This window comes from Megalobrama amblycephala, linkage group LG10 (assembly GCF_018812025.1).
Source record: "Megalobrama amblycephala isolate DHTTF-2021 linkage group LG10, ASM1881202v1, whole genome shotgun sequence".
In the NCBI taxonomy this organism is placed as follows: Eukaryota; Metazoa; Chordata; class Actinopteri; order Cypriniformes; family Xenocyprididae; genus Megalobrama; species Megalobrama amblycephala.
In genome coordinates, this window is record NC_063053.1 from 24,834,605 (window position 1) to 25,122,962 (window position 288,358).

The following is a 288,358-nucleotide window of genomic DNA, read 5'->3' on the forward strand; positions in this document are numbered from 1 at the left end:
ATCATTGCAATCACAATGAAACACCAGGCACAGAAAGAGTGTACATTTAAATGGAATGGTGCATTTAAAAATTAAAATGAGAAAGGTATTATTATCAGGGGTTCAAGCGTGTAGCGCTGAAACCCTATTGTAATCATTAAATTGTCCAAGGATCAGCATTCTCCCCAGACCAAACCGTAAGTCGTAGGGACTTTGAGGGCTGGTAGCATTCGCACCATCTACAACCTCAGCAAGACTGATGAGGGCGCTACAGCGGTCAAAAGTACGAAATGGCTGATAACTCCTAAACCTTATATAGTTGGAATCCTTGGCTTAAAGGATTAGTTCACTTTCAAATAAAATTTTCCTGATAATTTACTCACCCCCATGTCATCCAAGATGTTCATGTCCTTCTTTCTTCAGTCGAAAAGAAATTAAGGTTTTTGATGAAAACATTCCAGGATTATTCTCCTTATAGTGGACTTCAATGGCCTCCAAACAGTTGAAGGTCAAAATGACAGTTTCAGTGCAGCTTCAAAGGGCTTTAAACGATACCAGACCAGGAATAAGGGTCTTATCTAGAGAAACGATGGTTCATTTTCGAAAAAAAATGCAACTGTATATGCTTTATGAACACAAAATATCGCCTTGCACGTACTTCCGCTTTCCGCATTCTTCAAAAAGCTTACGCTGTATGTCCTATGCCTTCCCTATTCAACTTACGGAACGAACGCGGCGCCAGTTTCGTTTTTTTTCCGTAATTAGAATAGGGAAGGTGTAGGACATACAGCGTAAGCGTTTTGAAGAATACGGAAAGCTACAGATTTTGTAGGCTTTGCATACACATGTGCACATGTGAAACCATAGAGCCCCCCCCACATAACAAATCCCAATTTAACCCCTGCCAATCGGCCAATGAAGTTAATGCAGCTATCAGACAAGGTTAGCAAAGGCCGATCGGAACGAAACTCGCTGGGCCTTTTTAATTCACAGCCCTAGAGACCTGTGAGAAATTTGAAAGAAATCAGCCACCGTGGGGCACCTTCAAGTTTTTCACAGCCACGACATTCATGTCACATGGTAGAATTTCCTCATTTTGAGCAACTTTGCCTCTAGGACCACCTCTGTTCCATTGAATTGTTCATTAAATATTGGAGAATATTTCAAAAACCAACTCTGGCGAACTACTACTAGTCCTAGATTTTTGGCTCAACCTTGATAACTGTTAAAATGCTTTAAGTGGCTGTAAATGGTCTTTTCCATGTATGATCGAGATTACAGGCTTGCTAAAGCCAAGAATCATTTTACACATGTGCTTGAAAGCCTTAAAATGCTTGAACCCTGTTATCTTTTGAAGAATCAAGTTTAGAGTGATTTGTGTTGTTCTCTTCTGCTACAGCCCTTAAAACATATTTTCCATCCTGCACACCAATGGCATTTTAGTGTCAACAACATTTTGCTGCAGAATTTTAAATGTGTTTGTACTGACATTTCAGAGCTTCAGTCTATGGAAATGGTATCTGTGAATAAAAACAAGAGTCTCCTACAAAGATGCTTCAGACGTCTTGGAATATACTGCACATATGGACTTCTTATGTTACTGTTATGCCTTTTTTGGCCTTCTTGGGGCTTAAGATGGTGACTATGAAAAGACATTGTATGGAAAAGAGCTGCGTAAAGATTCTTCAACATTGTCCTTTTGTGTTCCACTGTAAAAATATAAGACTTTGGACTGACATGAGAGTTAATAATGATGATAGAATTTTTTTAGATGATAGAATTTGGGTAACTATCCTACAAGTTTCAAGATTGACCTAAATCTTTCTTATAATACAAGAAAAAACTGCTTTAACCTAAATAACCATGAATGGGAGTCATGCACCTATTTTCTTTTTATTATTATTTTTGTTCAAAGGCTCTAGTCTAGTCTAGGCTCTGCTCGACCATGTAGATAGAGATATTAAACCGTTTTATTTCAGGAAGCACAATAACAGGCCTTTGTCTTTTCACTTCAAAAGTTTCTCATAGACCGGGACTGTTTAAAAGCATTTCTTTTCTATTCTTTGAAAGCATTTATTTAATGGGGTCACATCATACTTTTTGGGGCAAAACAGACAAGAGAACTGCATAATTTATTTTCTTCTGTCCTTTTGTATTCCACTGACAAAAAATAACAGTGTATGAGTTTAAAAAACATGAGGTTGAGTTAATAATGATGATAGAATTTGTTTTGGGTAACTGTTCCTTCAAGGTTCAAGATTCACCTGAATCTTTCTAATAATACAACAAAGGAAATGAGAACAGAGACTGACTGTTTTTTAACTTTAATAACCATGAAGAGGGGTGTCATGTCAATCTTTGAAAGCATTTATTTAAAGGGATCATGCCATACTTTTTTTTAGAATCCCAGTAAGATCCACTTGTAACGTTCGTCAAGATTTTGTTTTTGGGTCAATGACGTGATGGGTCATTTTTTTTGTAATAATAATAAAAAGCAAAGATATGGCATCCAAAGTATGTAAGGTAGTTCAACTAGATCTCTTTTATTGAATTCCAAAGGTTTTAATTATATTTTGCTACATATAAAGGTATTTTAAAGATTTTGAAATGTCAAAAGGTCATTTGGTTTAACCGTCCAAAGGCAATACAGCCATATCTTTTGTGATAAAAAACATCTTAAAATGTAATAAATGTATGTTTTATTCTGGCATGATTTTATAACATAATATATCAACGTAGTACAAAATGGTCTTAAAATTATGTGTATAAGTCATTGCTTTGTTTGAAGAATGTCCGGAAAAATGAATTTCATTGATGTCATTCGGAGTAACCAATATAAAGAGACCATTTCGGATCAAGTCATGCGGTCAATATTATGTGACAGGATGTAACATCATTCAGACACCTGCAAAGGATCACATGATCAGTAACCAATTCTCTCTTCATGTTTTCACTTGCTCATAGGCATGTCCCGAAACATCAGGTCATTCGGTACAACTGCTATAAAACATAGATATCAGACAGGCTAACAGGCTAGATATCAGCCTGTTAGCACTGTTTGAAAATCGTCATTTGGTGTAACCAAATTTTGGTTAAACCGAATGACTTTTTTGGTGACAAATTTTGTCCATATTGTAAAAACAAAAAACAAAAGCAGTGTTAATTGATTATAAAAACACAATCTCATTGTTAACACTTAATAAATCTTCAAAATTAATTATATCTCCATTATGTTTTTTTTTTACACTTTTAAAAACCTTATTCGTCAATGACCATTTTATTATTATTGAGCTGAATGATGACATCACTGCTTTCTGCAGAGCTGCTTTACAGCCAAGGCCTAATATTAACACTCTCCATGCGTGTTGGTGATTATATAAATCAGTGTCAATCACCAGCTGGCCAGTGACATTTTTATGAACACTAACAATGCAATGTTGCGAGAACATGGATATGAAGGACGCTCTGGATTGTCGGGCCAGCGCACAAGAAGTGAAAGGGAACTCAATTCGTTACTCGATGAGTGTCAAGTTATGTGTGTGCAAACATCTGAAGTGTGCATCCAGATAGCTGCGTCTCACACATTGCACAATACTGAATTGACCGTTCGCAAAGTCCCGCTCTCTTTAGTTACTGTTGCTATGTCCAACAAGCCATGCCGATATCTCGCCACATATCATGTTCTCACGCAGTGAAAAATACATCGCAGACCAAAGAGGACACTGACAACGCGTCGACAGACAAGACAGAGCAGGTTACTTTTGATATGAAACAGTCTCAAATTTCAAATTTTGTCATGTTTAAAGACATTTAAACAATAAATACCGTTTTGTTGCTCTTTAATGTGTCATGACCGATCGCTGTAGCGCCTCAGTTCAAGCGGCTCATAACCCCGATCATCTCTTCCTACTAGTTAATTTATATCATTAAATAAACATGAATGAACATCATAAGGAATGTTGTTTCAATCGCAGAAGGACGTCAGCACTCAGCACACACCATTTTTCAAGTTCAAGTCCATCTACATTAATCTGCTAACTCCCCTGACTGCTTTGTCGAACAAAATGGCAGATTCAGCATTATGATTGGTTAGATCGCCTGTCAATCAAACTCCTGGCGAAGGGTCAATTGAGCTGTTTCACGTCTTCTTGTGGTTTAATGGACAAATTCATAGAAATTATGTATTAAAAAAATGCGTGTCTCTGTGAGTATCCTGGTAAATTTAGGGTGCGTTCCACTCCAGTTTTAGACACGCGCTTGCGAACTTCCCTAAACACTTCCCCTCGGGGGAATCCCTGCCACCATTTTGAAGTGCGTTCCACTTGGTGAAGTGGACGAGGGAAGTTTATATGGACAGAGCCTCGCTCCCTCGATTTTGACCGAGGGAGCGAGTCTACTTCATATGTACACTTCAGGCAGCTCCATAACCCACAATGCAACACGATTATGACATCACCGCATATCACGTTTAATTTACTCCACCACAAACAACTCTATGATATATTAATTATTTTTTAAAACATTTAAAACACACATATATACATATAGAATGCTGTATTAAAAATTTTTTAAGGGATACAAAATAAATAATAAATCAGCTCCATTGCGAAATCCAAGTGATCAAGGGCTTAGGACGTTCCAGTTCAGCCCATTGCAAAGGTTCCGCCAGAAGTGGGCACTCGTGCAACGTAAGCAATGACGTACATCCGAGTCAACGAGACCGAGGGAAGTTAGCGAGGGAAGGGCATTTAAAAACCGAACTGGAACGCAGCCATAGTCAGTTATGTCTTAAGTGAACATAAACAGCTGCGAAAGAAAACGCATGTGTACAATATAAGTAGGCTTTATTTGAGGTCTTAAAGTGACAGCAGCTTAATAATCCTGGACAAAGAAAAAATCATTCACTGCTCTAGACTGAATAACTTTTGTAACTTTAATGAGGATTCATCTGTTTCATTTATACAGAGAAGAATTGAATTCTGTTTGTAACATTATTCATTAATGTTCCTGTTCATAACTATAATGCTGCTTTGAAACATTCTGAATTGTATAAAGTGCTATATAAATAAAGATGACTTGACTTTTAAAACAAAGCAAATGTGTTGACTTGATGACTTCTTTCCAGTCTTCAGTCTCTCATGTTCTCGCTCAGACGTGGACAGGCTCTGATCTCTGGTTTGGCAGCTTGAGTTCCTGTCAGGATGATATCCATCCAATCCTGCTTTTAATCCAGTGTGTTTTTCTAGACTGGATGGTGTGTGTCCAACCCTGGAGAAGAAAAGCAAAATAATTCTTCACACTGACTGTCTATCACATCCCAGTCTCTTAGGTGGACTTCAGGCTTCGGGTCAAGTCTCGAGCTCGAGCCGTCCACCAAGGACAGCGAGCAAAATGTGTTATTTCCAATCCAATACAAAGATTATATGTGACCTGATCCAGCAAAATGAGTCACAGTGACCCAAATTTCAAAATTGAGATTTTGGTATCAATGGAAAGATGAGACAATAAGCTTTAAAATGATATCCTAGTCAAAGTCATACCTTGAATGGTTTTAAAGATATACCCATTTGAATTATGGTCGTCTGCCCTCTTTTTCAAATTGAAAACCTGAGAAAATCGCTTTTAAAGTTTTTTGCCCGTTTTTTTGTTGATATCTTTCAAAATCCATTGCATTAAAAGGGATAAACTATTTATTTTACAGCTTAATTTGACCAAAGACATTTATATATATATAAATACTAAACTAGGCTGAAGCTCAAATTATTTGAAAGTATTTATTTGAATTAACACTTTAAGACCTGAAGGCTTTTTTAGAGTTTTTTTTTTTGTGTTTTTTTTTGTTGTTTTTTTCCCTGAGCGACACACACAAAAGTAAAGACTCATAACTCCAAAACTGTAGCAAGGAGAGTCAAAAGGTAGGTATCATTTGATAGAAAACATTTAAAATTTTAAGAAAATATAAATTACATTACATTTGGACATTTTCTTGCTGAGAAACAGCTGATAAAAGACAAAATTATATATACTTTTTTAAAAATAATTTTTCTTTTTTTTTATTTGACATGGAATAACTCAGGAACACAATAAGATCGCTAAAAAATTCTTTTTTGGTGATGCTCTTCTATATGTGAGCTGCATCTGGTTCAAATTTCGTGGTGATATTATAAAGAATAGTTTGAAAAATTGTTGTTCATTTTTTCCTCAGCCAGGTGGCGCCAACGGGCGGTAAACTCCGGTTTAGAGGCGCTTCTCAGCACTCGTTAGGAGTTTTTCAAAATGGTTAGATGCATTAAAAAGATGAGATTCATGATATCTATTTTGTGTTATTCCACGTTGGAAAACGAACATGGATGGTTCCGGGAACATTGGATACACACTGCATCCCGGAGAGATGAGAGACATGTTTTTAGCCAAGTATGTTAAATCATTCCGTGAGCAATATCTTGTGATCAACGCAATATATTATATTGATTTTGGATTCGTTTTAATCTTGAGAATCTAAATATTGATGTGCCATTTTTATGATCTGTGCATTTTTCATGAAGTTATGAGCACGTGAAATATACATACTTGTATTCAGTTAGCTGCTGTGCTGTTTTTGTTGTAAACGCATATTACTCAGACTCATTAGAGGGTGAAAACAACGCAACAGAAGCATGTTGGAGGCTTGATATGAAAGCTTAAAGTCTCTGGTTTTGTATGCAAAAAGAATTTTTGTGCTACCTATATGGATTCAGTTTTTATTGGCTTTTAAAGAGAGACACGCAAATGGGAGTTTTATTTTATAAGGTGCGCTAGTCTGACAGGAGGATGGCTGGACCGATCGCGTGCCTGTCAGTCGAAACGGGCTTCCCATTGTTAAAAATCAGCGTTTAGGTCAGTGTGTTTACATTTCTAAGCTTTTTGATTGGTTCTATACAACGTGTAACACCATATTTGTAGAGCAGAGATAATGACGTTTCAGGGGATACCGGGAAATGCTCATAAGTGACGAGAGGAGTTGAGAAGTTCATTTCCAGCGAATTTAGTAAAACCATGTCAAATTTAACAGCCATTTAAATACCTTTACTCAAATATCTGGACTACGAAATTTTGGGAGATTATTTTTGAAAGTCTGTTCTTTGAAATTAGCTTAAAAAAAATAAAATAATTTTTTTCATTGTTTTTCCACATTATTGGCCCATATCTTAAAATAGAACGTTGAGACTTCCGACTCATTTCGCCAGATCGGGTCACATATGAACATGTTGTGAACTCATGAATGTCACTGATTCTGTTATTTTCCAGTTTATTACTGTGAAGCTGTTTTGAAACAATCTGTATTGTATAAAACGCCATTTAAATGAAGATGAATTGACTTGACTATAACAAGAACATTAAAATCAACAAATTTGAAAATCTCACTAAAAAAAAAAAAAAAAAATCCAGAATTGAAGACAAAAGCTAATAATGATCCTACTCTGTCTGTTACACTTCCTCACACCTGAATCACTGATCGAGTGAATCTCCTGAACTTCTCCAATCTAAAGCAGATCATTTCTTATCCATTCATGTTGTAACATCTGCTCTAACGTCAGGCGTTTAGTTGGATCCAGGGTCAGGCACTGGCTAATCAGATCACTGCATTCTGTACACATTTTATTAAGGAGAGAGCTAGTTAGTCATGACCATCTATGAAAACAGCATCTGAAACATGATTAATAGAAGGTAAAGTGATCTTTATCTTTCCCTTAAAGGTGAAGTATGTATTTTCTGCAGCACCTAACGAATAACAAAAATAAACCATATTTTCAAACAACCTTGCAAACGCCCCTTTCGCGTGTCATGTGCTCCCCATCTTAAACATCAAAAACGCAGCTCTTACGGCAGGCATGTTTCAGGTCCAACATATTAGGAACACATATTAGGATGATGCTGTATAATACTGAAGCGTCCATTGTAGCGTGTAGCATCACGATGCCCCGTTCACTTTGACGTGTTCATGACCTGTTTAACCTTTGAAGGTATTAAATGCAGCGAATTTTGGCTTTTACTTCTGTAACTAAAGCTGAATTTCTTTTCCCATGATCCCACTGTGGCTAAACACACTCAAGCTCCACCTGTTACAGTAGCCACGCCCCCAAACACATGCTATAGGTTGAGCTGGAAAGAGATTGAAGGCTCTCAATGTTTTGATGGTGATTGGGAGGCTCAATGTTTACACTTTTGTGGGAGATAAACACATGAATGGCAAACTAGTCGGTGAACAAAAAACTGGGAATGTATTTTAACATAAAAACATACTTCACCATTAACAGCCTTTGCTTTATGTGTGTGTTTGTCAATGTTATCAATATTATTCGCTCACCTTTAGATAAGTTGGAGTTCTGAAATGAAACTTTGGCTTGTGTGATTTCCTTTGCATCACGAAAAGGAGGACATGCGTTCACCATCTCGTACATCAACACTCCTAGAGACCAGACATTCGCTGGGACGGCGTGGAATCGAGGTTGTGTGAAGACTTCAGGTGGGCAGTAATCCAGTAATCCTGTAAGCAAGACATTTGCACATTATTGAGCAACTTTTTTCAAAGTGTCCAATAATCATTAAGTCACTACATCCAGGTTTCCTCACCAATGTATATGTCGCTCTCGTAGCCATCGCTACTGAGCAACTGACCGCAGCCAAAGTCTATCAGCTTGAGCTCTAACGTGTCTTTCTTCAACAGGAAATTGTGCGCATGAACGTCATTATGGAAAACGCCGTGCTCGATGCAGTGTTGTACAGCGAGCACAGCCTGTCGCATGATGACCCGCGCTGTTGTTTCGTCCAGTTGAGGATTACGAATGATGAAGTCCAGCAAGCTCTCGCAGGGTTCAGGGAACTGCATTATGAGAGTGAATTTTCGAGGATGTTCAAACCAGTCGTATAGCTGTATGACGAAGGGGCTTATGGGTTCTTGCCTCATCATTAGCAGCAGCGCCACTTCTGTAATGAGAGGTTTGGGATGCCCAGGCTAGAGAAAAGTAGAAGACAGAAGAAGGTTCAAATTCATATTTTTAAAGGTACTTTTCTTTGATCTTTGTGGATCATCAGAGCTTATTTGTCTGTTACATTTACACCTAAAGCTTCCTACAGGTGTATTATCTACAGTAATCTGCACTGAAACAACTCAACACACATTCGGCTTTTGGCCAACTTACAATATCAAGGTAAAGATCGTTGCAAGTCTTGCGCATCCGCTTGATGGCAACCTGCAGAAATGAAAAAAGAAACAGTATTCAATAACAGTAACCGTATTCAAGCTCATAACATCTGAGTATCAAACCATCTGTATTAAATATGTTTTGATACATGCAAGAGCAAATGTTTCTAGAATTCAGCAAGATTGCTTTACCTTTTTGTCGTCAAATTTGCGGGTTCCCTTGAACACTCTTCCGAATCCACCGGATCCAATCATCTCTCCCGCATTATAGAGAGACTCAAAGGAGTCTGAAAAACAAACAGAAAAACATGAGAAATATATGAGCTGGCTGGATCCTTTCTTTTATATTAAAAATATCAGTGCTGGTTGTCTTGAGAAAATAATATGAATATGGGGAAAATAATATTAATATGGAGAAAATAATATTATTATTCTCTGAAAACAAGCCTCAAGATATCTTTAGTGGAAAAACAAGACAACAATACTGTTTAAAACAATGTTTGAGAAATATTGACTGCAGATTTACCATTATTTGGCTTGACACCTGAGTGATCTGGATCAGGTGATGATGGATCGGGATCGGGATCAGGATCGGAATCGGAATCGGAATCGGCTGGAGGAACGAAAGGCTCCACAACATCCACAGCACTACTGTCACAACAGCAGCCGAAGGGACTCTTCACAGCCTTCCACACGCTCCTGAGGAAAGAACGCATTCTTTCCATCTTCTTACGCTTTGTAGGTTTTTCTGAAACAAAGGGAAGAAAAATGAACACAAACAAACATCTCTGACCTCATATTTAACAATAATATAATGACATAACTTCAATTTAACTGTTAAATGTCACAAATCCAAAGTAATACAAATATTTCTGCAAAGTTAATACAAAGTTATCTGTCTGACGACGCCTTGCTTCTGTTTAATACATGCATAAATGTCCCTTAGGGGTGACCAAACATTTCTTTCACAATATTAAGTAATAATAGGCGTTTTATTTCACGATAACGATCTTGTTATTTTTGTTTTTTTAATTGATCTTTTATTAAAAAGAGCACACATTTCCAGGCTCAGTTCTGGCAATGGCAAAGGTCATATGAACCATGTCTTAAAATATATTTCACATTTAAATATATTGGTAACACTTTAGTTTACGGTCCAATTCTCACTATGAACTATAGTTGCTTATTAGCATGATTATTACTAAGATATTGGCTGTTTATTAGTACTTATAAAGCACATATTAATGCCTTATTCTGCATGACTTTATTCTACATCACTTAATCCCAATACCTAAACTTAACAATTATTACTAACTATCAATAAGCAGTAATTAGGAGTTTATTGAGGCAAAAGTCATAGTTAATAATTAATAGTGAGAATTGGACCCTAATCTAAAGTGTGTCCAATAAAATATATTTTAATAAACATTGATGTTTTATTAAATACAGCAATGCCTTATTAAAGACATATCCAACTCTGTTAACATGAATACTGGTCATAACAGCCATTTTGACATCATTTTGTGCTTATTTGACCATTCAAGCGAACAATGTTTATGCTGTCTGAGAAGCAGCTTTCTGTGTGCGTTTCGGGTGTGTGTCTGATAGCGCGAGATTGAGTTCATGGCTCATTGTGCTTCCCAGCTAACAAAAATATATTCTGAGAATGTTTTGTTCAACTAAAATATTTCAGAAAATAAAATTTCGCTGAGAAACAGTAAATGTGAGCAGACCGTAACATGTCAAAACAATGTAACGGTCATCATTGTGTCCCACCTGTCGAGCTCTTGTTCACAGGAGAAGCCTTCATGGCACCCTGAGCAGTCGGGACCTTTGAAGACTTCGCTGGCTCGACGGGAACTTGACCTGGCAGCGGAGGACACATCCACCATTGGAGGCTATTGGACCTGGACAAACTCAAGTCGAGGCTGTCGGACCTGGACAAGCTCCTGTTGCCGCAACTGCCCTGTTCATATTGATCGTCCGATGTACCATCGCACCTCACGATGTACGTGCCTCTGCTGCTAAAGCTTGTCAACCCACATAACCACCTCTCTACATTGCCCACAGAGCGGGGTAAAGATGGTGTGGACATGATGCCCGGTGAAGAACTGTGTGAAGACTCTGAAAAGGCAGATCTGGACACTGTGGCCTAATCACTGTGTAGACGCTATAAAGCTGCACACCGTGTTTAGTCTGTACACTATGTCTCAGTTTCTGCAGTCGGTCTCTCACACAAGAACTCCTCGCCATAAACCATCAGAAAGATTCTGCTCGAGCGCAGATATATGGAGCGATCACTGTGACGTCACAGCACACAGCGCAGGAGTCGCGAGGAGCATTTTTCAAACAGTGAAGAATGAAGAACTTGACGCGCGGGCAAGCGCGTCGTAGCGTCATATCCCTTCGAACACGTGAAGTTTGACGAAAATATCACATTTTAACTTTATGAATGGTAATTTATTTGACATGGTTGTGCATTTGCTATTAAAAATATTGGTTCCATTAGGCTAACATGAACAAATTATGTTATTAAATATGTATTATTAAAATCACAGTTTGTATGTTAATATCATTTAATGCACCTGAGCTAACATGACCTAACAAAGTTGTATTTTTAAAAAAAGATTATTAAACACTGTAACAAATGTATTGCTCCCTGTTAGTGAATAGTTAATGCATTTACTTACGTTAACTAATGGGAGCTTATAGACAAGTGTTACCAAAGATTGTAACGGCATATATATTAAGACGGCATGCACATGCGTATTACGTGTTTAGTCGCGGAATTAAGGTATTTCTGTGAATGTGCGAGACTTCCGATTTATTAGCCGCTATAAGAAAATAATGAGAAGAATATCAAAGTGCAGTGAACTGTAAAAATAAGGTGGATATATAGGCATGAGCGCGAGAGCTCTCTCAACTAATGCTGTAAACTATACAGGGAACCACAGCTGGTTATTAGGTTAAAATTGATTTGTAAGCTACTTACATGTAGGCTAAATTACACATAAGGAAGTTTTTTTTAATAACGTTATGATACATTTTTAATGACAATTATTTTTTCTACTCTTTTTTTATGTAGGCCTAAACATTTAAATGGTGGCTGTCATAAAAGATAGCCTATTTATACATTCAATATTGAAGCACATGTTAAGTAGCCTACAAATACAATGAATATGCTATAGCCTAGTGTGCACATATTTAGCAAAATGCTCGTCTCAAAGTTCATTTTTGTAGCTGAATAATGAGTTTTTGGGCATTGAACGGCTTTTCTGAGGTAGGTTAAATGTGACATTTTTATAAGCTGTTTTATTGATGCCTTTCCACGGTTGAAACACTGATTGATCGATTGCATTTGACATGATACAGATTTCGGTAAGTTGTACTGTATCTTTCAACATACCTGAGGATGTTCAATCATGTTTATTTTGTGTTGTGACTAGTAAAGTGGAAGAGATGGTCGGTTATTTCGCCAAAAAGTGACTAGTTTGCAGGTATGATAAATTAGAAAACTGAATAAAGCCAATAGTCTGGAAACAAAAATATTTTTTCATACTCTGATTTCTTTTTTTTTTTCCATACTTTTCCAGACCTGAAAGTAACTCAAATCAAATTCCATACTTTTCCAAACTGCGTATAGGAACCCTGAGGTCTGAAGGGGTTAAAGCTGCAGTCCGTAGGTTTTGCCTCTTTGTCTCCATCTCAGTGCGGATCAATCTAATGTTTTGAGGAGAATGTGTGGCTGTCAGTCACCGCACCGGTGGAAACTGTACTGGTACTTCAGAATCAGATTGTAGTCTTGAGTATGTGGTCTTAATTGGCCAAAATAAGAATTTTCACCGAAAAATGAAATCTGAAAAAAGTAATCTGCCACTTTAGTTCTGACCAACTGAGGAAAAAAAGCATTACAGTAAATCACACCGCCAATGGTGATTAAATCTAACAATCGCTTAGCTCAGATCATGTCAAACCGTGCAAATTATTATTATTGTTATACTTTGTTCTGAAATTGTTAACAACATCAGCATTGCATGACTACATGTATTTAGTGTGTATTAGCCTTACCTGTAGATTTCACTTTCTGTACAGTCTAATCTCTAACGTTAATTTGTCATACCATATAATCCACCATCAAAATTATGTTTAATTATTGCAGCTGCTGTGAGAAAAGGCTATAAATGATCCGCCTCACATGCAATATAGCCTACTAGCTGGGACTCCTTCTTTATGTAAACAGACGTGACGTAATGACGCAAAGATGAATGGCGGCATGCTCGAATTTCCCGCGGAAACCCACCAGAACCACCCGAAATATAAAACATTATTACAAGCTTACCTCTGTGAATCGGGCTAAGGTAAGGAGATAGTTTTGAACACAGGCTGGTTATGCACTTCAAAAAAATACTCAAAATTATTTTGGATAATTTTGAACCCAAAAAAGTTACCGACAGCAGCTTTAAAGGAAGTTTTTTAATTTAAATGTAAAAAAAAAGTGGGAAAATAGACTATTCAGTCTACAGTCACATACAGAAGTTTATATTAATGATTCAAGTGACCTTTTTGTAAATATTTAGTAATTTAACTGCAAGGAATTATTTTTACTGAACTGCATCTTCATATCAGCTTCATACTGTATATATGACCCGTGATGGATATTCCCGCAGTAACTGAAACTCTTCCCAGTAAAGTTCAGTTTGTTCTTCTCAGAGCAGCTTTCATTAGGCTACATCGAATCATTTTGAGTAGTGGCTTTATTGTGTGAGTTCAGTAAGCTGTTACCGCTCACAGCATCAGTTATAGCCTATATTTAGCACAAAAACTGTGGCTATTATTTAACCACACCAGCTTATGCTGAATCAACCTTTCATCTTTTTCCTCTATAGTTATATCCCTACTGCCTATACTGAGGGTTTGGGATTTGATCATGAACAAACCTCTAACCCTATTAAACATGACGCTTCTGATCACAAATAAGGACAACAGCATTTCTTTATTTTCTCTTTACAAGGACCCTTTAAATAAGCTCACATGTAAAAGACAACATAATGAGAGAGCACAGAAAACCCTCACACCCAACCATAGCTTTAATAGCAGGAATCAGACTGCAGCACAATGGCTGGTTAAATGTGGATCAGGAAAAAAAGACTGCATGCACCATAACAACCTTTCTCATCTTCAAATAAAATATTTCTTTTCTTTATCTATACACTTTGCCTTCCGATCAAGACAGACTTCTTTACCGAGTCTTGAAGAAGACTTCCTTTTCAAAAATATCTAAAAAAAAAAAAAAAAGTTATGCAACAAGATCTAAAAACAGAAGTGTTGTGTGATGTCATTAGCTGTCTCAGTAATTGACAGTGCACTCTTAACGAGCACAAACATACAGCTGCATTTAATGACAGCAGGGTTTTACAAAACATTGTGAAGAATAATCTCAGTTATTATTATCAGCATCCTTAAGGAATCCACACATAATCTGAATAAACCAAACCCTTCTAACATTAGCAGGTCATAGGTAACTCTTAGCAATAAAAATGATTAAGACAAGTGTACAGTGAATGGGATAGTGTGCCAAAACTGATGTCTCATATTAATGAGCCAAAGTGAAGTGAAGCCATCTTGACCTAAAAGCATCCTTTTGGGTCCGTTTGACGGCGTCAGGAACAATATATGAGATACAAACTGAACTCAGACCTAAGGTGCGCCCCATGATTTTGTTTTGCCCTGACCCTATATATGTACACCAGCCTCGCTGGACTGTGACCAACCCAGAAGCCCAATATATGATCACTGTGACTGTACAAGTGCAGCTATTGACTTGATGGTTGCATTCACAACAGCATTTGCAACAACAGGGACATCTCTGGCCACTCTCTGGATGGGTGGAAAGTTGGGTCCTTCCAAGGTATCCAGAATGCCTGTAAACAGGAAAACACAACAATGACAAATCGGCAATAAGACCTGTAAAGGTCGTGACAGTGAGCCGACGTCAAAGAACTAGCAGCGACGAATGCCGATTGTGTTGTTCGGTGGTTTAAAGCACTTAATGTCATTTTCCCATTTTCCATGACCTTTAATATAAAGTGAGAACTATTTATGTAATAACCAATTCATTTCTTTACTACGAGCTAATTAAACAATAATAATTGTGTTAATTAGAGTGACAATGAATATTTGTGAATGTGCCATTCTACAGAATTGGTGCAAACTGCTGTCCCGCAACTAAAATACACATTTAAAAATCATTTAAGTATTCAAATTTTAGATGTTTACTAAGATCCTTCTATTGAGTCCCATAATAATATTTTAAATATTCAATTATAAGCTTAATCTATATAAAAATCATCATTTATTGGGTACTTTCAATTGGGAGGTGGCTGTCCCAAACCCTAACCCCTAAATTTTAACTAGTGCAAAATCATTTTTTGCAAATTTTTCCATTGTTGTTTTTAAAAATATATTTTGATTTTTTTTTTTTTTTTTTTTTTTTAAAGTCAAGTTAAAAATATTGTTTTATATTTTATTTTTAAATAATGAAACTTTATGTAAAAAATGTGTCATTACCGAAACAGTGTATGTTTTATTCCATTGGCTAAGACTGATTTTATCCACACTTCTACATTTCTGATCAGGAAATATTCCTGTGTCCTTCCCTCTCATAGCCTCTCTTTCAGAGTAGATAGGTAACATCATTTTGAGTTAAATGTGTTCAAAAGTCTGAAAATCTGTGTGTAACTTTAAAGAACGTCACTACCAAACACCTTTTTTCTGCAATTAAGCTAACTTTGTTGGGTGTTATGACATAAAATGTAGTTTTTATGTGTGTACAACTGTTCAGAACTGTGCTAACTATGTACTGATTGAGCTAGACTCAAAAGTATCTGAAATTGTCACTACCGAAACACGTCATTTGTTTTTGTAATGAAAAAAGGGAACACATAATCATTTATTTGGGGGAAATAAACAAAATTTTAGTACAGCTATGCAAATCATTAGTATTTGAATATGTTTTAGTAGTGTTTGAGTATGTGAGTTAAAATTCTGTGATGTGATCGCTACCAACACTTTACTGTCACTGCCGAAAATGTGCGGTCAAAAATAAAGTATACTGAATTATCAACTAAGATGTTTTATAGTGTTTGGTTTAATGTATATTAAAACTAATGAATGCTAACACTGTGAAATCTTGACTGTAAGCACAGTAGCCCATTTGATTAGGCTTTTGATAACTTTGTCATCCAAATTTTTGATAGGTTCATGATTGACTTTTTAGATATTTATCCATTTTCTGAGGTGGACTTGGTGCTAACAATAAAAGGTAATTCCAGGTTAGACTAGAGCTGGGCAGTAGGACTTTATTCAATATGCGCAGCAGAAATGTGGGCAGGATTGCTGTATGTTTTTTTTACACAAGAGGGCAACAAATATGTAGAGTAATACAGATGTGAGACATAAGATTTTGTTCATACTGTTCACCCACAGGTAAGAATTATTGCAAGTGCACCATGTTTCAGACAAATTAAAGTTTCAGTCAAACTGGCCTCATTTTGATGGGATAAAAATAGAAAGGACCAAAAACACAGGTGCTTAATTGTCTCTAAAATTAGATTTAAGAGGGAATTTCAATTACTAAAGGTCACAATAAGTCCTTGAACACATTCTCATGCACCATCTATTTCACTGTTTTGTTGCTCTACAAGGATAACACACTTATGATACATTATTAATTGTATAAATTTGTTTTATACATTTATAGACCTTCAGTCAGCAATTCAGCACTCCAGTGATGTCCTATTGTTACTTTTCTTAACCCTGTGTAGCCTGACATTTGAAATGAGTCAAAAATAAAAAAAATAAATCCATCAGGCTTTTATGGCTCATATAGTATGATATATTGAGAATTCAGAGCTCATACGTGAAAAGGAAAAAACACATCAAAATGATCAAAAATATGCAATGCAGTTGCATTATATGCCCAAAAAGTAAGATGAAATTCTGATGGCTTGTAAAGTAAATCATTAAATCATTTACAGCAGGCGTTATTTGGTTAACTTAGTATTTTGGACTGAACAGTTCTTGCCACAAGGGTGATTATATTGTATATTATTTACTATATGCTAACAATGATTTTGTTACAGATTGGTAATATTGCATTTGCTTTAATGCAGTTTTTATTTTGACATTATAATTTCTTAAAGACTGTATCATTACATAATATTATATACACTACCGTTCAAAAGTTTGGGGTCAGTAAGAATTTTAATTTTATTTTTGGGGGATAGAAATAAAATTAATCAATACTTTTATTCATCAAGGATGAGTTAAACTGATCCAAAGTTACAGTAAAGACAATTATAATGTTAGAAAATATTATATTTTAAATAAATGCTGTTCTTTTGAACTTTCTATTCATCGAAGAATTTTGAAAAAAATGTGTACACAACTGTTTTCATAATAATAATGAATGTTTCTTGAGCATCAAATCAGCATATTAGAATGATTTCCAAAGGATCATGTGACACTGAAGACTGGAGTAATGATGCTGAAAATTCAGCTTTGATCACAGAAATAAATTACACTTTACTGTACATTGACATAGAAAACAGCTGTTTTAAATTGGAATAATATTTCACAATATTATGGTTTTTGTTTGTATTTTTAATCAAATAAATGCAGCCTTGATGAGCAGAAGATACTTCTTTTAAAACATTACAAAATCTTACTGACCCCAAACCTTTGAACGGTAGTGCATGTGTATATATATTTTATTTTTTTTGTCTAGTTTAAAAAGAGAATCAGTTAAAACTGCTGTTTCATCAGTTTGATTCAAAACTCGATTCAGTGATTCCTTTGTATTGTCATCATCACTCAAAAATGCTAGATGTCTCTGCATGCATGTATCAGAATGTTTCATAAAATGTTTTATATAAAAATGTGTGCTGGTAAATATTGCTGTTTATTTACGATGTATTTCTATATTAGTACATATGAATACAAATGATTAAATTGTGTTAATTTAATGGTGAAGAGTGTGGAAAATGTGCCTTCATATTTTTATTTCTAATTATTTTAACTATTTTTTTTTACTGTTTTTTTGTTTTTCAAAAACATTATTATGTTGTTACATATTAAAATATATTTTTAAAAAATAAAATACATTGATTTTTAGCTTTATCGCCCAGCTCTACTTGCTCTCAGACGTATGTCGTCTTACCTTCAACCATCTTATGGTAAGCAAAGTGCAGATAGAGCAGGAAGAGCATGTGAAGAGCAGTCAGTGTGCCGCACAGGATGAGGCGAGGAGTCTGACCAACGGTACGGGAGATGAGCACAGCCACCTGAGAGGAAGACACGAACACAAGGAGGGTGACTACACATCTTATAGAGAAACATGCATAATTCTGGCCCTCGTTCCTTTTTTCTTTACCATGCGTAGAGTAGAGAGTCCTCCAATCACCAGCCAGAGAATGTAGAAGAGCGAGTGGAAGTGGACATTGTAAGTGATGAAAAGGACCACACAGTGGCCAAAGAGACCATAACCCTGAAAACACAGAGAATAAGAAACACTTCTTAACACAGAGCAAACTAAACAGCCCCAGTGTGAATTGGGCATGTCATATAGTCTCTTCAGGGGTAATGTGAGCCACTCACTAGCAAAGACAACATCTGCAGCATGGTAATCTGAGCGTTGCACAGGTAAGCAAGGAAATAGATGAAGGAGGACACTCCCAGCCAGTATCCAAAACAGGTTCCAATGGCAGTGCCCATCAGCGTTCCCTCTCTCTGTTTCAACAAACAAACACCAGTCATGAGCGAGAGACTTCTGATGAAGAAAGCATGCATGAAACTTCATTTTGGATGAAATTTCTCATTGACAAATGTATGGAACGCTGCTTACAATGACGGTTCCTGATGTCTTCATGCCATGGAGCAGAATAGCCACCAGTGTGAAGACCAGCATCATTGGTCCGTACAGCTCTCCTGCAACTTTCTGGGTTTAGAAGGAAAAGAAGTACATAATGAAGCAAAAAGTGCTCATAACATCTGCCGATAGAAGTCTGTGCTGTCCTGTCCGGTGGAATGAGTAACACAGTTTCGTCCCACTTTTGGCTTTTCACACAGCTCAAAACTAAATAAAATGAGGCAAAGAAATGCAGATATGCAAAACACACAAGTAAATACATTAATTAATGTTAATTAACCCTGTAGAGCCTGACAAGAAATAATAGTCAGAAAAATCTATTTTAATTTAAATTAGAACAGTTATACAATCTTTTAACAAAAATATTTTACATTATACTTTAATGTTTATATATGTTTTTTAGTTGAGTATCATATTAAATATTTAAGGCTTTTATGCCACATATACGATGATATTGGTGAATATGGAGCTCATATTCAAAGAGGAAAAACACCTCAATTTTATTAAGAGGCCCAAACTGAGTAAAAATATGCAATTTGGTGCAGCTGCTGATATTTATATGGCCAAAAAGTGAGAAGAAATTCTGAAAGCTTGTAATGTAAATCAGTGAGATCTTTATAATAGTATAGCAGACTAAAATAAACTGCATATAAATATCAGACTCTATATCTCCCAATAATATGTCTTAGTAAGATGGTATATAAATGCTTTTATGATCAAAGCTCTGTAGCTTTTATTTTGGGGGGCAAAACATATAATGCAATGCAATACAATGATGATTGAGAGATGAACAAATAAACGTTCCTCAAAAGCCTGATGGATCATATTTGATACATTTTAACATGACTTTTCTAAATGTGATGTATGGATAATCAAACTATCAGTCAGATGACAGAAGGCGTGTAGTAGATTGTGTGCAACAGGTTTTTCAGCAAAGTTTTGATCATGTTGATCATTTAGAGGCCATAGAAATTTGCATAGCAAATATGATACGATACATTAGGCTTTATAGGGTTATTAATATTAATCTCTCTCGCTCAGGGTTGCCAAACCCCTGCTCTGTTGCTTAAGGATAAAATGATCGAATGCCTTACCTGTGGAAAGTTGATCATTCGGACTGGGATCAAGGATTCGACCAACCTGTGGATTAAGCAGCTGGTTAATTGAGTCTGAAGCAGTGGTGAAGCTGCAGTAGATACTGTGAAAGCGCTGCCAGAACGCTCACCTGTTTCTGACTTGAATAGGTTCCACATCAAAGTACGGCCGGAGAATGTCAATATTGGCGTAGAGATTAAAAGCTTTTGAGGCCTGTCGCTTTCCTGCCTGCCATACCTGTGTAGATACAAGTTATATTAGTAGCAATCTTTTCTACACACAGCTCAACAGAAATCCAATTAAAAATTCCTAATAATTTACTCACCCCCATGTCATCCAAAATGTTCATGTCTTTCTTTCTTTAGTTAAAATGAAGGTTTTGGATGAAAACATTCCAGAATTTTTCTCCATATAGTGGACTTCAATGGCCTCCAAACGGTTGAAGGTCAAAAATACAGTTTCAGTGCAGCTTCAAAGAGCTCTACATGAGGAATAAAGGTCTTATCTAGAGAAACAATTGGTCATTTTCTAAAGAAAAACAAACAATTTATTTAGCCACAAATGCTTGTCTTGCACTGCTCTGTGATTCGCCACGCATTGCGTAATCATGTTGGAAAGGTCACGTGTGATGTAGGCGGAAGTACAGATCCAGTATTTACAAAGCAAGGGTGTAAAGACAAAGTCAAACGCCCTGTATATAAAAAAAGGTAAAACAAAGATGTTGCACGATTTTGAAGTTGGAGGAGAAAATGAGACAGAGTTTTTCACCCTACCGTGGTACTTCCACCTACATATGACCTTTTCATTTCATTTTTTTTTTTTTTTTTTAGAAAATGACCAATCGTTTCGCTAGATAAGACCCTTATTCCTCGTCTGGGATCATGTAGAGCTCTTTGAAGCTGCACTGAAACTGTAATTTGGACCTTCAACCCATTGAACCCCACTGAAGTCCACTATATGGAGAAAAATCCTGCAATGTTTTCCTCAAAAACCTTCATTTCTTTTTGACTGAAGAGAGGAAGACATGAACATCTTGGATGACATGGGGGTGAATAAATTATCAGGAAATTTTAATTCTGAAGTGAACTAATCATTCAGGACTAATCCTTTAAGTATAAATGATCCACATTTGTTGAACCCCTTCCTCTGGCTCACCTCATCAGCAACCTGTCTGCCCAGCTGTCCCTTCAAGCCCTTCATCCCGAGGAATTCTCCATATTCTCCGTTGTCTTCCTCTGTAGCGGCTGCCTCGGCGGTCACCTCCTCCTCCTCCTTCATGCGCTGATGCATCTCCCCCATGTCCTCAAAGCTGGAACCGGAGGTGTCGTCCATATTCTCCATGTCTACCACGGCCGAGCCGCTGCCCTGGGGTCAGTCATGTGAGACAAAGAAAGTTGAGTCACAAAGACTCATTGCAATTTGATGTAGCATACAGGACAGGTTCATTTTTGTATAATTTGCTAAAGTTTTCTGAATACTGCAAATATATAGCAAGTAATAAAGGAGTAGGTAAGTTATTGTGGATGATAAACCACATGATACAGTGATAATAACATGGTTATTTGTACATATGCCAAGCTAATAGCTCGTTTCTGAGCATGTAACATGGTAATAACAATATGAAATCTCCTAAACTTATACTAACCTATATGTACAGCATTGTTTACATCACAGTTTAGCTTATTGTCCTTCAAGTACACAAATGGTGCATGAATACAGTAATTAAAAAGCAAGATACAACAGAAATGAAGCTAGTACCGCGACAGCGGTGAGGCCAGGCTGAACAAAAGCCTTGTTTAACAGACAAATCGTGTGTTTTTCATTGGTTATGTTACTGTGTAATGATTACCTGGATAATGTTGTCATCAAATCCACCCCATGGTTCCGTGTTCGTGTTTTTGCTTCCTTGTGATGCCGACATTGTTTTGTACACACCGGAACAGGAATATAAGCAGAAACTTTAGAGCATCAAGACGTTACTATCTATAGTTTGAGTCTGGTGCTCATTGTAGTTTGATATTAAAATGGTTTGTGGGAATTGTTTTGCCAGCTGTACAGCGCTGGGACAAAAATGTAACGTGATGACGACGAGGATTCTGACGCCACTTCCTGTAAACGCAAATCAAAACCTCCGGATTTTAACAAGACAGACCAGTCTTTGAATATTTACATATTAACTTGTATTTAATCACATAAAAAATTAATTAAATAAGTAATTAATGTAATTACGTATTAATAAACACAAAGCTTTACCGTTTTAAAATGTTAACAAGCGTACCATTATATCATGTCAAAATAAAAGTCGTGTGACGTGGTACATTTTGTATTATAATTTGTTGAAATAAAGCTAAAGAAATACATTTCAAAATTTTACATAAAATATATCCTGTTAATCTGCTCATCTGTTTTATGATTGTATCCAAACCGACCTTGGCTCCTATATTTTCTACTAATGTTACTCATTCTTTCAATCATTAATTTAATTTCAATCTTTCAGTTACATTATTTTTTATTATATGGATGACAAAAATAGACCCATTTGAGTACATTGTTAATTTCTTTATTGTATATGGCAAATTCTTTATTCATAAACAAAAGTTTGCAAATAATATTCCATCCTATCCCCATTTCAAAACTGAATTAATATCAGTTCTCAAATCTCTTTGATATATAAATAATAAAAAATCCCTAAAATTTATAAAATATTATGAAGAAATGTTTAAGAAAATACATGCATTTAAAAGCTTTCCCTACATGTCAATGTCTGTATGTTATTGTACCAATAATGATAGTGCATTCTTGTGTCACTTTGTCTTGAGCTGTGGCAGAAATTCGACTCGACTCACTGCATAAGAGACAAACACGTCCAATTGTCTTTCGAAAGTTTTATTTCTTGCAAGAAAGGTCAGACAGTCATACAGGCTCACAGAAAGCTGCAGAACGAAAGCTTGCCCTCACTTTTATATCTCTAACCTCCAAGGCCGAAGCCTCTGTCCTTTTACCATATTAGGAACATCTCTTAGTGGCTGTAACTTTCCACACATTGTTAGCACAGACATGTTTTTAACATACATCTTGCATGTTCCCATACCATATCTCACTCTTTCTATTTCTAACATCTACGTTAAACACTATGTTAAACTTTACCACTTAAGCCAACTTCATACCATGTTCCATAAGCATTATATTTAATAATGAATACAGGTAAAAATCATATGAAAAATTAAAATTTCCACAGCACTTTCTTGATAATATTAACATTGCAAAATATACATGCAGGAACAGATATATTAGAAACAAACTGAACTGTATGATGTCGTTATTGCACTTCTTTAAACTATATATATATATATATATATATATATATATATATATATATATATATATATATATATATATATACAGTGCCCTCCACAATTATTGGCACCCTTAGCAAATATGAGCAAAGGTATCCACCTGAAAATAAATCTGCATTGTTTATCCTTTTGATCTTTCATTCAAAAAAATTCACAAAATTATAACCTTTCATTGAAGGAAAACATTTGAAAGTGGGGGGAAACTCACATTATGAAATAAATGTTTTTCTCCAATACATGTTGGCCACAATTATTGGCACCCAGAAATTCTTATGAGTAAAATATCTCTGAAGTATATTCCCATTCATATTTAAATTTTTTAGCACACCAGGGTGACTAGGAGCATGAAATTGTCCAGCCATGACTTCCTGTTCCACAGGAGTACAACTATGTGTAAACACAAAGGCCAAATTCCCGTTAATCATTCATCACAAAGAGAAAAACCAAAGAATATAGTTCTGATGTGCAGCAAAAGATTGCTGAGCTTCACAAAATAGAAAATAGCTATAAGAAAAAAGCTAACGCATTGAAAATCCCCATTTCCACCATCAGGGCAATAATTAAGAAGTTCCAATCAACTAAAAATGTTACAAATCTGACTGGAAGAGGACGTGTGTCTAAATCGTACTAATGTGAAGTGAGGAGGAAAGTTTGAGTGGACAAAGACTCTCCAAGGATCACAGCTGGAGAATTGCAGAGATTAGTTGAGTCTTGAGTCTCAGAAAGCCTAAAAAGAATTATCAAACAGCACCTACATCCCCACAAGTTGTTTGAGAGGGTTTCAAGAAAAATCCTCTGCTCTCATCCAGAAACAATCTCCAGCATATTCAGTTGTCAGACAAGACTGGAACTTCAAATGGGACCGGCTTCTGTGGTCAGATGAAACTAAAAAAATAGTTTTTTGGCAGCAAACCCACCAGATGGGTTTGGTGCACACATGGATAAAAAGTACCCCATGCCCACGGTTAAATATACTGCTGGATCTTTAATGTTGTGGGCCTGTTTTTCTGCTGGAGGTCCTGGACATCTTGTTCAGATTCATGGTGTCATGGATTCTATCAAATACTAACAGATAAAAAATCAAAACCTGACCACTTCTGCTAGAAATCCAATAATGGGCAGTGGTTGGATCTTCCATCAGGACAATGATCCAAAAGAAACATCAAAACCAACACAAAAATGTGTCACTGAGCACAAAATGAAGCTTCTGCCATGGCCATCTCAGTTCCCCTGACCTGAAACCTAAAGAAAATGAGTGGAGTGAACTGAAGAGAAGAAGCACCAACATGGAGCTGGAATCTGAAGGATCTGGAGAGATTCTGTATGAAGGAATGGTCTCTGATCTCTCCTCAGGTGTTCTCCAAACTCATCAGGCATTACAGGAGAAGACTCAGAGCTGTTATCTTGGGAAAAGGAGGTTGCAAAAAGTTTTGAATAAAAGGGTGCCAATAATTATGGCCAACGTGTTGAAAAACATTTATTTCATAATGTGAGTTTCCCCCCACTTTCAATTATTTTCCTTAAATGAAAGGTTATAATTTTGTGAATTTTTTGAATGAAAGATCAAAAGGATAAACAATGCAGATTTATTTTCACAGCTGCTTTTGCTCATAATTACTAAGGGTGCCAATAATTGTGGAGGGCACTGTATATATATATATATATATATATATATATATATATATATATATATATATATATATATATATATATATATATATATGAGGCACACTATGTTACTTTATTTTGTTTACTTGAACGTTGTAATTTTACCCCTGGCATAAATCATTTTGGTTTTCCCTTACACATATCTATATTCTTTTGTTTATTTATTTGTTTTCTTATTTGTTATGAGCTGTAGATGTTTGTACGAATTGTGTACATACGTTTGATATTGTGAAATAAAATGTTTCCGTTCTGCTTACCTTTCGGAATAAAAAAACTCTGGATGATGAATGTAAAAGTTAATGTAAGTTGTAAGTTAAAGTTGATCATTAAATGCACATTGTTCTGAAGGGGCACCGTAACCCATGTTCTCAGTTATATATTATTAAAATCTCTGAAATCTATCATTTCTTATCGTACTGAATCTGTGAAATGGCTTTCAGTGGCCACTAGATGGCAGCATCACATTTGAGAACGCAGTGTCGTAATATCGCGAGATCATGATCTCTCGCGTCATTATCCGAATCTCCTTTGACATTAGCCTCGCAGGAAGCGTAGCAGCGCGTGAGAGGACGAGCCATTGCTTTCTCCAGAAGGCTTTATTATATTAATAACACTTCATTTCCTTACGAGCTTACCAGGTGGTGCAGGTATGTATAAAACGAGGCTCTACAATGACATGTTTTTGGAAATCGTTTAACAGTTAGCTAATGCGGCGTCGGAATGTTAATCTGGGTTAGAGGGGGCGAGATCACCATATTTCATAACCAGTCGAACTTTCTTCTGTTTGAATGATCTTAAACTTATCACCACAACAAGTTTATACGTAATCTGAGAATCGTTTTAATGACATACTTTAAAAATGTATATTTTTTTACGAGTTACGAATTGTTCACTCTGTCCTCGGCGACGTGATATATAAAGGGGGTTACAGACGCGCGACCTGTAGGGTATGTTTTCAGTGTCCACTTCTTCAGATGTTCAGTCATTGTTTTATTTTGCTCTTTTATATGATTTCATATGATTAATATGGCCCTAATGTTGCCTAATTTTCTCTTTCAAGCTTTTGAGTTTCGTCATTGCAATAGTGTCTGGCTAGTGAAAGTTAGTGCAATAAATGAATCATCAGGATTACATGTAATTCAGTTATTTAAGCAGCATAACGATTTGGTTTGGGTTAGGAGGATTTTCACCTACATATGAACCAGTGTTCATTTTGACAGCAAATTTTGATTTAGTTTTAGTCATCGGAAATTGTTTTAGTTTTAGTCTTGTTTTAGTCGACTAAATCTACAGTAGACTTAGTCAATCTAAAATCTAATTTATTAATTGTAATGCATTAAGTAAGCATTTCTCTAGCAATACACAGATCCAATACACTGATATACATCTGATATTATCCAAACTGTTTATGTTCACTTAAGACAACCAACTGTACTTTACTCTTCAGAGCGGATGGTTTTTGACCGTTTAAGTGCAAAAAGACACGAAAGAGAGCTAAATTCAGTGCTTTTCAGGGATTGACACACTTATCATTGAGGAACTATTATAGTTTTTGTTAAAAAAATTTTTTTTAATTAGACTTGATTTTTATTTTTTCTGCTTTCATTGTTATTTTAGTTAAAAGTTTAGTAATGTTTTGGATTTGTCTTTTAGTTTTTGCTTTTAAATGTCATTATAGTTTTTTTTTTTAGTTCTTACAACCATCTAAAACATACTATAATATAAACAATTTGTAGTAAACATTGTCATAATTCATCAACATTAGCTTATAAGCAATCGTTTGGCATAAATGTGTGCTATTCATTAATTGCGAAGCCTGTAGAGTTTCCCGTGGTTAGATCAGCATGTTACCCTTCAAATGTGTGCATCTGCTACACTGGACAGCAGTCCTGACTGGATATCTTCCCAAATCGTCCCTCTCTTTCATTTTTGTTTCGTTTTTATTCATTGATGAAAATGAGAGTAGATTTTAGTAATAGTTTTAGTCATTCAAAACACATTTTTATTTAGTCATCGTCTCGTTTTCGTCCGTGAAAAAATGTCGTTGACAAATTATTCGTCAACGAAATTAACACTGATATGAACGTTGCTTAATTTTTTCGGATTGATTGTTTTTAGTTGGTGGCGTACAGATATTTGCATATTTTGCATATGTTAATTTGGACTGACACTCATGCTGTATTTGTGTACCGGGAGTACTAGGTATTAAAGGAACACTCCACTTTTTTTGAAAATGGACTCATTTTCCAACTCCCCTAGAGTTAAACATTTGAGTTTTACCGTTTTCCGTTAATCCATTCAGCCAAACTTTTAGCATAGCTTAGCATAGTTCATTGAATCTGATTAGACCGTTAGCATCTCACTCAAAAAAATTACCAAAGAGTTTCAATATTTTTCCTATTTAAAACTTGACTCCTCTGTAGTTACATCGTATACTATGACCGATGGAAAATGAAAAGTTGCGATTGCAATGATATTACGCAGCGCTTGTGACCCCCTGCTTGCACAGGGAGCGTGCCTTGCAACCATGGAGACGTTTGTGAGAGACGCTGCGTTAATATCATTGCAATCGCATATCATTATCAATGATAACAATAACAGCTGCTTTGTTAAAAAAAAAAAACATACATTAAATCTGAAATCCAACCTGAATGATGACAACACAGAATAAAATACTATCACTAGTGATCATCAAATCCTTTTAACAGTTTCTTTTACAGACTTTATGTTTAAGTCTTCCACTTTTTTCACAAAACCTTTGCTCTCTAGAAACCCAGTCAGTTTGGGTTAAAATTCTTTAAAAGGTTTATAAACACTGAATTATTACAACATATGAAATTAAATTAAGGACATGCATCAGAAAAATTGGGATTGTTGGACAATAAATATATGAATATAACAGCTTGATTTTGCAGTGTTGTCTAATGTCCATTAAAGCAAAAGTGGGAATTATGTGATAATGGACACAGGAAAAAAAAAAAAAAAAATGTACAATACCGCCTATTGCAATTCAGACCTAAATATTATTACTATTACTCCATTAGGTCTGAAATATATTGTTTGCTGCAAACATGATGATCTTAAATGTATTAATTATTAATTTACTATTAATAAATGTGTAAAGTTGCATGAAATGGCAATACTCAATAAAGTAGGCTAACTATGTTACCTCAGATGGTTGAATATTTGGATTCCACAACTGGTAAAATAAAACATATAAGACAATACAACATTTACTGTAGGAGCCATACAATTTACTGGTGACTTAATTTAAAAAACTGTTCTATTGCGCTTCAGATTTGGCAGTGAAATTCGCCGATTTTGGGTGCGTAAGATGTGAAGGATTTTATGGTCCATTTAGTATTTTCACCCCATAATGGCGGCCGCGCTACCGGAGCGCCATCTAGTGGCTGTCTGGAGTGTCGCCTCTTGGGGTTCTATGCTCTTTGAATAGGGTCAAATTTTAAGGTCTGAGTTCTGCATTTTTGCAGCAGTCTTAATTTTAAAAGTCAGCATTTAATCCTCAGTTCCACCTTCCTCTTTTTGCTTCCTCTTAAGACACGAGTTGCACCGCGTTTTTTTTCAGATATGTGATCTTTGTGTGTTTTGGGGTCGTTTCTTGGGAAGTCATTGAGTTAAGCCGTCAGTCGCGCGCCCCTGTGAGTGGGCCCCGTGTACGTGCAGAATCCGCGGGCGCGTGTGGAGGCCTACAGAGGCGGCGCTGCCTACGTGTGCTATGACGTCTCTGTGGGCCGAGGAAAGGGGCGCTCAGATAAACCCCGAGAACAATTAGACGTTCATCCATTGACAACACGCAAACTAAGCTACACATTTGGATCAAATTGACGGCCGCTTGATTGACAAGAAGAGGTAGGAACCGAATCAGTGCTTTGACATCACGTTTGAAATGCATCTAGATTGGAAACGAAAGGACTTATCGTGAACGCGCTCGTCTGTTTGTTATAAGTACCCATATTAATGCTTATTACTTACAGTAAACAAAAACATACCATGGTATTACTTTGTTTTTTTGGCATTATGGTATTCTCTGAAATACCATGGTACGTGAATATGGTAATTACAGTACCATGATATCACCATCAAATGCTAATGTAAAGGCACGCAGGGAATTATATCTGTAATTAAAGATATTTGCAAAAGGGCATTAGTTAGATTATTTTAATTGGTCTTGTTTTCCTCTTCTCTGGTTTAAATGCCATGCATGCAGTGAGAATGGAAAGCTCTAGACTGGCTGTTGTTCTGTCCACTGCATGCTGTGTGCAGATGTTGCTGTTTTTATGCTCCCCAAAGATGTTTGTTTTCTGAATTCTGCTTTTGTCACATCTAATGTTTATACTGTTGCATCATCAGTCATTGTTTTTTTAGATTAAAATAATAGCCTTCTGATCTAAGAAATGCTCTTCCTGTTGTTAAGGGTGTATGAACAGTGTTTTCCTCTGCTGGGACATGTTTAGTCTGTTTCTGTTGCACAAACACTCCAGGAATCAAAGCATCATGCCCTTCAGACACTGTCAGCGGTATATTATTTGACAGGTCACGTGTTGCTGTAACTTTGGCAGGCACATCACATTCCTGACACACAGACATTTGCAGGATGTCAGAGAGGCTTTGAGTTCACAGGAAAAAGGCCACAGCTGAACTCGACTGATATGGGTTTTTTAATATACTATCAGTGAAACACGTACACCATCCTACTCTAAGCATTTTAAACACAATAAATGTAATGCGTTATGAGGTGCATTATGGGATGTTTTGTATTGAATGCTAGAAGCATAACATTTTTCTCTCATCTATTAAAAAAAAACATTTAATGAAAATTATAGTTTTTTGAAGAAATTCATAAATAGGCTAAATGTTTATTTAGCTGCAAAAAAAGTATTTAAGCATAAGCCTTAGGCTCAAAAGGTTTTTAATGTCAAGTGTACAGTAAAACGATACGATAAAACATTTTAATTATAGCAGATGAAATATGCACAAAATAATGGACATTAAATGAAAGGAGGTTTATCAGGATGATAGCTTGATAAACCTCCTTTCATTAAAGGATCAGTTCACTTTAAAATGAAAATTAGCCCAAGCTTTACCTGCCCTCAAGCCATCCTAGGTGTATATGACTTTCTTCTTTCTGATGAACACAATCAGAGATATATTAATAAATATTCTGATGCATCCAAGCTTTATAATGGCAGTGAGTGGGTCCAACGAGTTTGAAGCTTGAGAAAGTGCATCCAACCACAAGGTGAACTAATCCTTTAATGTCCATTATTGAAGATTATCATTATAATGATTATCAGTGTTAAAGTAAATCAATGTAGAACTATAATTCTTTCTCAAGGGATGTTTTTGTTGTTAACCCAAGTTCACAAATATGGGCACCATATACAATTTTAAAATGTAAACAAATTTAAGACTTAAAAACTGAAATGCTGTTATGACATATTTGAGCTTGTTATGGTCAGATAAAAAGGCATAGTTCACCCAAAATTGTTGTTCCAAACCTGTTTGACAAGACTTTCTTCTGTGAAATAGAATATATTTTTTTAAAAATGGCACTTAAAAAACAAAAAAAAAAAACAACAGTGTTTGGTGAACATTTTACTAGTGCTGCCCCCGACTAGTCGACTATTAGTCGTTCATTTATTAAGCCAGTAGTCCATTAGTCAGGGGAGAAATACTTAACCATAATAATGAGCATTTAAAGAGGACTTATTATGCCCCTTTTTACAAAATGTAAAATAAGTCTCTGATGTCCCCAGAGTGTGTTAATATATGAAGTTTTATCTCAAAATACCCCACAGATCATTTTTTGTAGTATGTTAAAATTGCCACTTTTTGGGTGGGAGCAAATATGCACCATTTTTGTGTGTGTCCCTTTAAATGCAAATGAGCTGCTGCTCCCGGCCCCCTTTCCAGAAGTGGGTGGAGCTTCCAGAGCTCATGCTTCGGCATACTGGCAACAACAAAACAGGACAATCTCACGCACTGAAAATGTCAGAAATTGTCATCTTCTCATATTATTAGAAAAAAACACGAGTTTGTCTGAGTTGTCGGGGAGAAGTGAACTCCGTGTCTTGCTTACAATAAAGCCTTAACACCGGCCTTTAAGAAGATTGCGCTCCGATGACATGGAAGTTAAGTTAAACATGCCCTGCAGTAAGTGCGGTACTAATTTAGTTTTCACACTCCGCATGGACACACTTGGATATGCGCCTAATATTAGCACATTTATCTAGTTTTACGTTCGAGCGAGAGGCTATTGGCTAACGTTAGGCTTCTACTTGCATGTTTATTAAAAGATAACTCTTGCTTGAGGTCGCACGTCACTGTTTTGTGGTCATTCTTCACCCTCTCGAAAAGGTTCCCACAATTTGAATTTTCTGCCCGGCATATTACCGAATAGACCGACCGTGTGGAATTTTTACTTCTTCTGTGATTAACTGTCTAATAAAAATTTAGTCGACCAAGCCTCTTCTCGTCCACTAAAGCAGCCCTAAATTTGACCAACTAATTCAACCAAATATAGTTTTAGATATTTTAGCAACAATAGATTTTTAAAACCTGATATAGTTTTACCACAAATGTTTTCTCAGCATGAAAATAGCCACAGAAGCGGGCATGGCGTTAAAAACCAGCCATCCAAACAAACTTAAATGAAATGATTTCAGTTTGTGGGTAAACTATCCTTTTAACCAGTCAGCTGGGAATAGAGAAAAATGCCATTCGTCTGAGCTGTCGTGTTTGTTTTGTCCGCAGCATGTCAGCCGTGGGGCAGAGAGAGACGGCTGCCCTCAGGCAGTGCATTCAGGCCCGGGCCCAGCTGGAGGAGGCCATCGCTGGGGTCATCAAAGCTGAAGTTCAGCTCAAGAGCAACTCCAGAGAGGTGAGATACAACAGCTTTTGGCCCTGTGTTTGTTTGATGTCATAAAGAGTAAGAAATGAAGTATAGACCTATTTTTATTCTTTTATTTATATACTTAAATCATGCTTGTGTTATTAACGGCTCAGTGTTCCAGTTATAAACATCATTTATCTTTTCTTACTGACTTTTCTAGTGGGTGTGAACACTGACTTTTCTAAACATTGTGGCTTTATAATGTGCTTTAAGCTCATTAGTGCACAATGAGATAATATTTTCTTGTTTGTGTTGTAAACATAAGAAAACATCCATGCATATGACATAATAATTTGTCACCTCAGACACAGTAGATAATTGCTACTTAGATGCAGGGAGAAGGGCTTACTAGACCACAGCTAAACAAGTTCAGAAGTATTAACAGTTGAGAAATTGTCTCAAAAATAGTTCATAGGCAAGTAAGCTCTGTTGAGAAACCTCATTGGGCTTCCCCATAATCTCTCCAAACAGCTGCATGGTTCAGAGCATAATACTGTTTCTCTGTTTTGAGTGAACAAGGACCTTGTTTCTATTATTGTAGACCTCAGATCATTGCAGGCTGTCCTTCAGCGTTTAGGAGGTGGGGTCGTTTTATCCACCTCTGCAGGAGTTTTAAAAGCTGAGCGCTTTCAGATCAAAGGCAGACGCGTCAAGACTCGCTTGCATTCACACGTGTGTGTGCCTCTGTCTGGTTACTCACAGGTGAAGTCTCAGCTGCACAGCTGTATCAGTAGACATCTGGAGATCCTTCGCTCTCGTGAGGTGTGGCTGCTGGAGCAGATTGATCTGGTGGAGCAGCTCAAAGGAGAGACTTTACATCAGCAGCTACAGCAGCTTCATCTGGTGAGTTCGTTTTACTGAGCATATTTTTTTTTATTTTAGTATTGACTTGGTACTTAAGTAAAAGTAGTTTTGAGATCCTCTATCACAAAGCAACATTTCTGAGAAATGAAATCTAAATATTGACTCTGAATACTGAAACTCGCATTTAAAGGAGAAGTGAAGCTGTTCTGCTCTAGTTGAGTTACTTCATAGTTGACGTGACATTTGTTTTCTCATTGTTTCTCACAGCTCAAAGGCCAGTTTGACATCCTCATTCATCAGCTGGAGTATTCCAGTAGTAACAATCTCGCCACCCAGCTCACCAACTGCCTGGAGAAGTAAGACGCCGATTGTTGTGTATCTGCTTTAGTGTGCTAAAAGGCTGTTTACATGTCAAGCTAGTCAACCGAGACACTGTATAGGTTTAAATCTCCTATAATCAATGTGAATCTCTGAGGAATGCCTATGTTGATGATAAATGTGTCTTAGATAAAAAAAGCAGTTTATAACTTATCTTTTGTCATTTCAGGTTATCTTCGCTCAGTCTGACTCCTGAAGAAACCCCAGAGATGAGTTTCCAAGCAGATGCACGCACCTTGCGCCAGGCTATCACTTCCTTTGGGACCATTTCCACCCAGGTTTGTGGAATTGCTGATATGCATACTTGGACACCAAGGCATGTGGTTAATATAGATTGATAGCTATAAATGGTAACATATTTTATTTTAAAACAGTGACACAGCATTATGTGGCAAAAGCAAATAGAGCCAATTATAATCCCTGGATGTGACATGACGCCGACAGTAAACTGATGCCCTGTTCTGTTTCTGACGTACCCCATGCACTTGCATTACTTCTGACAACAGTACGAATGGATTCTGACCTTTTTTCTTTGATGCGTTCAGTGTAGACAGCTTAAAGCTGACTCAAGTGAACATTTTCTGATAGAACATATGGTCCAGTTATTAACGTAGGATTGAAATGTTCATTGACTGTTGACAGGATCACAGTGTAGCGGAGGAAAATAGTTTGTCAAAATACTATGTACTCATACCATTGCTATAAATAGACCTGTGCACCCTTCCACAAAGCACCTGCATTCATAACTCTTCTCTGCTGCAGCAAATCGAGACCTCAGACTCTTTTGCGAGACCGTGGCTTCTCCAGGACTGCCCAGTTTCTTGCAAGAAACAGGTGTGATTTTGATGTTATACTTTGTTCATTTAATGTCCTGCACAGTTTTGTGCATGCAATGTTAAATACCCATCTTGTTTACTTAGAAAATAGATCTTGAACGGGCCACACCTCTGGCTGAGTGGCTTCTAGGAAACCGTCCAGTAAGCAGCGCTCCTGCAAGACACCACCTCAGCACAAACCTCCAGGACTGGCTGCTTGTTTCCAAGGAATCTCAGGTGAACTGTTATTTTATTTTTGTGTCCTGTGTGAACATGATGGAAAGGCAATGATACCCTGATAAAAGAACAGACATACTTGTTAAAGGGTTAGTTTACCCAAAAATGACATTTCTGTCATTAATTACTCACCCTCATGTCGTTCCACACCCGTAAGACCTTCGTTCATCTTCAGAACACAAATTAAGATATTTTCGATGAAATCCGAGAGGTTTTTTATCTCCCATAGAAAATTTTATGTCCGAACGCTGGTTCAGTGTTTGCCGACGCTGTTCACGTGAGCAGCACGATGCATGCGTCTGATGCTGACGCAGGAGCCGACTAATACGGAGCTGGCGTTCAGACGTGGAACACGGAAGCGCTGAACGTGAACAGTGTTAGGAGAATGAAAGTGGAGAGAGGAAATTGAGTAAAGTCATTATTTTTGTTTTGTTTCTGCACACAAAAAAGTATTCTAGTCATTTCATAACATTAGGATTGAACCACTGTACTCACGACGTGGACTACTTTAATGATGTCTTTACAACTTCTTTAGACCTTGAATAATTATGTTGCTTTCAACGGGGGATAAAAACCCGTTGGATTTCATCAAAAATATCTTAATTTGTGTTCCGAAAATGAACGAAGGTCTTACGGGTGTGGAACGAAATGAAGGTGAGTAATTAATAACAGAAATTTCATTTTTGGGTGAACTAACCCTTTAAGAACCGTTGAATTATTCACTTGACTGTAGCCAAAGTGCTACTTCTATGTTTAAGAAATTGCACACTGAGTTTTTTCAATTTTATTTCCATCATACAGGTAGAGCAACAACTACCTGCCTTTGACTTCCATAAAGCTTGGGGCCAGCTTCATGACCTGGAGTCATGGCTTATAAAGGAGAAATTACCAATTCGTGAGCGAACCAGCAGCGGCAGCTCAACCTTCTCGATTGAGATGATTGAGGAAAGCGACTTAAATCTGGATGAGGTGGAACTGGAAGACCAGCAGGAAAAAGTGGACGACTCTTTTGAGGAGGAAGAACTCAGCAAGTGGCTTGCCAGGCCGAGCACAATAAAGCAAGATAAGACTAGCCAAGTATCAGATGCTGACCACTTCAATCTGATCATCAAACCCTTCTATGAGAGCTTCTCCTACAGCGATTGGCTCTCAAAGTCTGACTGCAGCTCTTGCTGTGCCACACGGACCACGGCTGTGGAAATCGAGAACCTCGGAAAGCTCAAGTGCCTAAAGACTCCCCCGTCATCCCCTTCCAGCACTCCAAACACCAACTCGGATCCCATCGAGATGTGGCTTCACAAGACCATCCCTCTCGAGACCACCTGCAAAGCCAACGAGACCTGTGCCAGCTACGCTCAATGTGTCTGTGACGACAACTGTGGAAAAGAGGCCCTCGGTGCTTGGCTCCTCAAGAAAGAGGGTCGAGATAAGAATGGGGTTCCCGTCAATAAGAATGCCACAAACAAAGCCTCCAGCCACCAGCAGCAGAAGGTTCAGGCCATCTTAGAGGCCTGGCTGCACCCGAGCAACTGTGCCAAGTCCCCTGACTTTTCATCCCTCTCTGCCTGGGTGACCCCGCACATCAAAACCTCAGACTCTGAGAGCTCCATCCATAAGCCTTTGCAGTCGGAGAACTGGCTTCTGCCAGCGAAGAAGCACGTTAGCAGTACCACTGAGACGCCAAACAAGCCAGAGAGCGAGAACACAAAAGACCTCGAGGAGGACAAATGGCTTTTACGAAAGCGGGCCAATGCACAGGTGAGGCTGATATCTGTTGTCATAGTTTCCTCACCCTCTTGTCATTCCAAACCCTATTTTTAATGAAACCTGAGAGATTTCTGTCTATTCATTGAAAGTCTACGTGCTTCAAAAAGTTCATATAAAAATTGTAAAAGTAGCCTATATGAATCGAGCGGAATCAAGTCTTTTGAACAGACACGATCACTTTATTTGATAAACAGATTTTACACACATATAACATTAACAAAAAATATTCACATACAAACCAGGGCTATCAAAATTAGCACGTCAACGCATGCAATAACTTTTTTCAGCTTAATATGTTAAAAATATTGAGCGCAATTAATGCAGCTTCCGTTTTTTTTTCCGTCATAATCTGGCTAGCGTTACATTATAAAATGCTCTTATTTGCACACATGCTTTTAAACCATTCAAGCGCCACAAGACAAACGAGAACGCGCTGTCTGTGAATGTCGTGTCATGTGACACACACACAAATCGTGTGCATAGAAAGATGCCAACCAGTAGAGTTCTCTTTCGCACTTGAACAAACATCACACCAAATGAGTGGAAAATGGCATTTTTGTTGGGTATTCTCATAAGAGCAGTCTTAAATGAGTTAAATAATGTCTTAAATGAACTTGAAGAGTTGTGAGAAACTGGGATGCATGTCAGATCCGGGTCATGTTCGGCAGCGGCAGCTCTTAAAGTGACAGCAGCTTAATAAGCTGCTCTGATGTGTCATTAATGTTCATCAAAGAACAAAGGTAGCAGAGAAAATCGCAGCTTTAATAAGATTAATCTATATTTAATTTATAATTTATGCAGTGAATACTGTAAAGTGTTTAATAACTTGTGTATATTTCCAGGAAGGTCATGGGTTTTTAATAATTAATAATTTAATAATTTAATAATTGTGATTTGATTTAAGTTTACTTAAATTAAAAAAGTTTTAATTCAGTTATACTGTAATGTTGAATGTCTATAATTTGTTTCAAAAAAATAAATTTCATAGAGACATCAGTAGCAGTATTAGTATCAGTGATACTGGCCTTCATTCATAAAAACATGTCATTAAATAAATATTTTAAATATTTATATTTAAGTTTAATACATTAATTTGGAGAGTAACTATAAAAAACTATAAATTATTACATTATAAAAAAAATTGAAAACGCCAATGTTTTTAAATTGTGATTAATCGCAGAAAAAATAGTGATTAATTAGTTACTTTTTTTTAATCGATTTAACAGCACTAATATAAACATTACCATGCATACAAAAAGAGCACATCAAATACGGTAAACAGAAGCTCAATCACATTTGTTTGACGCGTGATTGGATTACTGCCTGTGAACTTTTTGAAGAGTCAAAGTTTTGGTGAAATAAACTTTTTCAATGGATGGTACAGAAATGTTTCAGGTTTCATTAAAACTATCAAAAGTATTATGTTTGGAACGACATGAATCGATGACAGAATTTTCATTTTGGCGTGAACTATCCCTTTAAAGAACCATCTTACGATTTCCATCCATAGTATTAGGTTTTGAGAATGTGTCACTTGGTGTTATACATGCATTCATTCCATCCCATGTTTTCCTGTGGTTTGTCCAGGAAAGGCTTGGCCTACCCATAGTATGTGACCTGTTTTCCTGTATGAAGCTCAGCGGGGACAGAGAAAAGTGGCTTCATCAAACAGCTACACAGGTGAGAAACAATGATATAAATGTGAGCATTTTTAAAAGTAGAGCTGTTTTTGCGTTCAGAGGAAGTAAAACCATTTTCTCTTCTCTCTTCCAGATATGAAGGCAACATCCAATGGCTTTTTGAGATTTACTCTAGCGCTATATAACCGCTGATTATTGCACAATATTTTTCTTCCGTGCTCTTTAGGGGTTCTCTCTCTCTGTAATCTTCTAGAGACTGAAAGAGTGATGTGGACTAAAGGCCCTGTGCAGGAGCCAAGGCTTTTGGTACACCATCACTTGAGGGAGTGTTTATGCTGGGGAATTACTGTGTTTTTGGCTTAATACAGTTTAATTCCAGTAATGTGGAGGAGACCAGTGTGTTTTATTATAATTCAGTAAAGTGATTTAAAAATCACGAGGAAATGGACCAGATTGGTGCATACAAAACAAAATATATTTTTATTTTTTTCCCTTATGGGGGCATATTGGGAGGGGGGACTTGGGAAGAACTTGAATAAATCTCTATATTAATTTTATTCACGCACAGTTACAGCTTCATGTTTCAAATCTTAACAACCTGCACATTTGGAGGAAAACATGCTCTAAAAGCAGAGAGTGATCTCCTCCATGGCTTCTTGGAGTATATATTTATATAGAATTTTACTATTTCTTTTCGAGTATGGAATGAGCATCCCTTGCTGTTCACATTACTTTATTTGTAATGATTATATTATACACTTCTGTGGCATACAAATCTCATATGCCAGTTAAACATAGCATCTTCCGTTATCCTAACCTCAAAACATTCAGACAACTCGTGCCTGACATGGAATGTGTAGCAGCGCCTGCTGTCAGTCCATCTCATTGTATGTAGGGAAAACAATTCATAAAAGTTTGCCGTTTCTGCTGCGTCATGAGCTACAGCAGCCAGCGTTTGATGTGGTCTTTGAGCTCAACATGTGGTAAATGTTTACCATAGAATCACTATAGCTCTTTTTAAATTGAATCTGTGGTATAATAACCACTGATACGGCTTTATGTCTATGCTGTGAAACTCCCTGTCAACATATAAAACAAGAATTATGCTTTGCGCACATACAGAGCAAAGACTACAGGTGAATTTAAAGCTGGTGCAAAAATTAAACCGCTTCTTATTGATCATAATTTCAGCTCAAGTACAAATCTTTCACTTAGTAATGGACCAAAGACTTGGTACAGAAAAATTAACAATGCAAAAATCGTTGTCATCATGTGCCAGTGTTTGGATTACAGTGTTTTACATGTATACTTGTGTGTAGATTAATCTAAAATATTGCTTACATGACCTCTAATGCTTTGATCACTGTCACCTGAATCAATAAAAAGACATAAATGTGCTTAATGTTGTAAAGTGACTCATTTCTATTTCCTGACAGAGGAAATGCCAGTTTATGCTCACAGAAATGCTCACATTATTAACATAACATTACATGAACTTCCTTTTCAACAATATCTCTACATTTCAGTGAACACTCAAGCTGAACACACAAATGTAGATGGTTTTTATAGCGCAGATTTAATTTTTAGTGACATTTACTTCCAGTTGCACATATACATTCTGGGGTCTGTTAACAATGCTGATGGAATAAGGCAATGTGCCCAAATATCATTTCATGTAATAACATACATTCATAATTACCAAATATTACAGCAAAGAATTTTAGTAAACACTCATTATCCAGTTCTAATGCAATGTTTCATTTTGTTAACATCAAGTCATCTGTTTTGAAAAATCAATTACAGATGGTTCAATGTTAGACTGCTGAATGTACACACACACTGTCGGTTACATTTATGGACACTTAAGCTTCATTAATCAATTAAATAGTGTTTAAATCATTAGTTGCAAACATTCCTCAAATCATAACTGATGACATTTCAGAATGAATTTGAAGCCTCCAGGTGCAGTTTCTTGACCTCATCTTAGCAGTAAAGTTGATGGACATTGCTACTTAGCAAATGCAATCAATTAAGCTTGGTATTTTGAAAAATTGACAATTTTTGGACTGCTTTGTTGAGTATCTTAACAGGCGCCTCAGTAGCGTGTAGGAGAGCTTCCCTTCAGGTGCTCCCAGTTGTTGTAGAGAGCATAAAGTCCAGAAAGCGTCAGCCCGACCAACCCACCTCGCGCTGCCCCCCGCAAACCTCCTGCAATAAAACGCACATAAACAACTTAAGGAAATGAAACGACTGAGAAGACAAGATTCAGCAGTTCCTCTAAATCTGAATTTATCTGTAGATGAACTTGCCCAACTTCTCCTTCCTGGGTTGCACTCATTGCTTTCACTAAATTGTACAACGACAGTTGACATTTTTTCAAGCAGCTCCTTAAGAAAGTCTTCTCACGTACTGGGATCCAAACATTACAGACCTATCAAGCGCGACCATTTGTAAAATGAATGTCTGTGTTCTGGTGTCATTCGCTTCCAGTTAGTTTCAGCTGTACAAAACAGCCTTGATACTGCAAAGAAGTATTTCTTTATTTGTAGCACAAATAGTTTTACTGTTTACTGCACTTTGTAAATCTTTTCCCTTATAATGTTAAAAACCCTTTAAAACCTTTGATGTTCCCAGTCAAAAATGACCAGCCTTTTAAAATAGCTTGTAAATCACTCATGCTATATTATCACCATATATTGGATTCAATCTTTTTCTCAATTTGTTTCAATTAGGACAGGTTTTGTATTTGTAAGAAAATAAAGGTAATTGCAACTTTTTCTCAAAATTCTGCCTTTTTATCACGCAATTCTGACTTTTGTTCTCAGAATTGAGATATAAACTCGATTGCGAGTTATAAAGTCAGAGTTGCATGATATAAACTCACAATTGCGGTATAAACTCAATTTTGAGAAAAAAGTCTGAATTGTGAGATTTAAGCAAGTTATTTCTTGCAATTGACTTAAGCGAGTTTTTCTTGCAATTTTGACTTTATAACTCACAATTCTGAGAAAAAAAGAATTGTGAGATAAAAAGTTACAATCACTTTTTTTTTTTAATTTCATGACGGAAACAAGCTTCCATATAGGCCTCACTGATCTCAGCTCAGTGTGAAAAAAGCAGTATTTGTGGGTAATTTTGTGAATATTCAACAAAACATGGGGGGAAAATGCACAGTTTATCACACTAGTGTACTTTAATGTTTAACCAGAAAGTTTGTTTTGAAATGCTTTTATTTTGTCAAGTCACCTTTATTTATATAGCGCTTTTTACAATGCAGATTGTGTCAAAGCAGCTTTACAGTGATAACAGGTGTATAATTTAGGCTGCACAGCAGCTCTTAAAGAAAATGGTGTCAATGCAGACAGATGCAAAACACTGCTGAATATCAAATGTCAAGTGTCCCCAACTAAGCAAGCCAAAGGCAACAGTGGCAAGGAACCCAAACTCCAACAGGTGACATCAAATGGCAAATAGGTGTTAAAATGGAGAAAAAAAACCTTGGGAGAAACTAATATTTCTCCCAAATATTGGATTCGATCTTTTTGTCAACTTCAGTTTTATGACAGATTTTGTATTTATTTTTTGAAACTGAGTGATGTGAGCCTCATTGATCTGAGGATAAAGCCTGCAATACTCAAAATATGCACAGGTCCGAGGCCTTTATCTTTGCAATGTAAATATTATCGGTAACTTTATTTTAGTGCCGTAGTTACCCGTTACTACGTGAACTTACTTTAGTAGTAACAGTAAATTATGCATAATTACATGTAACTGACCCTAAACCAAACCCTAACCCTAACTCTAACTCTATAGTAAGTACATGTAGTTAATTAATAGTACTCAGTACTTATTTGAATAATTACAATGTAACAAAGAACAAAAAAAAAAAAAAAATTGGGAAGTAGTTATACCTTGTGTGAGCAAGGCCCAATGTGATAACATTAACATTTTCGGGAGAAAATCCTCTCCACGTCAAAATGACCCAAACACAACATAACGGCTACTTATTTCCCTACAGCTGCTAATGAATCAAAAGTCTCGCACATTCAGAGAGAACAGCATTGCCCAAGACTGTGTAAGAGTGCAATGACTCATTTATTCAATCCCAGGCATCATTATCATAGTAAAACTAAAATTAGAACAACATTTTTGGTTCAAAACAAAAGCTTTGTTTCACACATTCTCTGGTGAGCAGCACACAGTACAGCCAGATCAAGTCACTGAGCTCCAGCGACAGTCTCACAGAGGAGCTTCATCTCACCCTGACCGAGAACATGGAGAAGAGCGATAGAGCTTTGACAAGCGTGAGGACTCCACACCCACCACGAGTCGAGGATTGATAACGGCTGATGGAACCGGTGGATGTGAGCCAGCGAGAGCCCACCCATCACAAAATAACAAAAAGGGACTCTTTCCTTTAGATATGTTGCTACATGTCTACATTCTTGTTTTCTGTTAATATTAAACAAAAATGCTTCAGGTATGCAGAACACATGTCAGTTGAAAACAGATTGTAAATGATTTTACAGCACCATTATGATCAATGAACACTTCCTGTGCACTTGTAAATATGTTTGAATATATCCTGAGTGACACATGACTATGAAACGTGAGATAACGAAAGTTATGAGTGAACGTGTGACGGTCTGAAAGGCTTGTGACACACAAACTGCATTCATTGCAAAACTCTTATCTGACACTAAACCCTGCCAAATGCTTTTCAGCTGCATCAACTCAATACCCAGGAACCTCCCTTCTTATAAACTCTGCAGCAAAGCATAATGGGCACTCTAGCTGAGCAGTTTTCCCCTATTGTCTTTACAACAACTCTTCTCTTCTAAATATTCCCAGTCACAGCTATAGGAAAACACCTGTAGGGTAATTCTGAAGGTGCTTCCTTGTAGAAACAATGACATTTTGTGTTTATAACCACCGAATGGCCTTCAGTGGCCTAAATAAGAGTTTTCTATGTGAACATATTGTAAACTGTAATTTATTCCTGTGATCAAAGCTGAATTTTCAGCATCATTACTCCAGTCTTCAGTGTCACATGATCCTTCAGAAATCATTCTAATATACTGATTTGCTGCTCAAGAAGCATTGTTATAATATTGAAAACAGTTGTGCAGCTTAATATTTTTGTGAAAACCATGAATTTTTTTTTTCCATGATTCTTTGATGAATAGAAAGTTCAAAAGAAGAGCATTTATTTGGAACAGAAATCTTTTGAAACATTATAAATGTCTTTACTGCCACTTTTGATCAATTTAATGCGTCCTTGATTAATAAAAAAATTATTTCTTTTTTTAGAAGTAGTGTATTTGTATCTATATGAATATTTTGCAATGCATTTTACAATTATTGTGTTTATACTTTACATTTTATGTTCTACGAATCATGTCTTGTTTAATATTAATTTATTATTACTTATAAATAAACAATTTTTATATACCCTGCCATCTTTATAAATATGTAATTTTCAGTGCTTTATGGGATTGTAGTTCATTCTCTCATCAAAGATGCTAAAGAACATGAAATTGCCTTTTTTCTGAATTATCTACATATTTTTTTGCTTCAAATCAGTTTCCAGTGTTTTTGACTCATATGGGAGCTGGTCAGGTTGGTTCACACTGCGCTTCATTCTTGTGGTCCTTTTCCATCCCGTTCCCCCGTCTCCCTCTCCCTCTCCCACTTCACTTCCTGTCTGTTCTCCCTCTATATTTATTTTAAAAAAATATATTTTTTTCAATTCCTAGCTGAGAAAATACTTCCAAAACCAATAAAGGCCACTGAAACACAGGATGTTCAACAGTTACCACATATTTCTAAACATTAAACTACAGTGTCGAGTAAAATCCTTAATGTTTTAAGTGTCCAAATACTTTTGGGGGCACTGCATTTGAAGATATATGAATCAAAACTTCAAACTGTAAGGCGAGTTTACATTAGCTAATCTGTTAAAGATTATATAATGTAGTGATGCCTGTTACTGTTATTAATGAGTTTTATAAAAGGAAATGCATGTTTTCTGCAAAAGATAGCGTACAATGACTTTCACAACAATACTCTGTTGTCATCAGAACAATTTCCCTTTTCACCTCAAATCTTCCAAAGAAAAGGAAGTACACCACATTTCTGTTCCTTCTCCTTCAGTCTCCTGACTGTGTTTTTGCTTCTTTAAGACAACAATATAGGTTTTTTTTTTTTTTTTTACACTTTTTACACTGCTCATACTTTACCCGGGTTCCCTAGTAAATAAAAGCCTATACCAAAATCTATTTAAAATACATTTATTTCATACTAAGTATACCATTAACATATTTACTGACATATCACTTAAGACTTACTGCTATAAAATTATAATTAATTTTATTTGGAGAATTTCTTTATTGCACAATGCACATTTCTTAATACTATGCCTAAAAAGTGTTTTAATATCACTGTTGATAAGGACTATATGATCTTATTATATATATAATATCAGTCTTTAAATGTAAGATATTTAAAGTGTACCTAAAGTATATTAGCAATAGTTCCACTTTAACACAATCAAATATACTTCAGTAAATGTTTAGTTGGACCTCAGCACTAATTCTATACTAAAGCAGACTTTAAGTATACCAGTTTAGTATACATAAATGTATTTGTAGTTACTTAGCACAAAATAAATGTATTTCAAACACATATTTTTTTTTCTTTTTTTTCCCACTAGGGTTTACAGTTAATCCTGGGTATTTATAAGCTGCCGTTTCACACTGTACATTGGGCCTGGGTTAATGTTCTGACTTGCATAATTTTGGTGTCAGTGTCATTGATGGCATGTTTACATAAGGGCTTTTCACACTGCGCTTAACCCCGGGTTATTGTCACTCTAAATACCACTTTTAACCCCGGGTAAAAGAACTTGTAATTTAGAAGCAGGGTTAGCACCGTTTTTTACCCGGGGTTATGAAACCCTGCTCTGGAGCAGTTGCAGTGCCAAACTTGTACAGTGTGAAACGATGTTAGAATGTTACAGCCAGATGCTTAGCAACAGACAACCAATCACATACTCATATTTGCCTGATCTGCACAGTCACAGAAACACTGCGCACTGTATAAAGCATTTACCCAGGGTTTAGAATGACCCAGGGAAACTATTTCAAGTGTGAAAAGCCTAGTATAGACCCCTTAATCACCTACATCACTGTGACATCACCGCTCTAGCTGGAGGCAAAACATAAGGAAGAACTAATAGCGGGCGCGCTAAAAGTTTGAGGTTTTGACTTTAAAATGTCGTCTTGCTCTGTTTTTGACAGCCAAAATAAAAGGAACAGCACTTTTAGATCAAAACTAAAGTTTTACCAGATCCCGGCAGACATTCCTTCACAGAAATCAAGACGACAATTGTGGTTGAATGCAATACGGCGTACAGACTGGACAGAGACGATCATAAATAATACTCGCGTTTGCAGCGCACACTTCATATCAGGTAAAATAATCGATGCATATGTAATGGTGTGTTGGTTTTATCTAGTACAAATCAGCAAGTTTCTGTTTTATAGGTGAAAAGTCGCCAACTTTCAGCGCACTAGCTAGCTTAAATGTTAAACAAACATTTAGCGATAGATGTGTGTGCCATCCTTTGAATGGTCTCTTAAAATAATCCACATTGCTAATCATAATCATAGTTAGCCCAGCGTTAGGTTACATTAGACAATAAGCCTTGACAAAATTCCCCCAACCACCCGAAAGTAATTCATATGTTGTCTAGGAAATATCCAAAACTTAAGTTAATTTACAAAAATAGCTGTCACGGTTCCGCAGAGACAGTGACTGTACATATTCGGACAGTTCTGAAGCTTCTTGTGCATCCATGTTTAATAAATCCCTCCTAAAACATGCTAGCTTACGCTTGTCAACATTGCGTCCAGCGCCTCTTTTTGCCTCCAGTTAAGCCCCGCCCACCAGGAAATGTTGCAATGTTTACAAACTTTTAAGGGGTCTATTGCGCATCCTCATAAGGGCTTTTCACACTTGAACTAGTCAACTCTGGGTCATTCTAAACCCTGGGTAAATGTAATCCTGGGTTATCTTTATTCATGTTTCACACTGCTCATAATTTACCCGGAATTAACAATTAATCCTGGGTATTCATAAGCTGCTGTTTCACACTGCACATTCCTAAACCCTGGGTTAACGTTCTTATTTGCATATTTGCAGTGTCAGTGTCATTGATTGGATAAAAGCAGCACACGACCTGTTTACATAAATCTAGCATTTTGCATCCGCAAATTGCCAACTGTACTATTGAGTTTATACTGAATGGACATTTCGGACTATAAAAAGTTAAGAATAAAATGTTCTCTTCTTCACTGAAATTATTGCTTTTTCTGTGAGCATTTGACATTTTTCCTCTCAAACGTTGAGTTTACTGTTTATATACACTGCGCAGTGTTTCCATGACTGTCCACAGCAGGCAAATATGAGTATGCAATTGGTTGTCTGTTGCAACTTTCTAACACAGCATCGTTTCACACTGTACAAGTTTGGCACCACAATGAGAGATTAACACCGCAAAAGCGTAGCTAACCCTGCCCCGAAACAGGGTTTTGTAACCCCAGGTAATGAATTACAAGTGTGAAACCTTTACCTGGTGTTAAAAGTGGTTTTTAGAACCAGGTTAAGCGCAGTGTGAAAAGCCCTATATTATATATTGTCGGCAACTGTACTATCGAGTTTATCCTGAATGAACTTTTCAGACTATAAAGTTAAGGAAGAAATGGCCTCTTCTCCACTCCAATTGACATGCTTTCCCAGCTTCTAGGTCACAAATTGGAAATGTGCCTTTACCTGGGGTTATAAGTGGAGTTTAGAATGACGATAACCAGGGGTTAAGCACAGTGTGAAAAGCCCTAATGTGATAAACATATTATTATACATGATCTACCTGGAGATTTGTAGAGGACACCAGTCATGGTCCCCGCAACAATCGTGTTGAGGTCGTCCTCTGCCCCTCTGGCTTTCTCTACGACCACCCCAAATACACTGTACAGCAGAGCTGAACACATATATTTATATATATTTATATCATGCATGCAACACAGCATTATTATATGACTTCTAAGTGAAAATATATTGAATATAAAGATACCCTTCTGTTTCAAATGAGTCGACTACAAAGAGGGACAAGATTCATTTTGAGGGTGAAGGAGGCTGAAATTGGGCCACTCACCTACTGAACCCAAAGTGTTCGCCCATGTGGCACCTTGGCGGGTCACCATATTCAGGATTCTGAATTGGAGAGATGGATGGAGATTAAGAGTTTAAAATAAAGTCACAATTGACCCAAATCACTAATGACTTCTAAAACATCATGCCATATACAGAAATTCAAATGTTTTATGCCTTGGGAAATGGCTGCAGAGTCTTCATAATATCATATTAACAAATAGGCTGTTTAAACATGCATATTTTTGGTTCAGGAATCAGCACTTGGTGTTTCAAGGTTGAATCATTCAATAATAACTTCCTTGACCTGTGTCAGTGTTTAAGAGAATACATTATGGCAGGGTGATCATGCCACTTTCACCCAAACACCCTATCAATCTGCTGACAGTGCTGGACTCTCGCACGTAACAGCAGTGGAGCGGCAGACTTTGGCCCACTGTACTTGTCTTGAACAACATGAAAAGAACTGCATGTGAACAGCCTTGACCACATGATGCTTTGGGCCACACAGGTGTGTACACACAGATATATTTGAGCTATTGATTTAAAACAGCTGTCAAGACATCGTTATTGATAACGTATAAAAAAAAAACCCAAAAAAGCACTTTTGATCGACTATGTCAATGTCTAGCAGTGTATCAAATGATTTATCTAGGCCTGATAACAGAGACAAAAACACAAACATTGACAGAAGGGGAACCAGCTGTTGTAAAATCAGGATTAAATGCGTGTCTCAATCAGCCATCTTAATTTTTTCAGTTAGGATTTGCAACAGAAGAAAAGCTGTTTTATAAATCAGAAGATTTCTGTAGGGTGTATTGTGATGGGTTTGGTTTTCTTTTCCGTTTTGTGACGTCAAAAACCAGTGTGTCTACGAATTCCCCCAACTGCCCGCACCACAATGTTTAATTCAAAGGAAAAGTGCATGTGACTCTGGTTTTTGTGGAATGCGGTGCATCACCACAAACCAAAGGAAACTTGACACCACAGAGCTCAGAGCGGTTTATCCACCTATTCATGGCAATGCTGCCTCTGACATCATGGAATACCCGTATTGTGTGTTACCTGACCAACCTTTACCAGGAAATACACTTCTGCCACTTCTGTTCCTATAGATTACATGGTGAACACTGTGGTAAACACTGCCCTCTGCTGGTTAACTTCATGAAAGTATGCAATGTGTTGATGGAGTCAGTAACACAAACTATCAAAGCAGTGGATGTCCTGTCCTGTCGTTAAGACTATTATTAATTGCATTTTCCACCATATAAGAAAAACAAATCTTTGGTAAATCATAATTATTATGACCTCAAAAGTCAGAGTAATGAGAAACTAAAATTAAAATTCAGAGATAAAAGTCACAATTGTGAGATAAAAAGTCAATTACAAGATACGTCAAAATTGACATAGAAATTTTACTTTGTTTGAATTATAATAACTGACAGTCAAAATGATGAAATACTAAGCTATAATCATGAGACAAGTTCAAAATTGATAGTAAATCATAATTATGAGATAAGTTGAAATTATGACACAATAAGTCATAATTGTGAAATAGAAGTCATAAATATGAGATGCATCAAAATCATGACAGAAATTTGACTGAATTATAACTTTGTATCTCATAATTTTGACCTTTAATCACATACTTATTAACTAATAAATGACAAAATTATGACAATAGGTCGAAAATGATAGCAAATAACAAAAGGTCAATAACAAAAGGTCAAAATCGATAGTAAATCATTTACTATCATTTACATAATTATTCAATTATGAGATTAAAAGTCTAAATGACAAAAAGTCAGAATTTGTATCATAATTTCAAACTTTTATCATAAGTAATAATGATAATAACTAATAACTGACAGTCAAAATGATGAAATACTAAGATATAATCATGAGACAAGGTCAAAATTGATAGTAAATCATAATTGTGAGATAAAAAGTTGAAATTATGACACACTAAGTCATAATTTGTGAGATAAATTAAAATCAACCTTATCTCAATTGAATTAACTAATAACTGACAATCAAAATTATAAAAGACTAAGCTATAATCATGAGACAAGTTCAAAATTGATAGTAAATTATAATTGTGAGATAAAAAGTCAATTATGAGATACGTCAAAATTATGACAGAAATTTGACTTTGAATTATGACTTTGTAGCTCATAATTTCGACCTTTTATCGCATAATCATTAACTAATAAATGACAGTCAAAATGATGAAATAAGCTATAATCATGAGACAAAAGGTCAAAATTGGTAGTAAATCATGAGATAAAAATTAAGACTTTTGTATTGATAGTAAATCATAATCATGAGATTAAAAAGTGTAAATTATGACAAAGTCATAGAATTTGTAGCTCATAATTTCGACCTTTTATCACATAATTATTAACTAATAAATGACAGTCAAAATTATGAAATAAGCTATAAGAGACAAAAGGTCAAAATTGATAGTAAATCATAATTGTGAGATAAAAAGTTGAAATTATTACAAAATGAAAAATTTGTATCTCATAAAAAGACCTTTTATTTCATAATTAATAACTGACAGTCAAAATTATGAAATAAGCTATAATCATGAGACAAAAGGTCAAAATTGATTGTAAATCATGAGATAAAAATTAAGACTTTTGTATTGATAGTAAATCATAATTGTGAGATAAAAAGTTGAAATTATTACAAAACGAAAAATTTGTATCTCATAAAAAGACCTTTTATTTCATAATTAATTAATAACTGACAGTCAAATTTATGAAATAAGCTATAATCATGAGACAAAAGGTCAAAATTGATTGTAAATCATAATGAGATAAAAATTAAGACTTTTGTATTGATAGTAAATCATAATTGTGAGATAAAAAGTTGAAATTATTACAAAACGAAAAATTTGTATTTCATAAAAAGACCTTTTATCTCATAATTAAATTAACTAATAACTGACAGTCAAAATTATGAAATACTAAGCTATAACCACAAGACTTTGTATCTCATCATTTTGAATTTTATCTCATAATTATGACTTTTTACATCATAATTATGATTTACCAAGCATGCTTTTTCCCTTGTTTGCCATTTCGTAAGATGCAGACTGTTTAAGCATATATTTTTTTTTATAGTAAACTTAACTGACTTTTTTATAACAGCATTTAAATTTGTCCAGCGCTGCTGCAGTACTCACTGTACGTTGCGAGGTTTGGACCAAGCCATGTTTCTGGTTTCAGACAAGCCCATTCGAAGACCATTCACAGCCCCAAATACAGCACCTGTATGCCAACACACACATTGTAAAGCTTGTAAATAAGCAATAAGACATTCTGAAATATTTTTCAATTAGTTTTGATAATTTAATTTGCAAATGTTTTATTATATCAGACAACAACATAAAAAGGAAGCATTTTGACTAGTGAACTCAGAGGAGTATCTATACGACAAAGGAAACTGTAGGATATATATATATATATAGATAAATAGATAGATAGATAGATAGATAGATAGATAGACAGATATATATATATACATATATATATATATACATATATATACATATATATATATATATATATATATATATATATATATATATATATATATGACACAGGAGAACCTGTATATGAGGAGGACGAGATAAAGATACCTGTGATACAGCATCCTCCTATAGTGAAGAAGGCCAGCTCAAAGCGTCCTCTTGTTTTATTTGCTCCAGTGGGTAAAATGAACTCATCTGTATCCTGTGAGCACACGATAATGACAGCCAGCCTTTAAATCTCATATATTAAAAACTAATAAAGGCAGCTTATGGCCATAAGACCACAGATCTCACCTGTAAGAGATACTTGGGGTCCACGTTAAGGTATGGAGAGAGAGGACTCATGCCTGTCACTGTCCAGAGAAGCACACTTTAGTAAGCTACTGAATATGGATATCAGTGATATGATAGATATGTATAAGCCAGACTTACATGGCACTCCAGAGAGCTCTGTCTTTGAATACTGAGGGCCAGATCCAAACAGACCGAAGCCTCCTGGACTCCTGGAGCCTGTGCTGGAGGATCCTGATGGCTCCTTATCCATCTTTAGGTTAATAGGTTCGTACACCTTTTTACTCAGCTAAACATTTAAGGATATGTCTGCTTTGCGCAACTCCTGTTAGCCAACAAACAGCGGAAAACAAATGTAATCTGTTCCCTGATGAGCTTTAACTGAGCAGGCAGTAATAAGGTCAGAGAAGGACTCTAGACTTACATTCATTTGGACAAGTTACACTTGGCAATCGGTCATTTTTCTTCCAAAAACACAATGAAATGGTTTAATTATTCAGCGTTCACCGAACAAGTGCCATTTTTGCCATCACTAACTTACACGGAGAATGTTCAACCAGATGCTCCACTTGTTTGCCGTAAAGTAAACTGTGGACGGTCATTTAACTACCCATCATAAACAGTTCTCATCCCTCAAACAATAACGTTAAACATTTTTACTATGTTATAATCTGAGAAAGCACAGTAGGTGTGGTGATGGGGACAAACTGTGGATATGAAATGGATTCTTGCGAAGCTTTATCGAAGCACATCTACGACAGTTTTTGCGACAGCAAACGATTTCTGGCCAGATCAATACATACAAAAAGTGAAACTAAAGCGGAGATTTAGTAAAACAGCTGATAAATTGTATATTAATAACTTATAAAGTTTCATATAAAATAATGCATACGAAATTTGATGTGATATGAATTATGAATTAATATTGGATATGAACATGTTATTTTAACATTTTAAATGTAATTGTTATTCGTGTTAGTAGTATGTAATGAAAAGGAAATGCCTTTACATTTATTTTTCTTTTTATATAAAGAGGAAATTAAATATAGTTTTACATATTTGGGAAGTGATGTAATGATATATTTCAATTGGTATGGGACAAAAAACAGAGAAAATAGACATATATTTGACAGTTATTCATTATTGAGGAAGAAAAACATACATACATATGTTTTAGTGGCTCCAACCATTATATAAAACACATTATATAAAACAAATAATGTTTGTTTTGTATAACTGTAAAAGCAAACAGCCTATTAGAGCATGTAATGTTATTAAAAATAATATGATAGATAAGTAAAGCAACACCTTTTCTCTTTTTATTTGCTCTGGCATTTATTATTATTTATTTTTTACATTTTCTTTATATATATATATATATATATATATATATATATATATATATATATATATATATATATATATATATATATACACACACTATTGCTAAAAGTATTGGGACACTCCTCCAAATCACTTCCATGCCCACAGGTGTATAAACTCAAGCACCTAGGCATGCAGACTGCTTCTACAAACATTTGTGAAAGAATGGGTCGCTCTCAGGAGCTCAGTGAATTCAAGTGTGGTACTGTGATAGGTTGCCACCTGTGCAATAAGTCCATTTGTGAAATTTCCTCACTACTAAATATTCCACGGTCAACTGTTAGTGGTGTCATAACAAAGTGGAAGCAATCAGGAACAACAGCATCTCAGCCATGAAGTGGTAGGCTGCGTAAAATCACAGAGCAGGGTCAGCACATGCTGAGGCGCACAGTGCACAGACGTCACCAACTTTCTGCAGAGTCAATAGCTACAGACCTCCAAACTTCGTGTGTCCTTCAGATTAGCTCAAGAACAGTGCGTAGAGAGCTTCATGGAATGGATTTCCATGGCCGAGCAGCTGCATCCAAGCCTTACATCACCAGTTCAATGCAAAGCGTCGGAGGCAGTGGTGTAAAACACGCCGCCACTGGACTCTAGAGCAGTGGAAACGTGTTCTCTGGAGTGACGAATCACGCTTCTCTGTCTGGCAATCTGATGGACGAGTCTGGGTTTGGCGGTTGTCAGGAGAACGGTACTTGCCTGACTGCATTGTGCCAAGTGTAAAGTTTGGTGGAAGGGGATTATGGTGTGGGGTTGTTTTTCAGGGGTTGGGCTTGGCCCCTTAGTTCCAGTGAAAGGAACTCTTAATGCTTCAGCATACCAAGACATTTTGGACAACTTCATGCTCCCAACATTGTGAGAACAGTTTGGGGATGGCCCCTTCCTGTTCCAACATGACTGCGCACCAGTGCACAAAGCAAAGTCCATAAAGACAAGGAGTTTGGTGTGGAGGAACTTGACTGGCCTGCACAGAGTCCTGACCTCAACCCGATAGAACACCTTTGGGATGAATTAGAGTGGAGACTGTGAGCCAGGCCTTCTCGCCAACATCACTGCCTGACCTCACAAATGTGCTTCTAGAAGAATGGTCAAAAATTCCCCTTAACATACTCCTAAACCTTTTGGAAAGTCTTCCCAGAAGAGCTGAGGCTGTTATAGATGCAAAGCGTGGGCCAACTCCATATTAAACCCTACGGATTAAAAATGGGAGTTCTCTCTAAGTCCAAGAGAATCTCAAATATTTTTTCAGATTATATATATACACTACCAGTCAAAAGTTTGGAAACATTACTATTTTTAATGTTTTTGAATGAAGTCTCTTATGCTCATTAAGGATGCATTTATTTCATAATAAATACAGAAAAAACTACAATATTGTGAAATATTATTACAATTTAAAATTATGGTTTTCTATTTTAATATACTTTAAAATATAATTTATTTCTGTGATGCAAAGCTGAATTTTCAGCATCATTACTCCAGTCTTCAGTGTCACATGATCCTTCAGAAATCATTCTAATATGATGATTTATTATCAATGTTGGAAACAGTTGTGCTGCTTAATATTATTTTATAACCTGTGATACTTTTTCAGGATTCTTTGATGAAAAAAATATCAGCATTTATTTAAAATAGAAATCTTTTGTAACAATATACACTACCGTTCAAAAGTTTGGGGTCAGTAATTTTCTTTTTTTTTTGAAAAAAAAATTAATACTTTTATTGAGCATGGATGTGTTCAATTGATAAAAAGTGATAGTAAAGATTTATATTGTTAGAAAAGATTTATATTTTGAATAAATGCTGTTCTTTTTAACCTTTAATTCATCAATGAATCCTGAAAAAGTATCACAGGTTATAAAATAATATTAAGCAACTGTTTCCAACATTGATAATAAATCATATTACAATGATTGCTGAAGGATCATGAGACACTGAAGACTGGAGTAATGATGCTGAAAATTCAGCTTTGATCACAGAAATAAATTATATTTTAAAGTATATTAAAATAGAAAACCATCATTTTAAATTGGAATAATATTTCACAATATTATTGTTATTTCTGTATTTATTATGATATAAATGCAGCCTTGGTGAGCATAAGAGACTTTGTTCAAAAACATTAAAAATAGTAATGTTTCCAAACTTTGACTGGTAGTGTGTGTATATATATATATATATATATATATATATATATATATATGCAAAAATATTTGAGATTCTCTTGGTATTATGTTATATGCACAAAATCATAATAAAAAATAAAATAGTGACATCAACAGATTACTGTTACACATTTTGTGACACACAATTAAAATACATATATCAATATAAATGATATTTATTGTCATGAGCATGTTATTTCAAAAAGAAAATGTGCATTAATTATTTAATTTTTTTTTTCTTCTGTTATTAGGCAAATATTATATTAAGTCGTAATAAAAAACAATTTCAGACATGTCCAGGCAGTCCCTTTAAATTATTCTGAGTAAATCACGTTTTCAGAGAACATTTTGCATTCATGCTGTTTATGTATTTATTCTGTTCATGTGCACAATGGAATGCGGAAGTCGATCCAGGCGTTATATGCATCAACGGTGACGCGCAGAGGCAGTGAGGAGAAAAAAAAGAAAAAGAAAAATGACATCCGTGACGACATCGACGATGATCTGACAGAGGTGCGGCAGAACCGAACCGATTTCCAACGACCAAACTGCACATTATATGCTTGGTAATGACTTTAAACTACATTTTAATCGACATAACACATTGCAGAATGTTTATACAGTGGATGCTTATGGCTAATCAACAAATGAAGTGTGGACAGGAAGACGCGCTTGATAATATTACAGTGACTGTATTGAGGAATTTAGATACAGCAGATCATGCAGTCACACCGGCCATATGTCACTCTCCGAGTCTGGGTCACAATAACACCTTTGGCTCTTTCTGAGGCGAATTGTTTTGTTATTGCTCCAAATGAAGCACTCGTTTCTTACGAATAACCGATCAAAAGGTATTTTAAACACTGTATGGGCTCGCGGATGGTCTGTTTCCTGTCATGTATTGATCGAAATGCTCAGTAACTATAGTATATATTCTCGAGCGACCGTAAGTGCGAGTTATTCAGCACAAGCTGGCAGTAGTACAGAAAGTACAGCCTGTACACATCGTATTCAGTTTCAGTATGTGTATATGTGGGCCTCGGTGTGAGATAGACGCTTAAATCGTCTATAATGCTGAATAAATGTGCAGTTTTATGGCGGGCCGATTGAATCCTGACCATTATAATATGTTTACAGTCAGGCTTTAGCGAACGCCTCTTCCGTGCCATTACAAGGTCAGACCGATTCACGACACAGCTCGTCTACATTTTACTATCGAGATCTTCTAACCTTCTTGACGTGGACAACTTGGACATTAAATGCTTTTAAAAGAAAAATACAGTGCTCGGTTGCAGCCCCATTTAATCCTTTCCCATAATGCACCGTGTCAATGCACAGTTGTGTTTCCTGTTTACCGTTGTAACGCTTTTGTTTGCCTGGTTTTCCTTTTTTGACGCGGGTTAAAGTGCATTGTTCTGCATGTCTTTAATCACGATTGATCAGAGAAGGTGAGTTTATAAATAAATAATACTAACGTAAACACGCGAAAATGGGAGATCGGCGAGACTTCGCGGCATCCCGCTGATGAGGAAATACCCTGGCGCGAACGTCCGCTTTCATTTTACAGTTCGACATATTATCGCGTTCCGACGGGTTTGACAGATTCCGCACTAACTGCAGAATGATGCTTCTGAACGTTCTATAAATGTCAGAATGATTCTTCTGAACGTTCTCTGAATATCAGAGTGATTCTTCTGAACATTCTATAAATGTCAGAATGATTCTTCTGAACGTTCACTGAATATCAGAGTGATTCTTCTGAACGTTCTATAAATGTCAGAATGATTCTTTTGAACGTTCTTTGAATATCAGAGTGATACTTCTGAACAGTCTATAAATGTCAGAATGATTCTTCTGAACGTTCTCTGAATATCAGAGTGATTCTTCTGAACAGTCTATAAATGTCAGAGTGATTCTTCTGAACAGTCTAAATGTCAGAATGATTCTTCTGAACGTTCACTGAATATCAGAGTGATTCTTCTAAACAGTCTATAAATGTCAGAGTGATTCTTCTGAACAGTCTAAATGTCAGAATGATTCTTCTGAACGTTCTCTGAATATCAGAGTGATTCTTCTGAACAGTCTATAAATGTCAGAATGATTCTTCTGAACATTCTCTGAATATCAGAGTGATTCTTCTAAACAGTCTAAATGTCAGAATGATTCTTCTGAACGTTCTCTGAATATCAGAGTGATTCTTCTGAACAGCCTATAAATGCTAAAATGATTCCTCAGGTCGTTCTCCAAATATCAAAATGATTTTTTCCCCCTCTAAACGTTGTTTAAATGTTAGAATAATTTCTTGTAATGTTCTCTGAATATCAGAGTGATTCTTCTGAACATTCTATAAATGCTAGAATGATTCTTCAGTACATTCTCCGAATATCAGAGTGATTCTTCTGAACATTCACTGAATATCAAAATGTTTTTTTAAACGTTGTTTAAATGTCAAAATAATTTCTTGTAATGTTCTCTAAATATCAGAATGATTCATTGGGAAGTTATTTTAAATTGGAGAGTGATTCTTCTGAACAGTCTATAAATGCCAGAATGATTCTTCAGGTGGTTCTCCAAATATCAAAATGATTTTTTTCTCTCTCTAAACATTGTTTAAATGTCAGAATGATTTCTTGTAATGTTCTCTAAATATCAGAATGATTCTTTGGGATGTTATTTTAAATGTCAGAGTGATTCTTTAGAGAATTCTGTAAATGTCAGAAATGTTCGGTGAATGTACGACTGATTCTTCAGAATGTTCTCGTTTGGATCTCTTAGATGTCAATTGTGGAATAGTCTGTTGTTAAAGGGATAGTTCACTCAAAACATTTCTTTCTCCTGCTGAATGCAAATGAAAATATTTTGAATAATATGTGTAACAAAACATTTGATGGTCCCCATTGATTTACATAGTGTGGGGCCAATCAATTGTTTGGTTACCAACATTCTTCAAAATATATTCTTATTTGTTCAGCATGCATATAAGCTTAAAAAAAAAATCCACCTAAGAGGAAGTAAAATATCTTGCACCATAGCTCATGAGTCTCCATGCAGCCTGTACTTTTTTTCTAGCAGACTTGCATGGTTTTTCAGTGGCCTAAAGGATTAGTTCACTTCTGAATGATAATTTACTCACCCCCATGTCATCCAAGATGTTCATGTCTTTCTTTCTTCAGTTGAAAAGAAATTAAGGTTTTTGAGGAAAATATTACAGGATTTTTCTCCATATAGTGGACTTCAACAGTTACCAACGGGTTGAAGGTCCAAATGTCAGTGTTTCAGTTTCATGTTTCAGTGCAGCTTCAAAGAGCTCTACACGATCCCAGACGAGGAATAAGTGTCTTATCTAGAGAAACGATTGTTCATTTTCTTAAAAAAAAAAAAAAAACACAAATGCTTGTCTTGCACTGTTCTGCGATGCGCCACATATTACGTAGTCACGCTATAAAGGTCAGTACAGATCCAGTGTTTAGAAAGCGAACGTGCAAAGATGAAGCGAAACGCCCTTTACAAAAAAAGGTTAACCGACGAGAAAATGAGATGGAGTTTTTCGACCTACAGCGGTACTTCCGCCTACGTCACGCGTGACCTTTCCAACGTGATTACGTCATGCGTGGCACATGAGCATGCGTGGAAAATTAGCATTTGTGGTTAAAAACTATATAAATTTTTTTTTTTTTTTTTTTTTTTTTTTAGAAAATGACTGATCGTTTCTCTAGATAAGACCCTTACGCTGCATTCACACGGGGGGTCAGCGTCATCGCTTGATGGAGGGCGTGTCTGAAGCTTGTGTTGAGATGACCATTAAAGTGATAACAGCCAATCACAATACTTTTCGGTGTAGCATGAACGCAATTGGCTAGCGACTGCTCTAGAGTGTTTGCGATCTGATTGGCTGATGCCTGTGTTGGCGCTTTAAAAGTTGATCTTCAACTTCTGCCGCGAGCAACACGAGTGAAGCGATGCGACGGAACCCACAATTCAGTTTGGCAACACATGACGTCACCCATTCAAAGTTAACAAGAAGTGTTAACGCTGACGCCCTGTGTGAATGCAGTGTTATTCTTCAACTGGGATCATGTAGAGCTCTTTGAAGCTGAACTGAAACTGACATTTGGACCTTCAACCCGTTGAACCCCACTAAAGTCCACTATATGGAGAAAAATCCTGGAATGTTTTCCTCAAAAACCTTTATTTCTTTTTGACCGAAGAAAGAAAGACATAAACATCTTGGATGATATGGGGGTGAGTAAATTATCAGGAGATTTTAATTCTGAAGTGAACTAATCCTTAAGAGTAATATAATGCTGATATAAATGTAGTAATGCTATCCCATGATCATAAAAAAAATCTATTTTACTCAATATGAACTCAAAATTAGCTACTACAGAAATAGTTTATTATAAATTGACAAAGCTGTTGCTTGAATTGACACAAGGGGGAGATAATAATCTGTCAGACTGACTAATTATCAGCCAATAGTCTCAAAATAGCCAAATATTGGCTGATGTATGTTATTATTGCTGGTACTGTTTAATTTAACTCAAGCATTTTTTGTTTTTGTTTCCTACTAGGATTTGCTGAGGTGTAAATTAAGCCTGGAATAGGCACTGCTCCCCAGTGAGAAAGCAACAGAAGGGCTGTGAAGATCAGCCCTAATGGAAGAGATCGAAACAGAGCTGACCTGCTCCGAGCAGGACGCTTTAGGAGCAGACTTCATCACGGTGGAGCTGGACACCCAGCCCATCGAATATGTGGTCAAGTGGGCCGAGGTGGGCTCAAAATTCACTTTAGCCTGTGTGAAAAAGGATTTGGACGAGGCTACTTGCTTCACCTCCGATCAGATAGTGAAAGTGGAACCGGACGAGACGTTCTTTGTCCCTTATGAAGCCGTGTACCCAGAATGTGAGGAAATAGATCCGAATTTGATCCCGACGCACGAGGAGGAGGTGGGAAGTGAATCAGACTCCGACGACAACACCGAACCGGGGAATAGCCAGCTGTGCGAAGACGAGGATGTTTCCGATATTTCCTGGGAGAAAGAGGTGTCTCATACCAGAACCTATAAGTGCCACTTCTGCGGCAAGATCTACAGCCATTCCTCAAGTCTTGCTCGCCATCTGCATGTGCACTCGGATAGATCATCCCTCCCTTCCTCGAAAGGTTTCAGCAAGTTAGGCGACAACAAAAAGTCTCTGCTGTGCAATCTGTGCGGGGTGAGGTGCAACGGCAAGCGGCTTCTGGCGATACACAAGAAATGCCACAAAACCAAGAGACTGCACACGTGCAACACCTGCGGCAAAACCTTCAATCACAGCTCTAGCCTGTCGCGGCATCGGTTAATCCACAAAAAAGGCTTGGATAAAAACGCTAGGCCGTTGTACCCGGCTCCAACCCCTGCGCCCATCATGACCCAGCACAGTTTCCACGGCACGAATAAAAGAACGCCGGTCCCCTCGGGCGAGCGCGAGAAGCAGTACCAGTGCGCGCAGTGCGACAGGGTCTTCAGCCACTCCGCCGGCCTCTCCAAGCACCAGGTGGCTCACGTGCGACAGCTGCTCAACTCGTACACGCACGGCAAAGACGCGCTCGACAAGTCCTCGGACCTAAAATCCGCCTGAAGCTGTGCTCCCGCGACAAGCCCAACTACTACACCCTGTGCAAGAAGAACAAGCACAACAAAGGGGGCAAGAAGAGGCTGTGCTTGCCGAACGAGGAGCGGCCGTACCCCTGCCGCATGTGCGAGAAGCGCTTCAGCCACACCACCAGCCTGTCTCGGCATGAGCACACGCATGCCAGCGACAAGTGCTACCCCTGCAACATCTGCAAGAAGACCTTCGTACGGCTCTCCAACCTCAAGCAGCACCAGCAAACGCACGCTTCGGGCAAGCTCTACGAGTGCCCACAGTGCGGGAAGACTTTCGTTCACTCCTCCAGCTTCTCGCGCCATAAGAAGGTCCACGCGGCAATGAGGCTCTCACCGAAACTGGATGACATTAAGTGCGAAGAGGAACTGGTCATCGATGAGGTGGCCCCGCTGGAATACGAGTCCGAGTGAGAAGGACCGAGATTCTGGAACTGTCCTGGCACAGTCGACACGGATGTTCTGGAACTGTGATTGGGAAAAGTGTTGTTGTGTTCTTGCCAACGCTATCTCACGACCAATTCGTACGTATTTTACGAGGTGTAAAACCCAGTGAAGGGTATGTTTAGGGGTGGGGTTAGGGGAAGGTTATTCGTGCAAATTCATACAAATTTGGCAACTCGTAAAATACATACGATTCAACAAAAAACATACGAATTCATATGACCTCACTTGTACGAATTCATACGACCCAGTGAGATACGAGCGAGGTAGCCTACATTTTTTTGCTAAATCGTATGAATTCATATGAATTTGCCACCTCGTAAAATACGTACGATTTAGCAAAAGTGATATGAATTCGTACGAATTTATAAGATTTGTCTAAACCCCAGCGACGGGTAGGTTTAGGGACGGGGTTAGGGGTAGGTCATTCGTACGAATTCATGCAAATTTGACAACTCGTGAAATATGTACGATTTAGCAAAAAACGTACGAGTGAGGTCATACGAATTCGTATGAATTAGCCACTTGTTATAATACATACGATTTAGCGCAAAACGTATGAGTGAGGTCCTACGAATTAGCCACCTCGTAAAATATGTACGATTTAGCGTAGTGAGGTCGTACAATTTTTTTTTGCTAAATCGAATGTATTTTACGAGTTGCCAAATTCGTATGAATTCGTATGAATGACCTACGAATTAGCCACCTCATAAAATATGTACGAATTGCCGTGAGATTGCGTTGGTTTTGCTGTTTTTTGTTTTTGTTTGTTTGTTTACCCCTCATTCTTATTTTATGACATCGTAATTTGGCTGTGTGGCTTCTATCTAATAGTCTTGTAATTATTATAGCCCTTTTCGGCCACATTATAGGGGATATAGTTGCAATCTTTGTTAATGAAAGAAAAGTTTTTCTTTTTGTTTTGCTTTGGTTGACATTCCCTTTTGTTTTGTTCATTCGGTTTACTGGGAAGGTAATTCTTTGCAAGAGGCAAATTGTGTAATTCTCATTTTTAGGTGTCCACAAGAAAAACAGAGAAAAGCAGATGGCATTGGCAATGCAGGTGTTATTTATTTTCCGTGCTTGCACTAATCCTGTGAACCCAAAATAAAGTACTTGTTGAGGTGTGGGATGGAGTAGAGGGGAGTGAGGGGTGAGTTTTGTATGCAAGAAGTAAATTTTATATGCAATTTACTTGAACGTTGTTCTATTAAGTGTGTGGTTTGAATTAATGATGTCCCCTGTAATTATATTTATGCGACCTAATTTCTTAGACCAACTAATTGAAGGCTTTTCTCACTTGAAGTATGGACACACAAGAGCAGGTTTTGCTGTTTGGTTTTATGGGATATTATATATATAAAAAAAAAAAGTGTATACCGTTTCATTAAAAACTGCTGGATGAGTGCAAATGGAGATGTTCTCCAAACTAACAAGTGTTTGGGGTGATTTGATTGGTTTGACTAGTTTCCTCAACATGTTGTCTTTGGTACTTATTTCCTCTTCGATGTTAATTTGTCAAAATATGAAATCCATTGTGTCCATGGAGGGTGTTTGATGCTTGTTGACATGGACATGTACAGATGCACTTAAAATACTGTTCATATAAATTTGTGTGCGTGCACTTGATAAATATGAGAAAAGAATATACTCGCAAAGTGTGTGCTTTTTACTTCTGCTGTATATGTGTAAAAAGTTGCAGTTGCAAAAAGAAGTTCTATCTGATTTATTTTTCTGTATCTTCATAAGTTATGGAATAGCCAAGGGATTTCATATTTTAACAAGCATTGCACTATTGTATTTATAGACAGAAGCACTACATATTTAGGAAATTGGAACGCGACTTTGGATCTCCTGGTCAAAACCTCAAATGAACGAGGCACGGAAATATCTTCCACGCATTTTTGAAAAATTGATCAAGTGCCCTCAGCTACATTGTGTAAGACCAAAGCTCTTCGACGCGCCACTGAAGACGTGCGGTTCAGCTCATCAAAGGTGTTCAATCAGTCTCCTGTTCCATGTTCATACGCCTTCTGGACTTTCGCTCACCACTGAAATTGAATAGCAATTACTAACCCATTTATGGAGTTTGAAAAATGAGACTTTGAGAAGAGTTGAGACGCACGTATGAAGCACAGATGACACTGTTACACCCAGAATGATGTTATCAAAAAAGAAAACGCTCTTGGTACTCTATAGTTGTTGGTTGTTTTAATATATTTCCTTGGTTCTAGTCATTGTTTTTAATTCTTTCCAATAATATAAGGTTTATCGCTCTCCTGTCCACACTCCTCATGGTTTGATTTATGTTTGTCATTTTCTTTGTTTTCAATTGCTGTAGCTATTTCATCTCTTGATGCAGCAGACCTACATCTTATATAAAGATGTATGTTTTTGTATTGTGTTTGCCATTAGATTACAGTTTAAGAGTTCAGTCTTGCATTTTTTTGTAATAAATAATTGGTTCATGAATCACTGTATCTGTCTGTTGAATCTTGGCAGTACAAGTATGGTTCAGTGATGAAGTCCAGATACTAGTTTGACTTATTGCACACTTTATTGCCTCGTGTGCCCATCTTATTGTCTCAATAACTGAAAACCAGCCCAGCTGCATAAACTGCTAAGGCTAGTCTTACAAGTTAGTCATCAATTTTTTTCTTCTTTAAGACTGTTCATAACTTTTCAGTTAGTTAAATAAAAACGTAGATTGGTCTAATTTGAAACTGAAATGTAAGACTGATTGCCTCTTGGCTAACTGTTAGTTGGTCAGACTGAAAATGCCACCTACTAGTTGTTGCCTGTAATTCTGTCATCGGCCAAAAGATGTCAGCATAAGACTATTGAGGAAGGGTAACATTAGCACAAAAATGAACACCAGCAAATATGGTATGACAGTGTTTCTGCAAGACAACATAAAACCACACACACAAAAAAAAAAATTTTAATTACTTAACCTACATATATTTTTTAATGTCGACAGCCTATGTCAATGTTATTTCCCATTTCAGGGGTGGCCAAAATGTGTTTAAAATCAGTGATAGCTATAGAAGTGTGTTACACTTCATTTCGATGGTCCATATTAGACATCCTACTAACTATATGTAACTTTGCAACTTCATGTCAACTAACTCTCATTAGAGTATTAGTAGACTGTAAGGTTAGGTTAGGTTAGTGTTGGTAGAATATACCAATCAGGCATAACATTATGACCACATTCCTAATATTGTGTTGGTCCCCATAAAAGGGGGCAAAACTGTAAAACTGTAAAACTGCCAAAACAGCCCTGACCCGTCGAGGCATGGACTCCACTAGACCCCTGAAGGTGTGCTGTGGTATCTGACACCAAGATGTTAGCAGCAGATCCTTTATGTCCTGTAAGTTGAGAGGTGGAGCCTCCATGGATCGGACTTGTTTGTTCAGTATATCCCACAGATGCTCCATTGGATTGAGATCTGGGGAATTTGGAGGTCAAGTCAACACCTCAAACTCATTGTTGTGCTCCTCAAACCATTCCTGAACCATTTTTGCTTTGTGGCAGGAGCATTATCCTGCTGAAAGAGTCCAGGGAATACCGTTTCCATGAAAGGGTGTACATGGTCTCAACAATGCTTAGGTAGGTGGTACGTGTCAAAGTAACATCCACATGGATGGCAGGACTCAAGGTTTCCCAGCAGAACATTGCCCAAAGCATCACTCTGTCTCCACTGGCTTGCCTTCTTCATCAGACTAGGTAAGCAAGCAAGAACAATAGCGAAAAATGGCAGATGGAGCGATAATGACTGACATGATCCATGACAACATGATATTTTTTAGTGATATTTGTAAATTGTCTTTCTAAATGTTTCGTTAGCATGTTGCTAATGTACTGTTAAATGTGGTTAAAGTTACCATTGTTTATTACTGTATTCACGGAGACAAGAGAGCCATTGCTATTTTCATAGGGAGCGCAAGGATTTAAAGGGGCCGCAGCCTGAATTGACGCATATTTAATGATGCCCCAAAATAGGCAGTTAAAAAAATTAATTTAAAAAAATCTATGGGGTATTTTGAGCTGAAACTTCACAGACACATTCAGGGGACACCTTAGACTTGTATTACATTTTGTGAAAGAACGTTCTAGGGCACCTTTAAATGCTTTGGTCAGTTCATGCAATTTTATAATATTTATTTGAAAGAATTAAAAGAGCAGTTTCATGTCTTTGTGTTGTTTCAACTGGTCGAAGTTGTTATGGGATTTCATAACATAAACATTTATTAAATAGCTCATTAGTACATATAGCATGATACTGGAATTCATGTACTGCCATGATATTTACATGGTAGTATGGTTCATGTCCAAAACACCATAGTAATACCATGGTACTTTTTGGTACTAATGTATAATGTAAAGTCTATTTTTGGGAATACAGTAAAAAAAATTTTTGGTTACGATCTAGGGTGCCATCTGCTGCCCACCTTCACAAGGTCCTCTGGGGGTCCCTAACGCTAAACCACCTAGTGCTAATCTAAACGAAATATAATACACCCCCCTAAAACCCGAGGGTGTGCACGTGAAACCAGGTACTGATGTTCCCAGTGCTCATGAAGAGATGCTGTGTATTTATAACCAATTCCAGTTACATCACATTGACAAGTGTTCTGAATACTCATCACATCAGGAGTGCTGTTAGATTCAGATTTGTGATTCGCAAAATGAATCATTTAGGTTTGACACATTCAGTTAAACCGAATTAATCAAAAGATTCATTCACAAACTTGATATATGAAAAGATCTTTTTTTTTTTTTTGTATCTGAGTAAAAATATACATTTAAAAATGAAGTGAAGTATAAAAAGTAAAATTCAACAAAAATATTTATACTCAAGTAAAGTAGAAATTTCCAAAAACAAGAATTTGTAATTCGTGACTATACACCTCTGACCTCCACACTAAATGCCTGAAGAGAAAGAATCAAAACAACTTGATTTGATGTGTTAACAGATCACACCTGATATTGTTGTGGCAGAAACATACAAGTCTTCATGTAAATGTGACTGTTTCATTGCAAACATTGGCAAAGTCCTATATATTTCAGTATCTAAAGTTACACCATGTGACATCTACACAGGGAAAAACATATGACTCTTTACACTGAAAAAAGTACTTAACATTAAATTTGGCATGAAATGGAAATTGTGATAGTCTTTTCTATCCTATTGTGACGTATATCCCAGTATAAAGGCTTCTCAAACAAAGAAACAAAAACAAAAAGTAGGGTAAGACTTGATTTTGTCCATCAGGAATCGATAGGATGGTTGTGGTTTGCTATTGGTGGATCTCATGTGAGTGACAGGTTGCTCCGCCCTCACGGCAGTAAACACATCATCAGAGAAGAGAAGAGATGTTGCTGCAAGAGGGAGAAGTTATTTTGATTAAAGATCATGAGGGCACATGAATGAAGAAAAATAATATATAGTAGTCAACATTTGAAGTGGATCAAAACCTTTCATCAAAATTGTCCTAAAATCTTCGTCTTAGGAAAACTTAGTTCTTAGGACAACTTGATGAACCTTTTTGATCCACTTCAAATGTTCAAATGTTGACTACTGTATATATATATATATATATATATATATATATATATATATATATATATATATATATATGCAATAATGAATGCAATAATTTACAAATCTCATAAACTTATATTTTATTCACAATAGAATATAGATAACATGTCGAATGTTGAAAGTGAGACATTTTGAAATGTCATGCCAAATATTGGCTCATTTTGCATTTCAAGAGAGCTACACATTCCAAAAAAGTTGGGACAGGTAGCAATAAGAGGCCGTAAAAGTTAAATGTACATATAAGGAACAGCTGGTGGACCAATTTGCAACTTATTAGGTCAATTGGCAATCTACAGTGCATAATATCATCCAAAGAGTCAGAGAATCTGGAACAATCTCTGTGCGTAAGGGCCAAGGCCGGAAAACCATACTGGATGCCTGTGATCTTCGGGCCCTTAGACGGCACTGCATCACATACAGGAATGCTACTGTAATGGAAATCACAACATGGGCTCAGAAATACTTCCAGAAAACATTGTCGGTGAACACAATCCACTGTGCCATTCGCCGTTGCCAGCTAAAACTCTATAGGTCAAAAAAGAAGCCATATCTAAACCTGATCCAGAAGAGCAAGCGTTTTCTCTAGGCCAAGGCTCATTTAAAATGGACTGTAGTAAAAGTGGAAAACTGTTCTGTGGTCAGACAAATCAAAATTTGAAGTTCTTTTTGGAAAACTGGGACGCCATGTCATCCGGACTAAAGAGGACAAGGACAACCCAAGTTGTTATCAGCGCTCAGTTCAGAAGCCTGGCAGCTTACACATCTGGAAAGGCACCATCAATGCTGAAAGGTATATCCAAGTTCTAGAACAACATATGCTCCCATCCAGACGTCGTCTTTTTCAGGGAAGACCTTGCATTTTCCAACATGACAATGCCAGACCACATACTGCATCAATTACAACATCATGGCTGCGTAGAAGAAGGATCCGGGTACTGAAATGGCCAGCCTGCAGTCCAGATCTTTCACCCATAGAAAACATTTGGTGCATCATAAAGAGGAAGATGCGACAAAGAAGACCTAAGACAGTTGAGCAACTAGAAGCCTGTATTAGACAAGAATGGGACAACATTACTATTCCTAAACTTGAGCAACTTGTCTCCTCAGTCCCCAGACGTTTACAGACTGTTATAAAAAGAAGAGGGGATGCCACACAGTGGTAAACATGGCCTTGTCCCAACTTTTTTGAGATGTGTTGATGCCATGAAATTTAAAATCAACTTATTTTTCCCTTAAACTGATACATTTTCTCAGTTTAAACATTTGATATGTCATCTATGTTGTATTCTGAATAAAATATTGAAATTTTTTAACTTCCACATCATTGCATTCTGTTTTTATTCACAATTTGTACAGTGTCCCAACTTTTTTTGGAATCGGTTTTGTATATATATAAAATAAATACTGCAATATTCCATAAAAAGACAAGAATTATTCAAGACAGTATTTGAAAGCCCTCTTATCTAAGCTGATATTTAGCTCTGATCCTTCTGTTGTAATAAAAATAAATACAAAAAATGTTGTCAGTTTAATGTTGTACATCTCTATTTTTAGTCTTTTTAGCATTTTAATTAATATGATGTTAAAATAGCCTAAATTGTAAGACTTATTTCTTATACAGGTGATGTTTTATGCTTGTTTGATCAGTTGAATTTTGTCTAATATAATTTGGTCATAAATTGAGAAAATGTGAATGTAGCCATATGGCAACCTTGTGCGGCAGTAATACATTATTTTTATGGAGACTCCACACAGAAATGCCTCCAGGCTCAGCCAGGACTCAAACCAAAGGCCTTCTTGCTGTGAGGCGACAGCACTACCCACTGAGCTACCGTACCTCCCTAATTACTTTTAATTAACATTAAATAAGATCATTTTAAAAATATGACTTATAAGTCCCATTCATTTAGGTGTAAAAATGACTTCTTGCACTCCAACACCAACTGGGGGCGCTCTAACATCAGGCACAGATCTACTGTGCACAGTGAGAAAGACTCTTAGTGTCCCTCCCTGAAATATGTCAGGGTCGGTCAGGCGGCCATGGGATCCCGTCAGATGAAGAGATGTGTGTGGACACAGAGGCGGGGCTGCGAGAGAAAGAAACATACAGAACAGAGACAACAAGTTCCCATTTGAATTCTGGTGCTCCAGCTGGGAGTTCTTGGGCCGTCGAAGTGAGGCAATCAAGTTTGCCATTGTTGCCAACCTTGCGGGCTCAGGCTTCCTGGTAACCCTAAAGTGAATTAGCTGAGCTTTTCTACAAGCCTAGAACAGCTCCTCTGTTCCTCAACAAAAAGCCCATTGAGATGAAGGGAGCGCTGGCCTCCCCAGGCTCTTGGAAAGCCAACCCCGGGCCGATGAATGGGAGCTCCAGCTCCCATTAAGACACTGGCCACTGTGGGAAATGCTGGTGATGTCATTATCAATGCATTTCTTACTGTTTTTGTTGCTTTTTCACAGCTTCGGCCCGCAGTCCCCCCCTTCTCCGCTAGTGTTCCCTTCCTGTTCCCTTTAGACCCCTATTATGAGATGCCTCCCCGTGCAAAACAAAAAAGGGGGCGAAAACAGAGCGAGGCTCGGTTGCTATGGAAACGTGGAAACAGAACAGCGAATGGGAGGGGAGGGGGTGTTCCTCTTTGAAATCGGTCAGTATGAGAGGGAGTGACAGCACAGAGAGAGAGAGAGAGAGAGAGAGAGAGAGAGACGCAAGAATTACAACACCTCAGAAACAAATCTGCAATTCTTCATGGTCCAGCCGCTCACTCAGACAAAGAGTCTGAACGTTCAATTGAGTTTTGTGATCTCAGAGTGTCCTGAATCCAGAATCCCAAGACCGCATTGACTGAACTTTATAATCCATGTACTGAATGAAGTCAAAATGATAAAGAGTAGAGAAGAAGCCATTCATGAGTAATTTCTTTATTTATTTCAGTGTTATGGATCCCAGGTAAATCTGTAGGGCATTTCAATTAAAGACTAAAAGATAATAATACATTTGTTTTGCATAAAAGAAAATTAAACTAAATAAAACTAAAGTAACACGTGACTGGCCAATCATACCTTTCTGACAGAAAAGGGCCATTTCCAAAATCGCACACTCTCTTGAGTAGGTACTTATTGTGAATAAGTACCGCTAAAAAAGTATGTTCTACAGTGCTCAGCGTAAATGAAAGTACGGTTAATAATATAACTTAGAAAACAAAAATTTCAGTTTTACTCAAATAAGGGTGATGCAAAAATGAGTACACCCCACTGTCTCTGGAGCAAAGCTAAATTTTAGACTTCAAATGTCTAATTTAGCAAGAATTCAACCACAGGTGAGTCTAATTATTCATTTCACAGGTGTCCAGCAGACAGTTGACTATAAAAGGATGTTAAAACCCCTTCCCATTTCATGCTGTCAGCAATGGCACCACATGGAAGAGAAATGTCACAAGACCTGAGAAAGAAAATAATTTCTTTACACCAGAAAGGTGAAGGCTACAAGAAGATCAGCAAAGCTTTACTTATCAGTCAGAATACTGTAGCAAAAGTGGCACAAAAATTTAAAAGATGGAACTGCAACCGTCTCACAGAGACGTCCAGGTTGTCCACGGAAGTTAACACCTCAACAGGAGCGTGTTCTGATGAGAAGGGTTGAAGAAAATTGGCATGCAAGTTCACTGCAGTTAACTAAAGAAGTAGAAAGCCAAACTGGGGTGACTATTTACCGTGACACAATACGGCGTACACTGCAGAGGAATGGCATGCATGGGTGCCGTCCACAAAAGAAGCCTCTCCTAAAGCCCAGGCACAAAAAAACGAAGTCTTTGTTTTTGATTGTTCATTGAGATATTGTTTAAAATGTTACTTTTCAAAGGGGGTGTACTCATTTATGCTGAGCACTGTATATAGTATGTGTGTGTAGTGTAAATGTAATCTGGACGTACTACAGTCACGTTGTCATTATCATGTGACCTACCAGCGTCAGTTGCGTCACATCACAGCCATTCACAGATCCTCTCCCGTGGCCTCATGGGATGGTAAAGTGTCCATCGTATGCACACTTCAGAATCTCAGCGGAAGTAGTAGGCCATCTGGATACTTTTTGCTGACTCTTTTATGAATAGCCTACTGTGATTTCAGAAATACTTTATTTTGTCACATACTGTTTTTCGCCTATTATATAGTAGGGAAGTGTGCGATTTCGGATGCAGCCTTGTAATCGTTATTGCAGTGCATTATAGGATTATATGAGTGCACTCCATAACGTCCACCATTGTTTCAGACACCACTACAAATGGCTGTTCCCTCATATAGTGCCCTATTTAAGGGTATAGGGGCGATTTTGGACACAGCCCAGGAAAACAAAAGGTGTGTTCGTGTATGACATCAAATTACTGCACGAGTCGAACATACCTAAAAACTTAAACTAGACTGATCGTTACATTATCAAAAATTGTTAAGGGTTTTGTAAGCATATTACGTATTTGTGCTTGGAGTCAGTTGTTTTCTTTGTCATAACACAATGAAACATGGAAAATTGTGCGGATATATATTTTTGCCAGGCTGTCATACAAAGAAATGATTAACACATGCAAAAACTAAGAGAAACAACAAATGTTAATAACTGATTATGTTATATTCAATGCATGTTTTTTTTTTCAGTGAGCTTTTTGTTGTTCTATTCATCTTTTTTGCATAGTAAAATAATATTTCAAGCTGCAGTTTGCTTTTTTTGCCAAATAATTTTGTCAGATAAATATCTTAATTTAGTTTTCCCCCCTCATACATTATATTTGTTGTTAAAATGAATCTTCAGAAGTGCACATACTGGTGACATGATTCTCCTTCACCCCTGAAGCATCAAGGAATAACAGAAGACATGAAAAACAACCCCAAGTGCTCAGAGGAGAAGGAGATTACATCTTTTAAATATCAGATAGTTTTCACCATCACTCTGCAATGTGAAAAATGACAATAAAGCTGCATTTGACAAGCAGTACAAGTACTGAATGTATTTAATACATTTAGATTCATTTATTTAGCACACGCTTTTCAAGGTGACTTAGAAATGAGGAAAAATTTAAACACAAGTGATAAATCTTATGGAGTCAACGGCGGCAGCAGTTCTTGTGTTAAGTCTTTAAAACGCTAGACGTTTGGAATGACAAAAAGAAAGAAAGTTTTCAATAGCATGTAAGTTTAAATAGATATACCTTTTGAAAAACTCAAATTAAACACTTTTGGAAGAAACTTACTTAGGCCCCCTGATAGAGAACAACTGGTGCAGAAGATCTAGCTTGTGCTAACACAAGTTTGAAAATTCACTCTAAAAAATGCTGGGTTAAAAACAACTCAAGTTGGGTTGAAAATGGACTAACCCAGTGGTTGGGTTAAATGTTTGCCAAGCCTGCTGGGCAGTTTTATTTAACTCAACTATTGTTTAAAAATTACTATATGTCTGGCTTAAAATGAACCCAAAATAGGTTGGAAATTAAAAATCAGACACATAATTACTAGAGGCAACAATAATAATCAAAAGGTGAACATTTAATAAGCAATTTAATAAATGTTTATTGTTTAATTATTATTATTTAAACTTATTAATAAATGTTCATTTCCAACATACTTTGGGTTCATTTTAAGAAAACAATACAGTCATTTTTAAACAATAGTTGAGTTAAATAAAACTACCCAGCAGGTTGGGCAAACATTAACCCAAAAACAACCCATACGCTGGGTTTGTCCATTTTCAACCCAACTTGGGTTGTTTTCAACCCAGCATTATTTAGAATGTAAGTTTAATCAAATAAACAAATTATGAAAATAATTTTGTGACAATCTTATGTACCTTTGCTTCGAAATGTGATATTTTTGGAGATAACATCAAGAAAGTCTACATTTGCTCCAAGCAAATGTAAATGAATATTGATAATGTTAATTCATTTTCATATTGATTCATGTAGTAAAGCCGTTGGTAACAGTAACAGCAGTTCAAGTATGCTGTAGAGTTTTTAATCATGTAACTGCACAATTTAACAATTTCGGTAACACTTTATTTTAGGGTCTTTTAACCAGTTGCTTATTAGCATGTATATTACTCGAACATTGGCTGTTTATTTGTACTTATAAAGCACATATTAATGCCTTATTCTGCATGACCTTATTCTACATTCTTAATCCTACCTGATACCAAAACTTAACAACTACCTTACTAACTATTAATAAGCAGTAATTAGGAGTTTATTGAGGGAAAAGTTAATAGTTTATGTGTTCCCCATACTCAAGTGTTACCACCATTTCTTTTTTATTAGGCTACTAATGTTATAGGCAGTGCATATAACTGTATTGACATTAAATAAAATAAAAAAAATCTAATGCTAAAAGAAATGTAGGCCAACAATTCTTTCATATGGGATGTTTTGTAAAGGGGTGGAGGGTCAGTTGGGGGTGGTGCTTAATGGTCGTATAAGTAATGTCATAATACAAAAAAATCAAACATGCTTCAATTTATTTATTTCTTTCTTTTGGAAATGTGACCCTGCCATGTTTTTGTGAGATTCACTCATTAGCAGAGTAAATCAGTTTGGCAAAAAAAAAAAAAAAAAAAAAAAAAACCTCTTTCTTTGGAACAAACTCATCTCCAATGAGCGGAAACATGCTTAAGTCTTTGAGGGGGTAAAAACTATTGTGAGCTCGGAGAAGTTCTCACGATGCTTTGTAAAGACTCTTCTCCGGCTTGTTTGGCTACCTGCCTGGGTCACTTCAGGCTAACTTTCCGTGTCACCATGGGGCTTTTTTGTCGGATGCTAAATGGTGAAAATAAGCATTTAGGACCCAACTCATTCACTGTGTTCTCACAGGGAGAATTAGCATATGAAATAAACACAGACTCGGAAACATTCTTTCCCGGGAAAAGAGCGAGGGAATAAATGTCTTCATTTTCAGGTCCCTGCTGCAGTACACCCACTGAGTGATTTAGCGGTGAAGTGTTTGAGCGGTGTCTCTGCAGCATACAGTGGAAGTGATTTGTAGTGGGAGCCATTTGCATAAATCGGAACTGAATGAGGACGCGTTCCGACTGGAAATTCCTTTCACACGATCCCTGATTTCATCGCAATTACTTGCGAATCAGAAAACCTCTATGTTATCTCCTGAGAACCAAAAGCGAGTGTGACATCCACTTAAACGTCTCTCGTTATTGTCTGACATTGACTTGGGGCAAACGGAGTATTATTATCACATCTAGAATGAAATCTACGGCGTGCCATTCAATGCCCGTCGTGTGGTGGATTCGTCTCCCCGAGGCTTTACGGAAAGCAAAAGCTCTTTTTCAGCAGCCTTTGATTTCCAAAAGCCGAAAAGAAGCTGCTTTTATTTGTTGTGGTTGATTTTAATGTATTTATTTATTCGATTTTTCTCCTCTAATCTCTCCCTCTGGCCTCTCCGCATCATGAGGTCTTGTCGATGGAGGAGAGAGCAGAAACATTACACCGATGTGTGTTTCAAAACTCGTCAGAAATGGGCATTACACTATGTCAGCTGCTGATAAGGCTGCGGTTTAATGGGGGTGAAATTCAACTAGTGCCAAAGGGCAGAATAAGCAGATAAGCAGAAGCTAATTACTCCACTCTTACAAAAGAGCGGAGCTGCTGTTCATTTGGTGATGTTTATAATGCACAAACCTCGCCTCAGGCCCACTAACTGAAACGAGAAGTGCCAACAAATACTGCGGCGGAACGTGCGAAACTTTGCAGCACCACCACGCTGTTTCATGATAACACTGCTCATTATAGTGTTGACTATTTACAAAATACTCATTATAGGAACATCAGGTGAAAACAATGTGAGGCGCCTGTGAGGTCAGAGGAAAAACACTGCTGCTACTTTTTTCCTTGTAACTAAAAGCTGATGGCATATACTGGCCTCAACAGTTTGAAAACCATTTTGTTTCTGTAATTTGGATTATTATTATTTTTTTTTCAAGTGAAGGTTATTAAATAAGGGAAAATGTAGGATGGGACTTGATTTTATCGACTGGGAATTGATTTGATTGTAAAATGTGGTTGTTACATTTGCTTTGAAAATGTATATATAGGTGAACGCTAAATACAAAAACACATTTTTGTTTGGGAAAAAACAATATGTTGATCCTAAGCTTTTATATTGGAGGCCCATGTACAATATAAAATTATAAGCTTCACATTTCTTACTTAAATAATTGGCCCCATTCACTTCCATTGTAAGTGCTTCACTGTACACACTAAAAATACTGAGTTAAATACAACCAAGTTGGGTTGAAAATGGACAAACCCTGTGATTGGGTTGTTTTAACCCAGCGGTTGGGTTAAATATTTGGGTAGTTTTATTTAACTCAACTATTGTTTAAAAATGACTGTATTGCTTGCTTAAAATGAACCAAAAGTATGTTGGAAATGAACATTTATTAATAAGTTTAACGAATAATTAAACAATAAACATTTATTAAATTGCTTATTAAATGTTCACCTCTTGATATTGTTGCCTCTACACTCTAAAAAATGCTGGGTTAAAAACAACCCAAGTTGGGTTGAAAATGGACAAACCCAGCGATTGGGTTGTTTTAACCCAACTGTTGGGTTAAATGTTTGCCCAACCTGCTGGGTAGTTTTACTTAACCCAACTATTGTTTAAAAATTACAGTATTGCTTACTTAAAATGAACCCAAAATATCTTGAAAATTAACATTTATTAATATGTTTAATAAATGAACATTTTAATTTCATTTTAGATTCATTTTAAGTCAGCCATATAGTCATTTTCAAACAATAGTTGGGTTAAATAAAACTACCCAGCAGGTTGGGCAAACATTTAACCCAACAGTTGGGTTAAAACAACCCAATTGCTGGGTTTGTCCATTTTCAACCCAACTTGGGTTGTTTTTAACCCAGCATTTTTTAGAGTGTAGTAATTATGTGTCTGATTTTTAATTTCCAACCTATTTTGGGTTCATTTTAAGCCAGACATACAGTATTTTTAAACAATGGTTGAGTTAAATAAAACTACCCAAACATTTAACCCTCTTGGCAATCTGACCAATCAGAGCAGAGAAGGCTCTCAGAAAGGAGGAGTTTAGAGAGACTGAATACTTTATCAAACCATTTCAGACACTGTGAGAGAAGAGGTGATGCTGCAATGTATATCATGAAAAAAAAAGTGTTAAAAATTGTATGTAAACCTATTGTAGGAGACCTCCAAAATAAAATTAGGAACCTTTACAGCATGACATCTATTGTCATTAAGATCTTTTCTGCTTGTAAAGTGTGCTTGTCTTTCTTTGATATAAAAAACATAGTGTTGACAATTCGTTATATAATGCAATGGCATTAGCGCATATACTTTTCATGTCTGCTGTACCTCTGCATCCCAACCGTAACGCACATTCGTTACCCTTCCTGTGAGCAACCATTTGGACCGACTGGAGTCAGCACGGCCTGACCGCATGTCCCGTTCTGTAGAGAAGCACGCCTCCCTGTCACCAGAAAGCTGAGCCGGAGCGCCCTGCTCGGACATGAAGGTCAGCGGTGCTCTGCTCAGCTAAGACGATCCTTCCTGCTCCTGTTAAACACCCCTCAGGGCTCTTTCTCTCACCCAGGACAGCTCGGCTTTCCCTCCTCTGGCCTATCCCAACGCTCTTTCAGCTCTCACTAGCACAATTACCCTCTCATTAGCCTCCACCCCCCACCTCATCACCTTCTCCCAGGCTCATTGCGTTGTGTTACACTCCACATTAGGGAGGCGTCCTGGCTCCTAAGTGTAGGGAATGAGTTTGCCGATTCAGTAGGAATGTGATACCACCCTCACATGCTAATGCAGTCAGCAAAGGGACCCTCTCTTTCTTGCTCTCTATCTCTCTGTCTCTCTCTCCAATTCGAATTCAGTTTCTATTTTCAGTATTTTGTGGAGTTGACTTTTAAACATTGGTTCTGAGAGTAGACTTGTGCTCTTATGCAGCCCATGTACATATTTTAAGTGATCTTCTCTGGTTAACATCTATGGAGCTACAAATATGACAATATGATTTGAATTTGAATTGTGTACATTTGAATTATATACAAATATCATTTAACAGAATTTAATATTAAGTGCTATTTTATAGGCTATAGTTTTGAATTTGAATTTTTTAAACTTGAATCCTGGACATTTGATATTTAACAAAATAGTTTTTTTTTATGGCATAATTTTCTACATATGTATTTTTTGTTCTGAATTCTTAAATGTGCAATATGTAAGAATTTTGCAGTAAAATATCCAAAATCCACTAGACCAGTGTTATATATTTTATTCACTTGAGGACTTTCAATATCCCAAATGTTTGCAACTATTTGTAAATCGTGAGAAAATTGCAATTTTAATCAAGGCTCTGGGACTTGTGAGGAGTCAATTGCATCATACCCGCGTTACCCTCGGTTTCCGGTTTTATTTTGTAGAAACCATGGAAACACCAAAGACGCTTTAATATAGTACATGTTTTAATAGTCAAGGGAACAACTGTTTTGATATATTTATAGACAGAAAACTAATTATTGTTATATAGCTCAACACGTTTAGTCTTATTGTTTAAATATAATTTTCTTGATTTTTTGCGAGTACCATGCTTTACCATGCCTCAGAGAAAAACACTATTTTGTCAAGTAGCTAACATAGCATAATCAGATGCAGCTTTATTTTTAGTAACAGTAATACTGAATTTTCTTCATCATACAATACGTTTTAAAATTAATTGCATGACATTTATCAACACAAGCCATCCAGTATTTAATATGATATTCTAAAATCGATCTCCTGCAGTGTGTAACAGTGTCTCACAGCAGCCACCGAGCGAACGCACAGAATAACGTTATAACATCATTTTCAACACTCAAATATATCATGACTGGAAAAGCGGAAGCGGCGCCGGCGACTGTGTCATAATAAAAGTCCCGCTGCTCGTGAGGCGTGTGTTGATCAATCGCTCCAGCTCCTCGTTCAGCTCCACAACACTCGGTCCTGCTCTGCTTCATACTGCAACTTCAAAGGGAAGCAAGACAATGTTGTTTAAACTAGCTGGATACCTGAGGTATTTGTATGTTACACTGTTCGCTATCCTGACATATATCGTTAATAACATAGACTGTAAAAAAAGATGGATGACGCGACGCCGCTTCCTTCCATTGTATTGAACTGAAGCCAAAACGGACGCTGATGGGCGCTGACACGTTACGCAAAAACGTCAAAATTTGCATGCGCAGAAAGAATCATCAGTGGAGCCCGGAGGCGGAGTCGCGGTATCAAATTTCCGCCCAGATGACTGCGTCATCATTGATGTATTTTAAAGTCCCCGTGAACCGGAAGTTGCAAATGACTTTTCTCCAGTGTTATGACGTATTTCCAAGTGAAACGGAATATTGAATAGAGGGCAGGGTTTTACTTTAGCGCTCCTCCTCTCCATTTCTCGCTCATAGCAGACTAACGGTTGAAGGGGAGTGGTTTAAGCGTTTTCATCCCAAGCCGTCAAACTGATGTCATTAGAGAAGGGGCACCGTTGCAGAGGGGAGGAGCATTTTCAGATTTTGATTAAATATTACTAAGCCAAACAATTTTTTTGTGTGGATTGACTTGCACGGATGAATTGTTCATCACAAAACTAGCAATTTGAGCTAACAAAATAAATAAGGTCAATTTTGATTTCATGTGTACTTTAAATAGGTTATATAAATTACACACAATTTAAAATTCTACCTATAAAATAATAGGCTATTCTGTTTCTAGAGCAATAATATTTTTGAAACAGCAAATTCAGTAGATAAACTCAATATAATATGCCACTAGAAACAATTCTAAAATGTCAGAAACGGTCCTGTCATTTTAAATAAAGGGTTAAACTAACGTTATAGGAGATCGATTGCTGTAGACAGTGCTGTATAAATAATTAGAGTAGGCTATCATTAGTTTTATCCTGCTAATTATTATTTTATAACCATAAAAAATAATTAGTAACTGTCAGATAATGATCACCTGCTTTTTTTCCGTCATGGCTAACGTTAGGCGTGTTATCTTAACTAATAACTTTTATTATTTGAAGCCCACAATTAATGTTACAGAGAAAAGCTCAGATATCCGTCAGATCCTGTTGGTCAGTTAGTACAGTTTACTGCTGAACAGCTCATTTTGTCGGTGTGAAATAACACAGAAATTGAAAATTAATAGTTAGTTATTTATCTTGAATCTCTTGAAGCTCCGACAGTCCTCAGAGAAGCTGTCAATCACAACTGTGAATCACGATGACACGCCCCGTTTCTATAGCACCAAATTGCTAGCTAAAATCAAACTTATCAATTGAATATAAATCAGCGCGATAACAACTACCTTAAATGACCAATACCATCTTTCGGAAAATTTTATTTGAAGCATAATTTATTTTTATGTTTTTACTGAAGTCGCATTCGTCTGCATTGAGAGGGCGGGGTTTATGACCTGTACTGCATCCAGCCTCCAGGGGGCGATCAAAGAGCCCGCAGCTTCACTTTTCAGGACGTATGAGGCACACCCAGTTAATACTTCTCACCATTTATTCTGTGGGTATGACCGATTGTTTTCATTTTCTTTAAAGTATAATTGAAAAGGGAGTTTGACTTGTCAAACAGCGGTGGCTTTTTCTGGACCTCAGCGATTAACTTCTCCTGTGGCATTTATCTTCTGTCCTGTGTCATTCTGCTCCATTGTTTGTGTCCAGCCCTTCCAGGTTCTTCATCTGAACGCCAGCTCAGTATTGGCTAAATCTGATCACGTGAGCAGCATGACTCATGCGTGTGATGCTACCGCAGGAGCCGGCCAATAATGAGCCACCGTTCTGACGTAGAACCCGGAAACGCTGGACATAAACAACGTAGTGGAATGACCCAAGACAGAAGATATTGTTGAATAAAGTCGTTATTTTTGTTTTGTTTTTGCTGTCAAAAAGTATTCTTGTCGCTTCATAAAATTAAGGTTGAACCACGGCAGTCATGTGGACTATTATAACTATAGCTGCGTCTCATTTTGGAGGCTGTGTCCTCCGGAGGTCGCATTTGAAGGCTGCATATGTCATCAAGGATGTCTCATTTAAAAAAGGCACCGTTATAAAATTGACTGTTATTCCTTGTAAGGTGTAAAATACTGTAATTTATTTCTTACTTTGCAATCTATCATTTACTTTTCTTAATGATGACGCATGCAGCCTACAAATGCGACCTCCGGAGGATGCAGCCTTCGAAATGAGACACAGTACATGTCTTTAGTACCTTTCTGGACCTTGAAAGTGGTTGTTAAATTGCTGTCTATTGAGGAGTCATACAGCTATCGGATTTCATTAAAAAAAATATCTTAATTTGTTTTCTGAAGATGAACGAAGGTCTTACGGGTGTGGAACGACATGAGGGTGAGTAATTAACGACATAATTTTCATTTTTGGGTGAACTAACCCTTTAATATTCAGTTCTGTTAAATGACACTTGTCTATAATTCAAATTCAAATCATATTGTCATATTTCTAACTCCATAAATATCAAATGCTGTTATTTAAAAAGAGTAATGGCTAGTAAAGTTTGAGGGAAGTTCTGCCCCACGTCTCATGAATCAACTTTTTATGGTCTTAACTTTAAAACAGCTTGTTTTGTAAACTAATAACGAGAGCAAACAGTGCTTTAATTATCAGTCTGCGGGTTTATGTTGTACGCAGCGGTGTGGCAATGAAAAGTCGCCCCCTCCATCGGCTTCCTTCAATGCACCATCACTGTTTTAATTACCAGAGGAAGCAGCTCGTTTTACCCCTCATCCTCCCATCCCAGCACTGTGGGATGCAGAGCCGTCTACGCTGAACATCCTCTCCTCCAACCACGGGATAATTGACACCCCCTCTGCCTTCAAGCTGAGAGAGAAACCAGAGTGGGGGAATGAGAGCGAAGAAAAGAGTGGGAAAAGCTGGAGTCGGGGAGAGAGCGGGTGCCCCGCGGCCCAATCGTGAGATCCGGGAGCAGAGTCTCTTTCTCTCCGTGCGCAAACAAACACTTTCATGCCTCAAAACCCGACGGCGACTCAAGATGCGATTTCTATGACCAAACAGCCGGCGGGGCCCCTGGCATGTCTTATCAGCTCAGAGCAGAGGGCCGCAGAAGCCTAGGCAAATTGAGCCCTGTGATAGACATGGCAATACCACTGAACGGCCCTGGATTGGTCCGAGAAGATGGAGAGGAAGAGAATGCGGGGAAAAGACAAGGGTGAAAGAGAAGAATGAAGGAGGACTGAGAGTGGGGGTGTTTATGAACTTGCTTGTTTTGAGCAATGAGAGAAATTTATGATCAGACGGAAACCCTGCCTGACGGGAGTGTTTTTGTTGACGTTTTTGTTGTTCTGCTTTAAAAGTTTTAAAGAGAGAGAATTAAATAAAGACACTATACGCTGTTTATTACTAGGCTGTGAACTTATTATGGTAAATAGAAATTGTTAGGAAGCGAAGTGCTTTAATCCTCTTCGTTTAGGGGTCACATTTGGCTTCTTCATGGTAAAAAATGACCTAAGCAACCCCCCCCCCCAATGAAATATATTTTTGTTCAATAATATTTTTTGATTATTATTTAGAATTTTTAAGGTTATTTTATGACACTGTGCAATATTTATACAATTTTATTAGCTACTTTTCCCCATTGAAAGTAATACAGTTTTTTTCCCCTTAAATTTAAAAAAAGACATTTTTTTTCAATTAAAGCAGTATTCCATATTTAATTAGAGAAAAGGCATTTAAAATTTATTTTTTGAAGGTAGATTAATGACATCTGGTGGGGGTAAACAAAGAAAAACTTTTGTAATGTCATGGCGTAACCAGATTCATATATAGTTCTAAAGTGGCTTATAGTGTTTTTAGACATAAATATTTTGATTTTGATTTATACTTGGACATTCTCAAAGACTAATTTTTGCCAAGGTTTAGATTTTTTTTGGTTTAAAACGTTTGATTTGAAGTGTCGGTTTTTGCATTAATTTTACTACAGTCAAACCTGAACACAGAGGAGGGCATTTTGTCACACATAACAGCAAAATTCAATAAAAATGTAACAAAAATAAACAGGTATGTTTTATCACAGCTCAATAAATCTGGGTCTGATCTGATTTTAACCTCTTAACTGAGTTTTGGCTCAATTTTACCATATTGTTACAGCCACACCAGTTCAGTTGTGTGTATAATAGTGTGTTGTGTGTGTCTGCATGTGTGTAAGTGAGTGTGTGTATTTGTTTTGTACTCTCAGTGTTTTAGAGTGTAACCTCTTACTTACTGTTCATTTTTTTTTATTGCTTTGTGGCTGAATTTGTGTTTTTATTTAACACTTTTGCAAAAACTTGCTCTGTGTTATAGTCGTGCTAGTTCATATGTGTGTGTGTGTGTGTGGGGCACTCTTGACATTTTAGAGTGTCCCCCCTTCATTGCTGTGCACTTTTTTTTCTGCACAGTGGCTGATTTGTAGTTTGTACCACCAAAGGTTTCTCTGAGTTTTAGTATTTTTTTGTACAGTATTTCCCATTCATTTCCTATGGCGGCCATTTTTAACCATGAAGGAGCCAAGTGTGACTATTTTTTTTATAACCCTTTAACATATCCGAATCACGTCCATGATTTTTTCATGTGTTCACATAGCTAATGCGACAAAAGTCACAAAGTTTCATCCCATTCCGATTAAAAAAAAAAAAAAAAAAAATAAATAAATAAAATTTCAAAACGTTGTTTTCGGTCATTTTTGACCAAAGAGGACCAGAGGGTTAAGTAAGGAATAATTGATGATTGAATTATTAGATAATTGACCGGAGTCAGTTATTACCACACCTCAAGACACTGTTCAGATGTTGTATTTCAAGATTTGTCAGTAAGACTAATATCTTACACATCTCATCCCAAGCCTCCGTCGCTAATCCCAAAACGTCATTTTAGAGCTAACAGAGCCTTGAGCCTTGATAGCAAACTAATGCAGTTATTAGAGAGAGAGAGATTAAGTGTATGAATTACCTGAATCTGCGTGTCTCTCAACCTGTGTCTCTAATAAAGAAAACGTAAGTTTATCTGCTTCAAGAATAGCGCAGTTATTACCTCACTAGTGAGAAATGTCATGCAGCTTTTAAGTTGTTAAACTATTTTACTGATAAAATCGCCAGAGCAGCGCTGACAACACATTTCTGTGTGAGTGTGTGTCCGTACTGTATGTGTGTGCATTTGAGAGAGAGAGCTGGAGAGAGAATGTAATTTCCGTAAATAATAAAATGTAATTTTGTGGCAAAAACCATGACGATAATTTGTTGTTTTCATCCTATTGTTTACTATATTTATTTGCTTGTGGGTTTTGGTCCTTTTGCAGTTGTAGGACCTTTGAAATAACTGAAATCATTTGGCGATTGATATGGAAGAGTAATGAGGTCAAGACCTGCCTGGAACTACTTTAGCCGTGCGTTTCCCTGAAAATAACTGCACACCTTATGTAAGTACACAGCTGCATGAAATATATCACACTGTGCAAGTGGTTTTTGGATATTTTATTACAAAAATCTTACAGGTTGTGCTTTTAACACTTTTTTAGGTCACATTTTGTAATATTTGCGTTGTTATATTTAAATAATATTGATTATTTTCTCATCCAGTTTTTTTGAGGACACACTTCCTCCCTTGCCTCCTCAGAGGAAACGCCCCTAACAAGTGTGTACCAGGTGATCTTACAAAAAAATCATATAAAATGTATTCTTAGGGATGTCAAAGTTCACTCAATCTCAATATATATATTGATAAAATACGTTGAAAGCAATGATTTTTTACATTAACCAAATGTGATCATATTACTATTTCATTCTGCTTTCTAAAGACTCATTTTTGAACTCATTAGGCCTATATTATTTTATGCCTTAGTACAATGGAAACTTAACAGGCAGTTAGAAACATTTAATTTAACACAGTTAAATGCAACAATAATACAAACAATAAAAGAAATAAATAGTGGCCTTTAGAAAGTTTGGGAAGGAGGTCGTTCACAAAGGGATCATCATCACATTTGGAAAAGCCCTGCTCTGAACACGGTAACATCACAGCCTCTGCTGCCTTTTAGAAAATATGATAAAAGACACCAACAATCCTTGAATAATTATATTTATTTTCAGCAATAATCACAATAAACAATTCTTCTACGTGACTCTCTGGAACCCTTGATTCTGATCGGACAGTCGCATCAGTCGAATATTTTGCTGTAATGAGTGCTATTTTATAATGACTTTGAATGCAGTTAATCCAATTACAATTTAGAGGTGGATCTGAATGTACCAAAAAGCATTACCATAATGCAATTTCTCATAGCTAAATGTTGCAGTTCCAGCATGTTTAATCAGTAAAAGTGCTCATCTGGCAATACCAAAACCAATAATGTGGTAGTGTATTGTGTTGAGGTGCTATTGATGCTGTATTGATTTCCCTGGTCAAGGTCATGAGCAAAGAGAAGCATCTCTTCTGAGTACACTTCACTGATTGATTGTCTATTAGGGAAGAGCGTTAAATATCCCCTGCATTATGTAGCTTTGAAGCTAATGACAAAGGCAGCTTGCGCATGACTTATTAAGGCCAGGATGAAATAGAGCTCCGCCAATTGTGAAAGTGCTTTCTTGGCACAGATCATAGCAGCCCAGTCTCCAGCCACAGAAACTCCACCAAGGACCTTGTTTAGTCACATCAGCAAATAACCACTGTGATAAATCGCTGCTGGATAATGGTATGCGATATTCCGTTCTTATGATAAAACACCCCGATGCGCTATTGGCTTTTAATGAGCGAAAAGCACAATTCTTCAAACTGTCAGAAACAACATGAAGACCTCATTTCATCTACTCAGGATACAGAGACAAGGCATTTAATGTTGTTTATTACACACATATAAAATAAGATAGAAAAATACATTATAAACCTGTAACAATGGCTGTTAAAACAGACATGTCTTCTCATAGGCAATACTTGGGCAGGGAACACACACGTATGGGACCGAAAGACCGCATGTCGTACACACATATCCACATGTATGATAAAAGACATTCACATGATCAAACTTGATTCTTAAAGCCAAAGTGTGTAATGTTGTTGATGTTAAAATACTTTTGAATCCCAGTTTCACGTGCAGAAACAACTATAAGACCTCTCAAATCATGAGTCGATATGTCATCATTTGGCTTAACCAATGGTGAGAGTCAGGGGGTGGGGCTACCTGTTGGACTGACCAATGGCAGGTGAGGAGGGGGTTTAGGAATCATGCTTGGAAAAATCCTCATTTTTTATCAGTCCTTTTGGTGTCAGAAATTACACACTCCACAGTTGAACTTAAAAACCAGGACAAATCCGAATAATATACTTTTAATTGCTTTTGAGTGTGAGACATCATGCTTTATCAATTACTGTATAACTCACCTCTCATCTTTCATTTTTAAGTAATCAAATTTCTGTATTCTTACTAATGAAAAAACTGATTTTAATACATAGATAGTTCGCATTTCATACTCAAACCTTACATCAGACCTTGATATTAGTACCTCCGTTGATATCACAATATTGTTATGGCACTGCAGAATCATAAGTGAACATGAAGGAAATGCAGACACAACAGGAAGACATGTTTGATGTCACAGAGACTCCCCTCAAGATGTCACAGGCCATTGTGTTGCATAGTAAAGAAAGAGTTTCGAGGGGGACGAACGTGACAATGACACGGTGCAGTACACACAGCGAACCCTCCGCTTTCATCCCGTCACCACCTACATACTGTTTCAAATCCACAAAATATCATTCTTTAATCAGTATTTGTGTTGTTTCCAAAAAAAAAGATTTAAGCAAAAATATATAAGATATTAAAACCTGCTGGCAAAGAATATGTGTATTTTAAACTTTTATCTTTATCTTTATTATTTATTTATTTGGTGAGATTTATTCTTAAAACAAGGAAAATAAACTATATATAAATTATATATTTTCTCAAAATTCTTTATTTTACGTCTTACTAGCAGGGTTTTTATAGTTAAAAAATAAAATAATATTATATAATTATTTATATATATTTAATTTCAGCAAGTTGCCGAGTCAACATTTATCATTTTCATAGACATAATTGAAAAAAAAAAGACAAAACACACACACACACACACACACACACACACACACACACACACACACACACACACACACACACACACACACACACACACACACACACACACACACACAAAAAGACAAAAACTTTACCTAAAATTAATTACAAATACTAATAAAAAACTATAAGAGTATCTAAATGATACTACAATAATACTGCTTATTTATATTAGGGATATTTAGATATTTTTACGCTAAAACAAGACTAAAATACTGATTAAAACAAAGCTTTGGTTTACACTTTATTTTAAGGTGATGTAGTTACATTGTACTTACTCAAATAAGTACTGAGTAATATTAATTAACTACATGTACTTACCATAGAGTTATGGGTATGGTTTGGGGTTACACTTTATTTTACAGTATGTGTACTTACAGTGTAATTACAGTAGTAATATAATATAACTACAAGGGTTAAAGGATTAGTTCACTTCAGAATGGAAATTTCCTGATAATTTACTCACCCCCATGTCATCCAAGATGTTCATGTCTTTCTTTCTTCAGTTGAAAAGAAATTACATTCCAGGATTTTTCTCCATATAATGGACTTCACTGGGGTTCAACGGATTGAAGGTCAAATGTCAGACGAGAAATAAGGGTCTAATCTAGTGAAATAATCCTTAATTTTCTTAAAAAAAAAAAAAAAAAAAAAAGAAATTCTATACTTATTTATATACTTTTTAACCACAAATGCTCATTTTGCACTGCTCTGCGATCCGCCACGCGTTATGTAATCATGTTGGAAAGGTCATGCGTAACATAGGTGGAAGTAGCGCGGTATAGGCCGAAAAACTCAACTTCAAAATCATCCAACATCGCTGTTTTACCTTTTTTTAAAAAGGCCATTTGATTTAGTCTTTACACATTCGCTTTGTAAACACTTGCTCGGTCCTTCCACCTACGTCATGCGTGACCTTTTCAACGTGATTACGTAATACGTGGCGCACCGCAGAGCAGTGCGAGATGAGCATTTGTAGTTAAAAAGTATATAAATGTTTATTTTTTTCAGAAAATTACAGATAATTTCTCTAGATTAGACCCTTATTCCTCGTCTGGGATCATGTAGAGCTCTTTGAAGCTGCACTGAAACTGACATTTGGACCTTCAACCCGTTGGTAACTGTTGAACTCCACTATATGGAGAAAAATCCTGGAATGTTTTCCTCAAAAACCTTAATTTCTTTTCAACTGAAGAAAGAAAGACATGAACATCTTGGATGATATGGGGTGAGTAAATTATCAGGAAATTTTAATTCTGAAGTGAACTATTCCTTTAGGGCCAGTTGTTCAAATGTAATCTGATCGGATTCCGGCTTTCGGATTGGATCAAATCTTGAAAATGGGTTGTTCAAAAGGAAAAAAGGATTCTGAAATCAGATTAGATCACAAAATCCAATCCTAGTTTTAATCTGGATCAAACCTTCAGTTTATGTTGTTCAAAACTTGTCAGTAGGATTTGGATAACTTTGATCCAAAAAAACAGGATTATCCTGATCCCAACAGGGGGTAGGATTTCATCATGTGAAATGATGGATCATGGTGATCCAATCCAATTTTTCTTTGAAAAACCAGCACAAAAGTAAGATGGATTACCTGATCCTGGATAGCAAAACATGGGATTTCCAAATCCAGATCATTCTGATCCAGATTAAACTTTTTAAACAACTGGCCCTTAAAGCTAGGTTTAGAGATAGATTTAGGGTTAGTACCTAGTGATTACCCAGTTATTGTAATTGCTATAATATATATATATATATATATATATATATATAGTATGTCCATCTGCAACAGGACTTTAAAATAAAGTGCTACCAGGTTTGATTTAGGGTTAGTTGCTTGTAACTATGCATAATTTACTGTTATTATTATATTAAGTACATGTAGTAAAGTGTAAACTAGGTCACCTTAAAATAAAGTGTCACCAAGTTTTTTTTTTTTTTTTTTTTTTTTTGCAGTGAATATAACTGTACCATACTGACATTACAATGCACTAAACTTCAACATAAAGTGCAACTTAATTCATTCAAGTACTTTGAGAAAAATACCCACAATTCTGAAGGATGTGTCAAGACTGAAGGCAACAAATACGCTTCGACTCCCGAGTCTGTTTGACAGTATCGCGCGATACTGGGATGGAGCGTTGAGCGGCCGAAACAGGAAGGCAGGTGTAGGCTGGTGATACGTCAGTTATGTGGTTCTGGAAGGGACAGCTGTGTGTACTGACCTGGGCTGTGTTTCCCAAAAGCATCGTAAGTAGATCGTAGAGACCACTGTGGTTCTGCAACAGCCTGAGGCTCTTACAAACCATTTGTTCTTTGTGTCAAAGTCAGAAATAGAAGGGGGCGTCAGTTTACTGTCGGGGATTCGACATGTCGTGCCACATCCGGTGTAGACAGCATCACTGATTATAATGGGTTCTACTGGCTTTTATCACATCGCTTCTCGCCGCTCGAGCACACAATCCTTTTGGGGAAATGAAGCCCTGGTCTAATCATTCGCCACTGATGATGACATTCATATTGAACATGAACCATGAGAACTATGATAAGGCACTTGAATGATATTTCCCTATCAGCCCCATCGGTACAACGAGAGGGTTGTTTTGGTCATCCATGTCTACATCCAATTAAAGAAAACTGGATTGTTTTCACTTCATAAAGGGTTCAGTATCGTTTTTTTTTTTGTTCTCTTCACAATATTTGACAGTATAAAATATTGAGTTGTAAAAATATATGTTCTCTGGAGGATAATAAAAGTGTCGTTTCTGTACATGTTTTCTTTTGTCACTCTTTGAACATTTATCTACAAATTTCATACATTTGTACAGCAGATAGGCAAGCATGGCTTATACATCCTCAGAGAGGCTTGTTCACTGAAAGTGTCGGATTGTTCCGGAAGGGAAATAGTCTTCTTCTTCCATGATTTCAGCCGTCTCACTGAAATCGCTCCTCAGACGTAGTCCACCGGGTCGAGATGATGCGATACAGAGGTGCACACATCATCCACACTGTCATGCGTTACATTCAGACTCATTACCGTAACTGCAGGATCACTTGAGCGACGGGGTTGGGGTGCGATGGAGGGCAGTCCGTTTCCTCCACAGTGCGAACTGGGAGTCGCTGAAGGTCTGGCTTTGATTTAGAGGGTGCGGGGCAAATCATTATTGCTTATTGCTTACAAAGAGTGCAGATCTACTGCGTCCGCCAGCATCCGTGTCCGAGTGGAAGCTGTATATCCGCTGCCTGTGACAGCTCTTATATACTCTTTTTTTTTTTTAAGTCTTTCATTCATTCAATTTAGGGCAGAGATGTGATCTGCAGGCAGGTAATGGGCAGGTCATCATTGGGTGAAGAGGTCAGAAGGTCAGGGGTTAGTTGCCAGTGGTGGCTGAGTGGGTTAGAGAGACAAACAAACAGAAAAGGGGGAGGGAAACAAGGAAAGGAGGAAGGAAACAAAAGATAGAGGAGATTAGTTTCAGCTAGTGAAAGCAGGATGACAATATGAAAAGCATTTATAAACCAATCGCACGTAGGCTCTTGACTCAGTCGAGTCTCCCCACAGCAGAGCTTTTATACCTCAGTGCTAGACATGAAACGGTTAAATGTGTATGGAAGCTTGTTTCCACCATGAAATAAAAAAATAAAATAAAGGTAATTATGACTTTTTATCTCACAATTCTGACTTGACTTGATAAAGTCAGAATTGTGTGATATAAAGTCAGAATTGCGAGTTATAAAGTCAGAATTGTGTGATATAAAGTCAGAATTGCAAGTTATAAAGTTAGAATTGTGAGATGTAAACTTTATAACTTGCAGTTCAGACTTTATATCACAATTTTGACTTTATAACACGCAAATCTGACTTTATAACTCAATTCTGACTTTATATCTCGCAATTCTGACTTTATATCACGTAATTCTGACTTTATATCTCGCAGTTCTGACTTTATAACAATTCTGACTTTATATCCCACAATTTGGACTTTATATCTCGCAATTCAGATTTTATATCTTGCAATTCTGACTTCATATCTCGCAATTCTGACTTTATATCACGTAATTCTGACTTTATATCAGGCAATTTGGACTTTATATCTCACAATTCTGACTTTATATCTCACAATTCTGACTTTATATCTCACAATTCTGACTTTATATATCTCGCAATTCAGATTTTATATCATGCAATTCTGACTTTATATCTCGTAATTCGGACTTTATATCTCGCAATTCTGACTTTATATCATGCAATTCTGACTTTATATCTCACAATTCTGACTTTATATCATGCAATTCTGACTTTATATCTCACAATTCTGACTTTATATATCTTGCAATTCAGATTTTATATCATGCAATTCTGACTTTATATCTCGTAATTTGGACTTTATATCTCGCAATTCTGACTTTATATCATGCAATTCTGACTTTATATCTCACAATTCTGACTTTATATCATGCAATTCTGACTTTATATCTCACAATTCTGACTTTATATATCTCGCAATTCAGATTTTATATCATGCAATTCTGACTTTATATCTCGTAATTTGGACTTTATGTCTCGCAATTCAGTCTTTATATCACGCAATTCAGAATTTATATCATGCAATTCAGACTTTATATCATGCAATTCAGACTTTATATCATGCAATTCAGACTTTATATTATGCAATTCTGACTTTATATCATGCAATTATGACTTTATAACTCGCAATTCGGACTTTATGTCTCGCAATTCGGACTTTATATCTCGCAATTCAGACTTTATAACTTGCAATTCTGACATTATAACTCGCAATTCGGACTTTATGTCTCGCAATTCAGTCTTTATATCACGCAATTCAGAATTTATATCATGCAATTCAGACTTTATATCATGCAATTCAGACTTTATATTATGCAATTCTGACTTTATATCATGCAATTATGACTTTATAACTCGCAATTCGGACTTTATGTCTCGCAATTCGGACTTTATATCTCGCAATTCAGACTTTATAACTTGCAATTCTGACATTATAACTCGCAATTCGGACTTTATGTCTCGCAATTCAGTCTTTATATCACGCAATTCAGAATTTATATCATGCAATTCAGACTTTATATCATGCAATTCAGACTTTATATTATGCAATTCTGACTTTATATCATGCAATTCTGACTTTATATCACGTAATTCTGACTTTATATCAGGCAATTTGGACTTTATATCTCACAATTCTGACTTTATATATCTCGCAATTCAGATTTTATATCATGCAATTCTGACTTTATATCTCGTAATTTGGACTTTATGTCTCGCAATTCAGTCTTTATATCACGCAATTCAGAATTTATATCATGCAATTCAGACTTTATATCATGCAATTCAGACTTTATATTATGCAATTCTGACTTTATATCATGCAATTATGACTTTATAACTCGCAATTCGGACTTTATATCTCGCAATTCAGACTTTATAACTTGCAATTCTGACATTATAACTCGCAATTCGGACTTTGTCTCGCAATTCAGTCTTTATATCACGCAATTCAGAATTTATATCATGCAATTCAGACTTTATATTATGCAATTCTGACTTTATATCATGCAATTCTGACTTTATAACTCGCAATTCGGACTTTATGTCTCGCAATTCGGACTTTATATCTCGCAATTCGGACTTTATTACTCGCAATTCTGACTTTGTATCTTGAGATTCTGACTTTATAACTCGTAACTGCGAGTTTAAATCTTGAAATTCTGAGAATAATTTAAGAATTGTAAGATGCAAACTCATAATTGCAAGAAAAAAAGTCAGAATTGTGAGATAAAAAGTTGCAATTACTTTTTAATTTTTTAAAAAAAAAAAATTATTTAGTGGTGGAAACAGGCTTCCATAAATGTGTTATTATTCAGATAGTTATGCTGAATTTAAGTGTTTTAAGTGTAGTTTTATATGAAAATATTTAAATGTAATTCTATATTAAAATAGCTCTATATGTAGTTGAATATATATTAAATCCAACTTTATCTGCATACACTCACTCACGTAAAGCAATCTCTACTATATAGCAAATCTCAACTGCTCGATCGCTTGTATGAAGTATATTATCGCACAGCTCTAATCTGCTAAATGCAACTACAACGCATGAAGATACTTGTTATGTTATAGACATTAACATCAGGATTTTCTGTAAAGCTGCTTTGCAACAATGTGAAAAGCACTTCACAAATACATTTGACTTGACTTTTGACTGTTTGAAGGCGGGTCCAATTGAAGATATGGGGAGAATTCACGAAACCTGTTAGAAAATAATCATTTTGTGGTGCTAGTTGCGAAGAAATTACTTCAGCTTTAACTAATTTGCTCTGTAAGATTCTCTTCAAACTTTGTTTCGTCGTAACAGTAGTAGACTTGAAAGGGAAAGTAGCCATAGAGGAAGAGTTTGCAGCTTGTGTATTTGGAAGCTTTTGGTTCAAGTATGTTTTGAGCCTAAATACCAGATCTCGCTGTGGGTTGACTGAATGTGAGAGCCGTGGAAGAACTGTTGGTCTTCATCTTTGTAATATAGTAAAATCATGAGTTAAAAGCATGATTTTACACACAGCATGAGGAACAGCCTATCCTGACAGGTCACATGTTAAGAAGGAAGAAATCAAGAGAGAAAACACTCGGAAAATACAAAGGAATACAACTGTGACAAATGTGTCTAATGGTTAGTAGCAGTCAAGTGAATGGAGAGACTGAAGCGGTCACACTAGGCTTTAAGCATGACAGGATATGATGTCATGCTCTTCAATTGAAGCCTTGAAATTTCATTTTTGATTTGTCCAAGAAAGATTCAATTCAAATGTTGGAGTGCATAATCCTATTAGTAATCTCTACTCTGGGGTTTTAAAAAATAGGAACCAATTAATTATTAACAAATAATAATACATCGAAAATGTTCAAATATATCACGCACTCAACTTTCACACAAATCATGGAGCTGTAAAGTTTGAAAATGCTCAAAATTCAAAAGATTTGCATTGAGCCGAGAGATCAAAATCTTTTCGCCGTATGATTTCAAACCTGAACTTCGGTACCTAGTGAAAGACCGATCTTTGGAGCATACGCTCACGGCCGCACTCGTACAAATGGAGCGCTGTCTAGTGTGACCGCTCATGAGAGAGAGGAAGCTGCTAATGAAATGAGAGGAGAGATTTGAGGACAGTCGGTGAAGGTCGCAGCGTCACCTGACTGCTATTAAACACTAGAGCTCCTAAAAGGTTTGAGCATTAGGACGCCGGTTATGATGGAGATGGAAGATTAATGATTTCTTGTTAAGAATTGAGGCATTGAGAAATTTAGTCAGAAATAATTTAGGGCCAAAACAACTGCAGGTGCCTTTTTTTATTCAATAAAAATTTTTATTGCCTTTTTTGTTCTATTTACAACAACATAAAAATCTTGGCCTTAATGGTACAAAGCAACACTACAAGGTATTTTCTAGCATAATAGCCATGGAAATTCAAGCTGTGGGACTTTTAGCCTTTACCCCTCAGACTATCACAGGACACATAATATAAAATGCTTTTGCATATAAACATTGAAAAAGTCCTGTCATTCATATATAAAGCCCTAACATATATCCAAAAATATAGGAAATTTTCTAACATGGTGCTATAAAGCTGCTATGATGCATATTTTTCTTTCCTACAAATAGCCCTCTATAATACCATTACTATCTCTTCCAAAATACAAGTAAAATTTGACAATTCATATACATTCCTGCTTTATATATTTTTTTAGATATATATTTTTATATATATATTTAAAAGCCACAAGTAAATACTATTTTCTTTTCAACAACAAAAAATAAAAAGAAGCTTACAGTAAAACATAAAAAAAAAAAGAATCAAGTGGAGTTTTTTTTTTTTCTTAAATGCATTTCTACTCGATCACATCCGCAGAGTGGCACTGACGTTACCGTCCACTCGGCAGTGCTCAACCGTAAGACTCACTTCAGTTTCATGGTCTGAGGTGTGATGTAGCTTTCACTTTTTCAACATGTCTGCTCTCGAAGAGCAGAGGAGATGAATGTTTCTGATGTATTCAGTGCAAAATAAAAGGCTTGTGCCACATAGAAACACTTTATCAAATGAGGCAAATATCGACAGATGGAAATAATAATAACAATAAAATAAGTAAACAGCTGAAATAAAACAAAAAAGTGATTCGTGTGGTCCAGTACAAATGCACAGATTGGAAATCTGGAAGTTCTGTGCAAATGGGTTCTCAAAAGTAGATTTTCTTCAAAGCAGTAGTTCCATTATATAAAAACACGTAAAGCACAAAAAGGATATGAAAAACAAAACATTAAAAGAGAGGAAGCAATCTCAGTCTCTGATCTGCTGGATAACTGTGGTCATTGTGCCAGCTTAAGCACACAAAACATCTGTATCGTTAACCATGCACACACACGCACGCACTCACACACACACACACACACACGCAGTCTAACCTGCGCCAACTGAATTTATACGCAATTAGATGCACGTGAACGGGGAAATATCAGAGTTTACAGTTTGTGGAAATACTTGATTCTGTAATTATCAAGGAAGCTTAATGTAAGGACTAATGTAATCTTTTAAGATTAATGTAATCATTTTAAACATTTTAAAAAACAAAGATTTTGGATTTTTGAGAACTTTAAATGAAGAAACGTTATGAAGCACTGAAGCTTGAGATGTTCTTCTCTTCTTTCTCACTGCTCACAAACCAAATATTATGATAATATTTAAGGATTAGTTCACTTCAGAATTCAAATTTCCTGATAATTTACTCCCTTGTCATCCAAGATGTTTGAAAAATTAATTTTCTCCAACTTCAAAATCGTCTGATATCTTTGTTTTACCTTTTTTTGTAAAGGGCGTTTGACTTGGTCTTTGCACGTTCGCTTTGTAGACACTGGATCGGTACTTCCGCCTACGTCATGCTTGACCTTTCCAATGTGATTACATAATGCGTGGCGCATCGCAGAGCAAGATGAGCATTTGTGGTTAAAAAGTATATCATTTTTTTTTTTTTCTGGAAAATGACCGATCGTTTCAGTAGATTAGACTCTTATTCCTCGTCTGGGATCATGTAGAGCCCTTTGAAGCTGCACTGAAACTGACATTTGGACCTTCAACCCGTTGAACCCCACTGAAGTCCACTATATGGAGAAAAATCCTGGAATGTAATTTCTTTTCAACTGAAGAAAGAAAGACATGAACATCTTGGATGACATGGGGTGAGTAAATTATCAGGAAATTTTAATTCTGAAGTGAACTAATCCTTCAATTGTCAACAATAAACAGAAAATATTACTCTGAATACATAAATTGTGTATTTAAAAAAAAAAAAAAAAATTAACTATGGGGGTCTCAGACTTTTGGAGCTATACAGTACAAGGTAATTAAAAAAAGAATAATCCAAAAAAGCAACTAGCGACAAATCTTACGACTTTTTGGAGCTGGTTTTCAGCTGGTTAACACTATATCATACTCTTTCCATTGTCTGACAGAAAATATGTCAATGAGAAGAGCTTAATTGGACATTCGGCAATATATTGTATTAAAATCCAGACTGTGAGCACGGATTAGGAGAGAAAACAGATGGAAAGTGCCGACAATTGGCACATTATGTCATCAAGCCACATTTTGCTACTTTTTGAGCAAGCTTTAGCAACTTTACATTGAAAAGAGTTACTGGATACAATTTTGATAACTGTCAATCAAATCTCACTATCAGCAGAGATTTGATTATTATTAGTACTTAAAGGATCAGTTCACTTTAAAATGAAAATTAGCCCAAGCTTTACTCGCCCTCAAGCCATCCTAGGTGTATATGACTTTCATCTTTCTGATGAACACAATCTGAGATATATTAATAAATATCCTGATGCATCCAAGCTATATAATGAGAGTGAACGGGACCAAAGAGTTCATAAGCTTCATACTCGTTGGTCCCGTTCACTGTCATTATTAAGGGCGAGTAAATCATGGGGTAATTTTGATTTTAAAGTGAACTAATCCTTTAAATAGATTAACCAATTAACTGATAGACAGTAAAATGATCAAATTAAACAGGCTGTGCCCATATCATATTCAAAATATATATTACACTTGTTGATTCAGACATAGCGAAACAAATTCAGTAAAGGCCATATTTCCTTTCTTTAAAGCTGAAGTGTGTCATTTCTGCACCGCTAACATCAGAATTACATAAAATAATGGCTGTTTTCAAACAGGTTTCTCCTTCTCCTTAACATTAGGTCACTGGTGAAGTCAGTGTTGGGCTGGTCGGGATGTTCAAAGAATAAGATGTTTTGAAGGAGTTGAAGGAGTCTTTGGCTCAGTCAGTCTTTACACTTCTCAGGGGATTTAATCTACGAACGGCTTACTAATAATTGTGAGCGCATATATTTTAACATCAACAAAATGTCACACTTCAGCTCTAAGGTTTGCATAATGGCATTTTTCTGTTTGTTTTGAAAAGCCTAAAACCTATTGATAGTGAACACGGATTTTAACACGCATTATTGCTATCGCTGCGATTTCTGTTTGTACAGCCGCATTACATGTAATTATAAACAATCGCTTTAGCTCATTTGGAAAGGACAAATTCATGATGAGATCTCCATCTGTCCAAATGTTTCAAGAGTCAAGCCAATTTACAGTTTGCATAACTAGAGAAAACTAGAAATGCAGAGTGTAATGGGGTGAATAAAGCCTATGTTCACATGAAAAGATCCATTATTTATCATCAACATCATGCTGAAATCATAAGGTCATCAAAATAATGGAATGAAGTCAACCACTCCACCTGCGCAGGAAAGACCACGTATATATAAGTGTGTGTGTGTGTGCGTGTGCGGGTTCAGAACAAACACACCATATTAAAACAGCACAGAACGTGGCACGTCTTTTAACATGCTCAAACTGCACATGCTTCACAACAGATCAGGACCAACAGTGAGTTGCTACTGGTAATGAATGGAAGCACATGAACTAAACTAACCTCTGTCTGCGGTCACTACCCTTTGGTAAGGATGGACGCGCATTTCGTGCCTTCGAACTTTAGTTGTCACCGCACCTGCTTGGATTGCAATAACATCACCAGAAAACACATCAACATCAGATCAGTCAAACCTCACAGTCTCCATCAGGTGTTGACGAATGCAAATCATTTAAATTATACAAGTTAAGGCACAAATAATACTTTTTTCCCCCATATGTAAATCTCTCAACACGTGTTTGTACAAAATTCAAACGTGGTTTCATTTAGCATCAGTTTGGACACAGTATGATGGACATTACTCTCGACGGGGAGCTTTACTAGTCACGTAATCTTGCGCTGGAGCGACAGTGTTTTTAAATATAATACTGATAAAGTCACTCTCTGAGATAAGGCACAGAGAGAACAACATTTAGGCACATCTGCTGGAGTATAAAAGAAACAGGAGAATAGAAATGTACGGCAACCGATTAAGTGATTAGTAAAGCAGAACAATCGATTTTTTTTTTTTTTTCTCCTTCCGTTCCACACCAAAGCATAGCAGTCAGCGGCACAGTCCAGGGGACACGCGTGTGAGCACGGAGGCATATGTATGGCATTACGAGTACAGTCTCTGAGGGCTCTGAGAATAGCCAGTGTAAACGAACAGGAGTGTGTCTGACTGACTGCTAGGCCAGATTCATGCTTGAGAACAAACATCACTCAAAACCAACAAGGCAGCTGTGAAACGAAAGCGTGTGAATGTTAACACTCGGATGGGATGAGGGGCTCAGTGAGGATCCCGGGAAATGCATTTAGCCTTTCGTGGGGAAAGCCACACCTAAAGAATAAAGGAAGGGAACGGGAAATTAGCGGCGGGACCGACGGTCCTCGGGGAAGCAACACGCGCCGCGGTCAGACGGAGCGCGTTCTAGGACAGTTCATGAGATGATGGCTCTGTGAGGGTCAATCTCAGTAAAATGAGGTCATGCACTACTGTTCAAAAGTTTGGGGTCGAAAAAGTTCAAACTTTTCAAGTTTTGATCAAAAATACCATAAAAACAGCAATGTTGCGAAATATTATTACTATTTAAAAGAACTATGCGAATATGTTTTAAACTGTAATTTATTCCTGTGATGATCAAAGCTGAATTTTCAGCATCATTACTCCAGTCTTCAGTGTCACATGATCCTTCAGAAATCATTCTGATTCGCTGCTCAAGAAACATTTCTGATTATTATCAGTGTTTGTGTGTGTGTGTGTGTGTGTGTGTGTGGAAACTGCGATACATTTTTTTCCCAGGATTCTTTGGTGAATACGGCATTTATTTGAAAAAGAAATCTTGTGTAACATTATAAATTATTTACTGTCACTTTTGATCCAATTTAATGCATTCTTGCAGCATAAAAGTATTTAATTATTTAATAATATTATTATATTATTTAGTTACTATTATTAATATTTAACAAAAGTAATTTCTTTTTAAAAACCCTTTTGAACAGTAGTGGATGTCTGCATCATATTTCAACCAAAAATCAGAAGAAAAATCTGACATTATATAAAAGTTAAGATATTTTGCATTGTGACAAAAGACAAATAAGCACATTTCGCCATACTGTCATTAGATTTTTTTTATAATCCTGAAAATTTTGATTCTCAATAGACAAAAATTATCGTAATACTGCAGTGCAAAAAATACTACAATGAATAGAAATACTTTATAAATACAGCTGAAATGGTGTACTTACGCATGTGGTTTGAAACAGGCCTCACAGTAACATTAGGAAAATGTTCTTGGTTGTCACAAAAATAATGTCATAATGCAAAAAAATCTTAATTTTCCTTAACACCAAACATATTTCTTATATTTTCTTTCAATTTTGTGGTAAACTATGACCCTGACATGTTATTAACAGGTTTAACAGAGTAGAAAGGCTTATAAGCTGTAAATGTCCTTGATGTGTATTGTGACTATGTCACTTTAGATTTGAACCCAAAATGCTCCACCGTACTGCCCAGTGAACAGCCTGGCTTCCAACAGATGCCCCTTTTCTCCTCACAATTTAAGCAGCCCCCATCTGACCCCCACTGACCCCTCACCATCCTCATGTTGCCCCTCCTGATGCCCCTCACCCTGATGTGGCCCGCTCAGACTGAGGGATGGGGGTCATCCAGAAAGGCTTGTGCAGCAGTTTGGGGCTCAGTGCTTTGTCTCCCTCATCATTGTACACACAAAAAACTAAAACATCACATTACAGATAAAAAACAAAAGTACAAAACCCAAAGAAAACAAAAACCATGATTTAAAGAAACTGAAAAGAATGAAAGAGGCCGGGGAGTCCAGCCAGTCCGATAAGAGGGAGGTGGGGCAGGGTGTGTGTCTGCGGTGTGAGGGAGGGGCTTGTCGGAGGGGGCGGGGGAAAGAAGGGGCACTTTAAAAGGGAGGCCGACCGGTTGGCTCTCCACGCTGGACTGTGATGGGAATGTGACAGGTCTGAAAGCCCAGGTAGAGGGGCAGCTCTTCGGCCTTTGAGGACGCTGTATAGGTCACACAAAAAGAAAACATGGTGAAAACCTCCCCTCCAAACATCCTTCCATCTCTTATGGGGCGTTCACACATACAGCCATTATATCGCCGGAGCGCAGCAGTGGCTCTGCGTTATTTCCGCCTTAATGGTTCTGGTGGGCTGTTTTTTAAAATTTGATAAGTTGGCTTTATAATCTGACAAGGACTCTTGCACACTAAGAACATTCTGGAGGAGAAAGTTTTTAAATATGAATTTCAGCAGTGCATGATGAAAGATGAATGATTATCAATGGCTGAATCAAACCCAGAATACCAATAATTTCTGAGATGGTTTCTAAAATGCCTGAAATATATATTGTTTAAAAAAAAAAAAAAAAAAAAAAAAAAAATATATATATATATATATATATATATATATATATAATATTTCGTATTTTTATTGAAATTGAAATACTAAAATAGTTAAAACTAAATAAACTAAACCTTAATAAAACTATATAGGCATATTTACTAATACAAAAAATGACAAAACAACTAAATTACTAAAACTTTTACTTTAATCAATTAAAATGAAATCAAATAAAAAGAATTCTAATATTAACCAAAAACTTTGGTCACACTTTAGTTTAGGGTCCAATTCTCACTGTTAACTAACTATTAACTACGACTTTTGCCTCAATAAACCCCTAATTACTGCTTATTAAAGGGTTAGTTCACCCAAAAATGAAAATTATCCCATAATTTACTCACCCTCAAGCCATCCTAGATGTACATGACTTTCTTCTTTCAGCCGAACACAATTTGAGTTATATTAAACAATAATCTGTTTCTTCCAAGCTTTATAATGGGAGTGAATGGTACCTTAGATTTTGAACCCCAAAAAAGCGCATCCGTCCATCATAAACGAACTCCAAACAGCTCCAGAGGGTTGATAAAGGCCTTCTGAAGCGAAGCGATAGGTTTTTGTAAGAAAAATATCCATATTTATAACTTTATAGGCTATAATCACTAGCTTCCGTCCGCGCGTCCGTGAGACACTCGAGTCTCGGCGTATGACGTAGGATGTAGGCGCAGCATAAGCTTAGGTGAGAGCAGTACTTTCCTCTGCGCTCATCGATATGTCATGCGTCGGGTCAGAGGTCACTCTTCCGAACTAGACTCGCGTACGGAAGCCAGTGATTATAGTCTATAAAAGTATATAAATATGGATATTTTTCTTACAAAACGCATCGCCTTGCTTCAGAAGGCCTTTATTAATAGTTAGTAAGGTTGTTGTTAAGTTTAGTATACAGGATTATGGTATGTAGAATATGGTCACGCAGAATAAGACATTATTATGTGCTTTAAAAGTACTAATAAACAACAGTTATGTGCATGCTAATAAGAAAGTACTCAATAGTGAGAACTGGACCCTTAACTAAAGTGTTATTAAAACTATAATAGTGTATCAATGCTACATAATTTCCAAACCTCATTTGTGTTATTTCATAGTTTTGATGACTTACTATTTTAAATTGTGAAAACATAATAGAAATAATAAAGTTGTAAATAGGTAACATTTATGTCTCTCTCTTGTCGCACTGCATCACTGCTCATTTGCATAAAAACATTTTTTTTTTCTCAACTTTGCCGAATCACTGGATACGCCCACACTGGTTGCTGGAAATCACCAAATTCTCATTAAAATGACTGACTTCTGGCCGACTAGTTCCTGCAAAATCACTGTATATGTGAACGCCCACCCCAGAAACATCCACCCACAGACAGTGCAACGCTCTTACTGTCCTATAAGGACCGTGCTGTGAACCATCCTGCTTGAGACGAGCTCAATAAACATGCTTATTGGACAGTAGCTAAACCCTACTTCATCTGCTCTAATTGGACACGCTGCTCTTGGCATTGGGATGGGCTATTTGTCGCTGCTCAACTTAACACCGTGCCTTTGGGAGAAGCAAGTGTTAAACTGGCAGAATGCTGTTGGTAACATGATATTCATAATCGGCTTTTCTCAAGTGCTTTAATGAAGCCATACGGCTTGTGTGGAGTGGAGAGGACAGGGCTTTTCAGAGAGAGCGCTCTCATTATTCATATAAAGCCCGTAGAGCACTTAAAAGCCAATCATTTATGCAAACATTTCTTAAAAGGATTTCTTTCTGTTTTTTTGTGACGAGGGAGGACTTTCTATGATGCTAAATGGATTAAGTGGAAAAGGCTTGATGTATTGTTGTTTTTATATGATTGCCTATTACTTCCTTCTGTGACAGCAGAGGCTGCTGGTGCTGGTGGCCTTCATGGGGGAAACCAGAGGCTTTCGCTGGTGTAGGAGGGCAGGTTTGGGTGAGTTTGTGTTGGGGGCTATTTAAGAGGAAGTCACAGGGTAGGGCTGGGCGGTATGACCAAATCTTACATCACAGTATGAGACATGGTATATCATGATAATGCAATATATAATATAGTATACATCCTCATGTTGATATTTTCTTTTTTTCTATGGAACTTCATGAACAGATCAGGGGCCGAATTCACGAAACATTATTAAGAATAACATTTTCTTCTTACACTGTAAAAAAATGATTCACATTATTAGAGTATGTTTTACAAGAAAGTACTATTTCAGTCTTTCTACTTCAAAATGTCATGTTTCCCTCAGTGTGTTACTTGCCATTTCTTTGTATTTGTGAATTGTGAAACTTACTAGCAATTTCTGAGTGAAAAAGGGAATAGAAAATCCAACACCATATTTTTTAGTGTATTTTCTAATTTAAGAATAAAGTTAAGAGAAAAATACAATATTTAGAATGTTCTCTTTGTTTGTTTGTTCTAAAGACAAAAAAATAGAAATAATTTGATTTCCTGAAAAGAATGTTCTTAAAAATGATTGTAAATGACCTCTCAAAGTTAAATATTTTCTTAAAAATAGTGATTATTATTATGTTAATCTGCAGGCAGTGGGAAAAGACAGTCTTTCAGGTGTTTTTCCATTGAGCTAATCATAAACTTCTTAGAATTTATCTGAAGAAATGTATTAAATTCTAAACTAAAAAAGATTCTTGCTAATCCGGCCCCAGATTATTCATAAGTAAGTCTGGCAAAGAACATTTTAAAATCCACTTAAAATGTAAAAGCAATGGGTCTCATTCACAAAGCATGCGCATGCACAAATTTGTGCGAGAAATATGCTTACTAACGTTTTCACAAACAAACACACATCATGATTCACCAAAAAACGTTTCGTACTAAAATTGATTCTATATTTACAAAAAACTGTAAACCACACGTACGCAAAAAGCACTTTCTCTGTGCGGCCTTATAATTGTGTTAAGTAGTTTTATTTCATCGTAAAAATTATGCTATATTATTTTTTATATTAACTTTTTTGTATAAATAATACAATTTAATTTCATCTTATTTATTTAATCATACACAGTGAAAGAGTAAGAAAAGCTGTGTTATAGCTTCAGCTGTGAGGTTTCTCTGAATAACGCAGATTTACACATATGTACAGCTGGCTCATGAGAGGTCTGTAATCTGGGTCTGTATAAAAGATGTTTATTGTTTTTGAACTGGTTTTGAGAATGACACTTGGCATTGCTCTAAAGCCCAAAGTATACTTTACTTTTTACGCGAGGGTCAGTGAACAGCGCGCGAAGATGTGAATTTCATCAGCAGAAGTATACGCACATACTGTACACACACCGGCGGTTTAATTTTTTTTGCAGTAATAAGATTATCCACAAGGTGGCAATCGTCCCCTGTGGGAGTCGATTCACAAGGTAGTTTAAGAAAATATGCATAAACAGAACAGACGGGAACACATGCAAGCTACAGCGACGATGGAGGCATACATAGACGAGAGATTGTGTGAAGAGGTTAGAAAGTACTTTCATTTGTACAACTCTAGCATGAAAGAAAACAAATCAAGTCAAGTGAAGTATACTTTGCAAGGCTGTGTGTTCGACTGTTCGCGTACGCTCGCATACACATAAAAAACGAAGAATACTTTGGGCTTAAGGATCTGGCAAGAGCGGCATATGTTTGACGAGAGTGACGAAAGGCTGTAAAGGAAAGGTTGTACGGAAAGCCTTATATGGAGACGGTTTGGGCGTGTTTTATGCAAATGACTAACCTTGTACACATGGCCGCTCATTTACAATACTCAAAATTCTCGTACATTAGAAAATTAACATTAAAAGGTTAGTTCACCCAAAAATGAAAACGAAGCTTTACAAATCTTTTGTTTCGAATCAGTGGTTCGGATCACATGTCAAACTGCCAAACTGCTAAAATCACATGATTTGGTGCTCCACTGATTCAGAACAAAAGGTTCATAAAGCTTCGAAGCTTCATAAAGCAGTGTTTTGAAATCGGCCATCACTAGATTTATTTGAAAAGTCATATTTTATTTTTTTGCCGCACACACAAAAAAAGTATTCTCGTCGCTTTATATTATTAAGGTTGAACCACTGTAGTCACATGAACTGTTTTAAATATGTTTTTAGTAGCTTTCTTGCAGTGAAAGTGTAAATTAACTTGCTGGCATTAGAGGCCTCACTGAGCCATCGGATTTTATCAAAAATATCTTAATTTGTGTTCTGAAGATGAATGAAGGTCTTAAGGGTGTAGAACGACATGAGGGTGAGTAATTACATAATTTGTTTTGGGTGAACTAACCCTTTAAGAACAAATGAATGTGTGTATGGATGCAGAGATTTTTCATGATAAGTTCTCCTGTGCGTACAAACACAAAATAATCCACGCAATTATTGTGAATGAAACCCAATATTATAAAATGGTTAGTTCAGACCTAAGAAGTCTGAATAAGTTTTTCGCTAAGTTGAGATGTTGCTCGCCAACTGTAAACAACCAAACTTGCCTCAAATTGTGCAACTTAAGTTTGCCCATTTTTCTCTATGGTACATGAAAATAAGGTAAAGCAAATTTATTTACTGTGGAATATATCGTCATACCGCCCATCCCTAGCATACGGCCACAGTAGGCATGGGAGTCCACGGTCCATGCTAAAGAGATCTGGTTGTGGTCAGACATTGGCAAGTGCAGCTATGCTTACCTAACACGCCGCTGGAGTCGATGGGATACTCCAGAATGGAGGTGGCGGGTGCCAGTGTGTAGGGGTACTCGTAGGGCGTCGCGTAAATCAGGCCTGACTCCGGACCGGGCTGCACTAGGGTGGCGGCTGCCGGGTGGGTCGAGCCGTTGGGCATGACGGTCTGGATCTGGCGGATGAGGGGCATGATGGTGGGCCCGGCGGGCGTGGGCGTGCGCAAGGCTGTGGGCGGCAGGACAGGTGCCGGGCCGGTGATGATCCGTGGCGCCTGGGCGCTCGCTGCAAGAGAGAATGCAAGGGCAGCTGCGGTGAGCAGAAAAATGCGAGGGCGGGGGTGGATGAAGACGGGTGGGGTCGGGACAAAAAAAGACAAAAACAGTTAGTACCATGCACAGGCAAACACTGGACACAGAGCATGACAGCGATGCTAAAGCCGTTTAGCTATTCATTAGTAAACAAGGCAGAGCATTCGAACATACGCCTTAACAATATCGCAGTCCTGCAGTTCTACAGAGCTTCAGTACTATTTACCAAAGCGGCAAAGCGAGGAGGAGGATGTCACAACATCCAGTAAATTAAGGAAACATTGTTTTCACAGATAGCAGTATGTGTTCTCCATTCTTTCAGTTCATTAGCTGCTATTTGGATGCATGCGCTAATTCTGAATCACAATACTGAGACATTTGTCAGAGCATTTATCAGGGAATCAGGGTCACTTGGATTATTGAGAGCTGCGCTTACAAAGGCTTCAAACAACACTGCTTCTGTTTGCTTGCAGAGGAAGTGGCGGCTTACGTGATTTGATATTGGCATCTCTGTATGGTGCCGTTAAGAATGGCCAGTTCCATCAGTTGCATCTTCTTCAGACTGTCCTCCCCTTCGGCCTGTCGGTATAAAGAAACGCAAAGGGGTCAAAACACTGTCAATACTGTTTGCTACTGCAACTATTCACACTGCAGCTGGAAATCTAACAAAATCTCTGGTACAAAGTCTCACACATAAGTTTATTTCCTGCTTGGGCAGCGCATTTCAAGCACGGGTTCCTGTTGTACATATTTAATATGTGTTCTTCCTCTGCTGCGGCGGTAATAAACCTCAGTACTCCAGGGAGTGATAGAGTTTCCTTCAAAGGTATGTGCCGTTATAACAGATGTATTCAGGTAGCTAGCTAGAAACATTTCCACAGTTTAAATAAGTTTAGGTAGATAGCTATAAACCAAGTTTAATCAACTAATCAACGAAAACGACCTGCAATAATTCCCGATATAAGCACTAAGGATGCTTACTTGTTGTTACATTATGAAATGCGTTCAGACACATTTTTGGAATGTAAATGTGAAATCAAGCTTGCGTAGCTAGAAGCGTTCGCATTTACAAGCAATGCATAGCTTATGTTACAGGCTGAACTAATTAAAAGTAGTAATTTTAATTTCTTTTTTTAGCAAGCTTTTTAGATTTTTCAAAAAGTTGTAGTTGACTACAAATGACTAACTTTAACTCTTTCCCTGCCATTGACAGATGTTTCCATCATTTATGACACAACGCTTCCCTGCCATTGATGGAATTTTCCAGCGATCCATGTTTTCACTGTTATATGGTAGTGACAGAAGCATTGCTTATGCATTTGTAATCTAACACGATCATTAAACATTCAACAGCATATAAATCAAAACTGCCTAACGCTACAGAATGAAATGTCAAACCCACAGATAGGTAATGACTGTGAAGCTTTGGGGGTGTTGATGGATGCGATCTACTCCATCTATGTTTTAAACATTGTTCCGAATCCGATTCAGATAGTCTTTGACAAAACACGATTTTCTCAGCTTTTTGCTTTTTTACGAATCTCACCCACATTTAAAGTTGACGATTGTCTTTTTCCCCCTATATATCCAAGTGAAACGGCTTCTCGAACAAGAAAAAAATGTAGGGCGGGACTTGATTTTGTCCATCGAGAATTGATTGGATAGTTGTTGTTTGATATAATGTTGTTTCATTGTCCCGCCCTCTCACCGGTGGACACAGCATCACGTTACATTAGTTAACTACATTAGTTAACACAAACTAACAATAAAAATATAGCTAAAGCATTTATTAGTTATACTTATTGTTAATTTCATTACTCAAAGTGACCTATTATGCCCCTTTTACAATATGTAATATAAGTCTCTGGTGTCCCTGGAATGTGAGCTTAGAAATAAATGAAAAAAAAAGTTGTTTTTTACCTAGACATTTTAAAATAACACATTTTAGAGCTACCGTGATATGTGAAACTGTGATATTTTTGCTTAAGGTTATCAAACCGTCAAAATCTCATACCGGCCCATGCCTATTTGGGTGTGAGGAAAAACATTCTGCTTTTGTTTATGTCCCGTTAATTGCAAATGAGCTGCTGCTCCCGGCCCCCTTTCCAGAAGAGGGCGGAGCTTTAACAGCTCAACAACAACAAAGCTGGAGAATCTCACGCAGCCAAAATGAGGATTGTCAGTAACGGTGTTCAGCCTTACATTGTTCAAACCAGAGTCGACACTGATGGAGAGACTCAGGAAGAAGTTACAACTTTTAGAATGAAACTGGACGTTTCTGAATGGTTGGTGGATAAATTTATGTAGTTGCTGTGGAGTTGATTCAACTCATCCACTAGCATGTGCCGTCATGTTCATCTTTTGTGCAAATCCAGTGTTGAATTGACCCTCGTTTGTGAAGCAGGTGTAAAATGACAGCATGATAACAACTCTTCCTCTTCTCTAAAGACCAACATGGCCTCACCCCCTTTGTTGCGTGTCCTTGGGGGTGGGGTTTATGTAAATTTTAGGGTTAGTGATGTCACTAACCCAGGAAGAAGCTCATTGTAGTCCCTACCAGCTGTTTGTTGTAGTCCTTAAACAGAGAATCCTTGAGAAAATGTATTGAACTTTAAGCATCGTAACTTTGCAGATGTTGTTGCTCGAACAGCAACATTACACACTAACTAAAGTTAAAAAAGTGAAATCATAATCAATCACCCTTTAAAATAAAAAGTTGTATCTGTTCATATCATTTAATGGACCTACACTTGAACAGCTGTATTTTTTTTTTAACTAATGTTAACAAAGATGAATTAATACTGTAACAAATGTATTGCTTTTTAGTTAATGGGACCTTATTGTCAGGGTTGGGCAAAAATACATCAAAATGTATTTTAAAATAAAATACAAAATACCTTAATTTTAAATGTACCAAAATAAACTACAAAATACAACAGCCACAAAATGTATCAAAATAAAATACTGTATTTTTGTATTTTACGAGGGAGCATGAAATTTCTTTGCAAACCTTCCATCAGTTGGCCTATTTGATCTATCCCTTCAGCATTACACTGACTCAGTTGATTAAGTAAACAATGTTTGATAGCAACAGTTTTCCTCTGCCCGAGTCATACAATAAATCTGACATATGCAACCAGTTAAAGGCACAATATGTAGGATTTTTAGATGAAAATATCTAAAAACCACTAGAACAATGTTATATATTTTGTTGACTTGTGTACTTACATTATCCCAAATGTTTCCAAGAATGTTTAAATCCAGAGAAATATGCAATTTTAACCAGGACATGGACCATGACATCAATGACATCATACCCGCGTTACTCTCGGTTTCTGGTTTTATTTTGTAGAAACCATGGAAACACCAAAGACGCATTATATTCCTCATCTGTCTAATAAAACATATAATATGGATTGAACTGTTTGGATTCATTCATCGACTGAAAACTAATCATGTTGTATAGCTTCTTATTTAAATCTCATTTTCTTGATTTACTGTGAGTACCATGTTTTACCATGACTAATTTCGATCTAGATTACTGCAGTGTGCAACAAGTGTCTCATAGCAGCCGCCGAGCGAACACACAGAGTAGCACTATAACAACTTTCAACACACAAATGTACCTAATATGATAAACAGCGCTGCTTTACCCAACATACGCTAGACCAAAAAAGCGGAAGTGGCGATGGCAGCATAATAAAACTCCCGCTGGCATGTGTCGCACTCGTTTCTCATTATCAATCTCTCCAGCGGTCTTGTTCAGCTCCAACATCACTCGCCCTGCTCTGCTTCATACTATAATAACATTAATAATCTCATCCATGAATATGATTTCTGCCCGAGTCCCGTCACGATTCTTTTCCACTGGCTGTAGGCATGAAAACAACACATCTCATGATTCTACAAAATCAAGGACTGAATAAGTGACCTCTAGCGGCTGGATTTAACAGATCAAATATTAACATATCCCTATGATCTCCCAGATGAAGGTTAGTTTTAAAGTAACCAACAGTTTAATTTTTAACAGTTTGCGAATGGCTTATAATTGTATCCTAATTCAGTTACTTGGTGTTTGGTAACAAAGGGCCTACTTTGCATCAGCAACACTGACTCAATGACAAACAAGTCATTCATAAGAAGACACTGATGGCACCTGTATTCATAGCAACTAGTTTATAACTAATTAATCATTTGATTGTTAATGATAAATATAGAGGGCTGCTCCTCTGTATAATAGTTTTCAAGAAAATTATGTAAATTTAACTATTTAGCTTAGGCTACTAAAACGAACACCAAAACTTAACATCTGTTCTGAACAAGTCTGGGGAAACTACTGAGTAGGCTTCTTACAAAGTATTTTACAGTATTTTAAAAATACAAAAATACAAAACACTAAAGTATTTTGATACAAAATACAAAGCCATTTTCATCAACCCTATCAAATACAAATTACAAAATACTATTTTGTATTTGAAATACATATTTGAAATACATGTATCATAAATACTGCCCATCCCTGCTTATTGTAAAGTGTTACCAAAATAAGAAATTTTCTATTTACTATTTACATTTTTACCTTGCTCATTTGTACTATGAAACAACACCAGAAGAAAATGGCAATGCTTTTTCGTTTCTCACATCAGCGCTGCCCAGCATTCACTCCCTCAGTCTGAGTTTGAGCCGTGTGGAGATGAGCTACGGTAAGAGAGATGTATTTACTGCCCTGCAGCGCTGCTCCTCTCTGGTCCCGGTCCCCTGCGCCCTCCCGTCACCACTGAAACACTGCCCGCTCCCTGTGTATCTAAATATCAATACTTTATTAAGTCAAGAGCCCGCTGATGAATAGAGCAGGACAGAGCTGTTATAAATCACTCTCTGTCTTTATTTAATCAGTCTAATGTGCTCTGTCCTTGAGAGGCAGGCCTCTGAGAGCACATTCACTTACGAGAGCCTGAGAACGAGGTGAGAAAGTTGGGGGGAAAACTCTTTTCAGAGATGGCCTACATAGCAGAACTTATGAAAGTTATGTTATGAAGTTATGAAATATATATGTTATTTCATACTGTGTTGTTGTTTTGATCTACACTACAACGTCCTGGTGAGTAGACAAGCTTTATTAGCGATGACAGATGATGGGACCGCAGGAGGCTCTTGTTTTAAAAGCTTCGGGAGGGTGAAGTGAACTTGGTCTTATGGATAAAACAGAGTATTCAATGGCTACGTATGGAGTGAAATATTAGCACGCTGCTTACTGCATTCTGCATGACAGCTGAATAATTTAGAAAGGTTTTAGTCAGTTTTGTTTTAAAACTATTCAACAAAACTATTGAGTCAAATTAATTTTTTAATGGCAAATGCAGTATTCCAATAGCCCATGCATACTGAACATCTGTGTACTGCACACAGTATACATACTGCATACTGCAGAAATAGTCAGAGGAGTATGGCTGAATCACAAATGGCACCCTAAACCCTCACGGTCGAATCCGCACTTTTGTGACGTAATGCCGTTTTGACTGCCGGGTCCTCTGTCCTCTGCATAGCTCGCAAACTTGCGGGCTCAGCTGAAGTGCGCATCGAGGGCATAGCAGCCGCAAAGGGGGCACTCGCGAGCACCCTTCTGAAACCTAAAATGATGATCGGGACACCCTATGGTCTCGTGGACTTACCGGACACGCGCACGCAGCAGCCATTGCAAGTCCACAAGATCGAAAGTGCATAGAAGTGAGCCATTTGGGATTCAGCCTGAACATAGTGTACATTTGGAATGGCATACTACCATGCTGCTCATACTATATTATTGTATACTGTGCAAAGTACAAAGTTTCCTATTTTAATATGTTTAATTTTTGGTGCTCAAGAAACATTTCTTATGATTACTGTTAAAAAGCAGTACTGAGTAAGTTACTCTAATTACTCAACTAATTACATCTTCAAGAGTGTAATTCAATTATTGTACTAATTACTCTCTAAAAAGTATTGCATTACTTATTACTAATTACTTTCTGAATCCCATATCAACCTCGACCAGCTGAATAATAAAACAATAGACATGAAACTGCTCTTTTCAAATAAATATAAAATTGCATAAACTATTCTTGAATTGACCAAAGTATTTAAATGGAGAAGGTATCATTAAAAACACACATTTTTACATGCATTTGATGTAAAATTGTATATAGAATTGTTCTATACACTTTTAATGCAATTACATCATAAAATTAAATGACAGAAAATAAACCCTTTATTTTTTCAAGGGAAAAGTAATTAAATTACAGTAATTAAGTACTTAGTGATGAGTTACACCCAACACTGTTAAAAACAGTCGTGCTGCTTAATATTTTTGTGCTAAAAAATGCTAAAAAATTATCTTCATGATTTGTCATAACATTTTTTCTTTTCTCAAATCAACTTAGATAATTAATGTGGTTCAGATAACATAATATTTTGAGTTTCTGTTGATTAAATCAATCGCCTTCATTGTATTAACTCAAACTTTTAATTTCAATGAACTCAAAATTAAGGCAGCAGGTAACTTTTTTTTTAAGTTAAACCAATTCTTTTTTACAGTGCATGATACACTTTTTTAAGGCTTCTTTGAATGTTCAAAAGAATATTTATTTGTAACAAATGTCTTTACTGTCAATTCTGATCAATTTAATGTGTCCTTTGTTAAAAAAACATTTTTTTTTTTGTGCAAAAAAACCCTTACACATTTGAACGATAGTAGCCAAAATGTGCAGTATTAAACCTGAACACATTTCAAAGAGTACTGTATCCCACAATGCAACGCACTTGACTTCCTGACCTTCCGTTTCTAATGTGATGAATGAACCACACAGTATAAATGTGATTTTTAACATCTTTTTGTTAACTCATTTGAGTGGAATGACAAAATTTAAGATGCTTTTTCACATCTTTACGAGAACATGACCGATGACGGCTGTAGCATAATTATAGTATAATTAGCATAAATGTAGCATAATTACATTTTAAAACATTTTTATTATTATTATTATTTAACAGGGACAATGCAGAATAACCCTGCTACAATTTCAAGCAGCCGATGCTCTATAGGTAATTTCTGGTTCTATATTTTATTTTGCATCAAATTTCTTATTTGTAGAAAACAGCATGCAGTACACAGTGTATACTGTACAGTGTGCAGTAGGGCTACACGTTCCGAACACAAGCGGTGTTCCCGGCCTGCAGTATCAGGTGTGTGCCAGTGAGAGGTGCTGTGATGTCATCAAAGCATTCTGTGAAGGTTGAGGATGGGATCCGTAGGGATGCTAACTTTCCCAGACAGTCATTTAAAAACCAGTTTGTATCATTACCCCCACAACCTAGTCCTGTTCAGCACCACGTATAAAATGAGCACCATTTACTGTGAATTTTTCAGTCTGTCATGCTTTGGCTAGCCTACAAATCAAAAACAGTTTTACGTCTTTGCAGGATTCGATATTGATGACATCACTCTGTTTTTCACACTTGCCAATAATGTATTACAGCACATCTGACAATCTGTCTTTTTCTGCTCTGAGCCACAATCTTTTCTGTGACACTCCGCGTTTTTCCAGGCCTCTTCCTCTCCACTGTCCTTCTTTCATCCACATGTGTCTGCCGTCATCTCTCGCTCTCCTTCTGTGACAGCGTTGCCGTGGGCCTTTCCTGCTCCCGTCGTGCACCGAGCTGCTCACTGACAGAACAAAGGGCCTCTCTCTGCACCAGAGCTGCCGTGTTAATGCGCGAGTATCTGCGTGCGAGCGCTCGAAGCCAGCGCCAGCGGTCTTGATTTCAGTTTAATATATAGAGCACTCGCGGGTGGTTAAATCAAATTCTCACCATTTGGCCATCGGGTTCCGACTAATTTTGCTTTGTTTTTTTTTCAGCCTGATGCCTACTGTGCATTTCGATTTCTCCTATTCACTTGTGGCCCGTCTCCTCCTCTTATACTGTCTCTGTTGCCTAAAACTGTTATTTTAGTCGAACATCTGAATGAACTGATCGGACCCACTTTATATTAAGTGGCCTTAACTACTATGTACTTACATTTAAATGAATCATTTGATACAATGCACTTATTGTGTACATACATGTTTTTACATTGTACTTATATTTTAAAAACACCTGCATGTAATTACATCTCTAATTAATTTCTGTAATTACATTTATAATTACACTGTTGACCCATCCCTTAACCCTTACCCCTACCCTTAAACCTACCCATACCACCAAACCTGTCCCTAACCTTACCTGTACCCCACCTCAATAGCAGCAAAAGTGTTTAGCAATTCAATATGAACCCAATAAGTACATTGTACTTATTTTCTGATGTAAGTACATAGTAGTTAAGGCCACTTAATATAAAGTGGGACCAACTGATCTTCAGCATGTTCTTCGCATGTTCCTGTACGATATTCTGTGAAGTCTTGCTGCTATTCCACATCTTTCAATCGCTGTCTTCTGAAGCCGTATGTAGCTGGTAAAACATAAAACCTTTGTTTTGGAACAGTGATTGTATGCTGAGGTACTTGTAATCAAATCTTGTCATATGCATTTGACTACTTCCAAAAATGGTTTGAGTGATCCAATTAAAAACTGTTACTTTTACATTACCGTTCAAAAGATTGGGGTTGGTAAGATTTTAAAATGTTTTTTAAAAAAGTCTCTTCTGCTCACCATAATTTATTTGACCAAAAATACAGTAAAACAGTAATATTGTGAAATATTATTACTATTTAAAATAACTGTTCAATTTGAATATATTTTAAAATAATTAATTATTTTTTAAAGCAATTAAAGTATTTTTGATTACTTTAGTAAGTATTTTACTAAAGCAATTTATTCCTGTAGTGGCAAAGCAGCCAGTCAACATGATCCTTCAGAAATAATCATAAATATTTCTTATTATTATCAATGTTAGAAACAGTGTGCTGGAGTAAACCCATTCTTTAAAGGATTAGTTCACTTTCAAATAAAATTTTCCTGATAATTTACTCACCCTTCTGAGACGTTCATGTCTTTCTTTCGTCAGTCGAAAAGAAATTAAGGTTTTTGATGAAAACATTCCAGGATTATTCTCCTTATAATGGACTTCAATGGGCACCAAACGGTTGAAGGTCCAAATTACAGTTTCAGTGCAGCTTCAAAGGGCTTTAAACGATACCAGACGAGGAATAAGGGTCTTATCTAGCGAAACGATCGGTCATTTTCGAAAAAAATGTAAATGTATATGCTTTATATAAACAAATGATTGCCTTCCAAGCTTTTTTTTACATGGACATCTTGGATGACATGGGGGTAAGTAAATTATCAGGAAAATTTTATTTGACTTTAATGAGAAGAAAGACCAAAAGAACAGCATTTAATATAATATTTAAACTTTATAAATGTTTTTACAGTCACTTTCGATCAATTTAGAGTACGTTTACATGACAATGATGAACTAAAAATTATGATCTACTTTCTTTTCACAAAAATTGTGTACTTTCCTATGTGTTTTTTGTGTACAGACGATGACGTTGTCAAAAATGATCCCCGTTCACATATGGATCCACGAAAATGACTAAAAACGCTGTATTATTCATGCCAGGCCAGTAGATGGCGATGTCACTTTGTAAAGAAGCACTATGTGCCTACACATAATACGCATGTTCATGACGTCGTGTTTTTGTAGTTTACACAGAGACGATAACAGTATCGTTTTCAAAACTTGCACTTTGAAACCTATTTTCAAAAGCTTGCATTTTCAGGCCCCCAAATGCCATTGTCGTGTAAATGAACAACTAAAATACATAACATTTTTTCCATTTTTAGTTGAAAACAGTGTTGTTAATGCATCCTTGCTGAATAAGGCCCCGTCCACATGAAGACAGATCTTTCCCTATCCGATCTTTTTTTCTTCTTCTCAAGAAATATCTGCGTACACAACTGCTGAAACCGGCTCAAAATGATGTAGAATACATGCCAGACCAGTATGTGGCGTCTGGACGAAACGCCTATACGATACAGAGTGTTTGCGTATACACCTAAACGTGTGTCCGTGTGGACGGGGCCTAAGTGAATTAATAACATACTGACCCCAAACTTTTGAACGGTACTGTATATTTAGCGCTGACCATTGTAATCAGATGACCCAAGATATTAATACAAATGGTAAAAAGTGCCTAAAAGCAGAGATTTTACAGAGAAGTGCTATGATACAAGCTCCAGGATCCAGGCAGAGAGACAGGTCAGGCAATGTAAAATGCTTTTAAAGTCCGCTTGCATAAAGAGGAATCACGGAGCTATTCAGACTGGGATCACGATGACCTTTACAACACAATGCCTGCCAGACTACAACTTTCCATCATGGCCTGTCAGGTCTGCACCTTCATCTCTCTCTCTCAAGCTCCAAACCTGCCCTGCTTTCTACAGTCTCCATAGGCAGCTGCCTTCTGAAGGGGCGGTCGCATTGACAGTGATTAAACCACTGGAGGTCATTGCGTGTCTGTGCTCTTGGTTGCTACTCAACTGTATCAGTGTATTAACAGTATCGCAGTTCATTTGCATCAAGTTGAACACAAATTTGCTTAACTTTGTCGCATCGCCGACGGTTGTTGTCGCTCATCTCGCTGGAAATCTTGAACTCTCATTAAAAATGAATGACTGCAGGTTGCTCTGTCACCGCAAATCACTGGCGGTGTGAACGCCCCTTTAGGTGGCATCCTAACTGAAATGGATCCTCATAAGTGACGGATTCGGAGCGTTCTTCATAGGCAGCAACACAAACAGAGAAGCACACTGGATACTCAACCTACAATTGATTAAATTATTACTCTAAAAGGCATACTAATACATAGTACTCGTAAATATTGAATAAAATAGTACATTTTTATAAATAAAATTTGCTGCTCAAACATTTGGGTTGGATTTTATGTACTTACAGTGTACTTATCTGAAAAAGTTTTGGGTAATATAAGGAAACTACATGGGTTAAGGTTAGGTTTAGGGGTTAGTACCTAGTTACTACCCAGTTATTGTAATTACTACAATAAGTACATAGTACGTACATGGGAAACAGGGCTGTAAAATAAAGTGCTACCAACATTTCTTATTATCAGTGTTGAAAATGCTGATTATGCAGTGTAATTATACACTTAAGTACTCAGTAATAATAATTAACTACATGTACTTACTAATGGGTTAGGAATAGAGGTTGGTTTAGGGTGTAATTATGCATAATTTGTAGTTATTACTACAGTAACTACATGTAACATGTGTAACAATGACACTGTAAAATAAAGTGTTACCAAACAGTTTTATGTTCAGCTTAATGTTTCTGTGGAAATCATAATACATTTGGTTGGGTCACTGACAAATGTGTTAAAAAAACATGGAGATATAATTAATTTTGAAGTTTTATTAAATGTTAACAATGAGATTATGTGGTTTTTATAATCAATTAACACTGCTTTTGTTATTTTTTTTTACAATATGGACAAAATTTGTCACCAAAAATGTCATTCAGTTTAACCAAAATTTCAGTTTTTTCCAAATTACACTTTTGGTTATACCAAATTATGATATTTTTAAACAATGCTAACAGGCTAGCTAGCTACTTAGCTTGCTAACAAAAGGACAACCAAACATTTTATATTTAGTACAAGTTTTTGAAATATTACAACATTTTCCATGTTTTATAGCAGTTGTACCGACTGACCTGATGTTTCGGTACATGCCTATGATCAAGTGAAAACATGAATTTTTCAAATAGTTAAAAGAGAGTTAGGTACTTTGCTTCACAATCATGTGGTCCTTTGCAGGTGTCTGAATGATGTCACATCCTGTCACATGATATTGACTGCATGACTTGATCCAAAATGGTCCCTTTATATTGGTTACTCCGAATGACATCAATGAAATTCATTTTTCCAGACATTTTTTCTTGTAACAAAGCAAGACTTCTACGCATATTTTTAATACCATTTTGTACTATGTTGATATATAATGTTATAAAATCATGCCAGAATAAAAAATATAAACATTTATTACATTTTAAGATATTTTAATTACATATGAATTGGCTGTATTGGCCTTTGGATGGTTAAACCGAATGACCTTTTGACACTTAAAAAAGCTTTATATGTAGCAAAATATAATTAAAACCTTTTGTATATCTTTGTTACACTGTAATTATACATTTAAGTACTGAGCAATATTAAGTGACTATTAATGTACTTACTAATAGTAACTAATAGTAATTAATGTACTTACTTTAGGGTTAGGATAAGGGTTTGGTTTAGTTTATGGTTAGTTGCATGTGATTATGCATAATTTATATTTATTATAGTAACTATTTGTAACATATGTGACAATGACACTAAAATAAAGTGTTACCCATTTTTTTCCAGTTTTTTTCCCCCAGTTTTTTTTAAAGTTCAAAAGAACAGCATTTATTTGAAATATGATTTTTTTTTTTGTAACAATGTACTATAAAAGTCTTTACTGTCACTTCTTACTGAGCCTAAACTTTTGACTGGTAGTGTGCGTATACGTTATAAACAATTATTACACGGCTCTGTGGAATACTTGATTCTGATTGGTCAATCAGGCCATCTAGTGGAATGTTATTCCCCGATAACAACCGCTGAAAACAGATAACACAGACTCCTCAAGTCAGCAGCGTTATATACCTGCTAGGAATGTTTTTTCTTCATTAAAGTTTTGCGTTTGGTGAGCTAATAAAACATTAAAATGTAATCAAATCATTATTTTGAGTACAGTTATTTAATTAAGTCATCCAGTATCATGGACTCGCTCTCTCTCATTTCATACAAACGCAGCTGCTGCCATTTTGCGACTGTTGTTTTGTACACTGTTGGATTATAAGACAGCAAACAGGTATGATTTTAAAACAGTGTAATCTCAGATCAATATCTCTTATCCCCATAATTATTTATGTGATGTTTAATAAGTGGTGTGACTGTACCGTATCTCTTGAATGTCCATCTAGTTTGAACTTGCCGAGCTAGCAACTGCTCTCTCCAGCGTCTCCGCGGAAGATTTGCGTTTAAAGAGCTAATAAAATATTTTGTGTCTAATTATTTACTTATGTGGCAAGTAGCCATGTAATAAGCGGGATAATGTACATCCAGCCGGTTGTTATCTCAGAATAAACCCCTTCAGCCTGATTCAAGACCCCTCCGGATCACCCTGTCTGGGTTTATTCTGAGATAACAACGGCTGGATGTATATTATCCCTTACATAATATCTTTTACATATAATCGACATTCCTCCTGACTGGTCTGCCGTGCATTCTGGGATCAATACTGACTCAAGGCCTGACTTAAATGCTCAAGTTCTTAAAAGTGTGGTGGATTCTGATTGGCTGTCATTGTTTTTATCATTCAACTGGGGGGAAAAGGTTTGAAAGTGATTCCAGTGATATTGTTTCTCTGTGCTGTTATCAATGTAGTTGTGGTGTGGACTCTATATCTTTATCATTACAGTTATCATCCTTGGTGTGAATGTGCCTTCAGGATTATATTGCTTCCTACTTTTCTAAAAGAGTCTTTGTGTCAGGAAAACACACATGACACCTTGAAATGTTGTCTTGATGTGACTTATCTTACTGTGTCCTCCTCTACATGTGTGTTTCTCCCTGCAGGTGTTTTTCTATCTGAACTTAGATTGATGGAATTGTTATGTGTGTGTTGGATTGAGAGTAGCTCTTGTCTGAAGGTCATTCTCTGTTTTCTCTTCTTTGTTCCTACTGTCATCTGCAAGGTGGACACGCATCCAACTTCCCGCTCTCTCGCAAACCACTCAAGTGATTGCTTTCTCTCTAACAACACAAAATATGATCCAATTTTATTCTTTCCAGTGCTTTATTCTATTACACGCTTTATCTTATTAGTAGCCATTTCTCAAGGCCAAGGACAAACACCGAACCTGTCAAACGTGATTCAGACGGTCATTGGTCGAATGGGAAGACTGAAGGACAGGGGGTGCGATAACTGGCCGAACGAGGACGGGAGGACCTGGCGAGTGGAAACCGGATGCTAGTAAGAACGCGTTCCACTCGCGGCGCACACAGCTGCTCTCTTACAACACACAAACAGGGACGCTTGGCTTCCAGCCACACCTCATCCTCTCCACGGTCCGTCCTGTCCCTTTACGCCAAACCGGAACCCGCTGATTTATCTCCCCACATCCCTCAGCACTACAACTCTCTTCCTCAGAGACTCTTTCCAGAGATTAACTTCACAAATATGTGATGTCACTGAAAGTACAACAAACTTGAAAACTATCAAAAGTCAGCCCTTTTAAGCATTTACATGCAAATTAATTAACCACCTACAAAACTATGAAATTCTGAAATAATCATGATCTTGATGTGAAAACCTACGTCAACATGTTTACATTGAATACGCTGACAGATTTCCCAAACACTCCCCCTGCCTTCCATTGGTCGGTCAAACAGATAGCCCCGCCCCAATCTCATGGCATGAGCTGCGAGTTTGACTGTTTCGCAGCTGCACACATGATAGACCCAGGACAACCAGAGCTGCGTTTATTGAGAAATAACACATTTCCTGTTTGCTTTCACACGCTTACACACACTCACAGATATACACTGCTTACAGTCATTGTGAAGATTAAAACTGCTTTATGAGAATAATTACAGCTTAATCCAATATTTACATTGAGCCTATTGTCGTACCTCTTGTAATTGGCTTGTCGAATATGAGCAGCACTTGTTAATTGAGAAAAAAATGAATTGAGAACATCATATACCGACCCAAACAGACGGAAGAACAAGAGACTGTCCATTCCTTTACTGTGGAGGTACTACGTTACTGAACGGTTACCATATTTATATACCATGGTATTTATATTGTTCTCCAAGGAACCCCCAGAATACCCATGGCACATATCTAAAAAATCTTTGGTAATTCCTACTTACAAAAAAGTACCAAAAAGTACTATGGTACTGCCAAGTTTTTTGGACATGGTACTATAATTGTATCACATTATTTTGAACATGTATCATGCTAATTTCACGGTATATTTCAAAGTACCACCAGACAGAATATTATTGTGTGAAACCATCACTGTACTACAGTTCTGCCACATTATTATTATTTTTTTTTTAAAACAAAACACAATACATTATCATGGTAATATATCCAAAAATATGTAATAATATTTAACAACATTACGTTTTAACTGTATTTTTTTGTATCAAAATAAAGCAGCCTTGGTGAGCATAAAATACCACTGTAAAAATCTTACCGACCCAAAATTTGTGTACAGTGCTACTGAATGTACCATGGTACTTACATGGTACTACAAAATACTTCCAAGAATATCATGGTACATATCTAGACTTTCAAAAAAGTACCAAAAAGAACCATGAATACTACTATGGGGTTTTTTTTTTGGACATTTACCATGGTATTTTCGGAAGTACCATGTTACATGAATCTCAGTATACAAACCCAATTCCAAAAAAGTTGGGACACTGTACAAATTGTGAATAAAAACAGAATGCAATGATGTGGAAGTTTAAAATTTCAATATTTTATTCAGAATACAACATAGATGACATATCAAATGTTTAAACTGAGAAAATGTATCATTTTAAGGGAAAAATAAGTTGATTTTAAATTTCATGGCATCAACACATCTCAAAAAAGTTGGGACAAGGCCATGTTTACCACTGTGTGGCATCCCCTCTTCTTTTTATAACAGTCTGCAAATGTCTGGGGACTGAGGAGACAAGTTGCTCAAGTTTAGGAATAGGAATGTTGTCCCATTCTTGTCTAATACAGGCTTCTAGTTGCTCAACTGTTTTAGTTCTTCTTTGTCACATCTTCCTCTTTATGATGCACCAAATGTTTTCTATGGGTGAAAGATCTGGACTGCAGGCTGGCCATTTCAGTACCCGGATCCTTCTTCTGCGCAGCCATGATGTTGTAATTGATGCAGTATGTGGTCTGGCATTGTCATGTTGGAAAATGCAAGGTCTTCCCTGAAAGAGACGACGTCTGGATGGGAGCATATGTTGTTCTAGAACTTGGATATACCTTTCAGCATTGATGGTGCCTTTCCAGATGTGTAAGCTGCCCATGCCACACGCACTCATGCAACCCCATACCATCAGAGATGCAGGCTTCTGAACTGAGCGCTGATAACAACTTGGGTTGTCCTTGTCCTCTTTAGTCCGGATGACATGGCGTCCCAGTTTTCCAAAAAGAACTTCAAATTTTGATCCGTCTGACCACAGAACAGTTTTCCACTTTGCCACAGTCCATTTTAAATGAGCCTTGGCCTAGAGAAAACGCCTGCGCTTCTGGATCATGTTTAGATATGGCTTCTTATTTGACCTATAGAGTTTTAGCCGGCAACAGCGAATGGCACGGTGGATTGTGTTCACCGACAATGTTTTCTGGAAGTATTCCTGAGCCCATGATTTCCATTACAGTAGCATTCCTGTATGTGATGCAGTGCTGTCTAAGGGCCCGAAGATCATGGGCATCCAGTATGGTTTTCCGGCCTTGACCCTTACGCACAGAGATTGTTCCAGATTCTCTGAATCTTTGGATGATATTATGCACTGTAGATGATGATAACTTCAAACTCTTTGCACTTTTTCTTGGAGAAACTCCTTTCATATATTGCTCCACTATTTTTCGTCACAGCATTGGGGGAATTGGTGATCCTCTGCCCATCTTGACTTCTGAGAGACACTGCCACTCTGAGAGGCTCTTTTTATACCCAATCATGTTGCCAATTGACCTAATAAGTTGCAAATTGGTCCACCAGCTGTTCCTTATATGTACATTTAACTTTTCCAGCCTCTTATTGCTACCTGTCCCAACTTTTTTGGAATATGTAGCTCTCATGAAATCCAAAATGAGCCAATATTTGGCATGACATTTCAAAATGTCTCACTTTCAACATTTGATATGTTATCTATATTCTATTGTGAATAAAATATAAGTTTATGAGATTTGTAAATTATTGCATTCCTTTTTTATTCACAATTTGTACAGTGTCCCAACTTTTTTGGAATCGGGTTTGTAGTTTATATCAGTGTACCATAGTATTACCATTTGATGGTACAGGTATTTCCACAGTTCCTTTTCATCAGGAAAAACAAACAAACAAACAAACAAACAAACAAAAAACACTACAGTACTACCATGGTACACGGTCAAAAAAACAAACAAACAAACAAAAAACACATGGTAATACTATGGTATTTTTTTCACTGTGAATAGATCAGTTATGCTTAATTGACATTTGCAACCTCCACTAAAACTGCAGGGTAAATTTAGCCACGTAAATGAGTGCTAAGATCACGAGCTCTATTCTTTGTCTGAAAACCCGCAGGTTAAAATTAGACTACAGGTTATTTCGGTAAGAGGCAGGGAAGTAGCCTTTTCCTGGATGTGAGGGAAAGTACTCAGGGTCACAATGGCCTGAGAGAGAGAGAGAGAGAGAGAGAGAGAGAGAGAGAGAGAGAGAGAGAGAGGAAGAGAGATAGGCCTGTATATGTACACTTGTGCGTTTAGAGAGGCAGTATGTGAACATGCATCAGTTCAGCTGCAAACCTGTGGGAGAGCGAAAAGCTTACAGTCTTAAGACAGTTTACTGCACATGAGGTTTTATGATAATTGGCATTGAGAGAGGGAAGTAGTGCAAGTGTCCCTGGTGCCAAAACTCTGCTTATGTGCGCATACAAATGCAGGCTCTGTCGAATAAAATCCTCATCTGTTCTGTGCCCATAAACAAACAGTAACACACTAAGCAGACATGATGTATAAGGAGTATTAGAAGACAGTGTTCACACACAGTCGTGCAGTCTGCTAGACTCGATAGACTCAATTCAATAGACAAATCCGAATGTTAATTCACTTCAATCCTGTTCGCATGATTTGAAAGTTAATAAAGGTACAAGATGACAGGTAATGTGATGCGCTCCTCAAACAAGTGTAATAATAGCTCTAATATTTAAAACTCTTATTTATAATTTGTCATTTTAATCAACCAGTCTTGCCTGGGAAAACAAACATGAAATCAAGCTAAACATTTCTGTCGTTTACTGGACTGTGAAGGACAGTGAAAGGGCAAGTTACACTTACGAGAGAACACTTGGAGAAAATGATTTTCATTTTAAACAAAATGAAATAAAAGAGTTTAAAGCACTATGCAAGGATACTTGATATGATATATACTTGATATATGTTGATAATGCAAAACTCCCTACTAATTCCATTATACCTTCTACTGAAGCCGTAAAAATCAGATAAAAAAAACATCACAGTATTGATGTCAACTATAAGCACATTAATGCACATATAATTCACCTTTACAGTAGCAAAAATTATCAGTTTAATTCTAAGGGTCAACAAGAGGGTAGAGCATGTCATGTAAAACTAAATTAAAGGATTAGTTCACTTTTAAATAAAATTTTCCTGATAATTTACTCACCCCCATGTCATCCAAGATGTTCATGTCTTTCTTTCTACAGTTGAAAAGAAATTAAGGTTTTTGATGAAAACATTCCAGGATTTTTCTCCTTATAGTGGACTTCAATGGCCTCCAGACGGTTGAAGGTCAAAATTACAGATTCAGTGCAGCTTCAAAAGGCTTTAAATGATATTCTACTTATACCATATTCTACATATTCCTCAAAACTCTTACGCTGTATCTCCTATGCCTTCCCTATTCTATTTACGGAACGAACGCGGTGCCAGTTTCGTTTTTTTTCGCAAGTAGAATAGGGAAGGCGTAGGACATACAGCGTAAGCTTTTTGAAGAATACGGAAAGCAGAAGCACGTGCAAGGCGTTAATTTGTGTTTAAAGTTTGTATAAAGTTTAAACATCGTTTCTCTAGAAAAGACCCTCATTCCTCGTCTGGTATCGTTTAAAGCCCTTTGAAGCTGCACTGAAACTGTAATTTTGACCTTCAACCGTTTGGAGGCCATTGAAGTCCACTATAAGGAGAAAAATCCTGGAATGTTTTCATCAAAAACCTTACATTTTTTTTCGACTGACGAAAGAAAGACATGAACATCTTGGATGACATGGGTATGGAAAAGAATTAGGGCCAAGCAATAATAAAAAAATAAAACCGTCTCGAGATTAAAGTTGTTAAATTTCGAGAAAAAACTCGTTAAATTTCAAGAAAAAAGTTGAAATAAAATGTTGAGAATAAACTCATTAAATTACGAGAAAAAAGTCGTTAAATTACGAGATCAAATTCGTTAAATTATGAGAAAAATGTCATTAAATTTCAAGAAAAAATTTGAGATAAAATGTTGAGAATAAACTCGTTAAATTATGAGAAACAAACTCATTAAATTTCGAGAAAAAAGTCGAGATAAAATGTTGAGAATAAACTCATTATCAAATTGACTTTATTCTCAATATTTTATCTCGACTTTTTTCTCGAAATTTAACGAGTTTTTTCTCATAATTTAACGAATTTGTTCTCGTAATTTAACGACTTTTTTCTCGTAATTTAATGACTTTATTTTCAACATTTTATCTCGACTTTTTTCTCGAAATTTAACGACATTTTTCTCGTAATTTAATGAGTTTATTCTCAACAATTTTTTTATTATTGCTTGGCCCTAATCCTCTTCCGTACATGGGGGTGAAACTGCAAAAACGCGAGTAAAACAAACTATTACGCTAAAGTTTGGGCTCGAAAGTGTTCCTGACAACTTGTCAAAGAAACCTAATCCATGGAAATTGACATGCAGCCAGAAATTGTGTTTCCTTACATTTATATGGGCCTGATTTGAATGCCGGGGAAAAACATAAAGCAAATCTGCCTGTGAACGCTTTATATAAATACAATATCGGTAGGTTTAAATCCGCGTAATCACTTATGTCAATGTTATATATATCGTCATATTGTCCAGCCCTAAAACCTGTATAGTTTTTGTCAGGGTTTATTTAAAAAAACCTATTTATGCAGAATATAAATATTTAGTTGTCATTTTGTCATCTCATTAAAATGAGTTGTCATTTTACCCCAAAATCCAACAGTTTGACACAAAATGATAACTGCAAATCCAAGTTTCGCTGTCAGTCCAGTTGTTTCTGTGAATTGCATCGATGCATTTGTTTATGGGCACAGAACAGATGAGGATTTTGCATCGATGCATTGAAAACTAATGCTGCCACTCAGTCTTTTTGCCACTCAATGGGCGTAACGGCAGTCACAACAGCCGATGATGATGTCACGTGCATACCCTCTATTGGAATCTATAAGAATCAGAATCGATACGCAGAATCGGGGAGGGGAGGGGCTGATAAGTAAGAGGGATTTGTCACATGAGCCGAAAAGAACATTTGCTTTGATAAAAGATTCCAAAGACAAATGTTTAAATTAGAAATTATGTGTACCCACGAGTTGCATACAACAATAACAGGAATTTGCCTAAAGGAAATAAATAGGATCAATTTAGATTTTATATTACATTAATGCCGTGGCATAGCTCAGATAATTTGGTCTTGGAAGAATACGATGAGAAATATTTCAGATCATATTGAAATCTTTTTATTGCACACTTATCAGAGAAAACAAACCACTTAAGTCGCCTTAATGGCGAGCCAGATATTACCTGAGTACATTAGAGCAGATGCCTGAAACGTTACGGTGTCTTACCAGCTGTTGTGCCTGCCAGTTTAGAACAGCGAGAGGCTGAGATTCTAGCGCAAACAATGCAAGGCAGCGCACATGTATGCACACGTGTCTAAACACAAACACACGCAGTTGAAACAGACATGAAGTTTCCAGACAAGTACACCCAACTGCCGAGTAAAGCGGGCCGTGTCAGTGATTAGCTGTCAGAGCGTAGGCATCCTCCTCATTGGAATTAAAGAGGTGCAATTAGGAGGAGGAGGAAGTCTCATACATCAAACTGGCTTTGAACTGAGGAGACGGCACACAGAGACTGAGAAAGAGAGAGAGAGAGCTCACCAAGACTCACTTTATGGTTGTGAAACTTTGATTGTTTAGTACACACACACAAACTTTCTTTCCTTCTCCAAAACACACATTCTTACCCGGTAACCCTGCGACTAGCCATCTCTCCATAACAATACAACCCTCTTATCTCTATTCATATAAAAGGCAGCTTTGATCTCTCACAACATGTGAAAAAATGAGGACTGCAACAAAAAGGCTGGTCACAAAGTCAAAAACATGACGGGGGAATTAAAAAAAAAAGCGTCAGAAAGAGAGATCGAGTGAAAGTGCTCCTCAACATCACACAGAATTTTCTCATCCTCCAGCAGAGCAGCTCCCACAGAGCATCTGCGTCTGTCCCAGACTGTCTGAAAAACAGATTTGAGTAATTTTGGCCTTTAAAAATGCATGTGTTCTTGTATTATTCATCTTCAGGCTGCATGCAAATTCTAAACATCGGCATGAGAAGAAGGATCTTCTCGTCTGAATGAAGAGCATTGTTAAGCTCAATCAGAACCACCGACTAACGATCTGGTATTCTGCAGGAGTAATAAACCAACTTGAACAACTTGATAATGCCGGGTTCAGACTACACAATATTAGTCACTGTGTCAGATTATATGATTTTGACTCCTATAATCTACAGACATGTCATACTACATGTTACTACGTGTAGTGCAGTCATGAAGGAGGCGGGACTGTCGACTGACAGGAGGAGCCGTGAGCGTAAACAAACAATGGCTAGCAGCGTGTTTTGTTCTTTCTTGTCATCAGAAAAGCCCAAATGTGGACACATATCTAGATTGCATGGACATTTGGATTTCCTCCACAGAGAACTGAAGTAACATATGTTTAATTTATCTTTACTTTATCAATTTCAATTTCAATTTCAATTTATTTATAAAGCACAATTAAACACAACTGCTGTTGACCAATGTGCTGTACAAAATAAAAACGACAGAATCACAAAATAAACGACAGAACACTGAAACAGGACATCAACATCACCCGTCATATAGAATAGGACAGATCGAATAAAACAGTTTTTAACTTAGATTTAAAAATGGACAGAGTTGAGGCAGTTCTAATATCCGTGGGCAAACTGTTCCAGAGTTTTGGTGCCGCTATTGAAAAGGCTCGATCTCCCCTTATCTTTCACTCTGTCGTGGTAGTCCCTCGAGGAAACATCATAAACGCAGGAGTATTGTTGCCTTAGCTCCACAAACATTTCCTCCATTTTAAAATTCCTCCAAGCAAAAATGATATCATTGTCTCTCTTTCGTTTCAGCATGTTTAAAAGCATGCAGGAAGGCGCTTCTGTACTCCTATTGGCCAGTGTCACACATGTGACAGAACTCGCCGTGGACGACTGAAAAAAAATTAAACAGGGTAGTCGTTCTGTTGTGACGTCGTGAAGCATTGGTTGTCGTCCACTATGACACGAGCTGAGACGATCGAATCTTGCGTCCCGACGCCCATTGTCGTTTATGAATCAACTTGTTCTCCAACCAATACGCCTATGTAGGTCGTTTGTCACTTCCCTGAAATACAACCCATAGGAGCGTTTACTAAAGTTGCGCCCCTATCGACAACAGGACACTTTCATTTTAATGCATTGTTCCCTTTTATCTGCGCCATATTTCGGGTTTCGCGTAGCTCGACTGGCAGAGCAGTGCAATATATAACAATATGCAATCATGTGATCATGCGATTGTGGGTTCGATCCCAGGGAACGCATGTGCTCATAAAGTGTATATGCACTATAAATCACTAAGGGGAGGTTTAGGGGTGGGGTGGGTGTAGTCGTTAATAAAAAAAAAAAGAGTTTTGCTAAATGGAAATAGGACAAATGGTGTAAAAAGTCCACACATTGCATTTAAATGAACACTCATTTTGATTGGTAACGACAGTCATTCTTCATTTCATGATGACAGACGTAACACTGTCATTATTCTTCACCAGCTAGAGGGCGCATGACTTTAAAACGGTCGTAATAAGGTGCTTGAAAAATGACCTATAGGGACATTTTTTTGGGGAGGACAGTCTGTTATGAATCCCCACGAGGCCCCCCTACATCAGTCAGATTGTGGCAAAATCGGGTTAAAATCATGTAGTCTGAACCAGGCATAAGGGACATGTTGAGAAAAATCATAACTGAGTTCCTGTAGAGTTCCCAGTTGACGTAATTGTCCAGCTTTTTTTGTTTTCACTGTTATACTGTAGGGGGTGCTATTATGCATCTTCTGAAAGTGGACTGAATCTCAGGATCAAGAAGCAGAAACATGCAATATGTAAGCATATGTAAGCAGATGCATTTGTAAAATAACGCGTTCATCAACATTAAACAGCATATAAATCAAAAGTTTACAGAATGAAATGTCGACCCAGGAAGAGGTATAGGACTCTCATCTATGTTTTGATCATTGTTCTGAATCCTATCCAAGCATAGTCTTTGACAAAAATGCGATTTTCTCAAAATGTTGCTTTTTTAATGAAACTTAATAAAAAGGATTGATAAAAAGCAATGCATGAAGCTAGAATAAAACAAATTTGTTTTGTTTAAAAGCAGAGGCTCTGTTCTTTTTTTGATATATTGCATGTTCAGATATTCATACAAAAGAATATTCGGGGGGCCATGAAAATTAAAATGTTAAAATTATCAAAAACGCTGGCGGGGAAAGAGTTAATGTCATATTTGGTTCTCTTAGAAAGCAATAAGATTGAGAGCAATGTCTCCAGCTTAGAATAAATACGATCGAGGCATTTGTTGACACAGTATAGAGCTGTAAAATAAATGTCTCACTAGGCTTAATATTTCCAAACGCTCCAAATCATATTCAAAATCTTCAACATGTCTTCATTTGAATCATTTTTTTTCTTTGGTCTCTGTTGGCATTGGCCTCAAGGCATTCTTAAGAATCAAACCAGAGAATTATAAAGGCCAATCTTTCACATACCCTTTCACGATCAACAATCATATTGTATCATATTCATTCTTTTCCCTTGTAGCAGTGAAGGGAAGCCAGAGATTGAAAGGAAAAGGCTCCGGAGATGACAACACGCAAATGATTTCAGCGTTTTCTCAGAAGAAAAGGCCACCCAGCGTTGGCAAAGTCAAGCAGTGCATTAAAGACTAAGTGCAGTGTTGGGGAAAGTGGCGTTTGCTGACAGAAGGTACACGTTCAGAACGGGAGCCTTTATTTCGCTCGTGACATTTCGTTTCCGTGGTGCCCGAGGGAGGCAGCTGTTCTATTGGAGCTCGGCGGAGCAGAGAAGCTGCATAGATTTCGGAACGGCCATGGAGTCTGCATCTTTACTCTATCCCTCTATTTACTCAGGGATTACGCTCTCATTCCTGGGAAGGGAGAGAGAGGTAGCAGAGAGAGGGACAAGGTGATTTGAGTATAAATAAGTGGGTGCACCCATTCTCCACCAGAATGGTTCGTGTTCTGGAGCGAGAGCCTGTTCTCAGACAGACTTTCCACAGACTTGAGAAATGAACAGTGACATAATGCTACTATGTGTTGTTTACCTGCCCATAACCAGTCTAAAAAACATTGCGTGTCCCGGTGTTTGTGCAGGAGGTGCGGCGCTTTTGTTTTGCTGTTCGCAGTACCGGGAGTGATTCTAGCGAACCGGCAGCTCGCATAAACAGCCAGTACTCTCATCTGTCCTTTTCAGAGATAAACTGAAACTAAAACCGTTGATTCACTTGCTGTCTCGCATGCTGGGTCTCTGTCGTGCGCGTAGTTTTATATATTTAGATGTAAAGGGCAATGTAATGAAACATTATTACATTGCTCAACGAGACGGCACCAGTATTTCTCCGCCCCCGGCTCCCTGGCTCTGTTCGAGACCAGCAAGTTTTTAGGGCTGGAGTTAAACAACCCCCTTTTTCTTGCTGCAGAATTCACAGGAACATCTGTCATTCATAAAAGAGAACGTAATACTTTAGTATGAAGTAATAATACTTTAGTATTAAACTTAGGGCTGGACGATTATGACCTAAAATCAAAACCTCGATTAATTGAACATTTTACCTCGATTGCGATTAATGAACGATTATTTTGTTTGTTTGTTTGTTTTTGTTTGTTTGTTTTTTTGCCTTCATAGTTCACTTACAAGGTTTGTACTGTAAATATGATTGACTATTAAACGTGGGGTATTTTTTCCTATTGAAAGAGTGATCTGACATAACAGCTCACTATCAGCAGTTATTTTATCTATGATTCGTAACATTTCTTACAGATTTCTGCTCGTTGTAAACCAGATAAAGATAAATTAGCACAGTACCAGTACGTAATGAGAGCGATTGCGTGTGTGAATTAGTCATACCGTCTCTCTATTGATTGTGAAGCTGTGGGTTGTAAATAGCTACTTTAAAAGTAGAAAATATATGCTAAAATAACTTTTGAGTTTCTAAGCTACTGTTGACTGGACGGGGAAGAGTCACGTGGATACACACGCGGTAGTATGTTTTAAAGTGGGAAGTATTAACAGGATTAAAAACCCGAAATAACCGACATGGGAAAATTACGTCGGTTAGAGGTTCTGAATTTCGGTTTCGATTACTTTTCGATTAATCATCCATCCCTAATTAAACTCCTAATTTACTGCTTATTAAAAGATCGGTGACTTAGTCTTTGCACGTTCGTTTTGTAGACACTGGATCTCTACTTTCGCCTACGTCACGCGTGACCTTTCCAATGTGATTACGTAATGCGTGGCGCATCACAGAGCAGTGCAAAATGAGCATTTGTGGTTAAAAGGTATATACTTTTTAAAAAAAAATTTTTTAAGAAAATTACAGATCATTTCTCTAGATAAGACTCTTATTCCTCATCTGGGATCGTGTAGAGTTCTTTGAAGCTGCACTGAAACTGACATTTGGACCCCCAGTGAAGTCCACTATATGGAGAAAAATCCTGGAATGTTTTCCTTAAAAACCTTAATTTCTTTTCGACTGAAGAAAGAAAGACATGAACATCTTGGATGACATGGAGGTGAGTAAATTATCAGGAAATTGTAATTCTGAAGTGAACTAATCCTTTAATAGTTATTAAGGTAGTTGTTAAGTTTAGGTATCAGGTAGGATTAAGAATGTAGAATAAGGTCATGTAGAATAAGGCATTATTATGTGCTTAATGAGTACTAATAAACAGCCAATATTCTAGTAATAAGCATGCTAATAAGCAACTAGTTAAAAGACCCTGAAATAAAGTGCTACCAAGAGAACAAATATGGCTCTTGCATGTTCATTTATTAAAGGTGATGTGTGTAATTTCAGGGCCACTAGTGTCATCAAACAGGTTAATACACTTCTCCCATCTGCAATTAACTGGACAAAGAGTCCCTTTTAAAACTCATGGCATTGTCTGTGTCAGTGTTGCTCTGTGTGGTTGGCCAGGACGTGCAAATAAACAAACAAACAAAAACTTTTAAATGGCATTTTCTTTTAAACATTTAACCCATTTAAATCAATTCAGTGTAATTCCACATATTTCCCCTCCAATTTTTTTGCAGAAGATGTGAAAAAGTCTGCAGATTCCATCTGGTCTCATGTATGAGCGAGATTGTTATTTAAAGTAGCTGAAAATCTGAAAGCAGTGGAGGTGGGTGAATGATTTAAGCCCCTCTGTAGTACAGTCACATGACCCGGTGCTCTCCTTTGAGGATGGGGCCTCTCAAACAGTTGCCACGGCAATGCACTCTCTGCCCCGTGAACCCCAACTAGCCTTTATTCCCTGTGCAACCGAACTGTACCAACACTAGCTCCAAAACAAAGTGTTACTCAATAACATCATGAGAGACTGAGGGAGGGACACACATAGAGATAACAGACCAGAATGAGAGGGAGAGAAAAGATGCTGGACTGGAGGGGAAGGGGAGAGAGCCCCACTGGGAGCATTATCCAACCCTGTAGGGCCAAAGAGCCCGCTCAGGATTTCCACACTCCAGTTGTAAACAAAGAGCCTTTTGATGCTCTCTCAGCCTCAAAGACATGGATGACTACTCAATCATGTGACCACAGAGCAGTCCCTGCCGTTCACACGTACACCGTAGCCACACACAGAGTTACACCCGTCGACATATACAAAGTCACATTACTGATGGAAAGGAGACCTTTGGACAAAAGGAAGCAGTATGTGCACCTGCAGAGACAAAGATATGGAAAAATGTGCAGTCATTTCTCGATAGATCTGAATGCGCACGCACACAAATGAAGAGATTTGCCGGCAACACGCACTTATTTCTGCGAAGAGAGACATGGCCTCTATTCAACATCTCTCTCTCTGTCGCCAGTGCTGAGCACTCAGAGAAACAGCGAGAGGCAGAAAAACATGTCATGCAAGAGGGAGCCTATTGTGCCATGAAGGGAACAGATGGAACCTCCCACAAACCACTGGGCCCTTCATTCTCCTGCCTTCCTAAAAAAACACCGCCACAAACAGCAACATTGGCTCTGCTCACCCATAAAGCGCCTTTGCTTCTACATCCACTCAGGAATTCTTACAAAGATGTGAAGGTGACCATGTGCAATCTTGCAGGCAGAGATTCGTTTATGTGTGACTAACGCTCGCTGAGCACGTCACGGGAATCCCCAAACAGAACTTGTGCATACCCCGCCTAGATATCGGCTCTTAAACGCTTCTCCTAGCAGTCGCTCACAATCTGTGGAGCTCACAATCCCATCGTGAGCACGTGTGCCAGCGGGTGAGTTAGGCGAGAGGAGTTTGAGAATCTCAAAGCTTTGGCATTGTGTGAATATGTATGAAGGATAAAGAACAGGCACGAGAACGAGATCCAAAAAGTCTGATGACTTGATTTTTACATTTTCTGCTAATAAGGCAATGTGAGTGGTGTTTGCATGTTAAAGAAAGTTGCTGGCATGATGCAAGAATGTTGAGGGCAGTTTCCAAAATTCTAGGTAGTTTCTAGGGTGTTCTGCTTAGTTTCTGGTTGATTTCTATGTTGCTTACAGGCCTTGTCAGTAGAGTCCACCCTGATGTCTGTATGATATTCTGGATTTTTTTTTATTTTTTTTTTTTTAGATCAAGCGTAGCGTTAGTTCTGGCAGGTCACATTAGTCAAGCTTGCATCAGCTGACTCTCAGCTGATCCACGTCTACCTATAGGAATACAACGCCAATCACAGCATCCATATATATAAGGTCTATTTCAAGCGTGCCGCACGAGTCCTGAAAAGTGAAGAGTGAACAAGTCACATGACTTGAGGTATTTTTCATGGGATGGATTACAAACCAAAGTTTAATACTTAGGGATAGGGGTTTGTTTAAATCTGCAATCTCTTAACTAGGGGTGTCCAGTCCTGCTCCTGGACAGCCACATTCCTGTAGAGTTTAAATCTAATCAAACACAACTGAACCAGCTAATCAAAGTCTACAGGATTACTGGATGTTTCCAGGTTGGAGCTAAACTCTGTGGGAAGGTGGCTGTCCACAAGCAGGTTTGGACACCCCTAAAGCAACCACAACAAAACATACAAAAATCATACTCCCATAAAAGCTCAAAGACCAAAAACGTTGGGATTCAGGTACAAGCCGGAACTACAGTATCTCAGCCCAGGAAGGAAGTCTTGATTGACAGGGTGAGCCGTGATGGGTAGGACGGGGTTAAGGTACTTCGGTCCCTGCTGGCCCTCACTGTTAACTTAACTTCCCCTCCTCTCCAACACCACAGCTGGACAACCACATGGGCCAAAAAGGGGAGGTGTATGTGTGTGTGCATTGTGTGGTAGTAGTCCTTCCACACCCAATTTCAAATTTCACTTTATCTCCAGCCCTGACAATTAGAGCTGCCTCTATCTGTCATGGCTTCAGGCTGGGAGCCACGGAGGGGCGGCTGACAGACAGGACTTTAATTAAAGTAGTCCCTTCAGCAATGACCATTTAGGCCTAGCTACCACTAACACAGGGTGGGGAAACAGAGTGAGAACGTTAAGAGCTATAACAGATAGCAGTAAGCGCTTCACCTCACCACAGGTTTAGATGCTGCCTACCGGCTTATGTTCTAAATAAAGGCCCTAAAATGCTTTCTGAAATTAGCTTTCTCCAGGGTGTGCATGTAATTTGGCGTTGAAAGTTGTGTGTCATAGTTCAGATTAGCAGAGCTGAAAATACTCACAGTGAAGTGACACAAGACGTCTGCTTTTCCAGGAATATGAATTATCTGTGACATGTAGGAGGTTAAGAGCTTCAGTTTGAGTAGCACATATTTTAGGAACATGCAATTTGTACATGTTTACCTTAAAGATCACCCCCCTCTCATGTAGATTCACAGGACTTCCTTCCTGCATGTAGAAGTAACAATATCCTGGCCATTTACAGCTCACCAAACAGACAGACAGGTCCATCTCAAGCAATGTAATGTAAAGCTCTCTGCTCAAGGGCACAATGGTGACCAGTAGTGACCAGTGACTGCTCCAGTGTCACTGCCCAGGACCTTGGGAACAAGTAGTGTTTTGGCTATGAGCTCATATATTATTCTCCTTTTGTATCTCATAGCATTAGGATAGGACAAAATTTCTGTCATTTCTGTAATTATGTCATTTTCTCACTCATATGTCGTTCCAAGCATTTTATATATATATTTTTTTGTAGGATAAGGGAGTGGAGACAGGAAATAGATACAAGATTACTACCATTACTAAACCATTACTTTCTAGGAGAGGGTCTTGACCCAAGTCAGACTCAAACCAGGGTCCCCATTAGCCAACAGCTCTGATGTGTCATTCTGCAAAAAGCACACAACACTGGAAGTTTAGCAGAATGTTGACACTGCCCTTTTCAATGCAATGAAAGTGAATGGTGACCGGGGGGGTCAAGCTCCAAAAATGACAAAAAGCAGCATTGGTAATCCATGCAACTTCTTGCTATATTCCAAATCCTCTGAAGTCATACAATAGTTTCATATGGAAAAAAAAGGACATTTTTTAATGATCTTCCTCCACCGTATCTGAGGCCCCGTTTACACCTGGTGTTAAGATGCGTTTAGGTCGATCGGATCACAAGTGGGTGACACTAAATACAGGTGTAAATGGGGTGTAAATTGGAAGTCTACCTCTGGAAGTCAAAAATGCATTAAACACGATTGCTTTCGTAGTGTAGACGCTCATGTGAACGAATGTGTTCAAACAGCCACAAAAGACCGTCTACTCTCCGTCTACTGACCTAATGTGTAAACACTATGAGAAGTGCGCTAGCCAGACAGGATTTAAACTTTGAAGACCCAAGTTTGGTTTGAAGACGAAAAATGTACCAATCACAATGTTCTCTCACCATTCCTGATTTCTAACACACAATCACAGCGTTCGGCATTGCAGAAATCAGAGCAGAAACGAAAGCTGCTTCTCTGTGTATTTTTCAGTCATCTCCAGTCATATGTAAATTTCATGAGCCCATTTCATCCATTAAGATCGAAAGATCTGAAAAAGCCCATAGATTTACCCAGGCATAGACCCTCCCCTCGAAGAAATCAGGACAGATGTGGTTGAAAGTGGACAAAAGAGAGATTAAAACACCAGGTGTAAACAAGAATGTGTCTCCCTCGTCTACTTGTGATCTGATCGATCTGATCTGATAAACAGGGCCTCGTTCACATTCACATTTAGTATATTTAAATATGGTGCATCAAGATGTATCATGGCAAGACAAGATTTTCCTCACATAAAGCTATTGCGTGACTTCAGAAAGACTTGGAATAATGTGTACATGTTATTTGGACTACAGTTATGGTACTTTTTGTCTTCAATTCTTTTTCAGTTTGACAGTCCCTCATCACCATTCACTTTCATTGTGCGAAAAGAGCCGCATGTTACCACTGGTAATATGTAAATGAGCTTTCCTTCCTGTATATGAGAGACAGAGGAGCTCAGGGGAGTCTGGTGAGACCTTGCCTCAGTCAGCACAATCAGATGCAATTGTGAAGCGAAGGCTTCTATATATTTGTCACAAAGCCATTGATGATAATTGCTTTTGACTGTGTTAGCAGTATCCTGCTGGTCATTGGCTTCCTGCATGCACCACACCAACTGCTGCCACTACTGCCAGTGCTGCTGATTATGATGATAAGAGCAATGGTGGTGATGTAGATAATGATGATGATTTAAAATAGATGACTCTGAGAAGCCAAGCTGACGACTCCTGGTGTGCTGCTATAATGTGCCTTGGTTGCTTGCTTTCTCCGGAAGGTAGTCCGCAAAGTCCAGAAAGTGACCCCCTGACATGCATTAAAATGTGACTGTATTCACTGTGGGAATGGCCTGATATATATATATATATATATATATATATATATATATATATATATATATATATATATATATATATATATATATATGAAGTCATACAATAGTTTCATATGGGGGCCCTGTTTACACCTGGTGTTAAGATGCATTTTGGTCAATCAGATCACAAATGGGCGACACTAAATACAGGTGTAAATGGCGTGTAAATCGTTCTGAGCTTGTCCACATTAGACGCGATTAAAGAGGACGCTTCCAACAAACACCAATGTGGAGAACAGAGCTTACAGTTCAAATGCCATAAGATGCGATCAATCAGTATGCAAATTTCAGCAGGGATTATAAAGATCTTTACAGAAGTTGGAGCAGAACACTAGTGGCTGTTATCTTAGTGCAAACAGAAAGGAAAAAATCCCTCCCTCCATCTATTTGACTGAGAAGAGTCCCTGTAGGCAAACACATAGGTGTTAATGGATTTTACCTTGGGATGTGGGAGGGTACTGTTGGACATCATACACAGCATTAGCGGGGCTGGGATTGATAAGGAAGGGTCGGCCTCTCTGTGGGCCGTCTGAGGGTTAGCTGCCACACAAGGGAATTACTTTTAGATGGACGATCAGGTTAAATGTTATGTCGATGTCACAGTAGTAGCTGTAGTCTGTGTCCACACTGAGACCCAAAGAGTAGGTCCACTGATTGGGGAGGCGTGACTGTTCTCACTGAGCTTATTGAAGGTGTTGGCAGTTGCCATGACAGCCAACTGAAGCAATAACATATAATCTTTCCTCCGGTGGCCACATAATATACTCTTCTTTCTGTAAACTGACATGAAAGTCTTCAGCTAGCACTGTCAGTCGTCACATTTTAAGAACACTGTGATTGACAATACATCTGAAAACAAAAATGGCTTAAAATAAAAACTCCAAACCAGTAAACCACTTTGGTGATAACTAAAGTTTTTATGAGCTTGGAATTAACAGTTCATTGAGCAAGAAGGGGAATGGGATCAGGACGTGAACCAGGGTGTGAGCCAGTAGCTCTTGAATGTCACAAGCACAAATACTAACCACTATATCACAGCTAAGGCCAAAAATACCATAACTGAGACAGTTATAGGCCTCATAGTCTGCAAAGGAAATACTGCAAAGGAAGCCACATCATAAGCAAAATTTATGACAAAAAAAAATTGTAATGGTGCATACACGGGTACACATAATGTACACAGGAAGCACATGAGCAAGAAACAATCATACACTCTAAAAAAATGCTGGGTTAAAAACAACCCAAGTTGGGTTGAAAATGGACAAACCCAGCGGTTGGGTTAAATGTTTGTCCAACCTGCTGGGTAGTTAGTTCAAAAATGACTGTATTGCTCGCTTAAAATGAACCCAAAGTATATTGGAAATTAGCATTTACTAATATGTTTAATAAATGAACATGTATTAATAAGTTTAATGAATAATAATTAAACAATAAATATTTATTAAATTGCTTATTAATAAATGTTCACCATTTAAATATTATAGTTGCCTCTAGTAATTATGTGTGGATGATTTTAATTTCCAACCTATTTTGGGTTAATTTTAAGCCAGTCATTTGGCATTCAGTTAATTTTATAGTCATTTTTAAACAATGGTTGACTTAAAACTGCCCAGCACGTTGGGCAAACATTTAACCCAACCGCTGGGTTAAAACAACCCAATCGCTGGGTTTGTCCATTTCAACCCAGTTTGTGTTGTTTTTAACCCAGCATTTTTTAAAGTGTACGCTTAAAAATTCATACCAGTACAACATTTGTAGACTACCAGATTAAATCACAGGCAAAATAAAAGAAAACCTTAGGTTAGATTAGGCTAGACTGGTTATAATAACACAAGCACATGCATGACGTCACTTGTGAGCAAAGCCCAGTCTCATGGTTTGCGGTGAAGTCCTCCACTGATAACTATTTAATGAGGAACTATGGATACTATGATTTTGTAACAATGCAACATGGACAGAATAAGCAGTGAGCATCTGAATCCTGAGCAGTCGTGTTCTTCATTAAAGCTCCATGGCTAATGAAATAACTGAGGCAGGACTCACTGGTCATGCAGTAGTTGTTAGCAGACTGGCAGAGCCTCGGAATGTGTCTACAACGGTTCATACTGTATTAACTAATGACTGTGGCATCAATGCGCTTCCTTCCTTCCTTTCTTAATTACTTCATCACATGACTTGACTTAACATAACAATCCTAAAACACTAGAGTTAGAGAACAATACAATGAACGTTTCTGGAATCTATACACTATACAATATGTGCTGTGAATAATCAGGTGCATTAGGGCTTATTTGCCATCACAGTATGCCAACTACATACCTAAGGCAGGTTCCTAAACACCAAGTGATTGACATGCAATGCTCTACATAGGCAGCATCTTTCTTTATGGTCATTCATACGCATCACACGAATACTAAAGTAACACGCAAGAAAAATGGATTACATTAAAGGCACAATATGTAGTTTTTCGCCACTAGAAGTCGCCTATTCAAAACAAAGGCGTAGCTTGATGACACAGAGGTTGAGCGCGGAATCATGGGAGATGTGGTCTTCACCTCACAGCCGGTGGAAAAGAATTGGGACAGGACTCATGTTCATGGATGAGATTATCAACATTACTGTAGTGTGATGCAGGGTTTTGGAGCTGAACGAGGCCGCTGGAGCGATTGCTAATGAGAGACGAGCGTGCATAAAATGCGAGAGCAGTGGAGCTTTTATTATGCCACGGTCGCCGCTTCCGATTCTTCCGGTCAAGTGTATGTGAGGTAAAACAGCGCTGTTTATCATATTAGATACATTTGAGTGTGTTGAAAGTGACGTTATAACGTTACTCTGTGCGTTCGCTCGGCGGCTGCTGTGAGACACCGTTACACACTGCAGTAAGATAGATCGATTTTAGAATATCATATAAATAAATGCTGGATGGCTTGTGTTGATAAATGGCATGCAATTAATGTTAAAACATATTGTATGACGGAGAAAATTCTGTATTACTGTTACTAAAAATAAAGCTGCATCTGATTATGCTATGTTAGCTACTTCACAAAATAGTGTTTTTCTCTGAGGCACGGTAAAGCATGTTACTCGTGGAAAATCAAGAAAATGAGATTCAAACAATAAGACTAAACGTGTTGAGCTATATAACAATAATTAGTTTTCTGTCTATAAATATATCCAAACAGTTGTTCCCTTGTCTAATAAAATGTCCATAAATTGTGGGTGAAGCAGTCCAGTTGGATTTAACCAAACTCTCTATTTTAAGCGCTTAATTAAATACAAGTATATATATGGAACATCTTTTGGTTGGGTGTTTGTCTATGATGCCTTAAAATGCTGCTAAGCTAGGCGGGTTAAAAACAGAGCTACAGTAGTGCGTATTCTTGGGTATTTCAGTTGCCTGTTGTTCTACCTTAAAATACCTTAATTTATGCCCATACAGGCTGACTTGACCCAGTTCTTCCAACCCTTTCATATAGAGTTAAATGACAATGATGCAATGGTTAGCTCTTAGAGAATGTTCCAAGTGACTGACTACTCAAACACACCGGCACTTCCCGTTTTTCAGGAGAGCTTTGGAAAATGTTTCACTTCCCATTCATCAAGTGACACCAAAAAGAAAGGAAACGAAAGAGGAAAATGTTTAAAGGGCTGTGTACACTCAAAGATTAACACATTCTCAATAGATGACATTACTGTTACTAATATAAGAACATTACTAATACAGAAATGCTACTAATACATGAACACAGAATATCTCAGATACAAGATGCAGTATCTTCATCATGGCATGCACTGCATCTTTGTGAAGCAAATGTAATTTGAGTAATTTGTACAATCAAAACCAGCAGATTGAAAGCAAGTCAAAGATCAATGTCAAATATTGTTACTTTTGTGGAGAAATGTGTATTCAAGCAGTTTGAGAGTGTTACATTCCCAAGCAATACAAATACTGAATGAAGTTCAAGCATATTTTCTTTTTTTTTTCTTCACTATAAATTATAGGTATCACTTGATAATAAATTCCATTAAAAACAACAAATATTAAAACAGCTTGTCTGGTGGACAGGTAAGTGTGGATGCTTGTTGCATGTCACAATAATGACAATTATTTATTCATTTCAAATATGAATTATGTGAATTGAAACAGCATTATTTACTGAGTGAAGATGTCTGGAACGTTTCTGTTTTGGTGTGCAGTAAATTACCGCAAAGCAATCAGTGATAATTGGTTTTAAAGGGCAAGTGCTGGTGATTATATGATATTTGCACTTAGAGAGTTGAATATGATATAGTGCATGAAAAACTGCAAATTATACGAGTATTTAAACAGTGCAGTGAGACGCACCATAAAGTCTCTCACGCACACACAGGTTGTGAACAGAACCTGTACTGATGTTTGGAGGGGCCGATTTATTGTGTGAATATGGTTTGAAAACCTAGCATGGAACTTTAAAAGCCCACTTCCTGTCATTTTGACACATATGACATCAGAGAGCCTAAATAAGCATTATGAGTGATATTCAAAAGAGTCTTGCAACAGGAATGAAGAAAAAGGAAGTATGTAAGCAGGAGAGCAGTTTCACTCACCGCAGGCACGAGTAGCTTGTTAACCTCCTCCACTGCACGCTTGAGCTTGATCTCAGCCCGGTTCTGGGCGTCCTCCACTGTGATGAGCACATGGAGGTCCTCATTCAGATGCTCCCAGTTGGGTTTGCCTCGGTTTTGTTCCTCCTGGACAGAGAGAGGGAAAAATTTTAGATGCACTGATACTGTATGTACAATGTTGACTGCTACAATCAAGGAGGCCTATAAGAATGTGCAGAAAGGGTTCAAATCATTTTTTACATAATACATTTTTGCTATATTTGCCTGTTGCTTCTGCAAAAATGTATTTTTTTTTGTTACTTTTGAGTGGCTGTTATTGGAGAAAGATGCTTTTTGCTCTTTCCCTGGTGGTGCAGTTATGGCATCTACCAGCATTGGCTAACAGGACCTTGCTAACTAGACAAACCTATTCTATGACATTTGTAGTATAAATAGTGTGAGTAGTGTGTTCACAATGAGAATTCAAAAACAAAACAAAAAAACAGTGCACAAATACTCAGATGGTGTTGGCACCGATGGCCTTGTGGGCAGCTCAGCAACATCCCGTCCCCCTCTGTCTCTCCAACTTCGCTTCCCATCTACATACTGTCGTATCATAATAAATCACCAAAAATAAATCTTAAAAAAAAAAATTCAGATGATGCACTTAATTAACCGAAAAAAGGAAGTAAGGAACTTTGGAAACTTCGTGCACTTTAATTATGTAATGGAGGGGGAGGGGCTATCAGACTCCAATGTTGGATGACAAAATGTATAAAGTTGACGGTAGAGCACATAGTGTATGGTGCGTCATTTGGGACATAATTCTTGACCCCTTGGCTACAACGTATGATTTACCAGAAATATGATATATGTGTTTACGGATATGATGAAGTTCAAAGAAGGAAGTTGGGGCATGTCTCACCTCCCACTCATGCTGTGGAGTTTGTTACCTTAATAACACCAACATGCCACTGCAAATCTAATAAAAACACAGTCTACAACAGAGAGGATGTGAAAGTAAAAATGAAACAGAGAAGCTGCTTCTTTGATCTACTGTGTTCTACCAAAGCAGAAGTTAGGATGCCATGTATATGTCATCCTGTGAGATGAGGGTGTATAAAAGAGACCTCGTAAAATTCATACAGTCTCAAGACAGGCAGTGACAAAAGCTTCGCAGCTAACAGAGAAAGGCAACAATAGCATGAGCAACAAATCAAAACTAGATCACTGCTGAAGCGTCCGACTGTGAGTCAGAAATCAAAGCTTTTTGTTTTTTTTTAAATATGCTTTTAACTTAGTTTAATTTACAGAGACAACTATAAGTAAGCCATTTGTAGGTTGATTTCGCTGAAAAATATAAACATTGTAGCTCTGAGGTGCTTTCAAAACATTGCTGTTTGTTTGAGAATCTAACCAGCACACAGCAACAGCAGCTTAACCAATGGAGTGAGTTTGGGGCGTGGCTATCTGTTTTGTCAGACCAATGGCAGACGAGAAGCAGTAGAAGTGTTTTGGAAACCTGTTTGGAAACATTAGTAGGGCCAGGATGCGATCACCTAGAAAGCATGTAGCAACAGTATAGCAACACCTCAGAACACTTTACGCCAGTGGTCGGCAATAGGTGGGCTTATTCAAGTCCTCTTTTATTTTTAGAGTTATTTTTTATTCATTCCGCATCTTCCACATATGTGTGTTTTAGCAAGGCGGTCTGTGTTGCAAGTTAGTGAATAAAGATACTTGCCAGGTTACGTGTCACTACTCCGCTTTATTAATATATCCAGTGTAAAACCCGGACACCGCCACACAAATGTGGCTTTTTGTTAATGACTGTCCTACTACAGGATTTAACACAGAGTAACAGCTCAATACAAAAAACACTGCAACAGTCTGTTACAGGCTATTGTAGTTGCATTTTTCATCACTTAGCCTAATTTCTTAAATTATCCTTTGACTATGTTCTGGCTTACACCGTGTCTACACCAGATGTGAAGGCTAAAAGCTGTCTACACTGAACGCAACAAGCCGACCGTTGCAAAGCACTTGGACTACGTCAGAAATAGAACGGGGAATCTGTTTTTTGTCGGGAATTTGTCGTGGGCGCATCCACTGTAGACATTATCACTGATTATAATGGGTTCTATTGTCTTTTGTGTAGACATGATGGCCCCGTTTACACTAGTGTGTTTTCATTTTAAAAAATGCATACGTTTTGCTATGGTTACGCCTGTTGTTTTCACTACTCTGGCGTCTTTGATCCTCGAAAACAGACCGTTTACACAGACTGTTTACACTCCATGTCTTAATTCAATTTGTGTTTACTTCAAGTATGACTTTAGCTGGATTAAAGTAATCAGAAATTGCTGTTTACATTGAAATTTCTTAATCAGAGTATTGTGTTAATCGGGTTGATATCAGAATAATGTTGTCCGTGTAAACGTACTGACTGTCCCTAAAAATATGTTTCTTTGTACACTTTTCATATCACAGTCCTGCAAAGATAACACATTAACTCGCAATCGCTGTTCTGTGCCAAAACATGAGGGCAATTGAGTTTTAGACCATACATATATTGGTGCGAGACCTGTATCAGTGAATGGTGAGATATTTTGCTAAATAAAATGATCCTGCCAGAGAAATAGCATGAGAACTTTATTACGTCTGTTCCATCTGTATCATTTTGTTTATGAGGTTTTACACATGTGCAATGAGGTGAATTTGGTCCAACGTTTTAGTGTAAATGTGAAACTTTTGGAAAACGCTTGAAAACGCTAGTGTGGACAGAGAGCGTTTTGAAATGAAAACGGCATTTTTAAACGAATCTGGATTAATGTAGACGTATAGCAACTGCATAATAATACCAACAACACAACACCCTAGCATTGTGGACAGGCAAATTTGGACAGGCAAGCATCACTCATATTTTCTTCAGAAAATAATATGCAGTTTTGTTTGGTGCAGCTAGTGGAGCAGAAATATAGGGGCTATAAAAACTAAATTGTATGACAAGAAACCATAAAAACTTTCGATTAAAAGGCGTGAAGATTGCTGAGGGCAAACTGCTTAATTGATAGAAACCCAGCAGACATTCGAAGTTGAAGGGGCTCGTTACACTTTGCCTACACCACCGCTTTTGTTTGTCTGCATTTGGCTTGTTTTGCCATTTTGCTCATTTTCCTGTAGGATTTCAGAAGGAAAAAAATCAAGATCTGATTTACGCAATAATCAGATATGCAAACAGTGCTCGTTTTTTCTCTTCATAACTGCAAATGGGAAATTGATGGCAATCAGCATCGGCGTCTGTGTTCCCGCGTTCTGCCTGCTGATTTTCATTAAGAATCCATTGTTGTTCGGTGTGAAGTGAGGAAGGAGAGAAACAGGGTTGCATATCGCCCAACACACTCAACATGATTTATCATTCAGGACGTTGGTGCTCGGGTGTTATGAGGTCACTTCCTTTTTTTCTTATTGTTCGGCCTCTTGGTTTCGCTAGGCTGATTTACTTGGCTTTTCTTAGTTGTGACAAGTGCTAAAAATTGATCTTCTGAGGCTGATTGTCACAGCACAGCAACCCACCCACAGCCATGCTGTCAATAACACTGGGCAGAGACAGCCAGAAGGGACTGGAGCAGAAGTGGTGTGTATATGCATGTATGTGTCAGTCTGTCTGAGGGTAAGATACAGCTGAGACACTTGTTTTTCCTGCGGTCCAGGCAGGTTGTCTCGCATCAGGCCACGGCTGTTCCTTCTGCGGCCCTGCAGGGCGGCCGGTGACAGGCTGGTAGTCAAGGTGACGCTCCTTCAACGTCAGACGCAGGAAATATGTCCAACTGCGGGGCCCTCGACTAGGCCTTTGTTTACACCTCTCTCCCCTCGTGCGCTGTCTCTGAGTTGCCCGTGCGGTAGCCGGGCAGTAGCGTAATCAATGTCTATAAATCCATTGTCCTGCTCTTTTGTAATCCTTACCGAAGCAATAATGCCGCTTTGAGGAGCGCCGACCCCTCGGTGGAAGGCTCTGGGAACTAATATCACGACTCGGGTGGGAGAGGACGATAGCGCATACAGAGATGAGTAAAGGGGGAGTGTAATGATATATATTTCACCACAGCGATATTTTTTTACATACAAATCATTTTCCAATTAAGCTGTATATTCTGGTTCATCCTTTGGGGATAGTTCACTTAATTTACTCACCCTCAAGTTGTTCCAAACCTGTATGAATTTCTTTCTTCTGCCTAACACAAAAGAAGATATTTTGCAGGATGTCAGTAACCAAACTATTTAGTTTACTTCCATAGTATTTTTTTCCCATACTATGTTATTCAATGGGTCCATCAACTGTTTAGGGTGAGTAAATGATGACATTTTCATTTTTGGGTGAACTATCCCTTTAAGGTTGCTCTTGCGATTTCAATTCAGTGTTAGTAGTACAATAATTTACATCACAGTTCACAGTAATTTAATCAACTCATTAATTCTCATTCATGTCCTTGACAACAGCACAGAAAAATACAATGAATTGTAAACGTAGGTCATGAGATTCTTGCAGTGCTTTCAGCCATCTGTATATTGATTTATGTTCATTTCTTTGAAGGCTGAAATGTGTAATTTAGCTGATGTTTAAACATTCTCATATTACAGATTAATGTGTAGTGACAGCTATAAGTAAACCATTTGTAAGTTGATTTCCATGAAAATTGTAACACCGTGACTCATCAAAACATTGCTTTGTTTTGTCTAACATGGCAACGTTAGCTCAACCAATGTCGTGAGTTTGGGGCGGGACTATCTGTTTGTCTGACCAATTGCAGATGGGGCAGTGAAATCTGTTTGAAAAAACAAACAAATAAACAATTCAATATTCTGTTTGGTGATTCATAACACAATTTAGCTTTAATGTTTGCAAAAACTCCCAAAAATATGTCCTATAATTTTCAGAGACATCTCTATCTCGTAGCATTCAGAATTACATTCGTGTTTTGAATTCAGAGTGATACTATGACAGCTGTCTTATTGGCTTAATTGGATTATGGAAATCAAGTTACTGCTTACGTAACCAGAGTATGAACTAATTCTTTTAAAGTTGTTTACCTTTATTTAGATAAGACAGTAGGAGGACAGATAGGAAGTTAAGGGAGAGGAGGAACCAAAGCCGAGACTCAAACTGACAACTGGACCGTATGTTGGAGCACTTGCCAAAATGGCTATTGCTCAGACAATTTGAACAAATTCTGATATTAGGCAAAAAATGTATGTGCATGTAAACATGGTCAGAGAGGAGTAACACTGCATGGATCAGCATGTTTTGATGATGCAATGATTCGGGTCAACCATGTTGATGAATAAAACACTAAAACAAATTGTGTCTAAATTTCAAATCTTATGAAAAACTCCACCAAGCAGCACACAGCACAGAGAATACCAAACACCAGTCTCTCTCAGGACAGATTTAGGAGAACGACAGAGGGCTTTGCCCTCAAATCCAGACGATTTGGTGGTGGTGTAAAAGCATAGTTACATCAAAGCGTCTTGTTAGAGGATTTAAAGAACAAAAGAAAAAAGGTTCACAACCTGTGTCAGAGATATTTCATCGGATTTTCTGCCAGACAAACACATAGACCAATATTTCAGTTCACAGTTGTACTCTCACTCTTGAGTTTCTGTTCATCTGTGCATCCTCATTTCTGAGGATTGCATAAAGCCTTGTTTATCTTTGTGTATTATCACATGTCTGAATGACGTTATCACATGTTTGACTGATGCTGGATATGGAAGTAGGGACAAAAGCAATATGTCATTTTAAGTATGAATTACATATGAATGTGTTATTCATCAGTATACATTAATGCAACACGAAAGAAAGCTAGTTTATGTGATAACATGTGATGAACGTGATATTTGAATGTAACTGAACAGTAATTTACAATAACTTTAATAATTTATCATTACAAATACAATGAAATCTTGTGAAATTCCATCTAAAGATAACCAAGGCCTTATAGTATTCTCCTAAATGAGGTTCAAGAAACACAGAATTCTCAGGAACATGGTAAAAACATTACCAGAGTGATATTTCAGTGATGTGTGGATAAATGCCATAAGTGATATTTCCTCGAGAGAATGTGTAATATAGATTAATATAGTTGAACCATGTAAACTAGCAGTTTGTCATTTCTAGTGTCCTCATTAGTCCTCATTAGGGTCCAATGAAGTTTTCTTTTTTTCTTCTTTTAAATAGCCTTTCTGTAAATCCTGCATATTTGGAAATATGTTCAAACTGAAATGACCTGGGCTGCGTTTCCTAAACTTAAAAAAATAAACGTTTTGGACTGGGGGGATGTTTTGAGTTCTAAAAGTTGCTTTTATAATGTGATAATCTTTCATCACAATAGATCAAAAGAACAAATAAATAAAATGTGATTGCTTACAATATGACCCATTTAAATTAGACATAAATCCACTGGTAACTCAAAGCACTGAACATTACTGTAGTGACAATAGCTATGTTTCCATCCACCTACACTGTAAAAAATGATTTTATAGTGAAGTAAATACTACAGAAAAAACAAATGTAATTTTTACATGAAAAAGTTAGTTCAGGCAAGAATTAAAAAATCTAAGAAAATTCTATATTAGTACTCAATTTAAGCTTGTAGCGTAAATATCAACAATATAAAGTTAAGTAAAACTACTCATCTTTTCTGATACTGGTGTTCCCATCATGCACTGGTCCTTGAATAATTAATTAGGTCGATTTTTAAAGCTGTTTTTACATGTTTTATCATTGCTTTTGTGGTTATGTTTAATAACTTGCCATTTTGTGACATTTGGAGTTCATTTTCTACTCAAAATGGCACATTCACACTAAAAAAAAAAACAATCCATCGAATGTTACCGTCATTGTGTATTGTGTACCAAGTATTGAGGTCTCTGTGTTCAGGTGCCACATTATACTTCAAAAATATGGATATAATGTTTACACAATATCTATTGTATTATTTTCTTAGGTGTTTCTAAGTAAAGCATACACTTTAAAAGTGTATTGTTTGAGTAAAACTTCAACTAAGTAGAAGTTACTCAGCCTTTTAGCATGCTGGCAATGTTAAAATTATCTAATTTTTTTGTTAATTTTACTTAACTTATTTAAGTAGAGTTTATTTAATTTCATATGTAAAATTGACTTAAATATGTGTGCAAAAGTCAATTTTTCATATTGTTTTTTTCAGTGATGGTCTCGTGTGTAAAAAATGCAATAAATCATAATACATTTATAAGCATTACTTAAGTCATATTTTAGAACATTTACAAATATTACATTAATTATATAAATATTTTAGAACATTTACAAACAAAATAAAATTTACTGGGAATTCCCAAGTAAACTTAACTTAAACATTTCTAATTAAAGGTACTAATAATTATGTTTAGGCTTTTACTTGGCAAATATTTGTAAATCTACAAGCCTTTTCTGAGTGAAAATTGTTTCCAAGCTTTTTTCAAGTAAATCCTACTCTACATTTTTTTCAGTGTAATTTTATGCGCATTTTGGGATATCGAAAAAAAAAAAAAAAAATGCTGGATGGAAACGCAAAGATGCGCATAAATTCTAAAAATGCACATAAAAAAACTGTTGGATAAATTTTGTATCTGATACGGAAACATGAGCATAAACTACGATGGAAACACTTTTACTGAATAAATTCCTTGATGGAATTGCGATGGGATGGCATAACTGGAGCAACCAGCGAACCGCTCTCGTTGCCTAATTCCCTCCCAGAAGCTCCTCACACCAGGCATCTGAATGCAAGATAACATGACCACGTTTATTGTGTTTCACTCTGAGGCGCAAGTAATATATTATATATGAAAATTATTATATACCGTGGCTTCAGTGGATATTTAGCGCCAGTTTATCAGGCAGTGACGATATTGTTCTCTTCGACTCACTGGATAAAAAACATAGCTTTATTCGCAAGAGTGTTAAAGGTGGTACAGAGGATGTTTTGTTTTATACATTTTTGCAATATTACTTGAAACTGTCTTTACTAATGGATAAAAGACTATTTATTAGGTGCACTGAAAGGAATATTATTAATATACATCATCTGTGCACGAGGTAGGGCCTTAAAAACATCAGCCAATCGTTTACGCGATCATCGCGTAAACGATTGGCCCTCTGGCTTGTCGATCACTGCCATGACGTTCCTTGTGAGAGACGCGCGGCTGCGCGCTCTAGTAACTTTCCACACTCCGCATGCAATGTTTTTGTCAGGAGACAGGAGTAACAACTGCAGATTATGAGTTACCTGCAGCGAGTCCGACATAATGAATCCACTAAGTGTGTGTGCGGCTTAACGATTGTAAGGCCGATTATGAATGTAAATTGATACTTATGACTGATCGCGCTCAAACGCGTCCAGTCAGAGCCAGTTGCGTTCAGTCTGCGATTACAGTCGGTGTTCAAATTCCATGTGAAAGAATATAAATCTGCTTCAGGAGCAGGAAACAATCGCTGTATGTTGAGCTCAGTCAGAATGTTTTAGCTAGTCGTTAAATGTGTGCCCGGCTTAATAACACAGCGAATGCCGGTGGTAAACAAACACTCGTGCACGAGTTTTGGGAGGCGTTCACTTGAAATGAGCTGTGAAGGAGGGGGGTTGTTCTTCCGCATGCGCTCATTTCAAAAACACAGTCGACGAAAAAATCCTCTGTACCACCTTTAAACGATATTCCAAATTTGTGCACAAGTCAAATTCGCAACTTTGAATGGAAACATAGCTAATGTGTTTAAACTAGCCTACTACCATGGCTATGCATGAACAATCACTTTAATATGTATGCAAAATGCGAGAAGGAGACGCATAAATAAAGTACTGTCACACACACACACACAGGTCTGTTTAGTGACGCTGCGAGAGGATGAAGCTGAAGTGATTGTGACAGCTCTAATAACAGTAATTGCCAGCGGGCCCAACACTGCAGCTGAGTCTCTCTGACAGGCCCAGTCAGAACAGAGATGACGGCAACTGCATCAGCAAGACAACACGCTTCATATTAACTTTGTGTTTCAGCGTCATCTTCGGCTCATCTACAGTTTATTTTGTGTGCACGACTTTTTCTTTGAATCCCATGCCTTTGTTTTGAAGGATGAAATTAGAGATTTTTTAAATGTATATAAATCTGTTAGTATTGGGTATTTACGAATTCTTTTTAAATGGTGCGTGCGTGTGTGTGTGTGTGCATGTGTGTGTTTGTGAGTGTGTGAGACTTGTTTAGTCGTCTCTGCTTTACAGTGAGAGTGTTAGTTGAAGGTGAGAGCTGAATGTTGGATGTGGATACAGTACATCAGTATATGAGTGCTGTTTTGCTACTTGTCCCTTTCCTTTACATCAATGTTGTGCTTTAGGAGAGGGTTAGACAGAAAAAGACTAACTAAATTATATTTAAAGGCCATCCACATCTGACATTGTGTTTTAACGTTGGAAAATGCTCAAGGTATCCCATGAGATTAAGCTGCTGAAAGCTGCTGTTGCAACAAGTTTGAGTCCATGAACTACAGGAGCAGAGAAAATCTCCTCCACACCAATAATAATGATGCTAATAGACATTAACTGCCTGTGGAATTACTGTTCATATATATCTCTGCCATACCTGGAGAAAGCTATTCAATGACAAAAATGTCACAAGAATGCAGCAGCAAACCTTTCACTAGTGACTTTCATTTTTTGAAATGCGCATGCTTTTAAGAGCTCTCTAAAAGGAATTGGGCACTGCTAAAACATGAACTATAATTTAATGAAATACTTGCAATGAATATGTTGCTTAGAACAAAAGTCTTTAATCAGAATTCATGGCTATTTTGAATCTCAAAAGAGATGATTACCTTCATGGTAAGATGTAGTAACACCTCTCCTTAACCTTAAAAGCATTATTTGAGGCATCATATCAGAAGCACAAACTAGTGAGACGCATTACAGGCTAAAGTTTAACACTAGATGAATGACACGCACTCTGTTTCTGGAGAAATCTGCAGCGCTCTGTGGAGGATGCAGATTCACACGGATTACTGGCTTATACATGCAATTGATTCGATTATTCCTGTCTCAGGCAAACATCCTTGTCCTTCGTGTCATGTTTCATACACACATGCACACACATGCACACACACACACACACACACACACACACACACACGCACGCACACACACACAGCTAAAGTGAAACTAACAGCAGCTGATTAATTCTGAGGTTTGGTCGCTTTGAGATCAGTTCAGATCAGTATCAGACAATAACAATCCATTTATAAATGAAATGTTTTTTTTATGTTGTCTATTAGTAGGGTCGGTCTGTAGACATTATAATTATTCTGCTAACACTTTACAATAAGGATGAATGTGTTAACATGCGTTAGTTTTTGCATTAGGTATATTTTACAACAACAATTTATCCAAGCAAGATTTTTTTTTTAAATATATTTTTGAAATATTTATGCTTACCAAGGCTGAATTTAAAAAATAAAGTAAAAACTGTATCATTACTCCAGTCTTCAGTGTCACACGATCTTTCAGAAATCATTCTAATATACAGATTTGCTGCTCAACAAACATTTCTAATGATTATCAATGTTGAAAGAATATTTTTGTAGAATTTTGTATTTTTGTTTTTCAACAGCATTTACTTGAAATAGAAATCTTTTGTAACATTATAAATGTCTTTACTGTCACTATTGTCTATTTAATGCATCCTTGCTGAATAAAAGTATTCATTTCGTACTGCTGAGAAAACGTACTGACTACAAACACTTGAAAGGTAATGTATGTAGAAACCAACATTAACCAAAATTAATTAATGCCTTATGGATTAGTTCACTTCAGAATTAAAATTTCCTGATAATTTACTCACCCCCATGTCATCCAAGATGTTCATGTCTTTCTTTCTTCAGTCGAAAAGAAATTTGAGGAAAACATTCCAGGATTTTTCTCCATATAGTGGACTTCACTTGGGGTCCAAATGTCAGTTTCAGTGCAGCTTCAAAGAGCTCTACATGATCCGAGGAATAAGGGTCTTATCTAGTGAAATGATTGGTCATTTTCTAAAAAAAAAAAAAATTATGTACTTTTTAACCACAAATGGTCATCTTGCACTGCTCTGCGATGCGCCACGCATTACATAATCATGTTGGAAAGGTCATGCGTGATGTTTCTGCATTGCAGAACAGTGCAAGACGAGCATTTGTGTTTAAAAAGTACACTACCGCTCAAAAGTTTGGGATCTGTAAGATTTTTTATGTTTTTAAAAGAAGTTTTGTCTGCTCACCAAGGCTTAATTTATTTAATTAAAAATACAGTAAAAACAGTAATATTGTGAAAAATTATTACAATTTAAAATAACTGTTTTCTATTTGAATATATTTTACAAAGTAATTTATTCTTGGCAAAGCTGAATTTTCAGCATCATTATTCCAGTCTTCAGTGTCACATGATCCTTCAGAAATCATTCTAATATGATGATTAGTGTAACGATTCGGGACTCATGTAAGATCCATGTGCAAGCTTTTATTTACAGTGAGCATGGTCGTACAGGCTTTGTCGAACAGGAGCAAACAGGAACAGCAAGGGGCAGGCAGGGTCGTAGTCAGGGAACAGGCAGTAGATCAAAAGGCAGGCAGATATCACTCACAGGACGTTAGACAAGGCAGAGGTCAGGACAGGCAGCAACGTGTCAAAAACAGGTTACAGGCAGGAACGGTAACAGACAGGCAGAATCATGGTCAGAATTCAGGCAATGGTCAGAGGCAGGCAGTCAAGATATCAATCACGGAACAGGATAACAAAGCGAGGGTCAAAAGCAGGAACAGGAACAGACAGGATAAACACAGGGTAACGCTTGGAATTGCAACAGTAGTTAACAAGACTTCGCAGTGAGGTGGTGTGTGTGACAGTCCTTTATAGTCCTGGTAATGAGCTGCAGCTGGGTGTTGTGATTAGTGTAGTGATTGGTGGAGTGAGTGCAGGTGATTGGCAGAGAGGATTATGGGGAATGTAGTCCGGGAAGTGACAGGAGCAGACGGTGATCATGACAATTAGTTCCTCAAGAAATATTTGTTAGTATTTTCAATGTTGAAAACAGTTGTGTACTTTTTTTTTCAGGATTCCTTGATGAATAGAAAGTTCAAAAGAACAGCATTTATCTGAAATACAAAGATTTTGTAACATTATAACACTACCGTTCAAAAGTTTGGGGTCAGTAAGAATTTTAATTTTAATTTTTTTTTAAAAGAAATTAAAGAAATTAATACTTTTATTCAGCAAGTATGCATTAAATCAGTCAAACATGATAGTAAAGACATTTATAATGTTACAAAAGATTAGATTTCAGATAAACGCTGTTCTTTTGAACTTTTTATTCATCAAAGAATCCTGAAAAAAAAATATTGTACACAAATATTTTGTACAATTGTAAACAATAAATGTTTATTGATTATCAAATTATCATATTAGAATGATTTCTGAAGGATCATGTGACACTGAAGACTGGATTAACAATGCTGAAAATTCAGCTTTGCCATCACAGGAATGAATTACATTTTAAAATATTTTCAAATAGAAAACTTTTAAATTGTAATAATATTTCACAATATTACCGTTTTTACTGTATTTTTAATTAAGTAAATGCACCCTTGGTGAGCAGACAAAACTTACCGATCCCAAACTTTTACAATTTGGACCTTCAACCCGTTGGTAGCCATTGAAGTATATGGAGAAAAATCCTGGAATGTTTCCCTCAAAAACCATTAATTTCTTTTCGACTGAAGAAAGAAAGACATGAACACCTTGGATGACATGGGGGTGAGTAAATTATCAGGAAATTTTAATTCTGAAGTGAACTAATCCTTTAAAAGTCCTGTTTATTGTTATTTTCTGTTAGTTACTGCATTAAGCAACGTTACCACTGATGTGAAGTGTTACATTAGACGTTCCCATTTACTCGTGATGTGTGTGAGTGACAGACGCAAGGTAGGAGGTAAAGAGATCATGAGAAACAAAGGACACAGGCACGAGATTTTCCGCTGTCTACCAAAGCAGCTTGAGACTGGAAGAGCAAAGACTGCAGAACCTTTAAACACACATGCGAGTGTTTGCACAAGAGCTTCAGCTGACCCCGTCGACGTCGAGCGGGTCGTACTATCAGAAAGGGGCCACTGGCGGTCCGCGCACGCAGCTGAGATCCGATACGCGGACGACCAGCTGCGCTCTGACAGGATGCAGAGCCGATCCAGATGTGCACGAAGCGATCGAGATGACAACAGTGCTTTCACTTGTTTTATTTTCCTCTGGATCCTCCTCGCGGTCACACGGGATGGGCTCGGATAACTATCCGCTTCCAGCACTTGTCCAAATATGGGTCCTGCCCAACTAATGGAAACACAAATGTGCCTCCAGATCAGATACATATGTGAGACGGACAAGCGTGTGATCGCGCACATCTGCAGGCGTACTGTGCTTCGCTCCCAAAAATGCCAATAATCCCAATGATAATAAACTGTGTGTTTGTGTTCGAATGAACATGTGTGTTTGCTCAAGTGTTAATGATGGAAAGTGAATGTGACCCCGTGCTTCCAGACCGTCCCGTGACCCCCTCCGCCCCGGCGTCGTTGGCCCAGCGTGTTGTACATTGACTGGGGTTTGACTGGGAGAGGAGCCCTGGCAGGGCCACAGGATCCAGCCCCCACTCATCTGAGGCCAAGGACAATGTTTGAACACCTGCCCAGGGCTCTCAGGAGCGAGGGGAGGGCTTGTTATTCCCTGCAAAGTATCTCAGTTGGGCAGTGCGGACTGGACCGGGCTAGTTTACTCTCGAACAAACCATGCGTACGTACGCACAACTCCGAGCACATCGTTGTATCTGTCAGCTGGACAGACGTCGAGCCACACTTGCTGACTGAGTGAATTTCGAGTGCGTGTTAAAAATCAACAATATGCTTAAGCATATGGATGTGTGAAGATTGTGCGCAAAATCAGCCAATCAGATTCCTCCATCTGGTGTGATTGCGAGTCTGTCGTGATTGTTCATGCGTGCTTTATGTCTGTCTCCGGGGTCCAAAGTGAAAACTCGCCAACTGGCAGTGTAATATTATACGGTTAAAATTGAAAGAATTATGACCATTGGTGATGTAAGAGAAGTACATAACAATTGTAATAAGGATATAATATAATATAATATAATATATTTTTAAAAAGTTACATTTTAATGAAAAAAACTCCATGACCATTAAGAAATATTTACTGCCAGTAATATATGGCAGTTATGGCAAAAAGGGTAACACTTTACTTGAAGGGGTGTGCATAAGACTGACATGACACCTTCATAATCTTGACGTGACACGTGTCATGAATATGAAGGAGGTTTTATGAATGTTTATGACAACTGTCATTAAGTGTCATTCGCTCAATTATGTCATTTTTAATGCAAACATGACATTGTTTGAGATGTCTTTGTTACGACAACTTGACATAAACCAACACATCATAACCTGTCAGTGTCTTTGTCATGACAACTTGACATTAGCAAAACATCATAACCTGTCATAAACATGACATAGCAGATTAATTATCAAACTTAAAAAACTACTTAGCTTTATGGGTTAACATTACATGACATTATTTTGGTAACATTTCAGTATAGGGAACACATATATAAATGATTAACTATGACTTTTCCCTCAATAAACTCTTAATTTACTGCTTATTATAGTTAATTGTTAGGTTTAGGTATTGGGTAGGATTAAGAATGTAGAATAAGATCATGCAGAATAAGGCATTAATATGTGCTTTATAAGTACTAATAAACAGCCAATATTTTAGCCATATGAATGCTAATAGTAATAATAACTAGTTAAAAGACCCTAAAATAAAGTGTTACCATTATTTTATAACAGTGTCATCTTCTTTACGAAATTTGAAATTGTCTATTATCTGACCTTCTGTTGGAGGAAACTTAAAAAAACAACAAAAAAACAACAAAAAAACATGAAATGAAAAATAGTCATGACGCTGTTATAAAATTATTTGTCAGAGTATTGTCACTTAATGACATTTTAATGACAAGTTCAATTTGTACCACTGTACTTGAGCTCAAGATACATATTCATGACACTGTTATAATGGCCTCATGACAGCCAATGTCAAAACCAACCACATGACAGTTTAATGTAATGTTAACCCATAAAGCTAAATGATGTCAAGTTGTCATGACAAAGACACTGACAGTTATGATGTATTGGTTTATGTCAAGTTGTCATAACTCGGACATCTCAAACAATGTCATCTTTGCATTAAAAATGACATAATTGAGCGAATGACACTTAATGACAGTTGTCATAAACATTCATAAAACCTCCTTCATATTCATGACATGTGTCATGTCATGATTATGAAGGTGTCATGTCAGTCTTATGCACACCCCTTCAAGTAAAGTGTTACCGGGTACGGTAATAAAGTTCTTATAAATAATTTGCAATCTATTTGTATCTATAGTTCATAAATTGTAGTCACTATATTAATAGCCTAGTGAGTTTGTCTTTCATTGTCACTTTAACAAATTATTATTATTTAATAACATCTTCACAGATGTCCAAATGTTTAATAAATCCTTATTTAATCAATGAATATTGATTTAATGGAATTAATCAAATGATTTTATTGAATTTGTGATCAATGAGATTGCATTTTTATATACACACATACATGGTTCATGAAAACATTTAAAAGTCAAGCCAAGTCAAGTCACCTTTATTTATATAGCGCTTTTAACAATGCAGATTGTGTCAAAGCAGCTTTACAGTGATAACTGGTATATAATTAAAGTTATTAATTGATTAACAGTAAAGAAATGTTTTTGTATAAAGCAAATGGAAACACATTTATGCTTTCAAATATATTTGTAAACACCTACACTCTAAAAATGCTGGGTTAAAAACAACCCAAGTTGGGTTGAAAATAGACAAACCCAGCGATTGGGTTAAATGTTTGCTCAACATGCTTGGTATTTTATTTAACTCAATTATTGTTTAAAAATTACTATATTGTTTACTTAAAATGAACCCAAAATATGATGGAAATTAACATTTATTAATAAGTTTAATTAATAATAATTAATCAATAAACATTTATTACATTTCTTATTAATACATTTGATTATTATTGTTGCCTCTAGTAATTATGTGTCTGATTTTTAATTTCCAACATACTTTGGGTTTATTTTAAGCCAGCCATATAGTAATTTTTAAACAACAGTTGAGGTAAGTAAAACTACCCAGCAGGTTTGGCAAACATTTAACCCAACCGTTGGGTTTGTCCATTTTCAACCCAACTTGGGTTGTTTTTAACCCAGCATTTTTTTAGAGTGTACTATTAATGTCTAATAAAAAGTTAGCTATGGTTAACAAGTTGTTCTCAAAGGATAAAAATAAAACAGTTTGTAAATAATGAACGAAGAACTCACGATATGTATACAGCATATTAATGCATTAATAATGTAGAGTTTATAAATTATAAATTAACTATAAACTAATATATTGCAAATTATTCAAGTGTTTTGTTACTCAATACTTATTATTAAGTGAAAAAATGACACTCCCTGTCTTCGTGAATATGTGTGCTAGTGTGCGTTAGTGAATGTTTATGTATATGCATATGTGCGTGTTTGTAGATCTTACCTTCTTCTTGTCCCTCATGGAGCCTTTCCCTCTCACCATGATCTTACATCCTGTCTCTGCCTCCAGCTGCTTGGCTGTGAGCCCCCGCGGGCCCAAGATCCGGCCCACAAAATTAAACTGCAACACACAAACACACACAGACCTCACTCACTGCATCTGTGTCCGGACGGAGCCACATAACATATGTACTTCAGCATTTGACAAGTCACTGTTTGCATCAACAACACTACAGTGTAAAGTAACAGATTATTTTGAAGCATTATTATGCAGGGAGCATGACTCATCATATTCTTCAGTTAGTAAATTGTTAATAATGTAATTCCTAACAAAGACACAAAAGAGTCAGCACATATCACTCCGGCACTGGCTCCCGGTTGCTTATCACACACAAAACAAAAATTCTAATTACCATTTTTTAATGCTTTTAATGGTCTCGCACCACAATATTTAGTTGCCCTCCAGAGACAGTTTATTAATGGTTGTTAACAGTTCTTCATTGGGTGTTTCAGTGTCTCAGCCCCTAGATACTGGAAATCCCTCTCCCAGCATCTCAGTGAAATTGTAGCTCATCCACCTTTAAAATGCAATTGAAACGCATCTGTTTACTCAGGGTTATTGTGTATATTATGTACGTATACACGTTTATGCATTGTACTCAGTGTTGAGCAACAGTCCATCCACATGGAGACGTGTTTAGCTGTATACGCAAACATTTTGTAACGTATCGAATCCGGCATTTTGGGAGCCTGAAACCGCTATTTTTGAAACTGGGTCCCAGAGTGGATAAATCTGAAAACGACACCCTTGCGTTTTCCTGTGTACAGCCAATCCATATATTTTGTGAAACGATGATGTCATCATCCCACGTCTCGACCCTAGTCAGACAGCGCTACGTCACGTAACAGCAACAACAACAATTGCGGACTACATGCTTGTGTTCGTGCCGCAGAAGCTTTATAATATAATGTATTGTTTATAATATAATAAGATAATCTTTATTTCTAAGCTATACTGAAGTTTATGCGCATGCTCCCAGTCTTATTCTCTGTTTTTGGTGTATCTCTGTGGCAGATTTACAGCGCCACATACATAAAATAAAAAAAGCTCTGGCTTCGTGTGGATGTAGCCGAAGTTACTCTAAAAATGTAATTAACTACTAACTACTAATTACTTATTCAAAAGTGTAATTAGATTACTGTATTAATTACTCTATAATTATTGCATTACTTATTACTAATTACTTTTCAAATCCAATACAATTCAAGGATAGACATGGAATTGCTCTTTTAATTCTTTCAAATAAATAATATATTTATTATTTATTTAAAAAAATTCTCTTTACATTCAGTGTTTTCCAAGCTGATTTTAGTGTTTTTCATCAAAAATCATTATTACGGATTAACTCTTTCCCCACCATTGACGAGTTATCTCGTCTTTTATGAGAAAGCGCTTCCCATTCAATGACGAGATTTTACGGCTTTCCGTGTTTTCACTGTTATACGGTAGGGGACACTATTACGCATCTTCTGAAAGAGTAGACAATCTCCTGATCAAAACACAGGTGAAGAAGAAGCAGAAACAAGCGATAGCATATATAAGCAGATGCATATGTAAAATAGCACGATCATCAACATTAAACAGCATATAAATAAAACCTGTCTACACTCAAAAAAAAAAAAAAAAAAAGATTTTTTGATGCTGTTCAGTTTATTTAAACAATTTATTTTGATTCAACACCATTGTATCAGGTTTCTGGTTTAAATGTGATTGATTCATGTTAAATTGACTTGAAACAATTACTCTTTGACTTAACTTGATGTTTTCATATTGGAATAACATGTTTAAATCAAGTAAACCCAACCAGGACTCAATCAAACAGGATTTTCACTTCCCATCATGCTTTGCAAAGGGGCTGAACTAGAGCTGTGTCTGAAACCGCTCCCTATCCACTATATAGTCCACTATATCGGGTGTCGGCCATTTTGTAGTGGTGTCCGAATTCTGAGTGAACGACTTCATTCCCTACATTCGTTCACTACTTTATACCCACAATTCTCTCTGATTTCGAGTGTAGATTCGATGTACACTTGCTGAAGCACTATTTCCCAAAATCCAATTTTTTTAACCTTTTCTTTTTTTAATTAATCACTACTTGAATAAAACCTACTAAAATGTAGGGGGACATTATTATATAGATGAATTTAAAAAAAATGAAATTATATTAATAAAAAATATTTTCATTATTAAAATATATTATGTAGGTTTTACTAACAGCAATGTGTTTTAATATTTTGCGGCACTGTTAACTCATTAATCTTTAAAAGATGATAATTTAGTGGATGATTTAAAAAAAATCGTTAATCATAGGTAGCGTATTCAAATCATAACGGTCGCCTGAGGGCGCTCAAAGACCACGTAATCTGTGAGCGTGAGAGTTTCTAACAACTTTATTAAAAAGGATAAATACATGAAATTATGTACACTTGTTAATGTGTTTATTTTTGTTTGCAGTATTTTATAGTATTAAATGATTATGAACACATTAAGCATGACAAAAAATTACATAATTGATTAAACTACAAAGCTGGCACGTATGATTACAAAATAAAGTCATTATGATTGTTATTGTTATTAACATTATTTTATAATGTAAATAACATGTAGGATAAAATAGTTTTAAAGCGTGTCGAGCCGTTTCTGAGATCTCCGACGCACAGTGTATACGTCAGCGTCCGAATTCACTCACTTCATTTCGTTCACTCCATACAGATATAGTGCACTCAAATGCCATACACTATATAGGGATTAGTGAATGAGTGAACGAGTGAGCGGTTTCGGACACAGCTTAGGAGTGTAAATGTTGAAATAAAGTGTTATTTTAAGCAGTTTTTAGGAAGATGAGAAAATGGAAAGACTTTTTTTATGTTCTATTATGTTGGTATTTAAAAGTTTCTGTTAATTAATAGTTTTAGGGTTACCATTGTGGTGAATTGTTGCACTTGTGCTTGGGTTGAGGACCTGCTAACAAACTTTCAAATTACTTTAATAAGAAAGTAATCACTGTGGTAGTGCTCTGGGTTGCCTTTCCCAAAAGCATAGTAAGCCTATGTTGATTGTAAAACCATTGCCAGCAATGGACTTATGATCAATTTAGGCTGTGCAATGTTTTTGGTTAAGGCAATTTTGGATGAATCCAGTATCACATCTAGATTTCTAACACAGAACATCACAAAAGTTATATAAATCACAAAATTAAACCAATGTATATGAAAATCAATGTATATGAAAACAATTTATTTTTTATTTATTTATTTATTGCTTTTTATTTATTTTCCAAAACATTGCAAATTAGTTGGGCTGACACTGTTAAATTAAGCTGTGCCCAACCATAGTAAATAAGTTGAATCAACCTTAATAAATTAAGTTGACCCAACGTAAGTACGTAAGTAAATTGGAATAACAGAATTGCATAATGCTGAAATAAAGCAACTTAATCATGTGGAAATCCTTTCCATGATTTTTTTTTATGTTCGTTCAAAGAGTTATTTTTTTGAGTGTAATGTTATTGAACGAAATATCAACCCAGGACGAGCTATAGGACTGTGAAGCTTTGGGGCTGTTGATGGACTCAATCGACTGCATTTGTGTTTTGATCATCATTCTGAATCTGATCCAGGTGTATTCTTTGACAAAAACATGATTTTCTCAGCTCAAAATGTTGTTTTATGAAACTTATTCAAAAGTTGAGAAAAAAAAGGATGAATGAAGCTAGAATAATTTTTGTTTGTTTGTTTGTTTAAAAGCAGAGGGTCTGTTAAAAAAAAACCAAAATATTCTGGGGGCCATGACATTTTTGTAAAAAATGATCAAAAACGCTGGCGGGGAACAGCCAACTTTAAAAAAAAAAAAAAAAAAGATGGATGGGAAAGAGTTAAACATCAATCGCCTCTAAGAATTCAGATACCTCAAGCGTCTGCAGGCAGAGGAGCTAAACCCATAACCAATATGCCTAGACTAAAATTAAATGAAATATATGAAACGTTACATAAGAGAATTTTTATTTTTTAAGTCCTGGTTAATTTCTGACCCTTTTTTAGTCTCAAAAGTGTTCACATACATTTGAGATAGTTTAAGCACAGTTAGAAGATGAAATTCAGCAGAACTGTGTGAATGAAATTCCCTGGGAGGCACTTTATTGGAGACGGCCGCCTAAGTGTTACTTATCACAGAGCTCATCAGCGGGACTGCAACAATGTGCAGAGAGCAGCAGCCGATAGGCTCCCATATGGCAGCGCCTCCTCTGGGCTTCACTGACAAGATAAGAGCCCTCAATTGTTCACCTAATCGATCAGGTATCAGCGCGGACCTGAAGGCTGTCGGTCAAAGGCTCTGGCCCGGTCTGTACCCGGTCATGCAAGAGAACTAGCAGGCAAATGTGAGTGTTTTTGTGTTACAAACAATATCAGACCTACTCTGAACACACTACCATATTTTGGGGTAGGTTACCAGGTCTTTCCTCAACCCTCCCCATTACATAGCTTGGGACTCACACACATGGACAATTTATCTATACCGGAAGTGGGGGAAACCAGAAGAAACCCATGCTAACACAGGGACAACATGCTAACACAACACAGAAAGGACTCCTGGCTCAGCCTGGGCTCGAACCGGAGACCTTCTTGTGGGGAGGCGACATTATGTAGCACATTACATGTAACTCATCACAACAACACCTTCATACTTCAAATACTGTGCATGGTATGAAACTGTACAGTCATATGATCACTGTTTTTATCTTTATTTTTTAAGGAAGTTTGCATGTTCCCATCTCTTTCTCTTCCGTAAGGGAACTCCATTCTAGTACAGTCAGTGTGACGTGCAGCAGCGGTTTGTTTTGGAGCTGAAACTCAATGCATGCAGCCTTGCGTTCTATAAAATCCCATTTTACACTACAGGCCTCCTGCTCTAATCAATAAGCCCTCAGGGTCTGCTTTATCAATGTGTTTGGTATTCCGACGCTACGCTCTTTTCACATGACTGACTCCATGCATAATCGACTACTGGTAAAACACAGTCACTGAGTATGTGTTTGTGCTTTTTTTTGGCACCCTTCATCCCTGTCCAAGAGCCTTGCGGATATGAATGAAAAGAAGCAATTAAATTTTACTTGGAGGCACAAAGCACCAGGGCGTGCATTACATTTGTATGCGTGTGTGCTCACCCTTCGAATAAAAGTTGTGTGTGTGTTTATTTCTCCATGTACATCTAATATGAGATGACTGTCACTCCATCTTTTGCTATTAATAAACCTGTTAAAATATGCATATGGCACCTTTTACGTGTCAATAAATTTATAAATGAAATTAAAGTGTGTTTAAAGTCTAGGAACAAACAGTCAAGATTAGCTCAGATGAAAAGCTGTCATTTCCAAAGCTCATTCATCTTTGCACATACTGTATTAGTGACATGCATCCATACAATACTGCTGCTCACTATAAGTGGTTTTCTTTCTACTGCCTTGAAAACAATATCAGTGTTGAAGGTGCAGTAAGAGATTTCTGAGAAATGCTGTTGAAAGTGGACTGGACTGAGCAGCACAACACACTTGAAGCCAATCAGTGATGGGGGAGGAGAGAGAGTGAGCAAGAAGGAGATTTGAAGAAAGAGAGATGGCTGAGAGACATTACAAAAAAGAAAAGCTCAAGAGGAATATCACTGGAAAAAGAAGGGTTATGATCAGGCAAGAGCTTTAGGACCCACGCTAATATTAGAAAAGCTTTCCAGCCCTGGAGAGATCAAAGTGAGAAGGCCTGAAAATGAAAGGCAAGGTTACGTTGTTTCTGTTCCATGCGCGAGTAATATTGGTTTTGTGGTTTCACAGAACCAAGATACGCTGTTGTTGTAATGTTAGCTATGGTAACAGGAGAGTTTTGAGTGTTAATTAGCTGCGTTTCCGTTACCGTTCAAATAGCCGGGTTTCTTGCTAACACAGCAACTTAGCTAGTAGGCTATCAAGTTTAAACTTAAAAAAAGAAATGGACTGTTTCAGCCCCAGACATTGGGATAGGTATCCTACTGACCCTACAGAGGATTTTATCCTCCAATTTTATCACCAATTTTATCATCTCTACACTGGTTACCTATTAAGTTCTGGATCGATTATAAAGTATTGCTAATGACCTATAAGGCTCTAAATGGTTTAGCTCCTGTGTACTTAATCGATCTTCTATCGCCCTACAATCCTTCACGCTCTTTAAGATCACAAAACTCTGGACTTCTGGTTGTACCTAGGATATCTAAGTCCACTAAAGGAGGGAGAGCGTTTTCACATTTGGCTCCGAAACTCTGGAACAGCCTTCCTGATAATGTTCGGGGCTCAGACTCGCTCACCCAGTTTAAATCTAGATTAAAGACGCATCTCTTTAGCCAAGCATTCACATAATGCATCTCAGATCAATTGCACAAGACTATCTTTGCTCAATGTTATGAACAGCAGCTACGCTAATTATTCTCCATTTGCTTTTCTGTTTTACCTCGGGACACCCGAGTTCAGTTTGGATCCAGCCTCTTAAGAAGACTTCAGATGACCAACACCTGTAAAGAGACGGCGCCAACTCCTGCGAGGATTTCAGAAGACGCAATCATCTGGATCAACATACACATTGCCCAATTTCTATACCCTAATTATTGTTAATGAAATTCATTTTTCCAGGAGCTCATTGCTTCTACCTTCAGTTAAACTGCTAACAGTGACTGTAAATTAATTGAATAAATTATTACATTATTTGCTAACTGCATTCTTTAAATTGTGATGTTGACATGCGTTCTCTGTAAAGCTGCTTTGAAATATGTATCGTGAAAAGCGCTATACAAATAAATGTGAATTGAATTGAATTGAATTAATAAAGTTATTCTCACATTGTGATTCAAAAATCTTACAATTAACTACATTTATGATCTTTAAACTACTGTCAGTGTCACAGTCACATGGACTTTCAGTTTGTTTGTTTTCATTTGTCACGTGTTGCTTTGTTCTAGTTTCCCGCCACAATCAGTTACCATGGACACTAATCTCATTATTCACAGCTGTTTGTAATTTGAGTTAATCATCAGTGTATTTAAGTTCCTGTTTGTGTTCAGTTTGTTGTTGGGTGTCGTTAGTGTCTACTATGGTGTATGTTCCTGTATTCTCCTGTTGGATTTTCAAGTAAAGACTTATTTAATTCTTATCTCCTCCTTTGTGTGCTTTATACACTGGTGGAATTGCAACAGTCAGTCCCATTTCCATGATAATCAAATAAAGTTTTCTTTTGGAACACCTCAGTTGTTCTCTAAAATGGTAAAGAGTATTGAGAGATTCTATGTTTAATTGTTTTAATAAATAGCATATTTATTTAAAATAGACTATACTTATGTTTTCAAGCTCTTATAAACGAAGTATAATTGTCCTGCTTTAACTTAAAATTTAAATTTAAAAATTACAAATATATATTTATTATAGACAATTAAAAAGTCTGGGGTCAACAAAAGAAGGGGACAAGCCACGAAAAATAGAAATCACAGCACTGCACATGATGTCGTCTCCTTCATGCAACTCTCACACAAGAAATCTCATAATGGAACAATCATTAAAAAATGTGACCTCCCCATCAGCCACCTTGCTTTTTACTATTCATAGTTTATTCCTATTTCATTTTGAGATGCAAAGAAATTACCAGAGCTAGTGCCAGAAGAGGCAATGGAGGCTGTGCCACCCATAAAATATATCTGAAATGAATAATGAATCATGAATAATCACTTTACTTGTGTATAAAAAATATATACATTATATTTTTTCTTTCATTCTTTCTAAACCCAGATTTTACTCACTGCACACATGTCAGATGAAACTGACAGGCTCCTCTTATTAGCAAACTTACCCATTAGAAATGGTATTCAAATGACACAATATAATTTGTCCATCCAAAATGTGGACACAACAGGGAGAATAAATGAAATTCGCTTCAGTATCAACAGGTGCAACAGGTGAACAGATACTTTAGCATATAAATATCAATTTTAAAACTCTGATAAAGAGGACCATTTATAAATATGTCATAACGGAGGATGATAATCCACTACAAATTGTAAAGCAGAAGTTAATTCTGGGAAAAAAATTAAATAAAAAGATAAGATAAAAAGATACACTTTTTAGACATTCTACTAAATATAACTTAGCAACTACATGTCAAATAACTCTCATAAGTGCATCATCAATTTCATGAACATTACACCATTTTAACATTATTGAAATACATACTGAATTACTGAAACAATCTTTGTCATAGAATACACTTATCTGTTCACAATGAGTTGACAATTTGAACGTTCTTATTTCCTTTTATTTATTTTTGAAGATCATTTCATTTGAATGCTATAGTGGCAACATCGCGCACAATAGGCTATTTATAGCTTATTACATTGCGCACAATGTTGACTATATAGACAGTATTCAAATAATAATAATTTATTAATTCCGCACTTATTTTATCATTCTTAATTCCAGGTTGCTATGGTAGCGCAGATTGTTTACACATGTAACTCGTGGCCACGAGAAAAATATCTCGTTCCCTCACCATATGATCTCGAGGCCACGACTTTACATCGCGTGGCCTCGACATAAGGATGTCGTTACCAAACGATCTCGTGGCCACGACTTATCACGTTCCCACGAATTAATATCTTGTGGCCATGACAAAACTAAGTGAACCGAACATGTCCCCTCCCAGTCAACTGGTTGCTAAGTTACTTATTGTTAGTAGAATGTCTAAAGTGGACCATCGAAATAAAGTGTTACCAAAGATAAAAAAACCTTATCGGTTACTCAATTTTTATATTCATATCAGCCTGCCCAGAAAATACCCTCATGGACCGCCACAGGAAACAACAAGCCCTTTCAGAAGCCAAGTCACCGCAAAGGTCATGTGTGTTCAGAGCTGCTGTCACTGATGGAAAACTGCTCGGTATATCAAATCAAGTCCTTTCTTCAGGCCTGCAGAGGCGAATATCCAAGGTGCCCTTGGAGATTGAGTAATCAGTGCGAGAGACTCCAGAAGGAACGGCTTCACTCCGAAAGCAGCAGGCGCAAATTATACATCCGCGGTCTCCCTGCTGTATTCACACATCTGCCGGGATTACACACACAGCTCTCTGTAGCGCATCACAGACGGTCGGATGACCTCCGCTCTCTCCGTCTGGATTATGTGACGCTCGGGCCTGGTGAGAGCACTTGAACACATACGCATACGGACGGACCTGAAAAAACTCGCCTTTATTCAGCTGTTGGGTTTCAGAGATGTTCCCCTGATGGGAAAAATCTGTTGCAGTGTCCTTCACATATAGTGATTTGAGCTCGGGCTAAATATTAAAGTATAAAATCTATTTTAAACATTTAATAATGAATTCAATGGATTCATTAGTGGATAACCAGTCAATATATGATATAAAGCTGAAGCTAATCTTAAAGACGTTAAACAGTATTCGCAACACATTTAATTGTTGACATACTGTATATTGAAATGCAATAGTACTGGTAACAACAGAAAATAAACTATTCATCACATGAAGCATTGCAAACAATGTAACTGAATAAAAAATGAGTACTTTTATTCAACAAGGATGCATTAAATTAATTAAAAGTGCAGTAAAGTCTATTACATTCAAACAAAGATTTTTCTTTGAAACTTTCTATTCATCGTAGAATACTGAAAACTGCATCACAGTTTTCCCCATAATATGAAGCAGCATAACTGTTTTCAGCATTGATAACAATCAGAAATTTTTCTTGAGCAGCAAATCATAATATTGGAATAATTTCTGAAGGATCATGTGACACTGAAGACTGGAGTAATTAAAACAATAATTACAAACATCCCAGCTCATGGTAGGTATGTCAGGAAAGGTTTTTATGTTACCGGTAAATTTTGAGAAAATGAATGGGTCATCCTTTCTATTTTTTTAAAACTTGAATGTGGGCAAGTTTCATTTAAAAAAAGCAACATTTTAAACAAAAAGCTGAGAAAATCATGTTTTTGTCAAAGACTACATCTGGATCAGATTCAGAACGTTGTTTGAAACACAGATGGAGTAGATCGAGTCCAACACCCCTAAAGCTTCATAGTCCTGTATCTACTCCTAGGTTCGATATTTAATTCGATAATGTTGGACAGTTTTGATGTATATACTGTTTAATGTTTGATTATCGCATTATTTTACATGAGCGTAAGCAATGCTTCTATCGCTTGTTTCTACTTCTTTTTTGCCTGTGTTCTGATCCAGAGATTCTGCACTCTTTCAGAAGATGTGTAACAGTGCCCCCTACTGTATAACCTGTGTTGGGGGTAACACACTACAAGTAATGTGATTGCTTTTTTCAAGTAATGCATTACTTTTAAATTTACAACAAAATATCCCAGTTACTTTTTCAAATAAGTAACTCAAGTTACTTTGTTTTCCCATTTATTGACTGACAGCTCTCCTGTCCCCATGTTGAGAGAAATCTAGAGTAAGTGTTGTGTGCGCTGTGTGAACATTAGGGGTGGGACAAAATATCGATATGGCGATATATCGTCATCCTTCTCTGTGTGATACGAGAATCGTATCGCTGCGCCAAATATCGATATTTTAATTTAAAAAAATAAAGCGCTATATATAGATTTCTTTGCTCAAAGCGTCCTACTTCAAGGCGGCGCTCGACACATGAATGAGGGAAACGTGAACTTAAGTTAACTAGCCTAAGAAAAAGAGGTTATTAACAGGATGACGGACAGCAGTGTGAGTAAAATAGATGCCCCAGCCACGTTTAAGTTCAAAGTCTTGACGCACTTTTATACAATTGATGTGACAGTCGTAGACATCTTTGACGTTCTTCACCGAGCGCTTAGATATACACGGGAGCATTTGAAAGCATATATTAGGGATCCTCTGATAGACGCCTGCTTTCGAACGCTCCCGTGTATATCTAAGCGCTTGAAGAACGTCAAAGGGTCTGTTTGCACCTGGTGACTTCATGCATGATAGCTATCCGATCGTGAAAAGACCAGGTCTAAATGCCTAAATGCCTAAAAACGCATTTGAGACGGATTTAAATCCGATCGCTCAAACCACTTCAGGAGATGGTCTGGGACGCATTCCAGTCAAAACTGTCTATGATCAGTCTAAATGCATCTGGTTGTTGAAACTACATATGTAAATTTTACTTCTCCCCAAAATACTAAAACTGAAACATGTGAGAGTCAGATATGACAACGCTACTGCATCACACATCGCCGCAGATCTCTTCAGCAAGCTGACGCGCAAACTGCCGCATATGAAAGTGAAAGTAAGTCGCAGACGCATAACACACAATTATCTTCATTAAAAGTAATGAGACCTTATACCAGTGCTGTTGCCGCTCTCTCCTATTGCAGTCTTTGATTTTGAAATTAACTGATGGTCAATAAAATGCACCTCATATTTCTTGCTTTCGGTGACGTGAACTCTATTAAATGTACATATAAGATCGGATTTATCCGTTAACCTGCACTTAACCTTTTCACGTGCATTTTGTTTTCATATTAAGACCAATATCGCGATGTATCATTATAGGATTGTCTAGCGATATATCGATTATCGCAGAATCGCTGACTCGCGATATTATCGTTATCGTGAGCCATTTATCGTGATCGTATCGTATCGTGAGGTACCCTCCGATTCCCACCCCTAGTGAACATGATGTTTATTCTAGACTAGTTCTAGACTAAATGTGAGCATGCATTTACTAATTTACTTCTCCTGCGTCCTATTCTTTTGTATTTCAGAATGGCAGTACAGCTGAAAGATTTGTTTGAGCTGCGCCCTCTACTGTTCAGATGTGAATTTGCATTTCTTTCAGCCCGAGGCTTATTCATTTCACTTTCAGTGTGAAAAGGCTTTTACATTTGCCAAAAATATAACTTTTTTTTGTTATTAAAAAACATTCAAGCAAGCCCAGCCTAGGTGAGAAAAAGTAATGCAAAAGTAATGTAATGCATTACTTTCCATAAAAAGTAACTTAGTAATGCAATTAATTACTTTTTTTTGGGAGAAACGCAATATTGTAATGCATTACTTTTAAAAGCAACTTCCCCAACACTGATCATGACAGTGAAAACATGAAAAATGCAGAGGAAAGAGTTAATGTTATTTTTTAGTAAGAGAAACTACATTTCATTAATACATTCACTGATGAATCATACCGAATAAGTTCAGGGGCAGTAAGAAAGTAAATGGGGTCAATTTGGATTTCATGTCGACTGTAGGACAAACGTTTGATTCTGAAAGCCATTTGACAAACATTGCTGGTAAACAGCCCAAATGTAAAAAAAAAAAAAAAAAATGAAGAAGAAGAAGAAAGCAGCCACACACAGACTCTATGTTCTCTCGCACACCAAAAGCGTAAGTGACAGCGCAGTGTCTCGCCTACCTGAATGGATGCAACACTTCCCCACCTCTCAACTCACCGGCTGTCACCCCAAGCTCTCCTATCAAACGCACACAATCTCGCTCTCTTGTACCTGCGCCTTTTGTGTGGGCCTACTCCTGCTGCGCGTCTCACAAAGATCCTTTGATGCTTTGATGAATGTCTGCATGCAAGTGTGTGAAGAGGGCTGTGTGCGAGTGTCTTGGTGTGTTCTTGTAGAGAGTGACGAGAAGAAAAGATGAATTAAATTTTCATCTTCCTCACTGTCAGGTGATGTCAGGGCAATGGATGGAGGCCGATGTGCGTAACATATTAGCTTGCGTGAATAGGTTAGTGTTAGATGTGTCTGTTTGTGGGGAAAATGCTGTTCAGAAGCGGGCGTGCATTTAACATCCATGGAACCTTTCCATTGCACAAAAGGTTCTTTATAGTGGAAAAAGGTTCTGTGGATTATTAAAATGTTCTTCACACTAAGGTAAAAATGGTTTTAAGAACTGTTCACAGAAAGCTTCTTTGTGGAACCTAAAATGGTTCTTCTATGGCATTGATGCGAAAACCCCATTTGGAACCTTTATTTATAAGCGTATATCAATGCACACTCTTAAAAATAAAGGTACTTTATTACCATTGATGGTTCCATGAAAAAACTTTCAAATGCACAAAACATTCTTTATGGTGGAAAAAGCTTCTTCTTTTTTTTTTTTTTTTTAGATTATTAGAAATACCTAGTTATGGCATTAAACTCTAGATGGCACAGGCTCATTTGGTAGCGATCATCATTATCATCATTACATAGCACAGCTGATTGGTTGCTGTTGCTGTTAGCAGTCTTCAGCACGCTTTCAGACACCCTCCACCTTCCCCAGCTCCACCTGTATAAATCTGCTACAGGGTTAATTCATGTATGTTACATGTGAGGCAGCAGCATGTCTTACATGCTTACAACAATGTCTGTGAATGTTTTGGCAGTGCAAGTCTCTGTACTTGCTCTGCAGCAGCGAAGCAGATCTATTTCACCAAGACAAAATACAATAACACTGCCATATCCATTACTATGCCAATCTCTCCGAAAGTTGTCATGACAGAAAGTTCTTTACGCTAGACAAAAATGGTTCTTTTAAGAACTGTTCACTGAAAGCTTCTTTGGGAAGCCACAATGATGTTTCTATGGTATTGCTGTGAAAACCCTCTTTTGGAACCTTCATCGGCCACCATCCATTGCCCTGACATCACCTGACAGCGAGGAAGATAAACATCTCTCAGGAACACACTAAGACACTTGCACAGCCCTCTTCACACACTTGCATGCAGACATTCATATGTGTGTGTGTTTAGTGAGCATTTAACCTTTTCTGTGGGTCTGTTTAGTGATCAGATTGGCAGATGTGTCCTCCTTTGGGTTCTCAACATTCTCTTTCTTTTTAAATCCCACACAACCCTTCTAAGCATATGCAGGAGCACGGGACCAAAGACAGTTTGTTTGGTGACCATCTTGGCAAAACGATGATAGGGACAGTCTCTCTAGAGCAGCCTTGGGTTAAAGGGATAAGTCTACCCAACTGACATTCATTCTTGCATGTCTTGTGACCAATCACAATGGTTTTTATTGAATAATGGCTTACATTTTGGTGTGTACCTCACACAAATCTATAATAGGTCTTTAGAAGTCTTGGGATATGGCATATTAGTCACAGGAACTATTTTTACAATACTTTCATGCTGCTTCTTTTCTCTTTCTGGAGCATCAGAGACCCTGGTTCACTTGAAGCTTTCATTGTATGGAAAAAAGCAGCTTGAACCTTCTTCAAAATATTTTCCTTTGCGTTTTATTGAAGAAAAGAGTCAGGTTTGGAATGATTTTAGGATAAATAAGTAATGACTTAAAGGGAGAGTTCACACAAAAATGAACATTATGTCATCATTTACAAACCCATAAGTCTTTTGTTAATGTTCAAAACACAACTGAAGAAATTTTTAATGAAATCTCAAATCCAACGAAGTCTATTATACCAAAACGATGCCGCTTCAAAAAGTTCATAAAGTATGAAATATGAATCGAGCGGTTTAATCCAAGTCGGTTTATATGATGAACAGATTTATTTTAGGCTTTTATTCGCATATAAACTTTGAACACATCAAATATGGTAAACTGAAGCTTAAAGGTGCTTGCTTCATGAGCAAGAACCAATGAGGTTTCTTCTCAGGTGTCAAGCTGAAATTGGATTACTTTTACCACATGTTTTTGGTTGCGTGGACTTTTAATGGAGGAGCAGAATTAATTCAAAAGACTTAATTTGTGTTTCATTTGTGTTCAAAGACTTCATTTGTGTTTTGTGTTTCTTATGGGTTTGGAACGACATGAGGGCGAGTAAATATGACAGATTTTTGGATGAACGAACCCTTTAAGAACACAACAGTGATATTTCATGGATTTTCTCATATGGAATTTGAACAAACATCATATCCATTAGGTAAATATCTTGTATGAAGCATGGTAATATCTCAATTCTTTCTCCTAGAATTCCATGAGATGAACCTAGAAGAGTCTTCTGATTCTAAGATTTCTCTCCTGAGAAAATCTTATAGGTGTAGAGTTTCTGAGGAGATCTCAACAATGTCTTAAACTGTGCTCAGATTTGATGCAAGAAAGTGTGTGTCAAAAGTCAAAGATCACATTCAAATCTGAGCCACGTGATCTACATTCATTTGACGGCTCTGTATTCTGTCAACAGTTTCATTCATTTTTATTTCTACATCCTTGACTAAGTTGACACTTGAAACTGAGAACTCCATGAAGTCTTGTGAGAAAGAGCAACTTCAGAGCAATATAAAGTCCTCTAGGTTCAGTTAGCAGACCAAACCACTACAGCACACCACTTCTAAACATAAAACATTGACTGACTGATTGTTTCAAACCATTCATGAATGTAACACGAACGGCAGCCATAATCACTGGGCCTTTGCCAATGCAAACTTCCCTCTATCTGGAAGTGCATGAAAAGGAATGGATAAAGACAGCTTGACTTATCTGCTTCATCAGTGTACACCTTACCTCAGCTCTTTAACGCTCCGGCACCCGAAACAAAAGCCACATAAAAAAGCACCGGGCTTTAATGGAATCTCTAATATCTGCTGTTCAAGGCTGGGGCCTATTTACTCATTCTGCACAGTGGAGATTAAGTGTGTTTTCCATCAACTACAATAAAATAGGCAGCGGGGACGTAATTAGGGCCGTTTAAGACAGAGCGCATGCGGGTCTGCCAGAGACTGGGAGTGATGGCATTATCTTATGAAGATAAACGAGTCGGCTCTGGTAATAGGCAAATTAATTATTGCATGGCTTCTAATAGCACTGCGCTCTGATTCCCTGCTGCAGGATGTCTTTTGTTTTCATTATTGTGCAGGACAAGGGGAGGAGAAGGAGGGCACATCTCTTCTCGGAGAGGTGGGGGACGTCTAACCGTATGTATGCCTCCATATCTACAACACTTGATCTCGAATGTTTTATCGCGGCTTCCTGTACTGATGATCCGTGAGTGGTATTGATTGGTCGATTCCCTTGCGGTTGTCTAATTTCACTCTGTTAGTGCGTGTGTGTGCTGGGTTTGTGCTCACTTGGGAAGTCCAAATTACTTATATGTTGCATTATATGTAAGACACATCCTACCAGCATTAAAGGAATTTTGAGTGGATATGAAAATTCTGCCATCGTTTACTCTCCCTCGTGTCATTACGAGCCCGTATGACTCTCTTCTGCGGAGCACAAAAGCTAGAAGCTCTTTTCTGTGCAATTACAATGAATGAAACTGCACCATAACGGTATCATAACAGCAGTTCATTTGACTAGTGGGCTATTTGCAAAGTCTCCTGAAGCCAAACAATAGTGTTGTGTGAGAAACAGATTGAAATTTATGCAGCTACTTACTTTAGCTAGACGAAAGAGAATTCTTAGACATCTAAGAAGGAGATTTAAAGGATTAGTTCACTTTAAAAAGAGAATTTTAACATTTTTATAATTCAATGTAATCGGTGATGATTGAGAGATGAACAAAAACGTTCCTCGAAAGCCTGATGATCGTATTTGAAACACATTTGAACTTGGTTTTTCTAAAAATGTATGAATAATCACGTAAACCTAAATTGCATCAGTTCAGTAAGGGTTCATCTTGAAATATTACTAACAATATAAAAGTAATTCTTACGTTTACTTTATAAAAACCAGTAAATATTTCACAGCAAAAAGACACGTGAACCATGATCTGAAGTGGGATGTTTTTACAATAGTATTAATCAGATGACAGAGAGCATGAAGTAGATTGTGTGCAACAGGTTCTTCAGCAAAGTTTTGATCATTTATGGGCTGTGGAAAACACTGATACAGTATATCATATTGTATCTTAACATACTGATGACTCATTGTAATTGCACTGGTGTATGTCTGGACTCTCATTGAAATGGACTGATGTTCAGGTGTCATGGCGGCCCTACGGCCATCAGGAGTGACAGCCGGAGAGGGAGGAACCGAGGTGCCCGGCTGGCGTAAAGCAGAGGGCTGTGGTGGTGTTGCGAGCGCTCATCATGTCCTAATGAACCCTAATTAACCTTCATTAGCCGCGAGGTGATCCGGAACGCCGCTGCACGTCTCCCCTGTGTGCGTGTTATTGTTTATTATCACCAGAGTAATGAGAAGACTCACACAACCACCGCTGCACCTCAGCTCACCGTGGGCAGAGCCGGAGCGTGTACGGGAGTGATTTTACGTGGTGGACCGCAGAAAAGGATTTAAGGGTAGGTGCTGGAATCTATAACCTTATTCCATGAAACGCTCGGCCTCTTATTCAGTCCATCTGTTCATATCAGAACCTCACCGCACACTTTCATCAGGAACCAGGAATCAGAACAAATACTCACTAATGGGTTTAAATATTAACTCAGTTTGATCCGATATTTGCTAAATTTGGTTTGATTATCTTTGTATGATTAATAATTATTTTCAAAGATATGCTGAGGACAACTGAACATGTAATTTGCGATAGAAATTCATAATGCATTTGGGTATTATGATAAGGCCAATATAACCATAAAAAGTAAATTAAGTAATTACAATCAAGGATTCACACATTTTGAAAATTTTTCATTCTAAAAAATAATTTGTTAGCACAAAAAAATGTCAATTTTTTTTTTTTGAGTTATGACAACTTTGGGCCCTATCTTGCACCCAGCGCAATTGACTTTGTACACCGACGCATGTGTCATTCCTATTTTGCACCCGCGCAAAGCGCGCTTTTCCCTCCACAGAAGCACGTCGCTAAACTAGTGAATGAACTTGCGCTCCCTGGGCGGTTCAGCGCAAAAAAGGAGGTGTGTTCAGGCGCATTGCCCGCGCATTGCTATTTTAAGGAGCTGAAAATAGACTGCGCCATAGACCAACTCAAACCTGGTCTAAAGTCAATGGCGCAATATTTTTTTGTTAGAGCGCGTTGGTAGAAACTGCGCCTCTGGGCGCGTCCACAGTGCGCGTTGACTTTGCTTATTACACACAGGGATGCGCATCACACAAACATGCCAAATATTAAAAACAAAAGGATTACAGTGTAAAAGAATATTATTGTGTACATAAATATAAAAATGTAATGATGAATAGTCATTGCGTGTATTAGAATTAGGCTACCTATTTTCAATTCAGCCTATTACTACTTATAATGATGAACGAAATTGGCTAATTAATTGAACAATCGTGCCAATACACACACACACATATATATTAACTGACTCATCGCGTGTACGCAATGTAAATAGCAATCCGCCATGGCGCGAGCGCATCTCGCTCTTAAAGGGAATGGGAGATGACACTCTGATTGGTTTATTTCACGTTACGCCCAAACCACACCTATGAATAATGAAGCTACTTCAGACCAACCCATTTTAGATTTGCGCCGGGCGCAAGAGCCATTTATCCCGCCGGGAAAATAGCAACAGCGCCGAGACCCGCCCACAAAGTTACTTGCGCTTCGCGCTTTGACACTTGCGTTTCAGATCGTTAAAATAGGGCCCTTTGAGTGAATTTACGTTCCACCAACAAGATACATTTAGTTAGAGGAACTTAGTGATTTGTTGCATAAACACAAATTTTTAAGTTGATTACTCAAAAAAAAAGTCGAGTTGTAGCCCTGGAACCAGTTAATCAGCAGTTAACCATGCTAACATAACTTATTTAACATGTATATTTAATAAACAAGTAAAATATTACTTGTCATTGGCATTAGCGCAGTCATTGCTTATAGAGTCAGTGTAGTGTTTACCTTCATGTATCTACTCTTCAGCACAATGATAACCACAGAAACTCTAGTAAGCGTCAAACATAACAGTGTTAAACACTAATAGGTCTTTCTCTTCACTAAAAACAAATAAATTAACACTTAATTTCAACATTTCTTCTTCTTATCCAGTCATGTGCAAAGCATGCTGGGAATTGGAAATCTACTGCCTAATTTCCAAAGTTATCAAGACAATTTCATTAAGTTACTACAACCTCATTTTGTAAAAAGGCTAATTAACGTAGAAATTTGAGTTTAAATTACACACGATATTAAGTTGATGTAATGATAATCATTATTATGTCAACAGAACTCTACAAAATAATGTTTGCAACTTAAAAGGTTTAATTAAAACAATAAATTAGAATTAACAGGGTAACAGGGTAACAAATGTGGTATTTTTTTTGAAAGAAATTTATATTTATTGCAAAAATTAAAGGTGACAGTAAAGACATTTATAATGTTACAAAAGATTTCATTTGCAAATAAATGCTGTTCATTGAACTTTCTATTCATCAAAGAATCCTGAAAAAATGTATCATTATTTCAACACTGATAATAATAAAAGTTTCTTGAGCAGCAAATCATCATATTAGAATGATTTCTGAAGGATCATGTGACACTGAAGACTGGAGTAATAATGCTGAAAATCCAGTGCTGCATCAAGTAAATTACTTAAACACATAAATACACATAAATAATATAAATATTTCACTGTCACGGCTTGGCTGAGGATGAAGACGAGGTGAGGCGAATTGGATCGGATCTAACATGCAGCATAAACTTGAAGAAAGGTAACACAAAGGTAAAGAAAGGCAATGCAAAAGTGTGCACTATACTCAAACAACACCAGACCGTGAACTAACTGAACAGACGGCAAAATATACTGAGAGAACTAATGGAAAAATGAGGAACAGGTGTGAACAATCAATGAAACAATGAATGACCATGGTGACGAGCGAAATGACCATAAACAAACTAAAGGTCCTTGAAAACGAAACAGAAAATACAACAGATTGTGACATTCACAATATTACTGTTTTTACTTTTTTTTTTTTTTTTTTGAACAGGAGTGAAAGCAGAAATGTTTACAATACACTATATAGGAATATGTTTTGTCAGGAAGACTAAAAATCTACCCAATGTCATAACATCTAAATTAACTGGCTTTAATAAAATAAAAAATATTGTTTTAAATGACTGAATCAATTTGACATCATTAGCTTAAATCAATAAAAGTGATTTTTACGAATAATAAATAAACTTGTAATAAATTTTACGAGTCAGATCTGGCAGAAAAGGTAACAATGAACAGAAATTTCCAAGGCTCTTCTAAATGGTTCATTTCACAATACTACAGAATACAACCTTAAAATGCCATCATCATGGAAATTGTGAATTAAAACACCATAATGAGAGGACTGCACTTTCATTCATGCATTTTTACTTCTGTAATTCACAATACTACAAAACTGCATAGTGAGGTCAGACAGTCACACACACACACACACACACACACACACAGATATGCACGTAGCGATGAAGTGCTAGAGTATTAATCAACACCAGCTGCTGCAGGTACGGCTGCCAATACCCCAGTTAACGTCCAGTAGTTTCACTTTCATTAGGCCCTCATTCAGTTCTGAGTTATGGGTCCATCCCATCAGACCCATTTAATTAAAACAATGACACCTGGAGAGAGGAAGGGCGGGCAGCCAGATCTGCTGCATGACGGGACAAACCACAAACACACACATGTGCTTAACACACTGCCCTTTATTTATACTGTACATGCAGCCACAAGGACACACACTCACACACTCTCACTGTCTGAACGCAACAGTCTTCCCGACACAGCAGCGTCTCACAGTCGTGCGGTGCTGGTCGAGTAAAGTGAAACTATAATGTACACCCAGAGGACATTTAGAAGCAGACAGACTTCAAAACATGAGGGGAAAAACTGCCATGAAAGTAAATTCACAGATAAATGTCTTGGGATTTTAGTCGCAATCGTAAATGAAACTCTTGAATATCTCAGTTGTTTCTCCTCAACTGTGATGAGATTAATGAACAGCAAAGGAATACAAGTTTCTCAAATGAACAAAACGACCCCAGTAATTTCACACATGTTCTCTAGAGCTTCAGACGAGATCATATTGTCTAAATTAGATTTCAAAATGAGATTTCAAAATGAACACAATATTTCTCATTTGATTACTCTTTTTTTTATATATCTGAGCTAAGACGATCATCCCCTTGGAATTATAAGGTTCTGTCTGCATTCTGAGCAGTTTTGAGATATTGAGCTTTGGCAAAGTTTTTACATTCCATTCGACTTTGTAGACAAAACATTTTTTGTTTTCTAAATAAAAAGTCCCACAATGTACACACCATAAAAAACATCACATAATGTAAATCATTAGTCACAGAATAAGAATATGTGAATAAATCAAATGTCAGATACAACCTTATAATTCCAAAGGGACAACAATGTTAATTTTATAGCAGTGTTTCTCAAATGGTGGGTCACATTTTTCTGATGAGAGACTCAGACGCAGTTAGTTCACTTTCAAATCAAAATTACCCCAAGATTTACTCACCTTCAAGCCATCCTAGGTGTATATGACTTTCTTCTTTCTGATGAAGACAATCTGAGTTATATTAATAAATATCCTGATGCATCTAAGCTTTATAATGGCAGTAAACGGGACCAACGAGTATGAAGCTGAAGAAAGCGCATCCATCCATCATAAACGTACTCCACATGGCCCCGGGGGTTAATAAAGTCCTTCTGAAGCGAAGCAATGCATTTGTGTAAAAAAATATCCATATTTAAGAAGTTATGAAGCAAAATATCTAGCTTGTGCCAGACCGCCTTCCGTATTCAACTTAGGAAGAAAGTGTAACGACTCTTGCAGTTCAAAAAGCTTACGCTACATCCTACACCTTCCCTATTCAACTTACGGAAAAAGATTAACTGACACGACGCCAGATCCGTCAGGTTTCTATTTCAAACATTCTTTTCATCAAAAAATCTTGAAGAAAAAAAAAAAGGTGTTACAGTTTCCCCCAAATTATGAAGCAGCACAACTGTTTTCAACATTGATAATAATCAGAAATGTTTCTTGAGCAGCAAATCAGCATTTCAGAATGATTTCTGAAGGATCATGTGACACTGAAAACTGGAGTAATGATGCTGAAAATACAGCTTTGATCACAGAAATAAATTACATTTTAACATATACTCAATTAGAAAACAGTATATTTCACAATATTACTTTTTTTTTTAACTGATCAAATAAATGCAGCCTTGGAAGTATATATACATATAGACTATAATAATTATCAATATATATCCTGTTCAAAATTAATACAAAAGTACTGTGAACCCTTGTGGTTGCCAGACTTTAGTGGATCCTGATAGTTAACGTGATTCTGCACACCTGTGTAATCTTGAGGAGAACTGACTTCAAACATCCATTAAAAATCACCAGCTGATTAAAAGTAAAAGTTCTGATATTTGTTTGCATATTGCACACGGTTTGCTATTTAGTACAGAATGCAACGACATTCATTTTTTGTCTACAGTGTCCAAATATGTTCTGGGTCCACTGTACACACAAAGGATGCATGCTAGGAGGAAGGGGAATCAATCTTGCAATTTATGTTGATAATGATTAATAATCTGCTCATCCTGACTGTGGACGAGTTTGACCCAGAAAAGGACACACAGGGAGAAATGATAGATGACAGCAGCAGTTCACTCACTCGCTCTACGCTCAACAATTAAAAGCTTTGTCCCTACCTAGACCCTGAGCAGAGTATTTATAGCGCTCTTCCTCCACGGCCCGGTGTCTTCTCCCTTACATTATCTCCCTCACACACACACACACACACACACACACACACACACACACACACACACAACAATAACTGTAGATTTGTACTTTGGAATGAAAGGCAACAATCATCTCGAGCAGCAGCGCTCTTCTAGGACGGCTGTCTTTCCCAGCCTAATAACATTGTTCAGCAAATCGGAACGGGTGCGTGCTGCCGGGAGAGGGGCGACACAGCACGAGTTTGAAGGAGCAAATTAATTTCTGTGCCGCTGCGTGCCTGTCTGGGAGACAAGTGTGTGTGGGGTGCTCGGGGTGCGTGTGGGGCCGTTCCCTCTCTTTTATCAGGCGGGGCAGGCCGCTGTTCCTCTGCCCCGATTCCCCGACCTCATCATACCCTCACATTCATCACCGCCGCACGTCCCAGGCTGCTTATCTTCCTCACTCTTTCTTTCATGCTCTTCCCTTCATGCTATACCTCATCTATAAATCTATCATGTCATCCTGCCCCTGACCTGGAAATCAGCGACCGCCTGCCATGAGATAATTAGAGATTTTTAAGCCTGCCTGCCTGGTGGATGGTGTGGATGCTCACACTGAGCCTCATTCATGATATGGGAGCACAACGAATTTCTGTGTAAATCATTCTGTACAAAGCGTTCTCTGTAGTAAGCTAAGATATGTGATGATCCTCGATATATATTCAAGCGTTTGGGGTCTGTGAGATTTTTGTTGCTTTTGAAAGAAATCAACGCTGCATTTATTTGATCAGTAAAAACAGCAATATTGTGAAATATCGTTACAATTTAAATTAACTGATTTCTATTTAAATATATAGTTTAAAATGTAATATATTCCGATGATGGCGAAGCTGGATTTTCAGCATCATTACTCCAGTCTTCAGTGTCACATGACCCTTCAGAAATCATTCTAATATGATGATTTGCTGCTCAAGAAACATTTATGATTATTATTAATGTTGAAAACAGTTCATATTTTTGTTTTTCAGGTTTCTTTAATGAATAGAAAGTTCAAATGAACAGCATTTATTTCAAATAGAAATATTAGCATGTATTTTGGATGCAATTGAATGCATTTGCTGAATAAAAGTACCAATCAAACAATCAATTTGAACTGTAGTATATATGTATTTGCTCTAAAGATTTTTTAATTTTTTTCAGAGCAACCATCACTGGAGATAAGATTGCTAAGGAGATTTAACACTTAGTTTAAAATTTAGTTAAAAATAACTGTGGCATGCTTTCCACTACTGCCAGACAGAGGCTTGTTGAGATGATCACATCATTTTTTTATGACATAAAATAATCAGAATTTGAAATCATTCACTGATATGGACAATTTGAAATGAATCATGTAAATGAATCAAACTTAGTCTAACGTCATTTTTGCCTCTGAAAAACACCTGAACAGCCTCTTATGTGAGATAAGAGAGCAGTCTAAAGACACATGCTGCATTCCAACTCACACACTATCCGTCCTAAATAGTATTTGAAATCAGAATTAGTGTGTCCTAAATCGCAGTATGTTGAAATGAGTATTCCAAACAGATGACAAACAGATGGCCTACTATTTCTGCTTAGAATTCGAAGTGCAGATCTGTGCACACTCTAATAGCAAATATTACCCACAACCCACTGCGCTTTGGATGAGGATTCGATTGGAACTACAAACACCAATTAAAAAAAAGTTAAAAACTACAAACATGGCAGATGTGTGAGATGAAGGATAAGGGGCTTAAGTGATTAAAGGCACAATATGTAAGATTTTTGAGAATTAAAATATCCAAAAACCACTAGAATATATATGTAATATTCTTTTGTGATCTTACATTATCATAAATGTTTCTGAGAATCTTTAAATCCAGAGAAATAAGCTAAGCTTTATTCTTTAAACTTTAATAAGGACACGGACCATGTCCATGCATCGCCTATCAATGACCACATACCTGCGTTACCCTCGGTTTCCGGTTTTATTTTGTAGAAACCATGGAAACACCAAAGACGCTTTAATATATTAGGTGTTTTATTAGACAGGTGAGCAACTGTTTGCATACATTCATTGACAGAAAACTAATTGTTATATAGCTCAACACAGTAAGTCTTATTGTTTAAATCTCATTTTCTTGATTTACTGTGAGTACCGTGTTTACCATCACTTATATTGATCTAGCTTACTGCAGTGTGCAACACGTGTCTCATAGTAGCCGCCGAGCGAACGCTCAGAGTAGCATTATAACAACTTTCAACACAGAAATATATCTAATATGATAAAACAGTGCTGTGTTACCCCACATACGCTTGACTGGAGGAAGCGGAAGCAGCGACTGCAGCATTATAAAAGCTCCACTGCTCTGGAGCCGTGTATCGTGCTCATCTCTCATTAGCAATCGCTCCAGCGGCCTCGTTCCGCTCCAACGGCTTTCAGCCACACCCTGCTTCATACTGCAGTAATGTTAATAAATCTTTAATACATTAGCTCATCCATTAATGTGATTTCTGCCTGAGTCTCATTTGATTCTTTTCCAATGGCTGTAGATGTGAAGTCAACACCTCCCATGATTCTACGAAATCAAGGCGTCATCAAGCTATGCCTTTGTTTTGAATAAGCGACCTCTAGTGGCAAAGAATTACATATTACATATACTGAACAAGTTCATTCATCAGGCTGGGGAGGCGATATTGATGTGAATCGTAGATCCAGGAAAACGTTTTGGAATTTTACTGTAGGTAAATTGTTTCCCAAAGGGCTTAATCAGGAAATAGACTATTGATGTTTCTCTTTTCCCCTCTTAATCTTGTTATAAAGCCAGTCCCACAGTTAGTAGGGTCACCCGTTGCTGGTTGTAAGAGTGTATGAAACAGTGTGTGATATAGTTGTTCTTTATGTCTGAAGAAGGCCTTGACAATGGCTGAAACTTGTTTTAAAAAAATTCAAACTTTTTCTTCTAGAGTGAGCGTTACACCTTTTCTTTATTTGGGATAAATATACGTTTGGTCAAACACATGATAGAAGAGTCTCCGTATGAAAGACCCACAACTGGCAGGTCAACGAGTGACTACATTTCTCTCTGATTTGGTAGAAAATAAAATTAAATAGTCACAATCAACTGTGACAAGGTATTGACAGGGCAGTTTAAATGGTGACAGGATGCACGTAATTAAGCATCATGACGGTCTGTTAAAGACGCAATTATGATGAAGTAGTGTATGTCCTAAAGCTTGCCTACTCTTCTGCTACACACTCAAAAGTATGTACATTTCCTATTATGTGTAAGCTGGGGGAAAAAAATCCCCAAAAGGTAAAAAATAATACTGGTATTACTATCCTTGTGGGGATGGTAACATAGGGAATATTAGGTACCCCCCACACACACACACACACACCGCAACCTTTTGAGGGTGATAATTGGCGTCTTTTGAAGAGAAGCTGTGATATTTAATGACTAATAGCTTAAAGTTAATGATTGTCCAGAGGGGGTCTCCAGCACTAAACATGACTCCACCTCTCCATCAGATGTCTGCTGGGAGAGATCAGGCTGTTCTGACCTCAGCAGAGGAAATACAGAGATTACAGGCTCCCCAGAGATGCTCTACAACAAGTATGAAGGCGAAGTCAATTTTCCAATATTAAAATACTTCATATGCACAGACAACTACAAGCCTTTCATATGGTAGACATTAAGTGTTTTAAAGGGGTCCATGATTATGATTTCACTTAGTTAGTGTGTAATGCTGCTGTAATTTTGCATAAACAACATCTGCGTTACAATGCTCAAAATTTACATAAACCCCGCCCCCGAGAACATGCAACAAAGGGGGTGTGGCCATGTTGGGCTGCTTTAGAGAAGAGGAAGAGTTGTTGTAGTAAAATGCCGTCATTTTATGCCGGACTGCATAAAACGAGGGTCAATTCAACGCTGGATTTGCACAAAAGATGAACATGACGGCACATGCTAGTGGATGAGTTGAATCAACTCCACAGCAACTACATAAATTTATCCACTAACCATTCAGAAACGTCCTAAAAGTTGTAACTTCTTCCTGAGTCTCTCCATCAGTGTCGACTCCGGTTTGAACAATGTAAGGCTGAACACGTTACTGACAATCCTCATTTTGGCTGCGTGAGATTCTCCAGCTTTGTTGTTGTTGAGCTGTTAAAGCTCCGCCCTCTTCTGGAAAGGGGGCCGGGAGAAGCAGCTCATTTGCATTTAAAGGGACACACACATAGGGGCAAATTTTGACAAGCTATAATAAATGACCTGTGGGGTATTTTGAGCTGAAACTTCACAGACACATTCTGGGGACACCAGAGACTTATATTACATCTAGTAAAAGGGGCATAACATAATAAGCAGTCTTTTTCATTTTTCTTTTTTTCCTGTTTGGTGACACTATCAATGCAGAAATTACACACTTTTCATCAACAGAGATGTTTAGATTATTTAAAATAGGCCATTTTCCTCATTTTTACAATATAAATTCTATTCTCTCTGGATATGGATAACTCCGTTGACACTGAAGGCTATTTGAGGACGTCTCATTTTATTGCTCATCCTCCACCTCCTAATGATCCCAAACTCACTAATAATGATCCTGGATGTCCTTCAGACCAGCAAGGGCGGCCAGAACCTTTTACATACACACACACATACACACACACACACACACACACGACGGCCTTTACTGCAGTGTTGGCCAGCGCTCAGACTTTTAAGAGCAAGAGCTAAATTACCCACAATGCATTAAAAGCTGCAGACAGAAAGCATCATACCCTTGCAAACTGGAGTTGAAATTGAATAGTAAATGAAATTAGCTTTTTATAAAGTTCCAGCATTATGCACAGGAAACAATAAAATATTAATATTATTATTGCCAGCAAGAAGGATACAAATATTCTAGAGGAACAACCTCATTGACTTTCAAATATCATCTTATCCACTCTCATTGTTTGCGTTTTATGGATTAAGCAAGCATGTCTGGCCACGTTATAAACGCTATAGGTCGAGGCATGAATTAGTCAAAAACATTCAAGCAGCTCTGCATCAGCGGCGTTAAACAGCGCGGCCCTCTCCCGCGGGACATGCAGGCGCATAAACAGCCCCTCAAACCAGAAAACTTCAGCAAAATGGAGGGCTCTAATTCCAAACAGTGTTTACGCCCCTGCTGGAGAGACTCAATTAGTGCTGCCCATGCAGGAATCAAACTGGGACGGAATAAGTTAATTGGGATCAATCAGCTCGGAACTCGACCGGTTCCCCAGGGCCAGGCGCCTTAGGCAAGCAGGATCTGACAGCGATTGCTTGAAAGATTTGTTAACCACCGACCGGGTTGTTGGTGATGCGGTTGAGCGGGTCTGACTCAACACAAACTGAAAAGGCGAGAGAGAATTCAATGTCACCCCTGTTACTAGAGATGTGCAAAGACTCAAAGAGAGCGACAGGGGGTAGGATACCGCTTTCAGAAAAATCTATGCAGGGGAACTGCTAAATTTAAAGGAACAGTTCACTTCAATTTTTTTTTATTTATTTTTTTATCATTCTGTGTAACATAAAAGGTGCATTTCTGAAGAATATACTGGTTACTGAATTGAAAAAGAAGAACACTTAAGCATACTTTTACATATTAGTACATATTACGGGATTAATATACTGGAATTAATAAAGGGAGTGTTTTCTTTTAAAGAATTCTCTGTTTAAGGACTACAACAAACGTCTGGTAGAGACTACAACGAGCTTCATACAACGTGACATCACTAACCCTAAAATTTACATAAACCCCGCCCCTGAGAACACGCAACAAATGGGGTGTGGTCATGTTGGGCTGCTTTAGAGAAGAGGAAGAGTTGTTGTAGTAGAGTGTTGTTGTCATGCCATCATTTTACACTGGACTGCTTCACAAACGAGGGTCAATTCAACGAAAAAAGATGAACATGACGGCACATGCTAGTGGATGAGTTGAATCAACTCCACAGCAACTACATACATTTATCCACTAACCATTCAGAAACGTCCAGTTTCATTCTAAAAGTTGTAACTTCTTCCTGCGTCTCTCCATCAGTGTCGACTCCGGTTTGAACAATGTAAGGCTGAACACCGTTACTGACAATCCTCATTTTGGCTGCGTGAGATTCTCCAGCTTTGTTGTTGTTGAGCTGTTAAAGCTCCGCCCTCTTCTGGAAAGGGGGGTGGGAGCAGCAGCTCATTTGCATTTAAAGGGACACACACAAAAACTGTGTGTTTTTGCTCACACCCAAATAGGGGCAAATTTGACAAGCTATAATAAATGATCTGTGGGGGATTTTGAGCTGAAACTTCACAGACACATTCTGGAGACACCAGAGACTCATAGTACATCTTGTGAAAAGGGGCATAGTAGGTCACCTTTAAATGGAAAATGTTTTAGATCTTGATGGTGACACTTGAAGAACTCTTGAAACAAAAAACCTCTTGGATTTATACTGCTCAGACAGACAGCGACAGTCGACCACAAACCATCAGCTTAATAACACAATAAATTAAATGGACTCATAAAATGGACTCAAACACTTTGTGCAACCTCACTTCTTTAGTACGTCTTAATGAAATCAATATACTGGACGTGGGCCCATGTCCTAATGCAAGGAAAACTAGATTACATTGACTTGTATGCCTTTGTAATTAAATAAGAGCCATACTGAGGAGCTGCGCACGGTTATTTACTATTCCATTTACTCATTGAGCTTCAGTAAAGAGCTTGTGTGTGTATGCAGAGATTGACTTCAAATCATTTTTAACTGACCTTCAAGTACTGCCCGAGACTAGTTCATGTGACTGAAAGGTTCTCAGGATGCATTTTTAATCACTTCTCATTGAATTTTTAATTTAATGAAACAAACAAACTGATGTGCTCCTGCAATAATGGCATTAATTATTTAAAATACTGTGATGGAAATATGAGTGTATTTGCAGTGAACTGTGTGAACGGGCTTTAGGGTTGAGACTCACGTCAGGATATTCTTTGACAGGCACATAGAGTTTCTCTTGGAGCTGAACGATGGGGCCGACGGCGTCCGGGAGCTCTGAGCTTCTCTTCTCCGTGCTGCCGTTTAATGTGTCATTGTACATGTCCTTTCGTACCCTGCTGATCTCTGAAATAAAGAGAAAGCACATGCGCTATGAGTTAACTACATCAATCAGGGTGCAGACTGGGCAAGAACAGGATTAGAGATATAGTGACAGCCTACATGCTACATTTCCTTTACCCATGGATTATATGCGCTTTAATATGGCAGTAGAAGAGTGCAAATGCTTCTTAAACACTGCACTTAAACCTAATGAACCAATGAATATGTTAGATCGTCTAACGTGATATAACTGCATAGAGCATGTACCTATATTAACATCTTTATTGGTCTGACAACATGGTTATCGAACAATTTAGGGTTGCACAGTTACGGAACTGAAAAAAGTCTAATTATTCATCTGCAAAGGGCTTCATTACATATACTAAATGTGAGCCTTGTGATTCAGTGTTTTTAGCAGTCTCAGAGCAGTTTGTTTATGAAGTGCATTGTGAATGCAAATCACTCCAAGTTCACATGAATTTCACGTTCCTAATGTTTTAGGCCACTACAAGTTATTACACAAATCTAATAACGAAACACTGAAAAAAGGGCCACGGAAAAAGTGACGGCATTTCACAGTTTTCTGTCAAAATATAGAGTTCATTTCAGAATTAAAATTTCCTGATAATTTACTCACCCCCATGTCATCCAAGATGTTCACGTCTTTCTTTCTTCAGTTGAAAAGAAATGAAGGTTTTTGAGGAAAACGTTCCAGGATTTTTCTCCATATAGTGGACTTCAACAGGGTTTAATGGGTTGAAGGTCCAAATTGCAGTTTCAGTGCAGCTTCAAAGGGCTCTACAAGATCCCAGACGAGTAACAAGAAAATAATATACTTTTTAACCACAAATGCTCGTCTTGCACTGCTCTGCGATGCGCCACGTAATCACTTTGTAAAGGTCACGCGTGGCGTAGCTGGAAGCGGTAGGGCGAAAAACTCTCATTTTCTCCTCCAACTTCAAAATCATCCAACAACATTGTTTTAGCTTTTTTTTCTTTTCTGTAAAGGGCATTTGACTTAGTCTTTGCACATTGACTTTGTAAACACTTGCTCAGTACTTCCGCCTACGTCACGCGTGACCTTTACAATGTGATTACGTAATGTGTGGCACATCGCAGATCAGTGCGAGATGAGCATTTGTGGTTAAAACGTATATATGTTTTTTTTGTTGTTGTTTTTTTTTAAATAAAATAACAGATCATTTCTCTAGATAAGACCCTTATTCCTCATCTGGGATCATGTAGAGCTCTTTGAAGCTGCACTGAAACTGACATTTGGACCTTCAACCCGTTAAACTCTGTTGAAGTCCACTATGAGGAGAATAATCCTGGAATGTTTTCCTCAAAAACCTTCATTTCTTTTCGACTAAAGAAAGAAAGGATGACATGGATGACATGGGGGTGAGTAAATTATCAGGAAATTTGAATTCTGAAGTGAACTAATCCTTTAACCTAGTCTGGGTAAACCCAGCCTGATCTGCCGGCGATTTGATTTCGCCCGGCAACTCAGTCTGGAAACCCGTACATTCATTTCTACTGCTTCTGTTACACTTTTGCGGGAACCAATCACAGACTGGCTTATCCACCTTGCTCGCTATTGGTGGGTATAACACAATGACGATAGAGAAGCACGACCGTCAATCCAATTCCTTTTAACCTCTCGACGATGCTGAATGACTTCTTTAGTTTAGCAAACAAATCGCTCGAGGGGGTGTAAATACCACTCACTTTCAAGTTTTTTTTTTGCACAACCTGCAAAAATGCTCGATGCCATTGCTGCTTCTGCAAACCGCTGATCAATGCTACAAACCAATACAAACTAAACCTGTCTGGAGTTTTCGCGTCGCTCTGCAAAGTACGTCACCCGGATCGTTGATCTGATTGGTTGAAGGACTATCCAATTGCGTGAATAATGCTCGTTGATCACGCCTCTTGTGCAGTAGAAAATACATACAGACTCCCCAGACCAATGTTCAATTTTAAATTGAGCTTGGTCTGGTGATAGCCAGACAAACTTTTACCAGAACATTTAGGAAAACATAACACTGTTTTGACAGAAACATATTACTATTGTATATTGAAATATAATTTTAATTTACACTACCATTCAAAAGTTTAAGGTCGGTAAGTTCCCTTAATGTTTTTGAAAGAAGTCTCTTCTGCTCACCAAGACTGCATTTACTTGATCAAAAATACAATAAAACAGTAATATTGTAAAATTATTACAATTTAAAATTCCTATTTTAATATGTAATATTATTTAAAATGTAATTTATTCCTGTGATGGCAAAGTTATTTATTTAATTTATCAAAGTTATTTATTGTATTATTTGATTGTGAACATTTACAGTAATTCTATTACAATAATACAACATCTAACTTGACAGGATTATGTTGGTTCTTTTAAAGAAGACTCAAGTGTTTCTACGAGCAGCAGCACATGAGCAAAACATGACTTAATGTACGCACAAGTGACATGCTAGTTTGCAGTTTTCACACAGAACGCTGAACACGAGAGCTGCTGTTTCACTGTGATTTTAACCTTAATATTTAAGCCACAGCAATATAAAAGATTACACCTTTATCATATTACAATTCAAATCCCAATAGTTGTCAAAAATAATCATTGACTTAATAGTGCAGATATCAGGGTAACACCACCCACATAAGCACCACAGTATAAAGTTCAGAGGCTCCAGACTACAGCCTGACATCAGTTTGGCCATGAGTCTCTGCTCAGGATCGACAGTTAGTACAACTGAACAAGACAAGCGGAGACCACCTCAGCAAGAACAGAGAAAAAGAAAATGACAAGACGTGGGCTAAGAGAGCTTCTCTGTCTTTGAACAGCTGTAAAACCACAAAAAGATCTTTCTAAGAGGATATGACTACCTTCCGAATTTCCTCGGGAGACGTGCGTATCCATTTTGCCTGGAGGCCCTGGTGAGATCTTTCTCACTACAGCGACCGGCTTCTCTCTTGACTTTTTCCCAATGCACCATTGAGTGTTTTCAAAGTTCAATCATTTAAAACAAAAGTAAATGGTTCTTTCTGCTATTGTTGATTAATCACAAAGCAAGTTCTGGTGACAGGTTGGACCACATACGTCAACCTGCTGTATGACTGGTTTACTTACAGCTGTCTCTTCACATTAAACTGCGATAGGAGAAACCATTTTTTTTTTTTTTTTCAAAAAAAGAAGAGAAACCATTTTAACAGCAAAAATACACATTGAACTCCTGCCTGAGGTTTACTGCAGGAAAACAAGGTAGATGGAGAACGGGTAATCACTGTTATTACATGTGATCCTACCATCGCTTAATGAAGTGAGTAATAACTGTCCTTTTCTGAAACCGGTCTCTATTAGGAAAAAAAACAGGAAAGAGAGGCAGCGAGACAGAGAGGAAGTGAGGGCTCTAATATGGTGGGAAAGACAATTAAAAACACCAAGTCAGTTAATATTTCATACAAGACATTAAATATCCCTGTCTCAAGCTGCTGCCACTGTTGTGTAATTCTATTACTGGATGAAGAATTCCCTGGTGCAATTCTCAAAGGCAAATTGAAGAGGTCGGTTTGATGTAATTACAATGGAGATCGCACACTCCCATAGACTCACACACTCACGACAAGAAGGACACGCAGAACACACACTATTGTGTCCTTTCTCCAATGCATATGTTGTGAATTTGATTCCTCTTGTGAGGTCATGGGGATTTTGTCTTGAAATTGTAATTACATCTAATTTGAGCAATTAGAAAAACACTCACGTGACACGGCAGATGTGCTTTTGGGTCCTCATTAAGAAAACATGCAGTTTAATGTTTTCTGTCATTTGTTGACATATTTTTATACCACAATCTTAAAGTTTCTTTGCTGGTGGGCAACATGAATATTTGTCGTGTGTTTTCTTTAAGTAGAACGATTTTGCATGCATATGTAAAAACTTTTACCTGCTAAAACATTCATTTTGTCAACATTTAACCCTGCAAAGCTTGCCTTTAGGCGATGTATAAAAGAAAATCTGAAAAATGCAATGTGTTTTTGTTTAACATCATATAGCATGATACAGTGAGAATATGGAGCTCACACTCGAGAATGATAAAACACCTCGGTTTTATTCAGAGGCCCAAACTGAGCAAAAATATGCAATTTGGTGCAGTTGCTGATATTTATATGGTCAAAAAGTAATATGAAATTCTGAAAGCTTTTAATGTAAATCAATGATATCTTTATATCAGACTACTTACACACTGAAAAAATGGTTGTAAAACATATTTTCCCTCCAAAATTGGTAATGAATTTCATAAATAATTATTGAGAAATGCCAAGTAACACATCAAATTAAACATTACATTTTGAAGTAGAAAGACTGAAATTGTAATTTCTTGTAAAACTAACTACAATAATCTGTTTCATTAACAACATTTTTTACAGTGCATAAAATGCATATAAATATCAGTGTCACTCTGTATCTCCCAATAAAATGTCTTAGTAAGATGATATTTAAATGCTTAGTTTTATGGTGCAAAACATATAATGCAATGCAATACAATGATGATTGAGAGATGAACAAATAAATGTTCCTCAAAAGCCTGATGATCATATTTGATATGCACATTTTAACAAAACGATGTAGATAATCAAGAAGTTGCTTCATTCCAGTAAGTGTTTATCTTGAAATATTGCTAACAATATAAAAATTATCTTACGTTAACTTTATAAAAATAAAGTTTTCACATCAAAAGATACATGTATTCGGACCTGAAGGGGGACATTTTTACAATTATACTAAAAAAAGGCCTAAGGGCATTAGCCATGCAGTAAATTGTGTGCAACAGGTTTTTCAGCAAAGTTTTGATCATAATGATAATTTATAGGCCTTTTGCGACAGGCTTTATAAGGTTAAGAGTTATTACAGGACCTCAAAGCTAATATACGTGGACTGAAAGCCACAAAAACTCTGATTTTGATTTAATAGGGTATAAGCAATCTACAAAATATTCAGGCAGCTTCCCATAATAATAGCCTGTGGACCGAGGTTGCCTTGAACAGACACTTCAGCTAAACGTCTGTTTAATGGTAGTCTGCGCTCATCTCAATAAATCGCAGCTTAAAAGAGCTCTGTTGATGGTCATGAGCGTGATACAGGCTCCGGGCTTTATAGCAATGTTGTTATCAAAAGTGATTTATGCTTTTCACATTGACATCGAAGGCCATCGCCAAGAAAGACAGTGGCATTGAGAGAGCTTCCTCGGAGGATGAGTGCACAAGAATGATGGCATGTGTTTTCAACTCAGCTGTGCAGCGATGGCCCATGGATCCGTGAAAAGGGATGAAATGAGTGGAGAATAAGCACTGCATCTAGACTGGTTACTTTCCATTAACTTAAGAGAGAAGGTAATTACTGTGAATGAAAACTTGTGGCCATAAAACATATATTCTGTTGTAGGTGATGATGATCATGAGTATCAATAGAAAAAGACAAAGCCGAATAATGCCAGCAGATTAGATTAATCCACAAAAGAAAAAATGGAATACTGTTTAGAATACTGTTCCGTTATTAATGAATAACTACAAAACTACTATTTAATTGCCTAAATTATTACATTATTTGCTAACTGCATTCTTTAAATTGTAATGTTGACATGCATTCTCTGTAAAGCTGCTTTGAAATGATATGTATCGTGAAAAGCGCTATACAAATAAATGTGAATTGAATTGAAAGGAAGAAATGAGTAACATGATATTATCATTCTAGTAACTACTATTGACTAACAAGAAACTTTGATTGAAAAATGTGTAAGTAATGACTTGTCTTACTACATCACTCTTAAGGAATTAATATAGTCATTTGAAACAGTACGATCTACACTCAAAAAAATGATACGTTGGATTTACTTAATTTTTTATGTCAACAGGTTCCACATAATTTGGTTATGTTGAATTTAATTAACATTATTTATTTCAGTTAACTTAAATTTATTACATAAGGTTAACTCAATGCCATTTAGTTGAATCAGGTTAACATTCTTAATTTTGTCCAAAACCATTAAGTTTAATTATTCTAAAATTAATATCAAACAGAAATTTAAAAAAGTAACCCAGTTTAAGGGATTAGTTTATTTAGTGGATGCATTCAAGAACAATTTTCACAACTTTTTTACAAAATCTTTACTCTGTAAAGACTCTTATTGCTAAGTGTTAGCCAAAAGATGGATTTATTCCATCTATGGCATGCCCAATATAGTTGTTTTTATTATTAAACAACTTTAGTAATTGTTAGATAACCCAAGCACATGTTCTACACTTCACCACAATGGTAAACCCAAAACTATTAACATAACAGAAACTTTTAAATACCAACATAATAGAAAGTAAACATTAAAAAGTCCCTCCATTTTCTCATGTTGCTAAAAACTGCTTAAAATAACATTTTATTTCAACATTTACTCTCCCAGATCAGCCCCTTTGCAAAGCATGATGGGAAGTGAAAGTCCTGTTTGATTGAGTCCTGGCTGAGTTTACTTGATTGAAACATGTTATTTTAATATGACAACAGTAAGTTAAGTCAAAAAGTAATCGTTTTAAGTCAGTTTAACACAAAGCAATTAAATTTGAACCAGAAACCTAATGCAATGGTGTTGAATCAAAATAAGTTGTTTAATAAAGTGAACAGCATCAACAAATCATTGTTTTGAGTGTAAAGTGTTAACCCGCTAATGACTCAAAATTACTAAATCCGTCATTACTATCCAAAATCTCAAAAGTTTACAATGACTTCAGTCCTTACTAAAGAGTTATTATTAACTTTAGAATACCGATCCAAATAATCAGTGTTTCCTTCTGAAGGATTTGACTCGAGTCATTACTAGTGTGTTACCATGATCTAAACTTTAGAATTAATCATGCATTATTTGCATTGATTTTGAAACTGTATATAGTTTCTTTGTAGTTCTCTGGGAGGTGTGAAAGAATGTGTAGGGATTAGCTTATAGTGAAATACAGCATTCAAGTAAGTGCTCTTACTTACTAATTCATTGATCAGAGTTTTTTGTTAGTAGTTAGAATGTTAATAATATTAATATTGTGTCACTAATTTGCTTCTGTGTAGTTTTTCATTAATGATGGAACGATATTCTAAAGTGTTATGAGATAAAATAGTAAAAGTCCTGAAAAAAAAAAAAAATTCAATTGCAATCAGACTAGTTAATTGAGTATAATTCATCAGTGAATTCATTAATAAACAGAGAAGTAATGCACATTACAAGTATGGCAGGTGTTATGATGTAAATTCAAAAAGAATTTACACTCAAAACACATCAAAAATCAAAAACACAAAACACACACACACACACAAAAGTACTTCTTTTCATTTGAAGATTTCCTTATTGTAATTTGGAAACTGACTGATGCAAATCAAAAGACAGGATTATTCCAAACAAATTAATAAATAAATCCGGCTCAGTGTACAAACATCTGCTTCACATTATATAACACTTAAAAACAAGCTTCAAAGTAATAAAACATTATAAGTTTGACTGGATGAGCATTTGAAGGTTTTGTACAGTATATAATCACTGATATACACACACCTGTGACCGTGAATCATTTAAATTCTACATTAATGCACTAAGATCTGGACTCAAATGAATACATCTACTAATTAATAATAGTGTTATTTTGCCAGCTATTTTTACATTTTGTCTTAATCCTGTGTCAAATGTACTTTTTAGCTTTTATCATTTAGCCCACCTTGCCCTGTCTTTGTTTAGTCATGTTTTAGTCTACAAAATCTCTGGGAATTTTAGTCTAGTTATATTCAATGAAAACTTGTATTTATAATCACATTTCTTTTTTTTTTATTGCAACCATAGTTTTCATTTGAGAAATTAATTTTTTCATTTTATGGGAATTATTGCACTTTCACCTATAAGCACAAATCAAGAGAATTTCAACTCATACACATGGTTTATTTATTTATTTTTTACCTCATATAGCTTCGTGATTTATTATACAGGCCTAGTTGAGATCTATGTTTGGATTTATTACAGTTCATCACTGAGAAGGTCAGATGACAGATTTAGTCGCAGGAAACAGCGCAAGCTGACTGAATGACATTTTCATTTAAGCAGAATATCTCAAATGGTGATCGCTAAACTCCAGCTTACTTGTTTTTTTGGTGTTTTCAGATCATCAGCGGCACTTCCACAGTATAAAGAGAGAGCGTGCGCATGGTTGCCAGATGGAAAATATAAGTAAAACACGGGGAACAACATGTATCCTTATAGCTCTGATTGGGGGATTTATGCTCTTGACATCTGGCAACTGTAAACATGAAAGCTCATTAAAAACAGTCTGTAATATTTTGTCTCCAAAAGCAAGTCGAATTTGGTAAAGTTTTTTATTTTTAAACTAGATTTCAGTCTCGTTCCCGTCAATGATATTCCATGTTGATATATTCACAGTTATTGTTTAATGATGTTGGTGTCGTCTGGTCATTCACACCAAGGACAATAACTATAAAGATAATGTTAAAGATATAGTTTTAAAAATAGTTCTCAATATTAAAGAATAGCAGAATCCACACCACAGCTATAATGATAACGATATCATTGGAATCACTCTCAGAACGATGGTATCCAGCTGATAAACAATAAAAACATTGACAGCCAGTCAGAAACCATCCTGCTGTAACGAGCGTGAGCATTTAAAGTGACAGACAAGCACGCGCTTAGAATAAACAGAACAATGTCGTCCGCTGGTGTGGACGCTAATATAGTTATCTTAATAGTTATCGTTCTTGGTGTGAACAGGCCTTTAGTCAAGGTCGTCAATGAATATTTTTTGTCTTTCATTAACAAAATTAACACTAATTTCCATCGTTATCAACAATGCTGAAAATTAGAAGTTTTCTGCTTGCTGTCAGACTTTTTGAAGAAATAAAGCAGAATACTCTACCCGATGACTCATTTTTGTCATTGCAAAGTACGTACTTTCATCCCACCCAAGCCTATTGTAACACTGGAGAGCGTCATGAATCAAATAGACCACACACACACACACTATACTGTATGTGGAGGCAAGGCTCTGATTGTGATTTCAATGACAAATTGGCCTTGGCATCAAGTATCCTGTAATGATAATGATAAACACCAGCCAGCCCATAGAGATACCCACATTAGCATCGCAAATACACCCGAGGCAGTAAAGTCCCTGCCACTCAGTCTCTATATCACAGCCGAGATGCGGAGGATTAGCCTCTTCCGCTCTAGAGCAGAAAACGCACATCCTCCACTGGCTCTAACAACTGTGAATTAAGCTCCATTCTCCTCCAGCTTTTAAACGCTGAGTTACTCTGAGCCATCAGTTGTCATACCACTAACAGCTGTAAAAACCCTGGAAATACACATAGGAAAAATATTTGGTTACAGACCAGTCAAACTCATTTACCAAACACGCTCAAAGCCCAGGCGATGCCCGCAAGAGCACACTGAGTGATTTAATTATCCCGTCTGATCATGTTGGACCATGAGGAGACGTTTATGGATGCTCCCGTCCAAATGCCGAGTGTTTGAAGGCATAAGCAGAGGAGAATGCATGATGTGCTCAGGGTTGTTTTCTTCGTTGGCTGATTAGGGAGGGCTGTCCAGTGGTCAGATCAGGCCCCAGACCCGAGGATGATTAAACTGTCAGTGGTGATTTATGGACAGCGTTATTACAGCATTTTTAAAGCGTTTTTTAGTGATTTGTCAGCTTTCTTGCCCTCAGAATTCAATCATTTTCCTGCGCCGGCCTCCAGGGCTGGACTTAACGCACCACTGAACGCGCAACAGCCACCTGCGCACATACTGATACACGTTCTGGCACACGTTAGGCGCACAGACCTACGGAAATGTGGTGGCCCGTGCTGTGATAGATACCCTCGTGCCTCCAACACAGATGTGGAAGTACGCACATGACTTAATTACAGAAAATAGCTGAAAAGACCAGCTCAAACCAGCATAGACTTGCGAGCCGCTTTAGACTAATTTATTCCAGTTAGTGCCGATTCTGATCTATGTTGTTCACCTGCAAACTTAGCTGGTGTAGATCGCTTTTCAGCAATCTACACTGCTGTGACTGAATACAGTCCGATGGCAAAAAGTCATATTTTACCTGAGTTTGCAGTCTGAATTAAATAATGCAAAAAAATTGCAAGAATACATGTGTTTCTAACTAACACTGTGGGCTGCATGCAATAACGTACAACGTAACCAATACAGTCTGATTCACAAACAAATGACTCTTATGAACTGATTCTTCTTAGTTAATTAAAAAAGAACCCAGTGTAGTCTGATTCACGAACAATTAAATGATTCTTTTCAATCAAATTCGTTCACTGATTGATCTTGCTGACACCATCAAATTTTACTATATTACAGGATGAATAGAATATTTCAGAAATTAATACTTTTATTCACCAAGGTCAGATTAAAATAATCAAAAGTGCAAAGTAAAGACATTTATAATGGTACAAAATATTTCTGTTTCAAATAAATGCTGTTCTTTTGAAATTTCTATTCATCCTGAATTAATCCTGAAAAAATATGCATCACAGTTTCCACTAGAGATCGACCGATATTGATTTTTTTTAGAACCGATACCGATAATTTGTGTTTATGTGCCCGATAACCGATATGCAGAACCGATATTTATTTACTGTTATACTGACACGATTACAACACCACTGAACTGAACAAACCATTTAAATTATAACAATCACTCCCTCCTTGCATAGAAAACAAAACAAATCTTATTTAAACACCAATAAATTTAGTTAATTTTAATCTTCATATTACAAAAATCAGCAGCAACACTAATGTTAACAATAAGCAAAATAAATGTAGAATGTCTAATGTTTTCAAATGGAGAAAATAAATGAAAGACAGGAGTCATATCAACTTTGCAGAAATGTAATGCTTCATTTTAAACTACAGTTTTAGTAGATTTATAAGCTGTTTAATAGGCTAAAGAGTGAATAATAATTCACTGGATAATGTTAAATAACTGAATAATATTCTCTGGAATATTGGAATATAACGAACAAAACAGTATTTTATTGCATTTCTCAACTGGTATGTTATATCAGAATTATTAATAATGTTTTTGTCGTTCTAGGTTATGAAATATCTGCTGACAAAGTGCTGTTTATCTATGCATTTACACAGAACTAAACTCAAACTAGATAATAAATAATTAATTTCCATAGAGTTGTGTTTACTTGGATGTTTATTAGTGACTTAATGGTTATATAGTAAATGTTTATATAATTACGGTGTTTTAAACAAGTGAATGTTGTTAAAAGTTACATGCGGTGGTCGGGCATCAACCCGCTGAGTGAAGAGCAAAATGCAGACGACTTCACGAGACTAATGATGAGCACAGACAACAGAGAGAGAGTTAAATTCAGCGCTTTTATTTCCAACATGTGCTCATTCATGGCTGTATTATTTAATTCATGCAAAGTTATATCTTTATTGGGACAGAACTTGACGGATTATCTTACGTGACTCCGTGAGCTTGTCTCTATTTCTTAAAGACAAGCTGCAGAAACAAGCTACATTTCAGAAAATATAATTGAAATCGAAAACAGATATTGTTATATTATTAATTGTAATTATATTTAACAATATTTCTGTTTTAACTGTATTTTTGATCAAATAAATGCAGCCTTTGTGAGCATAAGAGACTTCTTTCACTGACAATCTTACTGACCCCAAACTACTTTTGCACAGTAGTGATATAGTTCAAGGAATAATGATTACAATTTTGTTCTCACATAGACCTGGGGAAAATCAAAACAAATCCAAAACATATGTTGGTGACGAACCATGCGAGTGTTTTCAGCAGGCCTGCAAAACTGTTTTCTACTGTCTGTAGAAAAGCAAGGAAGGAAATGACATTCATATGCATCCCAGTTAATAGACACGATCCATTCTCTCTGTCAGTACAACACAATCTGCCTTCCAGATCTCCCACAATCACATTCGTCTTTCAGCGGCATTGCCAACTATTAGCCCAGCCCGAGAGCGAATGACCCTCAACAACCTCTCAAGTCTATCTCGGCAGCCATCTCCAATCGTAATCACAGCTCTGCTCAATCAGAGGATTTCACAGCGCAAGCACCGGCAGCTGCAGCCGCGTGCCTCTGCTGGCCTCGTCAACATCACCGGTGACAGATCGCCGACACCCGGGCTTTCTTAATATTAATCAAACAGCTGGTAAATTACAGGGTCCGACCATATGACAGTTTGAGCTCAAATGATAGCCGCGTGGTGACATCACAAAGCGCTATAGGTGGCAGTGCCTGTGGCAAGGCCTTCATCTGAACAGATGGATACGGTACGACATCACAGACTCTCGCTGCATGGAGAGATGCATGTGGTGAATGGAAAGAGAGAAACATAAGAGATTTTAGAAGAGGGACACATATATGCAAATGCAAAGTAGTGTTGTCAAAAGCACCGACTTCGATACCAAGTCGGTACTAAAAATGTGACGATACCAACATTTTGAGCGCTGTTGAGCGGATTCTTAAACACCTCTGATTGGCCATTGTGTTCATGTGCTCAACAGACATGTCTGTGATTGGCTACAATGATCAACACTTCAAACAGACATCTTTGACACTCTTCACCCAGCGCTTACACAGATACACACGGGAGCATTTGAAAGCAGGCATCTATCAGCGGATCTCTAATATATCTGCTGATAGATGCCTGCTTTCGAGCACTCGATGAAGAGCGTCAAAGATGTCTATTTACAACATGTTTTTGAAACCTTGATCATTGTAGCCAATCAGTGAACACACTGGCCAATCTGAATTGTTTAAGAATCAATTCAACAGCGCTCAAAATGCTAGGGGGAAATGCTGGTATCGTCACATTTTTACTTCGGTACCAAGTCGGTACTTTTGACAACACTAATGCAAAGAAAAAGTATTTCTTATAGACAGTAATGAGATTAAATTGAGATAAAAAAAGTGAATAAAAGTGCATAAAACTGAAGGGTAATTTATGCACTATTAATGTCATTTTCATCCAAATTCAAGGTCGTAACCATGTCTTGAACATCGGGGGGGTAAAATTTTTTTGTTTTTGTTTTTTCGTGGGGGAGGGGTGTTATTGGTCTTTTTCTTTAAAGGAATTAAATAATTAAAGGTTTAAAAGGGATTTAAGGGAGAGTGCCCGGTTGCATAAAGCACCTTAAGTTTTTCCCTTAAGTATGACACTTAAGGCATGATTTCCCCTTAACTAAGGGAATGACTTGTGTCAGGGTGTTGCATATAATCTCTTAAACTGTTCTCTTAGGTAAGGGAAACCGTTAAGTGTTTAACGACAGCATCCCAGGTTTTGCCGTTAAAAAATTCTACTGTTGCCATGGACACGTTATTTATTAATACATATCGTGGTAAGTTTTCACAGAAAACAACATAAGATGGATAAGAAAAACAAAAAAGAAAACCAAATATGAAAGAGACGAGAAAATCAAATTGATAGTTTACTCAAAACTGAGATTTCTGCCGTCATTCACTCACCCTGACACCCTCATGTTGTTCCAAACCCAATAACCATAAGACTTTCATTCATCTTTGGATAACAAATAAAGATATTTTTAATATTCTCTCATCATTTATGTCCATTTATTGAAAGACATTCATATGATTACGGCTGCGTCGGAAGCTCAAACGTGCGCGCTAGAACCAATGAGGTTTGTTTTTGCGTGTGATGCACGCACGTTTGCGCTTCCGTTGACCATATAAGATATGTGCCATATACCTGATTTCATCAATGTTTATGTGAATAAACCAAAGTACAATTTGTTTATCATATAATGCGGTCGATCGTGTCACATTATAAGACTTGGATTGAACCTGCTCACTCCGTGTAACACTTAAGGTGAAGTTTTCCGAACCTTACATTATATTTAGGGAAATGACGGTTAAGGGGCTTTATGCAACACTTACGGTTTTTAAGGGATTACTTAAGTGAAAAATATATACTTAAGGGAAATTCTTAAGGTTTATGACATTTCACCTAAAGAAACCCTTAAGTAACACTTAACGGTTATTTTCTGCAACACCCTTAAAGGTGCCCTAGAACTTTTTTTTTAAAGATGTAATATAAGTCTAAGGTGTCCCCTGAATGTGTCTGTGAAGTTTCAGCTCAAAATACCCCATAGATTTTTTTTAATTCATTTTTTTAACTGCCTATTTTGGGGCGTCATTATAAATGAGCCGATTCAGGGTTGCTGGCCCTTTAATTGCTCGTGCTTTCCGCCCAAGGAGCTCGCGCTTGCCTTAAACAACATAAAAAAGTACAAACAGCTAATATAACCCTCAAAATGGATCTTTACAAGTGTTCGTCATGCAGCATGTCTAATCGCTTAAGTACAGTATTTATTTGAATGTTTACATTTGGTTATGAATGAGTTTGATCATGCTCCGTGGCTAACGGCTAACATTACACACTGTTGGAGAGATTTATAAAGAATGAAGTTGTACTGCAAGTGTTTTCGTTATTCAACTATGCCAAGGTAAATTCAATTTTTGAATCAAGGGCCCCTATAAGTTTAAGGGAAACATAAGGGCAATCTTAAGGGAAAATTACACTTAAGGTGCTTTATGCAACTGGGCACAGGTCTTTAACAGGTCTATTGTGGTTATGAAGTAATCATTTTAAACTATTTGCAAATAAAATAACCTTAATTATCTTATTCGTATGTCTAATATGTACAAAAACAATGCATAATCAGTTACCTGAATCATGTAGGCTTAAATAATAGCATATTTTCAATTCAAAACACCAAACTTTCATAAAATATCACTGTCGGTTGCTGAACATTTCTATCACAAAACAGTCGCCTCTTTCGCTACTAAAACTAAAGCAGTGCATAATTCGCAGTGAACAGTAAGCCCCGCCTTCTTTGATTTGATTGGCCATCTCAGTCATTCTGACATTAATTTTTTGTCATCCTAACAACAAATGGAGTGGTGTCAGTGCAGCAGAGCAGCATCAAGAATATCCAATATTTGGCCATTTCTAATCATTTGTGGGGATGCCTATGGTGGTTACGACCCTGTCCAAATCACACACATCACCTTTAAATGAATATTAAATGAGAACTCTATTAAATCTCCTGAGCAACGAATGACACAAATACAAAAGGAAATGAGTGATACTTCATTGTGGCAAAGACGCACGCTCAGCAGTAAGAGTAATTGGCTATTCCTGAAGGTGGGCTTAGAGGTGGCTCTAGGTATCATGTAACAACAGAGAAAAAAGTGAGCAGTGCGACAGCACAGAGAGATAGTAATATTACAGAGAGGACACTGAGAATAAAAACTACACCTGACCCAGCCACAGACCTAAGCAAACCAGGCTTTTACTGACACACTTTCCAGAGCATAAAGAAAGGAGAGAACGAAAAGACAGAGCGATGAGAACATCCTGAAAGACAGAGAGAGCCGGGGTAGATGACATCCTTCTGTGTTTGTAATTACGCGGCTCTGTCAGAGGCGACTGCATCGCGAGCGAAGGTGGCAGCGAGGAGGGAGAAAGAGGGCGCGCTCTCAAACTGAGATGCCATCTGGGCCTGCGCTCTCCTCGGAATGATAATACTGCCCGGCCCTCCAAAAAAACCTCCTGCTTCCGCACTCACACACACACACACACATACACACACCAGTGCTCGGATGAAATGAGAACGCATGCCCGCTGGTGTGGATGAGACGCAAACAGCAAGACAAGTTGAACAGAATCTTCCGGATTCCTCCAGAGAATGAGACAGCTGAGCTGGATGGCTGAGATAAGACATGAGAGACATGCTAGCAATTGAAAGAGGATGAATGCAACCAACTTGGTTTCTTTAGTTCCTCTGACTACGGCCAATCAAAAAAGGCCTGAGTGAAGGGAGGAGGGCGTATGACATCACATAAACAGAGAAAATTGTTACTATTTTTAGTTCTTCTAAGCACTGTTGGGAGAAACATCTGATACAAAGTGATACATGATTGTAACTTTTGAACAATAAAAAATACTAAACACCTTAATCATAGCGTATAGAGGGTATGCATTGATGTCACTTTCCCACAGGAACGCGCTCCCTCAGCTGGACTGAGTGGCAAAAGAGCTGCTGCATGACTGGATTTAATAGAGGAAACTGTGAGTAAAACAAACGATTATCGGTTTAAACTAAAGGTTGGACTCGATATAGTGTTCCTTACAACTTACCAAAGATCCAGTAATCCATGCATATTGACATGCAGCCAGGAATCATGTTTCCTGACGTGTAATTTCAGAGCTGATTTGCCCCTGAACCCTTTATAAAAAATACAATATAGGTAGGTCTAAATCCAGGTGATCACTTATATCAATATTATATATATCGTCATATTGTCCAGCGCCAAAACTTGTATAGTTTTTGTCAGTGTTAAAAACATGTAATTATGCAGAATATAAGATGGTAAATATTTGATGAGTGGTCAATACAATATATAACAATACGATATATATATAGTATGATTTTACTCCAAAATTCAACATATTGACACAAAATGATAACTGCAAATCCACATTTCGCTGTCAGTCCAGTTGAATTGCATCAATCCATTTGCTTCTCTTTTTCTGTAGCTTTTGGCAGTTTGTAAAAATACACCGCAGATTTCTTGTCAAATCTATTTGTACAGTCAATTGTAAAGCTCTTTCCCATTTTGAATGTGTTTTTTTGCGGCATTCATGCTGAAAACCAATGCTGCCACTCAGTCTTTTTGACACTCAGTGGGTGTAACTGCAGTCAAATGCATACCCTCTATACACTACCATTTGCAACCCAGGCTCATTGTAAATACTGTATGGGACTCCTGCTACATTTCATCAAAAACATACCTAAATATATGTATATATGTGTATATATATATATATATATATATATACAGTACAGTCCAAAAGTTTGGAACCACCAGATTTTTAATGTTTTTAAAAGAAGTTTCATCTGCTCACCAAGGCTACATTTATTTAATTAAAAATACAGAAAAAAACAGTAATATTGTGAAATATTATTACAATTTAAAATAACTGTTTTCTTTTTGAATATATTTTACAAAGTAATTTATTCCTGTGATGGCAAAGCTGAATTTTCAGCATCATTACTCCAGTCTTCAGTGTCACATGATCCTTCAGAAATCATTCTAATATGATGATCTGCTGCTCAAGAAACATTTAATGTGTACAATTGTACAAAATATTTGTGTACAATATTTTTTTTTCAGGATTATTTGATGAATAGAAAGTTCAAAAGAACAGTGTTTATCTGAAATCTAATCTTTTGTAACATTATAAATGTCTTTACTGCCGCTTTTGATTGATTTAATGCATCCTTGCTGAATAAAAGTATTCATTTCTTTAATTTCTTTTCAAAAAAATAAAAATAAAAATTCTTACTGACCCCAAACTTTTGAACGGTAGTGTATAATGCTACAGAAGCTTTGTATTTCAGATAAATGCTGTTCTTTTGAACTTTCTATTCATCAAAGAATCCTGAAAAAAAAAGTACACAACTGTTTTCAACATTGAAAATAATCATAAATGTTTATTGAGCAGCAAATCAGCATATTAGAATGATTTTTGAAGGATCATGTGACACTGAAGACTGGAGTAATGATGCTGAAAATTCAGCTTTGCATCACAGGAATAAATTACTTTGTCAAATATATTTAAATAGTACACAGTTATTTTAAATTGTAATAATATTTCACAATATTACAGTTTTTTACTGTATTTTAAATTAAATAAATGTAGCCTTGGTGAGCAGACGAAACTTCTTTTAAAAACATTAAAAATCTTAGGGGTTCCAAACTTTTGGACTGTACTGTATATATATATATATATATATATATATATATATATATATATATATAAATTCAATGCAGTTGAAACTAACAGTAGTGGCAGTAAAACACCAACAACTTTGGTAACTTTTTTTAAAAAAGGGCAGATTATCCATTACTAAGACATTATCCATTACTTTTTTATGCAGTTCCTTGCACAACACTATGTTGTAGGGCTGCACAATTAATCGAATTTCGAATCACGATTACGGATGCCACGATTTCGCAATCGTTCAAAGGCGCGATTACAAAGAAAAATATCCACTTACATTATTCTGCATGTGAGGTATGTTTACAGCATGTTACGTTGTGAGAGGCAAATCAGGACTACTTCAGAATGTAAAAGGTCTAACCTAGCACAAAAGGAGCAAGTTACCAGTGACGTAGGTGTACGCTGATATGTCGAACGCACACGAAACACCAGCACCCGCCATTTTTAAGAAGCCGTGCTACTTCACGAACTAACTTTACAAACATGAAAAACAGTGATAGGTGAAATCCAGTGCGACTTTGAGCAGACCAAGCAAAACATGATCATGTATTTCTGCTAAGCTAGCGAAATTAGGCATCAACCACAGGCATCTAATACTTTTTCATGTGTCTACTTTCTTTGTTTAACAGTTCTATCTAATAACGTATTAGACAGGACTGTTAAGCAGATCGTAAACTAACGAAGATGGAGAATGCGAGCACTATGTGCTCAGGATCTGTCTGAACTGTTCTCAGCGCCGTCAAAATAAAAGTAACAACGACAAGCGCAGTTTACATCACTTCAGGCCCTAGGGGAACATTAGTTCCTATATCTAACTTCCAAGAACAAACCGATGCAAAAGCCCCTATTATTATACCATGCATATGTTGACTTTTTTAATATTATTTAAAGAAGAAACCAAACCAATGTGTAGTTGACATTTGAGGTTTAATGCTAAAGAAAAACAAAAAAATTCAGGGAATTTCAAGGGAATAATCGAAAATTATGATTTTTGTCTTAATCGTGCAGCCCTACCATGTTGTGACCTCAAAACTCTTTTACCATAGTGCGTGATTTGTAAACTAATACATTTTCACATTGTCATCTCATAGGCAGTTCCATACAGCTTTTCTGACATAGTGAATTTGCTCTGTAGCTCACCTGGAACAGCACTGCACCTGTGAAATGGAGCGAACAAGTATATACACAATAAAAGAGCTCAAAGACCTGCAGAAGCAAGCTAATATGTCACGAATGATTCAGCATTTGCATTTTAAATCTCATGTTTGCTTTTGTTAACACTATCAGTTAGGTTTTTGGTAGGGTTTAGTGTAGGCGGTACGTACGTATGAGCCTGGGATGACGTCTGAATACGCAATATGACAGAACTTCCAAGTATTCTTCCAAGAATCTTTTCATGATGCCGTAAATAAACAGTGAGTCAGCAAGTTAGCAGTTGGAAAACTGCTAACTCAGTCCCACGCAACAGCACATTCTGGCTAATACAGATTGTTGCCAGTCAAGGTTAACCAGCATGGATGTTGGAAGGAAGGTTGTGGGCTTCCTCTTTACCCCAACACTCACACATTTGTGGTTAAGTGTGGGTTAGACTGGAAATGCACAGAATGCACTGATGCAACAGTGGCCACCTGTGCCTAGAGAGAAAAAATCCCCCAGAATGCAATGGTACAAGCAGGGTATGCTTCAGTGGCGCAAAGCCCTGCCATGAAAAGGAAGGAGGGGGGATACGCTCTGCGCATCACCGGGTCTGGCACAGACCCACTTCAATTAGCTCAGTGTGCTGTAGAAGGAGCAGACACCAGTGCATCAGAGCGTCTGAACACACACCGTCTCTCCTGTGCAGAGAACACACTCACACTACTTCACATGCAAAGGCAAACAGGTCATTTCTGTTATTCAGTTCTGCTGCACCTTCTGAGCTCTGTAACATTTAATGAAAATGTTTGTGATGGAGTTTAAGGAAGGATTAGTATTAAAAAAAAATTAAACAAGACATTCAGAGATATGCCCTGGACAAGCTCAGACAATACAATTTTAGGCCTATTAATTATAATGAACTATTTACACAATGATAAAAAAAAAATCAAAATTATTTAAAATGAATCTCATTTTCACTTAATTTTGATATTGTGAATTAGTAAATGCTAAGATGATTTACATTTTTAAAGTTTAAAGGATTAGTTCACTTCAGTATTAAAATCTCCTGATAATTTACTCACCCCCATGTCATCCAAGATGTTCATGTCTTTCTTTCTTCAGTCGAAAAGAAGAAAGGTTTTTGATGAAAACATTCCAGGATTTTTCTCCATATAGTGACTTCACTGGGGTTCAATGGGTTGAAGGTCCAAATGTCAGTTTCAGTGCAGCTTCAAAGAGCTCTACATGATCCCAGATGAGGAATAAGAGTCTTATCTAGAGAAATGATCTGTTATTTTATTTAAAAAAAAAAAAAAAAAAACATATATACATTTTAACCACAAATGCTCATCTTGCACTGCTCTGCGATGCGCCACACATTATGTAATGTAAAGGGGGTAAGGTGAAAAACTCCATCTCATTTTCTACTTCAACTTCAAAATCATTGAAAAACGCTGTTTTACCTTTTTTTCTTTTTTGTAAAGGGTTTTTGACTTTGTAAACACTTGCACGGTACTTCCTCCTAAGTCACGCGTGACCTTTCCAATCTGATTACGTAATGCGTGGTGCATCGAAAAGCTAGTGCAAGATGAGCATTTGTGGTTAAAAAGTACATCAATTTTTATTTTTTTTTAGAAAATGACCGATCGTTTTGCTAGATAAGACTCTTATTCCTCGTCTGGGATCGTGTAGAGCTCTTTGAAGCTGCACTGAAACTGCAGTTTGGACCTTCAACCCGTTGAACCCCACTGAAGTCCACTAGGCTATATGGAGAAAAATCCTGGAATGTTTTCCTCAAAAACCTTGAAAGACATAAACACCTTGGATGACATGGGGGTGAGTAAATTATCAGGAAATTTGAATTCTGAAGTGAACTAATCCTATAACTTGTCGTTATCCAATATAGTGAGATAAAAATACCAGGAAACATTCAAACCTTCTAAAATCCACACTGTAGCAGCATCTCGTTCCAGGACTTCGCACTGAGTGGATACTTTATAATGAATTTGCATGTTCATATATTTCTGTGGTCTTGTCCCTTGTGTAAATGCCCTTGTGTGTTAAAAAACCTAGATCTGTCTACTTGCTCTGTTGTATGTAATGATTTCTGCCCTATTTAAAACTGCAAGGCAGCACCTTCCTATTCAGAACGCTACTGGTGCCATTTAAATAAACGTAGGGGGGAAGGGGTTTATCCTATCAGCCTGAAATGGCAGCCCAAGGCCTCGGGGTAACTCCGGTGTGTATGTGTGTGTGTGTGTGCTGTTTAGGCACATTTATAAAAGAGAGAGTATTTGTGTGTATGTGTGTGCTGCCTCAGGAGGTGCTGACACAGAGGAAAGGATGGTTCTTAGTGGTGAGTGCTACTAAGCTAATATGCAGCAGGAGCGAGATTCAGCCGGGCTCCATACTGAGACCAGCATATGGGCTACTCTGTCACACAAACATACGCCACATGCCTCCAGGCTCTTTCTCAGAACTACCAAATCCTAATAACTCGCAGCAAAATCATGCTGTACAACTAACCAAGCCCTCAAATGATCCCTCAAACTCCCATCGCACAACTAACTCAGCTCTTCAACAACAGCTCAAAACTTTTATATATAACTAACTCTGCCGTCCGCCCTTCAACAACACCTCAAGGCTCTACTACACAAACTGGGCCCTTCAACAGTGTCTTAAGAACTAACTCGGCCCTTAAAAGTATCTCAAATTCTATTATACATCTAACTCAAATCTTCAATAACACCTCAGAACTCTGTAACAGTAGGGCACGGTGCTAGCAATGTCAAGGTCATGGGTTCGATACCCAGGGAATGAATTATTAAATCTATAGTTTGAATGCAATGTGACTACTTTGGATAAAAGCATCTGCCAAATGCATAAATGGAAATGTTCTACACAACTATCTCAACTCTTCGACTAATGCTTCAAAATTCCTACTAGACTACAAACTTAACCCTTCAGTGGTGACTCAAAGCATTACTAGACAAAAAACTCAACTCCACTGAACAACTAACTCCTCAACCCTTTGATAATGCCTCAAAACTCTACTACACAACTGACTCAACCTGTACATAACAATTTATTATAACAAAAAGAACAACTCCATTGCACAACTATCTCAACCCTTCAATAACTCCTACTGCACAGCTAGTCTTTAAATAATGCCTCAAAACTTCACTACAAAATTAACTTAACTCTTTATTAATGTCTCAAAACCTTACTACACAAAGTCAACCCTTCGACAATGCCTCAAAACTCCACTGCACAACTAAATCAAAGCATACTAGACAACTACTGTAACTGAACGTGCAACCACACTAATGATGGAAAACTCAATAATCCACTACACAACTAACTCAGCTTGTCAATAACACATCAAAACTCCACTATACAACTTCATTACACAACTAATCTTTGATAACACCTATAATGCCTCAAAACTAGGGCTGGACGATATGGCCAAAATTTATATCACGATATAATTCTTAATTTCGGTCGATACGATATAATTCCGATATCGATATGAACTATATAATAGCCTCAGAAAAACTGCCAAGAACGGCCACAACGTCTGAAAAATGAATTTGCCAAATCTATGAAATCTCTTCCTATAAAACTATATAATATTTTAGAAATAAAAATAGTACAAATAAATTTATGTTCAGCTTTTATTTGTATTTAGCCTTCATACAAACATAAAAAATAAACATAAGACTCACTCACTTTTGTAATATTAATATCTTTAACATTAAACTATAACGTAGGCTGATTTTATTATCCTTAATATAGATTAAAACAAAAGTGCTTCAGCCAAGATAAAGATTGTGAACAGTAAAAACAGAAAAAAACAGTGAGAAACAACAAAAACACATTGCTGGGGCAGGGACATTGTTGAGTGTTGATGACACTAGGGGTGCAATGGTTCAAATTGCTCATGGTTCGGTTCGTATCACGGTTTTAGGGTCACGGTTTTGGTACAGTTCGGTATGTGCTATTAGCACATACCGAACCGTACCGAAACCGTGACCCTAAAAATAAGACTACTGTCAAATAAAAATAAAGAAAATAAGAACAAACGATCAAACTACAAGCAAATAAGTACATCACAAATAAGTACAATAAAGCAAATATTCAAATAAAATAAACAGTGCTTTTCAGGTTTTCAGGTATCTAACAGTAGTTTTCAGGTACAGAAAATGGATAAAGTAATCAAATATAAAATAACACTGCATATTATCTTTACTGTATAAAATAAATAAAGATGAATCATTATTGAAGTTACAAAAACTATTCAGTCAAGAGCAGTGAGTGATTTCTTTGTTATTTGTTGTTTGATTTAACATTAAAAACAGGCAGCAGGAATAGTTTTTTTCCCTTTAAGACATGCACGATCCAGTAGCTACATGTTACACATGCGATGTCTTTCTCGACTGTTATACGTTCACTTAAGACATAACCGACTATGTTTGCTAGGATAGTTGTTGACATGTTGACTTAATTTGTGTATGAATTTGTCCGCCGAAGCGCAAGACTTGAAAGAGAAGTCAGTATTTGCGCGCTGTCTGAAATAAGCGTGTGCGCTTCTTCTCACAGTGCGTGCGAGTTCTCTTTCGCATCTTGTTCTTGAAGGTTTAAATCAGCAAAGCTTAAATGAGTTTAGTTTAAACAGATAGCATCGTGTGCTGTTCAGGTCTCACCTGCGCTCGCGCGCTATCAACACCCGGGTGATGACGGCGTAAATGACATTAGACAATGGACATTAGAGCAGAGAGCACTAGCTGTTAACAGTTTACAAAGAGTGACTGTTTTGTCCACGCTTTTTGATTATCGTTGTTGTAACGTTTTGCGCATCCATCGACTGAAACATACATTATCTGAACTCTGTCTGTCTGTTTTCCATGTTGCTATTTCAAACAAACCATATTAACGCTGAGCACTGGCTGATGGCTGCGTGTCTCTGTGGTGTGTACGTCATCACGCCAATGGCCAATCGCGTTCTGCTCTTTCTAACGGCTGCGCCTCAAGTCAGTGAGAAATGTTGTAACGTATATATCGAAATACCGGAAATGTGTTTAAAAATCATATCACTGTTATCGAAAAAAATTATATCGCGATATATATTGATATTGAATTATTGTCCAGCCCTACTCAAAACTCAATAACACAATTAACTCAATCCTTCAATAACATTTCAAAGCTCTACCACACAACTTACTTAACTCTTTGATACCATCTCAAAACTCCACCACATAACTAACTAAAAACTCTAAACATGTGTTTCAATTAAAATTGGTCAATAAAATCAAGACAGTACTGAATTAATATAATTTACTTCAAGGTGACCTATTATGCCCCTTTCACAAGATGCAATATAAGTCTCTGATGTCTCCAGAATGTGTCTGTGAAGTTTCAGCTCAAAATCCCCCACAGATCATTTATTATATCTTGTCAAATTTGCACCTATTTGGGTGTGAGCAAAAACACACCATTTTTTTGTGTGTGCCTTTAAATGCAAATGAGCTGCTGCTATGGCTTTTGTGCAAATCCAGCGTTGAATTGACCCTCGTTTGTGAAGCAGTCTGGCGTAAAATGATTTGCGCAAATATATAACGCTTTACTGACTTTCTTCGGCACATTTCCTTCATAACTGAAATGGTGTCCTCAGTGACTCAGATGCAGAGAGTCAAAGGAGACTCTTATGTTCGTTGGTACATCCAATAACAGAACATTTGTAATCTCAGACATTGTATATCTCCAGCTGCTACAGCGAGTAAACAGAAACGGCGGGTTTCCATACTCTTACGTAAGAGTAGGGGGAAATCTGGAACCACAGACTGTTTATGATTTATGGGGATTATAAATAAAAGGAGTGGGTGTATTTTTGCCATTATAGGCTAGTTGTTTTCACACACTGTGGACACACATCTGTGTTCAAACACCTTATAAAAGTGAATTTTGCATAATATAAAAAGACTGAAAAACTGAGTAGGTCTGATGCAGTTTTAAGGGAGTTATCACTCTCAGAAAAAAAGGTACAAACGCTGTAACTGGGGCTGTACCCTATCAAAAGGTACACCTTTGTACCTAAAGAGTGCATATTAGTATATATCGGTACCAAAAGTGTACATATTAGTGCCTAAATGGTAAATATTAGAACCTTTATAAAGGGTACCATCCCAGCGACAGCTTTTGTACCATTTTTTTCTTAGTTTGAAGGGTTGAGTCTAGATGTCAAAATACCAAGAATCATTTTGTGCAACTGAAACATTCAATTTGTACGAGGAACTCAAAACACCTAGGCACTGAGATGATGACAAGGCCGGTGACTGCGGCTTGTCTTTTCGGAGATGGACAGGGTATTCCATACAGCACAGGAACATCAGATGACAGGTACACACAGTCTCAGCGTTGTTCATATATCAGTTAGCAAATGAAGTGAAGCACAGTACCAAGCAAATCCCCTCTCTGCTCTGGCCTCTCTGATTGGCCGTCACCTAATTGTGTTGCGCTGTCACGGGACGAGACGGTAAGGAGTTAATAGGTTAATTTAAGAGAATGAACAGCCACATACATCACATGCTCTTGGAACGGAAGGTCACATTTATGCTGAAAACATGACTTTTTAGCCTTAACATCTTACCCTTTACAAAAAATCACATCCATACTGGGTTTTCAGTGTGAAACATGATTACAGTCCTAGAGAGGTATGACAAATGCATTACTTTGAAACTTTAAATCTACAGTATACATGAGCAAGCCCATATCTAACAAATCAAGGGCAGTTATGGCTTTAGTGTGACGACGCTATTAACAGGGAAATTTTTTCTGCGTATATAAAAACCTGAGAGAGCCATTAGCCTTTAACAAAGAATTAAAATGCACATTTGGTGTGCAAAGGGTATGAGATAAATCACGCTAAGTAGGTAAGGGAATCGATCATTTCTCAGATGGCCTGAATTGCTCTTTATCTATATTAAACAGAAGAGTCTAATGGATGGCACTTTAGACGGTCCCTACATGTCCTTTAAAAGGCATCTGCTTAGTCCCTAGCCCAGAACATTTGAAAATTATTCAGAAGAGGCTAGATTCAATTAAATGTCTCTCCCGTACCTTGAACTTTGTGCTGCTGACGAAAGGTAAACACATCAATCTCCTTTTGCTACCCGAGCAGCAACAATCCTCAAATCTGACCAAGCGTTACCTTCGAATCTGGAGCAGACTGAAAAAAATAGCCCAACGACAAGAACAGCAGAGGCCTGAGCAAGACCAACATGCTGACATGGTGCTACGGTGGAAAAAGAGATAACTGGATCCTTTAATCAGAACAGCTCGTTTCTGCTCAAGACATCAGGTATTTAGGACAATATAAACTGCTGATGGACCAGTATGGGTTTTTAGTAACCGATAATAATGGCTATATCGAGAGAGCAGACTGGCAGGATGCCCCGGGAAGTGCTCGGATACTGTAGTTCAGCCACACATAAAAATTTACAAATGTTACTACAATAGATAAACCACAAAACCAAGGGATATTTCATTTAAAGCTAGATAGCATACTACATGCACAATTTTTAAACAAAATATTTCACAAAAAGAAGTTTGCTTGCATGGTTTTAAATAATAAAACAATCAATATCCTGTACAATATGAAGACAAAAAAATACTAATTTGATGAATTATATTTGTAGTTACACTCAGGGTGTGATTTGTGAAAAAAACGGAGGGGGGGATGTTTTGAAACATGATGGGGTTTTTTTTTGTTGTTTTTTTTTTGAAAATTACACTAATAATTCTTCATTTCTGAGAGAAAATGCAAAATCAATCGGTAGTTATTAATAGAATAACGAGACACAACCCTCTACATTCAATCGCGTTTGGTCCCATTTATTTTTGATCACAGTGCATAGCTACACATACAAACTTTTAGTCCAAAAGTGTGCACATTTGGAGAAATGCACGTTTACCTCATATTTCATTAGATATAAGCAGGGCCGTACGCAGGGTTTCATAATTACCGAGGTGAGAAAATGTTGTTTGTTAGGGGGGTACGGGGGCATGCTCCCCCGATAACATTTAGACTTCCCTGGTGTACATATGTGCATTTTTAAGACGTTTTAAGGCCAACAAATTGGATAACAATAGCTTTAAACCATGTCAACAAATACATACATGCACAGTTTTGAGGCAGCTTTAATCGCATGTTTGGTAATTTCATGACTAAACTTACAACAGAACAACGACGGTCATTGCTCGTAATTTCTTTGCGCTTTATTTAAACTATAATAAAGTAATTATGCAGCGCGCGCCGGCGCATTTGCGCATGCGATTCTTGAGTGTGCGCCACGAGCACAGTACAAAGGCTGATTGGATAGTCGAGTTTTACCGAGTTTTTACCGCAGTTCACTGTTGTTCAAGTGAAGCTCCCTCATAGTCACCTGTAGCGCACCTTTTCTGCGCTCGTTTGACTTGCGCCTGGCGCTGAGGTGAAGTCGAAATGCGCGTCTGAAAAGTGTCCCGTTTGTTGTGGTCGTAAAGAGACAGTTCTATATAAACGCAGCATTTTACTTGGCAATGTTTTCAAAAAAGATTTTTTTGGGGGTATTTTATATGTTCTGTTGGTGGTTTGTGGAGTAGCATCACCCGGGGGGATATTTTTTATCCCCACCAGGGATAAAAATAATTCAGCAGAGGCAGGGATACATAGACCAGAAGGGGGAAATCCCCCCCCCCCCATCCCCCCCTACAAATCGCACCCTGGTTACACTGATAGGATGTGTGGACTTGAGGAGAACTGACTACATACATCCACTAAAAATCACCAGCTGATTAAAAGCAAATGCAAAACAGGCTCAGCAAAATTTAAATTGATTCTAAGAAAAGGTTTGTTAGAATTTGTATGCAGCAGGGATATTATAGATAATTACAACTAAAACCATACAAAATTTTAACTGAAATTAGTTTTTCCAAAACTTATTTCATTTCAGCTATAGTTGCCAAGGCAAACATTTGTCATTTTCATTTAGTTTAACTTGATAAACTAAAATAACTAAAACTGAAATAAAAATGAATAACTATATAGACATGACTAATAAAAATGACATTAACTAAAATATAAAAATAACACCTAATTCAAAATATTAATAAAAACTAAAATATTATCTCAAAAATAATAAAATAACACAGGTATGCGGATGCCACTTGGTTTATAATTTTTTGAAGCAGATAATATCAAAATGAATCTGGTCTGGCACATCAGCGGCCATCTATATGACAACAATGCGAACATAGCAAACAGCGACAAACGCTGCATTTAAATGCAGGTAAAGTTAAATAACCTGAAAAAATACTTTTTGATTAACACATTAGATCTCACGCACTCTCATATTCTCAATGGAATATGAATTATTTCAGGTTATAGGATTTCACTCTCCGAGGCAACGGCCAAGGATAAGGAACGACAGGAGACCAAAATCTATTGACATAAACGAGCTCAGATGTTGCCTTTTCATTCACCCTCTTACTTTGAAATCAATACGACTCTGTCCGTGTAGGTAGATTCTATTCACATTCTCCTCTCACCCAGTCTCCCGGCGAGCCCATGCGGGCTGGAGACTTAGTCAGCAGTCTGTGAGAAACAGTTTCAATTACACAGAGTGCTTTTAAAATGAGGGATGTGAATGCATTATAAAGCTCAACGCTGATGTATTCACTAATAATGACGGCATCACAGGAAGCCGGCCATAATAATCCTCAATGATATATAGAGTAACTGATGGAAGCAGAAATGGAAGGGGGGGGTGGGGTTGTCATGTGACTGATTTCTCCTTCAAATGAACTGGCGCTGCTTCTGAGCGAGGAGAACTTGGACACATGACTTTGACACGATGACCCCGTGACCTCTGTACTCTGGTACATCAAGTACTGTCAGATGACAATCTTTCTGTGTGTGTGTTCTTCAATTCTGCTCTAATGACCCTTCAAAGTTATCTTGTGACAGGAAATGATGATATTTAGAAGGAAAGCATGACTACCTGAAACAGCATGACCTATGCTCTGATGCCAGCCTTATAAATCTTACTTCTGCAAAATGCAAAATCAAGTCTTACTTTCAGAGCATCTCAAAATATCATTGCGTATGCAATGCAAAAAGCTACAACTGGACTAAACTTAGTGTTGCTGGCACACAGCGAGTCTCAGAATGTAAGATGAAGTGAAACTCGACTCAGGAATACCTTCTTGCAACTGTGCAAACTCACAACCTAGCAATCAAATAGTAAAGTGGACCATCAGAGGCCATCAATGTGACATTAAAAGGATTAAAATGACAACTGAATTTGCAAAAACCAAACTGAAATGGAAGATCATAAGTGACTGAATTGGAACGCTCTACATGCTGCGTGTACAAATAGTAAACCGCACAGAACACTTAATGTATTGCATATTGAAGTACATGAGGCATCATTTGACATATAAGAGGTCTTTGTACCATTAAAATAACCTGCAAGTTTCAAAGCTAAAAACGACCTCCTCATTATAAACTAAGCATTTATTTAATCAAGCTCCAAAAATGGCTCGTTTGGATATTGCGGGATCTTTGATGTCACACGGGCAAATACATTCGCATATGACTGCCTCCAGAGCAAGATATACAAATAGTTATACATCACCGGTCCATTTGCCTACACTGTATGCAAGCGTAGCATCAAAAGCAAATATAACTCATTTTAATCACTAATGCTGTCTACACTGATACAGCATACAGTTCAGTTTCTGACATACTTCACGTGCAAATGGAAGAGTGAAAGAACATTTGGTTTGACTCGTCCAGTTTAAACAGCTCGTTTGCGTCTCTGTACAGACTTCAGAAGAATCCCAGTGTCGGAAACAAGTGAATGGTTTATTTTAATGGCGTCCCGTATCATATATGTGTGTTCGGAGCTTCTTCTTTGTGTTTTGTAAATGAGGCACAGTGTAATGGAGAGTTCGCAAACAAACCTTTGTTGAAAAATGAAGAATGATTTGATGCTTTATAGTAAACACTGACTTAATGATACGGTCACAGCGGTTCTTAAGTTAACAGTGTGCTGGAGGAGAGGAGATTATCAGTGAACAATAGCAGTTACTATGAACTGTCACTGTATGGAAAAGAGCTGCATGAAGATTTTTCAAAATTTATTTTTTTGTGTGTGTGTTCCTCACAAAAATACATACATTTTTAGAAGAAAATTAGAGCAAATATAGACAGAATTTAAAATAATGCTTATACTTAGATATTTTCACTAAATATATTATATTTAAGCAATAAGCATACAGTATGAAATACATTGAATTGAATTTAGTAATCTCGTGTCCCTCTAGTGTCTCTCTCGGTCTCTGGTGTCTAATGAGTACACAGCTCATTTCCTCTTCCTCTAATGCCACAAAGTGAGAGGAATTGTAAAGTATCCCAGAAAGGACAGCTACTTTACAAATAAAGACAGAGTCCTAAAGAAGTTTATTCTGGATAAATTGACTTTGACCCCAGTAAAACTCCTCAGGATTAATTAATTGCTCCAATTAGGTGATGAATGTGGCCACTTAGACTAATTGTCAGTGGAGCATGGGCTTCTCCAGTCCTCATGGGAACTTTAAGGAGCTTTCAAGAAAGAGCTGTTTCTGAAAGTAAACCGCCTTGTATTGAAGTTTTAGAAGGCAAAGTCATTAAAATCGGTCCTCCGAGTGTGATTAGCAGCACATGTCAGATTTTGTTTTTAGATGTGAATTGGTGTGAGAGATTAATGACCACTGTTAGGGTGCTTGCCCTGTCTGGATAGTGATAAACCAGCTGTTATGTTTCTGTGGTTAACCAAAAGTGTGATAGGATCGTTGTATTTGTTAATGAGGCTTCAGAGATTTGTTTAACAGACAAACAAGCTCTTGATGAGTGGGAGGATTAGATCCACCATGTTAACTTATTGGCAACTAATTTTTTTTCTTTTTTCTTTTAACCACAGCTTGTCCAATAGTTAGACATCATATCGTCTTTTGGCTACCTGTACAAAGTCATTTCGCAGCCATTTAGGTAGTAAATATCGGTCTAACCGACATGAAAAGAGACCAGTCATTTAGTGTTTACAAGACATTTAAAGGCAGATTTAAAAACAAAACTAAAAAAATTGTTCATTCAAAATGATAAAATACTGATATCGTCCCAGACATACAGTGCTGCTTGAAAGTTTGTGAACCCCTTGCAGAATGTGTGAAAATGTGAATAATTTTAACAAAATAAGAGGGATCATACAATATGCATGTTATTTGTTTATTGAGTACTGTCCTGAGTAAGATATTTTACATAAAAAATGTTTACATATGGTCCATAAGACAAAAAATCCTCCAGGTCCAGAAAATTCTGAAGTTTTCCCACATCTTTTGTGTATTTGAACCCTTTCCAGCAGTGACTGTATGATTTTGAGATCCGTCTTTTCACACTGAGGACAACTGAGGGACTCAAACACAACTATTAAAAAAGGTTCAAACATTCACTGATGCTCCAGAAGGAAACACGATGCATTAAGAGTCAGGGGGGTGAATACTTTTGAACAGGATAAAGATGTCCACATTTTTCTTATTTTGTTTAAATATCTTTTTTTTTTCTTCATTTAGTACTGCCCTTCAGAAGCAACAGAAGATACTTACATGTTTGCCACAAATTAAGTACAATATTCCTTGATCTTCAAATTCCAAAAGTTTTCACCCCCGGCTCTTAATGCGTCGTGTTTCCTTCTGGAGCATCAGTGAATGTTTGAACCTTTTTTAATAGTTGAGTTTGAGTCCCTCAATTGTCCTCAGTGTGAAAAGATGAATCTCAAAATTATACAGTCACTGCTGAAAAGGGTTCAAATATGCAAAAGATGCTGGAAAACTGAAGAATCTGCAGGAGGTGGAGGATTTTTCTGAAGAACAGAGCTCAGTTTAACTGCTCAGGACAAACAAGAGACTCATGAACAACCATCACAAAACATAAAAACAGTCGTGGATCATCAGGTAACCACACAGTATTAAGAATCAAGGGTTCACATACTTATGAATGGGGTTATTTTAATAAATTCAGCTATTGTTTGGTCTTGTGGACTTTATGTAAACATCTTTTATGTAAAATATCTTACTCAGGACAGTACTAAACAAAAAATAACATGCATTTTGTATGATCTCTCTTATTTTGTTAAAATTATTAACATTTTCACAGATTCTGCAAGTGGTTCACAAACTTTCAATCCAGCATTGCATACTAACGTTCAAGAGTTTGGGGAAAGATTTTTAAATATTTTGAAAGAAGTCACCAAGGCTGCAATTATTTGATCAAAAATACAGTAAAAATATGTGAAATATTATTACAATTTAAAATAATTTAGTTAATAATTTAATTTAAAACTTAAAGATTTAAGTTTTCTATTTGAATATTAAATGTAATTTATTCCTAAGATGTAAAATTTGAATTTTCACACTGACACCACCATGGAGCACCCACAGAAAAAAAAAACAAGATATTCTCCATTAACTATAACCAATCAAAAATATCGATTGAGATATGGGAAGCTCTCTGATAGGTGGATCTCACATCATGTCCCTGTGCGTCATAATACACACAAATACCTTCATCTTTAGAGTGGCTATTGGAGTTTTGTTCGTTCCAAAATGCTTCTAGGCATGGAATGATGTTTGGACACTTTTCATTATCAGTAGCTCATATTGTGATCACATGGATCATATGGCAGTATGCTTCAAAGTCGAAAAAATGATCAGGATATTTGTCAATTTCCCTTTGAAAATCTCTATGTACATTTAGAATAAACATTTACAGCATAGTTAATGTACAAGGGCTTTATCCAAGGGCTCTGATAAGTAATAAATAAACAACATGATATGTGGCCAGCCAATGTTAACTTTACTATAAGAAACACACACACACACACACACAACAACATTATTTACTCCCTTTGCATCTAAAAGGCGTTACACATTTGTTACACATGTCACATGATCCTGATTTGGTGCTCAAGAAACATTTCTTGTTATTATCAATGTTGAAAACAGTTGTGCTGCTACATATTTTTGTGGAAACTGTAATACGTTACTTTCACAGCCTTTTTTTGAAAATAAAATTTAAAAAATAATAATTTGAATAAAAATCCTTTGTATTCTTGCTGAATAAAAGTATTGTTTGTGGACATTTTGTATATCTTTCAAAGATTTGATGCCACTAAACTGGAAATTTTTGGCCAATTAAGTAATTAGTTCATCCTCAAAAGCACTGGGTGGTAAACATGACTTCGTTTCCAGGCAGACTGCTGCACCCAGACTCCTGGAAGTTGCACCGCACTATAGCCAATCAGATTTCAGCCAGCTCTTGCCATTTCTGTGTGCAATATGCATCAGACTGTCAGTGTCTGTGGGTGGTCCATTGCCATGCCATCTGAGGCTCGATATCCTAGGACTAAAGAATATCTTAAATTTAATTCAGAATGTTTGAACATCAAATTTGAGTGCATGGAATACTAAATATTATGGACTTCTAGTTACTACATCGCAGCAGTCAGTTATTTAGAAACCTTTTACGACACCATAAAAGAACAATTTGGTGTACAAACCATGAATGACCACTGAGCATTACAGTGCCTTACAGGCTCACATACATCTCTGTTTCTATTACCGTCTCTATTCAAACAGTAACTAACTCCATTCTCTATGGATGTCAGCGGCACAACTTTGCCTTATGGGCCTTGTACTGATGGCAGCGGCTGCTCCCCTGATTAAATTCATCACCTTTATTACAGCGTGGAGTGCAGGGCCTAGCATGGCTGACTGCTCCTGTTGCCCATCGAGAGCATTCATCTGCACTAACGGGGGCAGGGGTTTACGCTTGGTCTGTGCATTAGACTGTGAGCATCACGTCTGCTTCACGCAAATGCATCGCTCACAGGTGACATGCCAGGGCCGGTCGCACGTCTCATATCTAAAGGCCACACTACCCTTCAGAGCAGGGAGAAACGTCTCTCTACAACACTGCCTATGGCAAGGGGCTTCAAATAATGTGTATCAAATACACTTGTGCTCACTTGCGCTTGTTAAAGAGGAATTGTGGTTTTAGACTGCGGTTTTGGCCAATGGACCCTTTTCACAGACTGAGCATTTCCACAGTTATTAACATTGTAAATTTAGTAATGTTATATAATGAATATTTTGGGTTATAATACCTTGGCATTAAATTTCAGTCTAAAAGGACTGATGGCAAATTTTTCTCTTCTGACCACCTTAATCATAAACGATAATTAATTACTAATATTATTTTTGTCTTTTGCTTTTGGAGCAAATGGGAATGCAAAAAACAATATTCAGTGCTCAGCATAGATGAGTACACCCCCTTTGAAAAGTAACATTTTAAACAATATCTCAATGAACACAAAAACAATTTCCAAAATGTTGACAAGACTAAGTTTTATATAACAGCTGTTTAACTTATAACATGAAAGTAAGGTTAATAATATAACTTAGAAAACAAAATTTTCAGTTTTACTCAAATTAGGGTGATGCAAAAATGAGTACACCCAACTGAAAGTCTCTGGAGCAAAGCTAAATTTTAGACTACAAATGTCTAATTTAACAAGAATTCAACCACAGGTGAGTCTAATTATTCATTACTCAGGTATCCAGCAGACAGTTGACTGTAAAAGGGTGTTAAAACCCTTCCCATTTCATGCTGCCAGCAATGGCACCACATGGAAGAGAAATGTAGAAGAATGGCATGCACGGGTGCCGTCCACGAAAGAAGCCTCTCCTAAAGCCCAAGCAGAGAAAAGCCTTGCCCATGCTGACAAAGATAAAGACTACTAGGACTCTATACTCTGGAGTGATGAGACCAAGATAAATGTTTTTGGAACTGATGGCTTCAAAACTGTATGGCGTCGCAAGGTGAGGAATACAAAGAAAAATGCATGGTGCCTACAGTGAAACATGGTGGTGGCAGCGTCCTTATGTGGGGCTGCATGAGTGCTGCTGGTGTCGGGGAGCTGCATTTCATTGATGGCATCATGAATTCACAGATGTACTGCTCTATACTGAAAGAGAAGATGCTACCATCACTCCGTGCCCTTGGTCGTCGTGCACTTTTCCAACATGACAATGATCCTAAACACACATCTAAGGCCACTGTTGGATTTCTGAAGAAGAACAGGGTGAAAGTGATTCAGTGGCTCCTGATCTGAACCCAATCGAACACCTATGGGGAATTCTGAAGAGACAAGTTGAGCATCACTCTCCATCCAGTATCCAGTCTCTAAAAGAGGTCATTCGTGAAGAATGGAAAAAGATAGATGTTGCAAAATGTCGCCAACTTGTTCATTCCATACTTTCATGTTATAAGTTATTGTAAGATATTGTTTAAAATGTTACTTTTCAGAGGGGGTGTACTCATTTACGCTGAGCACTGTATATATTAGCGGTGTAACGGTACACAAACGTGTTTTCGGTTCAGTAATTCGGTTCAGTACTGTACCTCGGTATTGAAGTCACAGATCGGTACAGCAGGGGAGAAAAATAATCAAAAAATTGCTTCTTTTTTCTTCTTTTTATTAAACAGTGGTTTATTGAACAAATTGCGTCTCTCTTTAAATAAATTCAATTATAATGAACATTTTCTTACGGATAAAAAAATCTATCTCAGCTAATACTGTAAACTATACACAGGGAGCCCTCTTTGCAAATTGCCATAATATTAAAGGTTACAATTAACAACAGAGCCCAAACTATTAAATTCAGTTGCTATTTATTTTTAGAATAATCAACACTCAAATGACATGTACTCAAAAAAAAAAAACATGTAAATTGCAAACAAGGCAGGTTTTGCAATAACTTCTAAATCTAATTATATATATTTTTTCTACTCTAATTCATTTTTTAAATACAATCATTTACACAGTTACTGTCATAACTTGTTTTTTTTATGACAAATTTATTTAAACATATATTAAATAATTAAGACATTACTAACAGATAAAGTAAATATAATTAATATGCTAAGCTAATATAGTGCATATATTTAGTGAAATGTTCATTTCTCTTGTGAACTAACATGCTGTGGACACTAAATGACTTGCCTGAGGTAAATGTAATGCTACTTGATATTGCTGTTTATTTATGTCTTTTTGTGGTTGAAACACTGCTTGAAAGATTGCGCGTAAACATGTCTATGCATAGATCTTTTTCCTGTTGTGGTGGTTAGCAAACAGTGCTGAATTACCGCGCACGCCCCCTTCTGGATTGGAGTGTGGATCGCCTGTGCCTGACTGTATTTGTCGTCTGACTGCATACACCGAACCGTGACGTCCATACCATGATGGTTAGGGACAAATACATATGTGTGTGTGTGTGTGTATATATATATATATATATATATATATATATATATATATATATATATATATATATATATATACTGTACACACACACACACACGTTTAACTCCATGGAAATTTACCCAACCTTCGACTTCTTACTTCCCTTTCTGAGAACACTGGAAATGTGAAAAGGGTCCATTGTATATGTCATATCATTTTAGGTTTTAACAAGAAATAAAAATATTTTTTTCTATAATTTTCACAGAAAAACCTAGGGAGTTCAAATCATGGAGATATTATTTTGAATTAGGATTAAATAATGCACCCAATCACTAAACTATTATTACTCAAAATGTGTAGTTCACAAGTTCACGTTTTATTTCAAAATACATATTTGGCTTCACAAATTCCCCTTGGATTACTAAATTAATAAATATTTTAATATTTAATACAAAACAGTCAGTAGAAATAGAGGTGAAATCGGGGTGGTGGATGGCTATATTTTTTTAATGTGATTAAAAATCACAATAAATCCTGCCTTCTGACCTGCATCCAATTCCGTGTTTTAAGGGATTTTCCTATCACTGATGCAATTCAAGCTTGAAGTTCTACTGGGGGACTTTCTAAGCAAATACTGATATGTGATTCACTGCACTTAATTTGATTAATTAACATAATGTAACAATACTGTTAATAGATTAACAGTTTTAAAATGTTATCTGTCGTTCAAACAGCTTTCTCATCTAAAGTTTCTAACATTACCAGCTACAAGGACAATCTCCCCAGAGCAACCCAGGGTTGAGTGAAGTGCTCTAGGGCACAATAATGATAGAGGATCCCAGACAGTCTTCAGTATATGGTTCCTTCTGATTAAATGTGAACTTATGACCTTTGGAAACTGATAATTTCTCTGGCCTGGATCTATAACTACTAAACTAGCACCAAATGTTCAAGGAAAAAAAGAAAAGAAAATGATAATGATATTATAGTAATTTATGAGAGGATATAACAGTTTGTCTAGATTTCTAGCTGCAGTAGATTACAGTAATCTAGAGTAATTTACAAAAATTAACAGTGCTCTCAAAGTAATAATGACAGCAATTGCCTAAATCTAAAGTGCTCCCAAGCTACCGCTTGCATCCGATTATGTGATATTGCAAACCAAAGTGTAAAATGAATGCACATTATGAGATGGATGCAAGCCGACACAAACACACACATTCACACGCTCTCATCCAAACAGAGCCAGATTTGTTGCATATTACAGCACCCCATGGGGAATATCACACATGCGATCTCGCACAGTACCGAGCGCTTCTGAGCTATCGCTTGCCTCAATTATCGATGATGCCACAGATTTCCAAAACTTTCAATTCATTTCTTAATTTTCATTCTCCAAGAGCTGTGCAGAAAAGAGTTTCATGTATGATCAATGCAGTGGTCCAGCATGAGCAGTAGAGCGTAATTTACGTTTTCCTCATCGTTCTAGGACAGGGTACAGCTGAGCTCAGCAAAAGCCTGTGATTTAGGGTTGCTTTGGTGAAGGTTCCACTATAGCGACAAAGCTTCTGAGATTACGAATGTTAAAGCCCATATGTTGCAGCGCTGTAGAGCTCGTTCATTTCTCAGTGGATCCAGAAACACATTTTCTGTTCTGATAGTCACAAAAGACCATGACCGATTGCAATTAGTTTTCTAAGAAGCAACTGATCAGAAGCATGCACGCATTTGCACACCCTCTTAACATGCAGATCTGAGCAGTGTGTCCTGTTTATCTGAGGTCAGGGATCAGTTCTGCAATGGTTCAATAGTGGAAGTGAAACCGGCGGCTCAGTTCACTCTCATGAGCGCAAGACTAACTCGCTGTCTCAGTCTGACGGAGTGTGTGCTCCCTTGACAGCGGTATTAATTCAGATTTGCACAACCCAGACTGTGACAAACCCATAATACGTGGTGGAGGAAACTCCTCTAACTGGCGTATTACTCAAAAAGATCGCATTAAACAGCATGACACGTCTCTACGCCAGATTCTCACCAACTCTCGGTATAAAAAGCTGTGAAAACTCATGACGTGAGTCATGCTTCCGTAAGTGAAACGCAGAGTATATTCTTCATGTTGGCAGGTAAGATCAGCCACACAGTCCTGATTACATGGCTAGTGTTACAGGCAAACATCACAGATTTTGTCCATAGAGGGAAGCTAGTTTCAACCAGAGGGAAAGGCTGTAAATGTGAGTGGCAAGAAATAAACAAGAAAGCGACTGTGAAATTGCTGCAATTCACAAAGCACAGAGTGTAAAGCCAGGCCGCAGGCCCACCCGAGGAGTACATGATGATGTCCGAAAAGCAAATTTAACAGGATAGAGTATATTTATGATAGTCTATATTGACAAATGAGAATATATTTTAACAGAAGTTGTAACATTTTGCAGTAACATCACAGAGGAGTCATTAGGCTTACGTCATTCCACTGCGATGCGCAAATGAATAGGATCCTCGGGTATTTAACTGCGGATGCCAATACGTCCACACTGAAATGCCATGTTGGGCGCAGATGATTCACAGTCGAAAAACAGTTATTTGGAACGGTGTGTGTTAGCAATTATAAACCTTCCAACCTACCTAACTTGTGCAAGGGAGGGTGGTGGCGCTCGAGGATGTCAAAAAATATAACGACTCGCTCTCCCTCACACTGTAATAAGTGAGTAATGATGAGTAATGAGTGTAATGTAGAGTAATATGTGTAATGATGGAGTTTTATAAATGTAATTGAAACCTTAGGTTTGCTCAAGAGGTTCTAAATTATGAAGATCTGAAATTACATTTGCTTTGTTTGACAACGTTTTTTTTCTCTCAGTAATTTTCAATTGGCAGTGAAATTCCATAAAGCAAATTTATTTACACTACAAATGAACAACGAAAATCAGTCTATACTGACAGAACTGCCTCTGCATTGAGGAATAAAAGCGGGCCCTCTCTATAAACATGGGTGGGTAGATAGATAGATAGATAGATAGATAGATAGATAGATAGATAGATAGATAGATAGATAGATTTTGTTTTTTATTATCCTTTAAACACTTTAAATGGCTATTTAGCATAGTTTTATTTGCAATAAAGGCCTAGGGATCTCTATAAAACATTTATAAAACAGTCTAAACGAGAAAAAAATATATAAACCTCATTAACAACTTTATAAAGTTGACAGCAGGAGATGGGTACAAGAGGTTTCTATAAAGAATTAGTCAAGAGCCCCCTGGTGCCACAGAACACGAAATTCCCTCCCTTAACCACAGAGAGGTCGACTCCTCTAGGACCACAATTAAACCATGTCATGGTGAACATAATAATTAAAAGACTAATTTGACAAACTAAGCTACTTGAATAGCCTACTGACTTATGCTTAGGTACAGCGGGGGAAACAGTAGCCTATCCTTCACTGTTTATGCCGTTTTACAGGTGAAGGAAACCGTTTTTCTACCCCTTAGTCTCTTACACATAGTGAGGGTTACACATCTTAACACATTTTGTTGGGTTATTTTAACAAGTAAACAACTTGTTAAAATAACGACTATTTTAACAAGTTGTTAAACGACTATTTAAATTGCAGAACTGTTTAAATTCAATATGCGACGACTATTTAAATTGCAACAGTCCAGAAGAGGATCTGAAGGTGACAGTAAGTTTCTCTTACTTGTGAACTCAGTCACTAATGTTCTGTTTATTATCATTAGCAGTCCAAATACAATTTATACGACTATTCACTCGTAAGTTCTCTTTTAGGCCAGTCGAACCGTTGGAAAATCGACTTTTGATGTGAATCTCTAGATAAAATCTGTAAATTTGTTTTACACAGAGTTTAAATAAGAAAACATGTTACCTCATAGAAAGTCTCCTAAACAACGGTCAATCAAATCATATTGTTAAGGTGAAATTTAACCTTTTGCATTACGGTTTTATTCACATATGAAACAAATAGGTATGTTTCTAACGAGATATACAATAACATCAAACAGAATCACTGAAAATCATTTCGCAAGCCACAGGTACCCCCATGCAACGGAGAAGTAGCGACTACCGAATCCGAGCGCAAACTTGAGCAGCTATTAAAGCTGAACTAAAAGACTGTCGTTTGACTGGCAAAATAAGGGTGAAGGACTGACACCAAAAAACACTGACGCCATAAATTGGTGCTATTAACCGTTTTGCCTCATGCGCGGGCGACCCGCGCGCCGTTCCCAGTAATGTCATTCCTTGGGATTTCACGGACACATGTCACTTCATCAACATTACCTTCGTCGAGAAGCCGTTCGAGGTGGTTGAAGATCCCGCAGAAGTTGGGCAGACTGCTCATCAGTTTCTTATCGTTCATAAGCTGCATCAGATAATCAGGGGTCGGCTTCGGCTTCTCTTTCGTTTCCATTTCCCCCACCATATTCCACAGAAATCACCACCGACGCCCCAAAAAAGACAGAAACAATCCCCAAATAAATAAAGGCTGGAATATAAATAATAAATAGAGTACAAAAACGCAAGTGAAGGAGGCAAGTGCCTGAGTCGTCCGCGGAAAAGGCTGCTGTCTCAGTCTTTACGCACAATCCGCTGCTGCAAGGCTACTGCAATTCTGGGGATGACAGTTGTTTTAGGGCAGCTGATGAAATGAAATTAAATGAAATCTAAACGGGTGGAGAGGGAAGCCAGGTCTCCTTTCAAAAACAATTCCCAATAAATCCCACAAGTTACTCGCAAAGGCGACTCCCGCGTGCCCAGTGTCCCTCTTTAAGATTTATTTTAGCGAGAGATTTGTCCTTAACTTCCTCTTGAGGCGGTGAAAATGCACCCTTTCCCCGAGTTCCCCAAAGCTTCCTGTGTCTTGTCTGTCTATGTGTGCAGCACTAATAACGTCTGTTCCTCCAGTCTCTCACTCGCAATAAAGGCGCTTTCTCAATGAGATTGGCATTCGGTCCTCCGTTACCGACCAGCTCTTCTTGCGCTCGCGAGCCCGTCACATGATCACACTGAGTCCCAGTAGCAGAAATCAGACTGTGGGAGGAGAGAAAGAGAGAGAGAGAGAGAGAGAGCAAACGAGAGAGAGAGAGAGAGAGAGAGAGAGAGAGAGAGAGAGAGAGAGAGAGAGAGAGAGAGACTGTACATTTGAAAAACAATTAGCCCATTTTAAATGCGGACTCGATTCTGAAGCATGTTGTGATGCGCGTCTTCAAATGAACTATTCTTTTTTCCAATGCATGCAAATTGCGAATGAACATGAATATCCACCAGATCTCCTAAACGCTTGTTCTGCACCAATAACCAGCATTATTTCTGAAGTTTAAACGTTGCACAACACAATCATGAGGAATTAAAAAAAAAAAAAAAAAAAGAAAAAGGGTAACACTTTAGTTTGGGGTCCAATTCTCACTATTAACTGGTTGCTTATTAGCATGGATATTACTAGGATATTGGCTGTTTATTATATTAATGCCTTATTGCATGACCATACAACCCTTAATCCTATAGACCTTATTTACTAGAGAAACAAGCGCGCCGCCATCTTTAGAATATTGTCTTTGAACTTCCGTTTTTGCGGTAGCTCTGTACATTTCTATGGCATCGCTGCTGTAGAATAATTAGCTGATGAAGTGGATTTACCAGTTGTAGAGTTAATGAAAGTTATCATGAGCATTGTTATGTTTAAAGCAGATGTCTTAACAAATGTCAGTAGACCCAGACGATTTTAAAATGAACAGTTCATTCATAAATATGAACGATCGCTGTGGAAATACAAACCGGAAGTCAAAAGACAACGAGCGCAGTGCTTAAAAGGGGCGGGGCTACATAAGGTCTATAGCCAATACATACATTACACTTAAAAACTACATTACTAACTAGGGTTGGGGAGCAATGAAATACATGTAACTTAGTTACGCATTTAAAATACAAAATTTGAGTAGGTATGGTAGGTTCGTACGTATAATACGCCATAAAGTGCGTATCATATGCACGTGAAAAACTGCGTACCATAAGCATATATATTCTACGAGATTTCAAACTCGTACTATTGATACGCATTTTCGTGTGATCGGGCTCTAAAAATGGCATATTATTTTTATTTAACACTGTCCTGAATGTGCTATTTCACATATAACAGATAAACTCCACAAGTCAAAATGACTGAATTTATAAAAAGTGCCCCATTCAAAAATGTACAAACCCTTGAATCTTAACTGTCCTGACATTACCTGGATTATCCACGATTGTTTTTATGTTTTGCGATAGTTGTTTGTGAGTTTTTATCTCACAATTCTAACTTTTTTCTCAGAACTGCAAGATTTAAACTCACAATTGCATTTTATAAAGTCAGAATTGTGTGAAAACTTGCAATTCTGAGTTCTTTTGCAAAAATTGTGAATTTGTATCTCACAATTCTGACTTCTTTTCTCGCATTATGGCTTTTTTTCCTCAAAATTGAGAGTTTATATTTCAAAATTCTGACTTTTTCTCAATATTGCAAGTTTATATCTCACAATTCTGACTTTATAACTCACAACTGCAACTTTTTATCACAACATTCTGAGAAAAAAGTCAAAATTGTGGGATAAAAACTTGCAATTACCTTTTTCTGTGTGTGTTTTCTAGTACTCCAAAGTATTCTAAAGTATTTAGATTAAGTTACAAAACTTGGGTAATCTAACAAAATACCTTACAAATTACTTTTTAAAACATGTATTTTGTAATCTGTAGTGAAAAACATTTTAAAAGTGACCTTCCCAGCCCTGACTATTAATAAGCAGTACTTAGGAGTTTATTGAGGCAAAAGTTGTAGTTAATTCCACGAACATATATTTTCTTTCTTCAATGAAACACAAAATGAGATGTTAGACACATTTTATGAGCTGCTCTTTCATAAAATTAGCTATATTCAAAATCCACTAAATCCACTTTTGTTTGAAAAACAGACTAAAAGTCTAATTTTATCATACTTTAATTGTACTTTTTGTCATATAGAAAAAAAAGCAGCTCGGACAGCTTACATGAGAAATAAAATTATGCTAAATAGGAGTGACGTGAAGGCGAGTAAACAATAAAAAGGTTACATTTATTCACCAGCACAACATTTCTTTTCAGCTATATCTTTAAATTCTACCTCTTAACATTTAAATTAGGTTAGTATACTGCATGTTTTATTGAGAACGAAAGTTCCATCCTCACTGTCTTCAGGTGTTTGTGCGCCTCACATCAGTCTAATATTAAAAGACTCGTTTGTCCTCTTTTGGCAGGCTAGATGGGAATAGTAAAGGAGAAGTGCTATTGACTAAACGCCAGTGCGCATCAGAACATACCACAATGGTAAAGAAGAAAACAAGGCATTTATCTCAATAGGAGGACTTCCTCTGCAGAAAAAAAAAAAATCATTACACAATGCGGATGGAGGCTAATGCTTTGTCAATATGTGCCAATACTCAGCTAAAGCTAACGTTATGGGAACAGCTCCTCCCTCTGGATTAGACTGCTTTTTAATTTACATAATTAACATTCTTTTTGTCCTTATTGGAGCAACATAAAACCAGCACAAGCAGAATGCTTACAGAGATTTAGAAGTTTGATGTGCCACATTTACATTCCCAGCATTCATTCTTTGCTTTAATGCAATTTGAAAAATAACGGCAATTCCCTAGTATAGCACAGAAACAGCAAAGCTATCAAACGTTTGCACTAAAATGGAAATTTCAGAGAGAACTGAAGTTATTTTCCCACACAGCAAGCATAATTTATGACCGCTTAAATCCCTTCATTACTATGTTTATATAAATACTCTAATTGGCCTAATGGTTTTGTCACTTCTTTTGTTATGCAAAGCAGTTCTCATGCATGGTGCTGTTTGGCTTTTAGACGCAGCCATGAAAGCAATTGTTCCAGTCGCTGTTTGACGTTACATTGGTCCATCACTCCTATTCACGTGAAGGGGAAAAAAAACAAGGAGCACGTATAAGGAATAGCCGGAAAGCAAAACGGGGGACAGAGCACCAGAGGGCTGAAGAGATGAGGGTAGAGAAGGCTGGCGGCCCAGTATCTGACAGCATGGAAACAAACGACCCACCAGAACAGGAAGGGATTGTCCAGGTCCTGCCCAGCACCTTTTCATCCTTTTGTGATGCCCGGGGCTTTCACATGCAGATCGCCTTGGACGCTGAGGCCTGTGTTAGGGCGCCTTGCCCTCCTGACTACAGAGAAGGGGGTGTATTTACCCCTCACCCCTTCTTCAGTGAGAACTGCCCCTCCACCCCGCAGCTCTCCGCTCGCTCGCTCGCTCTCCAAATGACGGAAGCCTTGTTTGAGAGCAGAGGAATTACGTTAATGAATGCATTCCTTCACACATGCACCCTGAAACCGGGCAAGGAGAGCAAGCTTGTCTCTGTTTGGTTGAAGCAGGGAACAAGTGCACTGTCGCTCTCAAACTCTCTCCTTTCATCTCGCTCCGGCTCCCTCTTTCGAGCTCTATCACTTTTTCACTTGTTAGCTCTCCTTCAGATCCCCTCATAAAGCCCCTTCCCTGTAAGTGCATGTGACCAGTATGTGGGTTTGAGTCGAATATAAAAACAGCCTGTAAACAAATGAAACCTGATGCAGTCGGATCAAATATGAGTCTTCACAATGGTGACACTACTTCAGTGATCTATTTGCATGCTTTTGAACATATATAAAGAGTAATTAGCCAAAATTATCTCATTAGTATTCGCAAGTAAAGTTTCGTTGTAACTTTTGATACTCATATACAATATCTGTAACGCATAGACTAACGCGAACAAAATCCAAGTTCAATAAAGAGTTGTCCTCTTCATTTAGGGGTCACGCTGGGCTCCTTCATGGTCAAAAAATGACCAAAGCCTTGAAACTGTATGTTTGACTGTATATCGTACTTCTTAAAGCCCCCCTGAAATCAAAACTGAAGTTTTTTAGCTTTTTGTATGAATATGTTAGCCTTAAGGTTATCTATAAGCTAGTGTGATCCAAAACAATGTCAAAATTCGCATTTAGGAGATATAAGCATTTAAAACGTACCGTCTCTCACTTCTGCTAAAATGGATCATGGATTTTCATGACATCACCGCGGACTTCAGCTTCTCATCAGATCTTCTGTCCAATCAAATGCTCTCTAGAATCTGAAGTCCCGCCCCCTCCTACACTATACACGGACACTGAAGCTGCGGCTGAAATCGGTCACTTGTTCACACATTTACACATTGTTACAGTAATAGTAGTAGTAGCAACAGAAGCAGCTTATTTAAATATAATATTGCTTGGCTTAACTTAATGATTAACATTTTCTAGAAAATATTTAGGAAATCAATGCACTGGTGTGTCTATAAATGTGAAGAGTCTGTGCAATTATAGTTTTGTGAAGGCAGAGTCCGTTCAATTTAATCCATTCATAAATGACAGAATGCAATCAGACAGAGTGAAAATGGAATTATAACAGAACATAACACGGATTTTCATGACATCACCGCGGACTTCAGCTTCTCATCAGATCTTCTGTCCAATCAAATGCTTTCTAGAATCTAAAGCGTCCCGCCCCCTACATTATAAATAGATGCTGAAGCTGTGGCTGTAATCGGTCACTTGTTCACACATCTTCTATTTTCTACATGGTGAATGGCACCTAGTGCACTATATAGGGGATAGGGAACGATTAAGACAGTGTAAATATGCTTTCCATTGAGGCGAATTAAGTCTGGTTTCACGTTAGTGTCTTGTGAACCGCAGCGCACACAGTCTGATCCAGTCCAGAGACACGATAGCACAAAGCGGATCATATCCGCGAGTTGGTGCAGACCATAAAACGTATCGGACTCATTTAAATTCTGCACAGAATGCTAGATTTTAAAGCCATATGGATGAGATTAAGAGGAGAAACGATAGAGATTAGAAGGAAAATGAGGCTTTACCAAGCTCAACAGCTGTGGCCGAGCTGTGATATAAACAAAATGCTATTGGCTATTTTAAAAAAGGGGGAGGGGCTGTTCGATATGTCCCGCCCCATCTTCCTGTTTCAGTTGAAATTACGTCAACACATTGAAGAATGCTGTGCGTTCCAAGTCACTTCAGTGGGCCTTTAAGCATTCTCCTCAAATGATTTATGAAATGTTTACCCATGATACCCTCTGCTATGGAATTGTGTTAGAGTACTGAATCCAGTCCAGTTGTCAATATGTTGATATTGTACGCTACAGTGTCTATAAAAATGTACAACTCTCAAGAGAGCTGAAAATTGTTACAGTAATAGTAGTAGTAGCAACAGCAGCAGCTTATTTAAATATAATATTGCTTGGTTTAACTTAATGATTAACATTTTATAGAAAATATTTAGGAAATCAATGCTGATGTGTCCTCTATAAATGTGAAGAATCTGTGCAATTATAGTTTTGCGAAGGCAGAGTCCATTAAATTTAATCCAGTCATGAATGATAGAATGCATTACTGAAACAACCATGAAACATCAATAATAATTTCCATAACTGAGCTCCAAGGCTCATTTCCAGTGCAAAATGTCTTATCGAACACATTACTAAATTTGATCATGTTCCACAAAATAAATCGGTCATTAGTTCCCATGGCAGCCCTGTGGCTCAGTGTTCACTGAACATCCATGAGAACAACCCTAGCAGTGAGAGCCACCTACCACAGCCACAAAAAGCCCCATAAGGTTGTCTCCAAGTTTTTTTGCTGGCCGAGTCTTTTGTAACACGAATCCACTGTGTGCTAATTTGACGCGCAGCAGAGATAAAGAGGGGAACTCATGTTAGTTTCAGCATCAGAGGATCGGAATGTGGGCCATTTAATGCAGGAGTCAAACAATTCCTCTCCCAGACCCACATGGTTAAATGAATAGAGAAGTAATTAACAGAAAGCCTTGACTCACTGGATAAAACAATATTCAAATCAGAGAGAGAGAGAGAGAGAGAGACAGAGACAGAATGATAAAAGAGCCAGGATGTGAAAGAATTTTAGTGTTACAAAATGGAAATATGAGGAGGAGAGGATAAACCAATACACAACTAAAATTGTGCTTTTTATATTTAGCTTTTGTAACTTAAATCATGTTAATGGAAATAACCAGAAATCTGAGAATAGTCTGTTATTGTCTAAGAAACCCAGTTTCATTCATACTGTATACATTTTGACTAAATGTGTAGTTATTGTCTTTTGTCTTGAAATTGTACATATTTATTTTGCTACGGATAATCCATTATTACAAACTCACACCCATAAAGACAATGAGCACAAGATATTTATAGCAAACGTACTGTATGTAAGTGCTTATTTTTTGATAAATTCATATTCATATGAGATCAGTGTGAAATAAGTGAATCTTTATGACATTAGAATTCGGCCAAAGAAGTATGACAGTTATTTAGGGTTAAGGTGCAGTCACATTAGTGAAATTTCGGCACAATTTTGCAGGCAAAAACAACAGTTCTCATGCAGTGAAAAATACATTGCGGAGCAAAGAGGATACTGACAACGTGCCGGCAGAGCAAGTTACTCTTGTTATGAGACAAAGTCTCAGCTTTTAAATGTTGTCATTTTGTAATAAATTCAAACAACAAACAGGCCTAACGTTACCGTTTTGTGGCTCTTTAATGTGTCGAGACAGATATAACTGTAGTTCAAGTGGCACGTGAATCGATAATCTCTTTCCACTAGTTACAACACGAAATAAACATTAGAAGGTATACTGTTTCAATTCCGGAAAGATGTCAGTATACCATTTTTCCAAGTTCAAATCCACTGTCCTGTCACTGTCTCTTGTCTTGTTTGTTTGTCGGACAAAATGGCAGATTCTGCATTATGATTGGTCAGATCGCCTGTCAATCAAACACCCAAAATGAAAATGCTGTCATTATTTACTTATTTACTCATGTCATTTCAGTCTTAACTTATTTTCTCTCTTGCGTAGAACACAAAAAGAGATTTTCTAAATGTGTACTCATTGCTATTTTCTATCCAATTACAAAAAAAAATCATGACCAGACCCAAGTTTAACCCCCCCCCCCCCCCCCCCCTCAAATTGTATTATTTTAAAGTCATATGAAAGTTTTGGTGATGAACACAGAGACATGTAGGCCTAAGCCATTATCTTGACATCCGCCCTAATTAATTAGAGACACAGAAAATGTCCAATTTGTAAATTTAACTTCTTTTTTTTTTTTCTTTTTGAGTCTGATCTTTTCAATGAATCTGTTAATCCAGTACATGAAAAGGTCTGAATTATCATGCAGGTTCTATAACCAGGGTTGCCAAGTGCACTTCACCAAACATTAGGCCTATTTTTTGTAGCATGCTTCTCATCCAATAATTGCAGAGCTTTGTGCTTTGTTACTTCTTCAAATTGTCAGTTTTTCTTCCATGAAATTCAAACAATAACAGATTGCTTCAGTGCAGAGCTCAAGTCACCTTTTCCAATTTACTGTAAACCTGAACAGTACTAATAACTTATAAAGACTGAGTATGCTGCAATTAAAGTCTGTTAAATCATTGATGCAACTTAAAAAAAAAAAACATTTTCTGAATGAGGAGTTTAGTTTTATTTTTGTGTAGCTCAACATTTTTGAGTAAACCCTTATACTTAAATTATTATTTGTAAGTTTACTGATATAAAGTGATGTCATCCATGCCACGTCATTGCCGACATTACCGACGTAACCGGCATTATCAGAAGAATCCATTCAATATTAAAATGAGTTGAAGCAGATTTCAAGTTCCCAGCATGCTTTGCGTCACACTCTGTAAGGGAGAATAAATGTTGAAATTGAGTGTTATTTTGTGTGTTGTTGCACAAGATTAACACAAGGGAAGATGTGTTATTGTTTAATGTTCTGTTATTTTGGTATTTAAATTAGTTTCTGTGACGATGAAGTTTTGTAGGGTTGCCAGAGTGGTGAAGAGAGGTGCCTGTGGTTAGGTCAAGAATGGGCTGTGAAACATCAAGGCCATAAATACTACATGTTGATTAACAGCTCATGCAAGAAAATTGTAATGGTTAACATATAGCAGGGATGGGCAACTTCAGTCCTGGAGGGCCACTGCCCAGCAGAGTTTAGCTCCAACCCTAATCAAACACACCTGAACCAGCTAATCAAGGTCTTTAGGATTAGTAGAAAGTTATAGGCAAGTGAGTTTTTATCAGGGATGGAGATAAACTCTGCAGGACACTGGCCCTCCAGGACCGGAGTTGCCCATCCCTGACATATAGTGTGCTGTTGCTAACTAACATTTAACCATAAAGATTAGGTGTTAGTTTATTCAATATTTAAATTAAATTGTGATTACCGAATTTGTGTAGTATAAAATAATATTTTTTAGGTTCTACTAAAATAATCTTTGAGTTGTTTACTTAAATGTTTTGAGTATTCTGAACTTATTGGGTTTTACAACCACTGCATCAAAATAATTGAAAAATAAGAAACATAAAACCTAGTTTTAAGTACAGTACACTTAAACAACAAAAAATTCAGTTTGACTTAAGTATTGTTTATAATTATTCTTAACTTAAAAGATTTGAGTTGCTTTACTTAATTTTTTTAGGTAATTGGTGTCTACAAAAATTTTGAGTATTCTGAACTTATCGGGTTTTACAGTGTACAAGTTATAGCACGAAATACCCAAGAATGAACATCAGAAGGTATGTTGAAAGATACTGTACAACTTAATAAATTGTATCATCTCTCATGTAATCAGTGTTTCAATCATGAAAAGATATCAATAAACAGCTTGTGAACATGTCATTTAACATTATTTACCTTATCCAATGTTCAGATTTTGTTATTTGGCTATTAAAAACACCACAGACGAGCTTATTTACTGTTAATTATTCACATGTTATGAAGACAAGTTGTTATGAAAACTACCTTGTGTGCAAATGTTGTATACAAATCAGTTTTTATTTGAGAGTGGTTATTCTATCTCAATATAAATAGCAGTTGAATATAATAATGTGGGTGTGTTGTTAATTTGAACCTCTAATATTATAGTAATGATTAAAATGAAGGGGTTCCCTGTATAGTTTACAGCATTAGTTGGTTGAATTGTTTTTCCTTAAGAAATACTGACATGTAGGCCTACCTGAAATGATTACAAATGAATCAATATTGAATCAAACTGTGTATTACCGTAAACTGTGGAATTTTCTGAGATGGCTATACTGTATTGCTTAATTTGACAGCATAAGAAAATTCAAACCGTACAGCACAAAAGCTTGAGACATTACCACCAAACTATCGGTACTGGCATCGGCAGATGTCACTCTGAATAATCAGATATCTGTATCGGTGGAGAAATGTAGTATCGTGCATCCCTAGTCTGAAACAATTCATTCACAAATCTGCTGTTTTGATCTGTTTTTCTATCATGTCACCTGGAATATAGTGCACAAATCATATGGACCACTGTTGTGATACATTTATGGTGTCATTACAATTGTATGTAAAAGAGCAACTAGGACAATCTTCAAATTTTCGGCTTTTATGTTCCACAGAATAAAGTAAGTCATACAGGTTTGAAACTACGTGGGGATAAGAAAATTATGACAGAATTGTCATTTGAATAATAGATGAATTATTCCTTTAAATCAGTGCTAGGTATCCAAAAGTAAATTTTAGCACTCCTATGTGTCAGAGAAGATCAAAAGATGACAACACAATCATTCCAGCTCAGCTCTTTCACTATTGTCTACAATACTGACAATTTATTGTGTCAACAGGGAATCTCTGGGAGATAGTACCTTCATGTAAAATGAGTTGTCGGGCATATCTCTTTCTCCTCATGAGCTTATTCCCACCTGATTTGATTCCTTTGAGGCTTTATGCCATGTTGTGTTTGTTTGATTTAAGCCCTGTTCTAGAATGAATCCAGTTGTGTTGACAAAAATATTCATATTTATTAAAATTCAGTAGCAATCAAGTCCTATGCGGCATCTTTAGTAGTCTCTATTAAAAATGCCTACATATTCTGCTGTAAGATCAAATACAAAGCTGATTGAATTCCTGATATAAATAGATCTAAGGAGTGAACAAAAATGACTCTGTATACTTGAGTGTATCAGTGACATCAGATTCGATTTGCCATGTATATGAGTAATGTTTCCCACATGCAAAAGCTCAGTCTTTAAGCACAAAGAGCTAAACTGTTTTCCCCCCGCTAAGAGAGGACTTGCCCGGGCTCTTCCCATGACAGAATATGAATGATGAGATAATCTAATGGCGTCGATATGATGCTATTATAGGCTGCCAGTAACCCAGTCTGAATGTGATTTACATTACAATAACACTTTCTTTTTCCTAGGCCTTATCACATACAAACCAATTTCTCCCGCTCTAATGTATTCATGATTATTGATGTCTATAGTTATTGGTTTATTTATCACCATTTATAATCAAAGACACTCTAATATAAGCTGGGGGTTTCAGTAGCTCTTGTAAATGTGCCATGTTTGTGTTCCTTTTATACATTTCGCCGTATACAATTAGACGTGTGCTTTTAGTCTGGCAGGCGATAAAACGCATGAATACAAAAATCCCATATCTGAAGACCAGAATGGGGTGGGCTCTTTTAAATTGTGCCAGTAAAAAAGCAAACCCCAAGGGCCTGGATTCATGAAACATTCTTTAGAATAAAATTGCTAAGATTTCTTCTTAAGAGCAAAGTTAAGAATATTTTATATTCCCAAAACATTTCTTAAGAAAGTTCTTATCTTTTTTCTTAAGATTGTTCTAAAGTCAATACTTAAAGGGATAGTTCACCCAAAAATGAAAATTATCCCATGACTTTCTCACCCTCAAGCCATCCTAGGTGTATATGAATATCTTCTTTCAGACGAATACAATCAGAATTATATTACATAATATCCTGTCTCTCCTAAGCATTATAATGGTAATGAATGGGGGGGCGTGTTTTGAAGCCCAAAAAATGCATCCAACCAAAAAATAATCAATATGGCTCCAAGGGGTTAATAAAGGCCTTCTGAAACTAGACATTTTAAAGAGAAATGCTGGAGGATTTCGATATACGAGAAGAGGAGCTTGAGTTTGTTGCACAGCCCTATTTGTGTATAAGCTCACGCTACTCCTACATCCTGCGTCATACATCACGTGAAGAGTCTCTCAATTTGTTCAGTATACGTACGGTCGTCTGCCGGAAGCTAGTTATTATAGGTAATAAAGTTTTAAATATGGATATTTTTCTTATAAAATCCCATCGTTTGCTTCAGACAGCCTTTATTAACCCACTGGAGCTCTATGGATTATATTTATGATGCATTTATTTTGGGCTTCAAAACACGCCCCCCGTTCATTACCATTATAATGCTTAGGAGAGGCAGGATATTTTTAAATACATCTCTGATTGAATTCATCTGAAAGAAGATAGTCATATACACCCAGGATGACTTGAGGGTGAGTAAATCATGGGATAATTTTCATTTTTGGGTGAACTATCCCTTTAAGAAGAATCTGATGTTCTTAAAAATCATAGTAAATAACCTTTTAAAGTTAGAATAACTTAAGATATTCGGTTGTTTTCAAGCATACAACATAACACTAGCTACATATAAGACATATTACACTGTTACTAGGGATGTGCACAAGTATTCTGAAGCCACACCAATGATCGATTATGTAAACAAAGATTAGTCATGATTTTGTGTGATGTGACTCTGCTACATTTGAAATTCAGTAACAACTCTAAAAAAAAGTCAAAGAGGGCGCATTCACTCAAGTGCAAGAAAGATGGAGCACACATGAAAGCAAAAGACGCAATGACTCGCATCAAGCCAGTTGCGACAAAAATAGTGCACGCTCGTTATGATTATTATAGTAATCTGCAGGCAGCGCAAAAACACTGTACAGGGAGTGCAGAATTATTAGGCAAGTTGATTTTCTGATCATATTTTTTTCCCAAGCACATTTTACCAATTCCAATCCACATCAATCTTAATAACTACTATTAATATTGTTTTTAATCATTTATAAGTGATATATAATTGTTCATGAAGGCTGGAAATGAAAAATGCCTTATATTCAGGTGTGCAGAATTATTAGGCAAGTTGATTTTCTGATCATATTTTTTTCCCAAGCACATTTTACCAATTCCAATCCACATCAATCTTAATAACTACTATTAATATTGTTTTTAATCATTTATAAGTGATATATAATTGTTCATGAAGGCTGGAAATGAAAAATGCCTTATATTCAGGTGTGCAGAATTATTAGGCAAGTTTTCTTTTACAGGCAAAATGAGCCAAAAAAAAGATTTAACTCAGACTGAAAAGTCAAAAATTATTAAATACTCATGAGAAGGACGCAATACTAATGCAATACTAGAAATTGCAAAGTTAAAGCATGACCAAGGGACAGCAAAATGCTCATTGGGTCAGCGGGGTCAGACAAAAACAGGTGGAAAAGAAAAGACACATGTTAACTGCAAAATAATTAAGAATTATGTGTGAAACCATCAGGAACCCTTTAGTCTCCAGCGCCACCATTTTCCAGAACTGCAACCTACCTGGAGTCTCCAGAAGTGCAAGGTCTCAGGATCTCAGAGACTTAGGTTAGCTAAAGAATCCTAAAAAATGACCCGCACTTGATAAGAATCACAAGCTGAAGTGTTATAAAATACATGAAGACTGGGTTTTTATAGGCCTTATAAACAGACAGCTTGAGAGTGACTCCTGAAGGACCAGCACCACATCCTCTTGTACCACTGTTTGAAGAATTTATCTTCCAGAATCTGGCAGTAAGTTTTGGAAGATCATTTTTGATCATCTCTGCAAGACAGACATTTCAGGATAAGAGATGGACTAAAAGTGAACTCAAACACCTTACTGCCAGATTCTGGATAAATTCTTCAAACAGTGGTACAAGAGGATGTGGTGCTGGTCCATCAGGAGTCATTCTCAAGCTGTCTGTCTATAAGCCCTATTAAAACCCAGTCTTCATGTATTTTATAACACTTCAGCTTGTGATTCTTATCAAGTGCAGGTCATTTTTTAGGATTCTTTAGCTAACCTAAGTCTCTGAGATCCTGAGACCTTGCACTTCTGGAGACTCCAGGTAGGTTGCAGTTCTGGAAAATGGTGGCGCTGGAGACTAAAGGGTTCCTGATGGTTTCACACTTAATTCTTCACCTTAATTCTTAATTATTTTGCAGTTAACATGTGTCTTTTCTTTTCCACCTGTTTTTGTCTGACCCCGCTGACCCAATGAGCATTTTGCTGTCCCTTGGTCATGCTTTAACTTTGCAATTTCTAGTATTGCATTAGTATTGCGTCCTTCTCATGAGTATTTAATAATTTTTGACTTTTCAGTCTGAGTTAAATCTCTTTTTTGGCTCATTTTGCCTGTAAAAGAAAACTTGCCTAATAATTCTGCACACCTGAATATAAGGCATTTTTCATTTCCAGCCTTCATGAACAATTATATATCACTTATAAATGATTAAAAACAATATTAATAGTAGTTATTAAGATTGATGTGGATTGGAATTGGTAAAATGTGCTTGGGAAAAAAATATGATCAGAAAATCAACTTGCCTAATAATTCTGCACTCCCTGTATTTGAGGTGGTTTTCATTGAGTTGATCAGTAAGTCTTTGGAAAGAACTGCCATACAATCGCCATACAAACACAAAAGTCTGTCATTTTCTTCTTAAAGTCGGCATGTATCAGAAGTTGCGATAGTCTTTTTTTCCCAATTGCCAATTCCCAATATCTGAATGAAATGGCCTGGAACAAGAAAAAATGTAGGGCGGGACTTGATTTTGTCCATGGGGAATTGTTTGGATGGTTGTGGTTTGCTATTGGTGGATCTCATGTGAGTGACAGGTTGCCCCGCCCTAGCGCCAGTAAACACATCATCAGAGAAGAGATGATGCTGCAAGAGGGAGGGGAAGTTATTCTGATTCAAGATTATGAGGGCACATAAATTTAATAACAAAGTGCACAGATACATCTTTATAATAAATACTTTATAATAAATACTGCAATATTTAAAGCCCCCCTGCAATTTTATCCCTTAAAACTCATCTTTGATCACCAAAATGACATATGTAAATATTTTTTTCAGTTGAAGAAAAAAATTGTTCATGCCTTAAAATAGCTTGGATGCACCCTTGCTTCATTAAGTATATGCGGATCTATGAATATGCTCATTATCCCCGCTTCCACTCACTCACACCAGCTCACAGATCCACTCGGTCAACTTACTCAGGTAAATGCTGCACAATGGCATTGCTTTTTACAACGTCTGACACATAACGGTAATTAATATGATTAGCCTTTTGCTTGACTAAGTTATCAAACAGCTAATAATGTATTGCTACTGTTACATGACTCCCTTGCTTCAGAGCGGTCACAGTTAATGATATGCTAAAGCCCGCCCCCATGTTGAAGTGATTGGTTATAAGTTAGTTTGTGATGTCACAAACACCAGCGATTTCGAACCGTGTGTTTGAAACTGCCTTTAGATCACTGCAGTTTTAAAGACAAAATACTCAGCAATGGTGTTGTTGACTTTGCACATGGTTCGTCTTAAAGGATATTAAAAACACCACATATAAACAACAATAAAACTTGATTTTCAACTTTAATAAAAACAAGAATTGTTCATTTTGACTTCATGGTGACTTTAAGAATTTTTAGGAACATTCTTACGAACTTTCCTTTTACAAAGATTTTTGTGAATCCGGTCCCAGAACATCCTGGCAACCACCTAGTAGCAGCCTAGCAGCATATAGAATACATAAACATAAAATGTAAAAAATATTCTTTGACTTTTTGTTTCTAGTGGTTCAGTGTTTGACAAAATGTGACACACCTGTACTGAGGGTTGTTCTTATTTTTGTGTTGTGACAGTCATCACATATTAAAGTAGGATTTCTCGTGTGTGTTTTTGTCTGGGTAAATCGGTATGTGTTTGAGTAGCGGTGTGCATATGCACAGTCAGAGTGGACAGTGACTCTGCGAGTCCAGTGCAGACAGACAGCGATTGTCTTCCACTGGGAACACTGTGCACTATTGTAACCTGCCGGGACCAGGGAGCAGAGAACCAGGACACAAAGAAAATTAGTGTACTTCCAGCTCGGAGATATCACCACACTGGGCTCTCTCAAACAGCCATACATGGATAATAAGGGCTCCTCCCATGTACCACAACAGAGAGAAATCTGCCACACCACTGATGACCTCAAAGTCACTCAACCACAGGCATAGTGCCAGTTTACTGTTGCTCAGTGCTGGATGGGGTGAGAGGTCCTATTATGCTCATTTACAGGTTCATATATTTTATTCATGTGGTCTATTAAAATACGTTTACATCATTTAATGTTAAAAAAAAAAAACATTTAAAAAAAAATATATAATTTACATTTTTGCAGCACCTCTTTTCACCCTCTGTCTGAACGCTCTGTTTAAGTTTCAGTTTCTTTAAAACCTGCCTTCCAAAAAGCACAGTCTGCTCTCATTGGTCAGTCGTCCCCAGTCTGTTGCGATTGGTCTACCACTTAGAGGACAAGACATGGCAATAACACATGACAACCAGGCCTCCTTGCATGAGCAGGAATTATTTAAATGAGGAATACTGTGACGTGTACGTTCCTGAAAGACTACAATAAATGTAGTCATGGAGTTCAGAAACAATGCTTACAGATATAGGGAATAACTCCATTTTGAGTGGCTTTGGAACTTTGCAGACCTTTTTCATGCCCAAACACCAACATTACACACTAAAGAAAGATGAAAATGTTAAATACTATAACAGGACCCCTAGCTCTAATCTCATTAATAATTGTAGGTATTTGCATGTATAAAGTGTGGTTATTGTCTTTTTACATAAACTAACATACTGCCAGCATCCAAAACTTAAGCACTATAGCCTAAATAATTTTAGAGAATGTATACAAATGTTTACCAATCCTTTAACTTTATTGCATTTCATCAATGATAATAATTAAATGTTTTTGCCTAATATGACATAAAATAAAATGTCATATTAGGCAAAATATGATCAAATAAGACTATAAAATACTCATCACAAAAGCAATGTTTTCTATTTTAGCATTAATTTTCAAGTTTTCCGAAGCCATATGATAGCTCTGTGTGGGGAAAAGACTGTAATTTAACTCTTTATGCACAGATAATCAGCCATCTGCCATCATACTCAAATAAAGCTTTCATTAAACATTCATAAATTGCTGCCTCAAGCATTATGACACAGGTTTGATGTCAATGTTTCTTGTGTCTTGTGACATGCTAAACTTTGTATTTATCTTTTTGAATGAGAGGTGACTACATACTTATACATTTTAGATACTGTCAATACATCCAGTTTCAGTGTATATCCAACAATGCATGTTTAAACATTACTTACAAATACCGAATACTAATGAGATTGTCTCAGGTTACGTATGTAACCATAGTTCCCTGAGAAAGGGAACAAAACGCTGCATCCGATAGGGGCGCTTTGGGAATGCCCTCAACATCCCTATCAGACGCAGATAAGGGAACAAGCTGAGCTGTAAAAGTACTATCACTAACAGTTTTCTTAACCGAAATGGTTTCTTGCAACTGGTTGCAGGTTTTATATCAAAAATTAAACTCAACATTAAAAAGTGTTTAAAGTGCATTTAACTTCCATTAAGTTTTGACAGAATATTCAGCGCAAAACAATGTAGGGCAGAACTTGTTTTATCTAGTGGGTTTCAAAATTCTAAGTTGCCTGGGTGTTGCTTGGTGGTTGCCATTGTGTTTCCTGGTAGTTGCCTACTAGTACAAGTCAAAAGAACGCACCCTTTGTTATATGTTGGTTTCTAAATAGGTCTCAGGTCTTACTGATACCATCTGAAATGTAAGCATAATATGTATTAATAGTTTTAGAGATTTACCAACCAGCGACTGGGCACTGTGCATGTGCTGAAGTTTTGTTTGGAACACAAGTAATGCACATGCAAATGAATCAGACTACAAATAGAACTTTCAGAATCTAAAATCGGATTGGATTTATTCAGCCTAATGGAAATTTATGTCCCTTGCACAAGCAATTCCGGACGATTTACATGCCATAGTTACTTTTTTTAAAGGGTTTATTGAAATCTCCAGGCCTAACTATGCGTAATAGTAATGATTATGCTTGTCTATATGCTTTGCTCATCCTTAAAGCTGCCACACTGATCCCTGACCTGCTCCACAGTATTGGGTCAGAATGGAGAGCAGAGGGATGAAGCAGCCCTCTTTTGTTTACACTGCAGCAGACTCTCTATTCATGTCTTTCAGAGCGAACGTCCGCTGTTAGTAAAGCAGACAATACTGTATGTCTGCAGAATGCCCTGACTGCCTAAAACAGGAGCTACTGCTGGACTAACCCAAAGCATTTATGAACTAGTGTGCAAAAACTGCCTCAGGTTTTTATACTGTATGTGGAACCAAGTAAACAGCCATAATTCTTCTTGATGCCTTAAATGCATAATACATCATGCGCTGTAGGCCATATTAGGACAGGTTACACTTTATTTTGATGGTCCACTTTAGACATTCTACTAACTATAAGTAACTTTGCAACTACAAGTCAACTAACTCTCATTAGAGTGTTAGTATTAATTGCACTGTTAGGTTAGGGTTATGATTAGAATAAATTAACATGCATTTACAAAGTTATAATCAGTAATGTCTGTTGGGGAGCATCAAAATCAAGTGTAGATATTAAGCAGACAGTCTATTAATACTCTAATGAGAGTTAGTTGACATAGTTGCAAAGTTACTTATAGTTAGTGTCAGACAAATCAAAATAAAGTGTTACCTAAGGACACACAGGGTGTGGCTTCATAATGAAGTTACATGCAAGAAAACTCAATATTAATTGTACTTGTTATAGAAATTATTAAAATGTCCCATCATTTTCATTGCATTTTGCATTGGAAATAAGGTGTGATACTTACAGAGAGATTTATATTTCTATTGCTCAGACAGCTCAGGAGATATTGCACTTTAAGTATCAAGTCCTAACATTTCTAAAGACAAATAAAAACATAAAAATGAGATTTAAGAACACAGAGGTTAAAAAAATGGATATATACACTGGAAAAAAAATTACTTTGAATCCATTTGCACTCTTAAATTGCTAGTAAATTTTACAAATGTGACCTGTGCTGGCAAAATGAGTCGCAATGAGCAAATTTTCACAATCTCTATATAAAAAAAAAACCTTCAAAATGAAGTATGATTTGTTGGAATCCTAAAAAAAATGACTGAGCTACAGTTTGACTGTTTGAAGTCGATATACAGTCAGCAAACTCAATTTTGAGAAAAATCAAGTTAAAGTTTTCTGAAGGCTCCAAAAGAAAATCACCTTGTCAAAACCAAAAATCTATAGGAAAATATATATATTCAACTTTTTTCCCAATCTTTCACTCCAAAAGTTTATATCGGGATCGCGCACTGTCCGAGGCGTCTTTGTGCGCGCGCTTCGGATCTGTCAGTCAGCTCGAGTAAGCTCGATTTGTTTACATCAGCATGAGTTTGAAAATCACATTTAATTGGCTCAGACTCATGCTATAAATAATTCGCTATGAATATTCACAAAATTGGAATGCTGCGCTTAATGATACCAAACTTTGACTAATGAGGAAATTGCTGAGGGGAAGCACAAGTGTGAAGCGAGCAGAGAAAAACGACATTTTTCATGGACAAAGGAAGGTACTCATCTCAGAAAATATACAAATATAGATAGATCTTTTAGATGTTTAATTGCTATTTAAAGCATTTGGATCGCTAGATGAGGGATTAATGAACTCATTTTTGTGAAAACCTGAAATTCGACCCAAATCGACATATTTGACTTGTTTTGCCTGTAGCTCGTAATTAGTTTAACAAATGGCAAGACAGACATTGTAAAATGTTTCTTGTGAAACGTACTCCAATAATCTATGTTATATGAACAAATGAGACAAATCATTTTTAAAAATGTAATTCTGGGAGTGTTCCATAAGAATTCAAATTGAAATCTGGCTTTTTGAAAGCAGTTTGGCAAATTGAAATCAGTAGGCTTCATTTTACTCACCATTTTATCTCAATGTTGTCTTTCAATATGACAGAGGTCTCATTTGTGATGTCTCTTTTGTATTGTTTTAGGTAACTATCTTTTAGCAATTCTTCTAAAGTGTGATATCGTATGTCTAAGTTAATTTCCCTCATTCTCCTCCTGTCCTATTACTGTACTCAGCGTTGGAGCAACTGCACAGGTGCAGCGGAGCAGAGAGAATGGGCTCTTTTCCGCTCTCCTCGCATTCCCGGCCTAATCCCAGTAATGTGGTATTCCCACCAAACTACCAAACTCCCTTCCCATCTCATCCCATCCTGCAAGATGGGAGTTAATCAGGACCACGAGGAACGGAAAACATTATGTCTCTCCAGCGATGGGGCAAGATGACTCAAAGAAGACATCGTTCTTTTTAAGTGGATGACGGTCATCCATCTATATCATGCTTGTAAGTTTTTCCTAACAGAAACAGTGCAAGAAATGTAGGCTGCTGGGTGTGTATAATAAGAGTTTTCTCACAGCTGTGTCTAATCAAGCATAATCTTACAGGTCTTGGGTCACGAGCCGTAAATAGCCACATTTGTTTCAATTGTCAATGATTTAATCTGCATTCTGATATACAGGGTCACTAGGCAGTGTTCACAGCTCCCTACACACTGAGTAAGGGGTATCTGTGTAGAAATTCATCTCACCCTGAAAATATGTGGACATCTGGAATGTCCTGCAACATCATTAAACAAATATTAGTGGCTTCCAATGCTATTACATCACATAGGCCTATTTCTGGAAATAAATAGTTAATAGTTTCATATGTATACAATACATCCATGTTTTTATATAAATATGTTAACACTAGTAAGGTTAAATTCATTAACATCAAAGCTTGCATTATGTAATGTTTTTTGGTAAAAATAAATTCATTTTTAGAGAAAGTACACAAGACATCAATGTTCAAAACCATATCCATACCTTACCACACTTCACAATAGTAAGCTTATAAAAAAGTTTGAGATCATTCATCATGTTTGCGTGGTTACATCACGTCCGTGAACAAAAAGACCCGGCTACTATATGGCGTGTGCTGAGAATGCAGTTGCTTGGAAATATGGTACCTCTCGTTGTCTTTATATGGATTACACAATCACAGAATATGTGTTTTTGATGTGAATTGTTTCATTTAATAGGAGACATTTCAAGCTTTCTATCGACATATGTAGTTCTCATGTCTGTGTGGCAAGTATACACTGGGTTTCGGTTCATTTTTGTGACGCACTCCAGAATGAAGTTGAGGGAGACCAAGACGGTAGTAAGCGCATCGTGTTTGTTTTGATTATTTTATAAGAGTAAAAGTACACAAATACAAATAAACGTAGACCATTTACAGTTTCAAATGATGTCTTAAGGTCTTTGCACACTGAGTCCGTCATAAAAAAAAATTGGATCGGGTTCAGTTTGTTCAATCTGCTTTTTTCGCATTCGTAGCAAGCATTTTGAATGGTATTTTAGCAATTCAGAGCCACCGAACAAGCAAATGCCAGAATTCAGAATGGTGTCTGACAAGTTCATCCACTTCTTCTCACAGCACAAAGCACTGTATGACAAACAAAGAGTGGAATACATATATATTGGTGGTCTTCTTTTTAATATGAAGCTCCAGTATTGCTAGCAAAGCATCAAACTGAGCCACTGACATCCTGAAGTAAACTTTGAATCACTTGGGATAATCCCGCAGCTCCTTGATAAGGAGGTGGAACTCTCCTTCCTATCTATGTAATCTCAGGATTGAATGGATCTAATATTTCCTCTTTCTTTTTCTCTTTTTAAGAAGAGAGAGGACAACAAACTCCATTTTGTATTGTTTTGTGAATTTTTTTGCAACGGATTCATTAATACGCGTCGGCCTCAGTGTGCAAGGTTTCTGTGTGTGACAAATTTTTAGGATGACGAATAAGAAAAAACGCATACGAAAATTTTGGACTCAGTGTGCTAAGACTTTTACTCTTATAAAGTATTTAAGTTCTTTCCACTGTTATCAGGGGGAAAAAATCAAGTGAACACACTGGCGCGTTCGTCGTCCAGAGTTTAAACTTGTCATCTAGATGGCTGCTTTAATTTAGAAAGATCTAAACGTCAATCATCATTGACATCTGGGGAAACATCTATTGTCAAAACCAAGAAACCTCAAACTGTGGAGAGCCTGCAGTCAAGAAGGGAAAGTGACAGAGCATGTGCTAAAATGGGAGTAAATATCTTCATTGCTTTTGAGAGGTGGCGACAACTCTGAGAATGAGTCAAGTGTCAACTGAGCGCAATCACTTACTAATTAGATAATCAGAGTTTCTTGTTAGTTAATAGCAGTCACTAGAATGTTAAAGGGGTCATGAACTGCATTATTTTATGTTTCCTGGGGTACACCTATAATGTTAATATGATTTTTACATCAAAAATGTCATAATTGAGAAATAAAAGGCATTTTTCCTACCCTGATTTTAGCCCTCTGATTTGAGGGGTATGCCTGCTGTGAGACTTCAGTGTAAACACCCACTGCTGTGATTGGCTAACATCTATGCCTATGAAATAGCATAACGTGAAACTCTCGAAAACTGTTAGCACGTTTTTACTATTACAGTTCTCAAGGTTTACTAATCACGAAACATGTTGATTCTGGCATTTTATTGAGATCGTGGCATGAAAGGTTGCAGTTGTTGAGCGCATGAACGCAGTGATCTCGTCTTTCTAACTCAATTTATGCAAACTAACAAATGCTTTCATCATAACTAACAGTGCAAACACAATAATGCAAATAAGAGATTCGTTGATTCTAACGGGCATTTTGGCGAGAGTCCAGAACTCAGTCACTGTTAACCTTGTGCTGTTTGATTGACAGCTCCAGCGATTGTAAAGGAAGCGTTCTTTGATGCTTTCTACATATAATTTAATCACAGGTTAAATAACAGATTATTTTCAACCTACTAAGAGAAGCAATGTGAAGTTGACTGTTTAGTCACTGGTTTGATTTACTGACATAAATGATTTTGAGACAAAGAACATATTGACAGAAAAACACAGAATTGTTGACATTTTTACAGATTTATTAAAAAAGAAAAACTGAAATATCACATGGTCCTAAGTATTCAGACCCTTTGCTCAGTATTTAGTAGAAGCACCCTTTTGATCTAATACAGCCATGAGTCTTTTTGGGAAAGATGCAACAAGTTTTTCACACCTGGATTTGGGGATCCTCTGCCATTCCTCCTTGCAGATCCTCTCCAGTTCTGTCAGGTTGGATGGTAAACGTTGGTGGACAGCCATTTTTAGGTCTCTCCAGAGATGCTCAATTGGGTTTAAGTCAGGGCTCTGGCTGGGCCATTCAAGAACAGTCACGGAGTTGTTGTGAAGCCACTCCTTCGTTATTTTAGCTGTGTGCTTAGGGTCATTGTCTTGTTGGAAGGTAAACCTTCGGCCCAGTCTGAGGTCCTGAGCACTCTGGAGAAGGTTTTCGTCCAGGATATCCCTGTACTTGGCCGCATTAATCTTTCCCTCGATTGCAACCGGTCGTCCTGTCCCTGCAGCTGAAAAACACCCCCAGAGCATGATGCTGCCACCACCATGCTTCACTGTTGGGACTGTATTGGACAGGTGATGAGCAGTGCCTGGTTTTCTCCACACATACCGCTTAGAATTAAGGGCAAAAAGTTCTATCTTGGTCTCATCAGACCAGAGAATCTTATTTCTCACCATCTTAGCAAACTCCATGCGGGCTTTCTTGTGTCTTGCACTGAGGAGAGGCTTCCGTCGGGCCACTCTGCCATAAAACCCCGACTGGTGGAGGGCTGCAGTGATGGTTGACTTTCTACAACTTTCTCCCATCTCCCGACTGCATCTCTGGAGCTCAGCCATAGTGGTCTTTGGGTTCTTCTTTACCTCTCTCACCAAGGCTCTTCTCCCCCGATAGCTCAGTTTGGCCGGACGGCCAGCTCTAGGAAGGGTTCTGGTCATCCCAAACATCTTCCATTTAAGGATTATGGAGGCCACTGTGCTCTTAGGAACCTTAAGTGCAGCAGAAATTTTTTTGTAACCTTGGCCAGATCTGTGCCTTGCCACAATTCTGTCTCTGAGCTCTTCAGGCAGTTCCTTTGACCTCATGATTCTCATTTGCTCTGACATGCACTGTGAGCTGTAAGGTCTTATATAGACAGGTGTGTGGCTTTCCTAATCAAGTCCGAATCAGTATAATCAAACACGGCTGGACTCAAATGAAGGTGTAGAAGAAATGGACAGCACCTGAGTTAAATATATGAGTGTCACAGCAAAGGGTCTGAATACTTAGGACCATGTGATATTTCAGTTTTTCTTTTTTAATAAATCTGCAAAAATGTCAACAATTCTGTGTTTTTCTGTCAATATGGGGTGCTGTGTGTACATTAATGAGGAAAAAAATGAACTTAAATGATTTTAGCAAATGGCTGTAATATAACAAAGAGTGAAAAATTTAAGGGGGTCTGAATACTTTCCGTACCCACTGTGAATAGGCACATTCTACAACCAGTCGTCATCTGGGCTTGGTTTAAATAAAAGCTGTTTTTGGACTAATAAGGAAGCTTTCATTTCTGAAACTTACAGTATATTCTTGTAGTATGATGACCTGTTATATGTCAAAAGCTCAAGGAAAATTTGATTACTCATTTCATGACCCCTTTAATATTGCATTACTCATTAGTTCTTGTGTAGTTATTCATTAATGACGGAACAGTATTCTAAGTTGTTACAGTGTTTTCTTCTGGCTTTTGGATTATGGTGTGAAAAATGCCAAAGAGCAGTACACTTAACGCACACTAAATCCACATCTGTAATACCATTTCAGACACTTGGAGGCTAACCGTATCCAGTCATTCATCACTTTCAGGAACTTGCACCAATTGCACATCATGTCTAGGAAAACTAGAATAAATTAATTAGATGTTACATATAATTTGGTTGTAAAACATTAAGAGACTGCAGCGATTGTTTTTTGTATTTTTTTTTTTTTTTTTTTTGTGAAAATGAAGCACCACCATCACGCAGTGATTTAGCATGTCCCATTGAGTAAACAAGAATCTTAAAACACTTGAGATCTTCACGCCCACTTGAACACACTATTTGGACAGGTGTTTACCAAACAGTCTTTGTGTAGTTTTTCCAGTTAACCTGCATACCAAGCGTTATATTTCAAGACATGTAAAATCTTAGTAAAATCATGGGTGTGGGTATTACTGGTGTATTTTTTGTTGAAGAAAAAAACCATGAAATAATCTTGAACATATTTCAGGCTTCTTACTAAAACCTCATCGGTTTCAGGATGATGGAACAGATGTGCGCATCCCTGCAGCACTCTACTCCTGATTGTAATACATAGACTAATTTTACAGGCAAATTAATATGTCAAGAAAAGCTTTGCAGGGCACTATTGGATAGTACCAGACTATTTTGTGAGGTCTGACTGGCTGCATTTTGGACAGATACCATTTTCTTACCCCTAACAAGGAGCATGTCCTCCCATCATTAGGCTGTGTAGCCGTGCAGGACCTAAAGCAAAGAGTTGCTTTGTAGAGCTTATGTGTTGTGTCTTTATCCCACACCAACATCTGCACAGAATGTTCTGGCTGAAGGATGAGGAAGACACAGGCTGGGTGGGACAGTGCAGCTGCTCAAAGGCTCTGGCAGGGTCTGATACTGCCTATAGAGCCCAAAGGATTGAGCAGAATGCTGGGGCGTGGGCTTGAGCAAAAGCTCTGTTCGGTCTAATTGGTCTGGGTGTGATTACGTAGCTGTCATGCTGCTGAGAGGGCTGTGGTCTGGGCCTGGATGTCAATGGGAGAATGGGTCAGCTCTGCAGCTATGCAGCATTGGGAGCTTGAGACCAACTGGAATGCACATCTTGAGTCAGAGTTGGAAATCTGGACTATGCAGTGTTAATCTTAAAATCCCATGCAGGGTTTCACTGAATATCAAATAGTGTTAGGTTATTAGTAAATATTCAGCTCTTCAGTTAATTTTCTGTTTGAAAACAAATTTATTTCCCGTTGTTCTTTTGTGTACATTTATAGGCTAGATTTTACTGCAAGATGTGAGTGGATGATTCATCTAAGAGGAATATGAATATTGTTTCAAAAATGTCATTACTCACTTTTTAATAAATCACTGTATGATGTTTTTTTTTCCTGTGGAAAACAAAAAGGAGATTCTTTTTCAACATGTAATACAATACAGTGAACAAAAAAAGCACCTTAGAAGTAGTTCATAACATCCATGCAACATGATCAACAGATCAAAACAGATCAAACCATAGTTAATTGTTAATCTGGTTTATTAAACGGGTACTTTTCTCCTACCATTTTTCAATATGATGTATGTGGACATACTACTTATTTGGCGTGTCATTTTTCGCATGCTATATATACTAGGGAAATAGGCATATTTGGACACAGCACTGGAGTTTTCAAAGGATTCCTGGGGCTTCCTCTTTACTGCACATCTTCCTTATTTAACCCAGCTGAATGAACTCATCAAGTCATTAGTAGAGAACTGCATGACCTGAGATGGGTTTGTCCCATAAGGGAGTCATCCAAAATGTGCAGTACTGGGGAGGCTCTAGGAAAGGTTTGAACATTTTCAGATTTTTAAAAAGTTTCCAGTCACTACAACTTGAAATTCGCTTCACTTTGGAACATTAATTTGCTACACCACTGCCTGCAACGTCATCACACACAGACTCTAGTTCCACTTATTCACGAGTTCACACTTAAAATTAATCAGAGTAAATAGTATGCATATTTGGCATGCTGTCCAAGGAGAGGGCTCCGAGCTCAGTATTTGGCCCGAACCCAGAGTACTCCCCCCGTATTTCTGGTTAGAAAGTAACCAGGCGAGTGTGAGGAGATGGGGTGGTAGAGGGATGATGAAAACTGTTGAGAAACATAGGTGAGTCGACTGTGTATGGTCTCCACTCATTACTGATTGCTGACTGCTGGTTGGAATGATGTGGCGATTAGTCAGATCATTTGAATGTGTTCCTCCCTAACTTTAAAAAAAAAAAATCATTTAGAGAAGTTTGAGGTATGATATAATATACTTCTGTAAATAAATACAATACACATTACCATACTTTGGTTTAGTATGCATGTGTAGCCTATATAATAAATCCAAATACATTTATATAAATATTAAGTTGATATTTTCAATTTAATATAAATTGTGATATTTAAAAGTGCTAAACAGGGGTGTGTTTCCCAAAAGCATTGTTAGCCAACTAACATCGCAAGTTCCGTTGGTACTAACATAGTTCAGCGTTTGTATTTCATGAAACCATAGTTCAAACGAACATTTGCAAACTGCATTGCAGTTAGAAGCATAGTTTCTTGTTTTTGTGACATATGGACAATCGCTATATTGAGCAAAATAAGCAAGCTGACATTTAAGTACAATGTATATCTTTTATTTTGAATATATACAAATGTCATTTACACTCTAAAAAATGCTGGGTTAAATATGGACAAACCCAGGGATTGGGTTGTTTTCACCCAGCCATTTTTTTCAACCAATTTTGGATATATTTTTTTAGCCAGCAATATAGAAATAGGGGCAAATTTGTGGGGTATTTTAAGCTGAAACTTGACCGGACCAGAGACTTATATTACATCTTGTGAAAGAGGGCATAATAGGTGCCCTTTAACCCAACCTGCTGGGTTTGTCCATATTTAACCCAACTTGGGTTGTTTTTAACCCAGCATTTTTTAGAGTGTACATATTTTAGTTTGTCAAGAGATTTAAGAGTGCACATGTGCAGACGTGCTCTGGTACGTAAGAACGAACCTATGATTGAATCTGGAAATAAAGCAGAATAAGAATTTGTTCTCAGATGCCTTGTCACTAATTTATAGCAACAAATCTAGCATTAAATCTCAAATGGATTCATTAAAATAAGTTATTACTCCACCACCTGTGTGACATCATTCACCACATGGCAGAAAAACAGGTTTGTGACAATACGGTTTTGGGAAACAGTCTTGATTAGCTAGCAGTGTTGCCAAGTCCACGGTTTTCCTGAGGAATTGAGCTACTTTAAAGGTGCCATCGAACGTTTTTTTACAAGATGTAATATATGTCTAAGGTGTCCCCTGAATGTGTCTGTGAAGTTTCAGCTCAAAATACCCCATAGATTTTTTTTAATTAATTTTTTTAACTGCCTATTTTGGGGCATAATTAGAAATGTGCCGATTCAGGCTGCGGCCCCTTTAATTGTTCGCACTCTCCACCCCCTCCCGAGCTCTCGACTCTATCATTGCATAAACACAGTTTACACAGCTAATATAACCCTCAAAATGGATCTTTACAAAGTGTTCGTCATGCATGCTGCATGCATACAACAGATCATGTGAGTATTTATTTGGATGTTTACATTTGATTCTGAATGAGTTTGATAGTGCTCCGTGGCTAACGGCTAATGCTACACTGTTGGAGAGATTTATAAAGAATGAAGTTGTGTTTATGAATTATACAGACTGCAAGTGTTTAAAAATGAAAATAGCGACGGCTTTTGTCTCCGTGAATACAGTAAGAAACGATGGTAACTTTAACCACATTTAACAGTACATTAGCAACATGCTAACGAAACATTTAGAAAGACAATTTACAAATATCACTAAAAATATCATGGATCGTGTCAGTTATTATTGCTCCATCTGCCATTTTTCGCTATTGTCCTTGCTTGCTTACCTAGTCTGATGATTCAGCTGTGCACAGATCCAGATACATATTAATAATCCTGACTGTTACATAACAGTCAGTGTTATGTTGAGATTCGCCTGTTCTTCTGAGGTCTTTTAAACAAATGAGGTTTATATAAGAAGGAGGAAACAATGGAGTTTGAGACTCACTGTATGTTATTTCCATGTACTGAACTCTTGTTATTTAAGTATGCCAAGATAAATTCAATTTTTAATTCTAGGGCACCTTTAACACTGTTGCCACGGGTTGTTTTTCATGTCCACGGGTTGAAGGGACCCCGAATAACATTAGTCCCTGGAATGCGAATTTTACCAGGGGAACCCCGACAAAAACGTGGATTTTACCCCCGGAACGTGATTTTTACCGTGGGGCCCCCCCGAAACACGATTGGGATAGTTTTGGGATAGTTTAGAGTAACAATTGGGTGGGTTTTGTTGTGAAAACCTGGCAACCCTGCTATCTAGTTTATTTGTTCAACAATGCATCGTACTATGGTAGAGAAGCAGCTAGTTAGGCTATGTCGTTGTACGGGAAATGCACCCCAGTGTGATAAATGTCTGTTGTGATGTCTGATGTGAAAATAAATGTAATTTAGATGTTTTTAAAATCTTATTTAACTGTAATCACTAGTAGGCCTAACTGTCATGTCTCACTTTATATCCGCGAACAACCACACACAAACCACACATGGGGCTAATTAAACTCAATAAAAATCCTGAAGTCTCAACTTCTTCTTCTTCTCCTTTTTTTTTTACGCCTTTATTATTTTTTCTAACTTCTTCAAGTGCTGGAGTGGTACGTAACATGTCTATGACTGAGTATAAATGACCTCCTTTACAAGACAGTAAATGTATTATGTTACTTATGCCAATGGTATGATCTGTGTACCATGTAAATAATGAATTACTCTGATGGATGGTGGTGCTAGCAATATATATATATATATATATATATATATATATATATATATATATATATATATATATATATATATTTCTTTTTTTATGTTGACCCTCTCTGACACTGCTGTCTCTGCTGATTTACACGAGGCTTTATATGTTAGCAAGGCATGAGATAAAAAGACTCCAGACTAAAACAAAATGAAAAGATTTTTCACTTTCAAGGACAAAAAATTCTTGCTTTTTACACATTGTTCTAATCCTCAAGTCCTTTTTAAAAAGATGTTTTATTGCTACACAATTCACAAAATTTTTAAAGGCTTTTCATGCCTTTGAAAACCACAAGCCTGGACTGAGTATAAATGACCTCCACATAGTAAATGTATAATGTCACTTACTTGACGAGCCATTGTTCCCCAAGGTTGAGACATAGTTGGGCTGATGCGGAGGATGACCTTACTTGGTTCATGAATCCATAGGTGGGTGAAATACTGAGAGTGAAGTGGCTATTTGTGGACTGATGTCCATGGATGCATGCTGCCAATGCAGACCTAGAGCAGGTGCGCCCTTGTCAAGGCGAGCCAGGTGTGAAAGCCCAAGTAAACTGATGGCCCTGTTGGGGACTTACTGAAAAGACCAGCTTAGGCTAGCATGAATTCCCATTCGAGTTAAGAATGGTTAGTGCTGGTTTGGTGACGCTCTGTCTTTCTGGTGAAGCATGCTGACCAAGGTAGTCTTGGTCCCATTACCTAGCACATCCAGAACTACAGTATGTAATCCTCAATAGTGCTGTTCTTGAGACATTTTGTAGGCTGTTGTTGACTGGCGAATATATAGCATATAGACATATAGCATTTAAGTAATTACAAAACATGTCATAATTACTTCTTCTTATGAATGATGCTGAGTTCTAGCTTAGTCATTTCAAGTAGAAATGATAACACAGTCAGAATGAGAATGATTCATTAAGACTTAGACGATGTTGCTCTTTTAGAAGTACAAAACCCGCAAAAACCATTTCAAATAACCGTTGCTATGAGTCAAATCAGCTTTATTCATGTGCTCTGAATCACTGTAGGAATTATACTGTCATAAACCTGCGAGCTATTATGATGCAGATATACACAGACTCTGAGGGATGGCTTCCAATAACAGAGCATTGTTTGGCTTTGAACAGACTACCGGCTCTGCCCGTCGAAGCTAATTAGCGCAGTAATTCCACATGCTAGCCCACCGACAAGCTATGGAGATGATATTTAAATACCTTGAGGTGAGTGTATAGATGTTCATTTACAGAGGGGTGATAAAATCATGACCCGTGGATGAATCAGAACCAGTTCTGATGTTTTCCCCTCATTGTGGGAGTGGAGCATGCCAATTTGCAGTGTTGACGGCAGTCAGGCTTCTCTTAATGGCTAATGGAGGTGCCTGACAACCATTTACCGAACAACAGCTTTGCGTGCTGATTAAAACTCGGTTTGGAGACATGTTTCGCAGTAGCCCAAAATTATAGAGGGAACATGTTTGGAATGCTCATTTCAGACAAAAGGACAATACGAGCAGGTGTCAGTGGATCATGTATTATAGCCTGAGACGAGAAACAGAGATAATAGAAGCACCTAAACACAGAGAACTTATCAAATCTTGGCTCATAAGATAAAAAAAAACTTAAAAAAAAAATCCAGTTAAAAACACAATGTGGCAAGTCATGTTGGTTTCGAAAAACTTTTATACCATTTTCAAGAGAAGTTTCAATTTAATGTCATGTGATGTAACCAAGTAACTTATTTTCTTCACACCTTAAGGGGGTCGCACACCGGACGCGAAGCTCAGCGCCGCGACACGTCTTTAAAATTCGAACACGTTGTTTTCTATTGTTTTCTGAGTCATAGCTGGGCGCCGCGGACAGGCGGCGAATGCGTTCGAATTTTAAAGATATGGCGCGGCGCGGCGCGGCGCGGCGCTGAGCTTCACGTCCGTGTGCGAGCCCCTTTAGGGTATAAACCTTTATTATTATTATTAAAAAAAAAAATTAAAATCACATTTTTAAATAATAAAATGTTGTGGTGCAACTACTCAGAAAGCTACGGAAGAGGATTAGGGCCAAGCAATAATAAAAAAAATAAAACCATCTTGAAATTAAAGTTGTTAAATTAAAAAGTTGTAAAAAAAAGTTTTTTTCTCTTTTTTCTCGAAATTTAATGACATTTTTCTCATAATTTAACGAATTTGTTCTTGTAATTTAATGACTTTTTTTCTCGTAATTTAATGACTTTATTCTCAACATTTTGTCTCGACTTTTTTCTCGAAATTTAATGAGTTTTTTTCTTGTAATTTAACAAGTTTATTCTCAACATTTTATTTCGACTTTTTTCTTTGAAATTTAACGATTTTTTTCCTCGAAATTTAACAACTTTAATCTCAAGATGGTTTTATTTTTTTATTATTGCTTGTCCCTAATCCTCTTCCGTAGAAAGCTGAAACCTAATATATTTATGAATGAAAATGATATTTGAAAAACAACAACAACAAAAAAAACCTCTCATAATTAACATTTCTTAAGGATAAAAAAAATCTATCTCAGCTAATGCTGTAAACTATACAGGGTATACAGGGAGCCCTTTCCTGCACATTACTATAATATAGAGTACCTCAGGGATGACGTGTTTTTGTAGGCAAAATTTGTAGCATTTTAGGACTTCCGGTTCCATCGCACTAAAGTCTATGGGTTTTTTGAATGGGTTTTTGCTAAATCGCCTGAAATAGGTCTGTGGTTAACAAAGCCTCTAAATATTTTCACGTTTTGATCCATGACATAAAACACACCAGTTAAAACCCGCTTGTGATTTTTTTTTTTAAAACCTAAAGTTGCTAAAAGGGACTACTTCCTTTGACGGGGACTTTAGACGTCATCATGACAAACAGGAAATCACACTCACGTAGTCTCACGTTCTTAGACGTTTTACCTGTCAGTTAATATACATTATATATACAGTATATAGTCAGTACATTATACATTATATGTACATTATGCAGTCATTATACAATCAAACATAATACAGTGAAAGATAATCTTTAAAGTTTTTTTGGGGCACAATGATCAAGTATAAGAATTTTTAAACACAAAGAAAATAATATTAAGGTTTACATAAACTAACAAAATAATAAACAAATAAGTAAAACATTATTAACAAAAGAGGCAGAGAGGCATGCATACAATTATTTTCTAACATTTTTGGACAAAATGAATGGACAGAATTTCTCATGAAAAAGTGGATAAGTATTCATACACAGCGCAGATCATAATCAGCGAGTGTGTTTTTTAAATAAAGTTGTTTTTTAAATAAGGTTTGAGGAAGCTTGTTGTGGTGACGTTGATTCTGCGACGCATAACCTGATATTGCTGAGTTCAACATGTTCCTGGGTCAACATTTTTGTTGATCCTGGAACAACATTCAAATCAACCAATCAGATTTGAGGGACAAGTTTATAGATTATGTCAAGTTTAGGCTTAAAATCATGAATTGGTGCTTCTACATCAGCATTATTCATCTATCATTTCCCTTCTATCAGTGTCATAACCCTTTGTTAAACACAGAGCTTATTTTCTGCGATTTTTCCAAAAGTCTATGGAAAAAATGCATAGGCTTTTAATCAAGGGAACCCGTGCGCCGCTAACTTCTGGGTTAGCCTACAAAAACACGTCATCTCTGAGGTACTCTATTAAAGGTTACAATTAACAACAGAGCCCAAACTATTACATTCAGCTGCTATTTATTTTTAGATATAATAATCAACACTCAAATAAACAAATAAATAATAAAAAAACGGTTTTGCATTAACTTCTAATTAATCTAATTATACAATTATTTTTCAATTATCTTTCTACTCCAATTCATTTTTGAAATATAATCATTTACACAGTTACTGTCATAACTTGTTTTCATGATAAATTTATTTAAATAATTAACACATTACTTAAGACAACAGATAAAGTAAATATAATTAATATTTAAGCTAATATAGTGCATATATTTAGTGAAATGTTCATTTCTCTAGTGAACTAACATGCTGTGGACACTAAATAACTTGCTTGAGATATTTTTCTCAAGCTGTTTTATTGGTGTCTTTCTGCGGCACTACTTCAGAGATTACACGTAAACATACAGTGCCCTCCACAATTATTGGCACCTTTAGTAAATATGAGCGAAGGCGGCTGTGAAAATAAGTCTGCGTTGTTTATCCTTTTGATCTTTCATTCAAAAAATTAACAAAATTCTAACCTTTCATTGAAGTAAACAATTGAAAATGGGGGAAATGCTTGTTATGAAATATATGTTTTTCTCTAGTTCACGTTGGCCACAATTATTGGCACCCAATTATTGCAACGTCCTTTTCCCAAGATAACAGTTCTGAGTCTTCTCCTATAATGCCTGATGAGTTTGGAGAACACCTGAGGAGAGATCAGAGACCATTCCTTCATACAGAATCTCTCCAGATCCTTCAGATTCCAGCTCTATGTTGGTGCTTCTTCTCTTCAGTTCACTCCACTCATTTTCTTTAGGGTTCAGGTCAGGGGACTGAGATGGCCATGGCAGAAGCTTCATTTTGTGATCAGTGACACATTTTTGTGTTGGTTTTGATGTTTGTTTTGGATCATTGTCCTGATGGAAGCTCCAATCACAGCCCATTATAAGGTTTCTAGCAGAAGCGGTCAGGTTTTGAATTTTTATCTGTTAGTATTGATAGAATCCATGATGCCATGTATCTGAACAAGATGTGCAGGACCTCCAGCAGAAAAATAGGCCCACAACTTTAAAGATCCAACAGTATATTTAACCGTGGGCATGGGGTAATTTTTATCCATGTGTGCACCAAACCCATCTGGTGGGTTTGCTGCCAAAAAGCTCTTTTTTTAGTTTCATCTGACCACAGAAGCCAGTCCCATTTGAAGTTCCAGTCTTGTCTGACAACTGAATATGCTGGAGATTGTTTCTGGATGAGAGCAGAGGATTTTTCTTGAAACCCTCTCAAACAACTTGTGGGGATGTAGGTGCTGTTTGATCATTTTTTTTAGGCTTTCTGAGATTCAAGACTCAACTAATCTCTGCAATTCTCCAGCTGTGATCCTTGGAGAGTCTTTGTCCACTCAAACTTTCCTCCTCACCACGCATTAGTATGATTAAGACACGTCCTCTTCCAGGCAGATTTGTAACATTTTTAATTGATTGGAACTTCTTAATTATTTCCCTGATGGTGGAAATGGGGATTTTCAATGCTTTTTTCTTATAGCTATTTTCTATTTTGTGAAGCTCAACAATCTTTTGCTGCACATCAGAACTATATTCTTTGTTTTTTCTCATTGTGATGAATGATTACGGGAATTTGGCCTTTGTGTTTCCTCATGTTTATTCTCCTGTGGAACAGGAAGTCATGGCTGGACAATTTCATGCTCCTAGTCACCCTGGTGTGCTAAAAAATATAAGTATGAATGGGAATATACTTCAGAGATATTTTACTCATAAGAATTTCTAGGGGTGCCAATAATTGTGGCCAACATGTATTAGAAAAAAACATTTATTTCATAATGTGAGTTTCCCCCCACTTTCAACTGTTTTCCTTCAATGAAAGGTTAGAATTTTGTGAATTTTTTGAATGAAAGATCAAAAGGATAAACAATGCAGATTTCTTTTCACAGCCGCCTTTGCTTATATTTACTAAGGGTGCCAATAATTGTGGAGGGTACTGTAAATAATAAAGGATACAACTGTATGAATGTAATGCTATTTTTGTCTTCATTTCTAAATATTTTATATGTATCAATATATAGCCATACATGGTCAATGCAGTATATATTGCATTATATTGAAAATATAAGCACTAGTTTCCCATATATGGAAATGTATTATGTAATATATCATATTGTATTTTTTAGTATATTCCCATATATTTTTGTTCCGTAAGGGCATCAGCAACTAGTCGACGGCTTTCATCACATAAATGTCAAAAAGTCATTCAACCCCTAGTAGGTACTATATTTGGTCTGAAACTTACTTTATGACCATTAAAAAGTATGTTCTATATAGTATGAATATGCGTAGTATGAATGAAATTTGGACTTACTAAATCTGCCATGTTGTTACTGTCATGTGACCTACGGTGTCATTTGTGTCACTTCACCACCATTCACAAATCCTAGTAAAGTGTCCGTTGAATGCTCACTTCAGAATCTTGACAGTAGTAGTAGGTCATCTAGGTAATTTTCATCTACTGTTTTTCAAAATACTATATAGTAGGCAAGTATTTGATTTCAAACACACCCCAAGATGCTCCTCAAACTGTTTCTCCACCTGTAATTGGCAGAAAGAAGAAACCTAGCCACAGTAACGCATGTTATGAAGTCCTGTTATATTTGCAATTTGACTCTTTGCGGAACACAGCAATGCATAAAATCGAGGTTGTGTTTCTGGTAACATTAGCGATAATGTACTTGTGTAGAGCATGTTTTGGGCCAGAATGATTTTTTTGAAACCTTCTCTTGAAAAGCACTTAAAATATAGTGTAACTCATGTCTCTTCTCCTCCTAGAGTAGTAGACCTCAGAGATTTGCAAAACGAGATGAAATATGCAGGTGAAAACCACCCACAGTACCAAACCCCTGGGAAAGCTCTGACTGTGCTAGACAATACTGATCATGGAGTTCAAGGCAGCTTTTCTTTCAAATTTTACTTCAAACAGGTGGCTTCTCCCAAAAGACCATCTATTTATGAAAACTCATTATCCACACATGCACATCAGCATATGCACACACACATAAACAAACATGCAAGAGTATGTGTGCAGACACACACTCTATTACTAAACAACAGGTAACAAATCAAACATCAATCTCTGCACAAACTGACAGAATAATGTAGTCAATAACACTTGTGTGCATTCAGAGACTGCCTGCTAAGAATAGGATCTGTCATCCACTGTCACCCCAGTGTAGCGTACTGTGTCACCTGTCATCATCACCCTCCAGTGCCATCCCCCAGGACCGGGACAATGTCGGATCTCAATGAGATCATATTTCCCCGTTAACTGTCCTCAAGCAAACACCTTCAAAGGGCTTGTGCAATCTCCCAGAGCTGTTTTCAACATATAAAGAATCTTTTTCTGTTTAGTCAAGGTCCCTCTCTGTTGATTGAACATCAGTCCTGCAGACTTTACAGAAAAGCAGGTTGACACCTCTGAAACACTTGGCAGGAAAAGAGGTAGACAATTCCTAACAGTAAAGCAAATCTGTTTTTTTTTTTCTTTTTTTGTCTCAAATCATATTTTGCTTTAAAGTTCCCATGAAGGGGTTTGACAAACACATTTTCTGTTCAGTTTTGACATTTCCTGTTAAACAGGAAGTTGGGGTGGGACATATCAAAGGTGTATCCTTGCTTTTGTTTTGTTTTTCGTTTGTTTTTTTTAAATAGCCAGTAGCCTTTGGGTTAAATCCAGGGCTTAAAATTAACGCTCGGCAAGCGCCAAATGCGAGTAAAAATTGGCATTGGCGAGTATATGAAGTGGTGTCAATCACATGTTGGACGGTAACATTTTTATGAATCCTAACAATGCAATGTTGAGAGAAAATGAACGTGAACGATGCTCAGGATAGTTGATCGGCCAGTGCTGTGCATCATCACTTAAGTTTGAGCCTTGCCAATTTAAATATTCATGCGCATTAATAGAAAGGGAACTCAATTCGTTACTCGCGCGTGGTGTTGGAAGTAGGCAAACATCCGAAGCATGCACCTAGAAAGCCGCTTCTCAGACATATATACTTCATAAATGCTCTCTTTCTTATGCTTGGACAAATTCACACAAAATTATGTAAAAAAAAAAAAAAAACATCTCAATGAGCATCCTAGTAAACATAGAAGGTTGTCTTAAGTGAACGTAAACAGTCGAGACAACGCATGTCCAACAGTATCAGTTTATTGGATCCCTTCATTATGTCTTAAAGTGACAGCAGCCTAATATTCTTGCTGCTGTCTGTGTTTTTAATGTTAATCAAACAACAACAGACAAAGAAAAAATCACTTACTGCTCTTGACTGAATAACTTTTGTAACTTTATTAAAGATTAATCTACACTGATCAGGCATAACATTATGACCAGCTTCCTAATATTGTGTTGGTCCCCCTTTTGCTGCCAAAACAGCCCTGACCCATCGAGGCATGGACTCCAGTAGACCCCTGAAGGTGTGCTGTGGTATCTGACACCAAGATGTTAGCAGCAGATCCTTCAAGTCCTGTAAGTTGTGAGGTGGAGCCTCCATGGATCGGACTTGTTTGTTCAGCACATCCCACAGATGCTCGATTGGATTGAGATCTGGGGAATTTGGAGGCCAAGTCAACACCTCAAACTCATTGTTGTGCTCCTCAAACCATTCCTGAACCATTTTTGCTTTGTGGCAGGACACATTATCTGCTGAAAGAGGCCACAGCCATCAGGGAATACTGTTTCCATGAAAGGGTGTACATGGTCTCAACGATGCTTAGGTAGGTAGTACGTGTCAAAGTAACATCCACATGGATGGCAGGACCCAAGGTTTCCCAGCAGAACATTGCCCAAAGCATCACACTGCCTCCGACCAGACCAAGTCACCTTCTTCCATTGCTCCGTGGTCCAGTTCTAATGCTCACATGTCCACTGTTGGCTCTTTCAGCGGTGGACAGGGGTCAGCATGGGCACCCTGACTGGTCTGCAGCTATGCAGCTCCATACACAATAAACTGTGATGCACTGTGTATTCTGACACCTTTCTATCAGAACCAGCATTAACTTCTTGAGCAATCTGAGCTACAGTAGCTCGTCTGTTGGATCGGACCACACGGGCCAGCCTTCGCTCCCCACGTGCATCAGTGAGTCTTGGCCGCCCATGACCCTGTCACCGGTTCACCACTGTTCCTTCCTTGGACCTCTTTTGATAGATACTGACCACTGCAGACCGGGAACACCCCACAAGAGCTGCAGTTTTGGAGATGCTTTTTTCCCTGCTTCTAACACATCAACTTTGAGGACAAAATGTTCACTTGCTGCTTAATATATCAGTGGTTATAATGTTATGCCTGATCGGTGTATATTTAATTTACACAGTGAAGACTATGCAGTGTTATTTTATCTATAAACCCATGGTTTGTTGCTTGCTATTGTTAGTTGGTTGTAGGTGGCATTAGGGTGAAGAGGCATTTTCATCCTAGACAGCATTTTATTAGACAAATTTGTATATACTCCTGCATGCAAGATGAACCATCAATATTTTTGGTCCATTTTCCCAGAGGAGAAACTCTATAAATTTTTAAATGTGTATATCTGCTAAAGGTTACTTATGTAACCTCTAAGAAGCTCATTTCATTTTACAGGATCTATGTAAATATTAACCCATGTATGAGGTTAAAATAAGCTTGCATTCCTAAAAAAGGAACCAAATCAACCCATTATGCTGAGTTAACCCTCTGGAGTCTGAGGCTGATTTGGGGCCTGGAGAAGTTTTGACATGCCCTGACATTTGTGCTTTTTTCAGTTGTTCATAAACATATTAATGACACAAGTGTCATTACACTGTATTCAGCACAAACTAGGCTACCATAATATGTGAGGAACATGTGTGTACATGTTTGTGTTTTTGAAGGAATAACGTTTATGCGTGGTTACTGAAAAAACAAAAAACTTAAGTCACTGATATAAGGCCAATAAAAGTATATTAAATCTGTGTTCACAAGACTTTTGGGTATTGAAGGTTGTAGACTAGAGTTTTTGCTTCAAAATTATGTAAAAATTATGCTGACTACTCTTTCATTTATAACAATATACTGATTTAGTTTTTGTAAGACACTTTTTGCCAAGAAACACGGTATGCGAGGAGGCGTGAATCTCCATGAATAATGGCTCATTCTCACCTGTGAAGACAAAAGAATTGAATAGTAATGACCTGAAAAGACTTGCATATTAATGAGGCATTTCAGTCAGGTAGGCTGTGAAAAAAAACTTCTGTGATGTCTCAAGCTCATCATGGTATATGAAACATACAGAAAAATTTTATTACAATATAAAATAATGGTTTTATATTATACTTTAAAATATAATGTATTTCTGTGATGCAAAGAGTCTGAATATAGGCTTTTAGTTTAAAAGCATGCACATTTGGAGAAATATAGGATTCTCATATGTTTATGTCAATTTTCTATACAGAGGAGTTATTTTTTATTTAATATTCATTGTTATCTCTATGAGCGCTGGTGTTTGCAATTCATACTGCAGCCGGAGGGCGCTCTGTGCATTTTAGTCCACAAATTCACCTAAGAAGAAGACGATATTCCATGAATGGTGTTTACCAATTCATACTACAGCCGGAGGGCGCTAAAGAAACAAAAACTCACTTAAAACTTATCAATAGAAGAAAACAAACAGGAATTTACTGAATGTCTTCCAGAGATCGCTAACCATGGCTTTTTCATCCAGATAAACAATTTTCAAGGCAATAAATACACGATTGAGATGATGAATGCATGTGTTGTCTCTGAATTTGCCTGTGAATAGCGCTGGCTCCGTGGGTGTGGCCGCATTAGTGGGTAATGAGCTGAATCACGGACTTCTGACATGGCTCTCGTTTCATACAGATTACATAAACACAGAATGTTTGTTTTCGATTTGACTTGCACGATTTAAAACCTGACATTTCAACGTTTTGTTAGACATAAGTATGAATTTTTTGTGATTAGTATTCACTAAGTTACACTTCATTTTCTGAGAACTATCAGATTGGACTTCGTTCAGAGGGAGATGAGAGATCACGCATCATGTTAGTTTTCTTTATTTTACAAAAAGCACAACATTTTGTTTTTACTCTGAGTGTATACAAATAAAAGGAGATATTCTATAGTTTCAATTGATGTATTACTTATGTTTCTATGACAAAAAATGACAGAGTATTTTAAGTCTGTTTTGCTGCAATGTGAAAAAAAACCTGCAAAACGCGCCGGCGCGTTTTTAGACCTCAGAGTGTTAAGCAAAAAACAACCCAACATGCTAGGTCAAAACCCAATTTTTTAAATGTTTTTAGAGTGTATGATTGCTTAGAATGGAACTAAGATTTAATATTCCCCTTCTACATCTCCATTTTTCTTTTGTTCCATCTTATTCAATGTTTTGCTGTTTGGTTTTTACTAATGAGGAGCGGACAGACTCTGGGGAAACAAACATGCAAAGCTAAATATATACTGTAACAGTCTCTGAGACATCATAGAGTCATTTGGTCCTGTGAATATTGAATATCATTTACTCTACAGTACATCACTTACTCAAAGCAGAACATGAATTTGCAGGGGAGATGAAAAGAAATGTCAGATTGCGTTGCACAGAAACAAAAGGAATGACAATTATTGCAACAAGTGAGGATTACAGAAGAATAATGATGTTTTTATCCACAAAATGAGAATGTTAAGAAGAAAGAAGATAAGATAAAGTCACCACACATTATCATTAGCACGTCTTATTTATAACACCATCTGCCTTTTTCCCACACATTTGGCACCTGGAGAATTCTAGGTATTCAGCTGTGGATCAGAGTAAATATAGAACCTGGTGGAATCTTATTTAATTGATCCACATATATGTATAAGTGTGGTGAGGGGGGTAGATGAAAGGAAAGTTTATGAAAATGCTACGAATATGTTCACGTGTATGTGACTGCTCTTATAATTACAGGTGTTTGGTCGTATGTTTGCGTACGGTCTATATTTATTATCTGTGAATATCGCACCTCATCTTTCAATGTGGGATTTACACGTGAATTTCAGTTGTGACTCCCACAAGGTCCCAGTGCCCTTGTCACAAATGGTAATGGGAAACAGATGGCTGTTAATCTAAAGGGGTGAAGGCGCGAGAGGGCAGAACGCCCCCAGGCTATGATCTATGAAATGCTGAAAAACAAGAAATTTACTCCTTGATTACGCTGGCAAAAGTCATATTTTTTGTTCTGGAGACCTGATTGATTGAAACTTTACTAAGGGCCTTTCTTTAACATTCTTTATCATTTGTCTATATGACATTGCCACACAAGACGCAACAACCAATGGCCATCTGTCAAACTTGACTTGACAGTCCTCAAACGTTCCTGTGATTCTTATCCATATGTTCCACCATCTTTACTGTTGCAGTGATCCCAGAATAGACTCTTAGAAACCAGCTCATTAAAATGTATCATTAATATTTTGATGTTCTCCTCAAATGAGCAGTTTGGGTCTAAATTAACCAAACTAACTCATCAGATTTTTATTACTGAGATGATTAAAGTTCCGCATCTAATGTCGTTAATATCTGGCGATGCATGGAAATTAAGCAGGATTATACTCATTTTCACAGCTCAGAAATACTCTATTTGAGGATTAAAAACAGACAGAGAGGAATGTTAAAGGCTTTATCGACATTATCTGTGGCATGCTGTTGATTACCACTGAAAATAATTTTGATTCGCCCTTGGTTTGTAAAACTACATCTACAGTAATGGAGGTCTATGGGGCAAGGACTTAAAAACAGAGCTGTGATGGTATGGCCTAAGTAGTCAAGTGAAGAGCAGATGAACTTACACTTCTTGAGGTTCAGAGTGAGACCGGCTTTGTGCAGACAATGAAACTCTTGTTTGAGATGGTGCAGGTGTGTTTGGATGTCAGGAGAGTAGACAATAATGTCATCGATCAGGACCATGCAATATTTGTTCTTATGCTCTCTGAGAACTTGATCCATCAGACGTTGGAAAGATGCTGCAGTGTTTTTAAGGCCAAAGCGAAGACAAAATAATTCATATAGCTCTGAAGCAGTAATGAAAGTGGTCTTTTCCATACTTGCAAGATACATTTCAACTTGCCAGTACCCGCTTTAGTCCAACATGCTGAACACCTTTGCTCCTTGGAGAGAATCAAGAATATCCATGATCTGAGGCATTGGATATGCGTTGAAGTGAGTTTTTGCGTTAAGACCATGGTAATTAACGTATAACCGGGATCCTCCATCTTTTTTATCTACGACCACCACTGGTGAAGCCCACGGAGATGTAGAAGGCTTAATAATTTTTAGTTGAAGCAACTCCTTAATCTGTTCTTCAATAAAATCATTTTTAGTCTTAGAAACTCTGTATGGTCTCTTTCTTAAAGGACGTTCATCAATTGCTTTAATCTCGTACTTAATAAGGTTCGTACAACCTAGTTTGTGGGTTCATACTGAAGGCCAATCACACATGAGAGCTTTCAGTTGACTCTTTACCTTGGTTGAAGGTAAAGACGATCAACTTTGACTTTTCCTCCTCGTGAATCATCCCGTCTTCTCCTTGTGCAGCATAAAATTGGACAGCAGCGTGCTTGTGCATTTTATTAAAACACATAGGGTGACTGGAGTTAGCGTCAGTCAAGTATATATGGGAAGCATTAAAATCGATGGTTAGTTTGGCTTCTTTGAGGAAATCCAATCCTAAGATGACAGGAACAGCCAAGTTTTCATCGTCCATCACATAAAATGTGACCTCATGTTTCATTCCGTATTTTTCACATCCCCCGAGTACTTTACCCTGAGTTTTCTGACTCTGGCCATTTGGGAGCATGAACGTTTGAGCACTTCTGGTCAATTGTTCATCCTTCTTCCTCAATCTCTGCCATTCTTTTTACTGCATCAAAGAAAATGTGCTTCCTGTATCAAATACAGCATTGAAGTACGAGTGATTTAAAATTATAGGAGCTTGCAGTACATTGTTACATTGAGAGCTAAAAGTGGGATCCATAAGCATGAGGCGATTCGGTTGACCTTTTCCACCTGAAGATTTCTTCTTCTGCTCCTCAACTTTTCCTTGATTCCATCTTCTCTTGCTCTCTGCCCAGTCCTTCTCTATTTGCGTGACGAGACGAACCAGATCATCACTTGTTTTTGCTGTTCCCCTCAACAGTGAATCCAATCGAGGATTGCAGTTTCTCAATGTTGCTTGCACTAGTTCATTTTCAGACATTATAGGGTTAATCTTTAGTGACATCGCTCTGTAGTTAAAAGCAAAGTCTCTTATACTTTCGTTAACCGTTTGTCTGTAACTTTCCAACTTCTGAGCAGCAACTTCTTTGTGGTCTCCATTCAAAAATGAAAAAAGGAACTTCTCTTTGAATGAGGGCCAATCTGTAATATTTTGCTTCTCTGCTCTCCACCAGCTCTTAGCAGTACCCTTAAGACTCACAGATAACGCTGCTAACAACTCTTCATGATGCAGAGGTCTCAATAAATTGTAAAAAGCACTATATAAATAAAGGTGACTTGACTTGACTTCAAAACGATCAATGAAATCAATGTGGTCTTCTGATTCCAAATTACTAAAAGTAGGCAGTATAGTTTAACAGTAGGGAGAGGAGATGATGAAGAAAGATATTTTACTTGCTTTGTGGTGTCTTGTGGAACTGAAGCAATCTTGGATGGTGTTTGAGACATCTTATGAGAAGCAGCAGTGCTGGAATGCACAGGAGTGGACATGATGGGTTTAATAGCTTTGAATTGTTGCTCTAGTTGTCTATCTCGCCGCTTTAAACAATCCACAATGCTCTGACTCAGTTCATCAACTGTGGAATAACATTGCTGTTTAACACGATCCAGCTCTCTCTTGTAAACAGTAGTTAATTCTGTCTTCACAGGCTTTTAACTTTGTGCTCATTGTTTCTGTGGTGACAAGTTCACTGACTCTGTGCTCAAGATCAACAAGATGCTCTTCGATACTACATATGCGTTGGGTATTTTCATCATTGCCGAACTGCAGTTCATCTTCATGAATCTCAAGAGGTGGAGGGGGTAATGGTAAGTCGACAGGTTTAACAATATGCTCACCACTCTCTCTTTCTTCCTCCTCTAAATCTAAATACAACTCACTAAAAGTATCTATGAGATTCGTTGCAGGGTCTCTGGGCTGCTCTAAAACTTCATCTGAATAATCAGCGCTAGGTGCTCTCTCTTCCATTGCAGATGATGGCTTATGATATTTGTTTATGAAGGGTTTTCAGTACTGTCAAAACTTATATATTTTTTTAATACAAGGGACTCCGTAAAAGTTCAAAGCAGTCCCTGTTCGGGCGCCATTCTGTAATACCTCCCTTTTTAAAAGATATTACTCTGAGGGGGTTCAACAGAAATTCAATCGATACTGAAAAATAAAACCACTTCACCAAACAAATATATTTTTTCCCTTTTTTATTCCCACCAGTGCATAATTGCCACAAAAATAACCAATAAGCCAAAAAAGCAGTCTTTGTCTCTGTGCAGTCAATAAATGAAACTTATCGTCAATGATCAACTTCAGATGAGTTGGAATGATGATGGTGATGAGATGAGTATAAATCCACAATGTATTTTGAGAGTGATGCAATGATATAGTCTAGGGGTGGGAATCGGAGGGTACCTCACGATACGATACGATCACGATAAATGGCTCACAATAACGATAATATCGCGAGTCAGCGATTCTGCGATAATCGATATATCGCTAGACAATCCTATAATGATACATCGCGATATTGGTCTTAATATGAAAACAAAATGCACGTGAAAAGGTTAAGTGCAGGTTAACGGATAAATCCGATCTTATATGTACATTTAATAGAGTTCACGTCACCGAAAGCAAGAAATATGAGGTGCATTTTATTGACCATCAGTTAATTTCAAAATCAAAGACTGCAATAGGAGAGAGCGGCAACAGCACTGGTATAAGGTCTCATTACTTTTAATGAAGATAATTGTGTGTTATGCGTCTGTGACTTACTTTCACTTTCATATGCGGCCGTTTGCGCGTCAGCTTGCTGAAGAGATCTGCGGCGATGTGTGATGCAGTAGCGTTGTCATATCTGACTCTCACATGTTTCAGTTTTAGTATTTTTGGGAGAAGTAAAATTTACATATGTAGTTTCAACAACCAGATGCATTTAGACTGAGCATAGACAGTTTTGACTGGAATGCGTCCCAGACCATCTCCTGAAGTGGTTTGAGCGATCGGATTTAAATCCGTCTCAAATGCGTATTTAGGCATTTAGACCTGGTCTTTTCACGATCGGATAGCTATCCGATCAGAGAAAATGCATGAAGTCACCAGGTGCAAACAGACCCTTTGACGTTCTTCAAGCGCTTAGATATACACGGGAGCGTTCGAAAGCAGGCGTCTATCAGAGGATCCCTAATATATGCTTTCAAATGCTCCCGTGTATATCTAAGCGCTCGGTGAAGAACGTCAAAGATGTCTACGACTGTCACATCAATGGTATAAAAGTGCGTCAAGACTTTGAACTTAAACGTGGCTGGGGCATCTATTTTACTCACACTGCTGTCCGTCATCCTGTTAATAACCTCTTTTTCTTAGGCTAGTTAACTTAAGTTCACGTTTCCCTCATTCATGTGTCGAGCGCCGCCTTGAAGTAGGACGCTTTGAGCAAAGAAATCTATATATAGCGCTTTATTTTTTTTAAAAATTAAAATATCGATATTTGGCGCAGCGATACGATTCTCGTATTGTACAGAGAAGGATGACGATATATCGCCATATCGATATTCTGTCCCACCCCTAATATAATCCAGTGAGTGAGAGGTGTATACAGACAGCGGCGTTTGGCGAGCTAAACGCTGAGTTGATTAGGCCACACGCCTTAGTCTCGCTAAAGCATGGTCTTTCCCAGTTCCCATGCAACTCGTGCTACCCTGAAGACATGCATGAGTATAATCGTGACAGCAATGAATTGAAACATGAGATGAAAAAACGTCCTTTGTTGAGCATAAACTCTCATAGAGTTCTCAAAACAGGACATTGAAATGAGTAGATAGGTAGCATTAGTTCAACCATGCATGCAGTTTCCTGTTGCAAGTGTTTCGAAATTTCAATGGTTCAACACGTTCAGCTTTCTGGGCATCTGAAAGTGTTAATTATCTTGCTGGCAATGGAGGCCTCACTGAGCCATCTGAGTTTATCAAAAATATCTTAATTTGTGTTCCTGAAGGTCTTACGGGTGTGGAACGACATGAGGGTGAGTAATTAATGACAGAATTTTCATTTTTGGGTGAACTAACCCTTTAATTTAAGAGATTCGTTGATTAGAATTTTCTGTATTGAAGTGACAATTCTTCAGAATTTTCATCAGCAAAGATTATTCTTTTTAGCAAAGTAAAACTATTCAGTGAACAGAGTATAGTTAACTCACCCAAGTATGGGACAGGCCAGCAGCTGCCTCACTCAATGAGGATCCGAATCATATGCGGGGTCCCGCGACATTTTGTGGACCTCTGTCACATTTGTGTATCTAGCTTTACTTCATATAGACGCTTTAATGCCTAATTATATATACCAATGAGCCAAAACATTATGACCATCTGCCTAATATGCTGTTGGTCCCCCTTTTACTGCCACAACAGCACCAACCCACTGAGGCATGGACTCTGCAAGAGCTCAAAAGGTGTCCTGTGGTGTCTGGCACCAAGACATTGGCTGCAGATCCTTCAAGTCCTGTAGGTTGCGAGGTGGCGCCACAGATGCTCAACTGGATTGAGATTTGGGGATTTTGGAGGTCAGGGCAAGAACTTGAACTCTTCATCATGTTCCTTATTCCTGAACAGTTTGCGCAGTGTGGCAGGGTGCATTATCCTGCTGAAAGAGCCACTTCCACCAGGGAACATCATTGTCATGAAGGGGTGTACCTAGGCCCGTATTTATCAAGTTTTTCCATTTCAGTTTTAAGTGCTGAGAACTCATGAAATTTACTCCTACTGTTAACTTAAGTCTAAAAGAAAGTTATCAAATTTCTTAAAGCTAAGATTCTCTCTTAGGGTGTACTCATACTAGGCACGGTTGCCTTGAACCGAGCCCGGCCTGCACTCACATTGCACTTAACGTGCTGGAGCATGCTTACGTCATATACAATGCAACTTTTTGTATGGAAGAAAACAGGAAGAAATGCACCTTCGCTAAGATATTGCCTAATAGATTTATCATTTATGTCGCACAGCGATTTTCACTTGCACTTATCAGAGGATTATTACGAACTACGAAGGCAGCTGACGATTATGGAGGAATTTTGCAGCTTTACTTGCAAACAACAATTCCTGTTCATCAATAAGGTAACAATCAGACCCGTTATAAACCCAAATACACTCGAATTAAGTACATGAATTAAAAAGTGTACAATCAAAGTAGTAATAAAGATGTTTGCCGTCATAATGATGACAGTAGCGCACACAAAAGTAGTAGCTGTTCCCTGCTCTGGCACAGTTAGCGCTCACACTGCATACGAACCGCGCTCGAGCCCAACTGAACTGTAATCTTCCAAGCGGTCCAGGGACGGCTAAACGGCACAGAATGGAGCGATCACACTTGTCAAACGAACCAGGCTTTTGGGGGGCACAGTTCAGAGCGCCTAGTGTGAGTACACCCTTACTCTCCCAGTTATTTAAGACAGCTCGAGAGGTCTCTCAAGTGGTTAGGAGTTTCCAGTAGAGGCTTGTGATGGCACTGAGGAGACAGAGACATGCACAAAATATTCAGGGGAGCAAGAATGATTTTGAAATGTTTGACGATGAGCAGTTAATCAAACAGTATCGTTTGGACAGAGCAGGCATCATCTTTGTCAGCGCTGATTAATGTTGGGCTAAACTTGTTTGATTAATTCAGCAAGCAGTAGCGCTTCTTCATCCCGCCTGTTCACTTTTCTTTTGGATTCCATGGTGGCTGATTATATCATAAAATCTAGGCTATATATAGGCAGGTCAGTTAACAGCACACCGGTTTAAAATGTGCAATTAAGAAATGGTGGAAACGTGTTTATCTTTCATTTCCAATGTGTATATCATAATGTATTTTCTTGAAAATTCTTTATTGTCAAATGTGTGTTGAATGTAAATGCCTCTTAGGATTTATCTGAGAATATTCTTAAATAAGGAAATCTATTCAGTGATTGGTCCATGCCAATGTCATCACCCAAAATCCCGTTTGTGGCACAGTGTCGTGAATCATCTCTAAGACTGACATTTAAGATTTAGTCCTACACTTCATTTAAATTATGACTGAGATGCTTGACAACTAACTTTTTTAAGTGGAGCTTTGAGTCAAGAATTTTTTAACTCTTAAGTCAATTCTTAGCAGTGTCCTTGTGAGTAATTCTCAGAGGCTTGATAAATACGGGCCCTGGTCTGCAACTATGTCTAGGAAGGTGGCACAAATGTATGTCCACATGAATGGCCAGACCCAGGGTTTCCCAGAAGAACATTGCCCAGAGCATCACACCCCTTCACCTGCTTGTCGTCCTGCAGTGATCCTGGTGCTGTCACTTCCCCAGGTAAATGGTGCAGATGTACACAGCTGTCCACGCAATGTAAAAGAAAACGGGACTCATCGGACCAGGCAACCTTCTTCCACTGCTCCAAGGTCCAGCAGTCCCGATGCTTGTGTGCCCATTGTAGGCGCTTTCGGCGGTGGACAGGGGTCATCATAGGCACTCTGATTGGTCTGTGGCTATGCAGCCCCATACACAGCAGAGCGTGATGCACTGTGTGTTGTTACACATTGCTCCCATAACCTTCATTAAAATTTTGTGTGACTTGTGCCACAATAGACCTTCTTTTTCCCATTTGTGCATCGATGAGCCTTGGGCGCCCAATACCCTGTTGCTGGTTTGTGGTTTGTCCCTCCTCGGACCACTGTTGGTAATTTCCCACTGCTGACCGGGATCAATCCACAAGCCTCTCCGTTTTAGAGATACTCTGACCCAGTCGTCTTGCTATAAAAATCTGGCCCTTGTCAAAGTCCTTTAGATCTTTATTCCTGCCCATTTCTCCTGCATCCAACATGCTAATTATGAGAACTGATTGTTTGCTTTCCATCTAATACCCAGACCTTAATATGTGGCCTTGATAGGAGATGATCAATGATATTCGCTTCGCCTGTTACTGGTCATAATGTTTTGGCTCATCAGTGTACATAGGAATCATAATCGGGGGAAAAACATTTTTATTATAATGTATATTATTGGCTTTGGCAGACACTCTGATAAACATGATGGAGCTGCAAGAGCAACCACTGCAAGTCTAATTGCTTTAATGTGATGCAAAGGAAAATACTTATTATGAAATTGCTTCTCTCTCATTTATATTAAATGTTTATTGTGCTTTACATCTCCTGTGCCCACCAGAGATAGTTTGTAAATGGCGGATATCTAGACAGATAAACAGCAATTGATAAATAGATTTGCGGTACGTCACTGAGCATGTTTATGTTTTTAATGTTCACTGTGACCTTTGTGATAGTTCCATCATTACACGACACTGAGGTTTTTTGATACTTATTGAATGTCAGGCCAGATTTTGAAAGGGTATCGCTAACTGAAATTCCTCTGACGTACGAGAACAGTAGAGCTTTTCTGTAGTTTGAGTTCAGGGTTCAAGAGCAGATCAGGGCCGCATCTTTTAACCAAGGGTCACTCACAGCTCTCTCATTTAGTTGATGAGCCCTGCCCCCTTACTCTCTGATCGTTAGCTGCTAGCTCTGTTAATGAAGGGCCTCTTTAGCGCTGCGCCACCTAATGAAGGGCCTTCCTGTCGTTGCCTCTCCTTCAGTGAATAACTGTATCATGATGGCCACTTTCCAAGCTGTGGCTTACCAGAGCTAAAGTTTAAGCACTCAAGTAGAATTAGCTCAGTCTCAAAAGAGTGACTTTCCCTCTTTTCTCTGTTAATTGGAAAGGGTAGAGCCGTACTTTTGAATGGTTTTAATTAGCACTAATGGCTTTGTTTTGTTGGATCACTTTGGAGATTGGTTTGAATAAGTGTCTCAGAAGACCTGCCTGCATTATTCTGAACTCGTGGAGCTGGTGGGTGTTTTGATTAGAGCTCTCGGTAACATTACTTTATTGAGACGGCATAAACAGCTATAGTGGTTTTTAAAATAAACCTCCATCTATTGACCTGTTTTAAAGCATTTTGCATCCGTGTTCTTCTTTTTCATTTTGCTGCCGATGCAAAATGTTGTTTTTAGATGTGCATATTGTATATATGTGTGTGCCTTTTGACTTTGCTTACTCAGAAGAGTGCAGATATGTAATTAGCCCCCTACAGGGCAGATAAATGACAGGTCTACGGTGCAGCTTACGTAATGATGATACTCTATTCTAGGTTTCAAAGGACGAGGGGTCAGCCACTAGGCAGTATCCACCAACACAACAAAAGTACACAAAAGAACACAAGAACAAAACTTGGAATTGCCAGGCTCAGACAGACTCAGTGGCTGTTTTTTTATATATTCTGTGCTGAATTTCAGGGAAATTCTGTGGAATGGATTTATGCATGGTAAAATATGCTAAGCAGAGCTCTTCCTGGTAGCTAAAACCATAATCGAATTAGCCCAAATATTTAATAAACGAACATGCAAGGGGCGAAAAAATATGTAGAACGTCTGAGTAAATCTCCAGAGGTTTGTACCGAGTTCTGTGTGCCCAGATTCCCTGTGGGTCTGAGCATTAGTTATTATCCACTCGTGCAAATATGTAATACTGTATGTATATGTAATAATATGTAATAAAATATTTTTGCAAATACATGTTTGTATGAGTCAAGCTAAATTTCAACATTTTTACATTGGATTGTGTGGGGGCCGAAGACAGTAAAACACCCTGGACTGATGTCCAGTGAGCCTACAGCACCTGGTATTTCCCTGGCCATCTCCTATCCAAGAACCAACCAAGCCAAACCTTGCTTAGCTTCCGAGACCAGACGAGTTCAGGCTTGCTTATGGTTGTATATGCTAATTTATTAATTGAATTATTAATGTCCAGTTAAACCAGCGTAGATTAAAAACATTATCAATGATGTTCTCAAATACTTGGATTTGGAAGCAAACAACAATGTATCGAAACTATTGACAGATCCTTTCTTCTGTATTGTGTATCCGTATATACAAATTAAACAGAATATTGAATCCCAAAAAAATAAAAAGTAGGCGAAGGACTTGGTTCATTTCATTGATTGTTTATTGGATGGAGGCAGATCTGAATTCCAGCATGCAAGAAAAGGGTGGAGTTTAGGCAGAGGAAATGATTGGATAAGTCCAGCATACATCACCAGAGAAACTGACATGTCATCAGAAGATTGAGTTATGACATTTATTAGAAATAAATAGATTAAAAACAAACATATGGATGGATGAAACATTCACAATAATGTATTTAGAAAATAAATAGTGTGAATTTCCATTTCATGCCAACATTTAAGTGATTCCTATGATTTATGGTATGTTTTTAAAGAGCTGGAACTAGTTTGAATCATGATTTACAGTGGTGAAATTGACATTGATTTAAGTAGTTTACACAAAAGAAAACATTTTATATTGATTTATTTTTCTTTTCTTTTTTTGTGTGTGTGAAATGCAAAATTAGATGTTAGGCACAGTGTCTCTGCACTGCTCTTTTATATACAACAAAAGTAAATGGTGATTTCTACTACAAAAACAAACCACAAAAGTGTCATAAAAGTAGACCAAACAACTCATACACTATATTCCAAGTCTTTTGAAGTCATACATAAGACGCTTACTGAAATCAGATATTCTGCCTAACATCTTTTACGTTTCATGGAAGAAAGACAAAAAATTGACAGGGTCAGAAAGACATGAACTATTCTTTTAAATGAAAATGTATTGCCTCGCTTCACCCGGTTGACATGGTTATCAGGTCAACCCGTTGGTTTATTAATGTATGTATTCCTGCTCTGAGTCATGATTTCCGGCAGCATTACTACTAGTAGATTCCTTAAAGGGAATTCCTTTCAGAAGGCAGACAGCTGACACAAGAGACCCTGTCAGAAACAGGAGAACATATTATTGACCAGCACATACAGTGATTCCTCATCATAAATGAAGGCTGGAAAGAGTGAGAGTGACCGCTGACCTTTTAACTGGCTCTTCAGTCATTCTGCTTGACTCATTTCTTGCTGGACATGAAAGTCAGGACCCACTAGGATCAATGAGCGGACATTGTCATGCAAAAGTATGAGTACAGCACAATCTCAGTCCAGTGACCTCCCTCTCAGATTCTTTCACAAGATAAAGAAATTCAGTGGAACATAAGGGAGGCTTTATCATTTCAGCCTGGGCGGCTATTAAGCTGTATCTCTCTCTCTCTCTCTCTCTCTCCGACAGGGATGTCAGGGGAGATTAGAGGTTTTGGACACAGTTGATATCCTATATGGAGGTCAATAAAAAGTCAGGATCCCTTTTCAAGGAGCCTCATTTCAACAGGTATGGAGTTATCAAGTAAAGAAGCCAAAAATAGTTTAAAATGTTAACAAAAAAATGCATCAACATACACAGTTATATTTGCAATCAAACAAAAATTTATGCATACACCTTGGAACATTTCATTCATTAAGACAGTTTATTCTCTATAGTTAAAAAATAAATGGTAATAAAATATGACAAGATCTCAGAGTTAAACTGTGTCAGAAAAAATTAGCCTTAATTATGTCAGATCACACTTAAGCAAAACATGGTCGGGTCAAAGTGTCTGAATAATTTTTGGTTCCAAATTTTTATCAATTTTACTGGTAGTCCACTGTATGAAGAAGTTTTGGGTATAATATGACACAGTTTACTTTATTTTGGTATCCTCACTTACACATACATGAACTATAGTGTCCTGCACCCACCAGTAACAATATATCAAAAATATCTGAATAATTTTTGTTTGACTGTATATCCTAAAATATTTTCACACTGTAGAAGTACTTTTAAATAACAGACATCCCTGAAATCAACATGTAAGGAAAACAAAGCCTATTTACTTTCTTAATACAAACATGACTATTCTTATTGTCCACAATTTATGCACATTTTTTATTTGTTTTTCAAAATTGAGTAAAACAGAATCTGAACAGTGTTTCATGTTGACTTTAAGTGGACATTAATTGCACATTAACGCTTCTCTTTGTATCCACACTGTCCCTGCTCTTAAAGGTGCCATCGAACATTTTTTTACAAGATGTAATATAAGTCTAAGGTGTCCCCTGAATGTGTCTGTGAAGTTTCAGCTCAAAATACCCCATAGATTTTTTTTAATTAATTTTTTTAACTGCCTATTTTGGGGCATAATTAACTATGCACCGATTCATGCTGCAGCCCCTTTAAATGCTCACGCTCCCCGCCCACGGAGCTCGCGCTTGCCTTGAACAGCATAAACAAAGTTCACACAGCTAATATAACCTTCAAAATGGATCTTTACAAAGTGTTCGTCATGCAGCATGTCTAATCGCGTAAGTACAGTGTTTATTTGGATGTTTACATTTGATTCTGAATGAGTTTGAGGCTGTGCTCAGTGGCTAACGGCTAATGCTACACTGTTGGAGAGATTTGTAAAGAATGAAGTTGTGTTTATGAATTATACAGACTGCAAGTGTTTAAAAATGAAAATAGCGACGGCTCTCTTGTCTCCGTGAATACAGTAAGAAACGATGGTAACTTTAACCACATTTAACGGTACATTAGCAACATGCTAATGAAACATTTAGAAAGACAATTTACAAATATCACTAAAAATATCATGATATCATGGATCATGTCAGTTATTATTGCTCCATCTGCCATTTTTCGCTGTTATCCTTGCTTGCTTACCTAGTCTGATGATTCAGCTGTGCACAGATCCAGACGTTAATACTGGCTGCCCTTGTGTAATGCCTTGAACATGGGCTGGCGTATGCAAATATTGGGGGCGTACATATTAATAATCCCGACTGTTATGTAACAGTCGGTGTTATGTTGAGATTCGCCTGTTCTTCAGAGGTCTTTTAAACAAATGAGATTTATATAAGAAGGAGGAAACAATGGAGTTTGAGACTCACTGTATGTCATTTCCATGTACTGAACTGAGGAAAATTCAATTTTTAATTCTTGGTCTCTTGGTCCATTTTTTTTTATCTGACCACTGCAATAATATATTTTTAATATGAATCCTTTATTACTAATTATTATTACATAACACTTTATTTTGATAATTCACTTTAGACATTCTATTAACTATAAGTAACTTTACATCTATGTAGCAGTCATCAGAGTATTAGTCTGCTTGATATCTGCTAACACTTTATTTTGATGCTCCCCAACAGACATTCTACTGACTATAAGTAACTTTGCAACTACGTAATTATGATAACTTATTCTACTAACCCAAATCTAACAGTCTACTAATACTCTAATGAGTGTTAGTTGACATGTAGTTACAAAGTTACTTAGTTAGTAGAATGTCTACAAACTAAAAATATCTAAATAATGTGTAACCCATTATTATTATCGTATCAAGATGTTCACAAGAAAACTGTGAAAACTGAGGCAACTGCCAGTCAAACATCAATGCTGAAAAGACTGAAATAGCGGGACAATCCAAAATGTTAGTCAAAAATTCATCACTCCTTACGGTCACAAAACTAGTTGTACCTAGGATATCTAAGTCCGCTAAAAGAGGGAGAGCATTTTTACATTTGGCTCCTAAACTCTGGAATAGCCTTCCTCATAATGTTAGGGGCTCAGACTCAATCTCCCAGTTTAAATCTAGATTAAAGACACATCCCTTCAGTCAAGCATTCACATAATGCATCTGATAACCTTGCACTCCAGTTATATTGGATCAAAATCACATGACTATCTATTGCTTGAAACGCTATGAACAGCAGCTACACTGATTATCTTAATCAACATGCAGCACTGCCAAATTTCTATAAATTGTAATCATTATAATCACAACTTGTAATAATTGCTTTAATGAGCTCATTGCGTCTGCCTAAATGAATACATGACGTTGGCTAACTACTCGATTTGTATTATCTTAGAACTTAGAACATCATTTTGACACAGTCACCTCTGAATACAGATCACTCTTAATTGTAATGTAGAAACATGCATTTTCTTGATTTTGAAATTATATGTGTTGTGAAAAAAATAAACGTGAACTGAAAATGAATTGAATTGACAATCCAGGGTTTAGGCCTACTATTTATTCTCGCTTTGCTTTTCGCTTTTTTACACTTCTGAAAGATAATGTTAATTGTTTGGTGATGTTAGTAGATCAGATCAGCTTTGATTGTTCTGTCAAGTATGCACAAGTTAATTTACAGAATACAACTGTTGTACTAAGGATACCATGTTTAAACTACGCCAGAGCGCGTACACACCTCACACACCGGATGCCGTGCGTGCGCTCAAGACAGTTGGACATAGTGGTGTATTAGAGGTAAAAAATGATATAAATACTTTTCGGTTTCTCACACAAACCGATCGTTTCGTGTCTTAAGACATCAGTGTGTTGTCACGAGCCGCAGGGTTTAATTTGGATTTGTCTGTGCATGTTTTTTTTACTCTTATAAACGAAGTTACCATTGCCATGCATTATTCGGCTGACAGACCGCAACGGTTGGAGTTAAAAATCATAATTTGTGTTCTACTAAAGAAACAAAGTCACCTACATCTTGGATGCCCTGGGGGTAAGCAGATAAACATCAAACTTTCATTTTTGGGTGAACTATCCCTTTAAGTCAAAACTCTATTTCTCGTAGCCCTGAAAACACCATAAGCCTGATGTAAGTGATGAATACTGCCTGCTTTTTTAGCAATCTGGGTTGGAGATGTAGAGATCATATTACTGATGAGACCCCATTAACCTCCCTCACCCTCTTCATTTGACTCAGCTGAAGTGTTGGGTAATTATAATCTGAACAGCCCTTACAATTCCAGACACTGAAAGGCCTTCAGTCAAGAACACAAGGCCAGGATATGACAAACCAATCAAATCGGGAAAAGAGAGGGAATTTCTTATGGCCGGTTCGGTGAAGGATTCTAAGATGTACATCAATGGCTTTATAATTTGAGAGGAGGTCAGCAGACATTTAAACAAGGATGGGAGAAGCTTTCACATCTCGTCATGAGCGCCTGAATACCTCAGGTGTGACATTCATCCGTGCGCTGAGACTATTCCATTGAGACGGGCTGTTGTTGTTCCTTGCTGCGCAGCAGATCTTCTTAGTCTGACATCATCTATATTAATCAAAGGCACACATTTGCAATAATGACATGCTTGATTTGGGCATGACACTTTAATCACTTCATATAGTCGGGAATCATTCATACTTTATTTTTAAACCACCTTTGCCCCCTGTATGACATTTTGAGGTCGCAAACTTCTAAAGATAGTCATCTGTAACTTCTCCTGCAGCAATCCAGTGAACATAAAGATGGCCAGTGTGTACAGGCCAGGGTACACTTATAAAAAGTATGAAAAAGTACAATGATATTAATGTAATTGTACAGTAGTAGTCTATGAGGTCAATTTATAAGCTAATGTGGAAGGATAATTTGGTTTCCCTATATATTTTCCAGTTGGTTTTTAGAATAGCAGGTTTGCGTTTTTGAGTAGCCTAAATTCAGGTGATTGGTAAACATTACTTGAAGAGACTTTCACATTTTGTATAAAACAGGCTTCATTATACACGTTTATACCTCAAATGTGAATTTTGAAGCCAGTGAGTTTAAACCAAACAAAAATAAGCCCATTGTTAAAGGGTTAGTTCACCCAAAAATGAAAGTAATATCATTTATTACTCACCCTCATGTTGTTCTACACCCGTAAGACCTTGTGATCTTCAGAATACAAATTAAGATATTTCAGCAGTCTAATACGCGATCCAAATCACTGATTCGAAACAAAATATTCGTAAAGCTCTGAGACATCATGAAGCAGTGTTTTGAAATCGGCCATCACTGGATATTGTTGATATTATTATTATTATTTTTTTTTTTTTGCACAAAAAAGTTTTCTTGTCACTTTATAATATTAAGGTAGAACCAATGAACTCACATGAACTGATTTAAATATGTTTTGAGTACTTTTCTGGATCTTGAGAAGTTCGGTGACATTGCTGGCAATAGAGGCTTCACTGAGCCATCGGATTTCATTAAAAATATCTTAATTTGTGTTCCGAAGATGAACGAAGGTCTTACGAGTGTAGAATGACATGAGGGTGAGTAATTAATGACAGAAATTTCATTTTTGTGTGAACTAACCCTTTAACTCTAAAAAACGCTGGGTTAAAAACTGTCACAGACACGTCAGGTTCCACCTCACTCCCTTACCCACGCACTCAATCACCAGCATACTGATCACCGCCACCTGTGACTCATCAGCACTGCAATCACCACCACTACAAAACCACCACACTCACACACACTCACTGTCCGGTCTCGTTTGCACTACAACTTATGTATGCTTACCTTAAGGACTCCAAACGCCATATTTACCTGCTCCAGTTGTCTACTCCATCTCCCTCGTCTCCTGTTCTCCTCGTGTGCCTACCTGCCTGTGTGTGTGAGTGTCTCAGCCATCTCCTTCCAACGCATCTCTCCATCTGCATCTGCAAGACAAAATCAGGACAGTATTATACTCTCTCCCTCATTCAAGAACTGCATAACTGCTTACCATCACCCTGTGCTCTGCTGTTTGTTCAATAAACTTACCTGGATTGCTTTTATCTCTGCCTCCGTGTCTCTGTCGTAACAGAAGACCGGACCTTAACAACTTCACAGCATGAGCACCAACGACCCGTTTCAAGAGCTCGTGGACGCACTGCGCCGAGCACTCACTCCACAACCATCTTCACCTTCACCCACCAACGCTGCAGCTTCCGCACCCACCATCACCGCTTCTTCACCAGCATTCACCGCCAGTCCCATGGCCAAACCGGCGCCCTACTCTGGATCGGCGGAGGAATGCAGCGGATTCCTTCTCCAATGCGAACTGGTCCTGGAGATGCAGCCGCACCTCTACACCACCGACACGGCTAAAATAGTGTTCATCATTTCGCAACTGCAAGGTAAGGCCCTGCAATGGGCAGACTCTCTGTGGACCCAAAAAGGCCCTGTTGTCAAATCATATTCGGCGTTCGTCTCTCACTTCCGTGAGGTCTTCGGGAAACCTCTGGCGGATTCTTTGACTGGTGGGAAACTCTATAATCTGAAACAAGGAAATCTCTCTGTTAACGAATATGCCTTGCAGTTCTGAACGCTAGCCGCCACCAGCGGATGGAATGAACAAGCCCTCATCACCACATTCCGTCAGGGGTTGGAACCCAATGTGCGGCTGCATCTCGCTGCATACGAGGACTCCATGGGACTCGAACGCTTCATCCAACTCGCCATCCGCGTGGGTTCTCGTATGCAGTCGTGTCTCCTTGAGCACCAGGGCCAGTCATCTACCACCAACCTCCTCCGTCGGTCCGAACCCGTCAGCCCTCCAGAACCAGCCACCGAACCTATGCAGATTGATCATTCACGTCTCACCTCTAATGAAAGACAAAGAAGGCTGACCCTGAACTTGTGCTTATATTGTGGATCTCCGGGGCATGTCATCTCCACATGCCCAACCCGTCCTCCTCGGCCCGTGGTGAGTGCAATTTTTCCCTCCATTCAGAAAATGAAACCACTCACTACTATTGTAATCCTTACTGCTGCAAATACCTCTGTTCCAGTGGTGGCGCTCCTCGACTCAGGGTCAGCAGGAAATTTCATCTCAGGCGCCCTCTGTCGACAACTCAAGCTCAAGATCTCCCCGTCTCCGATTAACTATCAAATCCACTCCATCACGGGCAAACCCCTGAGCCGTAAGAACATCCGTCATTGTGTGGGACCACTTCAACTCTGTGTTGGCATCCTGCATTCGGAGAAGATACATCTGCTGGTTCTGGAGGAGTCCACCGCTGACGTGGTTCTAGGGCGCCCGTGGCTTGAACAACATAATCCCACCATCTCCTGGCGCACGGGCGAAGTCCTGAAGTGGGGCGACCACTGCTTTCCAGATTGTTTCCCAGCGCTTCCTGTTCCGAAATCTCCACTCTCCAAGTCTCTCTCCATCAATGCCACATCCATCGAAAGCCCTGTAGAGAAGCGCTCCGTGGATGTTTCCCCGGACTACGCCCCCTTCAGTGACTTTTTCTGCCCGCAACGCACCTCCAAGCTTCCTCCACACCGGCCATGGGACTGTGCCATCGATCTGTTACCGGGTGAGCCAGTGCCCAGGGGACGCATCTACCCCCTGTCAATACCGGAGGAGAAGGCCATGGAGGAATACATTAAAGAGGCACTCGAACAAGGTTACATCCGCCCGTCTACTTCCCCTGCTGCTTCAAGCTTCTTTTTTGTGGCGAAGAAGGACGGAGGCTTGAGGCCCTGCATCGATTACCGTGCCCTCAACAAAATTACTGTCAAGTTTCGCTACCCACTTCCCCTCGTCCCAGCGGCCCTGGAACATCTCCGCGGTGCCACTGTGTTCACTAAGTTGGACCTCCGCAGCGCGTACAACCTCATCCGGATACGCGAGGGGGACGAGTGGAAGACCGCCTTTGTCACGCCCACCGGACACTACGAGTATCTCGTCATGCCGTATGGCCTGGTCAACGCCCCCTCCATATTCCAGGATTTCATACACGAGGTGCTCCGGGAGTTTCTCCACAAGTTCGTTCTGGTATATATTGATGACATCCTCATCTACTCCCGGAGCTTGGCCGAACATCGCCACCACGTTGCGGAGGTCCTCCAACGCTTACGGCAATTCCATCTCTTCCTCAAAGCTGAAAAGTGCTCCTTCCACCAGCCCTCTGTCCAGTTCCTGGGGTACATAATTGATCACAGTGGCATCCGGATGGACGAGGGGAAGGTCTCCGCTATCCAGTCCTGGCCCACTCCATCAACAATCAAAGAACTCCAACACTTCCTAGGTTTCTCCAATTTCTACCGCCGTTTTATCAAGAATTACAGTACCATCGTCAGTCCACTCACCAACTTACTCCGTCACCAGCCCAAGTCTCTGTCCTGGTCCCAACAAGCCACCAACGCCTTCGAGACCCTTTAAAGAGCCTTCACCACCGCTCCCCTCCTCGTCCACCCTAATCCAGATCTCCCATTCATCGTGGAAGTGGACGCCTCCACCACCGGAGTGGGAGCGGTCCTCTCACAGCAGCAGGGGACACCAAGTAGACTCCATCCATGCGCCTTCTTCTCCCGCAAGCTCAACCCGGCGGAGGTCAATTATGACATCGGTGACCGCGAACTCCTGGCCGTCAAGCTTGCCCTCGAGGAGTGGAGGCATTGGTTGGAGGGGGCTACTCACCCATTTCAAGTTCTCACTGATCATAAGAACCTTGAATATCTGAAGGCTGCCAAAAGACTCAACCCTCGCCAAGCTCGCTGGGCCATGTTTTTCTCAAGGTTCAATTTCTCCATCTCTTACCGCCCTGGTTCAAAGAATACCAAAGCTGACGCCCTGTCTCGCCTCCATTCCCCTGAGGAAAAGCCTGAAGATCCTGAAACAATCCTGCCGGAGTCCATTTTCGTGAACCCCATCCAGTGGTCCGAAGAAACCATTCCCTCCTCCAATGCCTCCACACGCACTCCGCCGGGTTGCCCCCAAGGCTTGCAATACGTCACACGGGCACGTCGCACTCCACTCCTGCACAATACCCACTCTTCACTTGGCACTGGCCACCCGGGGGCCAATGAGACCCTCTCGTTGCTCAAACAACGCTTCTGGTGGCCCAACATGGCCAACGATGTCAGAAGGTACGTGCAGGGCTGCAGGGAGTGCGC

The 288,358-nt window shown here is 37.4% G+C and overlaps 5 protein-coding genes, 1 long non-coding RNA gene and 1 pseudogene across 9 annotated transcripts; 2 read left to right on the forward strand and 5 right to left on the reverse strand.

Annotated features, from left to right (window-relative positions):
* Positions 1-4,754: 4,754 nt before the first annotated feature.
* On the reverse strand, positions 4,755-11,678 carry LOC125277638 (serine/threonine-protein kinase pim-2-like). Of its 2 annotated transcripts, XM_048206110.1 has the most exons (8): positions 10,940-11,674; positions 9,690-9,911; positions 9,356-9,450; positions 9,162-9,212; positions 8,593-8,974; positions 8,327-8,506; positions 7,463-7,606; positions 4,763-5,247 (listed from the first exon to the last, which is right to left on the reverse strand). In XM_048206110.1, the coding sequence occupies exons 1-7, from the start codon at positions 11,256-11,258 to the stop codon at positions 7,503-7,505; spliced, it is 1,353 nt and encodes a 450-aa protein (XP_048062067.1). In that variant the 5' UTR covers positions 11,259-11,674; the 3' UTR covers positions 4,763-5,247; positions 7,463-7,502. The 2 variants fall into 2 exon arrangements, with proteins under 2 accessions (XP_048062068.1, XP_048062067.1); XM_048206111.1 differs by lacking the exon at positions 7,463-7,606 and having other exon boundaries at positions 4,755-5,247; positions 10,940-11,678.
* A 2,459-nt stretch (positions 11,679-14,137) lies between these two features.
* yipf3 (Yip1 domain family, member 3) lies at positions 14,138-22,304 on the reverse strand. Its single transcript, XM_048205553.1, has 9 exons — positions 22,033-22,304; positions 21,339-21,548; positions 20,314-20,420; positions 20,183-20,228; positions 19,065-19,157; positions 18,818-18,949; positions 18,594-18,707; positions 18,381-18,504; positions 14,138-15,084 (listed from the first exon to the last, which is right to left on the reverse strand). Exons 1-9 carry the CDS (start codon positions 22,102-22,104, stop codon positions 14,954-14,956), a joined length of 1,029 nt encoding a protein of 342 aa, XP_048061510.1. The 5' UTR covers positions 22,105-22,304; the 3' UTR covers positions 14,138-14,953.
* A 3,396-nt stretch (positions 22,305-25,700) lies between these two features.
* ncoa4 (nuclear receptor coactivator 4) lies at positions 25,701-39,158 on the forward strand. Of its 2 annotated transcripts, none has more exons than XM_048205554.1 (10): positions 25,701-25,854; positions 31,982-32,108; positions 32,823-32,963; positions 33,192-33,280; positions 33,472-33,580; positions 34,065-34,136; positions 34,223-34,354; positions 35,156-36,112; positions 37,709-37,801; positions 37,895-39,158. In XM_048205554.1, exons 2-10 carry the CDS (start codon positions 31,983-31,985, stop codon positions 37,898-37,900), a joined length of 1,725 nt encoding a protein of 574 aa, XP_048061511.1. In that variant the 5' UTR covers positions 25,701-25,854; position 31,982; the 3' UTR covers positions 37,901-39,158. The 2 variants fall into 2 exon arrangements, with proteins under 2 accessions (XP_048061511.1, XP_048061512.1); XM_048205555.1 differs by lacking the exon at positions 25,701-25,854 and adding an exon at positions 28,885-29,077.
* A 156-nt stretch (positions 39,159-39,314) lies between these two features.
* timm23b (translocase of inner mitochondrial membrane 23 homolog b (yeast)) lies at positions 39,315-51,547 on the reverse strand. Its single transcript, XM_048205556.1, has 8 exons — positions 51,225-51,547; positions 50,942-51,125; positions 50,804-50,862; positions 50,618-50,711; positions 50,162-50,246; positions 46,976-47,034; positions 46,691-46,801; positions 39,315-39,969 (listed from the first exon to the last, which is right to left on the reverse strand). The coding sequence occupies exons 2-8, from the start codon at positions 51,051-51,053 to the stop codon at positions 39,857-39,859; spliced, it is 633 nt and encodes a 210-aa protein (XP_048061513.1). The 5' UTR covers positions 51,054-51,125; positions 51,225-51,547; the 3' UTR covers positions 39,315-39,856.
* A 3,210-nt stretch (positions 51,548-54,757) lies between these two features.
* On the forward strand, positions 54,758-62,905 carry LOC125277209 (zinc finger protein 93). 2 transcript variants are annotated; one of them, XM_048205557.1, is made up of 2 exons: positions 54,758-54,914; positions 58,920-62,905. In XM_048205557.1, exon 2 carries the CDS (start codon positions 59,004-59,006, stop codon positions 59,964-59,966), a length of 963 nt encoding a protein of 320 aa, XP_048061514.1. In that variant the 5' UTR covers positions 54,758-54,914; positions 58,920-59,003; the 3' UTR covers positions 59,967-62,905. The 2 variants fall into 2 exon arrangements, with proteins under 2 accessions (XP_048061514.1, XP_048061515.1); XM_048205558.1 differs by lacking the exon at positions 54,758-54,914 and adding an exon at positions 55,017-55,796.
* A 25,609-nt stretch (positions 62,906-88,514) lies between these two features.
* On the reverse strand, positions 88,515-97,406 carry LOC125277211. The gene is made up of 2 exons (XR_007186848.1): positions 96,268-97,406; positions 88,515-88,623 (listed from the first exon to the last, which is right to left on the reverse strand). It is a non-coding gene; the product is annotated as an uncharacterized LOC125277211 (long non-coding RNA).
* A 1,139-nt stretch (positions 97,407-98,545) lies between these two features.
* On the reverse strand, positions 98,546-227,953 carry LOC125277210 (annotated as a pseudogene).
* Positions 227,954-288,358: the final 60,405 nt, after the last annotated feature.

What these genes read in the sequence shown, in the direction of transcription:
- LOC125277638 (XM_048206110.1), bottom strand. Translation starts at nt 11,258, where the DNA reads ATGTCCACACCATCTTTACCCCGCTCTGTGGGCAATGTAGAGAGGTGG. An exon ending in AGGTGTCAAGCCAAATAATG is followed by an intron (nt 9,451 to 9,689) that starts GTAAATCTGCAG and finishes TTTGTTTTTCAG; the next exon opens with ACTCCTTTGAGTCTCTCTAT. An exon ending in ACGATCTTTACCTTGATATT is followed by an intron (nt 8,975 to 9,161) that starts GTAAGTTGGCCA and finishes ACTTTTCTCTAG; the next exon opens with CCTGGGCATCCCAAACCTCT.
- yipf3 (XM_048205553.1), bottom strand. Translation starts at nt 22,104, where the DNA reads ATGTCGGCATCACAAGGAAGCAAAAACACGAACACGGAACCATGGGGT. An exon ending in GCAGACAGGTTGCTGATGAG is followed by an intron (nt 20,421 to 21,338) that starts GTGAGCCAGAGG and finishes GTATCTACACAG; the next exon opens with GTATGGCAGGCAGGAAAGCG. An exon ending in CCTATTCAAGTCAGAAACAG is followed by an intron (nt 20,229 to 20,313) that starts GTGAGCGTTCTG and finishes CTTAATCCACAG; the next exon opens with GTTGGTCGAATCCTTGATCC.
- ncoa4 (XM_048205554.1), top strand. Translation starts at nt 31,983, where the DNA reads ATGTCAGCCGTGGGGCAGAGAGAGACGGCTGCCCTCAGGCAGTGCATT. An exon ending in TCAAGAGCAACTCCAGAGAG is followed by an intron (nt 32,109 to 32,822) that starts GTGAGATACAAC and finishes GGTTACTCACAG; the next exon opens with GTGAAGTCTCAGCTGCACAG. An exon ending in TTGGGACCATTTCCACCCAG is followed by an intron (nt 33,581 to 34,064) that starts GTTTGTGGAATT and finishes TCTCTGCTGCAG; the next exon opens with CAAATCGAGACCTCAGACTC.
- timm23b (XM_048205556.1), bottom strand. Translation starts at nt 51,053, where the DNA reads ATGGATAAGGAGCCATCAGGATCCTCCAGCACAGGCTCCAGGAGTCCA. An exon ending in ACCCCAAGTATCTCTTACAG is followed by an intron (nt 50,712 to 50,803) that starts GTGAGATCTGTG and finishes GTGTGCTCACAG; the next exon opens with GATACAGATGAGTTCATTTT. An exon ending in TCCAAACCTCGCAACGTACA is followed by an intron (nt 47,035 to 50,161) that starts GTGAGTACTGCA and finishes TCTCCAATTCAG; the next exon opens with AATCCTGAATATGGTGACCC.
- LOC125277209 (XM_048205557.1), top strand. Translation starts at nt 59,004, where the DNA reads ATGGAAGAGATCGAAACAGAGCTGACCTGCTCCGAGCAGGACGCTTTA.